Source organism: Xiphophorus hellerii, chromosome 5 (genome assembly GCF_003331165.1).
Source record: "Xiphophorus hellerii strain 12219 chromosome 5, Xiphophorus_hellerii-4.1, whole genome shotgun sequence".
In the NCBI taxonomy this organism is placed as follows: domain Eukaryota; kingdom Metazoa; phylum Chordata; class Actinopteri; order Cyprinodontiformes; family Poeciliidae; genus Xiphophorus; species Xiphophorus hellerii.
This window is the reverse complement of record NC_045676.1, coordinates 29464185-29697180: the sequence shown is the minus strand read 5'-3', so window position 1 is coordinate 29697180 and position 232996 is coordinate 29464185. Positions and strand designations below refer to the sequence as shown.

Genomic DNA, 232996 nt, shown 5'->3' with positions numbered 1-232996 from the left:
AACTGTATATATATAGAAACATTTATCTACATCTTGCACATTTTGTTTTTTTAGTTTTCATCCACACTGGCAGGTTGGTACTCAAGTTTTAATTCTTAATCACAGGCCTTGAAGCAGTTTATATTAAATACAAAGTTCCTTACATCAAGCTCTGTGGGAAGAATCGAAACAAAGGAAACAAAGAGTGCAAGTTAAATATTTAACTATGTTTAATTAATGTGTGGAAGGGAAGATTCACAGATCACACTTCTCTAGTCCAAATAAAGCGATGTTGTTAGAAAGCATAATATTTCTTACTAATCATGGTGAGAAGAATGATAAGCTGCACATTAATTCTGCCCATTCTGAGAAACCGAAGCCTTACGTCCGTTTCCTGAATGGTCGGGTCAGGAGACTCCAGGCATCTTTGGACAAAAGATTTCTTAGAATCTTCACCAGTTTGTGAATGGCTATAGCAGAAGAAGGGATCACTGCCCTCTTTTATTTCTACAAAGAAGAAGATGAGAAGAAGTCGTTGGAGGACGAGGGCCCGGCATGATATATTTATTTAAATAACTCATTGCGTGAACAAACTTCTTTATGTGCGATTTTAATTAAGCTTCTCACTTAGTGGAAACAGCAGGAAATTGTGCTTTTCGACGTGAGCGGAGTAGTTACAAAGTTTTGCACACATTTGTAATGGAAATGCGGCTACAAAAGGAAGTGACTCGTGAAACTCACAATTAAGAATTTTCAGATGAACCCAAAGGGAGTGAAAATGATGGTGATGAAACCCAAACAAAGCAAAGTGATCGAGACCCGTAAGAAGATTACCTATTACCTATTGGAGCCTAAAACCAAAGATGCAACTCAAACAACTATTGATCAGAGTAACAGAGTTGTATCCAGAGGAAAATGAAGTTAAAGGCGTTTTCAAAGCTAGATACCAGAGGGCTTGGGCCAAACAGATTTTCCAACAGAAAACATAACATACTGTATCTGTGTGAGCTTCTCTAATGAAGAGAGCAGTTCAGAACAACCTTAAAGTGCATCAGATGGATGTCAGAACAGCCTGAGTGCCCCAACTGAGGAAGACAGAGGGGGCATTCACACCAGATCGCTCCAAAAGCAGGAAGTGAACTACAGCACAGGGCATTCTGAATCAATAGAACCAAAACAAATGTGCAAGACTACCACTAGAGGGAGAAATGTCTCCTGGTGTCTTAACAGAGACAAAAGAAAAATCCTACAACTGCTGAAATCTGACGCTACTCCATTTTTGTTTACATTTCATGAAGAAGGAAGTTGGCGCTCATTTCTTCTTCAGAAGTTTTCATGTGGTTTCTTTCACTAGTTCTTGCTTCAGTGCCCCCACAGGTGAGGGGAGGGAACAGTTTTTTTTTTTTCCCCAACTAGTTTGAGTCATTTGACCCAATTCAGTGTGAGAGAGAACCACAGCTGAAAATGTAACAAATGTTGCAATTTTTGTCCAACCGAGTCCATCAGGTGTGGAAACCTGATAGACTCTGAATGTTGGAACCTGGAACAGCCCAACGGTACAACGTCGTCACCAGGCGTTAAGGCCGGCTTTGTTTAGTGACTTTGTTTAATGGCTCAGCGGTGTCCAAAACCACCGATGCTGAAGGAGTGGATAGTCTTAATTTCGAGTGGTAAGTATGTTATAAAAACAGCTGACCTAATATCTCATAATTCATGTTGTTTGCCTCTCAGCCAGGCTCGACCTTTCCACAGTGTTCTCTCACTTAGTCTGTACGTTATTAATGTCGCTGTGGCTGTGTGTGAAGCTGTGTGCTTCGGTTTTGCGGCAATAAAACACACACAAAAAAACAACAATGGAGGCCCTGATTTAAGCCGGTTGCTTTTAATATACATTATCACAATGGTTTGAGCGCTTTCCTACTTATTATCCTTATCATCATGCTTTATCAAGTTGCTTCCCTCTACAGCCCAGCCCACATTAATTTGTGATCTCAGAAAAAGAGACGGGAAAAGAGAGCGACTGATTCCCGTTTTTTGCTTTTTTTTTTTTTTTATTTAAAAAAAAAAGGTTATTTCACAAAGAGTAACTCCTTGGGGCTCTGAGAGAAATCAAAACTCTGAAAATGAGCAAAGGCCGGTCCCTCCGTCCTCTTTTATCTTCCCCAGACTGTTTTCTTAATATGCCATTTCTTCTCCTTTGTCATTTTCTTCTTCTTCTCTTTCTGCCTTCATATATCTGCCATCCCTGCCGGAGGACTGCACAGTAAATGCCATGTGGTGAACGAAGGATGGGTTATTGTTTGCGCCCGGGGAGAACTATTTGGTACTTGAGAAGCCTAATATAGTTATAGTGATTGAACAGACAAGTCAACACACACACACACACCCACACACACAGGTATATTTAAATATACAACTCCATTTCCAATTAAGTTGGGACATTGTGTAAAAACATAAATGAAAGCAGAATATGATGATTTGCAAATTAATTTCAATCTTTTGCAAATATTCAAATTTTTTTTTTTAATTTGATGCTGGTAAATAACGATAGTGGGGAAGGCGAGGAATGCTCTAAAACCACTTGTTTGGTGAATAGGTTAACTGTGTGTCTCATGATTGGGTAAAAAGGGATCATCCCTGAAAGGCTCAGTCGTTAGCAATCAAGAATGGGGCGAGGTTCACTGGTTTGTGAACAGCTGCAGGAGCAAATAGTTTATGAAAATGCTTATTAATGTAGAGTTGCAAAGCATTTAAGGACTTCATCACCTACAGTCCATAATATCATGACATTTAAAAAATCTGGAGGAATGTCAAGTAGGCAGTAAAGCCAAAAACCAACATTGAATGTCCGTGACCTTTGACTACTCAGGCAGTGGCACTGTATTAAAAGCTGATATTTTTCTGTGACAGTTATAAGTACATGGGTTCAGGAACACTTCAGAAAACCATTGTCGGTGAACACAGTCTGTCTCTACATCTACAAGTTGAACCTCTACCTCGCAAAGCCGTACATCACCAGAAACGCTGCCAGCTTCTCCGGACCAGAGATCATTCCAGATGGATTGGCGCAAAGAGGAAGAGTGTCCTGTAGTTTGACGAGTCCACATTTCAAATTGATTTTGGGAATCACGGCCGTTGTGTCCTCCACGCCAAAGATGGACAGATCTGTCTGGATCGTTAACAGCACAAAGTTCCAGCATCTGTGATTCCACCTCCTGACTTGCCATGTTTTTCAGAGTCGTCCCTCCTTGACGATGCCAAGCCACAATGTCCATGTGTCGCAACAGTGTGGAGATTATAGTATTGGAGTGCCGGTATTAAACCTGTCTCACATTGAACATGTGTGGCGCACTCCGAAGCGCAAAATACAAGGGAGATCCTGTTGAGCAACTGAAGTTGCACGTCAAGCAAGAGTGGGAAAATAATTCCACCTACAAAGTTTCTGAGTATCCTCAGTTCTTAGACACTTATTGAGTGTTGAAAGGTGATGCAACAGTGGTAAACGTGACCCTGTCCCAACTTTTTTGGAACTTACTGCAAGCATCAAATTCCAAATGAGTGAATGTTTGCAAAAACTAAATGATCCATTTGAACATTAAATATCAGCTGCATTTCCATTGAGCACATAATAGTGCAAAGTCACATTTTAAAAATAAATATGCCAATTTTGAAAAAAAAAAAAAGTTTTCTGAACTGGTTTTAGATTTTTTTGGAAAGAAAAAATTATTTTATAGCCATATCAAGATTGATGTATGACACAAAACTGCAATAAAACCCTTTTTCTCACGAGTCACAACCAGATGTTGCCATTGGCACAAAGTCAAAGATAGTCATGGAAGATTGTGGTGCAGCATGTTTTTTAATGACATATTGTGTTAACAAATTTGTACACGTGTGATTTTTAATAAAATTTTTTATTTAAGTTAAACACCGCGATTGCAAAATTTTGTTTTTTCAACATTAGTGGAATATTAACAAAGTCCTGCGTACATTTGTAATGGAAACGCAGCTACTGGGATCACTGATCATTAGCGGAAAACAGCTGTTGTGATGAAAACGTAACTTGTATCCAAGGAACAAGAAGGAACTGGAGAACATCTGAGACACTGTGAAGAATCCTCAATCTGCCCTGCAGGAGCAAAATCTTTTATTTTTGAGGTTCTCTTTAAGAAGCTGACACAACATCCATGACAGCATTTTGTCTCTCTCTGTAAATATAAGTTTAAAAGGTCAAAAAACATAAAAATGTTAAAATAGAGACATTTTTAAAATCTTTTTCTCCCTCTCGGCAGGATATTCAATTCTGCTCAAAAGGACTGCAAGCCGAGTACTTCTCTGTCTGTGTCAGTTTGAGTCTAAGAGTGAGATCTAAGATGCCTCAAAGGAAGTACAATGACGATGGGTGAGACGGATGATGTAACAATGAAGACACAGACTTAACTGCTTTAGGTCAACATCAGATGGAAGATGGGAGGTAAGCAGAAAGACCCTAACAGGACCTGTTCTCTCCACACATTCGGATCTCTAAGCCAGCACAGAGACAAAACACGGTGAGTCATTACCTTTGTGACTATGATGCATAAGGTTAGTCCAAGCATGCTAACTATAATGGTGAAGACAGGTTAGAGCTCACAAACGTGCGCAGACACTCTACAACACACTCACACCGCTGCTGCTGCCTGTCACCATTATCATTTATACCATTAACGTAACAACAGAACCTCCAAGTAAATGTGAACATCAGCTGGTGTCAGTGGTGTAGCAAACTTTTCAAAAGTGTGTTGGGGCGTGAACGAATAGTGGCTTTTGATGTGGCTGAATTATGAACTATCTTGACTGAACCTACCTTTGGAAAAATGCAGCAAAATATTTTTCACATCACAAAGTTGCTTAAAAAAATGATTGAAATGTAATCTACAATGCACAATGTAGAAGGCATATTTGAATGCTTAAGTGAATATTGCAGCTGACTGCAAAATTCAAGGGTTTATAGACTTTTTGTTTTTCTTAAAACCTAACTCTTTGTCATTTCTGCTGCTTTGTGCAATATTTGGAGTACCTGGTTGTGATTGTGTGTGTAAATATATATGTGCAATATATACAATTAAATTAAATTAAAAGCAATCTACGCTAGAGTACGCCCTGTGATCTGGAAAAGGCAACCGTGTAAACATTTAAGTAGTGCGCAAAGAAAGTCCTGGATGTGGATCGTAGAAAAAAATTCTTTAGAAAAGGAGACGGGTTTAAGGAAGGCGATTTTATTTGTGCTCTTTTTCATTTTTCAACAAGAAAATAAAGCCTCCGAGATCCTGCGGTAGAGCATGTTCTCCCTCTTCAGGATTTCTCTCGCCTTCTCTCTCCTGAGTCGTTCTCGAGAAGAATATAACACAAGCTTCCACTGAGGTTCCCCACTGCCGTGTGTGTCACTCGTCAATAACGCATCAGTTCACATCCACATCCGAGGAACTGTTGTTTCAAACAAACAGTTTACAGTTGTACATCGATGGTCAAAGGTTAGCAGCACTGATTGTGGTCGCTGTTGTCTGCTTGCTTGAACCTCCTCCTCCTTCTCATTGGCGTCTCGGTCTAAGCTCGGCTACTCTCTGTCCGACACGCGACAAATCCAAGCTGTTCATAAATACAATGAAAAAAAAAATCTTCAAACGAAAACAGCAGTTTAGTATATTGCTACACTTATACAACCGATACGCAAAGAATGCTCAAGTAAGGCTAAAGATTCAAGCGGCTAAAAAAAGTCCAACCCGGATCGTATGTAGTTTTTTTTAATATATATTATTATTCTTTTATTTTACAAGCAATGTTAAAGTTAAAAACATGAACAGAAAATCAAATGTTTTAAGGCTGTTTGTTGTTATTCGGTTAAAACCAGAATTTGGGGCGTGTAATACAGAAGCAACTGCAGCTCAACAGTTTTCTCATCAGTAAGACTCAGACAGAGAAACCATTTCATTGCTGCTCCTGTCTAAACACCAGCAATAAAAAAACACCTTTGAATCACATTACGTATTTGTGCAGTCCTATAAACGGGGAGTTTTATTAACCAATGAATGTAACCAGTGGTGGGCACACTTCCGCTAATAGCGGAGCTAATTTTTGGTTTAGCACTTTTGCTAACTTTAAAAATCTTAAATGCTCTTAGTGCATTTAGGACAGTACAAAACAATATCTAAGGCATTGTAGAACATGTAAATAGCAATTCCAAAATTGATCTACCTTTTGAGGGCATATACTGTATGTGAATATCTTTACATTTAAACTTGCTATTAAAAACTCTATATAGACATTATGTAGAATCCTTAACATTTCTTAAGATAAGAAAATCTGGAACTTAGGTTTTTGTTGCAGCTTTTTGGAGGTGTAGCTATATTTACTGTAAATAATAATAAACATACATAAATGTTCTGTATCACTAAGTTAAATATTTTCCTTTTCAAATAGAACAGCCCCATTTGTTAAAGTCATTTTCTAATGTCTTTGATGAAGAAAAGTTTTCCACGTCCTTCCAGAATATTCAGGAATAATGATGCTACTCCTGCTCTCCACCTGTGGTGCAGCAAAATATGTTTATTCTGTACCCACAATGCATTGCTGTAGAACTACAACAGCCTGTAGTTTTGCAGTAAACTGTTTAAAATCTACTGGTGCCCTGCATGCTTTGAAGACCTACCGTGTTCAATTATGCAAAATCAGCAACAGCGTTAGCAACACTCAACAACCAGAAAAGTGAGAAGAGTAAAATATCTGCTCCAAAGAATCACTTCCTGAAGCTCAAACCTTACAGGTAGGTGTGTAATTCAATATGGTTTAAGTTAGCGCTTTAGCTTTTGCTAAATACTGTGTTGGTTTAACAATTTACTGTTAGTAGAACTACCGTACTGTTTATTCTCATCTGTTTCAGCTGGTGGTGCCCACCACTGATTTTCATCAGGAATAATTACTTGAGCATTCTGGCCACATTACAGCAGAGAATATTTTTACACCGTTTCTGAAACAACAAAAATATGATTGTTCACTTGTTGTTCAAGGTTGGAGTCATTTTGTACCTCAAACCAGAAAGCATTGCAAAGATGGCCCACTGTGAATGTGTTCTCATTTTAATTTTTACTATATTATAATCAGTCATGTGAATACTGGCTTATTTAATATAAAATCTGTTAAATGTGATTTAAGTTTTGACTCCATCCCTCGTTTAATGCCTTTTAAAACCTTTTATATTTAAGGGATATAGTTTGGAAATTTTGTTTCAAAGTGGATTCTGTGGAGTTTTACTCAGTAGTCACTATCTTATCTGCAGTTAATGTGCTGAGAGAACTTAATGGTAAATGAGTTGGTGCATCCACACCTTACATTACCAGTTGTAATGGAAAGTAAAAAAACTGAATTCTAGAGTAACAAATCCCTGTCAGGGAGCCTGATGAGTCTGGGCTTCCTGATTGTATTGTAGATTAAGGGACATCAGGGTTTGCTTTGGGTCCTTAAAGTGTAAAAATCTCTTAATTCTCCAAGAAACAAAGACTTTCAACCATGTAAGGACACCTCTTCCAATTCCAACTAGAGCAAGGTCAGATAACCCCAAAAAGCTGCAGTATTAAGAATATATTTTTTTATGTATTTGTTGAAGCTGTCACTATGTCATGAGCTTCTCTGCCTTCTCATAACAACCAATCAGAGCCAGGAGGCAGGTATTAGTGCTGTCAATCACAATATCATGTGGCGATGCTCAATTTCCCCCTCCCCTCCTTGCTCTCTATTATACTGAGACTGTAGTGCATGCTGAAGCTAGTTAGCATAGCCCCCCATTATGGTGGATAAATGGTTTTCCTGTGACTGTAAGTTGTTTCTCCGCCATTAGCACTTTTAGCAGCGTGCACACAAAGGTGACTGACAGCGCTAAGACCCTCCTCCTGCCTCTGATTGGCTGTTTTTGGTGAGGTTCTTCAGACGACTGAAGATCATCACTCCCAATACGAACCGCCCTGTTGTTTTAGTTGTGTTGCTCTGTGAGGTTAACAATGACAAGATAGAAAACAATAACCTTTTGAAGATTGTGAGCTCTTTTTGTTGCAAGGTAAGATTGTAGCTACTGACCTCAACTCCATAGAAGCCCACTTCCAAACACTCTGAACTATATCGCTTAATCGTGCAGATAATTTAGATACAGTAAACATCACCTCTTCTAACCACATTTACTCAAAGTTTAACGCTTTTACAACAAAAAAAAATATAAAAACAAAACCTTGCTCTAATAAAAAACTCCTCCATGGATAACTTAATGTGAACAATGGCAATAATTTCTTAGTAGTATCCAGTTCTGAACCGCTGTTTGCGATCTGAAGGACGTTTGTAAACGGAGCCGGTTAGATTTTTGCTTGTACGCTTTAATCCAGCGACAGAAGAGAAATAACATCTCAAAGAATACATTCTTCCGCTTGTTTCTATGAGCATGAGATGTGTGTGCTGATGATGTAGTAACTGTAAGGGCAGGACTGAGTCCTGGTTAGAAGAGCGTAAGAGTCAATTATCTACCACAGTACTTTGGTCATAAAAATGATTTTGAGGATAGCGGGGATTCAGCGAGCCAATGACGGTGGATCATTTTGTGCAAATCCTAGTTCACTTTAGCCATGTGTAGCAGAAGAGGTCAGTGTTTAGCAGTATTCGAGATGAGTTTTAAATACCTGTGATTTCTCAAGTTTGGCACTATGGCACCACAGTGGAACCAGAAGAGTCCAAAATAAAAAATAATAATAATAATAAAAAAAGAAGGATAAAAACTCGGGATTCAAATGAAAAGTTTATAAAACACAGTGGAGCTACAGTGTGTCGGGAAAGAAGCGGAGAGTTTTGGGTCTTTCAATCACGGTCGTTTTCTGATTTTGAACAGTGCAGTTTGGCTTCCCCCATATGGGAATCTGGAGACATTCATTAGAGGATTAAAATTTTTGAGTTCGGGTTCAAAATCAAAAACGCACCAGTGCGGGTGAGCGGACGGGTGGCTAAGTTTGGGACTCTGAAGTTTCTGAAAAGTCTGAAGGATTTCAAAGCCATGTTGTAGAAACAAAACAGTCACTTTTGTTGCAAATATAGAACTTTTCTCTTCTGTACAGCGTTCTCTTTTCAGGATGACAAAGAGCACATGTAGTAGAAGTTCACCAACAGAAAAGGCTGGCTTGTGTTTTGCTTTTTTTTTTGTGTGTGTGTTTTTTTTTTTTGTTCGGCTCAGAGGACAGAGCATATTCCTCTCGGTAGAAAAGGAGGACACAAGCGTCTCCTCTGTTGTGTTGGTTTCTGTTTTTAAGCACTTCTCGGCTGAGAGTTTCAAAACAGTCCAAAAACACGGTTACACAACATCGCCATGACGTATTCAAATAATAAAATATTGATGCTGAGGATCGTAGGGATAATATGAAGACTAGTAATGAGAATAAGAATAATGAATAATAACAACATATTATAATATATTATTTTACCCTCTTTTTTTTTTAAATTTCTCTATATAAAAACAGTGGTGAGAAGAAGTTAATACACAGTAGGGCTCTACTACCCCATCGGCTGATTTGGCACATTATACTCACTCTCTCATGAGAGCTACCTACTCAGTCTCAGCACACATTTAAATATTACTGCTGATTGGTCACCCATCCAGAACCATGTCATCTGATGTTTTAAATCTCCCAAACTCTGGTTGGAGTACAGCTGCGGTCACGTGTTTGCATACTCTTGTCGTCAGCGAAATAATTTGTGAGATTTAATTTTTAAGGGTGGAATGATGACACAACCTACAGCTGCCGTGGTTTTAAAGAACAGGAATTGTGTGGGCAAAATACTAACCTGTGAGGAGGTTAGTCCCACATTTCAGTATTAAAAATCTATTTTCTTTATTGGTGTGATAGAGCTGATGTGCTTGAACATTATTTTCAATCTTTTCTAGCGGTACTGTCATTTTGTCCAGGCCTGTTTCATTGTTTGCTGTTTTTTTTTTATGATTCTGTTGAACCAGATTTTAAAAGCAATGTCTTATTTTCATTGGTCAGATTTTAGTCATTTTTAAAATTAATTTCTTTTGTCAGCTTCAAGTTATTCCAGTGACCATTTGGGGGTTTTCTGTCTTTAGCAGCGAGTTGCCAACAATTTAGTCCAGGTGTGAAAATAGACTTTTCAGCAATATTTTAGTTTATGACTGTCCATTGAGTTCAATCTTTTGATAAGTAATGCTAGTTTCTAAACTGCTACGGATTTTATTACTTATTACCAGTTATTATTTGCCACCAGTCTGCCAAGGTCAGGGTGAAAGACCCAAACGGTCTTAGACGAGATGAAAACAGCTTCCATGTTCAGGAACAACCGCAAAACCACCAAAAAAACAAGCCTGACATAACCTGGAAGATTCTGAGTCAGTATTTTGAGGTCCATTCAGTTTAGACTGACTTATATCTGTTTTCAGTGCAGAAAATCAGTGGCTTTCTAAAATAGGCTTAGTAATGCTTTCTAGAATACAAACTAATGTAGGCGTTATAGCAGAAAAAAATAGAATCCTATTTGTATGTAAGGCATCATATTTTAAAATATTTCTACATTTTTCTCCTTATATAAAATGACTCTTGTTTCTCACTTTTGCCTCTGTTTACTGTTGTCAGCATGTTGCTCCTAAACAGTCCAAAGGATGATTTTTATGTACACTGTTCTGTACATAAAACACAATGTTTGTATGTTTTACCTTTTCTTATGAAAATATTAAGTTATTTCTGAGAAAAAAAAAACCTGATACCTTAAACTTTTCACATATCACATGGGAAATAAACGAGCAAAATGGAGAATGTGCTTCAAAGCTGCTTTTTTTCTGTAATAGTGAAAAGATTCTGAAATTTTTTATTTTCCTTTTAGCAAACGGTTTGGCCTTTCGCTTTGTTATGCTGCCGTTTTAGTTGTATCGATTTTGTGTTTCTTATATTGTTATATTCGTTCTCAGTTTTACAACATGGATGAGCCGGCCTCTCTTGAAATTAGTTTCTCAGCAGCCTTTCAAAGACAAATTGCTTGTGCAGATGACAAAAAGATGAAGCTATGATGTCACGCTGACAGTAGGGATGTTTCGAAAAGTTAAGTAGGGCATTTCAAACATAAAAATACTGTAGCATCTGTTAGCCATGGCAAAGGCAGCGCTGTGCCACTGCTTTTTTTTTGTTGCTGTTCAGTAGTAATAACTGCTAGATCACACAAGGTATAGTAAATGAGGAAGAAATACTCAAAATGTCTTAGCTTTTCCTCAGATTGACACTAAAATAGATGAAAAACAGAGTGACCGGCTGCCTTTTAAATTTGACAATAAATGTCTGCTTACTTGTTGTATAATCATTCCACCCTGAAAAAGAAAAGACCAAATGAATAATTAGAAGCCTAGGGTTATTTTTCATGAGCGAATGAAAACCTCTGAATTAACACTGTACATTCATTATGAATGGTTGCTTTTCTGGTTGTTTGGCTCAGCTTTAGGAGAGTAATTATTATGGCTCTGTGAAGTTTGAGTTTGTTGGAAGGATCCAAAGCATCACTGGGTTGTTCAAAATGGGCTTTCCTACCACATTTAGGGTTTTTCTACTCTTAATGTTGATTCTACATTTCTTCTTTCAAAACTTACAAATAGCTACATAAGTCTGAGCTATAATTTCCATTACATTACAAAAAAAGTGTCTCAGTCTCAATAATTTATTCATATTTTTGTTCACGATAATAGGTATATTAGCTTGGTCCTCATCCGTTTCAGGAGGAAAAGGCTTAGTTTGTGTAAAATGTGTGCATGTGTGTTTTGTGTCTCGGCGTGTGTAAACATGTGTGTGCAAAGTGATTTTTTTGTAAATCCCATAAGCTGTTTGTGTATATTTACAAGTCTTTGATGAAAATATCCACATATTTGTATCAGTGTGTTGTGGATGCAGGGTGTTATACTGAGTTCAAGGTGTTTGGCAACTTCACATATGGGATCAAGCTTTCTGCTGGGCAGATACACCCTTCCAGTAGTCAAGAATGTCATGAAGATCTTCATCCTTGGCAAACTGAACCTTCCGTCTCAGTGCATGCCCAGCTGCCACATATCCTTCGTCCTCTAAGGATGCCTGCCGATGCCTTTTACGGTGCATTTTGAACCTCTCCCAAAGCCCTAGGGTCGGGGTGCACAGGAGCCCTTCCTCCTCCTCGTCTTCCTCAGGACTGGAGCAGTAGCTGAGGTTGTGGTATTGGGGTGAGAGCGGGTAATTTTGTGACAGCTGGGAGTAGGCTAACTCCCGCTGCTTTGCTTGCCTGCTGAGAGTGATGGGATCCAACACAGAAGGCTTGCGACCTCCTGGGTGGCGGTGAAGCTCCTGAAAGACTTGCGGATGATGCTGAAGTTCCTGGAGATGCTGCTGTGATCCTGGGTAGGAGTGGCGGTGTTCGTTGTACTGACGGATCCTCTGGGCCTCGGCCCGTAGGATAGCCGCAGCTGGGTTGACGGTGCGGATGGCGTCTCCTCCCCTTTCCCCGGGTGAAGCTCTTTCGATGTAGCGTGACTCTGACAAGTGGTACCCTCCCTCAGAGCGGAAGGAGCGAGGGCTCCGGGCGGAGCCAGGAGAGGAGGAGGTGCTTGGCCGTTTGGTTGTCGGAGGAGCTTCCATGCTGTGATGTCGTTGCAAAGATGGATGGTAACTCCTCAACCGTTCTTCTCTTCCTCCTCTTCCACCCTTGTAGACGGGTGAGAGGAACTCGCCTCCTCTCTCTCCTTGCTCGGACAGAAGTACCAGTTGTGGCTCCTCTGTCGAAACAGCTCCTCCACCCGCTGTGGGGGACTTTATTCCCTGCTGAAAGGATGTGGACTCGGATTTGAGAGCATCTATGCAGTTGTTAATGATTTGGTTAACTTTGTCAACTTCTTTCGCAATGGTGGATATCTCAGCTACTGAGCCCTGGGGATTGGCTTGTGGTGACATCTCCCTTTCTCTCTCTCGCTCCCGTTCCTTTTCGATGCCAGAGCCTCTGACCTCCATGTAGTTCAGCTTGGCAGACTTGTGTCCTGGAGTCTCTATCACCTCCTGAAGCTTGTACGGATCAATCTCGCCTCCCTGGGGAAGGTAGGGCATTCTGGACAGGCTTTCGCCCACAGCAAGCTTTTGTGAGACAGATCCTCCACTCCCTCCCTCTATGTCCCCTTCCCCGCCGTACTTCAGCTCTATCAACGTCCTCTGGATTCTGTTCATCTTTCTCTCCTTCTCCTCCATGATCCTCTTTTTCCTCAGGCAGTGCACGACGAGACCGAGGAAGAGCAGCATGCCAAACAGACAGCCCAATATAGTCATGATGTAATGCGTGGCGGATGACTGATTGCGAATCCTCTCTGCACCGGCTCTTCGACCGGTAGAGAAGGTCAAACATGTGTGGTTGAACCTCAGGGAGTATCTTGTAGAAGCCACACAGTAAGTGTAGTCCGTGTTAGGTGTCAAGTTCTTCAGCTCAATATCCTCGCTGTTTTTATTCAGAGTTTTGATTTCAGTAAAGAAGCTGTTATTGTACAGAATCAGTATGTACAATTTCTTAAACAGATAGGGAATCTGAACTGTTATCACTGCACTCGAATGTTCCACTTTTTTTATTGTCATGAGAGGCTTGGAGTCTATTAAGTTAGGGCTGTTGCTTATCACTTCGTCAGGAGCCGTCCCCGAGGCACAATCATCCAGTCCGCAGGGCGAGGCGAAGTCTGGCAGCTGGGTGGTGGAGTCAAAGATGTAGAAGGGTGTCACACTGCTGCCATCGTCTGTGCACACCAGATTAAGCACGTGCAGGGCATTGCGCTGGGCTGGCATGCGAGGGTTCTGGCTCAGCAGGTTGTATCCGGAGAATCCTTGAGGGGAGTCACACACCATCCGCTCGCTGGTTCTGTTGGGGAACACGGCAAGCCAGCGCAGAAAACCCAGAAGCTCACATGAGCAGTTGAAGGGGTTGGTGTAGAGTTCACAGGTCGTCAGCTTGGAGAGTCCAGAGAACAAACTGCCATCCAGAACCTGGATCCTGGAGTTGGACACAGAGAAAGATGGAGACTTACAGATACACTCGAACATCTCTCCCCAAGTCTTCTCTCATCTTGTTCTGATGACCATTTACTATTTAATGAATCAAATCGGTCTCTGGTCTCATCTTTTGACCTTTATCTATCGTTATGCCGCTATTAGAAAGTTGGCGCTCATTTGAGGAGGCGGCGGCAAAGCACAGGCCCCTTGCTGTTCAGGTAAGAACAGAGATTATCAAGCGTTGTGTTTATCCATGGTCCTGTGTTGTAAAATAGAACTTGATATTTACATTTTGTCAGTGTAGCTATCAGGTGAAAGATATAGTTTCAATCCAAACTCATGAAACTATATGAATTCTTAAAATAAAAATAATAGTAGCCATAAAGCTTCTCTTCCCACTGCCTCTCCGCTCTTCAATGTACTTTGTTGTGCAGCCACACCATTCTTTCTTTTCACCAGTTTGTTATACACATACAAAGCTGCACACAGTACCTGTTCATGGAGAGATCTATATTCTCCAAATTGGGACACTCCCAGAAGGTATTGGTTGTAACAGTCTCGATGAGATTAGCTTGCAAGTAGAGATACTGCAGCTTGCCCAGGCCCCGCAGCATCCCCTCTGTCAGGTTTCTCAATTTGTTAAAGCCCATCTGGAGAACCTGGGGAGACAAAGACAAGTGGGATTATCCTAATCTCTGAAGAGCCCGACAGTGCCAGGCGTTGCTCACTACAAGCTGCAAACATACAGAACTAACAGCTGACGGTTCAGAACAGCTACTTTTTCACATGGTGATCTAAGCCTCTGTGCTGCGAACGAATTTTTACCCAGATCTGTCTTGTTCGCATTTTAGCTCCTGGCACCGCTCCAGCAGCTCGGGTGTATTGCATGGAGACTCATTATTGAAAAGCATAAATGAGTGGATGTTTTCAACATCATATCGGTTTCCATTCGCATATGTGAGCGGGAGGGGAGTTTTTATCCTTCATTTGGATAAAAGTAAAGCATCACACAGAAAACGTCATTGATTACTGTGAGAATCAATGACAGTCTAATTCATTTATGTTCTAGAATTAGAGTTGATTAAACACCTTTAGTATTTGTCTAGGTTTGTGATTGAACTTCTCTAAAAATGAAAAGTTAGAATTTTTACAACAGCGTTGCATTGTCACCTTATTATTTAGGAACAGACATTAAAGCTGCAGTATTTTATAAAAAATGTTATTTACATATGTGTTAAAACTGTCACTATGTCGTCACAGTATCGAATGAGAGATAATCTGTGACAAAATTGAGCTTCCCTGACTCCTCTCTGTGTCGTCTAAAGAAAAGCACCGCTCCAATCAGAGCCAGGAGGAGGGGCTTAGCAGTGTGAATCACCTAAATGTTCATGATGCTCAATGTGCTAATGGCAGAGAAACAATTTACGGTTTCAGAAAAACTGTTTATCCGTCGTCATTGGTAGCCATGCTAACTAGCCTTAGCATTCATGGCAAATTTCGTTGTGGGAAAGTTTCTCCAATATAGCAGAGAGCAACGGAGGAAGGTGTGAGCAGCGCATACACAAACATGATTGGCGGAACCCAATGCTGACCCTCCCCCTGGCTCTGAATGGTTGTTTCAGACTGAGAGGTTTATTTCTGCAAATTGAGCTTTGACAGATTGTCTGTCTTGTACTCTGCAGGACAAGTAACCCAAACCACGACTTTGCTAGGAAAAATGTTTAAAAGTCAGCTAAAGACATATTTTTATTTTGTAAAATAATTATATTGCGCATTTATGTTTGCGTTATTGCATCTGATATTTGTTTAGTGTAATTAGTGTGAGGTTTAACATGTGTTGGTGTGTATCAGTGAACATCTCATGTACTCAGATACACTTGATCCAATCTCACTGAGTTTGAGCTATTTTACAGAAAAAGGCAGTTTTGGGTCTCTAGATGTTAGAGCATGCATTCTCTAGATGAAAGACGAATACTTTTGTTGTGCATGGGCATACAGACGTGTGTCCATTTATCTACTATCACGGCTCACCTGCAGGTTAAACTGCGCCGAGAACGCTCCATCTTCCACATAGCTGATATCGTTCTTGGTGAGGTTCAGGTAGGTGAGGTTTCCGAAGCGACTGAGCGAGGAATAATGCACCGACCGTATCTTGTTCTCATTCAGCCTCAGATCCACGATCGTGCTGCGGATGTAGTAGATATTTAACCAAAACAAAAACTTTAAAAAGCAATTAGAAAGAAGCTTTTAAGCGTTTGTTTTTTTTTTTTACCTGTTTATGTGGGAGGGGATGGCCTCATAAGGCGGCTGGTTCATACTGCAGATGGCCAGCCACACAAAGCCTTTCTCCCCTTCGATAAGCCAGCAGTCTGCCGTTACAGCCGGCAGTCGGAGCAGCGACAGCAGAGCGAGCCAGCAGACGAAGGAGCAGGTTGTGGATAAGATTCCTGCCTTGCTATGTCTCAGCTGTCCTGTTCTCTGGGCCGTTTGGGACGTCATTACAATGTCCGACGGAGGAATCCGACCAGAGATCCCTGCCATTTAACATTTATTCATGTAGCCTCCAGTCATTAGAAAGCTTTGGCCAAATTTTGTTTTCCTCTCGGATTATTAAATGACTGATTAGAGTAAAAATGAGTATCCACTAGGATATGGCCCTTTACTGGCAGTAAGTAAACAGCATCTATCGCCTACATAAAGTCCACATGTATTATTTTCGGTGGAAATTGGCAAGCTGAGTTTGTCCTGCTGCTAGACCGGTTTTCACGTCTCCTGAGGCCATCTCTTATTCGACCGGTTCCTCTTCTCATTCTTCCTCGGCACTCGTCGGTCTTCCCTCGGCACGAGAACTCGTCTCTGGTGAGAAAAACAAAGGGAGGCGAGGGTGTTAGTCGAGGGCCTTTCATTAAGCAGACGCGTTTGTCCTCGAGACGCGGCGATCTCAACCCTGTTACCGACATGATGAGACGGGGAAGGAACTTATTCCCTCCCCGTCTAAATTGATATATGCAGCCGTACACGGACAGCGTTGAGTTCTTACACTCAGAAGACATCGCAAGTACAAATCGCACCTGCTTGTTTTTTTTGTTGTTTTTAACAGATTCTGTTCTGCTGTTCCTCCATTAGCCTCGGGGCTTTGGTGGGCTGCCGCTAACAATAGTCCAGCTATAGATACTCTTTCTAATTAATTTATGTGGGCCAAATAAAACACTCTCTGTGAGAGAAAAAAAAAAAAAAAGGAAAGCTGATGCATGATGGATTGAGAGGCTCCCAGCAGGCCTCTCTTGGTGAGAATGGGTGTGGAGGGGAAAGAGATGAATGCATCAAGCATGAGAGAAGGAAGCTAGCAAGAAAGAAAAGAAGCAGCATTCCTGTTTGACAAAAGCTAATTCTGGAAAGAAACTAGGATAAAGTATTCTTTGAGTTCTTGAGAAATATGTTTGGGGAAAAAAAGAGGCAGAGATCAAACAGGAAGTGACATCAAATAGATTAAGGAAATCCTTGATTGATTCAACAACACAAAAGCCCAATGTTTATACCAATATGCTGATGGCTTATTTTAAGTTTTGAAGTTTAAGTTTCAAAGTTCCTCTTCCATTTGTAACATTTTCAGTTTTACTTTCCTCGCGCCGTCACCAGGCTTAGTGCAGGAACTGCTGCCAGATTCACGCACACAGCGGGCGAACTCACAGTGGCACAAGAAACGGCCTGCCTTCCTGCAGACCGAGGGTTGAAGCTTAGGTAAACAAAGCGTTGAGAACACAAATCACCGGGGTGCAGGAAGGCTGCAGAGCTGGAAGGGACACGAGGGAGACGAGAGACGGCTGATTCCTGCCTGCAGGAGCAGAGGAGGGAGCTGGAGTGCAGGCCAGCTGGGGGAAATGTGCACCTGCCCTCCTTTTGTAACGTATACACATAACAGCTAACATGATACACACATGTTAGGAGGCTGTCAGCCTTTTTTCCATTTCGCATCATTCATTGGGTTCCCCGCCACGCTCCCGCTAACAGCCATCCGGAGAACGGCCCTGTGGCACATGCCAGCATTTAAAATCGTGACCAGCTTGCTTCACACTCGTCATCGTACTTTCAAAAATTTATGAGGTACAAGCCGTCTTAGGATGAGAAACTTAATGTGACCTTCCCGTTGCTTTACAGAAAGAAGGATTGCTGCGATTAAAGTGACGTACCTTATGCTAATGCAGAGGAACCCTTTGAAATTCACACCGGCTCCAAATACATTCTGCACTATTGAGGACAGGAGAGCATCAGGGGCCACAACAGGGTTATAATAGCTTTGGGATTTTTTTATTATAGTTTAGTTGTATCTTTCATTGTGACTTTTTGTTTAATTCAGTTAGTTCTTATTGTGTTTGCTAGTTTTTATTAGTTATTAGTTAAATATTGCTTAGTTTCAGTTTAGTTTTTATTAGTTTTAGTTTTCTAATACATTACATTTTGGTGCAGAACTCAGAAAGATCAGAGTATTGTATTGTGATTATGTATACATAGATTGGGTAATGAATACTCAACAAATGATACAATTTTGAAAACAATTTATTCAATTATTGTTGAAGAACCAACTGACTGGTGATTTCTCCCAACTTTTGCTGTTGCCATTTTGCAGACTAACGTGTAAGAGCCACCAGGAGGAGAATAGAGTGACGCAGTTCGTTGACAGATGGCGTACACTGCTTGTGTGGGGCTAAAAAAACAACAACTTCATATCAGTTTAAATGACTAATAAATTCATAAACACGAAAATAAGATATATCTATGATAGTGAACAAATATCAGGAGTTGAGCTTGCTTTGCCTGGGACTTTGATTTCTGGGCTAAAAATTGTCAAAGAATTTTGTGACAATTTATTTGTAAAAGCAACAAAGGCTACAGAGTGAGCCAACAAAACAAGAACGAACACACACAAAAAATCATGTTTTCATGTTTCATTGTGCTGTGATAAATCCAAACAGGCGTGTGTGTGTGTGTGTGTGTGTTTTTACTCACACGCGCACATTGCCCCTTCTCTTTCTTGCGTATGACTGATGAGGAGCATTTGTAGATGCGTTTCCTCCAGGGCAGGTTGTGAGTGAGGCAGAAATATGAGCACATTAATAACAGACACACTCGTATATGTACACACACACAGACAGCCATGCAAACACAGGCAAAAGAGGAACATCCTGCAGCTCTTCATTTCAGAGTGTAGTGGCACATCACACACTTAAACAGGTTCTCTCATTACTATTCAGAACCAACGTGCGAAGCAGCAGCAGACTAGCTAAAAGTTATCAAGAAAAAAAACGATGGCATATTTGAGGAGAGAAGGCAGATGCACTTACAGAACAGCAAGACTCTACACATACTGTCATTAACTAATTTACACTTTGAAGAAACCAAAAACAACCAATCAGAGCCAGGAGGCTGTCAGTCAACCTCGTGAACGCGCTGCCCATTCTTCAGACCGGAGAATGGATGAACATTGTGATGACGCACTGAAGGTGAACTATTAGGAACAGAAGGAGCTTCTTAAAGAGACAGAATCCTAATTTCAAGTCATCAAACTGGGAAGTCAAATTTCTTTTATGTTTGACATACACATTTGATCAACATATGGATTTTATCAACATAGTTGAATGTGCCACAATGGGCCTGGAATCCATATCACACTGGTCCTTTAAGGGTGCATTCACACCAGCCCTGTTTAGTCCGCTTAAGCTGAACTCTAGTTCATTTGTCTAGAAGCTCCAGTTCATTTGGGGAGATATGAATGCACATTCAAACTCTGATGTGGACCAAAAAGTGAACTCTGGTCCTCCGGTTCGGTTGTACTGAATGGTTGGAATGCATATGTGAACGGCATGTGGACCAGAGACCGCTATAAAAGCATGAAGTGGACTTCATCCAGAGGATTCTGGATCAATAGATCTAATGGAAATGGCTTGTGATATTTTACCAAAGATAAAAGAAAAATCCTCCAACCACTTAAATCTGACGCTACTCCATTTTTGTTTACATTTTGTGAAGAAGGAAGTTGAGCTCAGTGTCGTTTTCTGAGCTATTCGTGTTGTTTCCTTCAGTAGTTCTTGGTGCAGCGCCACCACAGGCGAGGGTGGGGAATAGGTTTTTCAGTTAATTTGGATCATTTGACACAGCTCAGTGTAAAACACATCGGCTGAAAATGTAGTAAATGTTCAGTTTCTGGTCCCCGAACTGAGTCTACCAGAGTATCTGGTGTGGAAACACAATAAACATCCCAACTTTTTGTGAATAGTGATTATCAGGCACAACATTCTGACCATCTGTTATACATTTTTATTCAACATTTGCATAAACGGCGTTGTTGTGAAACTGTGGTATTTTTAAGATACCTTATACTATTGTGAGACTCACATACTAAACCATACCTACGATATACCAGTTCTTGACAATATGTAAAGTAATGTACTTTTTTTTTTAAATGTGAATGACTAGAGAATATTAAAATACAGCATTACTGAACAGGCATAATAATCCAGGTTCTCTCTGTAGGATTCAGCATTTTCACGCCTTTCTTTCTTTTATCAGATTGTTCACCTAAAACTTCACTACAATCACTTTCTTCTTCTCAGGTATGAAAAAAAAAAGCCTCGACGTTTATATGCCAGAAATCAAAAATCACCCGGCACTTTTAAGTGATTGGTGACAGAGTGTTTGTGACGAGAAGAGACGCCATAAACACCTACAAACACTAAAGGAAACCACAGGAACAAAGAGACTGTGTGCTGTGACAGGAGAAACCATCTTAATGTTCATCTTTTCAGACTGATTCATCCGTGGCTTCAAGTGTTGTCTTGCTGTCTCAAGCTGTAAGCAAAGAGTCAACAAAGCTATGCAGCTGACTATACAAGCTTAACCTTTCAGCCAGGGCATATTTTATTCAAGAAGCAGTCAGGCTTCTTCCATCACACAACTCACTTTTCTAAGCTGCTTGAAACACCTTGTTTGAAGTCCAGGCTTTTACCCCGTCACCATAAAATGCATTTGCATAATGTTCTTAGTGACCAGGTCTGACACATCTCAAACAAAGTTCTGCCTTATTTTCCCCCATTAAACAGCAACTCAACCTGAGCCAGGTGGGCACTCCACAGATGAGCTGAGATTAATTGAACCAGCGATGACATCAGTTTGATCGGTTTTGGCAAAAAACACACGATCTGTTTTATCAGAAACAATAGTATAAATGCAGACCTGTGAAATCCATTCCACTCTCCAAATTCGTTTAATTTTTCCAAATATTCCACTTTTTCTATTTTTACTTTTCCCACTCAGGTCTTCTGGTTCTGTCTGCTCTGCACCACAAATCTGGAACAAACTTATAGAAAATTGCAAAACAGCTGAAACACGGAGTTCCTTTAAATCAAGGCAAATCCCCCCCACCCGTATAGAGTGGCTTTTGACCCATAATAAATGGGACATTGATCTTCATATTTGATGTGTATTGATGATTTTGATGATGACACTTGACCTGTTGTAATGTCTGCCACTGGTTTTCACAACTTGACTATATGACTATATGATGTGCTTATGATGGGTTTTATTTGTTGTTTTGTTTTTTACAATGTAAAGCATTTTGAACTGCCATGTTGGTGAAATGTGCTATACAAATAAACTTGATTGATTGATTTTCAATTCCAACCATATTTATCGATTTACCCAAAATGGAAATATAGAGTGGATGGAAACAGTTCAACCAATCAATGGCCAGAGATCTGTATTTAACGTTATTCAAGTTTCACAAGTATAGCAAAGTGGTGTAGTTCAGCAGAACATTGGACAATACAGAGTATTTTAAAGTATGTCACTATCATTAAAAAACAAAGAAATTCAGTCGTCTTTTTAGGGTAGTTTTTAAATCCTGCCATTCCCTTATTAGGAAGTTCATTTTGATGTTTGTTCTTTTCATAATAGAATACATAAATCTTTGTCCACTTTGCTGTTGTTACACCTAAATTTTCCCATTGTGGGATAATAAAATATTTTTTTTTTCCTATTTTATTTAAGTCAGATGTGTTGATGAACCATGGTGAGGATCAGGACTGAGAACAGTAGGTTCAAATCAACGCAAATGTATGTGTTTAGAATGGTCCAGTCAAAGTCTACAGTAGATTTTAATACAATTGAGACCTTGTCAACACTTGACACATAAATTGTTTTTAGCTGATCTAAATGGGCTTGAATAACCTCGTTAGTACAGACTTACCCCCCAAAGTTGGAGTCATAATTGCACTAAAAGGCGATTCTACAAACCAAAATTTACATATTCTCTTTCTGCTTCACAATTAGGCACTAATTGCCTGTCATGAAATCAGCATCAGAGCACATTGAAGTTTGTGACTGTGACGTGACAAAATGTGAGAAAATTCACGGAGAATGAAAATGGGAGTGTGGAGCAGACGATCCCTGCACCTCCATGGGAATGTCGTCTCAATGCCACCCATCTCTCTCTCCATCCATCACAGACTGATTGACTCCTGCAGAAATAAGCCTTCAACATCACACTGCATCACAAATCCCGAGGGGAAACAACAGTGTACATCTTTCCTTTCCCTCCAACACCCCCGGCTGTTTAACAGCTGGGGGGATATGGGGGACTGTGAGAGGGAGTTGACTGTAGTAATAAAAAAAGGCGATGCAGTGTGAGGTTTAAGATGACATCCTGGTTTGCCCTATAAGAGATATGAACACAGAGAGCATGGCTGACATTTCTACAGTAAAAATAGACAGCGGTCTCCTCTCTGCTCTGTTTTGTAAACGGCCACAACAGGGCAGAAAATGCCATTCTTCAAGCTCCTCTGCTTTTCCTCATCTTGGAATATCATCTGTCTCTGTGGGTTTTTCCCCCCTGTCTTGGCGTAGAGGTTAGGCCAGAGCAAAAAGCAGATCTGATAGGATCTCCTCAGTTTATGGCTTGAAAAAATTAAAATAATAATTACACCATCACCTGACACAACATTCCTCCAAAAGCTGCTACACATTCAAACATGCATACAGATATTCACACACACACGCACGCGGGTATGATAACTGGGTGTGTGCGTGCGTGTGTGTGTGCAAGCATTAGGCCAAACAGGGTTTTAGCACACATAATGGGATTTCACACTTTGAAATACACACACGGACACACACTAATGTTGAAGATAAACATGTCTGAAAGCTATGTGTGATCCAAATGTACACCCCTAAACACGCCCACACACCCACACACACATATGTTTTTCTATCTTCACAGGGACTTTGCTTAGCCATCCATTCATTTTCCATTCATTTCTACTGCCTAACCCTGACACTTACCTTAACCCCAACCATCCCCGACCCTGAACCTGACCCTGACCCTGAACCTGACTTAAACTCATGTTACACCTGACCAAAAAACAGCATTTCCTCTTATGGGATCTGGGCTTTGGGCCTCACAATGTAGCATTTGTTGGAAAAATGGGCCTTATAAGGTGAGAAATGCTAAAACACACATACACCCACACACACATGCCTACTGTCCCTGATGTAAAAGGATTTGTCAGGCTCCCACACTGTACACATGCAAAGCTAATGGATCTCCACTGAGAAACACCATCCGTTTAAAAAAAAAAAGGAAAAAAAAGGTGTAGCTCCTGACTGAGAGGAGACACAGAAACACACACACACCTGTTGAGGTAGAAAAACTGCTATCCACAAAAGGAGCAGGTCAAGCCTTCCTCTTTCTGGACAGTTTCTGTCCTGACAGGACGTTTGAGCACACACTTCAGACTCATTTTGTTTTAAAGCTGCTGCTTCCAAACCAGAGAGTTTATATCTACTTTCAGTCATTTTTTGACCCATGGTCTGTAGCATGATTTACATTTTCTTCACCAGATGCATTTAACTGCATCCTGAAAGTGCAAAAATGCTGCAGAGCTGCCCAGATTCAGAAAGGCAAATGTCCCCACAATGGCTGCCGGTGTTCAAGATTAGCTACGTTTCCATTGGCCATATAATCGCGCAATTTGACATTTTAAAAATAATTTTGCTTAATGGAAACACGGCAGTTTCGAAATTGGTTTATTTCACGAAACAGGCAATGGAATCACTTTTTTCTGGTCACACGAGTCACATGATCAACAACCGGATGTTGCCACTGGCAGAAACTACGAAGACAACGACGGCAGGAAGTAGTTGAAGGATGAGGTTTTTTAATGACTCATCGCATGAACAAACTTTCACGTGTAACTTTCATTTGGTTTCCTATTTAATGGAAATGGCAATTGCAAAGTTGTTTTTCCTCTATATTATTGGAATATCGATAAAGTTTTGCTCATATGCAACTTGTGATGCAGCCTCAGTTGCCTGCCGTTGGTGTTGTTTTGATTCCATGTGCAGAGGGTGATTTTTATTACGTGTGGCATGTCGAACAACGTGAATAGTTCTTGCTCAGAAGCCCATTCAAAGCTAAAACATTTACTCCTCAGGAATGTAACCTCTCCTTTGTCGGCTTACTGATGGAATGAGTCACATTTTTCAGTAGACGGATTTCTGTTACAGAACGAGCTATGAGTTTGAACCGGCGCTTTATCTTCATGACTTTGATGAACTTGGTTCAGTTTCTGTTTGTCATTGTTCTGTTTAGAAAGTAGCAGAAAGAAGTAGCAGAGAATCTGCTGTTTAGTGTAAAAATGTGCTTCAGATGGTTTTGAAGCTGACTTTTTGAGGGCGGGTGATTCCCCCCAAAACAGGATGATAGTTTAGAGTTTTTCATTGAAGTTTGGTATATTTCTTTGTGACTTTTTGCTTGTCTAATTTAGCTAGTTTTAATTAGTTTTTAAGAGAGTGCATGCTAGTTTTTATTAGTTAAATATTGCTTAGTTTTAATTATAGTAGTAGGTTTTGTTTTTCTCATAATTAATTTTTAGGTGCAGAATTCAAAAAGGTCAACGTATCATATTGTGACTATGTAAACATCGATTGTTTACATCGATGCAGAAGGTTCCAGTTTCAAAAAGTGTCGAACAAAATCAAAATCTGACTTTGTTTTCTCCCAACTTTTGCTGCCGCCATTTTGCGGACTCGCTAAGAGCCGCTCCTCTTGGCGCGTAGGAGCCATCAGGAGCAAATTACCTCAACTGTCAAAGTAATTTGCCGACAGTTGACGTAAGCTGCTTGTGTGGTGAAAATTATTTCAAGGATATTATATCTATAATTTAAGAATGTTTTAGTTATGGTTACAAACGCACAGTTCCAGATAGTTACAGTTTTCCCCCATTAATTACCGTTTTTATTTATTTCAGTGATCCAAAATGTGTTTTCAATTTCAGTTTCTGTTGTTGTTAGTTTTAGTCCAGAAAATCAAGAAGATCTTTACGACTAACGATTAGCCCATGGCCTCAGTGCGGCGTCTCTGCATGAAGTCTGCAGAGGAGCATGGTATGTGTAAAGATTTATTTTTCATAGACTAGGGGAGTGCTTCTAGTGACCAGTAATGTTAAACTGTTAGCAATTAAAATGGAATAACGCACAATATTTCTTTCCAGGCGAGCGTGAAATTTGTAAATCAAGCTTCAAGGCTGTGTGGAGCCAACCGACTCCCACGCAGGCCTCTGCACAGATCGCTCCTGGCAACGCCACCAGAATAACGAGCAGCCGATAAGAAGGGCAAACCTTCCAGAGGAGAGGAAGACTGAAGCAATCCAGAAGACGCATCCCTGACTGAATCGGTGAGGATGAATACAAGGGAAATTTTTTTTAATGTGTGGGCGAGTTTTTTTTTCGGAGGCTCTCTGTGGAATGATAGCAGACAGAATGGATCGGTGGAGAAACTCTGCAAACACGCAAGAACGCAGACGACCCAGACACCAGTGCCACAGACATCCCCCAGTCACATCCTGACATGGTGGAACATCATGTTCTGATTCATTCAGTTTCCTCTGAATGAGGAAAGTTTTAGTTGAACATTGTGGTTTGGATGATTGTTTAGGATGTTGACTTTGAGCAATAATTTATTTAATATGCACTGCAAAAACTAAAACTCTTACTCAGGAGTTTTGGTCTAGATTCTAGCGCAAATATCTTACTGCACTTGAAATAAGACAAAACTAACTTAGACGTAAGTTTTCAATAAGAATAGGGAGCTTGTTTTAAGTTAATAATTCCTTAAAATTGGGGAAGACGTACTTGTTTGGCAGATAATTTGTCTTATAACAAGACATTTTTGCATTTTTGGGGGAAATACAGTGTTGAGTGATTATTTTGTAAATTTGATTAATTTATTTTATTAACGTGATTTAATTGTTTGAGTAATCTGAATTCCAATCAAGCCAATTAATTTAATTAGGAATTTGTTTAATCTTTTTTTATGTGCAACCAGATATTGGTAGTAACTTAAAAACTAAAAAAACATTTTGGGGAATAGTTTTATTATAACAAACCTTTTTATTTTTACTTGAGGTTCCTTAAGTAACTTGGCCATGGCCTTCCTATACAATTCCACTCTTTTTTTATTACTCCTCACTGCTCAGTCTTGGCTTTCTCCCATTGACAAGGATTCCTCCGGTAGAGTTTCAACTGGACCAGACTTAATGGAGGAGCATTGTCGCGATGACGTGCTGAAGGAGGAGATTCACAAAGAGCAGGAGCTTCTTAAAGAACAGAAATCCAATCTCAAGGTATTAAATTGTGTTAACATTTAAGAAAAGGGATTTGTTTTCAACCTGAAAGAAAGAAGGTGAAAGTCCAAATTGTGTTTCTGGTCATTTTAACACCAGAATGTTGTGATTCTATAATTTTGGTCATTTCATAACCGAGTTTTTTGGGTGCAAGTTGGACATCTTGAACTAGACACTTTGCATCACCCATGTGTCGATTCATAGCTGAGAAAAACTGTCTATAACCTATTCACAGTTTGCTGCAAAGAATTGAGATCATGTGACTCAAACTAATAATATCCACCAGCAGGAAATTGCCTATTATTGTCAATCAATGCTGCTAAATGCGCTAATGGCAGAGAAACAACTTTATCTGACATCATCGGTGGCCATGCTAACTAACCTGAGCATTGACAGCATGCTATGCTAGCTGCATCGTAGCAGAAAGTGCTAAGACCCGCCTCCTGGCTCTGATTGGTTGATTCTAGTTAGCACTGCGAGAAGGCAGAAAAGCTTAATTTTTTTTAACAGATTGTCTCATAATGTCACGACATAGTAACAATTTCAACAAATATGTAAAACTTTTTTTTTTAGAAAAGTTACATACTCCAGCTCTTATGTGACCCACATTACCTAATTGTGTTTCTTTCCACATAATTTCTGAAGCATTTTACATGAAACGATACCTGTAAAATCATGCCAAATTAAGAAAAGATCATATCAGAGCAGCAGCTCTGATGCAGGAATCCGTTCTTGAAACATTCAGTAAAATGCACAACTTCTCCACCAACCAAGGACATCAGAGCAAAAAACTAAATAAATCGAGGGATTTCTTAGTAATAGAAAGTGGAGCTTATGTACTCTGCTAGCTAGACCGTGTCATGGGTCTGTCTAAAAACTTTTCGCGAGAGCTTGACTGCAGAACTTTACCCGACAAATTACAGAAGCTAAGTACCATAACTCAGAGGAAAACGCCTCTCTCATCTCTCTCATCTCTGTCTCTCTCCGGCTCTGTGGCGCGCTCTCAGAGACAAACGCTCAGGCTCTCACACAATGCACGCGGCTCGCAGCAGCTCAGGAAGCATCACTCAGACACCACAAGCTGTTCGTTTCCTTCCTGTCTGGATGCTTGCAGCCAACTGTAAAATATGACCAAAGCACCATCAGGATGACAAGCAACAGATAAAAAAGAAGGACCTCACAATTCATAGACATGCATCTCATTAGACTTGAAAGTCTGCAATAAGTGTTTGTTGATTGTTGTCTGCTTTATTAGATCTTTGTCTGTGATATGCATCAGGCACTTAGGGAAATCCATCTCACCCGTCTTGCTTCTGTGATGGTTACCTTGAGTTTAACCATCATTCAAAACAATGTTTTTATCCTATAATGTACGTCTCCTGTTGCGTAACACAGTGAGTTTTACAACAACCCTACAGGGATTACAGTTGATCCACACTGATTCCAGCAGACTTAAAGGGGCAGTATTGTGTATTTTTCAGGCACGTAGTGTCATTTTATAGCACAATCAAGTAACCATGTTAACTTCAGCAGTTATAAAAATGCTGTATATGTCGAATATGACTTAAAATAAATGTGACTTTGTAAATTAACACCTTGAAATTGGACGTCTGTCTTTTTAAGAAAATCTTGCTCTTTCTGAAACTCCGCTGTCATGACGTCATCACAACATGGATCCTCTTTGGATGGATTAACCCTTTAACAATGGTTTTTTTTTTTTTACCAGCGTTCCTCTGAGAAGTAGCTTATAGAACCTTTGTGCTTGAATCACTGGATCAGTGCAGAGTAGCATGGAGGTGATCAGGTTTCTTGACCTTCTTCATTTTGAACTTTCCCACAGTCCCATTGCGCAGTGGTTATCCCTGATGCTTTTACATGTTTTTTTTGCCACATTTACTCCTTCCACTAAGTTTTTCATCATTCATGCATACAGCATTCTGAGTAGCCAGTTTGTTTTGCAGCAACTTTTTGTGACTCACCCTTCTTGTCAGGCTGTCAGCGGCTCTTTGCTGAAGAACTGTTCAACTCAGCAGTCTTCCCCCATTATAGGTTTCAGCAGGGCTTCCCAGACTTTCCCACATCACGGCCCCCAAACAGCATTAACTACTGGCCCTGGAGCCCCTTTGCAAACCCGCGGTCATTGAAACAGATTATGTAAAAAAATAAAAAACATTAACCTTTAGAATGTTCTTTTTTTTTAACTTTTATTCTCTGTTCTCAATAATTATTACATTCATGTAGCATAATTGTTGCCTCCTGCCCTTCAGATTTTAGTTAGCCATGCTATGCTAGCTTGTAGAGCAAAACAGCTCGATGAATTTGACTGTCAAGGTTGAGGACTGCAAATAACATTTCAGTAAGTCATTTTCACTTATATTTTTTAAGAATTATTGAAATATATATTCAATTTTATGATTAAAAAATAAAATTCTGTTACATACATTTTTGTATTTTTGCTCCCCCTCCCTCTGTAGCTCCCCCTGGTGGCCTCGCAGGGGACCGCGGCTAAACCTTTGGAAAACGCTGGGCTGTAGCATGGCCATAACATGTCATGTAGGCATCAAAATATTTTTCCTTGTCGTATTTAACATTCAAATTGTCCACCTTTTGGGTTTACATTAGGCCTAATAATCAACAGTAACACAAAAAACATGAAAATGTTTCACTTTGTGTCTAACGAAGCTCTGTAATTTACATGTTTCACTTTTTCATATTGCAATTCTGCATTTTCTGATGATATTTGACTTAACTGAGAGGCATCAGTATGTCAGCTTCTCCCAGTCCATCAATACACCTTCAGTTACAAAGAAAGCATCAGGAGTCATCATCAGTGTCCCAACATTGAGTCTTTGTACATCGTTACCATTACATGCAATAATACAGATCTCCTTTTAGATATCTGAACCATCTCAATATAAGAATCTGAGCCTTTAAATCTCAGCTACATCAACTGGTGAAAACTATTTGCAGCTCTATGTTGAACTGGATAAAAATGTAAAGCACAGATAAATATGAAATGTTTTTAGCTAACCCCCAAACAAGACATCAAACGTTAAAACTGATCCAGTCCCATTTGGCTCCAATTCTTCTCTAACGCTCTAACTCTTATTTTTGTTTGTTTTGTCATCTAGCTGGCAAAATGTCTGTGGATTTTGTTCACAATCCTGCTGAGGATTTCTTCTAATGGTGTGATCAAACAACCCTAAACTCTTAAGATTAAATAAATTCTGGCAGCATTCTTCACAGTCCCTTTGATTGGTTCAGATATCGGCTCACATTTCTCGCAGCTCCACTTGTGCGGCTTTATTTTGTTTTGTGAAATCACAGCTGAAAATCCCCTGCAGGGCACCGAGTTTCAATGACATAACAGGACATTCTCTCTCTCTCTCTCTCTGTGACACACCCACACACACACGCCCTCCCCCGCCTTACACAGACATTAAAACATTAGTATTCCTCTGTGGTTGTGGTGTGTCAGCAGAAAGTGCACAAACAGTAAACATATGGTATCCACAGAAAGACCTTCAGGAGCTTTTATTAATCTGAGCCTGAATCAAAGAGGAAAACTGCGGCGCTCACCAAAGGAGACTGAGAGAGTGGGTGGATTTCTCTGAATTATTACATAACCTGAAATAAATATTACATGTTTCCACATCTACTCTAATCATTAAAAAAAAAAAGAAAAAGAAATATTATCGGGTTGATGGATTTGAAAGCACAGCCCCCCCGCCCCAACAGTGTGAAACCCGGAGAGACGTGAATTTACTTAGCAGAACCTTCAGTGAGGAAGGATTCCCAGTGAGAGAAGCACCACAGAACCTGCTGAAGGGTGAAGTTCGCCCAAGGCTCAGTAATGTTTTACAGTCAGGTTATTCCTTGAGGTACGGTCCCACAGCGGAGCCACCGCAGCAAAAAATAGCAGGGAACAGGAACGGCGGTCATGGAAAAAAGCAATGCAAACTGTGACTTGCAGCATAAAGGCTCCTGTGGACCAGAGCATCAGAGTTCAGCCATGAAGTATCTGCATCAAAATCAGGGACCGGGATCAGGACCGGGATCGGGACCGGGACCGGTCTTGAGCTGGTTTTTCTCGTTCTTCGTCTCGTTCGACAGATCGGGTTAAGGCCGATGCGAGACTCGGTAGTTTAACTTAACTTCCTTTTTTCTTCACCTGCAGATGCGTGGCAAACTTAAAGTGAATTAAAAGCAGTGATCAGAGTGCAGCTGCATCCCACTATCTCAGAAAAAACATTAACATTATATTTTTTAAAAATCCATGGCTATCATCGCTAACCTTCTCGTTGCCTGTGAGAGCTTCCAACACCAGACGGCCTTCGTGTTCACATGGAACTTTTGCTGAGCAAACACCTGCAATCTGACCGCAGAAGGAATATTAAATTTGCTATATAAACACATGAAGAATTTTAATAAAGAAAAAATAATAAAACACAAAGCCACTTGTAAAAAATGTTCTACAGCCTGGATGAACGATACATGATGTGAGCTGGTCAGCGTCGGGCTTTAAGACGTCTACAGCGACACGAAGAACAGGAGCAACACCGAGCGAAATAACAGCAGTAATAAAAAATAGACGCTAAACCTGCATAACTGGAAAAACACTCGGCATGTGTGTTGTGCTTGTGAGTAGCACAACACACCCCTAATGAGTACACACACACACACGCACACACACACACGGTGCCTTATGTCAGCACAAGGTCGAGAATATGAAGACAAATGTGTGCAATGTTTTGTGCAAATAATCCAGTTTAGTCTAAGATAGCATTAAAAGTTAAAGTTTGTCTATCACCTTCATTGTCAACACGAATGTTAAAATCTTCCACTACAATGACCTGATCGTTACTGGAAGCTAAATCGGATAATAAATCTGAAGGCTGATGTGAAGCTGAAAGCAGGAGCCTGGTGGACGATAGTGGGAAGATATTCAAATGAATAAATCTGACCAAAACATTCCCAGTGCAGTATCTGCAATATGCCTTCCTAGGATGAATAAAACAAATGACTGATATGAACGAACCATCATTGGTTTGCCTCCAAGACACGCAATACTTTGGTGAATCAGAACCTTAGAGTAAAATCCAATTACTCTGCATTAATGCTGCTGGACGCATTTCAGAAAAGGTTCATCCGCAGGTCTTTGGAAAATATCCTGATCTTCTTTCACGAACCCTTTGAGGATAAAATCTTCCTTTCTAATTTTATGTCTGAATTACCGTGCGGAGGTTCCCGCCTGGTGCATGCGAGAGGAGAGGAGTGAGTCTGCTCTGGAGATGTGTGTCTGGAGAACGGCGAGAGCGGTGATTGATGGGAAGGTTAATCATTCCAGACAGATGGTATGTGCTGCTAAATCAGCACTAGGTGAAGCCAGACTCTGTGAGTGGATGCATCACGCCCTGCATGTCTGCTTAAGCTGTAATGATTGGGTGCTTGCTACTTGATTTACCATGAGTGCAGGCAGGACGTCCGGATTCTGGTGACTGGTGAGCATTTCTTTTAGGTCGTCTCTGCTGCTGCGTAAAGTTAGCTGTTTGCTGTGCGACTCCGAACCTGAAGCAAAGCTCATCATGCCAGCAACTAGACCCATTCGAATCTTCTGTAATCAAACTCAGGTTACTTCAGTGAAGCCGTGAGTTCAGGGGTGTGAACTGCGCTGACCCAACACAGGCAGAAGAACAAGTCACCGGAGAGAAATGGAGAGAAAAAAAGTAAAAACCATAAATTTCTGAGAAAATAGTGAATTTTTTTAAACACCTCTTCAACAAGAGACAGGAGCTTGTCAATAATTATTTAATATTGATGAAAAAGGTTTGGTTCCACTGGCAGATTATTTCAGTTATAAAAAGACATTTTTCCAATGTTATAAGTGAAATAATCTGCCAGTGGAACTGGAACGTTTTCCTCAATATGAAGGAATTATTTACTTTAAACAAGCTCCTATTCCAGCTCCTATTTCTTGCCGAGACGTTACTTGTAAGTTAGTTGTGTCTTATTTTAAGTGTAATAAAATAGTTGCACTCGAAAGTGGGCCAAAAATAATTGGTAACATTTTGTGTTTTTTCAGTGTTAAAGCCAACAGGCTACAGAGATGACAACATCCACCACATAGGTACCGTTGAAAAGGAAAATGCGTCACGACTACTTATATGATAGGAGGCATCATTGTCTGCATGGAATACTTTTTAGTTTCTGACGGGGAGCATTTCAGAACTTCTATTGCTTTTACAACACTATTACGATACGTAGCATGCTGCCAGCACACAGCTGACTAACTGCATCTATAACCTAACACCTAAAGTTCTTTAGAAACTTTGAGGGTTGTTTTCTCCCTGCTCTTGTTGAGTGTCAACTTTCAAATAGCCATATCTTCTGCACTGTTTTATATTTCTACTCCTTTCACGTCATTAGAAAACTTCCACACTTTCAGAATCTGTAATAATTCAAAACCTCCCCAGGGAGAGTTGTGCCTGGTTTTGTCTTGATGTGTGTCTCCATCTGGGTCACCCAGCTTTTTTCATCAAGCTTTTTCTAAAGCTTCACAAAATGCATTCACCTTAAAACAGAAATTTGAATCAAGAAACAGAAAGTTTTAATTCACATCTTATTGGCTTGTATTACATTCTTTACAGTTAAAACCTTACATTTCCATAAAAAAAAAAGAAAGAAAATGGTGTATGCACAAAGGCAGCAGGTCAGAGTTAGCATCTTGTGTTTTATGCATTATTACATCCTGTTTAAAAAATCACAGAAAACAGAGCATAAAGTAACAGGCAGGAGAGAAAGGATAAGAGGAGGATGTGAGCGAGATAAGAAAAATAAAAGATGTTTATCATCACAGGCACAGTATGTGCTGAATTTGTATATAGGGCACTTTTTTTTATTCCATGCTGAATCTTTTTGGAGCGTCTCAGATTCCGGTGGAACGAGCCTCGGCAGAATTTTGTTAGTTTATTTGTAGGTCACGCTGCACCGTGAACCAGTAGGATGTCGCACAATGCTGACTCCCAGATTTACTTGGGTACATTTTTTTTCCCCCATCACAATTCTAGCTAACTGTACACCTAGCTACATTCATGCTGTAATTTCTTGGCAGGTACCAGCTGCCAGAATCAAGGCGAGGTTTTAAAACGATGGTCTTAAAACTGCAAACATTCCACCCAGAGAACGAGTTGATGTGACTCCAGGTTTCTCCAGCTCATGTGGAGCATAAAGTAATCCAGGCCTTCCCATCTCCTCTGAACGAAAAACACTCCTACATATTCACGAGCCCCAAAATATATATTTTAACTTTCAAATTGTTTTCATTCAACCAAGAAGTTTGGTTCTGACTGGAAATGAGACAGGATTCTCATAAGGTGATAAACAAAATTACTAGTATCAAGTTTTAAAATATAACTTAGCTGCTTTTTTTAATATAGCAAACACATCAAAAATTATGTTTACCTTTCTTAATAATCAGTGTGGGGGGGAGGGAGTATTATCTATACAGCAATCAAAACATTCTTAAAATGGCCTTCTAACTTTTTGGATGTTTCCAAAAATGTTTGGCTCCCACAAAAAAAATTCTCAATCGGATTCAAGTTGGGAACCTAGGAAACAAACAAAAAAAAAGTAAATCAAATAAAAGAAAAAAAAAAAGATGACATTAAACATAATGTTTAATGTTTTAGTCTTAACTGTCCTCTTGAGTAAAAGAATAGCTGTAAGATAACTACTGTTAATTAGATGTGCTCTTTTTTGCATGATTAGATACCACATAGTTAAAAACAATAGGTGCTAAAAAGTAAAACATGAATAAAAGTATAAAGGAGCAGAAAAAACATTTTTACTATATCAAAAAAAAAAAAAAAAAACGGTGCGAGCGACGTTGGCAAGTGTCATGATTCTAGTTTTATTCAGACAAAACAAGCTGCAAAATTCTGTTTGACCAACGACATTTTGGATTGTTGCTGTTGTCTTTGCCAGGCCGAGCTGCTCACATTCTCTGCTTCATCTCTGAGCTGTTGAACGCATTCCTAATGCGGTCATATTAGAGGGGCTCTTTCAGCACCATTTGGATGCATTAGAAGTCCTGCTGCTCCTTTAATGTCTCCATGCAACATGAGATGCATCCATAAAATCAGAGGCCGCTGAGTGGAGCGGCCAAAGCAGCAGGACTGGAGGATTTCTGTTTATTTCAAATGTCATATTCATGGTCGAGTAACAACACGTTTTAACAAATTAGTATTAACAGTATTGTGTTGGCAGGCATTGCGTTTACATGTTATCGGTTAATAACTGTTGTTTCCTTTCAGCCGTTTCCAAAATATCTCTCTAAAACGGTGGAGGTGGAGTGGAGAGGGTCAGACTTCAACCAGGTTGAGGTTCTGTGCGAAGTTTACACAGAGCTGCCTTAAAGCTGCAGCACATAAGTTTTAAAAAATACTTTTTAATTTGACGTATTTGATAAAACTGTTACCATGTCGCCACAGTTTGATATGAGACAGATAATCAGTGAAAAGACGGATCTCCTCCACCTCCTCCCTGAGCTGCTATTGCCGTCTGAAGAAACTCAGCACTCTGACCAAAAAGAGCCAGGAGGTGGAGTTTAGTGCTGTCAATCATCCTCATGTATGCTGTTTAATGTGCTAATACCGGAGAAGCATCTTACTGTAACAGGAAAACCTTTATCCGTGAATGCTAACTAACCTTACCATTCATAACACTGTATTTTACCAAATAACAAACTGATGCCCATTTTTCCAGCTGTCACGTGACTCTGTGTTTCTAAAAAGAAAAAGAAAACTACCTTAAAACAATATTTTCCCTTGCTGACTACCAGAGCAGTGTCTTCACAGCTTTTTTTTTTTGTTTTGCTCCTTCTGTGGAGGCCATATTGTTGTGGATTTGTGGGCTCTCCACACAACAAGGTGTTAGTTGCGGGATGAAAACGATGCGGAGAGGCAGCAGCTTTTCTATCAAGCTTTTCACCATTTCGCATAATTCCAGGCGACATCTGTCAGAGACGGCGTTTCCTGTCAATTTCACATTTGGAGTTCAGATGTCTGGAAAAAAAAAAACCCAAACAAGATTCAGACTTACTGGCTGTAAAACATGTTTGCTCTTAAAATCTGACTGTTTGAGCCACAGTCGTCGTTCATCTGTTTATCATCTTGTCGATATTATTTGCTCATCTGTTTCCTTGTTTGCACGTCTCAGTGGATGAAGAGGCTCCAAATTAGACTTCCTCTCTTTTTCTAAACGGTTCTTCTGCACAGACGTTTCCCTGCCTGGTGGGTGGATGTGTTTTGTTCTTGTGTGCCATGTTACCAGAAACACGTGTGCGTCACATCTCGGATGTGTCGGTGCGGATGGGTTGAATCAAACGGGGGCCGGTTTTTCAGCTGATTTTGATTTTGTCAGTTCGCTCTGCATCGGCTCCTCTCTCCACTCTTGTCAGTGCATCGCTGTTGAGATGAATGGGCCTCGCAGAATCTGTCGGGAATGTTTGAGGATTGTTTCAAAAGCCTTCTTCTGTTTTTTTTTTTTTCTCTTTTGTGTCAGTGTGTGTTGCCATCAGTTCAGCATGTATGTTGAAACCCAATTTTAGAATTCCAACCGCAGTAAATAAATCTGGTAAATATGTAGGAAGCAGAAAACGTTTTTCTTTCGACAAACCAGTTTCAGGTTTGCAAATAACCCACTTTTCATCATGTTTAGAGTTTAGTTCTGGTTCTTTTGGTACCTTTTGGTTCTGGGTAAGTTGTTGAACATAATGCAGACCGTGAAGCTCCGCCCACATCTGGTCTCCCCTCGGTGATCAAGTTTACAGGTGTAGCCGGGACATGTGTACGCTCATGATGCGTTTAAAGACGGTTCTGAAAATCGCCTTACCGCATCTTAACAATCCATTAAACAGTTGCGTCGATTGAAAAATAAGCTGGAGCGAAACAAAAATGGTATGAATTATCTAGAATATGCGTATGTTTTAGTTAGCTTTATGATATAGCTCCAGTTAATTACCATTCTTTCAGTTTTCAGGTTTCAGTTCTTTTCAATTTTCAGTTAGTAAAATTGTAGTTTAGTCGTTTTGTTAACTGTAACAACCTTGCTCTGGGATCTGCGATAAAGTTTTTCTGAATTGAATTTGAATTGGATCACATTCGGAAACCTTGCCTCCGCTTTACGGGCTCCACCCTAAGCTCTGCTCCACCTGCTTTCAGCACAACTTATATTATCTCAGTGTGCATAGTCAGCATCCGCCATCAGCCCTGCAGCAGCCATTGTGTCATTACACACCATTACATACTGTGAGCCATAATAGCGTGGTGATTGATCACTCAGGAGTTGCTGAGATTTGTGGTGTGATGCTGCACATTTGGGCTGACACTCTGCACAGCAATTTACTCCTGCAGGAGTGAGTATCTACCATGTTGGTCTCACTCTGTATGAAGTTGTTTCTCTGACGGTGAGCTAGATAAATTTGTTACCATGACGCAATCAAATCTCAAATCTTCAAACATTTTCTAATTAAACATGTATTTTCTTGGTCTGGGTTATTATTATTATTATTATTATTATTATTTTTGCTTCCTTTCTAAATTCGTTAATCTAACAGTGTCAACTCTGACTTCAAACTCAGAATTCTGACTAATTCTGGGTTAATCCATGTCAAAACCCAAATAAATAATCAAACATTCTTAGGTGTATGTTGTTAGCATATAGTAAGAATCACATAACTGTCCTCCTCATTAGGATTTGTAAACCTGCACTTTATCCACAGTGAAAGCCTGTCCTTTTTTTCTTCTTTTTTTTTTTTTTTTTTTGCTTAAACTCAGAAATTTTTCTGGAAAATTTTTTTGGAAGTTTCTGAGTTCTCAAAAAATGTGGGTTTTGAAACTCACAAATTTCCAAGTCTTTTCCAGAGTTTTGAGATTATTCTCAAAATTCTTGAGTTTTTTTGCCGGAATTTTAATCCTCTTTTTTTTCCTGTGTACAAATGGCTCTAATACGCCATCATAGAATCCTGCAGGACAAGCCAGATGTTTTTTTTCCCCCAGTGGCCCTTGTTGCTCTGCTAACTTCAGGACTTCCTGTGGTTTCTCTTCTGTTGTTTGTAATATATGTGCATCCCTTTCATAAAAACCAGATTTTTCCATTACATGACTAATATTTTTACTATATTACCATATTGGTTGCATGTCAGCTGCTAATTCTAATCTCAGGAGAAATTGTGAGTATGCTTTTGTTTTTTTGTTTCCTTTTTTGAAATCTTTCCACGAATCATCTGAGTCACAGAGCTGCCACAGTCTGACACGCGTTGGCTACTGGTGTGTGAAACTGGCTGCTGTGGCGTGGCGTTGGCGCCGGTGAACGATCTAATCCACCAGAGTAATGCTGATGTGATGATAAATTAAATGTCCAATGGAAATCTGCAGCTATTAATGTGCATTGTGGATTAAATGGTACAAAGGTTGTTTTTTTTCTTCTCTCGTGTGTTTTTTTTTGTCTCGCTTGATGAGAAAGATGGAGAAAAACAGTCTCTCCTATCTCACAATCGATGAAATCCTGCTCCGCCTCCCCAAAATTAACTCGTTACTACACACACCCATCTGTTCACACCCCAGCGCAGCTCTTTCCACTGTTTTGTAACAACTTTATTCTCTTTTTCACACTTTAAATGCTGAATGGGAACGGCTTTCAATTCAACACACCAGCTCTGAAACAGCATTTTTATCTGTCCGTTCGTCTCTGAGTCCGTGTTTAGAGACGAGGAGTCTCTTCTCTAAACACGCTTACATTCACACACACACACGCACACCCCCACGCACGCACGCAGCTGTCTTTTCTATCTCGACACACCAATTGAATCCACGGTCCTGACAGGGCAGGAGGACAAGAAGGACGAATAAAAATCACCTCATTACACACACTGCAGAGGAAGCGCTCGTACACAAGCAGCAGGGACGGTAATAGAAAAGCCTTGGATCCCGGTCAAACACCATTTGGTGTTTAAGTGCTGATAGACAAGGGCAGGACGCCGCGCGCCTACGGGCGCCGGAGACGGCGTTTTGTCAGGGAGACGATTGGAATAAGGACGCCACCGGCGGAGACACAATGGTGTGTGTACGTTTTTACGCGGGACGAAATAATAACGACGATGATTAAGCGGAGAAGTGATGAAGGTCACAGAGACAATATCAACAATGAGGCTGATGAAAATGACAGGGTTTTGCCAGCTTTTATCCGACTTTGATCATTGATCACAGCAGACAGGGGGCGGATATAATCACACAAAGATCCCCGGAATGTCCCACTGCTGACTTTTGTGTTGGAAATCTTTCAGTCTGAACCCAGCTGTGACAGACAGATTGAGGCTGATTAGATGATATTAAATCACTTCTTGAGAACATGAAGCAGCAGAAATGACCCAATCTCTTCTTGATGAATATAGTAGTGAATGATGATAGGTCCGTATTCATTGTTTTATTTTTGTTTGTTTTGTTTTCAGGACAGTCAAAATTGTATGAGAATATCAATCCAGACCTACAGGATTCGGTGCAGCAGCAGGTCTGTGCTTTATCACTCAGCAGTGGCTTTATGTTTGAGCTAAAAGACAAGGTTAGCTCCAATTTTTGTAAAGTTTGTTACTTCGAAGGGGATGTATTACACAAAATTCATATTTTTCACATTGTTGTGCTTTCGTTTGGGTCTCAACTACTTCTAAAAACATTCCAAGTACTTCAGAAAACACCAGTTTTACATAATAAGCTAATTTCTTTGTCTGGAAACTGAGCCATTTTTAAAACGCCCAGAGTGTAGCAGCACAAGTCAACAAGCACTGCTAGCCCCATTACCTAGCAATCCCAATGAAACCTACTCTGTTACCTAGCAACCCAAGCTAAGCTCCAGTTTTACTGATGTACAATGGCTGCTGGAAAAGTGTTTTGTTGTTGACTTACCATTCAGAAACCATTTGCTGCATTCCTGTTGGCTGTGCACTCTGCCTCCCCCAAATCCGCTGGTTTTCAAAGATGTATGGTTGTATAATTGCGCGAGTGTAAACACTGAGTTGGGGGCGTGGCCAGCAGAAGCTCATTTGGATTTAAAGTGACAAGATGCCCCAAAACAGTTCATTCTGAAAGGAGCTCAACATAGACTAAAATCTCATAATCAAAGAATGATTTTCTGCAAAAAAAAAAGAAAAAGAAAAAAGAAATGATGAATATATTTTGTATCGTCCATAGACCTTTTCTAACCTGTTCAGGAAGCATGATAGGTCATCTTTAAATACAGAGTCTGGAAATTGTTCACATAGTAGTCGCTGCTTTTGTCATGGTACTGAATTTTGATTGGAACTGAGGTTGTAAATACTAAATATTTTTATGTTTTATGCAAAAAAAAAAGAAGTTTTTTATTCATTGTGAAAGGAAGCCATAACGTTTGGGAAGGTTGAAGCTCTGCATACCTTGCACATCCAGTAATAAGTACCTTAAGAAAGACACAAAACTGGTCTGTTTCCCATTTCGACATTATTTGCTTACTGGGGATTTTAAGACGAATCTATTTGCAACGAAACATGGAAATGTGTGAGCAGAAACTGAGCGCATCAGCAGAGCAGCTGTGAAAAGATGCAGCCTTGGGGATTAAATCTAGATGTATCGGTTTTCATGTTCTTATATCGATAAAATCGGATTCATTTAAAAATAAAATGCGCAATGTTGTTATTTAAAAACACAAAGCACTCAATTATTAGATTTTCTGGGTCGATCCTCCAGGTTATGTATATTATGTATGTTGTTTGATAGAAAGCAGATGATAACCCCTCCTGCTATGCAGCAGGGCAGATGCCACACATAGCACAAACAGGCTGGGAAGATGGCTAACTCTAAATCATCACTGCTAGCCATAAAACCCCGTTGATGCAGAGACATGCTGTGTATGTGGAAGTCTACCAGTTTCTAACAGCTCAGCTTGTTCAAAGACAGGAATTGCGGAGATCAGGGCTTTGGGTGCCGTCTCAACGTCTTGCAGACTTTATGTAAAATACTCAGCTGAACCCCTTCAGTCGTTCCAGTGGACCTGCTTTAGTGACACTCCTGTGACTTTACAGCAGCACTGAACGTTTCAGATGTTATCAAGGAAACATGAACGCTTTAGCTGCATTTCCAATGACCACCTAATATTGCGCAATTTGACTTTTCGAAAAATAAATTAGCTTAATGGAAACATGTCAGTTTTAAAAAAACTCAGATTTTTTGTGCTAGAACGAGGTGGTTTGTTTGTGGTCATATTGAAATTGGTTTATTTTGCAAAACTGTAATGGAAACATTTCACATTGCACTATTCACATGATCAGCAACCTTAGAAGGGCCTCTTCACATGGTCTTCTACGACTAATAGAAAATTAATTACCATTTAAAGTATAAATAAACGGGCAGTATCATGTATTTTCCAGGCACATAATGCCATCTTTATGCATAATCAAGTAACTATGTTACCTTCAGTTGTTGTAAAAATGCTGTATATATCAAATATGACTTAAAAGAAATTTGACTTCATAATTTAATGCCTTGACATTGGGCCTCTGTCTCTTTAAAAAGTCCGCCTTCAGGAAGTCATCACGACATGGCTCCTCCATTAACTCGTTAACAATGTTTATTTAATTTTTTTTTTTTACCTGCATTTCACTGAGAACTAGCTCCTATAAAGAGCTCAGATAATATGCAGTTCCACCAGCTGTTTGCTAATTGCTGACGGCTAGTCTGAAGGAGCTGAGTGAGGGAGTCATTGGAAGCTGCAGGTCCGAGGAGGAGCTTCGTCCTCGAAGGCGGAGCTAGGTCCACTGAAGCCTTTTGCACAGCTGAATGGTTGCCACGGACGATTAAAGGATTTCCCAAACATGCATAGAGGAAACGAAGCAACACTCCGGTTATGTTTTTGATGAGACGATACCATAACATGATGTAAAGCTCAAAGTATTTTTCATACTACTGCCCCTTTAATTCCGCATTTTGTCTCCTGCTTTGCTCTTCTCTTTTTCCTTCTCCTAAGCGCTCTCTGCTCAGGTTCTTTGTTCATTTTTAGAAACAGGTTCTGCATGGAGATAGCGACACATCAACTGGTGGCTTATTTAAAAGCACAGCTTTAAGGTGTGCTTAAGTAAGTGTGTGAAGCTGGAAATTTGACTTTTACTATTTTTCAACGGCTCACCCAATAATTTCAGGAAGCCACAACACTGAAGCCCAATTCAAATATCACTGAAAATTATAAGTCTGGCTGCAACGCATGAAAAACAACAAATAATTCAGGTAAACATGATGAGTTTCATATACGTGACCCTGACAGAAACAGGCTCCTGGATGAATGTTCAAAACCACCCTCCTCCATTTTTCTCCTTTCTCGGCGGCTGTAACCCATAAACCTTTGACAGCCCAGGTTTTTCTCATAAAGAAAAAGAAAATAGGATTTTTTTAACGTCACACACAGAAACACACAGTCTGAAAAATACACTTCAGTGTCTGTGCTGTAGACATTTCCTCAATGGAAATAAAAAATCAAATCAAGAGGATTATTAACATGTCCACTGCAGTGCCCACTGTCTGTATCTGTGCATGTATATATATTTCACAGGCAGAAAATGATCTCATATCTTCCATTTGCACTTTTGAAGTCTGTACTTTGTTTTTTTTCACCCTTCAATGATGGTTGATGTTTCGAAGCAGAGATAAAGGGAGAAGGACACAGAAAAACAATTTTTTTTTTATTTTTACCTTTGCTCATGAAAGTCTTCTGTGAATCATCCGAGCGCTTGGTTTGATTTAATTTGGTTTAATTTAATTTGGTCTGCTTTGGTTTGGTTTGGTGACGCTTTCATATCACTATGGAACCAGGAACAAAAGGGGAACAGAGAAGTGTGTGTGTGTGTGGGGAAAAAAAAAGTCCTGTCAGAACGACTGAAAATCCTTTGGCAGCATCACACACCAAAGAGCAACAAAATAAATCTAGCAAAATCTGGAGAAAAAAATATACTCAGTTTATTCTACGAGGTAGTTCCTAATAACTAACGCTCATTAAACAACATAGCGAAACATGTATAACACTGATACAAAAAAAACAATAACAGAGAATATGGTCTGTCGAAGAAGAGAGATGGACTGGGAAATGGGACGCAGAAGCGGAAACGCGTGGGGGGATTGTTGAAGTAAGAGCTGTCTAAAGAGAAAGCAGAGGGGGATTCCCATTAGAGAGACAGATGAAGGGACTGTTGAGGATGACAGCAACATCTGACAGTCGGCAAGTTGCTGATGGACAGAGAGGGGAGATGAAGAGAAGATGCTATTTCTGACTGATATCGTTTCAGCTTCACAGAGAAATCAGAATCTCAAGCGTTTACCGCCAAAGTCTTCTTTGTATCAGACCTGTTTGTGTGTGTGGGGGTGTGTGCGTGTGTGTGTGTGTGTGTGTGAGAACGGTGATGAAGATAGAGACTTCTGATTTTGTCCAAACCATTTGAGGTATTTCATGGACAGCGACGGCAGATCAGACTCTCAGAGATTTATCACAACATTGATAAAATACCCCAGGCATTCACACACATCTTGTATTTCACACTTATGTTACCATCTTCAGCATTTTGAGCTAAATAACCCAATGGATGGTGTGAATGGATCGGTCTTCTTAAAACAACAGACATACAGTAGATAGCACATTGATGCAAACGCAAAGCAAAATGTAACCGTTTTCATGCCATGAATCTCTTATGTTTTCTTTGATTCTAAATTTACCAGGATAATAATAATAATAAAACAGATTGACACCAAATTTAGTATATCAGGTACAAACATTGTTACACATTTGTATCAATTTTACACCCTTTATTATCACTTCTTGGGCTCCTTCAGCATGGTACCACTTGCAAAATTTTAGAAAAATCAAACCTTTAACGTGAACTCATGATGTCATCACTGAGTTTCTATTACAATTGTGCAAAATTTGTGTTTAATGTCGAAAAAACACAATTTCACAATTGCAGTGTTTCCATTAAATGAGAAACACAATTGAAATCACACATGAATACGTTTGTTCATGCGGTAAGTTTTAAAAAAAACAGGCCATGCCTCCTACAGCCTCCTGTCTAACGTCTGGTTGTTGATCATGTGACTCGTCATGCGAAAAAAATGTTTCCGTTGCAGTTTTGTGAAATAAACCAATGTCGATACAGCCGGAAACTTTCAGGAAACAATGGGTTTTTTTTTCTAAATTGGCCTGTTTTCATTAAGCAAATTCACTTTCAAAATGTGAAATTGCACAAAAGAAAAGAAGTTACTTCATGGGCGACATATTTAGTTGGATGTTTCTAAATTTTGTAGTCTAGGGTTTTGTGACTGCAACTAAAGATGAATCGTTTGGAGGTGTTTTCCATATAGTTACAAGCAGGGTCTGTCATGTTTGGTGTTGTGGGTTTTGGTTTGCGGTTAGGTAACGGGTTAATTATGGTTCACAGATTTTGCATTATTACTTCCTTGTGGTAGGTCTGTTTCTATAAGTCATTCTGGTGTTCCCCTGCCTGAACAGTTTCTGTTGTGTTTAGTTTCTCTTTCTCTTTGTTCACCAGGTTTTGTGATGCCAGTTCATGTCTAGTTTATTCTGTAGCTCTAATTATTAGATTTTCTTTCTCTTTGTATTATTCCTGCCATGTTGTTGTATCAGTGATTTGTTTTTCTTATTCATCCTCATTAGTTCCATTTGTGCTCTGTTCATTTCTTTGTCTAGTAAGTCTTGCAGTGTTTATGTTTTTCTTATTGTTTGGCTTCTTGCTTATTTTCATTTGTTTTCTTCGATTGTTGTCAGGCTTGTTTCTCCTTTCGGCTCCAGTTCTTCAGCTCAGCTTATTGTCCCAGTAATCAAGCCCATTGAACCCACCTGTGTTTCCCCTCCTTCGTTATGCCGCTCACCTGTTTCACCGTCTATTTCAGTTCCTGCTTTCGTTTGCCCTCCGTTCTGTTTCTCTCGGTTCAGGTCTGCTGCTCGCTCATGGCAAGCCTTTTCAGGTCTGTGCTTTGTGTTTTTGAGAAGATAAATCAATCTAATGCCACACGTCAGCGGCTGTCTGCTCTCTAAGACCCTCCATGGCAGCGAGTGTTCCTGGCTACAGAGAGTGCAGTGACAGACAAGATATCAGATGCATTGAACTTTCAACAACATCTACTGCTTCTTAGATAGAGGAAAACATAAAACTGTGGTCAACGATGACATACAGCATCACAGACAACACACACTTCCAGGCTCCGCAGGTGTGTGTTTTTCCATTAGCGAGGAAGCTGTTTGGGCCTGAGGATGCAGAGCTGGACGGAACAATCAAGGAAGAGAGACTGAACGAGGGAGAGACGGACGTGACGACGAGGAGCAGAAAAACACGCCGTTACAGATGAATTCCTGCTCAGCGTTACCGACGGCTAAACGATCCCAGAAAAACCACGCAACAAAGTTCAGAAAACATTTAGTTGTACCGAGTATGTCCACCGACGGGAACGGCTTTCCAACACGAACATCAGAGTCGTTTCTACGATCCCCGAAATGCAACGAAGACGAACTGAACATGAGTATTAAACAGTTCTGTTTTTATTGAAATCAACTCTGGCTTCAATCCAGCTGTTTGCGTCATTTGACATTAAGGACGATGCCAATGAAAATCGGTCAGGCGAAGTGACTCGACGTGCAGCAGGGAACAGAGGAGGAGCGATGGCGGGAAAAAAGAGAAACGAGATACGAAACGAGTCTGCAGGAAAACAAACGAGCTCTGATGCAGAACGCTGCCTCCTTGCTCTCTGATAGCATAGCCTGTAGTGAACGCTAAGGCTTGTTTGCATGCCCACCAATGATGGTGGATTAACAGTTTTCCTGTAATGGTGAGTTGTTTCTCCACCATTAGCGCATTCAGCAGTGCGTACACGAGTTGGTTGACAGCACTAAGACCCTCCTCCTTGCGCTGATTGGTTGTTTTTGGCCGGAAACGGTGCATTTCTTCAGATAGAGACAGTACCTCAGGGTGGAGGTGGAGGAGATTGATCATGTCACAGATTATGTATCTCATGTCACAATGTCACAGCTTGGTGACCGTTTTAACAAATATGTATAAAACATTTCTTTTCAATAGCCAAAATCAAGAGAGTTTGAAATGCACAGTGCACAATCTGTGCTGCGAATGTAAGACACCCTGGTCCATGCTAATTTTTAGGTGTTTGTACCTGAGCTTAAACCATGAGTCTGTGTAAAAAGTTAACAGGACGATAAACCCCAAACGGGGTTCAGCCACAACAGTACACAAACAGAATGATGCGGCTTAGACCTGCTCCTATCAGGGCCGAGAACACACTTCTGAGGGTGTTTGATGGTTTCCAGGCCTGCTAATGAATGCACAGACTTAAACCTGCTCTGTGGGATATCCAGCGTCTCTCAGGACAAGCTGTGGTCAACAAAAGCCCGTCTAAATAGGAAGAAGGGAGCTCTTGCGGCTTTATAACGAAGAGGCATTTAGCTTGTCCAGTGGGAGTTTGAGAGGGGAATGGAGGATTGGAAGGACACCTGGAGCGAACAATACGGAGCAAAGACACTCTTAAGGTGGCCTGAAGAGTGATGAAGAATGCAGCTGGATCAGAGGGTGTTGTAAAGGGAAAAAAAAATGTTTCAAGTGGACTAAGAAAAGAATCTGGCCTTAACGGCCCCCTCCTTCTGACTCACCACCGCAAACAGAGAACATATGAGCTATAATGTGGTCATCCATAAGTCACTATTAGCATCACTGATGATGATGATCATCATCAGTGTTTAAAAACAACTTTTTTGAGCTTTACCATCTTGTTTTAATGTTATTCCCACATCAAATACAAACCTGGAGTGTTGCTTTGATTCACATGTTTGAGAAATTCCTTAATCTCCATGGTAACGACCATGGAGATTAAACCACTTGTGTCAAACACCTGGGTGGACCTAGCGCCTTTTTTGAGGCGCAGCTCCTCCTCAGAGCTGCAGTTTTAAAACTTCCCCTACAGCTTCCCCACTCGGCTCCTTCAGACTAGCCAGCAGCAATTAGCCAACACCTGGGGAACTGCGCCTCAGCTGAGCTCATTGTAGGAGCTACTTCTCAGTTCAAAGCTGGTAAAAATGTTGTTAAAGGTTTAATAGAGGAGCCTTGTTGTGATGACTTCCTGCAGGAGTCAGAGGCCCATTTTCAAGGCCTTAAATAACATAGTCAGATTTCTTTTAAGTCATATTTGATACATGTGGAAAATTTTTTATAACAACTGGACATAAAATAATTACTTAATTGTGCTATAAAATGGCACTATCTGCCTGGAAAATACATAATACTGTCCTGATTTTAAACTTAAAAGTAATTTCTCCTTGAAAGTCGTTGCTTAAATGAGCTGTTGAGAGTTTTTACTTTAAGTGGACAAAAATGAAAAATGATCATGTTTGAGACCGGTATTGATCTCTGGGATTTCATGTGGGGGAACTGACAGCTGAGCAGGAGGGACATAACCAGAAAATAAGAACAGACATGGGCTTGATAATTGCAGCTTACAGGTAGTGCAAAAGCAGCAATTTCTTAGATGTGGTAGGAGCCATTAAGATGGTGGGGCTACATTAAGCTGCCAAGAATTTTAGTGTTGAAAATTGTCAGGTCTAAATACCTATTAGAGACAATTTAAACAAATATAGGAAAGACAAGAGAGTTAGATTCTTTTATACTCGCGAGGAGAGCAGACAAAGATGTGTTTTCAGTTACAAATCTTCGACCTGCTCTGCCACACATCTGTCTGTTCCTCTCTTTTATTGATCTTTAGGAACCCTGCCACAAGGGGCGCTGCAACTCTAAAAGGGTGGAGTCAAAACATTCATCACATGTTTGCAGCGCTAAATAACATTCACTTCTAGACACATGTTATCTATACTCTAATTCTTTCTCCAGGCCCGGTGTGAAACAAGACACATTGCATAGCTTCAAAGCAACGGCTTTGTATCACAAAGCAGCACAGAGCAGAGTTTAATGTCAGGTCTGTAAAACTCTGCTGGGAGCAATTAACACCTCCGTCTTGTAGGAAGTCCTGCAGGACAACAGCTGCCGAGGGTAGCTGTCACCTATATTTCCCAGGGAAGTCTCAGGATAGAATCAAAGTTATTTAACACACAGAAACATTATCTAAATGTAACTACAAGACTACATGATACAACAAATATTTGATAATACTAATAATACAATTTATCTAACAAAAATGATTTTGTTTTTCCTCTCTCTTTTTTTTAAACTCATTTCCGCACCACAACTGAGGCTATTTCAAAATAAGAAAACTTTAAAATTTGCTAGAAAAAAAACAAACAAATTTTGTGATTTAATCTCAGAAATTTTGTATAAAGAACGTGAATTTCAAAAGTAAAAAAAAAAATCTTCACTTCAGGAAATTTCTGAAACCTTTTTACTTTTGAAACTCAGAAATGTAATTTATTTGCTTGCCTTGACCCCTGCATGTCCTAAGAAATGGCAAATAGGACTAATATTCACCTTTCTTTCTGTAGCTTTCCTCTGTCCCTTACAGAGATTTGTGGATTGCATAATTTATAACTCAACATGAACATTGCTCTGTAAGATCAACAAAGCTTGGGATATTATTTTATAATTTTCTTTCCCTACTTTAAGTAGTGACATTAGAGCCCAATAAAATACATTGAACTTTCTAGTTTTACCCTAACAAAACATGAAAATTCTCAAGTGATACAAACACCTTTGCAAAGAATACCTTCAGCTTGAATCAAGATGAGAGGATAAGTTGCATTGAACGGTGTTCCATCTGTTGCTTCTTCTTCTGTTTTTTAACAGAAATCTGCTGCAAAGCCTTTGAGCCTCTCTACAGAATGAGTCCATTCAGCCCAAACTATTACAGAGTTACTGTTTCTGATGCAATCAGAAGGATTAGTCGTGCAATCAGCACAATGGCACAAAAAAAAAAAAACTACGACTAGATACTCTATATTTTCACAGCAATCTCTGTCCTGAATCTGTTTGACAGCCACTGAAGCAGAGCTAAGGAAATTTATTTCTGTTTCCACCTAATTTTCTACCCAAATTATAACAAAGATGTTAAAATTTGAACAGTTGGGCTCGTCTGCAAGAATGATTTCAGTATTATGTTAAATCAACTTTATTGAGCTTATTTTATTCTCTCATCAAAAACATACCAGGAGTGTTGCTTTGATTCTTTCATGCATGTTTGAGAAATCCTTTAATCTCCCATGGCAACCACTCTACTGTAGAAAACGCTCAGAAAAAAGCTCAGGTGAAGCTCAGAAAAAAAGTCACAGAGCAGCCGTCCCCTACGACTCCCTCACTCAGCTCCTTCAGACTAGCCAGCAGCAATTAGCAAACACCTACTGAGCTCATTATACGAGCTACTTCTCAGTGAATCACTTGTAAACATGTCAAAAAGCCATGTTGTGATGACTTGCTGACGGCGGAGTTTCCGAAAGAGAGCAGGATTTTTAAAATGACAGCGGTCCAATTTCAAGGCGTTAAAGGAAATTTGACGTTGAAATTTAAGTCATATTTAATATATATAGCATTTTATAACAACCGAAGATAAAACGGTTCCTTGATAGTTCTGTTTTATAGCACAAACACATAAAAATGCCCCTTTATGTAAAATATAATGCTAAATGAGAATTTTTTAAATGTTTTTTTATTTATTTATTTATTTTAATAAAACTACGTTTTCCCCATCTTAAATTTTGGCACAGTTGTTCCTGTTTACACATCCTGATGATGGTTGTTTGGCAGCTCAAATATGCAATAAATATATTAGTTATTATTAACTTTCTGTGCCTATGAAAATATTTATAGTGAAAAATTACTGGGTTTTTTTTTTACTGTGTGTAATGAACATCAAGTGTACTGATCACTGGTATTTGGGTAAAAACAACAAATAAATAAATGACATTCAGAGAAAGGCAGTGTTTTGTGCTAAAACAGCTAAGTTGAGTCCAAGGACAGATTTGCAACACTTTCCTGAACTTGTGCTCCTTTCTCGTCTGACAACTGTCACATGAAGTACAAAGGAGTCTGGAAAACCACTGGGGAAAAAAACCCTGCAGTTTATGTTGACTTTCACACAAAGTGCAGCCAGAGTCGCAGCAGCACAGTTCATAATTGAACTCCCTCGGTTATGGAGTCGAACACCATTGTTTTTAGTCATTACTCCCAGCATGCTCTGCTGAGTCCTTTTCTTTTCTGGCTGGGTGTCAAACCCCTCTTCTCCGTGTGCAGCCTGACGGTGCTTCGCCAGGCGGCCTGCTAATCTCTCCTCCAAACAAATGAAAATAGAGTCGAAAAGCCAGCACACATATAAATAGTTCCCCCAGTCTGTCTGCATGCAACAAAAAAAACAAACAAAAACAAACAAAAAACCAAACTGTTTTGCACTAATGGTAACACTTTCAGTCACACACAGTCAGGTCGGCAATCAGCTGTTTCCTACAGGGTGACGCAGACACACACACGCACACGCCAACATGTGTATATACAACTGCACTCATGGCGCGCTCACATACTGCCTGTTAACTGGACCCTGATTTGCTAATGAGCTGTCATGGTGACAGAGCCTGCCATTTAATTGGCTGGTAAAGGAGTTATTGGAATTCAGCGCACAGATGCACATCAGAAAGGCTGGGTGAAGGTTTCTGTACATTAGAGAAGGCAGGCTTTGAGGAACACACACCGCGAGAGCAGAGAAATGTCACTGTGTTGTTTTTTTTTTGCTGTAGGATCTTCAGTGTGAAGATCACAAAGCAGACAAGTGGTGTGAGGTGGTGTTACTTTGTATGCCAGGTGTTTGGCATGTTCCTCACATTCTCAGTTTGTTTTTTTTTTTACTCAAATGTCCATGTCATCAATCTATTTTTTATTTTTTTTTAACCTTTTTTCTTCTTTTCTTTCAAATTGCACAATTCTATCTCAGAATACTGCATCCGTCTGCTTGTTCGTCCCAGAAAACACCACCTCCTTTAAGGTTTTAAAGGGGCAGTATTATCTGCTTTCCAGGAACATTCTGTCAATTTATTGCCCAATAAAGTAACAATTACCTTCAATTTTTGTAAAAATGCTATGTGTCAAATATGACATAAGACATTTGACATTTGTAATTTAACGCCTTGAAATTGGGCCTCTGTCTCTTTAAGAAGCTCCTGCTCTTTCTGAAACTCCACCTTCAGGAAGTCATTACAACATGGCTCCTCTATTAACCGTTTGCTGCTGGCTAGTCTGAAGGAGATGAGTGAATGAGGGCTGCTTTGTCCTGGAAGGCGGAGCTAGGTCCTCCCAGGCATTTTGCACAGGTAAATGGTTGCTACAGGAGATTAAAGTATTTCTCAAACATGCATGAAAGAATCAAAGAAACACTGCAGGTATTTTTTTGTTGAGGGAATAACATTATAGCATGATGTAAAGCTCAACCAAGTGAATTTTTGCACGATACTGCCTCTTTGAGAACACTGCCAGCTTTGATATTTCAGCTCTATCATTACAAAGTCCTGATCTTAAAACTAAGAACAATTGGGGGACAGAGATGAAAATGAGTCTAAAACCCTGACTCAACTTAAACCAGGTGTGTACCAGACTTTTAGCTAAAGGCTAAAAGCTTCTGCTAGCATGCCCAGAAGGTTTGGCCCAAGAGCTCAGCACGATGAAGCCTGCTTTACTTAACTTAACTTTAAACAATGCTGAAGGGGGGCCTAAAGATACGCTCACTTATGTGAACCTCGAACTGACAGGGGGTGTACTTTCTTTTTACGACTTGTGATCGTCTTCATGTTTCAGCTAACTCAGATGTGTTTCTGTTTGCTGTGCCATAAGAATATGCTTCCTTCTTGTAATTACTGTAATAAATAATTTAGACATAAGTGCTTTGCAAGTGTGATAGAAAGTAAGGCATAGTGTCAGCTTGTTTTCCTTTTCTGAAAAGCAGAGCCATCTCCTTCGGTTAAGTTGTTAGAAAAAGTATTTGTGACTAGATAAATAAAAAAACACAAGCAAGTACGTATCAATACAACTAGTTCTGTGGTCACTTTCATGATGTAACGTTTATTGCCTGACGTTGATCGGGCGTTGTTTTTCGTCGAGCCATTTCATTCGCTCCAATCTGTGCTTCGCAATTTGTATTTTGCGCTTCTTGCATGGAGCCGCGCAGACAATTCTCAGCCTCGTGTTTTATGCATGACATCCTCGCTGTTTTCAAAGTTTCCTGGTGTGTCTCCTCGTTGTTTATTTGTGTCAGCGTGAGTGCAGGCTGTCTTTTATAGACCAGAGAGAACCGAGCGTGGATCAGTGACCTTTGCACTGTTACATTTTTAAAACGGGACGTGAATAATTTACCACGTTGGAATAAAATGGCAACGGATGAAATATAAATTAAAAATATTTGAGAGGTGGTAGATGTGGGGAGAAAAAAGGAGCTAAACACCTCAAACAGAATGAATAAGTGGAGCTAGACGAACGACTCTGCAGAGAAACTTCTTATAAAAGTGCGAGGCTCGACTATTACATTATGCTGCTCACTGTCACCAATAAAGTCACAAAAATATGAAATTACAGATTTTAATGTTCTTGCATGTAAACAAGCAGCAAAGGCCACAGTAGGAGTTATTCAATCCCTTGAAAATCTACATTCTGTTCAGTGGAAAAGTCATTTTACTAAACAAAAAAAGAAATCAAAAAAATGTTTTTTTTCCCTAACCTTTTCTGAAAAATATTGCCATTTACAACATTTCTGGTAGCTAACGTTGCATTCTGGAAGAGAGTGAACAGGAGCGGAGGTATGTCACAGAAATAATGACTGATTATAATTTAAACACAGGAAGCAAGTCATCAGTAGAGAGATGTACAAAAATCAGCCGCTGTTATTAGCATGCAGAACTCATTTTCTCTAAATTCTCTAACGTATCTGTTGTATTCACACATGATCTCATTTGCTTACTTTCCAGCCCTCTCTCTCTCCGTAGCTGACTGGATAACGATCACACTCAGCTGGTCATTTATTTGCCGATTCTCATGCGGCTCCGCCAGGAAATTTCAGGGCTGCAGAGTGTTGAATAAGAACAGTTTTACTGAGCAAATCATAAATTGTGCTGTTTGAGTGGAGTTTAGCTACAGAGATGTATTTTCTTATGGTAAATTTTCACTCACACTTTGTTGCCTGAATTTATTTACAATTTATTTACAGTGCACACATGCACTGTAAATAATATTGTTTTAGAGGGAGCTAAAAATTAGCAGAATGGCTAGCAACATTTCTAATTTTAATAATTTGGAGCTCAGAGCAAAAAATACAGTAAATTATAATTATTTTACCATTGATTAAGAAAGGTATATATTGACAAGCCATTTTAAAGCAAATGTAATTATATATATACTGTATATATATATATATTTTAAGTGAAACTCCAATTTTATGTAGTCTCAATACTTTTTCAGAGATCCACATCTCATTTCCTGTCAGAAACAAACTTCAGTTGTTGCACTGGATCCTCTTTGTACCTGAAAAATGCTGAGGATGAAATGGCCCAAACTGCACAAGTAGGAAACAGTAAATATTTAATCACCCACACCCGACCTGAGAGATGTTGTCTAGATTAGGCAACAAAGTGCTTCACTCCGTATTCTCTGAGCTGATCGGGCAACTTGTACAACAACCGAGACAGTAGCTGCGTTTCCATTACAAATGTGAGCCAAACTTTAATATTCTTCCATAAAAAAAACAACACAATTTTGCAATTGTGTTGTTTCCAATAAATGAGAAATGTAATTAAAATCGCACGTGAATAAATTTGTTCCCGCGGTAAGTTGTTAAAAAAACATCCTCCTCCTACCACTTCCTGTCATCTTCTTTGTCATTCCCACCAGTAGTAACCTCAGGTAAAAAAGTGTTGCAGTCTTTGTGCTAAAATCTTATCAAAAAAGTGATTTTTTTCTTATAATTGCTATGTTTCCATTGAGCGAATTAATTTTCTTAATTCCAGTTTGTGCAATTTTATGGTCGATGAAAATGCATTTAAGTATCAGGGAGGCAACCTTAGTACTTCATTTCAGAGATGTTTATTTAATGTGACTAGCAGGAAAACTCCTCAAACTCAGTTCCCAAAACTTGATTCATACTTTTTAAAGACCTAAAACTTGTTTCAAAAGTCTGAACCCATTAGGAGCCAGTTTTTCCCCAGAGTTTTAACTTGCTATCCACCATTCACAATGAGCTCTTGGCCTTTCTAACTTCTGCCTTCCTCTGTGTGCTCGATTTGGATTTGACATTTCGGAACAGTGTCCTCCTTCATCATGCCTGCTTGCTGTGGAGATCTACTGCTGCCACTCCGTCCTATTGAAAATCTATCACAACTCCCAACTTTGAAGTCCTCCAGAAAGCAAACGTTGGGAAAACAAATGAGTTCTCGCTCATCAGAGGAACCATCGACTGCCGCGCCGCAGATGCTCGTTAAACACAGAGAGGGTAGAAATTAGCTCTGAGTGAGGAAACCTTATGGCTCCTCTGTGGCGAAATGAGAAGGGAAGACTGAAAAATGCTGAAAGACGGTCTGCTGACAAACCTCATCCGAAGTAAACGGTTCTCTTCAGATAATTGACTTCATGTTGAATACTGACTTTACTTTGCGTTCCTATTTTTATTTTTATTTTTTCGGTTGGCTTCAAAAAGGTACAAGCCACGTCAATAAATCGGTCCATCAAACTCTCAGTCGGTGAATCAGTTTAAGAGACAGAGATGCTCAAATGAATGGGGACAAATAACAAGCCATGCTCTGTCCATCGCCCGCTCCATTACAGCAGAGTGCTGGTCATCGGATGATAAATTGATGTCACCTCAGAGTGTGGTGAGATGTTCTGCTCCTCGGTGCCTCTGTGCTAATACCGATGACATCTTTCATAAATCACGTCTTTTTTTTCATCAGGTAGTGAGAGAAGCTGGACACAGAGAAGTCCCCCGCTGAGAGAGGAGGCGAATTTGAGGGCAGTGAGAGCGATGTGTACTTCAATTCCAATCACCCTGACAGGACAATTCAATGTTTGTAGCACAAATAAACCATTCTTTTACTTTTGGATTGCAACCTCGAGTCAGTTAAGTTAATTTATAGAGAGCACAAATTTACAACGAACATCAACTAAAGGTGCTTTACAAGAAAAGACAATTCAATTCAGTCACACAGATAGATTTAAAGTCAATTAGATACATTTCAATTGGAGCTTAGCTGTCAAACAGTCCAGTCAAATCTGTATTATTATTCATATTGACAAAGAAGTCATCTCTTCAGCTGACTACATCAAGTCAGTCGCTGCGTTTAAATTACAAATGTGCGCAAATATTTGTTGATATTCTGCTAATGTCAAAAACCCACAATTTTATTATTGCTATGTTTCCATTAAGTAAGAAATTAAATGAAAATCACCTGAATAAGTTGGTTGAGGCAATTAGTTATTATGCATCTTGGCAGCAGAAGCAGTTATATGATATTCATAACTCAGCCACGGCGCTCACCATCCGTCAGCCAATCAGAGGAGGCGTCAGCGTCTTATTCGGGCGTTGGAGCAACAAGCCCCGCCTACTTGGGAGTGGCCACTCATGCAGCGTTTTGGGGGAATTGTAGTTGGTAATTTTTCATTGTAGTTATGGATTCAACATTTTAGAATGACACACAACTCTTTATGAGCTGTATGATGCTGTGGGAGCTCTGGTGGAGCCAGCTGAATATTGTCTGAAAAAACAAAAACAAACCACCGTCCTACTACCACTTCCTGTCATCTTCTTTGTTGTTTTTGCCAGCAGTAACATCTGGTTGTTGATCATGTGACTTGTGTGATGCGAAAATAAAGTGTTTCCATAGCAATTCTGCGAAATACATCTACTGAGGTACGGCCATAAAAACCATTTGATACAGCATGGAACCTTCTGGGATTGTTTTAAATAAATGTTCAATTTGTTACTTTACACTCTTCCTCTTGTCAGTCATATCATTTAAGAAGAATCTCTAGACTGTTTGAATAGAAAATTTGTTTCAGAATTTAATCATGAGCCCAAAAATGGAATCGAGTCAAATTGTTACACTGAAAGGTTTGTATCTCTAATTGGCATGTACGTCTACGCTTCCATGAATCACACGTGGAATTTGTCTTATGATCATAACTCCATCTAAAAAGCGAGGCCCAGTATGTCTGCACTGAAAAGTGATCTTTGTTAATAACCCTATGATGTGGCAGCCCGTGTTTCTGTTCACATTGACAGCTATTGCCGCCTTAACGTAACGTATTTGAAAACATGAATAATTATACCCTATTTATTACATCTTCATGAAAAACAAAAGGGCATGGAAACAAAACTTTCAGGTGAACCTGACTTCACGTCTCATCAGCTACAGCCCACATAAAACAGGAAGCAAATTATTCTTTGCAGAAAGAAATCAGAAGGAGGAAACAAAATTACAAGGTAACAACTGGGAGACCAAAGCAGGGAGTCAAACCGCAGGACCGGGAAGCATCAGGAATGCTGATAGCTATAAGCAAGAGCGAGGAATTTGTAGAACATGGGCCAAAAAAAAAAAAGGCAACAGAGTGCGAAATTGAGCTGGACGATTCAGCTGGTAACTGATAGACTGAGTGGCAGCGGAGAGAGTGAGGTCAGATTGGGAAGGATGGATGCGGAAGGAGAGGAGAGAAGGAGTGGAGGGGAAATTTGGGTCGACAAAGTGCAGCTGCTTTTGGAGAACGAGCGAAAGAGGGGGTGGGACGACATGAGGCAGGAAATCAGTTGAGCAGACAGAATGTAGAGTGTGTGTGGAGGAAGGATTAATGGTAGAGGTGAAGATGAGAGAGAGGTAGAGAGAAAGCGGGATGAAGGGGCGAGATGCGGTACAGTCATCAGTATTCCAGCGCCGTGCTCGGTTTCTAGCCAAGACAAATGCGAGCCAACATCAAGGAGGAAGTGGATCAGCTGAAATACACAGACCTCTCCTTCTGTCGCCGTGCCTCTCTTCATTTTTCTCCCCCTCTAACCCCTCCAACTGCCCCGAAAGAGAGAACCCACATCGGCTGAGCAGCTGCAGCGGCTCAAATGGTGAACCTTCTCAAATGTGGCAAAAAACAAGTACAACAGCACGTAAATAATCATCTGAGCTTCAGTTAGCTTTTTACTTAGACTCTTATACAAAATACTGTGTATACAAAACGCAGTATAAATATATTGGAAAATATTCTTTATAATCTGAGTAAGTTTCAATACAAACTTTAATAAGCAATGATTTATTTTTATTTTAAAGAGGTAATATTATTTAATTTCCCAGGTACAATGTGCCATTTTATAGCCACTTAAAAGAAATTGACTACGTAATTCAGCACTTTGTAACTGTGTCTCTGTCTCTTTAAGAAGCTCCTGCTCTTTCTGAAACTCCGCCTTCACGAAGTCCATCACAACATGGCTCCTCTGTTAACCCTTTAATGACATTTTTACCAGCGTTTCACTGAGAAGTAGCTCGATGCAGTTCCATCAGATGTTTGCTATTTGCTGCTGGCTGGTCTGGAGGAGCTGAGTTGCTGTTTTTTGTACTTTTTGTTAGTAGGGCCTTAATACTCTGTGGTACAAAACAATATTAGCAAACTTTCTATTACTTTAGCAAAATGTCATGTTTGAAACCTAAACCTAAATAACAGAAAATATTTCAGTCATTAATCAAACCATACTAATCGTGAATTATGGAATATATATGCATATATGTGTGTTTTGGAATTAGTGACCTTTGTTCATAGTAATCAGAAGCAAAGGTCATGTGGTCGGTATCAAACGCTGGACCGCTCATCAAATAGTATTCTGTAATACTAAAGGGTTTTTTAACATTACTATTTGAATATATATATTATATATATATATACATTTGTGCACTCTGACACATAGACGGACACTGTGGTGTCAGAAACACTTTGACATTTTAAAGATTCAGTGTGGCATAGTGGGTTGTTGTGGCAGCAGCGGTTCCTCTTGGTTAACGTTCAGATCTGTGTCTCGTGGTTTTAACCGTGACAAAAAGTATTGTAAGATCTAATAGGTCACAAAATGAGGTAAACAGAGCCTTGAAGGAACACCATCTTACATAACACACCCTATATTTAGCACTCGAGACAAACAAAGTTGAATTAGTGAACACGTGTAGTAAAAACTGCCTGCAAGTAGCAGCCAGGTGCTGCCGATCAAACACACATTAGTAATCGATGAGGAGTTTTTGCTAAGAATTTCTAATTGAAGTCGATTCATTAAGCAGAGTTTTTTTTTTCATATTATTATAATTAATTAGTGGAAAATGTTTGTCCAGCATGATGAAAAGTCGTTAAATATACAAATGAAAGTTGTTAGAGAAAAGAAGCTGATGACGCGGTCGATAAACACAGGACAGAAACATGATGTGGACCTGGTCACAGCCTTCCAATCAGAATAGGTCATATACACACACACACACGCCCACCCCCCGCACGCCTAAACGCCCACACACCCCCACACACACACCTATGAACACACACAACGTAAGATATGGTCTTTAGTCTTGGATATGTAAAGATGTTCTGCTTCCTGTTGCAGTGCTAACATTAGCATATAAACATGGATAAGGTAAACTGGTTTCATTTTTTAAAAATATAATTCTGCACTTATTAAAACATCATTTCAAAATCTGAAGGTTAGGCTGAACAGCAGGTCGCCAACATTTGCAGCTCATTCTTCCATAATTCCATTTCTAGTTTGAGGAAATAAATGGGGTTACGTCGGTGGGGATGATTTGTCTGCTTTCGCCTGCCATGATGTGGCTGGTGGTGAAGCACAGAGGAGTTGTTGTAAATTAGTGACGCCTGAGTGGACGTCCTGAGGCGTCCCAGGTTAAAAGCCCCTTAACTCTGACACAGAAATCACAAATTACACTTTTTCAAAAGTGTGCGAATGTGTTACGAGGCCTTTTATAGTGTGAAAGCTACATTAGTGGTGAGAGTCAGAATAGGACATCATCTTTTATACCTTCATGTGCTTTGTGGGTATTCAGGAAATTGTGGAAAATTGCCTTTCTATTTTACTTTTATTCATGCAAGTTCGACGTTTGGCACATCGCCAGGAAAAATTTGGTTTAGACTGAATATCTAAACGACTGCTTGAAAATGCCAAGTGTGTGTGCGTGTGTGTGTGTGTGTGTATTCAGAGTCTTTCACTTATAAAGTTTCTGTGTATGTGCAGCACTTTAACACTGTTTGGAACATTAGAGGCAGTATTATGTGTTTTCCAAGGACACTGGACCATTTCACAGCACAATCAAGTTACTGTCACCTTCACTTATTATGAAAATACTGAGTATGAAAAATGACTTAAAAGAAATTTGTCTTAGCAATTTGATGCCTTGAAATTGGGCCTCTGTCTCTTTAAGAAGCTCCTGCTCTTTCTGACGCTCCTCCTTTAGCACGTCATCACAACGTTTCTCTATTGAGCCTTTAACAGTGTTCTTACCACTGAGAAGTAGTTTGTATGATAAGTAAAGCAGGTGTGCAGTTCAACCTGGTCTAATTGCTGCTGCTAGTCTGGAGGAGCAGAATGGCTACTCCAAAAAACCAGGGTAACTTTTTGTTACCCCAAAAAGATAATCCATGGCTAACATTATTAGCCAAAATAGCTTTTGGAGTTTGTTAGATAATTTCATTTGTGTGTGCAAAGGGAAATAATGTAAACATCCACAGTAAACCTAGGATGTTTGTTTTTTTAAAGCAGCCTTGTTAAACAATCTTTTTAACTTTTAACAGCATTGGAAAAGGCTTTTAAAACAAGAAAATTTTCATAATGAAAGGGCTATAAATACCATCAACAACTTGAGTCTAACATCAAAGTCCTGATGATTTATGAAATACAAAGTTTTGCTTCCTTTTTTCTCGTGTGAATATTTTGGGGGCACAAAAACAGCAACATAGAAACCCAAGGGGCAAAATGATCTTCAATACAAATGTGCACAAAACTTTGTGATAAAAACATAATTTCACAGTTGCGATTAAATAAGACATGCAGCGAATAAGTTTGTTCACGCAATAAGTTATTAAAAATCATGCCGCGGCATCATCCTTCAACTACTTCCTGTCGTCTTCTTCGTGGTTTGCGCCTGTAGTAACATCCTGTTGTTGATCATGTGACACGAAGAAAGTGATTCCATTGCAGTTTGGCTAAATTTTCGAAACGGCCAAAGCCCTCCTCATCCAAGTGGCAAAACCTTTTATCGAAAAACGAGAATTGCCTTTTTTCCATTCAGCAAATTTATTTTTCAATTTTACGGCCAATGGAAACGCAGCTACTGATGCTCTCTCTCCAGAACGTGTCCTCTCAAGGCACATTTGAAACCAGATCAAGTTCATTTGGGGAGGAAAATAAATCACAAAACATGGATTTCAGTGTCATTTCCAAACACCAGAACTGATATTCCTGGTGTGAACAGCTCTGAAGACTTTCCACAGCTGACTCACTTGATCTGGTTTAGTTTTCCATTTCAGATTTCAGATGTCATTCTCTCTCTTTTTCTCTGGTTCCAATTTACTGACATGATGTGAATTCCCCAAAATACATTTTTAATTAAGCAATATGCCTACAGGAAATTGCCACATATTTCTCCAAATCAGCCTGTAAGCATTTATTTAAAGGTCTATATTTAGACATTAATTAAATCTTTGCAGCAGAGCTCTGCAGAGAACAACAACTCCGTAGTTATTAAAGCCTTTGTATTGTCCTCGTTGCTTCTCGCGCACACAAACACATTCATGCAGGCACGTGTTCTGATGTTGTAATAAAAGGAACGAGATAGAGGAAGCCAGTCGCCTCTACGGTGTCTTATTTGTACCAGAAAAGATGGGCAATCAAACAGAAATTAAAAGAAGGGAGAGAAGGAGAGAAGAAATACTGTGCAGCAGGCATAGGGAAGACAAAGTGTTGTTAAGATGAATGTAAAGTGCAAGAGGATAAGCAAGTGGGCCAGTAGAGAGAGGAGGAGAAACAGGAGGAGGAGAAAATAGGTTGAGGGGAAAAGGAACAGGATTGGGAATTGATAAATAGATTATTGTATGCGTGGAGCCTCTCTGCTTCTTCTCTTCATCTTTCCCACGTCTCCACCCGCACGCCTCCTCCCCTCCAGACACCACATAAACAGAATTTCTAACTCATCTGTTTATTGTAAATGAGCCTAAATAAGGCCAGAACACAGAGGATTCACACAAGCACAAAGGGTGGGTGGGTGTGCGCGCGCCGAGCAGCTGTACCGTAGAATGTCTTCCCTGTTCCAGGCCGTGTTTGTCTTGTCTTTTCGCTGCTCTGAGTAGCTGTAAATGAGCTTCTGTGTACGTCGACTCAAAGGCTTCGACAAGACGTGTGGCCTAAACCTTAACAACACCACAGACACGCACACGTTCACCCCTGAGGCCTGCAACCTTTTCCTGGTTCTCTTACACTAGGAAAAAAAAAGGCTCATATTCTCCTGAAAGCGGTTCTGTACTTTCAGCTTTTTCACATTTTCTTACCTACAATGTTCTTAAAGGGGCAGAATTAGTATGTAAAGCTGATTCTTTTAGCTTTACATCATGTCATAATGTTATCCCCTCATCAAAAACACACCTTTCATGCATGTTTGAGAAATCCTTTAATCTCCCGTGGCAACCATTCAGCTGCACAAAACGCCTGGCTGGACCTAGTCCCGCCTTCCAGGACAAAGCTTCTCCTCCTTTATGCTCTTTTTCAATGATAAAATCAAAAAGATCCATCATCAGCTATTTTCCCCTCCCTCTATTCAGTCACTTCCTCACTTTCAGCTTCCTCCCATTTCTGAAATAGTCGACCTGATCCAGAAACCCGAGCCCTGCCACATGTTCACTAGATCCTGTTCCTAAATCTGATGTGAAAGAAATGTTGAAAACCACCTTATCCTAGCGTGAGAAGCTATCGTGAAACCGGAGTTTTTTATTTTCATAATTTCAATTTTTACAATTCTATGGTTAATGGAAACACAGTTAATGATAATTGTGGAAACACGACAGACGCAGGATGACACAAAGAAGGCCGAAATGACTCGCTTCAGTCCAACACCTCAGCAGAAAAAGAAAAAATATATATTTATATCATTTTTTTCACAACAAGGAGAAAACAGCAGATCCAAAAATCCTCTTTGAGATTCAATAGATGTGAGTTACATTTTCCACTGTGGCTCCTGACAATTTTGAAACTTCAAAGAAAGAAGGCTTCTTTTTTTTTCTCAAGACAATCTGACAAGCCTTCTTTATAGCCTAAAACACACGTCGAACTCGAGGCCCAGGGGACCAAATGTGATCCTCCGTAGCTTTTTATGTAGCCATATATTACACCAATCAGTCCCTCCAGTTTTTTGTGATTCCTTGATCAATGAAATTCACACAAAATCTACTTGTGAGTTTTTTACAATTTTTTTTTTTATGTTTTGCAAAAATGATCAAAAACATTAGGTTTTACTGATACTAACTCGTCGGGCTGCACAGTGGCGCAGTTGGTAGCACTGTTGCCTTGCAGCAAGAAGGTCCTGGGTTCGATTCCCGGCCGGGGTCTTTCTGCATGGAGTTTGCATGTTCTCCCTGTGCATGCGTGGGTTCTCTCCGGGTACTCCGGCTTCCTCCCACAGTCCAAAAACATGACTGTTAGGTTAATTGGTCTATCTAAATTCTCCCTAGGTGTGAGTGTGTGTGCATGGTTGTTTGTCCTGTATGTCTTTGTGTTGCCCTGCGACAGACTGGCGACCTGTCCAGGGTGAATTCCGCCTCCCGCCTGGAATGTAGCTGGAGATAGGCACCAGCAACCCTCCCGACCCCATTAGGGACAAAGGGTGAACAGAAAATGGATGGATGGATGATACTAACTCCCACCTGCAGGTGGCAGGATTTATCCCTTTTGCTCCACTGCTGCCTCGGCCTTACTGGACTTTTTAGTCTGCGGTCAATGTGGCAGGAGACAAAAGGTGACATTTTCATAAATAAGCGCAAATATTACAAAATTCCTTGCAAATATGTCTAAATTGGCACCACAAAATAAGTGATTTTGTTTGCAAAAAATTACAAAAATAATCATGAAAACCTGGATGTTCTACACTGTTTAATTTAAAGGAGATCTTATCAAATACATAGCTATTTGTTAATATTTTAACAGTTTCTTAATGGGTTTTATCAATACATTCTTCCACAACTGGCCCTTTTAAGAACATTGATGATCTCGATGTGGCCCCCTAGTCGTTGGCTTCAAATATGTCTACCTGGTATTATTTCAGTGGGATTGCTTTACTTCCAGAGTCACACTTGGAACAAGTCTACATGACGAAAAACATTCCTGTTTTTCAGCAGAAACCCAGCTGGGCTCCCCCCCCCGTCAGTCAAGCTTTTTGTAAATCCTCATTTTGCAAAAGCCAGACGACGAACCGCCACCTGCAGCACAGCGCTCCGATGCACCCACAGCGAAATTAGTAAACAAAAGGATTCAAGGAACTAAATAAGGGAGGTTGGCTCCGATTTCAGAGCATGGGAAGACATTCTGGCTCATCGCTGCGCCACACACGACACTACACAAAATCAACAAATTACTCAATTAGACACATTGTAGAGAAACTTCACTGGCAAAAAAAAGAGAAATTTAATTCAATCCACCTCGGTAATCTGTGCTGTAATTACTGGTTCTTTGGATTTTCTGTGAGAACTAAGTTATGTTTTAATATACTCAGTCTCTCATGTACTCCAGAATACCAGTTATTTCCACCATAATAATAATAATAAAAAAAAACCAACTCTTTTATATTTGGTTCTTTTTACAACAAAAAAATCAGGAATTATTTCCCAACTATAAAAAATTATGTAAAACATTTCATAATTATCACAGGCATGTTTTTAATTTGATGGCACTAATATATAACACACACCATGTATTATTTTTGGTAGTTTTTAAAGGGTTGTTGAACAGAATATTGAACACTTTTTACATGTTAATAATAAAAATATGTTTAATCTCCTAATAGAAAAAGGCCAGGATTTCAATTCTTGATGGAAAAAAACAAAAAAAACTAAAGTAAAAATAAAAAAAAGTTTCTGTAATTAGAAACTTGAGACTTGATTCACGATGAGAAAACTTTTGGGAATGGCAGCATGGACAAGTCTAGCATTTTAAAATTTGTAAAACGTACGAATACTGCTTTTTAACAGCTATATTGACCATATAAATGCGCGATTTGACATTTTGAAAATAAATTCCCTTCATGGAAAAAAAAACAACCCTATTTTTTTCAATGAAAAGTTTTGCATGAGGTGTTTTTTGGGCCGTATCGAAACTGCCGATTCTTTGTTTTTTTTTTCGAAATTGCAATGGAAACACTTTTTTCGCATCACATGATCAATAACTGGATGTTGCCACTGGCAGAAACCACGAAGAAGTTGACAGGAAGTAGTTTGAAGATGATGACACTGCATGTCTTCTAACAACTTATCGCGTGAACGAACTAATTCACAACTGATTTTAATTGCATTTCTTATTTAATGGAAACACGACGTGCAAAATGCACATGTTTTCGACATTAGTAGAATATTGACAGTTTTGTTCACATTTGTAATGGGATTGCAGCTACTGTTGTACTTAATGTAAATGATGTCTCTCCCGCTAATTTTAAATTACATGTTTTCATAAAACTGCCTTCCTACAAATCTTAATACGAACCTCCTTCATCTCTGACTTCATTCAGTCCAACTCACCACATAAAAGCTGTTTTATCTCACCAGACAGTTCAGCAGGGCAGTTTACAGCAAAGAACGCAAAAAGTGAAATGAACAAAATTTTAGTCAGCTTTTTAGACGATTCTAAAAGTGGAGCATCTATCCCACTATCTGTAAATGATAGAAAACATGTATTAAAAAACTTTTCACAGCACTGCAGGTGTAGGCTGCAGGCAGCACAGATCACCAGCCCCCCAGAAACATACACCGTGAAAACAAGTGTAAAGTGAAAGATGGACATGCACGTTCACACAAATGTAAAAAACAAAAAAAAAACATGAAAGACAGAAAGGAAAAAAAAGCATTCAAAGTCAAAAAATGTAAAAAGCCTGAGGCGCCACTGGTCAAGGAGAATTTACAGACCACGGGTGATTTCTCTTCTTTAGGATCTCACTGCTTTGTGGGATCTGTTTGATAAGCCCTGTGAAGATCTGACAAAGCAAACTCCCATGATCCCTTGAGCTTCTCCGCAAGGGTAAAGATCTACAGCAGGGGTTTTAACTAGGACTGTCAAATGAAACGATTTTTAATCTGATTAATCGGAGGGTAGCAGTGATTTAATCCTAAAATAAAACATCTTCATTTGAAGAGGTCCACACTGACCACTCATACAGAAAGGAGTTCTGTATCTTTTTAATTAGAGAACAAAATTTGTGCTCAATAAAGCTATTATTTTAAGTGGAAGAAACACAGATAAATCATGGTATGACAGAGGTTTTAATTACATAAGAATCAAAACGATGACCCTTATTTAATATTCACAAGTTCTCCAACTTTCAGTGATGTGATGTGCTGACGTCTCCTCTGATTGGCTGACAGAATATGAGATCTAGCACCAGTTATGAATATACCAATGTACACATCAAGTATAAAAGCCTCACTGCTTGTTACGCTTTTGGAGTTTTGTGTTGAGTGCACAGTGAGACTGATGTGAGGACGTATATCTTTGTGAACAAAGAATATCGTGTGGTATGTTCATTTCCATCCCACACACATCTTCAGGCACACACTCTGTGTCTGCGCTTGCAACTTGATAAAGTTTATGAAAATGAACCACACCTCCATTCAATCACAGACAGGTTTTCCTCATCCTGAGTATTTCTTGCAAATGCTGGATTTGCTGTTGGGAGGTTTTCTGATTTAATTTCCTGGTTCTCAGGTTTTCCTCATCCTGAGTATTTCTTGCAAATGCTGGATTTGCTGTTGGGAGGTTTTCTGATTTAATTTCCTGGTTCTCCATTAGAGGCCACTATGAAACTGTTGGCCTCTTTGAAGGTGGTGCTGAACAGGTGTGCTGTTGCAGGCTTGTGATCCATCAGTTCATTTACTGGGGAATGTAAGGAGTTGGCTGCCAGTTATTTGTTGCTTGATTGTTAACCTACCAACCAACCAAGTCCTCTGAGTTCCTTGTGAGCATTCTCCGTGTTCCTCTGCCTCTCCAAGGTTTTCCTTGAGCTGAGATTGAAGCTTTCTGTACTCCTGGGTTTCCTGCCAGGGCCACCTACAACTATACCTTCTCTGGATCATTTTACCATAACTGGCAACCTCATATCTCCACTTCCTCAGTGCGACCTGTCTGCCCTCCATACTTCCCGTCTCCTGCCAAGCTCTCTGGCTCACCACCATGCACCTCTGAAAAGTCCACACTGACCACTTCTCCCCGGACTGCATTTACTGCCCCCCACCCCCGGCGTTCCACACCTCTTCACCTTCCTCGTCACCTTCCCGTTGAATTTCGTCCTCTCACTGTCTCTACCCTCCTCCTACAGCTGGTGCTGCCCTGAGTTTCAGAATCCCTCGGGGTCAAAACCACTCTGACGTCATTATTCACTGCACTGTACTCAATAAATCTTTAAAAACATTCTCCTGGTCTCCTGAGAGGGTTCATGGATGTGGGTCAGGCAACTTCAGAAAACCAATCACAAAAATTAGTTCGATTTTGTACCCAGTAAATATTTAAGCATACAAATACTCATCATTGTCCGTTTTAGGTTATATAACTTTTAGTTAATCAAATTAGTGGTGTCACAAAAACACTCTGTGTTTTTGCTCCTAGCTGTTGGCTGAGCAGCTTTTCTGTACCTTCTGTCTTCACAAAGACTGTAGTGGACTTCAGGTGATCAAAGGCACCGTGCTAGTCAGTTTGTTTTGGTTAACAAGAGATACGAACTGTGCAAACCTGCGAGTGCCAGGACTTGAACTGACTGACAAACCAGCTCTCTTTGATATAACGTTTCTCCTTCATGCTATGCATGTCCTATCAAACTTTCATTGCCAGTGCACAGAGGGGCAGAACTTGAAAGAATGAAGTAAATTGTTGAATCTAAACAGAGAGTTTTTTTTTTTTTTTTTTACCAACTATTGCATGCACTTCTAAACATGCCATAAAACAACAGACATGAAACACTTCGGGGTTAAATATGTTCATTAGAAGCTACACACCATCTATTAGTTTTCTGTTACCTAATGTTAAATACAGTAGATATATAACCTTCAAAGGGGAATCTAAATACTCCTCAGAGTCCACCTCATAGCCATTAGACGTTTTAATAATGATGCTTAATTTAACACAAACCCACATAATAGCCAGTATATGATACAGTTTAGATGTTTTATTTGTATTTCTGTGCTTTTGAACTGCTGAAAAGGTAAAACTGTTCCCCTCTGAGATGTGGTTGCCCAAACAGCTGGAGCACACAGCGTCCACTACGTTAGGACCACCACCCTTTTCATCAGCCATTGTCCTGGTCACTGAATTTATTGGTTTTCTGTATCTGGGAACAAATTCAATCAATCCAACTCCAAGAGTATGGAAATATGGTATTTTTTTTAAAAGACATGATTTATAAACTAAAGATAAGTGTTCCCAGGCATGTTATTGATTGTTTTTAAACTTTACAATCATATGTGTGTGATATAAAAACTGATACTTCAAAACAACGAGCATGACAAAAAAAAAACTAAACAAAAAAAAAAACATGTTTGGAAAATGTGATTTGGTTCAGTATCAGAACCTGGATTGATACTTTCTCTCAATCCAGAGAGAGCGTATCTGGATTTTATTGTTTAATTTCCTTTATCTATTTTTGCAAGTGGGCACCAAAATCTTTAACAACTGTAGAAACCCACGACTGACTTTTTCTGCTGTTGATAACTCCTCCTGTTTCCTAAGTCTCTGCAACAATAGAGCTTCTGATATCAAACATGATATCAGCAAAACGTAACCACAGCAGCCAAGGTTCAGCTTTCAATTATATTGAATGCTGAGCAATTTTTACGGTCTCAATTTCACTCTATAGTTCACAGAAATAATCCTTTGGGCAAGAATTCCTGCTAGGGAGTGCATCCAAGGGAAAGTAATATGCACATTCGTACATATAGGACCTTTAAACCTAAGCAGACAGCACGGGGTATAACTCAACTACTAGCCAGCGCTCAGAGACGAGAGGGAAGCGGAGAGAAAGCCAAACGGGAAAAAAACATGGCTGGTGCTGAAGTTGGTCTGAGCCTGAACGGTCATAAAAACACACATTGAATGTTTGTGCATAAACGACCGGCTCCGAGAAAAGGTCAAGTAGAGTTAATAAAGCATGCGAACATAATTAAGAAAACAATTACAATTGCATTCTGATTAATGGTCAGTGACATTTATACAATGTGAGGCTCGAATCAAACAGTGTGTTGACTCTTTTACAAAGCGGGGGGGAAAAATGAGTGATCATTAAGAGTATAAATGCGACAAATGCTGAAATAATCTCTAATGACCAAACAAACATTGTTTTATCCGTGTCACTGCTCCCATTTACTCAGAACTAGAAGTCGTTTTCCTTTGGAGAAGATGGAAGCGTTGAGGATGAAATACCGTCTTGTTCTGTACAGGCAACTTGATTAACAGTATAAAGAGGGCTTTGACTACACCCCCAGGCTGTAGTATGATGTACATGGATTTTTGAAGAACCTCAGATACCCTAACAGTGAGCGTAAATAGACTTTCTACATAATGTACAAGTGATGTTTTCTCCTAATTCTGCAGCTCGCAGTCTTCAGAGGCTCACATTTGCAAACGTCTGTCAACTGGATATGTAAAGTGGCTTGCTGTGGTTTATAGTCATGGGTTTTTAAACGGGGGGGAGTGTGTGCTTTTCCACTTTGTAGTGTTTGGAGATTGAGCTTTTGGTTGTGGATATAAATAGGTTGTTTTCATTAATATTTAGGAAGGGGTGTTTGGTCAGTTCAAGTTGCTATTTGCAACTCAAAAACTCAAAATAAAATACAGTGACAAGAAATGCAGATGTTTATGCCTTCAACTTTTTGTTAATTCTAGATACGTGCACACAGGAAAAAAGGACAATATTTTTGCCTTGCAACAGTATTAGAACATTGGAATCTCTTTTTATTTAGTTGCTGTAAATTCGAAAATGTACTTTTTAATTGGGGTTCTACATGATAGACCAACATAAATTTGTGTCACAGTAATTGGAAAAATAGCACAAGGCTTTCAGTTCTTTTAAAATAGCAAACAATCATTCCTTGGCATTTATTTGTGTATCCAATTTGACCCAAAATAGCTACAAGACAACGAAGTTAATGTTTTGGATAGGCCAGCACCGAGCCCTGACCTCAACCCTCTAGAAAATATGTTGGTAAAGATGAAGCGTGTGTAAACCTGAGTCATTTACACAAGGGATGCAAACAATTAATCAACTTACAATTAACTGTCAATTAATGGCTTATTAGATTAAAATTAGATCCAATCGATTAACTAATAATCGATTGGATTGATTATTAAACCTTCTTTCAGTGTTGTAGTTTGTCCACCATCCAGAAGAGGGCCAGTTGATACAGAAATAAAGATGGCGGTGTCATACCAGAGAAATGGTCCAAATAGAATCTGCTATTTGCTACAAAGTGCACTTCACATGGTTCCATTTTGAAATACAAACACTCATCTTTTATTTTTATATTCACAATCTTAGACATTTTGTAAATATGTCTAAGTTTAATAATGTGAGAAAACCCAAAATGTTCTGAATAAGTCTGTATTAAATACTGACACAAAATAATGTCAAAATTACATGATTTTCTTTTTTGTTCAATTCAGCATATTATGAACAATTTTGCCTATTATGTCATGGAAAGAAAGTCGACCCTTTTCATGCAAAAGAAAACTCGAGCTTTGAAGAAAGTGGTCACTCCCTCATCATTTAATAAGATCAATTAACTTAAAATTAACTAGTTAATTGATAAATACATCCTTAATTCATCCTTGTCCTTGTAAGGAGAAACAGGCGAAGCTTGTCAAAGAATGTCTTTAGTAAATGTAAATTATTTTGGTAACCTCAAACGGTCTAACTTTGTGTTAGTGAGAAAAAAAATTTCTTTGTGTTTAGTGTATGTAAACATATGGGTTTAACTCTATAAAAACAATTGGATCAAATCAAAGTAAAGCTATAGTTGCACTAGAACAAGACCAAATATATATGTATATATAAAAGAAATATAATCCAGTTCTACTGATCTTTAATGAAGTACATGGTTGGATCCACTTCAACAATGAATTAATTTTCTCTTTGATGCATTTATTGGTTCATCAGAAATAGGTTTGTTGGTTTTTTCTCCCAGTTTTTCTTTGAAGTAAAGAAGCATTATTTCTATGTCAATGCTTTCAAGTAACTTTTACACGGAGCCACATCAGAATCAGCGAATCCCAGTTAATCTTCAAAGAATGTAAAGCGGCAACAACACCAGCAAACCCCCTGTGTTGCTTTTTAATTGCTGTGCTATTTTCAGTCTGAATGCACATAACACATGCAAACATGTACACAAATATTCCCTGCGCAATTATCAGTGACTTTTGTAGGCTCATCAAATTTACAATGAGCCAGACAAAATTAGAAATTAGGTTGTTAATTAGTATCACATTAATGACAAAAAAGTCCCGATGCTTAGAAATTTGAATCTGAATCGTGCCATTTCTCTTTCTCTCTTTTTGTTGAGTCAATCCTGGGAGGCTTTTAGAAACAGCTGCTTTATTTTTCAATTCCAAAAACAGGACACTGTAATTCCAGCTTAGCTAAGGATAAAATAAGTCGTTTTTCAGTCAGAGAGTATGAGAGTATGTTGTGGTTCATAAAAGGTGCACTTGCAAAAACGAGAAAAGCAATTAACCACATAAGAAGATAACTGATTAAAGATGATTTAAAGGCCAGTATTATGTATTTTCCAGGCACATGGAGCCATTTTGTAGCACAAGAAAGTAACTGTAAGTTCATCCATCCATCCATCCATTTTCTGTTCACCCTTTGTCCGTAATGGGGTCGGGAGGGTTGCTGCTGCCTATCTCCAGCTACGTTCCAGGCGGGAGGCGGAATTCACCCTGTACAGGTCGCCAGTCTGTCGCAGGGCAACACAGAGACATACAGGACAAACAACCATGCACACACACACTCACACCTAGGGAGAATTTAGATAGACCAATTAACCTAACAGTCATGTTTTTGGACTGTGGGAGGAAGCCAGAGTACCCGGAGAGAACCCACGCATGCACAGGGAGAACATGCAAACTCCATGCAGAAAGACCCCGGCCGGGAATCAAACCCAGGACCTTCTTGCTGCAAGGCAACAGTGCTACCAACTGCACCATTGTGCAGCCACTGTAAGTTCAGTTGTTCTAAAAATGTTATATATACAGTACAGACCAAAAGTTTGGACACACCTTCTCATTGAATTCATGAGAAAGTGTGTCCAAACTTTTGGTCTGTACTGTATATCAAAATGCGACATAAAAGAAATTTGACTTTGTAATTTCAAGCTTCCAAATTGGGTCTCTTTAAGAAGCTCCTGCTCTTTCTGAAACTCCGCCTTCAGGAAGTCATCACAACATGGCTCCTCTATTAACCCTTTAACAACATTTTGACCAGCGTTTTACTGAGAGGGATCTCCTGTAATGAGCTCAGCTGATGCTGCAGTTCCACCAGATGTTTGCTAATTGCTGCTGGCTAGTCTGAAGGAACTGCTTGGAGGGCTGCTCTGTGAGGCAGAAGCTCGGAAACTGGATCTCAGGAGCTTTGTTCTCAGAGGCGGAGCTAGGTCCACCCAGGTGTTTTGCACAGCTGAATGGTTAACATGGAAGATTAAAGGATTTCTCAAACATGCATGAAAGAATCAAGGCAACAATCTAGTTATGTTTTTGATGAGGGAATAACATTATAACATAATGTAAAGTCCATTTACATAATAATTCCCCTTTAAAGATTAACACAAACGACCACGTGAGGCGTGACGCTGAAATTTCATTCCCCTCAGGTGTGATTTGTGAGCATTTGTAATGGAAATGTGGCTAACGTGACTTCATTCACATTCACTATGTAACGTCATGGGGACCTTCAGAGTGTGAGGAGAAGTATTTCACCATTTTTAAACACACTTTCTTTCATATCCAGTGTTATTATTCTTCCACACATGTATTCCATTTCCAGCTATTTAATGATTTAGGGACTTTTCTTGTTACAGTGAATCTGAACACAGAACTTCCAGGGTTTGAACTGGACATTCATCTGCCTGTGTAAACCTCCTTCTGCTGGACCAGCCGGCAGAGCAGAGCGTGACAGCGGCCCTCTGAAATGTGTGTGAGTTTAAGTGGGTGTGCACTCGTGTGTGCGTGTGCATTAATGGGCTGTGGCTAAAGTGCTGAGTAGGGCTTGTCCTCTCACCCTGTAAGTATGACGCAACCGCTGAGCAAAAGACCCAAGTAAATACGTATACAAGCGCTGTGTGTGTGGGGTGTGTGTGTGCATTTGTTTCTAATACCTTGTGGGGACCATTTTCCAGACATATACTACGTTGTGGGGACACACTGCTCCTTGTGGGGACCGAAGCCTGGCCCCCACAAGGGGAAACGCTGTTTTTGGGCCAGGGGTCAGATTTAGGACTAAGGTGTGAATTGAGTTTTGGGTAGGGTTAGGGTTAGGTATGTAATGGGTAGGGTAAGGGTAAGGTTTGTGTGTGCGTGTGTGTAAGTAAGAGCTTGAACACGTTCCTTGGTGATGGTTTTAATCATCTGCAGATCACATTTATGAGCCGGCAGACTATTTCATCTTTCTGTTCAAATAGTGCTAGAGAACAAAGTGGTAACATTTCTGTTCATCAAAAGTCTGAGGCAGCTTGAAGCAGAGGTCGCGTTAGACTTTTTTTGTTCTTGGTCATTTTGACCGACAGCGTTTTAAAAAATCGGTCATGTTCTGTTTTTACCCGTCAAATTATAATCATATGAACATTAGGCTATTTAGCCGCATTTTAATGCGGTTTGGTTAATATTCACATAGTTGAACCATGATTCCAGATCCCATCACACATAACGCAGATAAATGCATCGAACTTTTTCTCGGTAGTGACGAAAGTCACTGACTGTGGCCCCAATAACTTATGAAATGAAACGACTCCACTTAAATGACCAGCACTACACCTGCTGGGGTCTGAACGCACGACGCCGCACTATTTCCTCCTGGTTCGCATCTACAGAGAAATCTGCGCTGGTTTATCGGTCAGTTGGATCTGTCTGATCCAAGCCGATCAATTGAACTTTTTTCTTTTTTTACCTTGCGCTTTTACAAGGATTTATTTTATTTTATTTTATTTTTTTGCGTGGTTTCGCTTCTCCGAAACGGACATATGTTACGTCTGTCGCGCTCCTCAGCGCCGCTCTCCTTCTGTGCGCGGGAGGGCCACGTCTCCCAGCTCCATTTGTTAAAACCGCCGGATGAGTTTAAGTTTAATTCTTCGCAGCGGCGGTCAAATAACATTCCGTCGACGCGACCTGTGGCTTGAAGCATCCTTCTGAGCTGCGCACTTTGATTTCCGTCTGTGTACAAAAAAAAGAAGAAGAAAAAAAAAGTGGTTTGAACATTTTTATGCAGAGAGAAGAAGAAGACGAAAAAATTACTTCCCTGGAACAGTCATCATCTGGATGAGGATATATCTGGCTTCAGAATGTGCATTTTTTTGTTCATAGTTTATTGTGCTTTTAAGATGGCGCGGATTCTTGCTTTTTAGCAGTGCGCCGATGCTTGATTGTCCTTCTCATGCTTAGCGACAAGGTCACCCCGTCCGTGATTATCAGAAAGAGTTTCACGCTTGGATTCCTTAGACCACAGAACAATTTTCTGTAGAGTAGACATACGGCTTTAGAGCCGTTTGTCTGCAAACTGGAAACACTTTTTTTGTTGTTGTTGTTGCCGGCAGAGCAGAGGAGGAGTCGCTCTTCCATTTTAAGAAACAATAATTGATACTTGTTTTGAAATTGTCTTCATAACGGCTGAAAGAACTAATAGGATGAATCGTGATCAATTGATTATTGAAAGAACAACATACTCAGAGGAGTAATAAAGCCAAGACGGTACAAACATAGAAGTGTCAACATTTTAGTCTAGAGTTTAGTGCAAAAGCAGCATACTATTTATCTTACATTAAAACATTTTGTCCATGTTATGAGTGAAATAATCCTCCGGTGGAACAAATACTTTTTCATCAATGTTAAGGAGTCGATTTAAAACAATCTCCTATATATTGCTGAAAAGTTACCTTTAAGTCAGTTTTGTCTTATTTCAGGTGTACTAAGACATTTGTCCTAGAAACCAGGCTAAAAATATACTTGGTAAGATTTAGCATTTTTGCAATGCATCATTTTTCAGAGTTGCATTTGTAAAAAAAAAAAAGAAGAAAAAAATAAAGAAAAGAAAACTATGTACCATTATTTTAATGTTCAAAAATATGCACCGCTTCATCTATCACACATTGCAATAAAAAGCACTGAGGTCTGTGGTTGCAAGGAGACAATATGTGAAAAACCTCAAGAGGTCTTAATACCTCCACTGCAATGCATCAGTTGTTTTAATTCGACGTTTTTGAAAACACATTGTGTGCATGGCCATAAAAGTGATGTGTATGTGCCGGCCTCCCACAGCAATGGAGAGCATTTTCTGCACTAATGATAATTCTTCATCATCCGGGTTTCCCTTAGTAGTCACACAGTCTGTGTCTGTGTGACTACAGACACACAGCTGTGGGAGGGGCAATTCCAAACCCCTCCCATTGTGGGGTTTGGAAATCGCTGAAATCAAATAGATTTCAGTGACTCATTTGAGGAAAACACACTCAAGGCAACCACAATACTTGGCTAAAGGCACAATCAAATAACTGTGTTACCTTCAGTTGTTATAAAAATGCTGTATATTTCAAATATACACAACATCTGAAATAATATTTTTGAAATTGAGCCTTTGTTTCTTTAAGAATCTCCTGCTCTTTCTGAAACTCCGCCTCCAAGAAGTCATCACAACGTTATTCTTCTGTCAAGTGTAGAGCAACGTTTTTACCAGCGTTTTATCGAGAAGTAGCTCGTATATATGCAGTTCCACCAGGTGTTTCCTAATTGGTGCTGGCTAGTCTGAAGGAGCTGAGTGGGGGAGTTGCAGGGTAGAGCTGCTCTGTGAACAGCAGCCTTGTCTTTGAAGGCGGGGCTAGGTCCCGCCTTCAAAGACAAGGCTGGACCTTGTCTGTTTGGCACAGCTGAATGGTTGCCACGGGAGATTCAAGGATTTCTCAAACATTCATGAAAGAATCTTGGCAAAACTCCAGGCATGTTATTGATGAGGCAATAGCATTATAACATGATGTAAAGCTCCAAAATTTTCATTTTACATCATACTGCCCCATTTGACATGTGCCTTTGCACATTAAATCTGTACTTGTCCAAAAAAAATACAAAAATTCACAGACGACTCTTCGAATTAAAATCATGCAGTCGATTTGACGCCGACTTTCACAAAATCCATACCCACTCATGTAAACGGAAGGATAAATTAATGTCAATCACTGGTGTCATCTTACACATCCTGTTGCTGCAGTTATCATATTTCACACACACACACACGCACACACACCCCCACGCACACACACACACACACACACACACGCACACCCACAGCCCGAGTGCGAGTGTGTGCATGCTGACAAACACACAACCTGGGCTCTCAGACATGTTTTCATCCAGCCTCGTGATTGACAGACTGTTTTATTTTGTCATCCAGAGAGACGCAGACACATGGATGAAAAGCCGTGATCCCGCCTTCTCTGTTCCTAACCCCCGTCCCTCATCTCCTGCTAGTCTCTTTATCCGTATCAGTGCTTTCCTTTCAGCGGTCGGCGTGTGAATGTGTGAACACTCGTCTGCTGCAGCTCCCAGCCGCTCATTGAAATGTTGGGTAGCCGGCCAATTAGATGTGGAGAACAGCAGGTGAGCCCTGAGCTCTATCCAATCAATGACCTTAATCCTCCCTAATCAGCCAATTAAGATTCTATTATCGACAGCGAAATTGCACACGTACACAAGAATGCACATATGCGCCGGATATGCAGGAATGAGGCGTTATCCTGAAGTTTTTGTGGGGATTTAACATTAAAGTTACTAAAGAATTCAGTGTTAGATGTTTTAAATAACACACGACAAAGTTTCATTATTTTCTAGCAAATGTATTTGCTAGAAATAGCAGCACCCGTCTACTTACTGCTCCCCTGTGGTGGCGGAAGGGTACAGCACCTAAAGCCAGCTGTAACTTTAAAGGGGCAGTAGTCTGTACATTCCAGGGATGAAGTGCCATTTTATGGCACAATCAAGTAACTGTTACTGTCAGCTGCTATAAAAAAAGAAAGTTGACTTCATAATTTAACGCCTGGAAATTTGGCCTCTGTCTCTTTAAAAACTCCTCCTCTTTCTGAAGCTCCGCCTTCAGGAAGTCGTCACAACATTGTTCCTTTATTAACCCTTTAGCAACGATTTCAGATGCGCAGCTTTGGAAGAATGCTCTGTGAGGCATCTGCAGCCCTGAGGAGCTTCGTCCTTGAAGGCGGAGCTAAGTCCACCCAGGTGTTTTTGGTACAGCTGGATGGTTTCCAAGGGAGATTCAAGGGTTTCTCAAACACACATGGAAGAATCAAAGCAACACTCCAGCTATGTTTTTGATGAGGGAATAACATTATAACATGATGTAAAGCTCAAAAAAGTGAATTTTACATACAACTTTTTTTGGTTTGGCAATTGAAGTGTAAATATGACCACCGAACATTCCACCCCCTGTAACTGACCCACACACAAATGACCACACCAATTCTTTTTGTTTCATTCTCTTACATCCACTCTAAAATAAAAAGTAACATAATGTGACATAAATGAGCTAAAATGGCATAAACATTCTAAAATATCTTTAGAGTCTTATTTGCATTGTAAATGTTACTTTTTTTCTGAAGATTTCCTTTTACTAAGTACAAAATAACTGAATAACCGTAATCAAGGTCACAAATGAAGGAATCAGGACTGATTTATTTAAAGGGATTCACTTAAAAAACATAAATAACAGAATTATTTATTGCGCTGTGCAGAAAAAGATCCAGCAATCTTAATGGTTAACAAGGACATTTCACTTCCTCTTTTCTGCATCCGCAGACGTTACATTGCATACATTAATCAAGATTTATTTTATTGCGGCGTGTCTCAAACAAAGAAAATAACTGTTTGCTCTGAGCAAATAAAAGAATGGAATGCAGCGTTAGAAGGTATAGAGGCAGGGAGAGAGTGAGCAAATTAAATAAGACCAAAAAAAACCCAAAGCTGCACAGTAACAAGGACATTTCAGTATACAGACACGTTTGCTAAGTATAATGGAAACGTAGTGTTTGTATTTTAGGTATGCTACTTATGGATTTAAAAAGTAGAAGATTTAAGGTGATATTTTTTGCATCAACTAGGAGAATAATTAGCAACCTCCATCCTTTACTACTCACCAATGTAGTGTTTTAGAGTTGCACTATTTTATTCAGAGTAGTCACTTGTCATGTAAGGGACAATAGGCCATTAATTCAATGCATTTCAAAAATACTTTGATTCCAAACAAAACCAGTGATATATTATACAAGCAGACTTCTTCAGTTATCTCACTAGTCCAGGTGAGGCTTCTGTCTCTAATGAAAAGTTGATGCATGCTGAAGTCACATGCACTCTACCCTGATATTTTGGTGAGTAGTTAGACTGACTTGTAATTGAGGTCAGACTGGGTTCAAATTTCACCTGTAAGTTTGAAACTCAACTACAACTTAGAACTGACCAGTTTCCAGTTCTATTATTGTCTTAAGGAGACAAGTTAAGTCAAATACACCGTTTATATTGGAAACAATACATGTTAGACTTACATGAATAGTTTATAATCTCCCGATGATTATTTACGTGACTAATTTAATTCGAATTAAAAGAATTTCCACTGCAGTTTTGCAAAATTCATCTATTTCTATACAGATGAAGAGCCACCTCATAATGGCTCAAAAACTTATCAAAAAATTTTAGTTTTTTCAAAATTGCCATGTTGGCCATTATCGTAACTTTAATTTGCGCAATTCTACAGTGAATGGAAATGCATCTAATGACATGTTGCAGTACAAAACGTCCCGGGGTAGAGTTCTGAAATACCATAAGAGAGTTAAAAAATCAAAAGGAATAAAGGGTGAAATCATCATCAAAATGAACTGCACTTTTGCTAACCGTGTAACCACTGACCTGACTTAGAAAATGAACCAATGCTGTATCATCAGATTCACAAGTACAGTAAAAGCATTGACAGAGTAAAGTATGACTTCACTTTCAGAAAGTTCATCTTTAAGCTAAAACGATTAGAAGCTAATGACAGCCAACATGTGTTAGCCTTTAATCCTCGTCCTTTTCTCAACTCACCACACAATCAGTCACTTTCCATTCATGTCAGTGTCAGAGTCCCCCTTATTGCTCCCAGAGTGCAAACATCCAGGGCCTTCTGTTTTCCCACACCAGTCTTGCATTTGCACCCATCTTATGGTTCAGTGACTGCTTATGACTTAATTATGCAAGTCCTTGAAAGGTGTTGCTTTGTTTGAATTGTGTTTAAGTGCTTGCATGGCGGAGTGGAGGTCATAAGGTCACCACTGCACTTAAACCTGGCAACAGAAACTGAGAATGGGAGACACCTCTTTACTTTGGATTTAATTGATCTGAGTCAGTCTTAGTGCTGGTTATGCAGTTTGTACTGTGCTGTACAAAAAAGACAAAAAAAGTCATGCAGGATGCTAGAGTAACTTCTTACACTGTGCCTAGCTGCTTTCCTTAGGTGCACCAGCACGAAAGTCATTGTTGCAACAGAGAAAGGAATTTGTTAGATTAATCGTTGCCAAAAGAAGTAACGGCGGTAGCAATGCCGTTTATTTTAACGATGTTATTCCCATCATTAGCTGTGTTTCCACTCCAAATGTGGGCAAAACTTTGTTCATGTACTGCTAATGTCGGAAAAACACAATTTCGCAGTTGCAGTATTTAAATAAGAAACACAATTAAAATTGCATGTGAATAAGTTCGTTCACGTAATAAGTCGTTAAATCGGACATCCTCCAGCAACTTCCTGTCGTCTTCTTCGTCAGCAGTAACAGCATCACAAGTCATGTTGATTCGTGACTTGTGTGATGCGAAAACAATGTTTCCATTGCAGTTGCGAGACAGCCTGAAGATCACCTCATTCTAGCACAAAAATGGATCAAAAATTTGTTTTTTTTTCTAAATTGGCGCGTTTCCATTAAGCAAATTTGTTTTTGTCCGATTTGTGTGATTGCGTGGTCGATGGAAACAGCTACTGCTGCTCATCTCTCTCTGTCTCACTACAGCACACAATGTAGACATGCACATTGACAACTGGACCACGGCCAGTCACTATTTCTGATTGGTTTAGACCACAATACGGGCCTGATGTGTGTCCGTCGATGAACCACAGGGAGATGTTCAGTGTTTAGATGCACTACTGAGAAATCAAGTAGCTTTTCCAACCAGACTCGTTGCTGTCTATAGCCCTGGTGTGTGTGTGTGTATAAAACAGAAACAGAGTTTAATTAAGTATTTTTTTCTGATTCTTCTCACAGCTTTATATTTTGGTTCCCCTCTCTTCTCACAAGATTCCTGACATCTCTCTTTTCCTCAAAGGAACCTGATTCGATGTCTTTTCACCTCTAACTGTTTTCAAATCTTTCTTGGCAAGCCACTTTCAACGAGATGTTTGGCATTTTACCGTTTTTCTTTACAAGGACAGCTTGGTTCAGTCCTCTGCCTCCTGAACAGCAGATTTTGTCCACTTGAGGATTATTTGCCCAGAAATACCGTCTCTCTCCAATTAAAGTTATCATAAAATCCTGTAAAAGGAGATAATTGTCACTTTTAAAAGGGACACAGAAAATTCAGAAAAGGCAAAAGCTCGGCTGAGTCCAAAGTATTCGTCTCTTATTACCGAGATGTTTTGATTTCATTTTGATAACGTAATATTAAACAGGATCACAATAAAAAAAAGTTAATTTTACTCAATACCAGACTTGGGTGCACTCATTTATTAAACATGGCTGAATACAGAAAGTATCTTTAAAGACTCACCCATAATCCAAAAATATATATATTTTAAAATTTTTAGAAAATAAAGTACAGTTGATCAAAAAAGTGTAGAACGTGTACATTTTGTAACATAAAAATATATTTAATTAAAATACCGGTTTTAGTTTTAACAGATTAATAAATATACATTCAATAAATACAGAAAATATAAAATACCCCTGGTTTTAAATTTCTAATTTAAAAAAATGCCATTTGTGGTCCACAGGTATTTTCAAATTGACAATCACTGTCCACATGGTACAGAAAATGACGCAGCAACGTCTTCACATGTACTTAACTAATATTTATTTCATTCAGTAGATTATGGACTCACAATTTTAAAATATTATGCTTCATTTTATTTAATTATACATTATTGTCTGAAGACTTCATTTAAAAATCCTGTTACCACTCTTGGAAGCTCTGATCCCTGTTTGAGTCGGTTGACTTTAACAAAACACGGCGCTTTATGGCTCCGAATCAAATCATAGCAACTCAGCCACTTCCTGCTGGTGGTTATTATTGCATTATTTATCCAATTAAAACATGGCTGCTACCAGTGTTGTATAAAGTACTGAAATCTCAGAGTCAAGTAAAAGTACAAGTACCTCTCCAAAATACGACTTTGGTAAAAGTCGAAGTCACTGACTGAAATGTTACTTGAGTAAAAGTCTTAAAGTATCTGAAACTTCTTGTACTTAAGTATGGAAATTACTGTAAAAATGGATGTACTCAAGTAATGTAATGAAAAGTACAAGTAAAAAGTAAAACAAGGCAAGTTTGAATGACATGTCTGATATTTTGGTAAACTTGTCAAATAAACATAAAATAATGTACCCAACCAAGTGCAGGCAAAATGAAACCTGCTAATAAATTGTTCCAGTTTTAAAGAGTAGCACATGTTAATGGTTTGTGGTTTTGAACTTGCATGCCTTTCCTATATTCGTTAAATTTAGTCTAAATTGCTATCGCTATGGCTTCTGTCCCCCATTGAACTAGGGTGACCAGACGTCCTCTTTTTCCCGGACATGTCCTACTTTTCAGACCTAAAAAGATGTCCGGGGGGAATTTAAAAATTGTCCGGGATTTTGGTCAATTGCCTCAAAACACATTACATAGCTTACAGTGCATTATAGGGCACGGCGCTGCGTGTCACGTAATCCCTGAGCCGCGTCAGTGCGGGCAGCACTGTTCTCTGTACGTCCCTCCCACCCAATGTAACGTGTTCGGATTTCTGATTTCCCCAACAATGGGAGAAGCGAAACAGGTGTATCCTATTGGAGGTGATGAACAAGCCCAGGCAAGCAGGCTACGGACTTTGTTCGGTAGCCTGCTTGCTACTTGCTAATCAGTAGGTGGGGTCAAAACACTTTGTTTCTCTCTCTCGCTTTTTTGTAACGAGTAACTAAACCACACATTGAAAATGTATCGGAGTAAAAGTACGCAATTAAGTTCGGAAAAATAGTGAAGTAAAAGTGAAAGTCATCAAACATTTTCATACTCCAGGAAAGTATGAAGTACTCCACAATATACTTAAGTAAAGTAGTGAAGTATTTTTACTTCGTTACTATACAACACTGGCTGCTACAAACGACTTCAAACCGCAAAAAAGCACAAGAGGAGAAATGACCGGCAGCAGAGAAACAGATGTTCCAACACATTCGCTCCTTATTCAGAATGAAAATGGAGAATTTTTGTTATCTGATGTGCAGCAGCTGATGAAAGTTTAACTTTCACAATCGAAAAAGTGATTTAAAAAAAAAGAAAAAAATCCATCAACTTACTTTGCTTCTTGCTTTGTTCCGCTAGAATAATGGTGTTGATGAGGAAGTTGAGTTTACAGCAGGACTGAGGATTGGTCCACTGTGGAAGGTGTCTGGAAAAAAATAACACAAATTATTCACTTAATTTAAACTGGATTATGATTAACTATAAAAATAACGAGCGAATCCCTGTTATCAGGACTAAATCTTGTATCAAACACTGGCCTGTGTGTTGGCATTTCACATTCATGTAAAATAAAAAAAAAAATTAATAAAATTCATCATTTGAAGACAAATCTTTTGGTTTTACATATGTTGGGGGGGGGGAAGAAGAATTGAGCTTTTAACTTAAAAAAGAGAATTAATTTGTTACGTGTAATCAAATTCAGTTTGTCAGACTTCCTTCATTTACGTTTGTTAAACATATCTGAATAAATTTACTTGGACAAGTTTAATTGATTACTTGTGATCAGTTAACGCAATATATCTACGTTCTTTTCTGAGTGTAGGTTTAAGAAAAAAACAAAAAACATTATTAAAAACCAAAGCAAAACACGATAGTTGTTAGAGGTGTCAAATATTCTCTTATCTATAAAAGTAAGACGAAAATATTGTCGCGTTTTATTTTTCTTTTAACTAGAAGGACGTTCCTGTTCTACAAGAACTTATTTACCTCTGCTGAGCTGAGAAAGACCAACACGCTTCGACTTCGGGTCACAATTATTGCTCCTTTTGTCATCTGGACAGTCGGTTCACCTTCTCCTATTCATACCCAGCTGCCTCCTCATCACTATAGAGACCATAAGCTCAAAAGAATGAGGGCTCACTTCAATCAAACCATGAGGATTCGCACAGAACCGTCCTTTCACCAGAAACCATTCTGTTCTTTCTCTTTCTTTTAGCCACAGAAATAAACCGTAAGGGCTTTTGGTCGGCCTTTTGCTCAAAATGGATGAGTTGTGTTGGCAAAGAAGGCGAAAAAAAGGAGCCTGAGGTGGAGCAGGGAGAAAGGAGAGGTGAGAGGAGAAGGAAGAAGCGAGATCTGTTTCATCCTAAAATAAGGATTTGATTGTAGTTTTGTTGCTCCTTGTCACGCTGCGGTGTGTGTAGGCGTGTGGGGGTGTATGTGTGTGTGTGTGGTAACACACTCAAATCAGGAGCTGGAGATCAGAGATGATCGGCATCACATAAGAGGTGAAACTGGGGCAACAAATTGTCTTGAGTGTGAAAGTCAGAATATATAGCGCCGTACAAAAGCGTTCACACTGTTTAAAGCTGCAGTATGTAACTTTTCTTTTAAAAAATGCTCTTTTTAGGGGCGTGCCGTGGTGGCGTAGGGGACAGCGCGACCCATATTTGGAGGCCCTGAGTCCTCGACGCGGCCGGCGCGGGTTCGACTTCCGGATTCGGCGACATTTGCTGCATGTCTTCCCTCCTCTCTTTCATCTTTCCTGTCAGCCTACTTTCGTATAAGAGACACTAGAGCCCACAAAAAGACCCCCTGGAGGGGTAAAAAAAAAAAAAAGCTTTTTTATATATATGTACTTGTTAAAACTGTCATCATGTCGTGACAGTATAACATGATAGAGTTTCTCCACCTCCTCAGCGTGCTTCTATAGCCGTCTGAAGAAATGCACCGCCAAACCAATCACAGCCAGGAGGAGGCGCTAAGACTCTCCTCCTGGCTGTGATTGGTTGTTTGTAGTCAGCAATAGGAGAAGGCAGAAGAATTTGATTTATTTTTCACAGATTATCTGTCTAATACCACACTGTCATTACTTGATGACTGTTTCAAAAATTATTAAAAAATTTTTTTTTAATTTTTTTAAAATAAAAGTTTATTACTGCAGCTTTAACCACATTCAGCGGTTCAAACTTCTCTATCTGACTCCACTGTAGTAGCACATGGTTGTGAAGTGGAAGGGAAATGAGACATGATTAAAAATGTTCTATTCATGAATATAAATTTGAAGTTTCTCGTGAGTGTGTATATGAATTTTTCTCATGGTGACCGACTACAATGAGAAAAACTTGGAGGGAATTAAAACTTTTGCATTTTGAATGAGCAGGTGAAACTACTTTTCATAAGATAATCTCATTTTCTTACATAAAGTCTTTCTAAAATGCTACACATGACAATGGAAACCCTGCAAAATATCCAAATGCTAAAATAGAAGCACACTCATGGGCACGCTTGATGAGCATGGTGAATCTGCAGCATGCCTCGTTTCCATGGGACCTGAATATTTTGGGATGTAGATGAGCACAGGCAGGACTCTGGACAGATGTAGTGCAGTTGTGTTCCAAGGTTCCTACTATTCAGATTAAAAATGTGCATAATGTGTTCCCTCAAGCCAAATAAAGCACCCGACAAAATTAAAAGATAAGTTAGATGGTTCACCTTTTTTTATATATTGTTTCAAGATCAATTAGGTAAGGAATAAGAGAGCTAGTTGGGTTTTATCTTGTTTCTTGGAGCAGATTTTTTTCTCCAAATGTTGCATTTATATGTATACTTTTCTTAAGAGTTCTTAAAAAAAATGTTCAAGCAAAACACGTTGGACGTAAAAAAAGAAAGAAACCCGAGAAAATAGTAACACGATAACAGACATTCTGGACTTTTATGTGGTTTGTTTTTGGTGACAGATGGGTGAGTGTTATTCAGTCTTATCTGCACTTGTGCTCCAGTCCAACGAACAGAAACAAAACTGAAATTATCTTTGGATCTAAAGAGGAACGATCTAGAATCAACACAGATTCAGTTATTGCAGAGATCAGGCCTTAAATCTGGGTGTAGTGATCTGAACCTTTAGAGCCACATAAAGACTGTTACAAAGTCGGCCTTCTGTCACCTGACTAATGTTCCAGCAAGATCTATTAAATTTTTACGCCTTTAGTGAACCTTTTTTTTTTTTATTGTAGAATAAAGTATACAGCCACAATCTTCACTTATGGTTTATGACAAATAGCTGAAAGTATTCGAAAACTGGTGGGACAAACAAGAGCCACGGAGATATAGAAAGAACCTGAAGACACTGAACCGTACATTTCCAAATACAGTCTGAACTCGAACGGCAAAAGGTGAGCTGTATATTTTTAGGGGTGGCTGATCATATTTAGGTATGACAGCTCTGTGCTACGAGCCAAACTCCGAGATCACAGTTGTTCACAACAGATGCTGCCCAAGAAAGAATAAAAATATAAGACAAGAGTTTAAAACTGTCTTATTTTCCGTAGTTTCTGGACATTCTTCCAGAATATTTAGAGAGAAGAAAATGCTTTTTTGTGCTCTTGACTCCTGTATGTATAGCTAAATAATTGAGAACTGTAAAATGGCTGATGCTGCACAAAGGATCACAACCCCAACCCCGTCACTCCCTCACACTCAGCTCCTTCAGACTAGCCAGCTGCAATTAGCAAACACCTGGTGGACCTGTGTGTATGCTGAGCTCATTATAGGAGCTGCTTCTCAGTGGAACGCTGGTAGAAACTTTGCTAAAGGGTTAATTGAGGAGCCATGTTGTGATGAATTCCTGAAGGCCGAGTTTCATAAAGAGCAGGACTTTCTTAAAGAGACAGAGGCCCAATTTCACGGCATTAAATTACAAAGAAAAATTTCTTTTAAGTCATATTTGGTACATGGCAATTATTATAACAATTGACTGTTACAAAGTTACTTGATCGTGTTGCAAAACAGCACTATGTGCCTGCAAAACACATAATACTGCCCCTTTAAAGTCTGACTCTACTGTTAAATGTTGTTACTCAAATCAATAATTATCAGACAAACCTATATTTTTCCTTTCTGTTTTTCAATCCTCTGAAAAGCGGATCCTCAGTTTTCTGCTGCTAGGTGTCACGAGTTGCACCCAGTGTGATCTTCTTCCGCCGCTGTAGTCCATCTTGGTTTGCTCTTCAGAGATCATACTAAGCATACACCGTGGATGTAGAGAGCGGCTTAGTGACTTATTCTATTTCTCTCGTTGCCATCAGGAAAATAATTTACATACCAAGGCCAACGTACTAAATCTTAAAAGGATTTTTTCAAGTAAAATGGCATGTTTTGTTTTATACAGAAGTAAAGAGGTCGCCTCAGGGTTGGACTCATTTGATAACGAGCTTTTAACAGCATGTTATTTTAAAGTCAAAATGCAGTGCTATTATGCAAATTTAAACTTTCTGATGTGTTCTTTTTTTTTTTAACAAAATGGCTCATTTGTGGGTAATACAACAATTTACTGCTCCCGTTAGGTTGAACATTACTGTTAAATCATAACGGCAAACCAAACAAAAACACCTCTACCGGGGCTTTATTTCCGTGTTTGCTGTCGGTTCCCATGTGCGTGTGGCTGTGGGTGAGTTTTGTTTTTATTCTTGCTGAACTGCAGCGATAATGGTTTGCTCTAGGCTGTTAGTGATGCTCAGCTGCTCCTCAAATTCCAGACAAAGGCTGGAAATTCAATCAGACTCTAGGCAAAACAATAAAGTCAGGGAGGATAGTACATTAGTGAAGAGGTGATATACTTGGAAGGTTTTAACGCAAAATGTGTTTCAAAGGAGTTTTGTCCCATGGAAAATTGCTTTCCGAGTTGTATTGCAGAGGAAATGTCATTGCTGGTTGGTTTGTGTTCAGCCTGTTTTTTTGTGTGTTTTTTTCAGCTCCAACACAACAGATGACGGCTGGTTAATGTCTGAATGTGTCCAAAAACATGTCCTCTTAAAGCCAGATGACTTTTTGGATAGATTTTCTTCACAAAAAATCTGACCCGGCGGGTAATTCGTTTATTTTTAGGGAAGTATATTGTGGTGACTTTTAACATTTGCCTATTTTACACTGAACTTTCAACATGGTAGGTAATAATTTTAGACATCTCTGTTTCAGACTGCGAAAACAAAAATAGAACGATCAAATGCAAAATGGATTGTTCTGTACTCAAATTAATTACACTTTAAAGCACAATGTCAGATTCAGGAAACCTTTTATTCCTTTTTTGGAGAAGCAATATTGACTATTTTTAATGCATATTAGCATTTGGATCAACCACAAATTCAACAGCATGAAAACAAATTAATATCCAGACACACTTGGAGTGGAATATTCTAGACCTGATTACAGATAGTTTTAAAACTGTTGTTGAAGTAAATAATCCCATTTTTTATAATTTTTTTATAATTTGATATTGTGTATCCAGTGATGGCATAGTTACTTTGAAAAAGTAACTTTAATCGGACTATTGATTACTCCTTGAAAAAGTAACTTAGTTAGGTTACTGGTTACTTGATTTGGAAAGTAACTAAGTTACATTAAAAGTAACTTTTTTAGTTACTTTCAGCACTTGCTAACAACAACGCTGTGCCACCTGTGAAAATTACATTAATCTTTGCCAATACTTAATTGCAAGTTATCTTATAATGGTAACATCAACAATGTGGCTCCACTTATAAGAAGGGGAGATTGTTTAATGGTTACAACAACACAAAAATAACTTTAGTAATCTGTGTTTGTTTTTGTGTGGCCCACTATTGTCTGGAAAACTTTAAACAGGATTTTAGATCCCCCACCTCTCCCTGCCCCAGCCTCCAGGTTCTGCGTTACGGCCCTGCGTTTGGGGTCAGAGTTCAGCGCTCCTCCTGCAGCTCCACAACTCAAGACGTCCCGCTGTACAGATTTGTGACACTTATCTTAATATTAATAATTATAATGGGGTTGATTTGCACAACTTTACAGACTCCTTCATTTGTGACTTTTTTTTTTTTCAAATGGAGGGAAAAAAGCAATAATGAACAGCCCCGGCAGACCCTTGCTATGATGCTCTTCATAATGCATTTCATATTTAGGTTGGGTGTTGCACTCCCAAATCTGACATGTGCTTAGAAACAAAAGGAACCAAAGCACCATCTGATTGGATCGAGTCGTGGAGACAAATTCTCATGGGCATATTTTATTTCTGTGGATGCTCACAAAGCAGTATGAGCGGCGCATGCCTTACAGCTCAGTTATGACACATGAGAAGAAAAACACTTTGCTTTCACTCAGTCAGACAACATGCACATCTGCTGCTCAAACCTTCAGCCACATAGTACTTTTAAGAACGGCATATGGACAAGCTCGCAGCCTCGCTGAGAACTCCCCCAGCAGCATCATTTAGGTACGCTGATGCAAGGCATAAGGGACAAGTGGTGCACAACATGAGGAGTGGATGCCTGTTGCCTTTCAGCCTGCGGCAATACATTAAATATGTAAAGTCATTTGGCCCAACATCACTCTAGGGTGCCAATACTGGAACAAGCAGAGAGACGGCTGTAATAATTCTTCTCTTCCACAGTAGTAAAGCTGACTGCAAGATGATTTAGACCTTACTGTGGCTGCCCACACTACACTGAAGTGAGTTAGAAATAAGGATACTATTAAAGCTGCAAGCAGCATCCACTGGCCTGCACAGCACACCAGCAGTTAACCACCAGGTGGCGCATTTGGCGAACGAACCAAATCGTATCGTATAAGTCCAGCGGCAGGTTTTAAATGGCAGTATTATGTAAATTCAACTTTTTGAGCTTTGCATCCATGTTATAATGTTTTCCCCTCATCAAAATCATACCTGGAGTGTTGCCTTCATTCCATCATGCATGATTTGAGAAGTCCTTTAATCTCCCGTGGCAACCATCAAAATCAAAAGCAACGTTCTAAAAAGCAAAATGCGTTTGATAACTTTTGATCTCCAGTGCCTTGAGACCATACTGAGTGATTTTTGAAGTCCGTAGGTCAAAAACTGTAGGAGGACTTTGTACACGTATGTGTTTAACGGAGACAAAACGGCGGCTTTGATCCAACATGGTGGACTTCCTGTGAGGTATGGACCGTGGTTTCAAGAGACATCTTTGTAGATCCTGGGAAATTACATATGTGTTCTAAATGTAGGTCAAGGCATGTCTTGGGATTGATTTTTTTTAAAACCGTTTTTAGGAGACACTGTGGAGAAATTAGGCTACACCCACCACAAAATCATTTGATTGGATTCCTTTCTGGCAGTGGTTTGAGATCAATCCTTTTAAAATTTGGTGCAGATCATATAATATACAAAGAATTGAGAGCCAAGCATATGGAAACAACATGATGATGAACTTTGCAGCACTGTCAGGATAAATAACTCTGGGCCTGATCTTCTAAAGGTCTAAGCTACTTTCATAAATATGATGCTCAGTCCACAGTGTTTAGTCTCAAGTAATTTGTCAAAAACAAACATGAATATGCATAATGTTAATACACACAGGGGTGAATCTCTTGTTATCATCCTAAAAGAAAATTTCTACCAACGGCATGTGAGGAAATGAGTTGGGTCACCTGGGCACAACACGAGGGATTTTTTTATTAAACAAACATAATATGAAAATCTTCAGTAGCAGCTGAGTGACCTAAATCTTTTCCCTACTATTTTTTTTCCTCTGAGCCTTAAAGGAGATTTCAAAAAGCCACTGTCAGACTCAGCTGTAGCTGAGAGGTTTGTGGGAAAAGTGTGACATCCATTTTTGATTCAGTTCAAGCAGGTTGGAAATGAAAAAGAGGAAAAATGATCAAATCAGGGGAAGAAAAAGATCAGATTTAAAGCTACAGTAGGTAACTCTTACAAAAATATTATTTTTCCATATTTATTAAAACTGTCACGATTTCGTGACAGTATATTATATATACTGAGAAAATTGTGAAAGAGAAACAAAAACAATCCAACTCTACTAAACCGATGAAACCGATGAAATGTGGGAAAAAAATCGAGCTCCTGCACCTCCTTCCAGTGTTAAAGTGCACCGCTCCCTGTCAAAAACGACCAATCAGAGCCAGGAGGACTGTCTTAGCACTGTCAATCAATTTAAAGGAAAATAATTTATGCGCCGTCATCGGTGGCCATGCTAACCAGCCTTAGCATTCATGGCAAACTGCGTTGTAGTGAACCAGCTGTAGCTTAACAATAAGCAAGCGGAGGTGAGGACGAGAGTGATTAACAGCGCTAAACCCCTCCTCCTGGCTCTGATTGGTTGTTTCTGACTGAGCAGTGTATTTCTGCAGGTAGTACCAGGAGAAAGCAAAAGATTTTTTTAGTTTTAGTTTTTCACCAATCTGTCTTATACAGTATGATACTCCCACAAAATTATGCTAATTTTAACAAATATGAAAAAAAAAGCCTTACATACTGCAGCTTTGAGGAAAGGGAAAAACGTGAATAAAAGGTACAGAGTAACATCTGAAAACCAGGGGCATTCTGGTCAATGCTGCTGCAAAATATGTATGTACTGTATTTCACCAACAGCAGCTCTCATGACAAACCTTACTGGTAGCACTCTGCCCCCTGTCTCACCCAGCTTATCGCACAGTCACACTGGTGTTGACTCACACTTGACACATATACACAACACAAGGACATCCGTCAGGCTGACAATGAGTGAGGTGGCTGCGAGCCGGCCGGGTGATAGGTGGGGGTGACAGATGCTGCTGTCAGAACGGGCGACAGAATGATATCAAACTTCCTCTTTATCAAATCCACCGACCTCCCATATCCGTTTTATCACACTTCACTTTCTTTCCCACAATGCCGGCGACCGTCACCATGTCACATGAAGAAAATTATGTCTCCATCTGAAGTATTTGGTTTCATTTGTGAAAATTTAAATTCCGTAGTGACTTGTATGGAGATTGAGGATCTAAAATAAATCCAAACCATTACACTCAGTCTCTATGTAAATAAAAAAACAGAGATTTGCTGAATGTGTTAGCACTTATTATTACCATCTTATTACTGAAACTTCTCATCCCTAATTGGCACACAAAGCAGCGGAATAAGAGAATTGGGTGGAGACAGATGGATTCAATTTAAATAGTGACACAAAATAAAAAATATAAAAAGGAGCGAAAGTGGAACATGAAAGATGACATATTCATCAGCTGCACTAATTTAATATAATAGAGCAAAGAAATATAATTATTCAGACGAAAGACCATCAGATAATCGATGTCTTTTCCTGAACTTTTTGTTAAATGGAGTTGTATCTCTAGGCTGCATGCTTCATTTCTGACTCCTAAACCTAAAAGGCCACATTTCAGCTTCAGAAACACTTTACACTCTACATAACTGTTCTGTTTGGCATACATTTCTGTTTTCTAATGTGTTTTCTGTGTCTGGGGTATATAAAGCACTGAAAGGTCTGGACATTAGGAAAACGACTGCTGCAGATGAGCATGACTCCCTGGCTTTGTAACGCTAACTGCAGACAAAATTACTAAGACATTATCTTAGATTTCTAAGTTTGAGTACAAATAAAAATTCTCAATGTCAAATGAAGTAAAGAACTATAAGCCAATTTATAAATTATGTATTTTGACAAAAAAAAACATTTAAAAATTGGTTTGTAATCAATTGAAGGTGTTTTTTTCATCACATTATATATTGACTGATTTGTAGACTGATTTTAGAAAAAGGTCTCGCACTGTCTCTGCCACTTTGAAAGTTAATGGTTTTATTCATGCTCTTGACTGCAAACAATGTTGTGTTGCTCTATTTACTGAACCTTCTAAGCCTTTTGACACAGTCGCTCACCCTGATTGTTTCATATAGGAATATGGTTTGCTGATTAATTTTCAAATAAATCTCAGTGTGAGGAGCTTTCTGGTGCGGTCCCACCGCCGACTCAGCTATCGTTCCCTGCTCTCCTTCTCTTGCGCAGGTCTTTTTAATTTTCACAGCTAGCTCTTAGCTAGTTCCCACATGCCGTCTCAGCTCTTACGTTCGGGTGTTTGTCACCATCTTGACAGAACAGACGCAGCTTCCCACTTCACTGATCTCGCGTAAGAGAACCGACATATCCACATACTGATGAATTCAAGGGTGTAAAAACGAAGCCCAAGTTTTTGTTACATCCCGTGAAGACTAGCAAACTTTGCTACGAAGCATTGAGCATGGAGTGCTGCTAGCTAGCGTCGAGAGGAAGCACGAGTCGTCTAATACGGCTCTGATCGCTCCATTAGCGGCAACTTGAGCAACTTTTACTTGTAGTTGAGTAAGATTTGACCATGAGAATCAGTCCTAGAGTTGAGCACTTTGTCCATCATTTGTTATTACACTTCATATTCTCCTATATGTCAACAATTGTGCTGTTTTTTTAATATTACTGTTTATACCTAATAGCACTTTACGTGTAAAATTACTGTTTTGTTTGAAGCGATTTCAGTTTTCAGACCTTTTGGCTGCGTCACCCCTCTAAAAGAGACCTTTCTTTCAACGGATTTTTATCAGGTTAAAAAAAAAAGGTCAGTAAGATAAAATAACATAAAAAAAAATATGCTAATAAGCAACAATATTCACCATATGGTCCTCTTCAGAAAAAAAAAAAAATCATTGCATTTTCAGTCTCATTTGTCCTTCAAACAACTTGAAATGCAGCCTTGGAGCGCGCCGCTGCAGCCACAACGCCACTGTGGTGTCAGCTGCGTGGAAGCAAGCTGATAAAAATCAATTGAAAAAAAAAAAAACAAAACAAAGTTCTGTACTGGTAACTGATTAAAGCTTGAATTTTTGAATTTGATAAAAGGAAATTTTCATGGCCTTGCAGTGAGTGAGGAACGAGAGAGAGAGAGAGTTGGAGGTCAGTGCTGAAGCCTTAGCGAAATGACGCCAGCGTTTTTCGTCGGCATCAGGAAGCAGCCCACAGATCGCTGTCGAGATACTCGGACCGACCCGATAAGATGCGACATGCGGGGCCTCAAAATGTCCAGAAATCCAGCTGTAAATTCCTGCTCTCCTTTAGGAATCTTCTTTTTTTTTTTTTTATAGCTCAAGGCCGCCTGTAGGTATTATTACTTCCTCTTCCGCCAAAGAGGTGGTTTGACTGCCATCAGTTGTTGCTTTAAAGTTTAAACCCTCCCTCTCTGTTCTATATCTCCAGCTAAGCTGCCATTTTCACATTGCCGAAGGACCTGTGTCACAGATGCAAGGAGCATGTAAATTTGGGGAGGTTTTAATAAGAGCCTTAATCTCATTTCATCCTATCACATAGGCAGAAAAATAGTTTGAAGCCAGAGATTAAGAGACCTGCAGGCTGATAGTCACATCAAAGGCTGATCACTCTTACATCTTCTCCCTCTTCTCTTTCTCTTTTCCACTCTCTTGTTCTTCCCGGCTCGCTGCGACTCTCGCTGCCTACCCCTCTATGAACGCGTGGGTGCAGCTGGTTCCTATGGCAATGCCAGTCTGTCTACGCTCAACCCCGATGTCACCTCTTTCTCGATATCTGCACTTCATTAATCATGAACACATATGGACACAGATGGGCGACGTTGTCTTTATTTATCAGAGCTGAACGTTCTCCGATTTTGCTCCGCGGGCCCCGGGCGCAGAATGCGAGTAAATGTATTTATTTATCGATTTATTTTTAAAGATTGCGATTCCAGATTACCTGCCCAGACTTGTGACTACGTTTGGAGAGCTCCTCCGCGCTCCAACGTCGTGGCACTGCAGCGAGGCTGATAAGAGAAATATTCTTAGATGGTAATTAAAGCAGGTATTTATGATCTGCACATCAGGGTTGCAGATAATGAGCGATGATGTGGCAAACTGTTTATCTCTCTGGGGGTCTCTTCTCTCTGCCCTGCAGTGACAGAGCAGTGGCCTCATTTCGTTTCGTCAGACGTTTTGCCCGACTGTTGATCGCTTTGATTCCACAACCAATTGAGACAAAACTGGGGGCCCCGGTCTACGAAGATTCCCAATAAGGAGCGCTAAACTGCATTAAAAAAAAAACATCATTAAAATGCATGCACAGTGAGTGGACTAGTTGTGTGATAATGCATATTCTTCTAGTGATCCGACACCAAGTGAACACGAGGCCGGTATCACCAATAGTGACACTGATCCTTTTTTTTATTAAAGTTTGATAAACAGACACGTTGCATGTCATTGTTAACATCCAGAATTTTTGCACCGGGCACAACTCTGGAGAGCAAAAAGACGATACTTCTGCTTGCCGCGGTAAAACAATTCTGCTAGCAAAATGAAAGCTGAAGGTATTATTGATTTAGTCCAGGGAAGCTATTGCAGACAAATCGTTGAAGAACAACACAAATCCACTCTGTTTTCTGTTCCCCGCCCGCGCGCTCTCTGTGTCGGCTACGCTGCACACATAAATGTTGCCATAGCAACTGACAGACAACAGCACCGCATCAGGATTCAATACCAATACAGAGATTTAGTGAATTGCATTGCATCGTGTTGAGGCGCTGCATTAGCATACGCTCTTCCCAGTACTTTGCGCTTTCTGATGGTCAAATGCAGCCCTGGAGAACATGGAGAGGCCACCGCACCGAACTCTTCCCGAGTTAAAGCATCAGTATCGTTGTTTCTAAATTAATACAAACTTGTTTTCTTTGCATTATTTGAGGTCTGAAAGCACGGCATCCTTCACATTATTTTGACCATTTCTCATTTTCTGCAAATAAATACTCAATTTTTGCTTGGAATTTCTGAGACGTGTTGTCAGTAGTTCATAGAATGAAAGAGCAAAGTTCATTATACTCAAACATTTACCTATAAAGAGTAAAATCGGAGAACCCAACCATTTTGCAGTGGTCTCTTCAGTTTTTCCGGAGCTGTATATGTTTCGCATATTCATGGCGCCAACTTTGTTGCGCCTGCTGTTCTCCTTCCTCATTTTGCCGATGAAATCCTGTTTGCGTGTCGTTTGTAGATCAGTTATGCACTTATTTTTGTACATGTGAACCCTTAGAAGATCAGGCTCACACAAGCGAGTATCAAAGTTGCAACATTTGTTAGATTTTCAGCTGGTGTGGTTGTTTTTCACGCTGCACTGTGTCATTCTGGGGCTCCTTTAGTTTTTTTTCTAATATTGCCACTCGTGAGCCCTTCCTCCAGTTTCCCATTTTCTTCACTTCCTCTCCATCTTTTTGGAAACACAATCTAAAAATAACAGAATACACACTCGTTTTCCAATGGCTGCTGTAATATTGACTAATATTACTGCCGGACCTGTCCTAAACAACATCTTCCCATGCTAGTGTGATGCAAACCATCCTTCAGTTAATCCTCTAAAGTATGCCAACTTTCCAGCCTTGAAGTGGCCTTGTTTAAGGTAAGATGTCAGTTGTCTGTGTCGTCTTTTTGCAATTTTGTTTGTAGATTCTCCTGCAGAAATGGGAACAACTTGTTACAGGCTGCTTAAAGACAAGACAGCGGTGGAATAATAACAGTGACATATTCAATTGCATTTGATTTTCGTTTGGTTAATTTAATTTTCCCCATCTGAACAGAGAATCCACAGTGTGCCATCACACGTTAAACAGATAAATACGCGCAATTTTTTTCTCCATGGTAACAAAAACCACAGGCTGAGGCCATGGCGACTACTTCTTAACAACGAACTTAAAGCACTGCACTTAAATCACAAGCTATTCATCTGCTGTGGCTTAGACTATCCAGTCTGCCTGGACCTGAATCGCACACCTCCATGTATTTATTGAAATGTTTTGGCTTTGATGTTGAGCTGGAGGAGGAATTTTTTTTTTTTTTGCACACTGGACACTGGAATTCGAAGCGCCGGTTCAGCCAAAGTTTTGAAATCGGGGAACATGTCTTCAACTGCAGTTATGAGTCGATCGAGAGAGAGAGAGAAAAAGAGTTAAAAACATAATCAGAGACCAAACTCAGCCACAGCACTCCGTGTTCTCACTTCGCCCTCCTGGCAGATGTTACAGAAGTGTAAAAGCGAGGACTAGCAGACTGAAAAACAGTTTCCCCCCCAGGCTACCAGGCTTTTTAAAGTCGGCGTGATTTAAGCTTTTTTGTGTAGTTTTTAATGCATGTGACAAAAGTGTTTTTTTTAAAAAAAATTATTATTATTTTATTATTCTTAATTTATGTGACTTTTTAAATGGTATTGAAAGGAGCTCATGGAGTTCAAACTTCATATCCCAGTTTTTTTCTAAGCGAATGATAACAGTTATTTCTATTTCAAGGACGCGTTGTGACAAGAAGGGGCGGACGACGTGAGGATGAGAACAAAATGACGCGATTTTTGTCACGCAGCTGCAACAATGAGAACTAATTTCGCCGTGCAGTGCCCTGAAGGTGTTGTTGCCTTTGAACAGTACTGTCTGTTAAAAATATAAACCATGAAAGCTGTTGAACACATTCAGTTGCAGACGGAATGAAATGAATTAAAAGCTAAACAACTTCAGGCTTGAATGAGGGGCAAAAAACCAACAAATTCACTGATTGGCAGAATCATTTTATCTGAATGAAAGGTTTTGTTGTAGTAAAACAGTTTTCCCTAAAAAGGAGTCTGAGTCTGTGTTTATTTATAGTTCGAGTCTCAAGTCCCTTAAGTAATCAGAATGGCTGAGTGATTTATTGGATCCGGTTAACATCATTATTCACCAGAGCACCCATGGTTCAGCCATACACTCGGATATTAATGCAAATTTCATTTCCAAGACTCTCCAGGCATAGAGCATTTGATCTGAGCAGAAAACATGTCCAAACAAACAGCGGCTGCTTCTGCTCGACTTTTAATCCGGCATGAGATAATGGGCTGTTACGCGAATGGCGCTTGAGCATGGGGAGATGCATTTATTTGAATTTAAAAAAAAAAAAAGCTAATATTTTACTGCCTAACAATGCCAGCTTACAGAGTTCTTGGTGAGAATAAAAGGGCTAATGGAAAACACACACACCAAAAGTTCAATGGAAAAAGTCCAAATATAAGCAAGCGGAGCAGCTTCTGCTGCTCTGTTTACAATTAGACTGAAATTCAGTCACTGGATCAGCAGAGAAAACATACTGTACATGTAGTCAATAGCTTTAGGGAATTCTGAAGCAAGAATAGGTCTGATTATAAAGAGCTAACTAAAAATATTTAATGCTTCATGCGGCTTTCACAAATTGCTACAAAATGTGAACGTGAACCACCGTCTGCTTTTTAAAAACAAATTAGACCTTGGTTTTTAACTTTACCTCATTTGTCAGAGAGAAGAAAAAGTATAAAGCTATCCAAGCTCTTATTTTATTAGTCAATGGGTATGTTTATTTATTTTTTCATTTTTAATATGTGAATCAGATGTGATGTTGGTGGGATTTTTCCAAGAAATTCACTAGAATATGATGTCTGTCTGCTACAGGAAGAATATTTACAGAAAACATTACAGATCGTGACTTTACAAAACCTTCCCTCAAAACAATTACAAGAATATTAATTTACCTGGTTAAAAGTCAGGTTCCAGTCAGTGCTATTCTCAAAGTAAATACAGTCTGAAAACAACAACTTCTGTTTAACCGGATGTTTTCTAGGAACCAGAAATGCTTCAGTTCAACAGCAGACGTTCAGTTTCTCTGCTTGCCACTGGTTCTCCACGAGTCACAAAATCATTTCTCTCTGCTGTTTGTTATTTCTTTGTAAGTCTCTGTCCTGCCGAGAGGTTGGGCTTTGTTTCTTTTTTTCTTCTTTTTTTTTTTTTTACAGTCTAACTGGTAATACCTCCTGAAGAGAGAGTGTCTCTAATGTCTTTAATCAGCTGTGGGAAAATGTTTAGGTTTCAATCTACAGCAGAGGTTGATGCGAGTTGGTGGAAAGAACAGAAAGGGTCACAAATTGGGCCCCTTGTTGTGTGCGGCAGTAAAATACCGGAGGGAGTGTATAGAAACGTCACGTCCTACGTAAACACAAGGCTCTAAATTAACAGCCACCAGGGATTCAAACGGTTTCAAATTCAACATTTTGAGTTAGTATTTTTTATTATATTTGGTCCTGTGTTTATTTTTGCTTTGTGATGCAGAGACCAAATGATCGAAAACAAACTCATGTCATTTTGTACTGAGTAGTTTTCAAAGTAAGTATATTTTCTGAACTGTACTTTGTTCCTTGTTTTATGTTTTTAATCAAAGTGTGTAGCTCTCAAATCCTGCCTGAGCACGTCTTGCTATCTTACAGGCTCCTGACTGCAGAGGTGGTTTGTAAAACACACATCTCTCTTTCTCATCTCTGCTGTAAGACTTTTCCTTTCCTAAATGTGCTTCAGAGTTATCTTTGAGAAATGTTTAATATTCGACCTCTTGTTCCAGCCTAATTGTGAATTCTCTGTAGATCTAACTTTCTGTGCCATTGCTTTCATCGTCTTTGTATTAATTGATCATGTCATGCACATAAAAATTCATTTTATGTTTGGGACAGTTCGGTTAAAGGGCCAGAAGCTAGCTTCTTGTTCGCATTTTATCTGCTGATGCACACCAACTGACTACAAATGTCAAGGAGCTTTGATGAGGAAAAAAGAGTTAATATTGAATTTTAATCAGCGTTAAAGATGCCGTATGTGACTTTCAGAAATTTTTTTTTTCTTTTTACATATTTCTTAAAACTGTCAGCATGTTGTGACAGTTTATTATGAGGCAGATCATCTGAAAAGATCGATCTCCACCTCCTTCCTGAGCTGCTCTTGCCATCTGAAGAAATGCATCGCTCCAGACCAAATACAACCAATCAGAGCCAGGAGGAGGGTCTTAGTGCTGTCAATCAACTTGGTGTATTTGTTACAAAATGTGGCAACAGGAGAGAAGGAATTTAGTTACAGGAATAGTGCTTATCTGGTGTCATTGGTTGCTAAGCTAACTAATCTCAGCTGATGGGAAGAAGGTGTATTGTTGAAGAAGGGCGTGATTGACAGCTTTAAGACCCGCCTCCTGGCTCTGATTGGTTGTTTCTAGTTAGCACTGGGAGAAAACAGAGGAACTTGATTTTGTTTTTCACAGATTCTCAGTCTCCTACCATATTGTCACAACATAGTTGACAGTTTAAACAAATATGCAAAACATTTCTTGATTTTTTATTTTTTGCAAAAGCTACATACTGTAGCATTATGAAAAGAAAAATCATGGTTAGAGTGAATAAACTCTTAAGCATGTGCATACATCCAAATTCACATGCAAGGCACCATTTTGCGCTCATGTGCGCCTCCCAGAGGACCTCATTACTATGATTGGCTTCAGGACCTTCTGCTGATCCAGACACTCCTCCTCGTATGAATTTGCATCTTAAGCAAACAGAGTCCCACAAATGCGGCGGACGCCCCGTGTTTGTCGGGCCCGGACGTCTTGTTCAGCTTCGCGAAGCGGCGGGAGCTAATGGAGGGAGAAGAGACGAGAACTGTGAGGAGAGCAGGGAGAAGAAAGGGGGAGCAGGGCACGCATGGTCAGAGAGGGCATACGTGAGCTAAATAGCTGACTCGGCAACTGTAAGTCAGAGAGAGGGAGGCGAAGGAAGGGTGAGTCACGCTGCTGTGTGATGAGGTACAGTGTAAGGACAGTGGATTTTTCCTGTTTCTTCCTGAGGGGCTGGGGAGGGATGCGCTGGCTGTGGCTGGACGTTGACTGAGCTGTACGATTTAGCCTGTCCAGCGTTTTAACTGCATTTCCTTTTAAGACTGAGCAATCCACTCAGTGGCACAGTTTTTAGCCAAATGCATAGCAGTAATCGTATTACATGGGCAGAGCAGCCTAGAACCCACTGAGTTTTCCATGAAATCGAGCTTCGTTCTGAAGGGATCTGCTCCCATTAAGGGTTGGTCGCGAAAGTCCGTCTTCACATAATGTATAATCTTCTGAAGTACTTAGATTTGTGCTATTTTTGTACAATTGTTCGCATGAAATATTCAGTTATCAAACAACAGGGAGTTTTGTGAATGTTAAACAAACACAGCTAGGGAATGGCATTTTATTTGTTAGTCATTTTGACTGATAAACGTGTCAAAATAAGAAACATGACTAACATCAAGATGGAGTTGATGAACACAGTTAGTTTTTGTTTCATAAGTCCTGTCTTATTGCTCCACCATCTTGTGACAATTAAGACAGCTATTTGGATAGATTAATATATAAATGGATTTACATAGTGCATTCACACGCAAACACATTTACAAAGTACACACACCGATTCCAGGTGGAAACTGGAATGGAACCCACAATCTTCCGATTGACAGACAACAACTCTCCCCAATGAGCCACAGTCGCCTACTATAAACGCTGAATGAATCGTAATTTCAATCTGCACAGTTCTATGGTTAAAGGAAAAGCAGCTATTGAAACAGCACTATCTACCTTGAGTATCATTGCAGGCCAGGGTCATCCCTTCATGATCAGAGTATTGATCGTGTGATGGCCACTTCCAGCAGGATAAAACACAATCTCCCAAACTTCATATCATGGCAATCTTTTTTCATGGAATAGAACAATGAGTTCAGAGCTTTCCAGTGGCCGACCTGCACAGTCAGCAGATCTCAAATTGAAAAAGGCGATTTTGAAATGTGGTTGAACAGGAGACTCAAATCATGAACGAATGGCCAACAGCTCTGTGGATGAGATGAGTTGCAACATGGACCAACATTTCTGAAGAATGTCCGACACTTTGGGAAAATCTCTGCCTTGAAGAATTACGGTGTTTTTGAAAACAAAAAGGTCTTACCCTGTACTAGCAAAGTGTACCTAATATTCACATTTTTTCCTCTGTTTATTCATGTCTTTCCTACCCCCAGTAAGCAGAAATAAAGACCGAAATTTCATCTAAAAGCTGAAAGATGCCTACATTCAAATCTTCAGCTGAACAAACAACTTCCTTAAGATCCGTTCGGTTTTTGAGCAACTGTTTTGCACAACCCGCTCATCCAGAATCCTTTGGGAAATGCTTCTTTTCAAAAGCTTTGGCACAATGGATGTGTCTGAAAACGTCTTTTGTTGACACCTAGAAGTTCCTTGTGCCTGTCTGCAAGTTGCTGCTGTCACTCATCGAAAACCCTTTTTGTTCCAAGGGCAACTTGGGTCATAAATCTTTTTTTTTCTCCGTAGAATAATAATGTCTTTTATTTCCCCGAGTTTTCTAGTGTTTGATGTGCACCTCCAATTTTTGTCTTGGTGTAAGACCCGAGATCTTTACCCTGAATCCTGCTTTCTGATTTCACACTTTCACTCTTAAACAACACTGAACATTTTCCCTTTTTATCTTTTCTTTGATGCACTCGAAGCCTCCAGTTACAAAAGCAATAAAGCAACCTCACAGCAGGGGGGAACCACAATCCTGTTTTCCATGTACTTTTCATTAAGTCATATTGAAATAAATACTCTCCTTTGATTTCAACTGTCCTCTGAAATCCAAAATGACTTATTTTGCATGTATTGCCTCTTGCATTGTTTCTGATTGAGCAGCAGTGAACAGCTGTGGGACTGGGACACAGCTACTGATTGCTCCAAGGTCAGCTTGAAGCGGTCTTGATGTCTTGCATAGTAATTTTTTTGCAAACTGTTCCAGATTTATTTTGCTGGGTTTTCACAAAACCAGGTGGCCCTCACCTGAAACTCCAAGATCATATCTTAATCCTTCTGAAGACAATTGTAACAACTCATCACACCGGACACTGGAAATATGTTCAGGACTTGAAATATGGAATGATAACATTTCTTAGATGAGAGTGTTATCCTGCTTCAACTTTTGAACAGAAACATTTTTACTTCTATGTGCACTAAAGCGAACTTGTTATGCAAAATAGATTTTTTGCATGTTTATTTGCTTCTGTTTGGGTCTCAACTGTTTCTAAAAACAACCCAGGGGCTTAAAAAAAAAACCCATCTAGCCATTTTTTGGCAGTTAATGTTTTTTGGTGTTTGAAAAGGTCAAGTTTCAAATCCTCCCAAATGTTGAATCACAATTGATAGGCACTAGCCTGTCGCCTAGCAACCCAAGCAGATGTTTGGTCAGCTGGTTTGTATGAGCTGTACAATGGCAGCTGGAAAATACAAGTGTTATGTTATTGACTTATCATCCAGAAACCACTTGCTTCCACTTTGTTGGTTGTGCAGGAGGCTCCACTTCTACTTTTCAAAGCTGTACTGGCAGAGTTTTAGAAATAACATGAGTTTTTAAATAGACATCAAATTATGTAGTGAAAATGTTTAAGTCATATTGTAAGGATTTGTTTTTTTTCTGTGTATTCATTTAGGTTTCTGTGTCTATTGAGTCTCCGTGTTGTCCTGTCTACCCCTTGATTGTTCCCAGCTGTGTCTCGTTTCCCTGATTACCCTCTGTGTATTTCATCCCACCTGTGTTCCTTGTTCCTTATCGGGTCCTTGTCTGATCTGTCTAGTGTGTCAAGCTGTCTAGAGTTCGTCTAGTGCGTCTTGTCATGCCAAGTCTGCCGTCAGATGTCTTTTGTTTACCAGTTGCTACCAGTTTTGAGCCTTAGCTCATTCTGTGCTGCCTGGACTTTGGATTATTGTGCTCATTTATCATTAAAATCATCATTTCCTTCACACCAACCTGGGTGCTCTGTGTCTGCCTCACCACCTCTAACCGCAAATCATGACACATATTTATACATATTTGATATACTGTATGTATATATGATATATGTAGCATCTGTATGGAAACTGAAGGTAACATTGTTACTTGATTGTGCTATGAAATGATACTATGTGGCTGGAAAACATAATACTTCCCCTTTAAGGATGAATGTTGTGTTGGTTGACATGACCACAGTATTGCGTGGACATCGAGGACAGTGCCTCTGTTTTGGCAGACCTGTGTGGTGGTCCCTCTTTTCAAAAAAGGGGGACTGCAGAGTGTGTTCCAACTACAAAGAGATCACACTCCCAAGCCTCCCTGGCAAGGTCTATTCAGGGGTTCTGTAGATTTGGAGAAGGCGTTCGATTGCCTCCCTCAGAAAATCCTGTGTGTATTCCTCTGGGAGGATGGGTACCAGGTCTTTTGATACCGGCTGCCGTTACAAGCTCAGTTTGGTCGTTGGGTCCACTCCACAGTTTGAAATGGCATTCACACCTGCACAAATGAAGTAGCTGATTTGAGGAAACAATCTCTGATCTATTTAAAGGAGGGAAAAGAGCTCTCTGAAAGCCCCCAAAGTCTACAGGAATTATGACACAAGTCCATTTTGTTGAAGGAAGTTTTTTTTCTAAGCTTTTGTGGCCTTTATTTACAATAATCAGATAGGAAAAGAGGAAAGAGAGCGCAAGACATATAACAAAGGTCCAAAGCCAAGAATAAAACCCTGAGGAGTTGCACTGGTGAATAATCACCTCTCTGTATGAGGCTATAACTCCACACCATGTACTGCCAAACAGATTTTTAACCAATCGTATTATTGTCCTCATTTTGTCACATATTGCTATGCAGTTTTTTAGACAAGCACACAAAAAAAATGCATGTCAGTTATTCCATAGTTTATGTCTAAAAAAACAGTAAAAACCATGTATAGTTTCCCATGTTGGTTTGGGTCTGTCCCAACATATTCAATGTGTACTGGTGTTTTTAGCAACAGCACCTGACGAAATGCAACATTTGTTATTGGTTCACAACTGTTGACTTTCTGATGTTTTTTTGTTTTTTTTTACGTTTTCACGATGTAAAGCACTTTGAACAGCTGTGTTTCTGAAATCTGTTGATTGAAAAGTTTATACTGTAGCGTCTAGTTGTAAAAAATGCGACTTCCAAGCAGTATTAATACTTTTGCAAGGCATTGTTTTTACATGGTTTTTGATGCTGGGGACTCAGTGCAGCTCAGATCTTACAAAAAATACTCAACTTTCAGTCTGAATTGGTGTGACAAAGAGGCACATTTCATTTTTAACACAGCTTTTTTTTCTCCGATGTGGCAAGTTTACAGACATAGATACTGAACATCCACAGCTTGAAACTCCTGTGGGGGTGTGTGTGTGTGTGTACATTTTGAATTTCGCACATTCGAACGTGTCCCTGACTTGAGAGTGTTCTTGGTGACGCACCAAGATGCTTAGCGTTCTGTAACACACCCCAACACTCGCTGCTCTCTTTCGTCTTTTCTGACTCCAACTGCCCGGTGATTCAGGCTGGGTTCTAACGGACGTGTCAGGAATTTAATGCAATTTGTAGGGGAAGAAGTCAGAGAGGAATGAATGATATATTGACTTCCTTATAAGAGCAAGGCTGGGGTGGTAATCTCATTTCGGGATGCTGTGATGAGATTCTAGCCTGTTTTCCCTCGGAGATGATGTGACTTTGGTCTTGACAACATCATGACGCTACTGCTGCTGCTGCTGCTGGTGTGTGTGTGTGTGTGTGTGTGTACTAATTCCGGTAGCATATTAAGGACCTTCTCTGGTATAAATATCTAAAGACCCATGGGCCTTATTGGGCCAAAGCCTGGTCCTAATATGGTGGACCCCGTCTTAAGACTAAGGTTCGGGTTAGAGATGAATCCAGTCACTAAAATGAATGAAAGACAAAACAAAGTCATAAAATATGTGGAAATACAATTTTGTGTGTTGTGCGCGCTGCCTGCTTTATGATAGTACTTTGATTTGATCTGGAATCTCAGCTAAAAACAGCTTCTCTCTGTTTTTATGTACGTAGATAAAATCTGCTGCTATCTGAAGTAACTCTTTACTCGCCGAAGCTCCTCTAGAAACAATCTGCAGATTACTGCTGCTTATTTTCAGACGATGACATAGACTATGTTTAGAATAACCAAGATGTGTTCATGAATGTAGTCAATCTCAGCATCTTAGATACAGATGAATGCAGAGTAAATATATATGATTCTAAAGGAGAAGTGAATGATGAAAGTCAAAGACTTCAAGCTATCTGCTGACTTTCATTAGAAAACTTTCTTTTAACCAGTTTGAAAAATTAATTGAACTCGACTGCATTATTTGATGCATTGTTGGATTATTGGGCTGATAAAAATAGTCAGTATTACCAAAATTATTGTGACTCTCTATATGGCAATGACAGGTGAAACAATAAATTAACAACAATATATATATCACGATAGATACATAATCAATATCAGTAAATACAACATTTGATATGATGTTCAATGTTCAATAGAATATTCACTGAACTCTGATCCTGACCCACACAGCATTCTGGGAAATGTAGGCATATGGAAGACTTAAACTGCTCATTTTCTCAGGGCGAGTTAAACACTGTTAGTGACATCTGCTAACTCAGTCACTCTTTGGTTACCTAGCAACAACCTGTTTCAGATTTCTCCACCATGACTCTTAACTGCTTAAAAATAAAAAAAATAACAACGCCGTAAAGTGAAAACCGTGAATAAAACAGGAAAAGGTCACACCACCACATTGGGAGTATTTCAGATATTTAAAACCAATCAATACTTATCGGTATCTATTGATATGAGACGCTTATATCGTGCTAAGTTTTTCAGCCATGTCGTCCAGCCCTAGGTTGAGATAGATTTTAACTTGAATTTCAGAACAGACATTTTCCATTTGACAGAACTGCCGAGTCTGAATGACTTGGATTGTGTCCTTCCGCAATAAGTTGCTGGAATTTTAGCTAATTATTCCTGACAGAACTGGTGGAACCGAGTCGGGTCTAAAGGTCAGCCTGCCCATACACAACCATTCAGTTCAAAACACACCTTTTCAACAGCACTGAGTTTGTGATGCCCTCTAAAAAACATTCAGCTTGTTGTCCTTGAGCTCCTTTGTGACCAACGTGGAAGCATAATTTTCATATGGAAAGCCCATTTGCAGCAAAGCTTTAACATTCAAGCGGACATTTGCCTTCAAATGTAACAATGGACATCATGGTAAAGAACTTCAGTCCATCTCTTTTCTACATGACATGATGGCTGAACATTTCCATTATGAAATGCTTGCTTGTAGTACTCTAAACATTTGGAGCTTTCAGATAACTAGGAATTAAACTCAAGGATGAGCCAAATTTGTGGAGGCCCACAGTTCTCTTCCAAATATATAAGTTGATTCATTTTGATTTTCCAGTGTCAAAGGCAAAAGTGTGTTTAGAGTTTTGCTTTAACACACACAGGACCAGGTTGGTTTTCATTTAATGCTAACATTGTGATTAAGATATCAGAACATCACAACACCATGACATTATTATCTAGGCCTCCATTTTTTTAATGCATCTTCAGGGCCACACAACTTTGGAGTGTCGCATTGCTGCACATGTTCTCACTTCTGTCATATGACGCCTTCAACGAAAAAGAACTGATTTCAGTGGATTTTAACCAAATGCAGTTTTTAAGTAGGTGGAATAGTCTTGCAAAGGAAACATAATTGCTTGAAATTACACTCTTTTATTACTATTATTATTTTCAAATTCATCATATGCTGAATGACTTGACCTTAAGTATATGTAAGCATTTCAACTGAAATACAGAGAAAGAAAAATGTATTCTCATTATTCTGGTATTTAGTACATAGGCATAAATTTAGTAAAAACTGAGCTAAAAAAGTTAAAGTTTAGTCTGATTTGATGTCAAAGTGAGGACAAAGAGATGTGTGTGGAAAAATCTAGTTTCAAATGTATAACCACAGACTGAAGGTCAAAAATGTGAAGTGTGTTGGAATTGTCAAGAAATTGTCCAGAAGATTAGTACTACTAAAAACAAATATTCATTCACGCTCTAAAAGCACATTTACATCATGTTTCCGTTTCCTTTTTTCCTGCCATGCAACATGCACTGAAGCTAAATGGATTTGGTTTTGCTTTTATTTTTGCTCTGCTCTGTCAGTTTTACATTCAAGCATCTTTTTTCACCAAGCCTGTGAAAACCGCAGCCTATATAACCAGTCACGTCTCCAAGCAACTAGTAATTGTGTGCATAACTGGTATTTTTAGATGAGTATGTTTGACAAAGTTGTTTAAATTATGTTTCTGGTTTAGTTTCGGTGCTCAGTTTTTTTTCCCTGTCCTCTCCAAATCCTTTATGTTATATTTGATTGACCTGTATTGATACTATACTTGGTCCTTATCTTTGCTTAATTTGATCCAGTGTGGAGAAGAGCTGGGGATAATACCACATGATGCTGGCTTAAGGCAAGGCACACCCAGGGCATGTCCCGAGTCCATCCCAGGACAAACATGGAGATGGATACACCATAATCACTCACACTCACAGATACGACCACTTTAGAAAAACCAATTACCAACCATCAGGACATAAAACCGCCCCAGTCAGCAGCAGACTCTTGCTGTGAGGTGATGTTGCTAATAGCTATGTCACCACATTGCCGGCTGCTTCTGTGTGTGTTTGTGTATTAGTGTTTCATACGATAGAATTTAATTCTGAGTTTAAATTGTCATAATTTAAGTTGGCAAAGCTAAATCCTATAACACAGGTCTGTCATGACAACACATTTTGCTAGATGATAAATTGTCCCAGACGTTATCGCGATAAACGATAATATTGCTGTTTTTGAGACCATTTTGAGAAAGTGCAGATGAATATGAGAAAAAGAGACGTTACATGGTGCAAATTACTCTGAGTAAATACAATAAACAGTTTTCCAAAAGTTTACTTCATTTATTAAGGGATAATTCACTAACCAAACAGATGAGATTGTCTGAACACAGCTGTGGTTGATGACTTGTCAGAGTTGGTGTGTGGGTCACCTTTTCATTTTAATTGAACCAAGACAAGCTGAATTCTGCAGCATGACTCCTTGTTAAGGTTGTCAAAGTCAAGTTAGCATAACTTGACTTTGGTCAGAGATGGACTGAAGTTCTTTGAAGTTCCATTGTTACATTTGAAGGCAAATGTCCGCTTGAATGCTAAAGCTTTGCTGCAAATGGGCTTTCCATATGAAAATTATGCTTCCACGTTGGTCACAAAGGAGCTCAAGGACAACAAGCTGAATGTTTTTTAGAGGGCATCACAAACTCAGTGCCTACTTCCCTCCCCCTATATTATTTTGATAAAAACTTTTTCCTGACCTTGTTTTCTAGTTGTAGAGTTACGGTGTTGACAATTAGCAGCAAAGCACTGCGTCCCTTTTTCTTTTGAACAACACACATACATTTAATATTTAGTGCATTTTGTTGAAAACTTCCCAGCTAAAACCAATGGAAGTCATTGCAGTTTTTTGCGGGATCTTGCGTGCCTGACACGTTACAACTTTTCTATGTCACTGTTGTCTATTTAAACCTTCTATGCTTTTTTAAAAAATCTTTTCTCAGTCTAAGTAGGGCTTTTCTTTATTTTCAGAGCAAAAGTATTGATATAAGGGTCACTATATGTCTCCGGCTGTCAGTATTTTTAATGGTTCATGCTCAGGATGATGGGTTACTGGAAGTTCAACGATGCAGCAGGGCTTTCCTAGCTCACATTGATTTTATTGTACTGTTAATAGGAGTAAAATGGGATATGTTTAATTGATCTTTACGGAATCAACCAGATTGATTTGGACCAGTTTGCTTGTAAAGTGACCATCCCGATCTCTATAAATAAACTGAAATGAAGTGTGCTGCTCCCTTTGTTGGCCCCTTGATGATGATTGCCATCTTGCCCAGATTTACAGCACTTCTTACGCAGTGACTGCCAGGATAGCCTACATCTCCCACCCACCTGTCCACAGGTCTAAGCAACGATGGAAATTGGCTGAGTGAAAAAGGAGGTCTGCTGATGAGATTTCGTGATATGAATGAAAGCCCAGTACCTGCAGCTGAGATTATTTCGTCAACTTCTGTTTAAGGTCAAGAAAGATCGTTCACGCCTAATATAATGTCAGATTGATTTAATGACTCGTGGCTTGACATTTTTAGCTTGTCACCTCTTTTACAGCATAATCTTATTATACTGATTTGGACTTTAAGCAGAAAAATAACTTAAAGTAGATTAATATCTTCCACCAATTCCATCCAACCCGAGACTGAAAGACCTTTCCGCTATTGTGTCCTAGTTAAAGTCCTCCTTATTATCTTCTTCTGCAGAAAAGCCATTTTGAAATGTAATTTCGGTAACATTTTCCCGTTTCCCTGCTTCACAGGGTGCAGCTCTGCCTGTTCAAGCTCCGCAACGACAGAAACAGTTCAGAGCAGTTGACAGCCCCGCTTGTTTGTCGTTACCCATGATTCTGCAGGTTGTCATGGTAATGTAAGTCTGTGGGAGACCTAGGGGGGATAGAGAAATAAGGATAGGAGCTCATCTAACACGGTGCAAGTGTGATACGTTTAGAGACTGTTGGTCTCATCTTTGCCTTTCTTTGAAGCTTTTTATCTGCCCTTACTGTCAGGGGATACAGATTGATATGTGAAACGTGGAAAAACAGGTTGGAGTGATCCTTTTTTTTCTTCTTTTTAAATGAGACAAATCCAATCTGATGTTGTGCAGCAGCGGCGGGCCGTCAGGGCCTGCGAGGATTTCCCTGCAGGCCTAAACAATATCAGAACTCCACCTAATTTATAATGTTTGTTCAATTAAATGTTATTAATTTACTTCCAATAATCTTGTCTTGTTTTTTGTAATGTTTCTCTCGGATGCCCTGCTTCCCATACATGCCTGTGTGGATTTTTGGTGTTTTGTTCAGTCAGGTTTCAGTCTGTATGTGTTGCCAGGGGCAGCCTAATCTGCCCAGGGCCTTCAGAATCCATAGAGCAGGCCTTTATTAACTAATCGATAGAGCAGTGGAGCAGCTTTCAAATTCCACTCACAGATCATGCTAGAAGGCCTACAATGTTTTGTCAGAAGTTTCCCGCCCACTGATTGGATGGTTAGAACGACCATTTCGGCCCTAAGTTTAGCTAGCGAAGCACGTCTCCAGCAAGCTGTGCTGCTTACATGGGAGTTTATGAGTTTCTAGGCCCACATTGGCTGACAGAGAAGGAGAAATTTGCTTGGTCTCGAGAATGATTAAAAGTCAGTTTCAAGATGGACTTTTTCCGAAGATCTGGACATCATAAAGCGAGGCCAGTCTCAGCCGTTGTAGCTGGAAAAGTGTTTAAATTGTGAGCGGTACCGCTGGCTTACCACCTCTGAGTAGCAATAAATTATACTGCTGGGAATGTCGGCTATTTGCTTGGGATCAATTTGATGTTTGGAGTCACAGAGGGTGAGGCAGCGGGGGAAAACATCAAGCCATGGCGGGGATCTTGGAGGCTGTGGTGCTTTTAAGAACATTTGAAGAAGCCAGTGTTGATCTCCAGCTCTGGTCATGACTACTCCTACATCCACTGCATCTGTTAGCCGGATGTTCTCTGTCGCCAAGCGAATGAAAACATATGCCAGGAATGCGACAGGACAGAGGACTTGTTGATGAAACTGGGAGATACTTCAATGACGGTCATTGAAGTATTCCTGCGTAAAGAGAGGTATTGTTGTGGTTTTGTAACAGAAAAACTGTTTATGCGGCATGCTAACTAGCCTGCGTATTCACAGCAAGCTCTGCGGTTGGGAAGGAGAAGTAGCACAGCAGAGAGCAAGGCGCAGGGTGGCTTTTTTCTACTTTTGGTTTTTGGTTTTAAAAGTTGTGATTGATTGGCCTGAAGACTAGTAGATATTCTTAAACCAACCAAGCAATCTGTAATAGTACATTAATACTGCAGACAAAAAAAAAGCCCAAAATAGAAATTTTTTTATGCCAATATGCAACCTGTCAGCTTTTTTATGATGGCTAAATAACAACATCTATCTACAAGGAGCAAGCAGGGTGTTCAGTGGAGATGAGACCAAAAATGAACTTTAGGAAACTATAGTAATAGGATATTTGCACTTACTTTATTAACATACCACAGCGGGGCCAAGAACAAAAAGCTGTATTTTAGGAGAAACAACAGTAAAATCTTAGGTATAGTGGCCTACAGTAGATGTTTCCAAATGGGATCAAAATTTTGTGAATATTCCATTAATTTCGAAAAAACACAATCTCGCAACTGCTGTGTTTCCATTAAATAAGAAATTAAATTAAAATCACTTGAATAAGTAAGTTTGTTCACGCAACAAGGCTTTTAAAAACATGCTGCTCCATGATCCTCCAACTATTTCTTGTCGTCTTCTTCATCTTTCAAATAAACCAATTTCGAGATGCTTAAAAAAAAAAAACCACCTCACCCTAGTGCCAAAACTTTTTATCGAAAAACAAGTTTTTTCAAAATTGCCGTGTTGTTATTATCATTATGTTTGGCATTTTAACTTGTGTACTCAAGTTGGAAAATGCATTGATTGCATTATTGTTGTTAACTGAGAAGCAGTACTTTGGTTATCACCACTAGGGAGCAGAAGTCTGCTGTTCAGGGACGGATGGTGCGTCGTCACATTTGTCGTTCATCTAAATAAAGATGCAGGAAGAAACGGAAAGGATATTTTTGTCTACGTGCCATTCTTCCTGCAAGTTCAGCGCTGTTGATGCTGCCATTACTCAGCCATCCATGCATTGGCCATACTCGCTTTTCAGTGCAGAGGTGCTGTGGGGGGGCTGGTGCCTATTTCCAGCTGCCATTAGATGAGAAGCAGCACACACCCTGTACCCTGGAAAGGTCACCAGTTCATCACGACGCAACACAGGGACACGCAACCATGCTCACACACACACTGCCCCCTAAGGGCAATTTAGAGAGACCAGTCAACCTAACAGACATGTTTTTGACCACTGAGACAAAGCTGAGTACCTGAAGAAAACCCACACATGCACAAGAAGAACATGGAAACTTTACGCAAAAGGACCCTGTGCTGGGATTCAAACCTGGTTTTGTTTAGTCCAAAAAAAAAAAAACATTGTTGCTGATAAATCATTGAATAAATAGACATATTAGCTGAACATTCATGTAGCTACTTCTTTCAAAACGTGGATGCGGACATCAGCTTTCGTCAGCTTACATCTGTGGCTGAGTCATATGGTTACCATAGAGATGGTATTTTAGAATAGCTTCAGTGATATGCTAATTCCCTTTAGCACAACTCGCACATAACAATAGTCTTTTCTGACGTCCAATCACATCATGCTTTGAAGTAACTGACTTCCAAATACAGACATGTCAGCGTTAGGCAAAGGGAGCAGGTGAGCTGACAGCAGCTGTGTTTCCATTACAAATGCCTGCAAAACCTTGTGAATATTCCGCTAATGTTGGAACAATTGGAGTGTTTCCATTAAAAAAGAAATGCAAATAAAATCACACACAATGAGTCATTAAAAAACTTGCTGCTCCATGGTCCTCCAACTACCTCCTGTCGTCTTCTTCCTCTTTCTGGTCTGTGCCAGCGGGAAAAAAAATATATATATACTGTATATAATTGGCAAATAAATCAATTTTGATAAGGCCCAGAAAAATCAGCTCATCCTAACGCCGAAACTTGTGGAAAAACGAGTAAGCAAATTTATTTTCGATATGTCAAATTGTGAAATTATACAGTCTACCGAAGCACAGCTACTGAACAAGTGGACGAGCAATGGTGCACGGTGCACTGACTAACTGCATCTAGTAGCTGAAATAAATGAAATAATTCTTTACTTTGGGCTGATAGGAATATTGTCTACCATGTTGTTTTTGGGCCTGGTTTGATTCCTCTAAAGTTCAGGACAGTTCTTTGGAAACTTTGAAACATGTTTTCTCACTAATCTTGTTGTGCCAAAATTCAAATGGCCAATTCTTTTTCATTTTTTTCATTACTATGTATTTGATATTATTAGAAAGCTCAGAATCCACTCTTTCATAATCTGTAACAAACTCAAATGCCCCCAGGAAAACTTGTTCATGATTTTCATTTTTTTTCACATATAACAGCTTCTCCATCTATCAAGCATAACGGTTTGAATTCTCTGATGAAATTACTAATTAGTTTGAGCATTACACTCAGACAAACTGAAATGAGAAAAGCCTTTTAGACAACATGTCACATCACAACGTGATGCTGGAGAAACCGAAGTGACAGTAGCAAAATAAGAAAAATGGTAGCCTGAATCAAAACAACCATTATAAAATCACATACACCTTACATCGCTTCCGCCCACACATTTAACACCCAGCGTACGCACTTCCAACACCGCAGGCGCTCAGCAGCTGTCACATGTGAACGCTGTAGTGATGTTTCCGTCTGAGCATTCGGATGTAAGCAAACACACAGTTTCAGATTCTTCACGCCGTTCGCTTCAATGTCTGGAGGTCGCCTACACAAACTCTGGGAAATTAAAGGATTACATACTAGAAAAGGAGGTTTCATTTATGTTGACAGAGCTGCTGAAAAACAGACATACTTTCCTACTTTATTGCAGGCCCATAAAACTGAGAAAGCCAGTGCTTGACCTTGACTTTCTTCTTCACCCGTCAATCATTTGAGTTGAACTACGATCACTCTGTTGCCTAGTCACACCTCATTTGTTCTCTAATGCATTAAACTGCTCTGTATGTTAGCATAAAAAAGCATATCTTTTAAAGTCTGTCTTAATTTTTATCATGAAGCCACTTGATGGCATATTTCATAAATATTAAAAAGTCATAGAATCAAATTTATTATGCATCCTCTTTAGAAAGGATTTGCTATTTTTCTTTATTTAAAACCTAAAAATTGGGGGGAAAATAAATTAAGTAGGAATAAATTAAATCAAATTTCCCCATAGATTCATAGAAATTGAGGTGTTTTTCAAATATACAGTTTTTTGTTTTTTTTATCTCAGAAAAAAATGGCACACCCAATTCCATGAAAACACATGTGGTTTGTAGTTTTAACATGATGACATGTGGAAAAGTTAAATGGGTATTTATCATTTTGCAATGTTCATGTGGAGAGCCGCCTTAATCTATTCCCTTAAGTTTATTTTACACAATTAAAAACTCAGCATATTGCAACAACGATCTGCGCTGGCTCCAAACCCTCTGCCCATGTAGGTGTGAGTAAATTCATATTAAGCCACAGTTGGTGAGGCAAGAGAACAATCCACATAAAGATGATGAGTTTCTGGAAAATAAAATGTCACTGCTCTCTTTTTAATAACGGTGCAGAGGAGGGCAGGCATTTATGATTGCTCTCTGGACGCCTTAAGATTTAAAGAAGCTCCCAGACTCAGTGCATCCCAGTGTGTCTCATCTGTGTGTGTGTGTGTGGGGGGGGGGCATGTGAGTGTTTGTGTGCACAGAAAGCATTAGCCATTAAAACAAGATACACATAGTGGCTTCATAGCATAACTTCACACTTATCTGAGTCATAATGCATGTCTGCTGTGTAATAAATTATTTTATTAATGGTTCTCAAAGGTGATTGGATGCAATTCATTTTGCCTTTACCTATCATGTACACATCAGTACATGTGTTTCCATTCCAAATGTGAGAAAAACTTTGTCAATATTCCACTAATGTTGGAAAAGACCAATTTTTCCATCTGCGGTGTTTCCATTAAATAAGAAATGGAATTAAAATCAGATGTGAAGAAGTTTGTTCAGGCAATAAGTCTTTTTTAAAAACATGCTGAGCCATAATCCTCGTACCACTTCTTGTCGTCACCGGTAGTAACATCCAGATCACCTGATTTTGGCAAATAAACCAATTTTGATAAATTGGAAAAAGTGTTTCCACTGCAGTTTTGCTAAATAAACCAGTTTTGATTCGGCTGGAAAACCATCTCATCCTAACGGAAAACTTTTTTTTAATCACAAAACGTGTTGTTGTTTTTGTTTTTCAAAGTTGGCATGGTTACATTCAATAAAGCACAATCAAAACTGCATGTGAGCTTCTCCAACTTCCTGTCGTCTTCTTTGTCTTTTACGCCAGTAGTAACATCCGGTTGTTGATCATATGATCATATGACTCGTGATGCAAAAAGAGTGGTTCCATTGCAGTTTTGCGAAATACACTAATTTCAATATGGCCCAAAAAAACACCTCAGCCTAGCGTAAAAAAAACCTTCCAAATTGGCATGTTTCCATTAAACAAATGTATTTTCTTTATCCAAATTTGCCCAAGCGTACGGAGAGTTCAAAAAGCAGCTAGAGAGATTTATCTGTGTTCTTCCTTCTTGCCTTCCGTTCTGTCGAAGCTGCTCTCAAAGCTTCTCAAGAAGCAGGAGTGGTATATAAATGATACACACATCTTCCAGAAATCTGTCACCACAGAATGGAGGAAAACAACGAAGGTGCCTGGAGGATGGACTGGAGGAAGACTACTACAAAAAAAAATACAGTCTGCCAGCTCTGTCTCATGCTGCCAGGGCTCGAACTGCAGATCTTTGTCTGGAAATGGAAAAACAGACGATGTGCCACTCGCTCAGGAGAGCTAATACGATTTCAATAGTTCCAGTCTCTGTTAGGTAATGGGACAGCCAGAGAAATATCTCCTCTCAGGCCTGAAGAGCATCTCAGAGCAGAGAATAGGAGAGGTTGTTAGGTTTGTGCGAGGCCGCATTTTTTGCCACAATGGCTGTGCCGTCTGCGGAACAGAGGGTAGAGGTAACAAAACAGGTTACTGGGGAAAAAAGCACATGTAATGAAGGATTTATCCACCTATAATGCCCTCTTATATTTTCCTCTTCATATCAGCGTGGCATCTCAATCCAGCTCTCAAGTCTCTCTCACAGCATCTGTCTGCCTTCTCACTTTCCATCCCGTTTTTGCGAGTTCGTCTACTCCTATTTTCAGCACCGCACTGAATTTTCTCCTTGATTTCCAGAGAGGGGTAGTGTAGCAATAGCTGGAATACAAACTAGCTGACTCAAAACACGCCCTCTTGCTCATTCACCCCCAGCCTGCACGAAGTGGGTGTGCGCCGCCAGGAGATAACGAGAAACGAGAATAACAAGAAGGAGGGGAAGAAGAAGTGTTCAGGGGAGGGGAAATGGAGAAGCTGCAAGGCCTCTTCCGCAGAGTTTAGGTTGGGATTAGCCCTCTAAACTGGCACGGTGGCAACGTGCGAGTTATGCGTCAGCAAACATTAAGCAGCTCATTCATCATTCACGCGATGAACGCGAGGCATGAGGTCATAGTTGGGAGCCGTCTCATCGTTTGGCAATGCAACTTTCCGGCTAATAGAGCTGCCTCTCCAAATTCTCGATGCTAAGACCCCAAAACGATTCCCGTATTTGGGATAAGATGCGGCTTACAGCGCAGTCTTAAGGGATGTTCACACAAATTACCAAAGAACAGAGGAATATTCTGTCATGTTCCTCAAGAGTGTTTACGGTTTCAAGTTTTAAACCTTATTCAATCTCCTTTAGAAACCTAAATAACCTTCTAAAGGAAAGCTGTATATATTGATTTGTCCATTGAGGATGAGGAAGTTGGGATAAATGTTGTTTGAGTAGTAGCTGGAAAGCCTAACAACCAGAAAGACTATGAATAAGTATGTATACTAGATGTAGTTAAATTGGAAGTGAAAACGGAGGAAAAAGGATTATATGTGTAAAGGTTACAAAATAGAGCACTTTTATTCTGAGGGTGTTTCATTTGAGAGTAGATTAGACGTTTTTGTCCAAAATTTTTGAACTCAGGTAAATATAATTCAAGTTCTGACCAGCATTGTTACTTTGATGTCCTCATCATCTTGTCTGAGTAAATATGTCACCACAAAACTTTATGTAAAGTGGAAGTTTTTCATAATATTTCCACACATCAAGGCCATTTGTCGTTATTAACTGTTTTCTGCTAACCATGTAAATGCGCAAACTGGACTTACAAAAATCTGCTTGATAGAAACACGCCAATTTATAAAAACAAGTGACGTTTTTCCAATAAAAAGTTTTCTGCACTAGGATGTGGTGATTTTTCAGCTTTTTCAAAATTAGTGCACAACCGGCTGCTACTGCTGGCAGAAAAAGTGAAGAAGCCGACTGGAAGTAGGGGGATGTTGTGCGGCATGTTTTCTTTTTTTAATGACTTTGCGTGAACAAGCTTATTCACAATAATGTTATTTATTGGAAACACAGCAATTGTGAAATTGTGTTAAGCGGAATGTCAAAAAAAGTTTTGCGTACATCTGGAATGGAAACCAGTGATAACTGATCAAACACGTTACTGTTTGGGTTTCGTTAAATACATTATTTTCTTATAATACAAACACCTTACATTGCCTCCCTCTGTAACAGGCAGACTCCTCCATTAATGTTCTGTCTGGTTTGGTTATAAAATTAAGAATGGGCGCTGATGTTAGCTTTCTGAATGCAAGTCATCTGCTGTTTTTATTTTTTGTTGTTGTTTGTTTGTTTCTTCCGTTAACGCCAGGTTAGGAAGGATACTTTTGGGAATAATGGCAACGGTTGAGTTTTTGAAAACACCAACTGTGTATTATTGGGTCACTGTTCAAGGGAGCAGTCGGTGAAAAGTGTTCGTTTTCACATGGATGTTGGTGATTAGAGGATATGGGGCAAATTCAAGGAGAATTTGTCTGAATCAGGGGTTCTTAAAACTGAGAATACCTTAGCAAAAAAAAAAAAAAAACTAAACAAAAAGAATAATCGTTGATCAATGAAACCCAAAGTTGACGTTTGAACCATGTGAAAGATTATTGATTCTGGAAATGGAACTGAGGAAGCTTGAACTTGAGGAGCGCAGATTAAGTTTAAGTAGTGCAGTACAGACTTTGATCTGTGCCTTTGAGAGTTTTTGAAGTGTCCACTAACCTTTGTTTGGTTTCTCGGTTTAATAAATGTGATCCTGACACGCTCTCCTCACTTTTTGAACATGCAGCTGAAAACAGCTATGGGTCACATGAAGAATGCACCTTGCTTTTGCAGTGCAGTTTTACAGGTAGCGCTCAGGAAGCATATCTTCTCTTTAGCATGTCTCAGTCAACATTTACAAGCCTGTTAAATAATGCTCTGCTCAAAGCATTTGAGCTGGTACTTAAAGTATACAGACAGTATAAAGTACTGTATACTACTGTACTGGGAGAAGTCTGGTAGGTAGATGCACATGTTATCAGAGACCTGGTGCTTTTCAATAGAGGTTAAAACATTTGAATCTCTGTGACCTGATTGTTTTGGAGCAGTCTAAAACTCCCAGTCCCATTGCCACCTATGTGACTGATTATAATGTAAGAACAGCTGCTGAGGCGGCTCCTTTAGGAGATGAATATGTGTTGTTCAAGAAATGAATTGAAGCTTCTGCTTTTCGAGCCTTTGTCATGGAGTCGTCTTCGAGCCGTGAACAAGCGGACCAAAGGAATTTCCCAGTGAGATTACGCACCAACAAACAGAGAGGGCTCTTCTTGGACCTGGTGGGCTACTACCACAGTCACATCAAGGGTTTTGACAACCATGTGTAGATGCATTGTTAAGGCGCCATTGCTGTTAAGGTGTGTCATCATTTTTGCCTTTTGATCAAAGCTCTCCTTCCCAAGTTGAAGACCTAAAAGTGCTTTCTGTGAGCACCAGGGTTTGTTGGCCTGCAGGCTAGGCCCGGACGGCTGGATCAGGGTATGAAAGTTGGTGAGGATGGCATTGACCGACTCTGAACATATCCATTTTAAAATGCTCCAAGTTTTTCGTATTAATTGGGTTCTTAGTGTAATTGATACCTTAATCATCTGCGGCTTAATCTACTAGAGCTGGCGGCCACACCGTTTGAGTTGCAGCCTCCTCTTTGAAGCCAAGATTCACATTATTTTACAATCCTGAGGCAAAAAAGTGTTTCCAATGATGAGATTATTTAAGAATCTTACTCACGTTTTCTGCTCAGCTGGAACAACAGGGAAAGTAAGAATGTCCACTCCATTTCATCTGTGTTGCCATTTACACATCCAAGGTCTTTTTTGTAATGGGAAAACAAAATCTGTTTTTTGTTTACATAACGCTGTACCAGACGACTTACAAAAGCCCTTTCTGTGAAAGAAAAATGCATTTTAGAACGAGTTTTCTGCCTTGACAAACAATGACGAAGTTGAATATCATATAAAACTTTTATACAGGCTTTCCTGGGTCTAACATATCATATCCCTCCTTTAATGTAACCGCTTCACTTTAGCATGCTTTTTAGTGGTCCTGTGATTCAGGATTTATCTTTTTCTCTGACTTATGCAAGGAAATTACATGTCAGCCGGTGACATGTTATTGCTGCCTTTCTCAGGCCTGACAAACATTAGCATGAAGACTGTGGCAAATGACTGATAGGTAAGTACCGATAATAACTAGCGCCCTCTTTTCTCTATTTGCATTCTCTGCATGGGCATGTGTGTATGTGCCTTCAACTGTGTTTGTGTGGGTGAGTTGCAACTTGTAACAATAACTTCCTAATTACAGTTCCCCAGTGTTTGTGCAATCTTCCTGAAATGCTAACTAGCCCCCTGCAGGGACGGTGGTACATCATTAATCCGTGTGCTCGTCTGAGCGTGTGCACTCTGGGCTGGAAGGTGTGCATCAGCAGCGCGTGCACGTTTAGGGCCGCGTCACGTCTCTTTTGCGCGTCTCTCTACCCTTGGAAGTGCGTCATTTACATAAATGTTGCTGATGTGTTTTAGTATTTAAAGTGAAGAAATTTCTGGCCTTAAGCTTCTCAGTTGCATCATGTGGTAGAACTCTCACACATCTTCAAGACGCACAAGATTTTATTTTCAAAGTTTGCACATGGATCTAAAAAATATACATATACTCCAACTGATCCCAGTTATCAAATGTATGGTCAATTAATTAGTCAAAGTAGTTGAGGAAGTTTCTATGAAGGAAAACCCAGCAGATTGATTTGAATCATTATTTTACAAACGGGCGCAAGACTTTGTTTATATTCCACTAAGTTAGAAAAAAACTCGATTTTGCAGTTGTGGTGTTTACATTAAATTAGAAACACAAATAAAATCATATATAAGTTTGTTCGTGTGATAAGTTATTAAAAAACATGCGACACCATCATCCTCTGACTACTTCCTGTCTGTCATCTTCTTCTTTGTGGGTTGCACCAGTGGCAGCACCCAGTTGCTGATTCTGTGACCCGTGTGCTGCAAAAAAATAAAAAAATGTGTTTCCCTCTAGGTTTTATGAAATAAAAAACCCTCATCAAAACATTTTGTATCAAAAAACAAGAGTTCTTTTGAAATTGGCGTATTTTTATTAAGGAAATTTATTTTCAAAATAAAAATTGGTACAATTATTCAGTTTATTAAAGACAAAAAGGATCAAATCATTAAATGGGTTTTGTTCAATTAAATACCTGAAATTAAATACCAAAATCAAACACTAATTTATTAGAAAATATTTGTCAAAAATAAAAATTCACAAACTTAATATATTTAGCTGGATAAATACCGTATAATTTGATTACTTGTAACAAATTAACTCATTTTGTTAAAAAAGTTGGATCCCCTGTTTTCTTTTTTTCAGTGTAACAAGTACCAAATCTGACACTTTATTTTTTCAGAATACAGCATTTATATTATACCAAGTTGTTTTTTTTAAAAATAACCCAAACCTGAGTTAAATATCTTGGACAGTTTCTCAGCAGATGCACTGAATACTTAAAATATGTCTCCAGATCCAGCCAGCGGAGAGGTGTCACGTTTACTTTGCATGCAGGTTTGCTTCCACAGTTTGGGGCATTCGCTCTCAACAGAGATCAACATTACGACATAAGACGCTGTGAATATTCTGAGCTCCAACGTGCCTACGAAGAGCAGCTTTCTCTTGAATTAGGGACGTCTACGGCACATAACAACTAATGTGATCTGATGGTGAAATTTAGCCAACTACGAGCTTTATATTTCTGGAAACTGTAGTAAGTTTCTGTAGCAGGGTTTCCAGCGATTCAAATTTAAGACTTTCTATGATCTTTTCAAACCGTTTTGAATGAAATTTAAGATCTATGCATCAGAATTGTACAAAGTCTTAATACCTTAAGTGCCAAGTGTTTTTGCAAAGAATAAAAGATTAACAAATTTGCACTTAAACCATGACAGAGGCAAAAAAAGTGAGCTTGTTAGCTAGCTTGCTTTTTTTTAGCTGGCTAGTTTTTCTCCTTCCTCCATTTCCATTCCAGGAACCAGAGCCAATGTTTCCTGCTAACGTGGCTGCTAATATACATTTGCTGGCTAGCAAGGTTAACCGATACCAGTAGCCTCAACTGCCTCGAGTCACAGAACGCAATGAAGAAACGACTCAAACATTAGCATGACAGAAAAGCCTAATGAGAAAAAAAAGACTATGTAGAATATTCTAGATTAAATAGTAATGCACAATATTTAAGACCTGTGATTCATATATCAAAAGCCAATCTACATTTTTAAATAAATGAAATTAAGACGTTTTAAGGCTTTGACTTTAGGTAATTAAATTTAAGACTCTATATGGATGTGTGGACACCCTGAGATGGGAACCGACGTACTTCTGCAGAATGAACTTCTAGCAGAACTCCAGGCACAAAGACACTAAGGTAGAAGATAAGGTAAGGGGAAAAAAGTCCTTCAAAACTTCAGGTGAAGGTTAGAGCAGAACTGGAGATTCACATTGATGTGACAGCACCGACGTTAAACCCATCACTGTTCATCCATTTTGTACTTCCAGACATGCCGGCAATTGCTCTCCACTAAAGATGTCACTTTTCATTACGGCTGATTTTTAATGTTTCCTCCTGCCTTATTACCAACGTAACCATCAGAGTTCCACCGCCGTTGACACTTCTGCTGCCAAAGCAGAAATAAAACGGCTTTCGCTGTGTAGCTGCATACCGAGATGTGTCGGACAGCTTTATTGAGCAGGATTTGTTAAGGTTTAAGAAGTTGTTGGGGGGTTTGTTTCCCCTCCCTGCCCTATCTGAAGTGCCCCTTTGCAACTCGTGTGTCTGCTGCAGCAAGCACTGCAGTACTAATGCAGGATGAAAGCAAGATGAGCAAACCTCAAAGATGGTTATCAATGAATTCCCAGAAATAGTGACTGCTTCACTGTGACGGAGGATGTCTGGCCCCGAAACGAGCCAGTCAATCATTTCTCAATCCCCAAACAGATAATATGCGAAAAACGAGTGAATGAAGCCGTTATACTGGAGTCACCTCATGTCTATTTATAATGATCAGAGTCCCCTTGCCCTTTATCATTTAATCTTTTAGCCTTCATTTTTTTCTTTTCTTCCTTCTCTTTCCTTCTCTCTCTGTCTGTGGCACTCAGCCAACAATTGGAGTCAGTCAGTGGGAAAACTCTGTTAGTAGTCCATGCCCTGTGGGACGAAGTGGCAACAACATCCGTTACAAAAGATAGTGGGGCAGCCAACGTTTAGCTGGTTGAGTGACTTTGCTTCTCACGGATCATCCTGTGAGCTCCTGTGTTTTGAACTGCTCAAACACAGGCGTGGAGGTAGGTGCTTACACATCTCTGTCCGAGTTGGGGCGTGCATGCTCGGTTGGAGCTTCTGAACATCTAAAGCTCTTATGAGAGCTTTGCTGCTCTTTGTCATGTTCAGTGTGAATTCCTACTGGATGGATAAATGCGACTCTTCCGTTAAATGTTTGCTTTCTTGACACTTTCATCACGGCAGTAAGCAATGCCTACATGCTTTGGTGCCGCACTCAAAACACTGAATGTTCTTAAGCACCCACGTTGCATGTGAATAAAATGAAGCCTAGGCGCAAATTCAAACTGGAAGACTCTTTTATCCCCACCGGGACCCGTTAATTGAAGCGACCTGCCCACAATCGTCGACCTATCAACGCCGGACCAAGCCACATCACCGACCAAGTCCCAGCTGATAAGGACCTTCATTCATGGTGTCCTTCGCTCTCCAGCCAAGCTCAACCCACCACCACCCCTTCTCCTCCATTCGCCCGGTCCTGAGGCCCGCACCCTTCTTCAACCTCCACCACCAGTGCCGGGCCCGGGGGGATGACGTTCCTAACAGCATCGGGGATGCTCATCTGAAGCCTATCGCTAACGCTGCGATAACCGTTTTCCCCAGCCGGGGCCCGAGCGCCAAAGACTTTAAATTCTGTTTGTCAATAAACTCTTCTAATTGTCTTCTTATCTCCGTCTGAGTCTCTCCAGATTGAATTAGCAACATGCTACATTGTTGTTGAACATGTTGATAAATGATATGACTTTTAGCAATACTGCAGAATTCAGATAATATGACTGAACAATGAGAGTCAACTCAAAAGGGGCAGTATTATATAAAATCGACCTTTTCAGCTTTACATTGTGCTACAATGTTATTCACATACGTGGAGTGTTGCTTTGATTCTTTCATGCATGTTTGAGAAATCCTTTAATCCCCATGGCAACCGTTCAGCTGTGTAAAATGACTGGGTGGATCTAGCCCCCCCTTTGAGACGCAGCTCCTCCTTGAAACTGCAGTTTCCAAGCCTCTCCCCTCCCCCACTCAGCTCCTTCAGACTAGCCAGCAGCAATTAGCAAACATCTAATTGGTGGAACGGAACATCAGCTGAGCTCATTGTACGAGCTACTTTTCAGCGCAACGCTGGTATAACATTGATACAGGGTTAAAAGAGGAGCCATGTTCTGACGACTTCCTGAAGGCGGACTTTCAAAAAGAGCAGGAGTTTCTTAAAGAGACAGAGACCCAATTTCAAGGCAATAAATTACAATGTCAACTTTCGTTTAAGCCATATTTGATTATATATAGCATTTTTATAACATAGTTACCTGATAGAGCTATAAAATTGTACTATGTGCCTGGAAAATATGTAGTACTGCCCCTTTAACAAAAAACTTTTTACAGTTTAGTGCACCTGTGTCACAGGATTTCTTTATTCGGTAACACTTTATTTGAAGGGTGTAAATAAGACTGTCATGACATCATCATAAACATGACATAATAACATCGGTCATGAACATGAGTAAGTCTTCATGAATATTTATGACTGTTGTCATAAAGTGTCATTCGGTAAATCATGACATTTTTAATACAAAGTTGACATTATTCAAAATGTTTTTGTTATAACAACTTGACATTAACCAAAAAAACATGATCTGACATAATTTTGTTATAAAAGAATTACTGATTAAACTTTAGCTTTAATAACATGAAGCTATATAATTTTTAAAGTTTGACAACAGTCATAAATATTCATGAAGACTTACTCAAGTTCATGATAGGTGTTATGTCATGTTTATGACAATGTCATGACAGTCTTATTCACAACCCGTCAAATAAAGTATTACCCTTTATTCATATCAACTCTAAAATCTAAAGATTTGTTTGTTGTGATGTTGTTTTTTCTGTTGTGAATTCACCATTACTTTACTTGTTTCAATTAAATTCACGCTTCACAGAATTACAATTTGCTGTGACAATTTAAAAAACAGCAATATCGGGGTGCAGACATGAAGCACATAAGATTTTTATGACAATAATTTAGACATAGATGTTTCACATTGGATTAAGTAAAACTGGTCGAAAAATGTTACGCATCGACATTTGTGTGGAAAATGTAAAGAAAATATGTAAAGACTATAAAAAAAACCTGAGAATATAAAAGCTCCACTATATTGGAGCTTTCATACAAACTCTAAAACATCTGAATATGTACAAAATAACTCATTTAATCCTTTCTTTATATGTAAGGTTGCTGTAATAATGTGTAATAAAGTGTAATAAAACAACAACTACGGAATCTTTGTTCTCTTTGGGAGATACAATTTTTTAAATTAAGAGATCAGTGGTAAAAATGACATGTTTCTGCTTTTAAACTAAATTGTTGTTGAACGTTCATCTGCAGAGACAATGCCCTGACAATAAGACGTTTTTTTGACATCAGAGATGAAGATCTGTTGTTTTCACACGAGATAAATGTCTGTTGGTCAGCAAAATTCATAATTTAACCTTAACTACTACACTCTCCTACAGTGGCAGGCATCTAACTGACCGAGTTAATAAAAAGCAGGGATGATGGTGCTGATACTCTAATTCCAGCTCATTTGACTTCTTTCTACTTGTCAAACTTAAAACAGTTTACGCTCTGGCTTCCAGTAAACACCTGAAGAGAGAAGTTAGATTTAAGATGAAACAGAGAGAACAGCCTTGCTATTGAGGGGCAATTTAGGTCTTTCATACTTTTGAAAGAAAACAATCATAACAATGTGTTGTCATAACAGAAGTGATAACTCAGTTTTAATTAATTTCTTTTCTAGACCGAACTGCATATCCAAGTAGCCGAATTTGTCTTTCTTGTACGCAAAAGAAAAAGTTTACCAACCTTTATTCGGGACAGCTGTCTGGCAGTTAGGGCTGGGCTTTTATTGTGTCGTTTATCATTTATTGTGAAAAACCCATAAGAATGTTGATATATCGTTGTCAAGATAAATTTCAGTTATTGATGTTAATTGAAAACAAAACTGACAGATTGTAAATGTTAGTTTTGCTATTTCGTCCACTTTTTGTTTTGCGAGGGCATCAATAAATATCAGAACAATATTTGTTTACGGAATGCTGAGGTTACTGTCCTGAAATACTATTTATTGCCTACAAAAAAATAAGTAGTGGTTTTATTAAATCATTATCTGTATCAACACAAAATATTGCGATAAAATTCTAAATCCACATCGCCAACCCCTACCGGCAGGTGCGCAGCAACAGGTGGGGGACGGTCACCATTATTTTATGCTTCACTAAGCTGAAAGACAAACGTCTGTCACTTTAACTGATATTTCAATAAAATAACTTTACCTCCATGGGACAGCATAACCAAACATCTAAATGGGTCACAACAGTATTTGCTTAGAACCAGATTTGAGTTAAACCAGGAGGCGCGTGTCTATTGGGATCTAATAGGTTGCTGCTTCATGAAATTTCGGATCCTGTGCGCACTGACTGAGGTGTAATGAGCGCACCGAAGTTTAAAATACCAAAATGCTTCAAATCTGTCAACTCAGAGCTGCAGTTCAGCATGCCTCATGTTGGACAGGGACTCTGCCTCTGCTCCCGTCCCGGACTGCAGCACGGATTCCAGGACTCCGGCACTGCAGCCCGTCCTGGGACAAAGGCGTGATTAATTCCAAGCGACCGGCTCATTAGTGCACAAAACCTGGCACGTGTCAGACTCATCAATAAATACCAAACATAAGACTCTGGCCGAATTTGCAGAATTCAGACTGAATCCATTGTGCACATTCTGACAGAGAGCTGGTCATTTAAATCTGGATCTGCGCCCCCCTCGCCCCCCTCCTCTCCCGCTCCCCTCACCAATCCCCATTATCAGCGCGCACAAGGGCTTGGAGATAAGATGATCGAGCCAATCATTGAATTCCTTCCATTCGTCACCAATATGCGCGCACGCACACACGCGCGCGCACACACACACTCAAACAGAGAGCAATAGGCTGATTTCAGAACCGCAGGAACGCCACATAGATGTTGACATATTTCAAAGTTGCCCATGCGCCATGCGGCTCCGGTCCTCCTCAAAAAGCAGACAACATACATGAACCAAAACACTCTCTGTACAGAGGATGCTGACGGTTAATGGGGTTTGCTTAAAAAAAAAAAAAAAAAAAAAAAGATGCGAGTCTAACCTGATCTGGATCCAGATGTGCCAGCACGCGGGGAGACGGCGCTCCTCCAGCACGGCGGGTCCGCGCGCGCTGCCCCTGGCGGTGTTGTGTACGTGCCGAGTCTCTTGCTGTTGTTTTCTGTTATCTGGACTGTTTTACCCTCCGGCTCGCGTCCTGTGTGTCTTCGTGCGGTCTCTGAGAGCAGCTGTGACCGGGAAGAGGGCTCCGCCGGCTCCTGACGAGGTGATTGAGATGTTTTCGGATGCAAAGCAGCGTCTGATATGATGCCGCTCTGCCTCCCTCTCTTTCTCTCTCTCTCTCTCTCTCCCCACCCCACCGCTTCTTCGTCTCTCTCCTCTCAGTTTCTGCTTCTCACACTGCGTCAGGCACCACTTCCCCTCCTCTTCCTCCTCCTCCTCCTTTCCTTTCCATCTCTCTCTCCTCTCTCCCCTGTTTGACTGCTTTGACTCTGCCTCCCTCTCGCACAGGAACAGACGGTGATTAATTCGCTGGAATTCAGTTTCTCTCTCTCTCTTTCTCTCTCTCTCTCTCTCTCTCTCTCTCTCTCTCTCTCTTTCTCTCTTTCTCTCTCCGCCTCTTTTCTTCCTATAGCGCTCGCGCTTCAATCACCTCCAGCCCGCCGCTTTTCCCTCTGAACTGAAGCGAACAACAGCCAGCTGTTTCGGCGGAGGAGAGGAGGCTTTGCACCGCACTTGAAGCAGTGAGATGGTGCTTGTGCTCTGTGTGGAGAGCGAGATAGAGCCCCCCTCACCCCCCCCCCCCCCCCCCTCAAAGTCAATCCGGGGAAACTTTTTGATGAAATCGTATGAAATCCAGGCGAGTGGGAGTTCCTTGGGAGAGTGAAATGGGCACGCAGCTGGGAAATAGTCTTGCTGTAATTTTTCAAGTGTGTTTTATTATTATTTTTCCCTCCTGTATTAAGTCAGAAACCCTTCCAGATTGAGCATTCGGCGCCATTTGAAGCTGGCTGCTTGCCTAAATGCACTATAGGGCGATGTAATGTCCTGCCAGCATTATGTGGTCAGATTAACTTTTGCAGGCAAACACACACATCAAATACAGACACTGTTGGCACTCCCTGGTAGGGATGTGCAAAAAGCCGTAAATTAAATTGTTTATTGCTGTCATGATCCAACACTGAAAATGATTAGAATTAAAACAACTTTGTCGTTAGAACCCCTGCTGTTAAATCTGGAATGTAAATTTAGTTAAAATAATAATTATTATTATTTTTGTTACATATTTGTTTAAACTATCACCATGTCATGACAGGAAAAATGTGAAAATTTCAGTCTCCTCCACTTCCTCCCTGTGCTTCTATTGGAAACAAACAACTCCCGGTCAGAAACAGCCAATCAGAGCCAGGAGGCATGTCTTAGCGCTGTCAATCATCATCATGTATTTGCTACTACATGTGCTAATGGTAGATAAGCAATTTACCATTACAGGGCAGCTGTAATGGTAAATGGTGGTCATGCTAACTGGAGTTAGCATTCATGTCAGGCTCTACTGATGGGGAAGAGCTGTTGCTTAGCAGAGAGCAACAGGGTGAGAGATGAGGAGGGAGCATTACACACTTCCTCCTCCTGCCTCTGATTGGTTGTTTCTAGTTGTTGTTGGGTTAACAGAGGAAACTCTGACTTTCTGAATGCACAGTTTCAGAAAAAGCAGGAGTTTCTTAAAAAGACAAAGGCCCAATTTTAAGGCATTCTAATTTCTTTTAAGCTATATTTGATATAAACAGCATTTTTATAGCAACTGAAGGCAACGTACTATGGTACTATGTGGCTGTATCCCAGTTCCATCACACTTGTAATTATTGTTTGACAGTGCTTAGAAAGAACATAAGTTGATGAACAAGTGTGGAGACGCATGAAAACATCTACAACATGTTTTCAGGACAGTTGTAGAGAACAGTACTGTCCTGTACAGTACAGACAGTACTGTGTAGCTAAAGAAATGAATTAGGTGAATAGGCATTTCATGTACATTGAACGGGGTTACAAATGTTGGGAGAGTTTGCTTCCTTATCTTCCATTGTCGTATATGGAAGCTCTAAGCAATGTTTAAGCCCATAACTAAACTTAATGTCGTATGACATTAGGCACATGATGCAGTAAACAGCATTAGGAGGAACGATATGTTCATAAAAATTCTGTTGTCTGACCTAAATTAACACTGGCCTTCAGTGGCGTGAGCTGTCTTTATAATTCATGACTGTGTAGTTAGAAATTTGGAGCATGAGAGGTTGATAAGGTCAGATTAAATAAAGTAGAAAACATAAAAAAGAGACCATATCAGTTCACATTAAACACATTACTCTGTGTAGAGAACATGTTACAGTAAAGTCATAACATGTTTCCAAGCTTCGGCCTCATAGAACACTGTTCCACTGTGACTCCTCCACTCAGCTCCTTCAGACTAGCCAGCAGCAATTAGCAAACACCTGGTAAAACTGCGCATCTGCTGAGTTCATATGAGTTATTTCTCAGTGCAATACTGGTAAAAACATTGTTAAAGGGTTAATAGATTGATGACTTAATGAAGGCAGAGTTTCAGAAAGAGCTGTCTCTTTGTTCTTAAAGAGACAGAAACCCAATTTCGAGGCATTAAATTACTAAGTCAAATATCTTTTCAGTCATATTTGATACACATGGGATTATTTGATTGTGCTCTACAAATTCTGTGGCTGGAAATACCATAATACTGCCCCTTTAAAATTAATGTGTTTCCTATTGGCAAATTTATTATCTTGTTTTGATATTCATCAGTGAGAGAGTTAGTATCCTTGCATACACAAAAAGAGTGAATCTGCTTTTTAGTTCAGATTTCTGATACAGAAGAAAGATTTTCTACATATGATTTTTTTACAGTCTCAGTGTGGTCAAATCATAAATTCTGAGAATCATGCTTAAAATTGACAAAATGTGCAATGTCTCATGCTGTGCTATAAAAAAGAGATTTTGGTGACAGGCTTTGTAAAAAAAAAAGAAACAACGTTTGGCTGAAAAACGTGTCTTGAAATGATTGACTGACTGCTGTAGAGCTAATGATCTGCCAATGGAAGAAAACTAATGCAAGCAGACTGAAGCAGCCCACAACGGAGGGTTTAAGTGGCACGTTTGGTAAACTCTTTGGAGACATGCGGTTCTCGCATATTGAGCAGCAAGAACTGAAGTTGAGAGATTGACTGTCAATTTGAATGTTTGGCAGCAGGGGCTGATGCTCGTCTTAAACAGGGTCTTTATTTTGTAGGCATTTAAGGAAGTTAAACACTAGACCACTTAGAGAGGTTTTGTTCTGTGAATGTAATATGCTTCTATGGTACTCAGGAGGTAACATAGTGAACATTTCTGATATATAGGCTCAATTTTATCAGATACAGTTGAAGGTTTTTGCTCTTTTCACCAACAGAATGAAGGTAAATAGTGCAACTAAGGTAAATAAAAAAAAATTAAAGCAGGAAGTCATTAAACTGACACACCGGATGATTTTTTACACAAACTGCGTGGGAAAGCTTCCAGAAGAAACAGCTGGACACATACTTAGTGAGAATGGATGAAGCACCTGGATCCCCATCCATCACAGGCACGCTAGTCAGATTAGCAAAGCTGCACAACAGAGGTTAGTGAGGAACCATTATTGCTGTCAACTTTAAAATAGCCATCCATTTAGGAATATAAACCACATGATTTTGAGAAGCTTAATCGGTTGTCTGAGAATTACCACCATCGTACAAAATCACCTTACAAAAATTTCAGACACAAACATTTTTCCATAAGAATGTGGTCAAAAACATTTTTTTTTTGACTTTGGAAAATCATGCCTGGTGTAAAAGCCCAAAAGCCACATGTGATATTTGCCAGCTAAGTTAATTACAGTGAAATGAGTCATTTTGTTAATTTTGTGAGTCTGTCATACACCATCTCAACCGAATACCTAGTTCTGGTAAAACAGCCACCAGTCAACATTCTTCTTTTTCAACAGTAATCAAAAAACGAATTAATTTAATCCAATATAATTCCTGTTTTGTGTAAAGTCTCATTATGAATTTTGATTGTAAAACAATAACCTGCGAGGTAAAGGAACAAACAGTTGTGAAAAAATCTTTTATCCAGTTCTTCTGTTTATATTTTCACTGTATTTATTGCCACGTTGACATAATATTTCCCTTGAAATTTACATTTTTCCCACTTACAAAGAATGAAGATGTCTTTAATTTCCATGCTAATACACCTTAACTTTGAGAAACAGAATCAAACATAAAAAAACCAAACAAACACACTAATTTAAAGTTTACAGTTTGTTTGTTTGTTATATATTGAGACCCAAAGCATGTTAAGCACGTTTTGGCTTTTTGAAATATGGGGAAAAAAGAATACATGAACATAGTCTCTGTGAAAGTGAAGATGAGGTACAAGACAGATGAGAATTAATCCAAAAGTAGAGCCAAGTGTCTCTGGTAGCTGGATCAGAATTCAGTCAAAAACCCTGAAAAATAACGAAACCCTTCAGAAGAGTCAACGTTTGTTATCCCATGTTTTCTACCTACTGAGTGAGACAATGATATGCAGTTTCGGCAGAGTGAGGCGATATGAGGCTGGCGATTATATGCCGTTTCCCTATTTTTGCCTTTCTGAGTGCAACATGCGGGCAAACATTTGCCAACATTCACAATCCTGCAGTCAGAACTGTCATGCCAGAGGAGACCAGCAGAAACAGACTGACACGTTGACAAAGCTGGCAGACAGACCAACAGACAGCCAGGCAGAGGGGAACGGCGACAGATGGAGAGTTACAGATGAATGACACCGGGAGAGCAGAGGAGGATGGAGCGGAAACGGAAGTCAATCATGAATTGTTGGTTTTTCCTTTTCACCCAAGTCACCCCCGCAGCTGCTGGGAGTGTCAAACTCACGTCTGTAGGAAATCTGGCGAACTGTTTTCGATCGCGAAAGTAATTAGGGTTGCAAAGAAATAACTGTAAACATAAACACTAAAACTGAGAGTTCAACAAATTTCAACTCCACAAATCTGTTTTTCATAGGTTTGACAACAGATGTCCCACTGTAGACGCAGCAGAGCTATATACTGAAACACTAACAGCTGCACCAGATTCAACTGTTCACAGGAAATATTTACATCTATTATCACATGACTTGTCTTGCTCTGACTAGTGGAACATCATGGCCCCCCTCCTCGGCATGGAAAAAAGTTTAGGCTCTGGATTTTGTTTCCACTGTCAGCCCTGCAAATGTGACTTTCTTCTGTATCAGAAACCTAAACTAAAAAAGTAGATTCACTCTTTTTGTGTTTCTCTCTCACTGATGAATATTAAAACAAGATAATAAATTTGCCAACAGGAAATATATTTATTTTAAGGGGTCAGTATTATGGTTTTCCTAGCCACATAAGTGCCATTTTATTGCACAGTCAAGTTACCTTCAGTTATTATAAAAATCCTGTATATATCAATAAAATTTGACTGAAAAATATATGACTTAGTAATCTAACGCCTTGAAATTGGGTATCTGTCTCTTGAAGAAACTCCACCTTCAGGAAGTCATCACAACATGGCTCCTCTATTAGCCCTTTAGCGACGTTTTTACCAGCGTCGCACTGAGAAGTAGCTCCTATAATCAGCTCAGCAGGTGTTTGCTAATTGCTGCTGGTTAGTCTGAAGGAGCTGAGTGGGGGAGTTGCAGGCAGGCAGAGGGGTGTTCGGTGAGCCTGAAGCTCAGAAACTTCGGTCTCTCCAGGCGTTTTGCACAGCTGCATGGTTGCCACAGGAGATTAAAGGATTTCTCAAACATGCATGAAAGAATCGAGGCAAAACTCCAGGTATGTTTTTGATGAGAAGATAACATTGTAGCATGATGTAAAGCTAATAAAAATAGTTTACATAATGCTATCCCTTTAATTACAATTGTCTATGTGAACATAGAGAGAAGGTGTGATTTTAAAATAACTTTCCTGATACCTAATAAAAGCCCACTGGTAGACTAACTAGCTTAGACGAACAAGAAAGAAAACATGAAAGCAGCAGCTTTAATTACTGTTAATACTCAGGCCTGAGGAGAGATCTGTCGATGCAACGTCTCTCTGCTGCTACAGAAGAGAATAAGAATTAAAATTTACCTTGGTATCTTTATGTAAAGAAAAAAAAAACCTAAACAAATACATCAAATGCACATATGGAGTCTGATAGAGGACAGAAGGAAGTAGTTTTTTAGAAAAAAAGAAATGTTTTACTTGAAATATTCTAAAGGCAGTATTTATAATTACTCTGTAATTAAGTCCAATCCTTGAGGGTGGGATTGGACATCTAGCATCTCACCACCTCCGTAAAACACACACACACACACAGTCATGTATGTGAACTCATTAATCTCAGTATAGTACCAACACTAATGATATCCCATGGGTGCCTCAAAGTATAAAGTGGGTCTGAAGAAGGACAGTGGGAAAACGAAAGAGTGGGATAGTTAGCCTCTTTGTAGCCTGCCTGGACTCATCTCTGTTGGCAGGAACGCCATTTGCGAGTCTGTATGATGTTTAAATAGACGCCAGCAACATGTGCTTGGGAAGGCTCGCGCACAGACACAAAGATTAGTGTGTGTCGGTGTGTGTGTGCTGACTGGAAGACGGAGTCGAGGGTTGGGGAGGGGGTGTGGGGGGGCAGACGGACGGACGGAGAAGAAAAGAGGATTTAAGCGACACTGGCAGCTTTCACACTGTTTTTAGGTCAGTGACAAGAAGCCTATTCAACAGTCGCATGCAGACTCATGAGTGAAAAGCGCGCCGACGCTTGTAGTGCTCTGCACACGGAAGCAACTCCTCCATACATGCAAGTTTGAGTAAAATGTGTACTTGGCTCCATTTACCATCACCCTTCAACAAAGGCTCCCAGTGGGAGAAACTCGCTTCTTATTGTGCTAACTTCTGTCCCTCTCTTCTCCGTTCTTGTACAAATCTCACCAGGAGGAAGTTGGTACAGTTTTCTGAGTGGACTTGCTCCATCTTGTTTCCAGTTTGGACGCTCTGAAGCCACAGACTTGGCCATGGTTCAAAGGGATAATGTGTGTGTGGGGGGGGGTGGGCGTGCGCGGATGTGTGTGTGTGTGATGATGGGAGATTGAGGGAGCAGCAATTCAGATCAAAGATGGTTGAGAACAGTCTGTCATCCCCCTAGGAAGGACCAAACCTCATACATAATAACTGTAGTATTTGTTCATGTGTCTATGCACTACGTATGGAAGTTCCTAGCCAATAAAAGCTAACCAACCCAACCTATAGGTCTGAATAAAGCTGTGTTTACACCCTGAGCTGCAGTATCTAACTTTTATAAAACATACAGTACAGACCAAAAGTTTGGACACACCTTTTAATTCAATGAGTTTCCTTTATTTTCATGACTATTGACATTGTAGATTCACACTGAAGGCATCAAAACTATGAATAACATGTGGAAATATGCACTAAACAAAAAAGTGTAAAACAACTGAAAATAGCCCTTATATTCTAGTTTCTTCAAAGTAGCAACCTTTTGCTGTGATTACTGCTTTGCACACACTCTGCATTTTCTTGATGAGCTTCAAGAGGTCGTCACCTGAAATGGTTTTCACTTCATAGGTCAACCTGCCCTGTCAGGTTAATAAATGGGATTTCTTGCCTTATAAATAGTCATGAAAATAAAGAAAACCCATTGAATTAGAAGGTCTGTCCAAAGTTTTGGTCTGTACTGTATATTTACATATTTGTTGAAACTGTCAATATATGTCATGACAGTTTGGTATTAAAAAGACAATCTGTGAAAAAAATTAATCTCTACCTTCTCCCAGTGCTAACTAGAAGCGACCAATCAGAGCCAGGAGGAGGGTCTTAGCGTTGTCAATCACCCTGAATGTAGTGCAGCTCATTCCCTCTAGTTAGCATGGCCATCTATAATGGCGGTTTTCGAGCTCTTGCGTCTGAAAACGTGCAGCACCCGACACGCAAAACTTTTCAAAATCCAAGACTTCATAACGTGCCCTAGATGAGTTCTGGAGGGTTTTTTTGGTCTTGAATATATTGTTTGCTTGCTAATTTTCTATTTTAAAAAAACCAACTCCATGTCTGCCATAAGACAGCTTATTTATGATGAGATTCAACTTTTTATTTATTTTTTAGCTTGACTACTTCTGAAAGAAAGTTTTATTTTGGTGTGAAAAGTGACAACAGCAGTCGTTAGTATCTCAACTCTGTCATTGAGAGATTATATTGTCATAAAAAGCAGAAGACAGTAGATATTGTCAATGATCGAAGGAATTCACAGAGAGAATGTGAACAACTTGTGACGGAATCGTGGAAAAACTTAGGGGAGAAGCATAAAAGTCAATTAAAGTTCACACACAGTGACGGTGTCAATACTTAATGACCGGCTGGAAGAGAATACAGTAAAGCCTCGGCTATTTTTATATCGTTTGTGTTCCTCGGGGCAAATAAAATATCCAGTAAAGCGGGGAGGAAAAGTTCAGGGTGAAATTCAAGCAGAAAAAGGTGAAGATTAAAAAAAAATCAATCATGGCCTCTCTGGGGATCAGCCCTGGGTTGAGCCGCACATGGTCGCCCGAGTAGAAAATCCAGCTGGTACTGCATACAAAACTGGAACTCACTTTTTTCCTGTTAGACCTTAATTGTATTTTTGGATTTCTTCATATAGTTTAAAGTCCTACACAAACAAGTCTGAAAAAAAGAAATGAGTAAATCAGAGATCTGACAGTAAGGCTCCTGAGGACAACGCAGGACAACAAACAAAAGTGGCTTTTTCTTTGTGCTTTTCAACAAGATCAAGGAAAACTAGATGTTCAAATGAAGTGTAGCTATTAATAGCTGTGGAATTAATTATTAAATTCGAATGAAAAATGGTGGCTACTCCTTTGTACCAAAGTAATCCTTCTGCTGCATTCCATGAGACAAAACAAATCAATCTGATTATCACTAATCAAATCACTAACTAGCAAAGTCTTTGAAGGCAGAGATCTTATACTCAATAAACCACATTTAAGTCATATTTGTCTGTATGAGAATTTCCTGATTTGCTCTTTTTAGGTTAATCTTTATTCCATATGATTTTGGCCGTGGGCGAGACACCGGTCTGGACACTGATAGCTATTTCTATCATATGCCTGTTGGCTGTGTTATTATCATCACAGTCAATTTTATGGGGGGGTGAATGTAAAGCCAATCCTTTTCAAAAAATGTAAAAGATAACTTTAAACTAGTACATCTAAAAAAAAAATTGAATGTTGTGTAAAAGTGCAGCATTTCTTCTCACTCATCTCAGATAGTGAAACTCACATATTTTATCTAGAATTGTCACACATAGATATATTCATACATAGATATATATACCAAAACCCAAAATTTAGTGTCTCAGAAAATTAGAATTAACTTAAAAAGTTATTTTTGTCTTATTTCATGTGTACTAAAATATTTGCACTGGAAACTAGACCAAAGTACTTGGTAAGAGTTTGTGTTTTGCAGTGTAGGAGCTTGTTTTAAGTTAATATTTCCTTCATATTAATTTCAAAAAGTACTTGTTTGATTGGTAGATTATTTCACTTTTAACAAGTCTTTTCCCCATGTTGTAAGTGACATAATCTGCCAGTGGAACTACAACTTTTTCATCAATATTGAGGAATTATTGACTCTAATTGAGCTCCTATATTGTGAAGAAAAGTTACTTGTTAGTCAGTTTGTCTTAGTTCAAGGGTATTTGCACCAGAAACGAGACCAGAAATACTTGGTAGTGTAACGTGATATTCTAATTTTCTGAGACAGTGAATTTGGGGTTTTCTTTACCTGCGAGCCATAATCATTAGAATTATATAAAAGACTGATATAACTTACTCTAAGTGTGATGAATAGTAATATTCTCACTTTGTGAGATGATTGGCAAAGAATATTGCACTTTTATGCAATATTGAAATCTTTTTTAGAAGCGCTAGCAGGGGAAATGAATCTTTGTGAATGAAAAGCACATTGTAAAGTTATTAAACTTAAAACAGCACTAAGGCTGTTTAGGTCCTTTAAATTTTTCCACATTTTTTTGCAACACAACCACAAATTTGAATGGATTGGACTGGGATTTTGCTGGACCAACACAGAATAGTGCGTGAGTGTGATGTGGAAGAAACTAAAAACGAATGTTTTCAAACTGTTCAAATTAAAAACTATAAAGTGTAACATCCATTTATCTCCAACCCCCCTGAAACATTGCCTTGCAGAATCGTATTTTATTGAAATTATTACACCATCAGTCTTTCAGGTGTACCAGCTTTGCACATCTAGAAAAATGAAGATTTGCTGATTCTCTTCGGCAAAATAGTTGTGGAAAAGTCGGTACGTTATTACATTGCATTAGAGAGAGAGCCATTTGTTACGAGATCATTAGCTGTGTGTTTTTGAGGCTCTTATGCCTGTTTGTTGACAGAGTTTAGACTGACATCCATTTTGTAAAAGCAGCGGATATGTGATCTGTAGTCAGGGCCGGTCCAGGCCTTTTTGGGCTCTGAGCAGCTTTTCATTTGGGGCCCCCTGATACCAACATGTCAACACCAGATGCATCATCATTCCTGCGTGTGTAACATACTTAATATCACTTAAAATCATCAGCTGATGCAGCGGGGGCCTGTGACGTCATCAGCTCTGAAACAGCCAAACTCCAGACTAAACACCCAGACGTTGTTATTGTGTCTTGTCTCTTGTCTTGTCTCTATGCTGTAACTGCGAAGTAATTTCCCTGCTGGGATGAATAAAGTACTTCTATTCTATTCTATTCTATTCTATTCTATTCTATTCTATTCTACTAGCGTCATTTGTAATTAGCTTACATCACACCAGAGTTGTAATGGCTGCTGATTTCAACCTTACAGGAGTAGCAAACCAAAAAAAAGTGGATTTTGAAATGCAAGTGGTATTTAAATGTGCCATGTTATTTTAACAATTTGAAATGATCAGCTTATATACATTACATTTACAGTAAACAAATTAGCCAGTTTGAAATCTTACATTATCTTTACAGTAGCAGCAGCCAATAGCAGGAAGAAATGAACCTATTATTTTTGTAACAACTACAAAAATAATATAGAAATTGTTTGTCCATATATAATAGCATTTAATTTGTATTATTCAAAGTTATTTTGAATATATATATATATATATATGTTTTGGGGTTTTTTGTTATGCTAGCTTGATGCTCCAAGCAGCCAGTTAACTTGCATATGCCTTGGGCTGGCTCTGTGCGTAGTGGGTGTTTTTATAAGAACAGAACTGCAAGTCTTGGATTCGGTGTTGTTCCAAAAGAGCAACACAAAGTGTGTGTCTACAGTTCAGCCCATCAGCGGTGCTTCTTTACTGCAGAGCCTTCGTGACGGAAAAGCTGCATTTCATTGGGACAGCTTGGCTGGGATTCTCTTAAGAAACTTTTTATCTGCACGTTCACGCCGGCAAACACAGCAATACTTGATAAAGTTGTTTTTTTTTTCTTATCTCTGAATTCCAAGTGAGTAAACAAACTTCAAGACAGCTTTTTACAGATTCGGAAGTTCTTAGCTCCTCAGCGTAACATCTGTTGACGATCGCATGTTTTATTGAGTGTATGATGTTCCGAGGTGACAAACTGCCCTCCTTGTTATCAAAGGGTTTTACTCATCCTAGCATTTAGTTGCAAACAACTCGTCTGGCGGAGGCGTTTTTGTTTCTCAAGCAGAGGATCTGCAGCGGGATTTCACAGCTTCCACGCTAACCGTAAACACTGATTATGGTGACAAATGGACCATATCAGTCGCTGCAACAGAAACCAATAAGCAAGGAACACTTCATGTAAAAACCTAATGGCTGCTATAACTCTGCTGCACATCAACACTTTGGTTTGAGACTCTGGATTCCCATGTTTGTGCATGTAAGCCTGTGCCTCATTGATTTATCTGCTGTCAGACAGCAGCTGCAAATGAGTCGCTCTAAAGGTGCGCTGCATTAGCAAGTTTGGTGTCGTCCTAAAGAGAGAAGAATATCATTAAAAAGGTACTTTATTGTTTCCACTAATTAAACTTAAAAGTGAAACTCATAACTGAAAACAGAGATTCATTGCACAGATCGACATGCTTCAAAGGATTTATTTGTTTGACGACTATTGCTCATAAGAAAAACAAAATTCAGTTTATCTGAAATTTGTTTGTACTACAGTAGAGCAATGAAAAAAATCATTTTTTTTTAATATAGAAATGTTGGCCTTCTTTTTCATGAATGCACCATGCAGGCACTGATGAGGTGTTATGGATTATTGTAATGTTGGCTCTGGTGTCCCTCATCTTCCTTTTGACAACATTTCATAGATTCTTTGTTTGTTGCTATTGTTCTTTGTTCTTTTTTTGAGAAGCAGACTTCTTGTCTTGTATTCTATCTGCCCTCTACTCTTATCTCCTCTTTCCCTTTAAATCTTCTTCCCACCTTTCTTCCTTTCCTTTCCTATTTATTTATTTATTGCCTAAAACATCTTTTAAAAGAGGTGGCCAATTTTCTGTTCTTTGCCAAAATCACTTTCGGCAATAAAGTTTTTTATTTTTTGCCAAAAGTGATGTTGACCAAAAAAAAAAGAAAAAAGAAGGAAAGTGACGTTACAATAAAACATTTCTGGGCTAACATGTCTTTAATATTAGTTAAAAGAACTTTGCATCCCTGTCATAGTTCTCAGAAAAACAGAACTTTACATTGTAAGCCATGAAAAAAAGGAGAAATAAATATTTGAGGCATATCACTTTGTAATTGATCTACATATGTGAGCTTCAATTTTTTTGAGCTGAAATAAAGAAACGTTTTGATGGTATTTTCATTTGCGTAAGGAATTTAGCTGAAAAGTAATTGTAGAAGTAAATTATTTCACATTAGAAAAAAAATATATATTTTTTAATCAATCTCACATTTTCACAAAATACAAGGTTTTTAGAAAAGCGTCGTCTTCTCTGACCTCTTTTTGATGACCTTTGTTTGGAGTCACTCATCCTTATTCAGAATTGTGCTGTAAGGTAAATAGGCTGCTTAACTTTGATTGTGTGCGTTGTGCGTCTACGTCTCTGTCTTTATCCGCATGCCTTCACAGACGTGTGCATGTCTCAAGGACAGTTGTTCCTTCGCTTTCTTAACAGGGCTTTGGGCGAATCCCCATGCAACCTGTCCAAGCGCTCGTTGGCTCCCGGAGGGGACAGCCAGGGAGCGCGGCCCGCTCCTCGTCCTCAACGCAGCCTTCCCGAAGGCGCGCGACGCAATTTGAAAATCTCCACTGCTCAGAATTTCTGTTTGGATCACTTCAGCGCCGGTAGCCTCAGAACTGATAAATCTAATTTAGTCTCTGCCTTGCATCACTCTCTGAAGTGAAAATCTTTTTTTTCTTTTTGTTATCTCAGAAGCTCGCTTTAGGGGTCGCCACAGCAGTTCATCTGCTTCTATCTCAGCCTCTCTGTGGCACTCCTCTCTCCTTCCATATTTAAAATCCTTTGTTCAATAAATCATCGCAGCCTGACAGCCTGAACTCTCCATTTGATATATTTATTCCTGATGTTGTTCATTTTGGGCTACACCTAATGAAAAAAAAAAAAAATCTGTCCTTTGACCCTTGAAGGAGTTTCCATAATCCTTTTCATAGTTTCAAACGACGGCTCTCTTATTGGATCCCTGTTTCCTGTCACTCAGCCAGGTAAAACAGATAAGGTGTGAAAGCAGCTTTTTATGAGTGCAGGGAAAAAAAGGCAAAATTAGATTGGCTTTACAAATACAAATTACCCGGTGTCCTGTTACAGAAGCTCTCAAGCAGAGTGGAGATAAGCATCATCTGCCTTGATCCTGCATGGAGTGAATAAACCGCGTTTCCACTGACTATGTAATTGAGTAACTTGACATTTTTGAAAATAAATTTGCTTAATAGAAACACGGCAATTTCAGAAACCTCCCGTTTTCTGATGAAACGTTTTGACGCCCGGATGAGGTGGCTTTTCGTCCATCTCAACATTGCTTTATTTCGCAAAACTGCAATGGAAACGCTTGTTGCATCACGCGAGTCATGTGACCAACAACCGAATGTTGCCACTGACACAAACAAACCACGAAGAAGACAACAGGAAGCGTTTGGAGGATGATGGCCCGGCCTGTTTTTAAATTACTTTTCACGTGAACAAACTTATTCACACTTGATTTTAATTGTGTTTCTTATTTATTGGAAACACAAATGCAAAATTATCTATTTCCAACAATACTGACAAAGTTTTGTGCACATTTGTAATGGAAGCGCAGCTGTAGATGGTGTCAACTGAAATGATATTGTTATTGTGATTTCTTCATTTCCACTGTACAGCCGAATGATTCTGTATTTCTTTTTTCTTCGAAAAAACCCCCAAAGATTTACTTCCTCTATGAAGCATATTTCACAACGCCGATATGCGCTATTGTTCAGTTAAATAGTTTGCTACTCGTACAAACAACTGCTTACACATTCTCTAAGAAGAAAACTGCTTTGAATAAAAGTTTGCATAGTTCAGATTAAGCTTTAGTCTCAAGTCTAAACCAACAAAGCTTTTAAAAAACCTGACATTTTCTTAAAACGTCCACAAATTTCACATTACAGGACTACAATGAAACGACTCCTTGGAATGAAGTTCGAACCATTTGAATCAAAGAATCCCTAGCTGTGTTCTGCTCCAAGGCCTGAACCATTTCTTCCACTTTTTGATGCTTAGATTCTAAACATTCAAGCATTCAAGCTTGTGGCATAGACGAAGGTGTGGCGTTAAATGATGTTCTTTGTTCTGTAAGTCGCAGTACAGAAAGGAGTTTAATTTGGAGGAGGAGTACTTCCTGTGGTCTTCTTCGTGGTTTCCACCAGTGGCAACATCTACACTTTGATCCTGTGAGTTGTGTAACGTGAATGAAGTTTTTCCATAGCAGTTGTGGGAAATAAACCAAAAGAAAAAAGTGTTATTGAACAAGAGTTTTTTTTTTCAAAATTGCCATGTTTTCATTATATAAATTTAGTTTTAAAATGTCAAATCGAGCAGTTTAACTAGCTGTCAATGTAGACACAGCTAATGTGAGAGGCCTTGCTTGGGCATCTTTACAGTCGTCTCACGTTCAAAGACAGACAGCCATTTTGCTTTTGCACAGATTTGAACTTTTTTTTAAGGCTTAAACTTTTGCTCAGCTGACAAACAGGGTGAGCTTAATTTTATTTTTTTTGGTTATGTCTTCTTTTCATTCTCTCCCTTTTGGGGCTCTACTTAAAAATTGATTACTATCCACTTGCAAAACATGTGAATACCCACCTTCCCCGGTGTAAGATTTACATCGGGTGCTGTGTCTTCTTCTTCTTCTTCACAACTGGTCATTTTTACTCTTCTGATTTGCAGGGCATTCGGGCAAAAAAAAAAAAAAGAGCAAGAAAAAAACCACTGAACACTGCACTGAAATGATCAAGCTGTCAGAACCTTTCTGTGCACACGGCTGCATTTGATTGGCATCCCACTTGAAACAACACAGACGTTTAACCATGCACAGAGAAATGACCTCAGCAGGACTTACTGGCTTGATTGGAGACGTTTTATCATTTCCTTTCTCAAAAATGTTCTTCAGTTCAGCAGAACAATGAGCACTAAAGGCCACACTAGCTATGTTACCATTGACCTTAACGTTACGCAGATTGGAATTATGAAGAATACATTTGCTTGATGGAAATATGCCAATTTTGAAAAATACACATTTTTTGGTAAAAGGTTTTTGGATGAGGCGGTTTTCAGTGGAAGCGTTTTTTTTTTGGTTTTTTTTGCACCACAAGAGTCATGTGATCATGGCGCAGCATGTTTTTTAATGTCTTGTCGCGTGGTCAAAGTTATTCGTGTTTGAGTTTAATTGTGTTTCTATGGTGACATGGGAGGACAAAAGCATTGCGAAGCCACGACTTGTTATAATTAAGTCGTTACCACAACTTAAATATTTTGTTCCCATGAATTATTAAGTTGTGGCAACAGGATTTGAAGCTGAGGCAATGATTTATTTGCATTTCTCATGAAATGGAAACACCACAATTGTGAAATTGTGTCTTACTGACATCAGTGGAATATGAACAAAGTTTTACGTTCATTTGTAAATGAAACACAGTTACTGTGACAATAGAGACTAGATAACCACAAAATGAAAATGTCTTTATGACTTTGCAGACAGCACAAAGAGCGCTGAATACCTCTGTGAACTTCAGCTACTGCTGATCACGGGAGATTTTCAATCCTCGTGTGATTTCACATGAGAGTCCTGTAACAAGGATCTAAACAAACAAACTTATATCATTTTGTGCCACCTAAAATCCTAATGCATTTTAACTCTAATTAACGAAGTAGGAAAGACAATTATTTATTTGTCTTTCCTAAGATTTGCAGGCTAAGTTCATTTGCAGAACTTATTAAGCCAACTAATGAACTGTAAATATCTAAACCCAAGAACACACTTTGTAGCCTGTTGCTTCTGAGAATCACCCTTTTGAGATTATAATGTTTTATTTATGGCAAAACAGCAGAGAAGATTATTTTTTAACTCAGGATTAAAACTGTTTTTTTTTTTTTATCCCAGTTCAGTTTTTTTTCTTTGTTGGTTGCTGTTTAGATTGAAAATTAAAGTCAGCATATAACACGGTTCTCAACCAGCTACTCAACAGTTACAGAATGAAATCCGGCATGATTACGGTACTTCTGTGAATAAATTAAAAATAAAATGTAAAATTTTTGTGCGATGAACTAACAGGATGTGACCAAATCGCCCGGTTCACCTAGCCTCCATACTTTGGCAGTGGGGAAAAAAACCAAAAACATTCTTGAAACAGGTAGCTAATTAATTAATACATTTTTTTACTGAATGCGAGTTATATGTAATACCGAGTGGATGATCATGACATCCTGAATGAACAAAAACAGGGTCATTGGATTATATCCTTATTCAAACTCAGCAAATTCTTAGACATATGTTATAATTATAATTTGTTTTATTGTTAAATAAATACAAGGAATGACGCATTCAATTCAGATAACAGAACCAATCATTTTCGTCTCTCCTCTAAACTGTTCTTTTAATTTTACAGAAAAGCTGGAACCCTGTGAAGAAAGGCAATTTAACGCTACAACTTTGCCTGTTTATAATGTATTTTTAAATGGAGCCTCTAAGGTTCAGGTGACTTGAACAGATAACTCAACAAATATTTAAGGACCAAAGTCACATTTAAATCCCAAAATGCAATTAAAATAATCAGCTTAGTTACGTGACATTAGTGAGGTTTTTAACTTACTGTTGCTTGGCTGCTTTCATGCCTGAATGTAAACTCTGATAAAACCTTCACTGAGAAGAAAGAAGTGTGTTTGCCACATATGTGACCTCTGCATTTAACCTATAAGTGAAGCTGTTAAACCTCAACAGCTTCACTGCGCCAACTGAACACACACTGCATGAAGCGAACACAGCTGGAGGAGTGGACAGCTATGGATACAAATCAGAGGAAATCTAGGAGTCTGGTTAAAGGTGGAGTTGTGTCTCAAGCAGCTGTTAACGTCGTTTATCTTTTCACAAAAGCCGACATTTTGGAGATGATATTTTTTGTGTGCCTCTAAATGTGAGGAAATGAAAACTAATAATAGTATCATTATTATCACTAGTTTTTGTTTCTTTGTTTTACTTTATTTATTGTTATATAACACTAAGAAGAATTTATAGGTGTACATTGGCAAGGAGTTGGTAATTATTCTGATGCTTTGCGTCCCGTTGTTACTTAAATTGTCGTTGTTACTACAGTATTATTATTATCTGTATATTTTTGTGTGTAGCTATGAGAGTTAGTTTGTAACCATTTTGTCTATGTAACATAATTTATTTGTTGGCTCTTTAGCACAATATATTGAACAGACACATGAATATTCAAACATGGCTTTGATTACAATTTTTTCATTATTATTGAGTCAGTAAGTAATTTCATCAAATAGAGATAAGTGTTCCCTTCTTCCTACTCCTTTTCAAACACCATGGCAGTGGTAATCATGTTATTTTGTTCTTGGTTGTGTATGCACATGTTTTTCTCTGTCCCACTGATTTCCTGTTTTCTTGTTTTTAAAAATCTGAAATAAATCAAATCAAATATACAGGGCAGCCCATGGGCAAATGGTACTGGCGCCAGGAGTCCAGGGGGCGCCATGAAAAAGAGGCAAGATTTATTTATTTATTAAACCAAAAAGGTGGTAATATAATTCCTAAATATTAAAAGTCCTGCACTAATTTACCTGCACAATTTTTTTTTATTAAACCCATCTAAAAATAATAATACTTTGCTTCGCTCCCCCCATTTTTTTTTTACTAGTTGGTTTATTCCTGCCTCCCCCCTCCTCACTGCTGCTCGCAGAGTCGCGCTTTGAGTGAGTTTAGCAAAGTTAGTAACTTCAGAAAGCGTCATGTAAAAACGTCCCAAACTGTCTGGTGCCCAAAAGAAAAAAAAGAGAAAAGAAGATGAAAAACGTGACAGGAACAGAGGTACAGTAATACTAATGTGATGAAATTACCTGTTGCCTTAGTTATTTAGATGAGTATAACGTAGCTAGTTAGCCATGCAGCTAGCTAAGCTAGCAGCTCGTCTAGCAGCTAGGCTAGCTAGCCAAACACGCAGCTAAAAAAACATATAGCCTAGCCATTTTTGAATCTTTTTTTTCATGTTTCCATTACATTTAGTTTTAAACTGACAGGAACATGAAATACTGTAAATATTATGAAAAACAAAAAAAATTCTAATCACATTTAACGGGGCCTGCCAAAGTGTGCCCGTCGATTGGAACCCAGCATTCTGTTGCTAAAAATTGGCATCAAAGCTGAAGTAAGCTACAATGTACTAGATGGCATGTGGAGAGTCACAAGCATGTTGAGTAACATGGACTTACTCCATTCAGTATGTTAAAATTAGTGTATAAGCTAGAATTAGCCAAAATGCGAATGTTAGCCTAAATGATGCTAGTGGCATGTGGGGTATAACTAGCATGTTGTCTTACATTGACTTCCTTCATTCAGTGTGCTAAACTAATAAATTTAAAAAATAGCTAAAAAGCTTATTTTAGGAAAAATGGGCAGTAGCTACATTAGCAATGTTTGTGCTAATGTTAATGCACTGCCTTCAGATTTTTACTTTACGTTTCAATGCTCTCCTGTGCTTTGCTATTGGCAGGCCTCAATAATGGAACTGTTGCAGCATTCTTTGAAGGGTGGAACAAGTTTTAACACACACCTGGAGGAATGGGCAGCTAGCCTAGCTGGTAGCCTAGCTGTTCAGCTGTATTTTGGGGGGGTTTGTTTCAACAGTTAGCATTAACTCTTACCTGAAGTCCTTAGCATTGGGACAAATGTCAGAAATAATTTGTATTGTGGAGTTCTGACACTTGTATGTTACATCTCTGAAAATTTATTGCTGGCTTGGCTTCACTGGAAATCAAGTTTTTTTTATATATATATATAGTTCTGCTACATCAGATATACACAAAACCAAAACTGCTTTTCATTTACCTCACACTACCTTTGTACCCAATGGAAACAGAAGACAACTGAGACTGCAGTGGTATAAAAATGTTTTATTCCTTTAATAAAATCCATAAAAAGTAATAAGGGAAAAATATTTATGTTTTGAACACACTGGTTTCCTGGGAGTTTAAATATATTTACACTCTGCATCAAACAGTTTTATAAATTAGAGTCAAGTTGCATAAACTTTTTTTTCTTGTGGAGAAAGAAAAAACTGTGATTTAAGCATAAGAACGGACTCTGGAGTTCATGAAACTTGAAGAGCAATAATGAGTTATTTACGGAGGGAAATCTTTTTATCCAAATGCTTTTCTGAATCCAGCCTCTCCACTTTCACAGCGCCTCTGTCAGCCTGTCGTCACTCTTAAACAGTCAGTTTGTTGTTCCATTTAGTAGTTCGCACTTGTTTTTTTTTAGGGTATGCGAGGATTTTCGTCTGTTCTTCCTTTTGCGTTTAATCGTCAGCTCTTCCAGAATCACAAGTTAACTTTTCATTCAGACTGAACAGTTGGCTCACAAAAAATTATCCCTGAATTCTCCATCTATCGACATTTAGCCGTATGGATCTCTGGGTATTTTATACTTCAATCTCAGCCTGCCACACAGGTTCCTTAAATCTTGCTTTATCATCTTTCAGCAACTCCCCGCTTCCCTTCTGCTTTCCATTCCTTCTCTGTGCCTCAGGTTACAAATGAGTTCCTATTTAACCTGTCCGCCTTGGCGATGTGTGTATGCAGAATATAAACCACAACTCCACTGGTCTGTGCTCACTGTAGATATTTGAGCCTCATGGGTAGGCCAGATTCATGGCTATTATTAATTATTCAGTTGCACTATAAATCTCTGAAATTACAGCAATAAAGAAAGAAAATTATATGACATTTTCAATATTTGAGAGCATATATTGGGAGCATGGGAGAAACTCAAAAACGCCGTCCAGTCATTTTTGTTGTGGGGGCTCTTCATTTGGATGAAGAAGTGAATTGATACTTTCTTTTCTGATCAGAAAGCATCTATGACTTAAAGACCAACTATAACTTTTAATTGTGATGTATTTACTGTGGAAACGTGAACTCTCAACTTTTGCTGTCGTCTTGCTCTGCTTGAACAGGGAATAATAATTAAATAATGCATAACACTTAAAAAGAAACAAACAAAAAAAAACAATACCAATTTTAAGTTAAGAGTTAGGAAAAACTTGATTGCAGATGGATTGCTTTGTAAAAAGATACACATTCAGCCCAGTAAGAAATATGTTTAATCAACACATTCTCACTCCCAACTCGTCATATATTGACGAGTTAGGACAATTTCTGACCATGTGTCACATATTGACTCGAAGGGTACCCCCTTCGCGTCAAAAGTTGACGACTTGGGCAGGGTCCTTCAGCGTCACATGTTGACGATTTGGGCAGGTCACATGTTTTACGTGGATTTTTTACGCGAAGGGTTCTCGTAACCGCTGCCGAACCTTCAAAACCCAACGATTTGGTTAGGTTTAGGGCAAAAATTACGGTAAGGCATAGTGTAAAACACCTCGCGTCACATATTGACGCGAAAGGGGTACCCTGCGCGTCAACATGTGACGAGGACGGACCGTCCCATGCGTCAATATATGACGAGTTGGGAGTGAGAATGGGTTGGTTTAATTGGATAAAACAGCAATAAAAAGAGTCGATGAAAATACCTGGTCATTGCAAATTGTGTACTGTGAAACTGAAATTTATGTGCTTTTTTAAAAAAACAAACAAGTAACAAAACATAAAAGTAATAAATACAAAAACATAAAATTCATAAAATAGCAAGTATTAAATTAGTAATGAGTATCAGCAGCAATGACTGAAACAGAAGAAGGTTTTTGTGAGCCATCGTTACTGCCTGGTTCTTATGGACCATGGAAAGGCCAAATCAACAAGTTATAGGTGCGTCTGGTTATTTTGACCTTGTACTATTTCATATTTTGTGCCATTTTGGTCATTTTGAACCCAACTTTTTCTATGTATGAAAAAGGCCTAGATACAATACTCTTTTTTTTATATGCATCATTTTTCGTACATGCGAGTGGGAATGTTTTGTATGTTTTGGTTAGAAAATCATTTCATTTTCAACAATCTGCTCAGTTTCCCGTAATTCTTAAAGCGTTTTTTCATTTACTCGAGGTATTTCCTGTGCCAAATCAGAATTCTTTTCTTATGGGTTGGTCTGCAACAGTTTGTTGAACTCAACTTGTTGCCTGTCAGACCCTTGATGTATCTGCACCACTTTACTATTAAGCTTAGTATATTGGCAAAACTTTCCATTTCATGTGCAAAATTGTTATGCTGAAATTTCTTTAGTCATTAGTTTAGTGAGTTTAGTCACTTCCTTGCTTCCTGTAGGATAAACTCAGGTCAGGTTCCTGGTTGGTGCAAACTTTTAAAATATAGTCTCTCTTTCTCATCGTAACATGATATCTGTTTTTATTTCCATCATAAAAACTTTAGGCAGCAGAGGCCTTTGTTCCAACTTCATTAGTGATAGTAATGGTTTCTGGATTAATCCTCATAATTTCATTCCCACAACATTAATTGTTAATAAAGTTTTACTCACTCTTATTTAATTAAATGTAATTTTTACAAATTGGTCCGTCTCAAACATTGGAATTTAAGCACCAACGTTTTTAACTAATAGTTGAATTACTTGTGCAGCTTCAATTAAGTATTTAGTTCTGCTCTCTCAAAAAGTGGATATGACTTCTCCCAGGCTTCATACGACAGAGAAGTATGGATATTGTAGATAGTAGAAAAGAGGAAATAAATGACAAAAATTTCAAGATTAATCTCAGAAAGTTTGAAGAGAAGAAATTTCCAAGTTTTTTCTAGTGAACCTCTGAGATTAATCTCAAAATTTAAAAAGTTTTGATCTCAAAAAGTTTTTTCTGGCAAATTTTGGGATTTTGAAAAGTCCAAAAAATTCAGATTCATTTCAGAAGTTTTTGACAAAAACATGGAAATTTCTGAGTCTGAAAAGTCAAAAATGCCTCAGAAATTCGAAAATTTCCCTTTAATTTTTGAGAATAATCTAAAAAATGTTTCTATGTAAAATGTTTGACTTTTGAAACTCAATTTTTTCTAGAAAGTTTGAGATTGATCTCAAAATTATAAGTGGAGAAAAGACAAAATTAAAATTATGTTCACATAAACTGTCATATTTTGAGATCAATTTATGCTCCAGCAGAGTTAACTGTTGACATGTTGCTAAAAACATGCTTTCTAGACAATGTGTAACTTTTCAAACACAGAGATTTCCTTGTTTTTTCTATACATTTCTGAGTCTCTTGGTGGAAAGTTACTCCTTTTTGTAATCTCAGAAGGACCAAACATGACGGTGTAGCTTCAATAATTTAGTGAATATTAAACAATATCTAGAAAGAGCAAAATAGGAGCGAGTGCCAAAGAATTATCTGTTGATGGGTGTTAATGATAAGTAGATGAAGTAAAGCAAAGAAGGAAACATTCGTGGGGTGTTTGTCTTCAAAATTAAAAACATTTTAGAACAATTTTTTTCAGCATTTCATCACTTATGATTAGAGTAAAAAGCAAAGATGAAACATACAAAAGGAAGCTACTGCAGCATTCAGGTGGAACCAAACATCCAACTTACGATCAAAGCTGAATTCTTCACATTCATTTGAGATCCTTTAATATTTGTATCCCATGTACCATTGCAGGTAGCTGTCTTTTTCTATTGTGAATTTGTTTTTGTTTGTATAGATGCCCTCTTCTTTTTTTCTTTTTTTTTTTTTTTTACAGAGAAATAGCATCTGTTGTGTTCATTTGGTCCATGAACTCCGGATAATCTTTATCGACCCAGAATTACTCAGCAAAACCTCTGGAGACAAGAGAAATCCTTTCTAAGCTGCAAACCTTTTGAGACCGGAGAAATCCTCTCCCATGCTGGGATATCATTTAAATAACTGTGTATGCGTGTGGTCACCTGTCATAAAGGAAAAATATAATGATAAAATAATTTATATTGCTATTTTCACCCTGTAGTTTGTACTATAAAGTATTTATTTTTTATTTAGTTTAAACAATTATGATGGTTTTTTCTTCAGAATCGCTGAATTCTCTTATTTTTCCATCAAATGCTTGGAAGCGAAGCCGGTGAGGCAGCAGCGAACTGAGCCTCACCTGGGATTGATCAAGCTCTCTAACTGCACCGGCTGCCATTCTGTGAGAGCATGCTCCTCCTGTCTGTACGTCGCCAATAAAATGGCTAAAAAATATTTCATACATGAACTGATTTTCCATAATTTAGCTTATGTATATAATGTACAGTGTTTTTTGTCACCAACTGTGTAACGTGTTTCGTGTGCTGAGAAGCGATCAGAAACAGCAGAGAACAGATTCGAGGTGAGGCAGGCAGTTCTCTTGCCTCATGGCAGGGGGCGCTCATGATCCCAGACATTGTGACAAACAAAAGCACATGTGGGGCTCCACAGGGTTCTTATCTGGATTCAGACACAACTTTTTATGAAGTGTGTGACGCTGTGAGAGCTGTGGTGGAGCCAGCTGCACATTGTCTGAAAAATAAAAAACAAACCATCATCCTCCTGCTACTCCCTGTCATCTTCATCATTTCCGCCAGTAGTAACCTCTGGCTGTTGATCACGTGACTGCACTGGAGTTTTGCAAAAAATAAAAAATCTATTTTGATCAGGCTGAAAAAAAACACAACTCATTCCAGTGCAAAAACGTTATAGAAACATTTGCTTTTTAAGGAATTGCCATGTTTCCATTAAATGAATTTACTTTTGTCATTTCAATTTGGGCTATTTCACGGTTAATGGAAACGCAGCCAGTGGCTCGTTTTCCTCATTTTCTCTACTCTTTGACTTTAGGCTGTGTTCACCGCTCCTCTATTCTCTCCGTTATCAGAAGTCTACTTCTTGCGCCTCAGCTTTCTGAGTGAATCATGATCAATAAAGTCGTAATGGGAAAGCACCTTATTTTCCTGGTGGGTGAAATGTATCATCACTCTCTCACTGCATCAGTTTGTGCTCTCCTTTTCTAGTTCCTCAGCTTCTCGTGTCCATGTCCTCTCGCTTCATAAACTTCTACTGAGCAACCACTATCTGAGAAGTAGAGTTATGGTCGGCTTTTGCAAAAAAATACCAGAGGATTTGTGTATGTTGATAAATAAATATAGAATATTATCAGGTGTGTATTTACAAAGCAATAGCTGAAAACCTCTGAGAGGAAATGTAAGGAATGCTTTTGGGTTTTGTGTAGCCTGGCAACAACTGAGCTGATGATGTCATATGAGACAGAAGAAACTGAAGGTAACACAGATACCGCATATATAACTTAATCTTGCAACTAACACTTTTTGTCGGTTTTCATCACTATATTTCTGTTTTATTTCACGAGGTCCAAATGCATCTTTATTTTCTTTCTGCTACAAAAACACAATCTGCTATATTTAGCACAATCTCTAGCAAATCCTCACAATTTCTTTCAATCTCACCAATATCTAAACTGCTGGGAGTCCTCCCAAAATTTCAGATTTTTTTCTAACCAATTTTCTGTTTGAAGTCAAAAGTTTTCAACTTTTGAAACTTAAAATTTTGTATTTTTTTAAATTATTATTATTTTTCAATTATCCATAGTTTTCCTAAGGCAAAAATTTTGACCTTTCAAACTCAGAAATTTGCACGTTTTTTTTCTCGAAAATTTGTTAGATTAATCAGAAAAATAAAGTCCGAAAACGTTATTTTTGCACCAGCATTTAACTGCCGGTATTTTGACAATCTCTGCTGCCTCGTCAGATTTTCCCACCATAGGGCATCTAGTTTCTGTCTGTGCTAACCTTTGAAAACTGCTTTCTTTATGTCTGAAAACCATTGGTGTTAGTGTTAAAGGGACAGTGTTATTTGCCAGGCCATCAGGTGAGTTAACCGAGTCTGTATTTTTGATAGCAGTCTTTTCAGGAAGAAGTTGAAGCATGACATCCTTCAGAAAAATATGAAGACTAAAGTAAGGATAAGAACCATATAATAATCCCTATGCCTTTTCTCACCGTGGTTTGGTACCACCACGAAAGGCCAACATGAATGTCCGCTGGGCGGCTCCTTACACGTGGCTGACCTTGGTTCTTGGTCCGGTGCACCAGGTGCAGCCAGCTCAGCCGCCATCGCCGGCAGATTGAGGAGCTGCAGCACCACGACAAACCCGCAGAGACGCCACAGATACCAGAATGACGACAAGCGAACAGGATTTAGAAACGGTTTTTACATTTTACCAGCCATGCCGCAGAAAAGTGTCTCACCTGAAAACATCAACTCTTAATTCTATTTATTGCTGTTTTGTACTTCTGATTCATTCTGTCAGGTTAGCAAATTGCTCTGGACTTAATTATTAAAAACCACAAAATTGCACACTTGTATTCCAGGAAAAAATAAATAAATCACTTCTCATAGAAACAGAAATCTTTTTTTCTTTTTCTTTTAGCTTTTACCAAGTACTAGAAACAGTATGTAAATTAGACTTTTTAATTTGATGCTGTAATCAAGGAGTGCAGATTTAGCAACTAGTTCTACTGCTTAACAGACATGAGAATAATATATTCCACAAAGATGATCATATTGAATTATCAGAGGCGTTACTCCCGGGATTGAAGTGCAGTCTGTTTGTATTTTATTACTCTGTGATTCAAATTATTCTTCTTGTCCTCTGATTTTGAAACGAATGGTGGTTCATAAGTGAGGATGTTATCTCTCCAGTCAGAGGAAACTGATTGAAATGAAATGCAACCAACAGATGTTAAAACAATGCAGCTAATTTAAATGATAATGTATTTCGTACAAGTCTCTTTCTTGATTGACTCATTCAAACTTAACCGAAGGTTGGCATTTCAACTCTTTTCAGAGATCCGTGGCTGACAGAAACAAAGTCAGATTTGGCTATTTTAATTTCTGCAGGTGTTTTCCAAGTTTAGCGTCAATAAAAATAACATCAATTGAAATTCACCTGTTCGGTAGAAGAAAAAATATGCTGATTCAGTTCTACCCAAAGCCTGCCATGCCTACCAGTTCTATGCTCTTTCTTTCTACATTCCTGTAGAAATATAAGGAAAAAATCACCAAATTTAAACTCTGAATTGATCACTAGGAGAGAGTTAAGCAGTTGTAGTTTTAATCAAGCATTGTGTTTGAAACCATGTACCCTCTTTTAAACAACCTTTCAGTCGAGTTCTACCTCCAGGTATGACGCATGTGAAACTTGCACAGCTGAAGGCGCTCTCAACCCTATGAAGATATGAATTATTAATTTAATAATGGGTCAACTGTAGCATGTTGATGTGCTGCTTAGCACTGTCTCCTGACAGCAGAAATGAACCAGTGTTGAATCTCAGCTGTGCAGACCTCTCAGGTTGTATTTCTCACCATACTGGCTTCAGTTTCTTCTTGGTTTTCCAGTTTTTGACAAACTGGTACTGTGGCTTCCATGCCTGTGAGATTAACTGGTTAGTTGAAATTGCCTTAAAGGGATCAATGATTAGTTGTAATTTGTGATGGTGACGATCACGTCCTAGTGCCTTCATCAGTTTTGCTCAAACAAAACTGATGACGTTTTCAGCTTTAAGGTCATAAGTTGGTGTTTAACTTCAGTTTTCAACTCACTGAATTGGGTTTTATCTACTTTAGGTGCATAAATCACATCAGTCTAGACGTTTGTGACCCAGCATCACCTTCTTTCAAATTACAAAGAGAACTCCAGCAACTCCTGAAGTAATAATAAAGCTGTTGTACCTCAGTGCAGCTTTTGACACTGTTGACCATGACATATTACTGAATCGACTGGAGAGTTGGGTCGGACTCTCCGGTCCAGTGCTTAACTGGTTTGAATCCTACATAAAGAACAGGGATTTCTTTGTTTCAATTGGAAACTTCTCATCAAATAGGTCAGAGGTCACATGTGGGGTACCCCAAGGTTCAATCCTAGGACCCTTTTATTCAATGTTTATATGCTCCCACTAGCTCAGGTTATAACAGGAAATAATATTAGCTACCATAACTATGCAGATGACACACAGCTCTACATTACGATGTCACCAGGTGACTCAGAGCCCATCCAATCACTGAACAGATGCTTAGAACAGATAAATGTGTGGATGTGCCAAAACTTTCTCCAGCTGAACAGAAACAAAACTGAAGTTATTATTTTTGGACCTAAAGAGGAACGATCTAGAGTCAATGCACAGCTTCAGTTATTACAACTAAAAACCAGTGATCAGGCCTGAAACCTGGGAGTAGTGATGGACTCTGACCTGAACCTCCAGAGCCACATAAAGACAGTTACAAAGTCGGCTTTCTATCACCTGAAGAACATTTCCAGGATTAAAGGACTAATGTCTCAGCCAGATCTAGAGAAACTCATCCATGCGTTCATCTTCAGTCGCATTGATTATTGCAACAGCGTCTTCACAGGTCTGTCCAACAAATCAATCAAACAGCTGCAGCTGATCCAGAATGCTGCTGCTGGCGTTCTCACTAAAACCAGGAAGATAGAGCACATAACACCAGTTTTAAAGTCCCTCCACTGGCTCCCTGTAGCTCAAAGAATAGACTTTAAAATACTGTTGTTAGTTTATAAATCACTGAACGGCTTAGCACCACAATACATTAAAGATCTGCTGTTGTTGTATCAACCTTCCAGAACCTCTCAGGTCTTCTGGTTCTGGTTCTGCTCTGCATCCCCAGAACCAGAACCAAACGAGGAGAAGCAGCTTTCAGCATCTATGCACCACAAATCTGGAACAAACTTCCAGAAAACTGTAAAACAGCTGAAACACTGACTTCTTTTAAATCTCGACTAAAAACCCACCTGTTTAGGATTGTATTTGAAATGTAATCAATTACAAATTTATTGATGGAACTTGACTTAATGTTGTGTTTTGATTGTTGATTCTATATTGCATTGTGTTTCTGTGTTTGTAATGATGTAAAGCACTTTGAAATGCCTTGATGCTGAAATGTGCTATACAAATAAAATTTGATTTGATTTTTGATTTTGATTTTAAAGCAACTATGTTACTAGTTGCTGGTATCGCTGGTGACAAATGGATGTTCACTGTGACAACTTTGTCAGTCTAGAATCAGAGTCAGCGTTACCAAAAAATAAATTGTCCTGGAAGAATCTGAAACTACTGTGTTTTTGTGGCAGGCAACCAGTCAAAAAAGGTCTAATTTATTGTTGGCAGTAAGTTGTCCGTCACCTGAAGACAGAGAACTGATTGGTCCATGAGGCTTTTCATGCCTGCTCAGTCCAGTGCTAAGGGACTGAACAGACAAAAATGTCCCTCTGAAGAGAGACAGCTGTGGAATTATAAATTGGTAGAAAACTAACAAATTTCCCCTGGAAGATTGTAAAGGACACTTGGAGAGCCAGAGAAACATCTTTTTGAAAGAGTACAAAAGAATCCGGCAAGGTGAGCAACGATTCAAGATTTTCCCACAGGACTTTATCGCACTCACCTTCTGTACGAATCATTCAGACTCAGCAACGTTCAACAAGTTTTTAATCAGCGCATGAAACGTCCACTTTATTTCTCTATTTACGTACAAGCAGAGCAGCACAATTCAGTCGTTAAGAAGAACGCAATCAGAGTGTGTTGTTGCAGAGAGCCATTAGCTGGAGGTCTTAATAAGTATTACTACACGGTTAGCTTCCAAAGATAGCTTGCTGGCTTTAAATTTTGTCTTGACATTGCAGTTACATTTTCCCCTGGCCATGTTATGTCACTTTGAATTTTGCTCCTGCGGACGTCTCATTCTAGACGACGATCAAGTAAAACACCTCATTGTTCCTCCTCAGAGACATTCTTTAAGACACTGGCTGAGTTCTGTGACTGAAGGACCAATGGTACCGTTAATCACAAAACACAATGTTGGCATCTTTTTGTGTTTGGCTACCTCACAACCTGGAACTGGTTTCTTATTTGATGAAAACACCATAATTGCGAAATTTTGCTTTTTCAACATTAGTGGAATATTGACAAAGTTTTGCGCACATTTGTTACGGACTTACAGTCAGAACTGGAAGTCATTGACTGTTGAGACCCAGCAAGTTCCTGTAAAAAACAGGGAATACCAGCGATACCAGTACTTATTAGTACAAGTACAACTACCCTCTCAGTATTATGTATGTATTCAGAAAGTAACAAGTAAAAAATCCGTAGTTACCCTGTGAATATGGGAAATTGGGGTATCCATAGATACCGTCAGAGCCTTTAGCTGCTCAGTAATTACTTGGTGTGCATGCATGCAGTGATAGTGGGAAGGAAAGACTCCCTCTATACAGGAGGAAAACCTACAACACACCATGGCTCAGTATGAGGAGCCATCTGCAATGACAGACAGATAAGAAGCCTGTAGTTACCCTATGAGTACAATACTAGGTACTTACTGTACATACTAGGTAAGTACCGTAGAGATCCCTGCATATGTCTATAAGGTAACCCTGCTGGCACTCTTTGGACACTTGACTGTAATGGATCACAAAGCTGCAACATTTATGTACATGAAAAATCCATCCATCCATTTTCTAACACCCTTGTCCCTAGTGGGGTCAGGAGGTGCTGGTGCCTATCTCCAGCTAACGTTCCGGGCGAGAGGCGAGGTCACCCTGGACAGGTCGCCAGACTGTCGCAGGGCAACACAGAAACAGACGGGACACACAGCCATGCACACACACACACACTCACACCTAGGGAGAATTTAGAGAGACCAATTTACCTAACAGTGATGTTTTTGGTCTGTGGGAGGAAGCCGGAGTACCCAGAGAGAACCCATGCATGCACAGGGAGAACATGCAAACTCCGTGCAGAAAGACCCCGGGCCGGGAATCAAACCCAGGACCTGCTGCATGGCAACAAGCTCTATCAACTGCGCCACTGTGCAGCCCATGCGCATGAAAATTCTGATTTATAGATGAAAACAATTTGCTTTGGATTTGGCTGTGGTCATTGTTTGCAGAGTGATCTTGACTATGTGGCACATATACATATTCATAGTGCACTTGGGGATTTTCTCATCCATTGACTTTTGGATAATTGACTAAACCCACCAGAAACCCTGGAAAGGAAAAACTTAGAGACCGGACAGAGTCCACTCTGAAGGAGCAAATCCCATTTTGACAATAGACATTAGGCTTGGTTAGTTAGCATGAGCACCAATGATGGAGGATAAACAGGGATCCTGTAACGATGAGTTGTTTCTTCGCCATTAGCACATTTAGGAGCGAGTACATGAGGATGACTGACATCAGCAAGACCCTCCCCTTGACTCTGATTGGTTGTTTTTGACCAGCATTTCTTCAGCAATAATAGCTCAGGGAGGAGGAGCAGCTCAGTCTTTTCACAGATTATCTGTCTCATGTTGTACTGCAACAGTTTTCACAAATATAGAAAACAACATTTCTTCTGTACCAGTTACATCCTGCAGCTTTAACTGTCATAAAGACGTGGATAAGATGTCAGAATTTTGAGGGTCACAGTTAACGGGTTAAATATTAAAAAAAATAATAACAAAAAAAGCAGTTCAGACATTTTGTAGCTTATTATCTAATCAAGTTGACATTTAAATTTAAATGACCAGATAATGTACTTGTTGTTTGGCTGGACTTTTTTTTTTTCATAAGAGCAGCTACAGAGAAGTAATGCTGATGTAAAAATATTACAAGTGCAGTTTCAAGTCTATTGTGTTGTTTGTTTGTTTTTGTTTCCTTTGTGACATGCACAGTTGTGTGTGTGTGTGTGTGTGTGTGTGTGTGTGTGTGTGTGTGTGTAGAGAGAAAGAGGGGATTAGTGGGTGCTGAGGGAGCGAGGACGTGTAGATTGCTGACACGGCGGAGGAGCATGCCACCGTCAACAGGGAAATGACTAATCTGTGTTACATTAACAATTGCAGCCAGGAGAATAAATAAATGATAGCATTAATGTGCAGCAGCATTACACATGAGCGCACGTCCAGGCTCCCCTAAGAGGGCGGGATGTTCACAGCTGAGGCCCGGCAAACTTCTTCCTCTCATCCGAACCAAGCAGCCCCACACTTTTTAACAAGTTCTTTTGAGGTGAAGAGACAACCAGTTAGCCGAGCCGATTCCTCCAAATTGCCACAAATTCGCTCTTTGTTCATGCGTATTTATTTTGCTTCCACAGCTGAGAAAAACGTTTATCGCCTCCGCGGCTCGGTCTCCTCTCTTCTCCCCCGACAATTAGGCTGCACTGAGCTTTCCATTCGTCTGTTTGGCCTAAAAGCAAATCAGTTTGTTTTTCACTGGAAGACCAGTTGCAACAGTAGCTGCTTTTCCATTATCAACCTTTGTCAATATTCTGCTAATATTTTTTTTTTTAAAACAACACAATTTCACAATTGCCTTGTTTCCATTAAATAAGAAATGAAATGAAAATCATACGTGAATGAACTTGTTCATGTGATAAGTGATTAGAATTCAGAAACGATTTTCGATTAAGACCGATTTTTCTATTCAGTCTAGAAATTCTGTTTAAATTATACGACTTATTATCTTTGAAACAATTCTGTGAGGTACTGTATCAAGTTTGATCTGTTTATATTTAAACAAATATAGGTTTGTCCATATAATTCTGTAACTTAAATTACCAGTATTAGGTTAGCTTAGCTGACTGACTTTTCCGAAATAAAAAAAAATATCCAAAGAGTTATTCAAAATATATACGTCAGGTGAGACGGGTTTCTATAACTCGATATGCCGTAAACTCGTGAACAGGCGAGGCAAAGACATACACATTAAAATGTATTTTTAATTGGATTTTTGAGCGTTTCGAATCGGTTCTGAACTCCCAGGACGAGGAATTGCGATTCTCTACAGGAGCTAGTTTTTTTTTTCTGCACCTTTGCCATGCCGGACATGTCACCATCAGCTTTTTGCTTGTGTGTTAATCTCACGCCTGATTAACAGAGCAATAACACAGCTGTCTGGGCATGTTAGGAAACGGTGGGCTTCCGCGTTACGCTGCGGCTGAACGTGTGTCTCTACCTTCACGTGAATGACAACCAGGAAAATGTTTACTGAACCCCTGAACTGTTGCATTTTTGATCAGGCAGTTTCTGTGTTTTACATCTCCTCCCACCCCATGGCGCCGCTTCAGTTTGTTCGCTCAGGAAAGGTTGATTGCTGCGGTGCCCACTGGTTGGATCAGTAAACAATGGACACGCTCACCTGACAGTTGCTAACTGCATGCTCTCTTCTTAAAAGGGTAATTCTGGATTTTTGAAGTGGGGCTGTCTGAAGTCTCCTCTGCTGTCAGCCTGGAACTGCAAATACGACCCCTGCACAGACTGATATTACACAACTAAATGCTGTTTAAATGCTGAAATTAAAAACTATTAATTGTCATTTTAACTAACAGTTTAATTAACAATGTCTCTCGTGCATTGAAACACAAATCCTCACCCAAGACTCCCCAACTCAGCTCCTTCAGACTAGCGGCAGCAGCAATTTAGCAAACACCTGGTGGAACAGCATTTGGTAAAATGCTGCTTCTGGTAAAAATGTTGCTGAAGGGTTAATAGAGGAGCCATGTTGTGATGACTTCCTGAAGGCGGAGTTTCAGAAAGAGCTGAAGTTTTTAAAGAGACAGAGGCCCAACTTTAAAAATGATTAAGTCAAATTTCTTTCATGTCATATTTGGTATATGTAGTATTTTTTATATAACAACTGAAGATAACATAGTTATAGTTAGATTGTGCTATAAATGGCACTATGTGACTGGAAAACACATAATTTAAACCCCTTTTGAAGGATTTCTCAAACAAGCATGAAAGAATCAAAGCAACCCTCCAGGTATTTTGATGAGGGAATTACATTATGACATGATGTAAAGCTCAAAAACTTGACTTTACTTAATACTTAATATTCAGCCCCTCTGGGTTTCTCCATAACGTCTCGTCTTCTCGTCTCTCCAACTGTCCCTGTCCACTGTAACCTCTTTGTTGCATTGTTCGTTTTGCTTTGCTGCAATAATATCACAACGCATAAAGGTTGTGCTGATCTGTAGATCTGTGTTTCAGAAACTGCCCAGCAGTAAGGCAACATATCATGATAATCAGATAGATATTACTTCTGTAAACCAACAGCACCTCCGTGTGGTAGTCCTATATGTTGCAACACATTTTGGGCAATAATGTTGCCACAAGTTGGAAATACGATTCAAGACTGAACGTCCTTCTGGTTTTTAGATTGGAGTTTAAATTAAATGGCACTCGGTTCATGAAAACGCTTACAACATCGAGGTGATGAAATATTGGTTTGAGAGTTGACCTGCAAGAAATTCAGTTTTTAATTAAGATCATGCATCAAACGCTGGAGGCGTATATTCATGTATTCATATTTGCATTCATACAAAAATACACCCACCAAATGCATTATTCCGAAATTATAGCTTCAGTTCCTACGTTCTTCCTCTTGTTCTTGTCACCTCAAGTAAAGGAGCAGATTTCTCTGTTCCTGCGGTGAGTGGAGGCCATCAGGCTGAACCTTTCAACACACATCAAGTTGGATTAGCGTGAAATAAAGGAGGCAAAATAGCGCAACAATGAGCCCAGCTCATTTTCTTGTATCTTCTTCTTGATAATAATAATAATGACATATTAATACAATAATATTACTAACTTAAATTATTCTTGTTATCAAGTATTTGGGATAATAAAAATATAAAAATGAAACACAAAACCCTAGACTTGTTACCTTAAAATGGAAACAAAAATAATAATTTGATGTGTCACTTTTATATACCTTTTTCTTTAAGCGTGCAACCCATATGTACACAACAAAAGAATAAAGTTCTTGTCAAAATGATCACAGAACATAGTTCCTGCACAAAATACCACAGTTAGTGAGTCGTTGTGGGTAGAGATGGTGGGTGTTTTTTTCAGGAAAATGAACGCATCATAAAATCAAGGAAAATACAAAAATAATAATAATAATTCAACAATAACTAACAGCACAACATGGCAAAAACAAAATAAGAAGCATAAAATTCAACATAATATAGTTAGTTTTTAGGTCTTAAATGCTCTGAAATGATTCAAATCTTGTGTTTTATCTGCACACACATTTGCTCGAGTTCTGATCCGCTGTTCCCACGGTGGCTATCCAGTGCAGGTGCGACCAGCGACAGCAGATGGCGCTGTTTCATTTAGTGGGATTTAATAAAGGCGTATTTTATCCCGCTTCAGCTCCAGTGGATTTTACCAGGGGGTGGCTACATCCAACGTTTTAAAACTTTGATATAGTTTTATAACTTAACTCTCCTTTAACCATTTCCTGAACTTTTTTCATGATACTGTTTGTTTAACAAACCTTGGAGGCTTTCACACAAAAGCTGGGTTTTTATGGAAATGGTTTTATAGTTTTTATGGACAAACGAGGACTCCTTTTATTAATTAGTTGATCAATTGTTTTGTTTAGGAGTGTCAGAGTACACAAATGCACTCCCCCTTTTCAGATTTTTCTTTAAAAAAAAAAATCAAACTAAACAGCTCGATCATTTTATTTTCCTCCCTTTCCTCTTCTATGTGCTTCCAGGTCTATCATAAAACTGCAATAAAATACATGGAAGTTTCTGTTTTCAATGCGACAAAATTGTGTAAAAGTCAAAGCGGTAGAAATACTCTTCAAAGAACAAGACGCTAAACCAGAAAATGAGTTAATCATATTTAATATATGACATCAGCAGATTAAAATACATGTTTATTATGTACATATATGCAACAAGGGTGTTTGATAAAGTGCCAAATACATTTTTTCTTTCTTTTTTTTCTTTTTTTTTTTTTACAAAAAACACATACATACATTTGTGGAAGACCATATTCATACACCTGTTGGCCTGGTCCCACGGATTCATTGCTTCGTGATCAGTAGCCGCCCTCTCCAGAGGCTGCGTTGCTCAGTGCTGGTTGTGGGACGTTTTGGCACAACTCAGGTGACAATGTCACAATGGCATAAACACTCGGTGCGATTATTTATTTGTAATCTCCACACGACTGAACATCGACGACATACAACACGCCAGCCTCGCACTGTGACGAGAACAGTCTGGGGTCAGAAAACCAGTTTGGTTGCTGGAAGTGAGGAGCTCTGGCTGATTCTGTGTGTGAAACAATCTGCTCACAGGTTGAAAAATGGGTTCGTATTCAATAGAAGACGGCAAGTTACACCTTCCTGGTGGCGTTTTTTTAAATCTCTTTTCTGAATTTATTTTACACAACGGCATATTAGGTTTATTGTAGGTCCTCCTTTTTTTTCTGTCTACAATGGCCCTAATATGGCGTCGTAATTTTAAGATTTGCTTTTGAGTTATTATGGTCTATGTTTGTGTGTGCGTGTGGGTGTTATGGTCCTCATCAATAAGACATTAGACGGTGACCAAGAAACAACGCGTGACAGTCTATAACAACCGAAAAACAGGCACACACTTATTTGCATGTACATTATTTCAGCATATATTTTTTTCCTTTAATTTATTCCCAGGAGCTACAAAACGGTTGATTAAACCTCCCCCCAACCCCTAACCTCAGTCTTGTTATTAATATCTCCCCATTTATCCCAAACGGCAGTGATCGATGCACCGACAGGATTGGAAGACCCCAGTTTCTGTCACTACCTGATGATCCGCTTCCTGCAATGAGTAGGCTGCTTAGAAAAATCCAAAGAGTTTCCTCATCTCTGATTCTTCAAAAAATATTGCTCTAAAGAAAAGTCCAATCTGACTTTCAGATATTAAAGCAGTTAGAGCGCGTTCTCTGGAAAGACGGACACGTTTTGGCTCTTTTTCACACTCGTTCGCGGTCGCTCTGGGATCCTGATTATCCCCCCTTTGGCAGTTTTCCTCATTGATACTTTCTTCAGCTAACTCTCCTCTTCCTTTTGTTCATCATCTTCTTCACCCTCCTGAGGGGCTTCTTCTTCCTCTTCTGCATTGTCCTCTGCCTCCTCGTCTTTACTGTCCATTTCTGTTCCGTCTTCTTTACCGTCTTCTGTGCTGCCTTCAGCTTCATTCTCCTCTGTCTCCTCTACTTCTGCATTCTCTTCCTCCTCTTGGTTTTCATCTACTTCAGCTTCCTCAACTTCAACCTCATCCTTGGTCATCTCTGCCTCATCTTTCTCATCCTCTTCTTTTATTTCTTCATCTTGTTCACCGTTGACTTCTTCCCCTCCTTGCTCCTCTTGAACTTCTTCTAGCTCCTCTTCGGCTTCCTCCCCTTCATTTCCATCAGTGCGTTCCTCCTCTTCCTCCTGTATGCCGTTCTGTTCGCCATTGTGGTTCTCCTCATCCTCTTCTTCAGCATCAGCCTGCTTCTGCTCCTCCTCTTCAGTGTCTTCTTGCGTGTCATCACACGTGGCTTTCTGGCTGTTCCTGCCGCTCCTTCGGTATATGTTGTTGTGATTGTTGTGCTCCAGCTCCTCCAGTGTGAGTTCAAACTGGAAGCGGTCATGCTGGAGGTGTCTGTCAGGGGGAGGCGAAGGCGACTGGGGCATCGTGTTGAGGTACCAGTCCCTGTTCTCCTCTAAGGTGTCCAGGATCTCCTGGGCATCTGGGTGCACCAGGTCGGCCCACGTCTCCCACAGAGGGTGAACAATGTAGTCAATGAAGCCGACCTTGAAAGGAGATAACAGCAAGAGGAAAAAAATGTTTACCCACTTGAAGGCGTGCAAGGAAAGTAGTGCCAATTATGGAAAAAGTACATCGTGATTTCTGTGTGTAGAGTTCACATCAGAAAATTGTTCGCATTTTGCTGACAAGACACAATGCATTCGATGTCTCTCCCTCTCCGTTCATGTCCTGCGGATCTTGGGCGATGAGGCGACAGTTGCTCGCCCTCCTCCAGCCAAAAGACCGATGAAATTCGTGTATGCGAAATTTCGAGCTGGTAAGACGTATGCACACGTGTGGAACGCCGCCAGCGCCATATTGGTGTGAACATTTCACGTTGCTCTGACGTGTGTGCAACACGCAAACAACACGTAAAGTACATGATGTATACCCATCCGATAGGAATCAAAATGTCAACCGTTAGCAGGGAAACGTGTGAAGTACATGTTGACAGCTCACAAACAAAGTGTGAAATACGTGCTGTTAACACGTATTTTGCACAATGTATTAATGGTATTAATGATGCCTGACATGCTTAAGCCTGTTGGTTGTGTAAACATCACATATTTTTGCGTTGTATGCGCGTCAAAGTAGGGAAATGTTCACACACATGTGAGGCCTGGGGCGTTCCTTATGCTACTACACTACTACAGGCAGAAAGCTGAACCCTTTATGAGCTCAACACACAGGTAGCAACTCGAGGTGAACGCAACACATGGGATGTATTAGCAACGGGAGTAGAATATTTTTCAACTTCCTTGTGTTGCGTCGATAGCCCACGTTTCCACGTCTACGAGTATGAATTTCCTCAGTCGCTTGGCTAGAGGAGGGAAAGCATTGTCACCTCATTGTGCAAGTTCCACAGGAAATGAATGAAGAATGCTGCCTCCTGTGTGTCTAGTCCATTTTGATAGACACACAGGCACAACATTCTTGCAATATGACTATATAAGTGAGGTTAAATGTTCATGTTTGTCTCTGAAAGTCCAGATAAAGTTTTGATATCAAAGCCAGCAGGGGTTCAAGCTAAATTTAGCCACTTGGTAGAACTGAACTCTCTTTCAATAGTCCTCATATGCTTGAAAAGTTTTGACTTATATTAAGAAGGTCAAAATGTTTCACAGTAAATGATTAAATGCACCCAAAGGATGTTTAATAATTCATATTAATTTTGCTACAAACAGGATCCTTGTGGGAACTTTAGACTGCATGTAGTTTTAGCAGTATTAATGCTAATACTTCCTGATGTGCAGACAGTTGTGTCAGGACCTATGTGCAAATACTGCCTGGCAGGAATTTCTGATAGGTCCATTCTAAATAGTGAAATGTTTTGGTCAAAACCATTCAAGTCTTTTGCATGTATGTGTTAGGAATCTGGAGTGTTTGTGCTGTTTGGAGGTTTCTTGCTAACTTTCAGATTTCCACCAGAGGGCGCACTAGGACTAAGGCTGGCTTTACTAGAGGGTGGAGATGGGCAGGTGTTTTTTTTCCACCCACCTGCAAACAATCAAGCCGAGCTCCCAGTGGTGAAAAACTCACGGACTGAGTGCTAAACCTTGTAGTAAATCAAGCCTTAAGTGTTAAACCAAGTGTTACCCTGTTTCTCTACTTTAGAATCAAAAATCAGAATGTACTTTATTGATCACAAGGGGAAATGGCTTATTTGCTGACAAGCTACTCCCATCCAGTGTTAAATATTAGCCAATAAAGATAACAATAGAAATACAAAATGTATAACACGAGTTTGACATTACAACTAATTTAAATATGACCTAAGTATAAAATAAATTGAATAAATTGAAATACGAACAAGTATGTACATGGAAATATGTGACTCTATAAATCTATAAGCCGAGTCCAGAGTAAACTCGGGAGGGGGGGGGTCAGGTATTTTCCAGGGACATAGAACAATTTCATAGAATAATCAAGAAGCTGTTGCCATCTGGCTACGTGTTTGATGAGGGACTGATGCTCAGAAACATTATGCCCCCTTTAAGAGTTTCCTAAGCATAATATCACATCCTGAGTTCCTTCAAAATTATTTAAGTTTATGTTCTGTCAAATGGCAGCAAAAAATATAGACATAGATTATGACCATGCACAGGCACAGAAAAGATATAAATGTTAACATAAACACAGTCAATAGGGCTAAACACAAAGACACCCCGTGTTTCTAAAGAATTGACACTTGTAAATCTTATAGTTCACACTGCTTTGTTCTAGCACAGTGGTGCCCAGAGTGGGTCATCGACAGCCGGCAACCAGCATGTTCTAGTTCTCTCCCTGGTTTAACGCACCTGGATCAAATTATGGCTTTTAGAAGGCCTAAGAAGAACATTGACCTGCTGAAAAGGTTGTTGGTACCAACCAGGGAGAGAACTAAAACATGCAGGACGCCGGCCCTCCAGGACCCACTTTGGGCACCACTGATCTAGCACATAAAATCCCACTGAAGCAAATTCAACTATGTGGTTATTATATAAAAAGCAGAAACAAGTTGAAGTTGCAGGAAAGTTGCACAAACTACTGGCTGCTTTAAATAAAAAAAGCAACGTGATTCTCCACAATAACCAACATGGCAACGCTGATCAAACAAGATGGTACTGTTAGCATACTGCTAAAGAGAACAACATGGCATGTCTGATGTTTCTGTAAGATGTGAGAGGAGAGCTGCTGCCTCCTACTGGTACAAAGCAGAAAGATTCAAGCAAATCTTAATGTGCAAAAAGTGCTGGAATCAGAAACCTTCACATCAGACAAATCTGGCAACACATTCCAGTGAGGAAGTTCACATTGAGAGGAAACAGCCCGTGTGTCAACTGATGAAACTATGATAGGTCACATGTGGTAGAAGAGTGTGTCTGCAACTGTCAATATCAATGGATAATGCATCTGATAGAATTTTCAATACACAGAATATTCACTGAAGCATTCTGGGAGATGTAGGCAGAGGCAAGACCGTAGCCGCTCAACCTCTTAAGGCGAGCTAAGCAAGGTTGGGGGCATCAACTAACAACTGATCAATAATTATCGATATCGACAAGGTTTTCAGCCATGTCAGCAGCAGCTCAAGAGCATGACTCAGATTAAAATTCCAAGACGCTCACATGAACAATCTCACCATCAACCAAAGGATTTCAGATTATCTCTTCTGGTAAACCCAGAAGAAAGTGGAAGAGAATTTTTCGAGTGAGCTGATCTTACATCGTTAGCGCTAGCGTTAGCCCAGGTGAAGTTTTACCTGACTCTTCTCCACCGAGGCAGTGTGTTTGTCGCACATGGCGCTGATCTCCATCCCCCTCTCTCGTTCTTTGTCGCCCTGTCGGAAGAACTCCTCCATAATCCTCTCCGTCCACTGCCTGTATAATGGTAGCGGTTTTGTTGGGTTGCTCAGGTCGGCACAGTGGACCATGTTCTTGAGTACCTGCGAGACAAAACAAAACACAAAAAAAAAAAACACTGACTTGTAGAATGTATCTGTTTTTATTACATTTCCTTTAGATGAATTTCAGGCATCGAATGGGCAAAAAGAACATTTTCATGCCGCCCTACCTGTATCCTCTCTGTGTAGTGATCTAGCAGCAAAACACCTGAACTCGTCACCTTCTTGGTTTCCACCATGGTCTTCAGATCAGCCAGCAGTGTCATGTGTTTAGACATGTCTGTGGTCAACACCTGCACACCGACAGTCAGTTAAATCTTACTCTTCTTTTCGTGTTTTGGTTATTTGTGTCTGACTTCCTATTGTAGCCCTTGTTTATTAAGAGTTGCTGTTTAGGACATAAAGGATTAAAAATGACCAAATAGTACTATTTAAGATTACAGTCAGTAGTCCAATACTGTCAATAATCTTCCTCTTTGGAAAAGGCTCCTAATTATTGGAATTAGTTGGAAATAATTTGAATGAACAAATATGTAATCTCCTAAACTTCAGATAACTGAAGTTCACAAGAATGGAAGTTATTAAATAAACTTGTTTCTTTTTTGTCTAAAAGACCTCCACAAATCTATCATATAATATTTATTACAGAATTACTAACTTAACTCAGATTTGAATTCATGCCAAAAAAATATTTTATTATAACTTTAAAGCTTTTAAAGGTGAAGTATGTAACTTTTTTAAAAAATATGTTTTTCTTTACATATTTTTTAGGACTGTCGCCATGTGTAATATGAGACAGATCATCTTTGAAAAGAACAAGCTCCTCCACCTCCTTCCTGAGCTACTACTGGAGTCCAAAGAAATGCACTGGTCCCAGTCAAAACCAACCAATCATAGCCAGAAGGAAGGTTTTAGCGCTGTCAGTCAACTTTGTGTACACGCTGCTAAATGTGCTAAAGGAGGAGAAACAACTTACTGTTCCAAGAAAACTGTTAATCCGCTGTCATTGGTGGTCATGCTAACTAGCTTTAGCATTTGTGGCAGGCTATGTTGTAGTGAACCAGGTTTAATGTAGCAAAGAGTAGGTAGGAGGATGTGAGCAGCGCATATGTGACAGTGACTGACAGCGCTAAGACCCTCCTCCTGACTCTGCTTGGTTGTCCAGCAACTAACTTTGCTGGACGGTAAATTGTCCTCAAAATTATTGCAATAAATAATAATTGAGACAATTTTCAAGCAATATTCTGATTACGACATAATACACCATGTTCCAAATTATTATGCAAATTGGATTTAAGTGTCATAAAGATTAAATTTTTTTGTTATGCTATTAAATGTATAGATGTCATTGTGTGTCACGGCTCTTTGAATCACTACAATTAATTTCAGAGAGCTGGTTGATTAGTTTGTCTGGTGAACTCAATTAAAGGAAATCTACTGAAGAAGGATGTTCCACATTATTAAACAGGCCACAGGTTTCAAGCAATATGGAAAAGAGAAAGGATCTCTGCTGATGAAAATGATCAGATAGTGTAGTGCTGTATGACAAGATATGAAAACATTAGATATTTAACAAAAATTGAAGCGTTATCGTACTGTGAAGAGATTTGGGGCTGATTCAGAACAAAGATGGGTTTGTACAGATAAAGGCAGAATGAGGAAGGTTTCTGTTAGACAAATTCACAGGATTAAGAGAGCAGCTGTTAAAATGCCTTTACAAAGCAGCAAACAGTTATTTGAAGCTGCTGGAGCCTCTGGAACCTCAAGGTGGAGGATCCTCCAGAGGCTTGAGGTGCATGAAGCTACTATTGGGCCCCTAACCAGAGCTCACAAGCAGAAACGGTCTCAGTGGGCCCTGCTGTACATGAAGATTAATTTTCAAACAGACTTGTTCACTGATGACTGCTGTGCAGCCCTGGAAGGTTCAGATGGACGCAGTAGTGGATTGGTGGTGGATGGCCACCACATCCCAACAGGCTGTGACGTCAGCAAGGAGGTGGTGGAGTCATGCTGTGGGCTGAAATCATGAGGAGAGAATCATTGGTCGGCCCCTTCAGAGTCCTGAAGGTGTGAAAATGACCTCAGCAAAGTAGATGGACTTTCTGACTGATCACTTTCTTTCATGGTTCAAAAAGAAGAGCCGAACCTTCAGTAGCAAAATCACCTTCATGCATGACAATGAATGCTGCAAGGAATACCACTGTGTCATTGGCTGCTATGGGCATAAAAGGGGAGAAACTCATGGTGTGGTCACCATCCTCCTCTGACCTCTGACCTCAACCCTATTGAGAACCTTTGGAGTTTCCTCAAGCAGAAGATCTGAGGGTGGAATGCAGTTCATATCAAACCAGCAGCTCTGGGAAGATTTTCTGACATCCTGCAAAGATTCAACAGAAACTTTCCACAAACTCACAAGTTCAATGGATCAAGAATTGTGTTGTGATATCAAAGAAGGTCCTATGTTAACATGGAACTGGGTCTGTTAAGATGTTTTTGATTGAAACAGCTTTTGATCTTAGTACATGTGAACACTTAATGCTGCACATTCAAAGAATGACCGTTTGCAGTTCTTTATAATCCATAAAATGTTTAGAAAATCTGCTGTGCATAATAATTTGGAACATTTTGCATTTGGAGTATTTTAGTTTTGAAAAAAATACTGTTCTCATGGGGAGCTTTGTTCAGTAAAATTTGATTTATACTGTAATAGTTCATGACTTGAAAATTATACTGACCATCATTTGCATTGACCATTTAGGAAAATCTGAGAAAATATCACTTGCATAATAATTTGAAACACGGTGTAATGCAAGTTCGCCATCTCAAAGATCAAGAAACTTTAATTTTGCCCACAGCACTCCACACTGGAACCGGAAAATATTTTAAGCATCCAAAATAAAACCGGACAACCCAAAATAATAAATGGAAATAAAAACCACACACAACCACAACCAGAATTAAAGTGGATTAAGAAGTTTCTGTAAGTAATATGCCCTTCAAAAAATATTAATCATCAAAATGGAAATGATCACGCTCATTTTAATTTACCATGCGACTAGCTGATTAATTGCTTACTGGGACAGGCTTGTTTATATATAGTACTTCACAAAATCTAATTTAAACAAAGTGGCATCACCAAAGAGTTCATCTCCCACGTAGATGACATAGAGCAGTGTGAAACTTAAACACACAAAACCAACACATGTAACCTGAAAGCGTCCAAAGACAGGTTGGATTCCTGCAGCATTGTAAGGAAAGACAGAGACAATGTTTGTGTTGCCGGGTGTGTGTTGGGTGTGGTTTTTGCCGGGGGCCCTGACCATATCGATGACGAGTTTGCGCAGGCTCTGCCGCTGCCTCTTGGTGAGGTTCTGGAAAATGTCGCAGTTCTCCTGATGCAGGAGCTTGAAGCCCACAGCCAGGTGGTGGTTCTCCAGGACCGACTCGTCGTTGTACATCAGCGCCAACTCCGAGTCTGATTCAGAGGAGGAGGAGGAGCAGCGGGACGTGAACACCAACGGGACAAAATATGAGGCACTTATTGAAGCACATGCAGCGATGCGCTCACTGGTGTTGATGAGGAACTGGTTGGAAACTCCGGGGTGGTCTACATCGTGGATAGCTGCAGCGAACAGAGCGGCGAGGATCTCCAGGTCGGTGAAGACGGCCTGGTGGGATAAAGAGAGAGAAGACAACAGTATGAGCTTCGCTAGCTGCGTTTTCAATTCACTTAATGGAAATACGGCAATTAAAAAAAAAAAAACAACAACTCACTGTTTGGATAAAAAGTTTTAGCACGACTACAGATGAATACGTCAAAAAAGTTGAGTCCATAAGGTTATAAAAATAGCTTTGGGTTATTCATTATAGTTTAGTTTTATTTTATTGCTGTTTTTGTTTACCTCAGTTAGTTTTAGTACATTTTTGTTCGTTTTTATTAGTTATTACTGGTAAAATATTGTTAAGATTTAGTTTAGAGTTTATTACTATGGTAGTAGGTTTTTTCATACTTTGGTTAAATTTAGTTGCAGAATTCAAAAAGGTCAAAGTATTGTATTGTGATTATGTACAGTATGTTCAACAGAAGATTTCCTTTTCAAAAAAATCTATGCAATTATTGTTGAACAACAACTGATTCTGGTGTTTTCACCCAACTTCTGCTGTTGCCATTTTGCAAACCAGCAGAAGAACCGCCAGGGGAGAACAGAGAGACATAATTTGCCGACAGCTGACGTACATGGCTTGTGTGTGGGGGGGAAAAAATGTCAATTTTACATCAGTTCAAAAGGCTAATAATAGAATAATAGGTTAATAAACTGAGTAAATTTCTAATCAGTTTGGGCCGATGAACCTACATCCAGAGCAGGCGTGGAGAGGAGCACATGTGTGGACTGGGCGACATCTGCAGCATGGAGGCTGTTGTGGTAAGCTACGTTTCCATGGTAATGGTCCTCTAGGGTCATCACGTAAGTGACAAAAGTGTCAACAGGGATTCGAAATGTCTTCAGGAGCTCACGTTCCTGGCGAGGTAAGCAAAGAAGGAGACAGAGCCTCGAAAATAAAATAAAAAAAAAACCTATGTTTTAAAAATCACAAAGACAGAGGAATTTAGGAGATTCTGTTGCTTTTTACCTGAAAAATGGCGTACATGATGCAGCTGAGCGGCCTGTTGTTGGAGAACTCTGCTACTTTGAATATGTTAAAACTCCACTTGTTTAGATCCTCCAGTTCCTGTTCGATACATGACAAAGTTACAAAAAATGATTTCATCATCTGGACTTAAAACTTAGAAAAATAAAAATAAAAAATGTAGCGTCACACCACAGACGGTTTTAGAAGTTCTGATTTTTCACACCAGATATATGTGAACTTGAGTCCTATGACGTTTGTGCAATAAAGTGGCCCAGACCAGTGTCTTTTAAAGTGGGGATCAACAGGGAGCGCTGAGAGAGCCTCAGGAATTTGGAGGGAAGATGAGAAAAAAAATCCATCACATAAATTTTTTTATCTTAAGCTTTTCATCAATATTTTCTAATAACAGTTAAAATAATTGATTTAAATGTTATTTTCTGACTGGTTGCCAGTCAAATTCAACAAGCTGCTTTGCCCATCGAGCTGCCAAGAAATGGAAAAGTGGAGGACACTGCTGCAAAAAAACCATAAGAACTGTGGGAATAAAATAAATCACATGATTAATATAAAACATTACATATTTTCTTATAATCAAAAGAGGGGATTGTGATGAAAAATTGTATTATCTGGTAATAGTCATAATATTTTATAGGATAAAAAAAATTCCCACCGCAGAACTCAAGGCTATCTAAAATCCAACGCTATGAGGCAGCATTTACGATAAATTAATGTAATAATTGCTGAATAATGAATTAAAAAAAAACATACTAAAGGCTGATGTTTCTTTACATATTACAACGAACGGCACCTTGGCGAGCTCGTCCTCGTGCTCCGTGTTGACCCCAAAGCGTGGCATGGAGGCACTGGAGAGGCTGGAGCTGTGGGACAGTTTCCTCACTCCACTGATGTGACTCATGGGTTTGTCTTTGAGCGTCGGAGACGGGATTTCCACCTCGTTCTGCTTGTCTACAGGGGGACAAAAAAAACAACAACAACAGATTCGTAGATAAAGAAACCACAGCAACTATGTAGTTTCTTTAGTTACAAACGGTCGTAAAACATGACGACAGACATTTGGAATCCTGATCCGGCTCACCCAGAAAAGTGCTGGAGATGTATTCTGACACCTGGTTCCCAGAGCGACTCATCTCTGACAAGTGAGACAGTTCCCTGTTCAGCATCCTCTTAAACTGTAGCAGAATAAGAGCAGAACAAAGGGCAGTCTTAGTCAAAATGGTATTTTTATATCTTAGAAAATGCACGTCGCTTTTTGATTTTTATGGGGCAAAGTGAGAATTGGGCAATATGAAATAGGAGCCATCAAGGATTTTGATAGTAGCAGATATGGGTTGTGCAATAATGTTTGTTGTGTATTAGCTACATTAAAAAAATATACATATACCAAAGGCTTTATGACAGTAAAACCAAATATTTACATACCCTATATGGACAAAACCTTAACCGTTTTTTGTCAGCTTGATCAAACCTACACCAGAAGCACAAGTTTCTTTTTTTCTTTCCGTTTCCTGTATGATTTGGGTCAAAATCTCTGTTTCCTTCCAGACGTTTCTCACAGTAATTTGCTGGAATTGTGGCCCTTTCCTTCTGACAGAACGCTTTGACTACGTGTGTTGTCATACATGATACTCCAGTAGACTCAGTTCGATTAGGGAATAAAGTCGCAACTTTCTTTAAATTTTCAGCTGCTGTGGTTTTCAACAGTGCAGTGAAAAACCTTTTCACCTCCTTGCCTGTTGTGGCGCTGCACCAAGAACTACTGAAGGAAGCTATAAAACCCTCAGAAAAGACATGAACGCAACTTCCTTCTTTAGTCAACGTTAACTAAAATCACATTTTAGTAGTTGTCACTAGTAAAGGACCATGAGCCATTTCTCCTGATAGCAACAGACTCACGTTTGTTGAGGTTGTAGTTACCCAGATTGCATTGCGCAATATAGTCTACTACTGGTCTGCTTGCATCCACATGTACATTTGAACAACACCAAAGTTCACTTCAACCAAACTGTGACCTAGGTTTGTAGGCGGACCGGAGTTAATGTTTTTGGTCAGAGTTTGATTGCACCTCCCCAAACAAACCAGACTTTCTGGGCAGACAAATAGAGTTGGATTAAAACAGACTAAACGTGGCTGGTATGCTTGCACACACACTATTTCATTAAGCTCTAAATACTTTTGATTCCAAATATAGAGCCTACATTGATAGTAGAAGTCACCCTGTGGATGTGGAGGTCGGACCTACTGGGTCAGAGACGTTTCCCTACCTTGTTGGAAGCCATTTCGCTGACGGAGCGGTGCGTCTGAATGGTCTCTAGCTGGTCCAAACACCAGTCCAGCTCCTCCAGTGTGTCCAGGGCCAGTTGTTGGTACTGCTGGTCCGAGAGTGTCCCCCTGGGGCTGACACACACTCCACCTAAAGGAGACCTCCTGGAAGCACAGCAGCTAATCTGATCAGAGAGAAGACTGCAGACTGGACTAATTACTGGCAGACTTTCAACAACCTACTTCAGTTCTGTATTAAAATACATGCATTGGCCAGATGGAATAGTATTAAAAATCAGTTTTAGTCAAATATTGCAACTACTGTATATATATATATATATATATATATATATATATATATATATATATATATATATATATATATATATATGTATATAATTATTATTTATTTATTTATTTTTTTACATATTAAACTTATCACTATGACTTGATTACATTAAGCAGATAATCTTTGAAAAAAATCAAGCTCCTCTCCCTTCTCCCTATGGTCCTATTGTTATCACTCACTCAGAAACACCCAATCATAGCCAGGAGACAAGCTTGATTGACAGCGCTAAGATCCTCCTCCTGGCTCTGATTGGTTGTTTTTGACCGGTAGTGATACCTTTCTTCAGACAGCAACAGCAGCTCTAGGAGCAGGACGATTTTTTCATAGATTATCTGTTTTATATTATACTGTCAAGACATTGTGACATTTTGAACAAATATGTAAAACAAAAAACTTTGAAAGAAAATTACATACTGCAGTTTTAAATTATGTTGAAAAAATAATGACAAATATATATGTAAGAAATTGTAGTAAAATTCCTTACTTGTACTCAAACAAAAGGGACACTTTGCGCTGGCTAACTGAAGAATAGCAGAGCGCCGTTGGTGTTGTTCTAGACTAGAAGTATTTCTACAGGCTTGGAAAGACGCTCTGTCCCTTTTTGTCAAACATCAAAGTCTACACCAAAGGAAGCCTATTTGTCAAATCTCTATGAATCATAAGGATAATTCAAAGCTTTTGCTCGATAGGCCCTTTGGTGTCATGACTCACTCAGAGTAGATCGCCCCTAAGAACGACACAAATACATAGCTTTCAGAAAGTCCCGCACAATTTGGAAGTAATAATATTCACCGATGTAAACCCTGACTTCTCACACAAATCAAATGAACCAGTTCATCTGCTGGTAGTTGGTCATAATTTCTCATCAATATGTAGCTGAATGAAGGATTTCTATTATTCCATTTTAATTAGTCTGTCGGATGAGATGTGATTAATATACTTAATGATAAAAAAAGTCAAATGCCAACGTAATTTATCGACTAGGTCTGCTTTTGGTTTGTAAAAACAACCATAGAACAAAATGTTGCCGGTTCCGATCGCTGCTTGTTTCTAAATGGTGATTGCATGATCTCCATGCAATCGTTGCTTTTAGTAATATTGCAGAGTCTTACTCCATTTTTTAACCGTAAAGGGGCAGTATCATGTGTTTTCCAGCGACATAGTGTCAGTTTGACACAACATGGCTCCTCTATTAACCCTTTAACAGCGTTTTTACCAGCGTTGCAGTGAGAAGTATAGCTAACATAATGAGCTCAGCAGATGTTCAGTTCCACCAGCTGTTTGCTAATTGCTGCTGGCTAGTCTGAAGGAGCTGAGTGTGGGAGAGCTGCTCTGAATGGAAGCTTGGAAAGTGCAGCTCTGAGGAGGAGCTGCATGTTGAAGGCGGGGCTAGGTCCACCCAGGCATTTTGCACAGCTGAATGGTTGCCAAGGGAGATCAAAGGATTTCTCAAACATGCATGAAAGAATCAAGGCAAAACCTCAGGTATGTTTTTGATGAGACAATAACATAATACGATGTATAGCTCATAAAAGTCACTTTTACATAATACTGCCCATTTAAAGTTATGTTTTAGTGATAAGAAGTGCTCAGAACCACAATCCAAATTTACAAAAAGGGAAAATATTATAAGACATCTCTCAGTGATCTGCTTTTACCCTAGTGAGGTGCTATATGAGCGACAGAGCATTTATATTTCATTTTATGATTTTATTGTGTGCGCTGATCATTTAAGAGAAGTTTGGTTCTTACTTGACTATCGGTGTGGAGACATTGGCAAGGATGGTAAAGTTGCTCCGTACTGAACGCAGACTGGCCAGTACCTGAAATCATCAGACAGCGTCACAGTATTATGTATTCTGAAGAGGACAAAAGCAAATAAAATGTCTTCCAACATTGGATTTTCACAACCAGTCATATTTTGTCACACTCACTTGAGCAAAAGGTGTGACAATGAAGTCTTCTGCTGCGTGCCTGAAAGGAGGAGGAACAGTTGAAAAAAGTGACACAGACAACAGAACTGATGGGAACACAGTACAATCTCTGGTGTGTTTGTTTTTTAAGCTCACCCTTCGCTGGCGAGGGAAGAATTACGGGAGACGGCCTTGGGGGACATGTCGTAGTCCGAGTCAGATCTGTAGAGGAAGGACTCTCTTCTCTGGCCCTGAGGCAGTGAGGTGTTCAATGTGCGGCTTGGACTCTGGGAGCCCAGAGGAGTGTGAGCGGGAGACACTCCATTCTCTGCTTCGTTACTGAAGTAAAGAGAAAGTATCGTGTCAAGCTTGGAAAGAAAGAATTGAGGAGTTGTTTTTTAAGGGCCGGGCGGTTTAAGTATGCGGTACCTGTCTGTATCCGCTTGTGTGATGGAGATGCGAGGAGGAATGCGGAGAGGAAGCGTTGTGGGACGCGACATATTGCTCAGGATGTCAGGGGAACGGGTGCGATCTCGAGGGCGGAGCCAGCAGGGTACCTGACGAGACATTGATGCAAGCATTGTGACTAAAAGATGGCGGGAAAGTTGAGATTCTGAGGGTGTGGAGTGAAGCCGTTATGCTGTTTTATTCTTGCTAGAAACTACACTGGGGTCAACAATTACACAGTCCACCATTTAGCTCCCAAATTTCTAACTGTTGTTGCTTTATAGCGATGACCACAAAATGACCTTAGTGAAATATTTACATTTTAGCTCTATTTTAGCAACTTAAGATGCTAAAATGCTAAGTTGCATTATCTATTGATATCTATTGAAAGTTAGTTCTGGACGATATTGGCTGAAAAAAGTATCACAATATAAGAGTTTCATATCAGTCAATATCAATTACTGTCAATAATGATAATTATTGACTAGTTTGTGTTTTATCTGAAATATTGCCAAACTGAAATATAGCCAAACTGGTGGTGTGACCATTGTTTTATCTACAGTTTTCTCTCCGTGTTATTGTTTGTAAATCTTTGAGCAAATATGAGGCACAGTGGCGAAACCTGAAACTGCTGCTGCACAAGTCACTCAACAGGTTGTTGCTAGGTGACCAAAGAGTGTGTTAGCTGACGCCACCAACCTTGCTTAGGTTGAGCAGCTAAAGTCTTTGCTCTGCCTACATCTCCCAGAGTGCTGTGTGGTTCTGGATCTATTTATTTTCTGAAATATCTATCACAATAGATATTGTAATTGATTTATTGTCCAACCCACGCTAAAAGAGAGCTAAACCTAAGTTGTTAGCTTAAGTTTGGCTCTATTGTAGCTGACGCTCCAACTAAAATAAGCTACGCTATTTCAGCCTAGATACAAAATAAGTATTGTTTTGGAGCCCAAGTCGCAGAAACTTTGACCGTGGCTTCAATCGAGTGTTCCTGACTCATTTTTGTATCCAAGGTAAATCTGAGTCTAGAGTTGCAGGTTTGATGTGGCATTATCCGTTGACTGCAAGCAGCTATTACAGTTTTGCGCTTTTTTGATAATAGATTTTAGAGGCAAATGTAATTAAATACAGAACGAGCAGCTATATTATTGCTGACTTTTAAAGATCATCAACGGACGACTAAAAGCCGGTCGGCTGAGATGCAGATTCTACATGTTGGTACTAAAACGTGCGTTTTTGTGTGCTCCCCCCGTCACTTCACTTCATCATGCTTTTAAGACGTGGCGTCTAAATAAATTTAAGATGATAGCTGTCCAGAGCGTGAACAGGATGGGCTGGTTTGGCTGTCGGTAGTTCTTCACGGTTCCTTTAAGCTCCGTGCCCTCCAGGCATGTTAATGTGACCGCTCCGGTCTCCCTGTACCTGGAGACTGGGAGACAGTCTTCTGGTCCGTCCTCTGCGCAGCTCGGCCCCCAGCGTGGCCCCGGACGTGTAGGATCGGCTGTAGCGAGACGACTCCGCCTTCTCCACAGCATCTGTTACGTCTAATTCATTCCCCTGTGAGACGAGAGGGACGTGAGGTGAGGAGGGAAGCGAGCCAGATCGTTGTGCAGCACAAACTGAAAGCAATGAGAAAGTCATTTGTTGCAAATATGAGCTGATTTGCCTGAAAGTGGGTAAAACTTCAACGGTAATGCATAAATTAGCAAGGAATGTGTGTCTGTGTGCGCGCGCGCGGGGGTGTGCATGTGTGAGGCCATGTAGGGGTGTGTGTGTGTGTGTGTGTGTGTGAGAGAAAGGCCCTCAACAGAGTCAGCTCTAAGAGGCTGATCTGCACTGCAGCACCGTAGCAACAAAACACTGGGGGAATGGTAGCAGTTGCTAGGCAACAGTGCCGTGTTGCGTTTGATGTCGTCCAGACCCAGATGTGGATAGATGCTCTCAGCCACCCGCATGTACACCCCGTGCAAACACACGCACACGCGCACGCACACAGACTCAGAAACATGCAGTCACCTGATTAGCATAATCAATGACTGAGCATTTGAATAATGCATGATTTAAAGTCACCTTTGAATAGAAGAAGGCTGATTTACACTCATTGGGCACAAGCTCATTTATACCAGGGTGCGGGATAATAACTGTACTCCCCCTTGTGGTGAGGGATTGGCAGAGCAACCAAATTTAACAGGAACTTCATCCGAGTAGCAGTATCTACAAAAATTACTCTTACAACTAGATACCAAATTTCCACTTCTTGTTTTGTTTATGTGTAAGGCAGAGTTATTACTGCAGCACAGCTAGCTGCTAACAGAGTCTAGCATAGTCTTGACAAGAATTGTTTCTCCAAAGAGAGAGTTTTTATTTCTTCACAAGCTCTTAAGCAAGAATATGATACAAATGGTTATTTGAGAAATGTATAGATAGAAAAACGGCAAGTGACTGAGGGTCATTGCGCGTAGCGGAAACCCTGTAAATTCTAGGCACTAACAGGTACCATAGAATTGCACAAAAATCCGTGAGGGACGGCGGAGTCCCTGCTCGAAATTCTGTGAAAGAGGTGTACGGAGCCTTGTGCCAGAAGCCCATTAAAATGCTGTTTACATTGTTTTAAACTGTGTGATTGTGAGCGTGAGTGGGAATAAAAATAGCAACAGGTATTTTGTTCCATATAACACAGTAGGAGTGTAACAGGTAAACCTTTATGGATGCAAACTCCACTAAAAACCCACCTGTTTAGGATTGTATTTGAAACGTAATCAATTACAAATTTATTAATGGAACCTGAATTAATGTCGTGTTTTGATTGTTGATTCTATGTTGCATTGTGTTTCTGTGTTTGTAATGATGTAAAGCACTTTGAAATGCCTTGCTGCTGAAATGTGCTATACAAATAAAATTTGATTTTGATTTTTAGATATGTAAATTGTAGTTATATTTAACTGAACCTCTATGGGGTCCAGAAATGATGACTAAAAAAACAAAATATAAAGCATAACATTTTTTAAATTATTAATGAATTCTGTGTGGGATGCAAAATACACTTTATGGACTTCTCTCTGAATCAGCTCCTTAAGTTTCACCTTAGTAGCAACTTTCTGATTTTAAACTTCTGAGATCAAAAGTCTGAATATTTTTTTTCCAGTGGCCCTGGTCATCTGTCATACTATGTAATGTAGGTGTCGCAAAGTAATGTTAAATTAATGTTTAATGTGTGGTGGGGTTTTTTCTAATTCAGCATATTATGAAAAATGTAGCTCTTTATTTTACGGAAAGATAGTCAATCCTCTTGATACAAGAAAATGAGAAAACGGACATTCATCAATTAATTGTTAGTTGACCGACGAGATCAGTCAACTTTAGATTAAGTCATTAATCAATAACTTGAATCCCTGCTGTGCAACTAATAATTTTACAATTTTTAGTTGCACAATTTGTAAACTGATTAGTATTCACGTTACTTTAAGTTTCTGCCAAATAAACATATCAGACAAAATACACATTAAAAATGAATGCCTTTTGAAATCAACACACCTTGTCTCGGAGGGGCTACCATGAAAGTTATCACTGCTTCGTAAAATACAAAACCCCCCATACTAAATCATGAAGAGGATGCTCTTCATGAGGATGTCTATAACTTTATTGGTTTTATGTAAATCCTTCTTTGCATCGTCATCTCCAGAGGTTCTGGTAGTAACCAGAACAGAACCAGCCTTCTTCCTCAGGTTGTTGAGCCTTTTTAAGTTCCAGGCTCTGATGCTGTTGCCCCAACAGATGTGGACAGCTTTACTGCGGCAACTCAAGTCCAGACTGTTGTCCAAGTGAACACAAATATTCCGCCACTATCTTTACTTCTTCTCCCATGACGGAAGTAACGTTAGACCTAATCGTTCCTCTCAAAATCTATTGTCATCGTTTTCTTCACATTCAAGATGAGATGACTTTTCCTGCACCATGCCTCTCTGCACTCAGCCTCTGACGACACCTAACGACTTCAGAGTCATCTGAGTATTTCTGTGGGTGGCAGAGCTCTGACTTGTGCTGGAGTAGAAAAGGAATGGTGAGAGTACAGATCCCTGTGGTACTCCTGCGTTGCTAAACACCTGGCAACACACATGACCCTGTCAATCTCACAAACGCTGGTCCGTTTGTCAGGTGGATCCAGGCGATTGTTGAGGCCTCCACCTGTGTCTTCTCCAGCTTTTGACAAAACAGATAAGTCTGAATTGCGTTAAATGCACTAGGTAATCAGAGAACATGATCCTCACAGTGTTGCCTGCTTTGTCCGGATGACAGTGGGCTTGTTGAAGCAGGTGTATGATGGCGTCTTCAACTCCAACTCCACAGCAGTAAGCAAACTACAGGAGGTTCTGGCATGACTGCAGGGGGGGGGCAACAGAAATCTCCCCCAGGCCTTAATGATGTGGGATGTCAGGGCAACAGGTCTTTAGCCATTAATGGCTGATGGCTGAGTATCCATAGGCACAAATGTAAAAAATATTAGCAAAAATTCTTCCTTCTTCACACCATTCAGTAGCAGAGCAAACAATTGTCCAAAAAAGTAATGGCTCTGGCAGAAAAAGAACTTAAACTAAAAGGCTTTTTATAGTTAATGATGCACAGGTGTACCCTGCTGCATCAATAAAAATGACATTGTAGCTTTCTTAATTGCAATTGAATCAAATAGCCTGTCAGTGACAACTGGGACTGTAGGCAACGAGTGACTTAAAGGGGCAGTATTATGATTTTGTTTAGGCACATAGTGCCATTTTATAGCACAATCAAGTCAATATGTCACCTTCAGTTGTTACAGAAATGTTATATATAAAATTTTATATATCAAATATGACTGATAGGAAATTTGACTTCATAATATGATGCCTTGAAATTGGGCCTCTGCCTCTTTAACAACTCCAATTCTTTCTGATACTGCACCTCCAGGAAGTCGTCACAACATCACTCCTTTATTAACGATTTTACCAGCGATGCACTGAGAAGTTGCTTGTATATTAAGCTCAGTGAATGTGCAGTTCTTCCAGGTGCTTGCTAATTACTACTGGCTAGTCTGAAGGAACTGAGTGGAGGAGGGCTGCTCAGTGAGGCGGAAGCTCTGAAGCTTAGAAACTACAGGTGTTTTGCACAGCCGAATGGTTGCCACGGCCTGTATTGTTGTAAACGGCCTGTATTTTTACAGCACATTAACAAGTCAGATGACTTGGACTTTACACAACATTCAGTCATTGACCCATTCACACACTATTTTATAGCCACAGCTAAACCGACAGAAGCCAGGCTGTCATACAATCAGTGCCACAGAACCCTCTGACCAACACAAGTGGGAAACGTGGGTGAAATATCTCACACAAGGACACAACAGCTAGTTGGACAAGCAGGGGAAGGAACCGGTAACCCACCTGAGGCAAAAACTGCAAAGAGATCAACACATTTCTACCCTCCTATTTCCTTGTTGTAGGTTTTTCTTAAATAGTTATAATTTTTTTTAGGATAACACAATGAAAACTGTTATAATGATGTTACTGTGAACTCAGCTCTTATCTTAAGTGATTTATGGTTCTTTTCTAGTTGAATACTCTGCAGCCATGTATTACGGTAAAGCTGACACTTTACAATGCAAATGAGAGAGATAACTAGTTGTAGTATATACTTTTTAAAATAATGTTGACTAATGAAATCCTTATCATTGCAGAAGGCATACAAATCATTGTGTCCCCTTGTTCTATTGTTGGCCCGATGAATATCCAGGGGAGATGGAAACGGTGTACATGAATACATTTTCCCACTGTAAAGAACCTAGATCTGCTTTTATCCATTAGTTAAGAACATTTGAAGGTCGGCAATGTCAATTGTAGATCTGACTCCTGATTACATGCACAACAGAATCTTCACTGTTATGCAGCTTGCTGATACAGGAAGGTAGTTTTTTTGCCACATAACTTTTCATTAAATATAAGTAAAAGTTACATAGTTTGAGCGCTAAATATTCACAACCCAGCTATTCTGGCAGCCAGAATCTCCAAACAATACATTTTTTTAACTTATTGTTTATGTTACCTCTCTCACCTCTTCTCCAGTCACCGACAGCACGCTGCGGCTCTTCTTCATTCTGATTGGCTCGTTCTGGGCCCCAGGGCGGAGCGTTCCGGAACCCAGGCAGCAGAGCAGGTGGAGAGCCAGGACCGGAGAGATCAGAGGTCACCGCAAAGCTCAAACCGGGGTCAGACCGGGTCAAAACCGGCCCCCATTGGAGCTGAGTCAGCCCAGCTAACAGCAGCGCCTGCACCGTCTCCACAGCCCAACTCTTTAGATGTATGAAATCAGGCGTATTTCTGCTGTAAAACAGTAAAGGGGCATCTATCTACCCCTCAGAGGCTCCAAGGTGCAAAAAATGTGGGCTTTTTACCCCAAAGCCAAAATCCGCCACTAAAGGTACCATCATCTCCACAAATTCTTCTCGGCACGTATCCGGCTCGAAGAGTGGATCACATGATGGTTACGGTAAATGGATCCTGCCAGCCAGTCATTTTCCAAACCATCCGGAATCCGGGAGAACCTTAAAAACTCTGCAGCAGGTCTGTAACGTCTCTCAGGTTGGTTTTCCGTAATAGGACCGGTCACTTGGATCCAATCTCGGCTGGGCAAGTCTCTCTGGATATTGCTGCCTCATCTGGGACATCAAATTCCAAACTCCTGATTTGATTTGACGAAAGACATCCTTGAGTCTTCTCCTTAGGAATAGCGAAACAAAACAGAAAACAGGAGTTAGCATGCAAATAGAGCTAATAAACCACTTTTATCTTTATGTTTTTATTAATCAATAGTGTAGCTACTCTTCTGCTTTCATACAATGAAATATTTTCTATAACATACAACAAGATAAACGTCTCTCCACTCAACCAGTACAGCATCAAAATTTAGAAGACGGGTTAAATTAAAGTGCTTGAAGGAAAGGCAGCAGGAAGTCCTTTGTTTTCCTTCAACCTCTCTTTACAAGATCTTTTTCAGTTTCTCATATGGATCGGTTTCATGATCCAGAAATCCAGAACGCTGCTGCTGGTGTTCACTAAAACGAGGAATATAGAAGATAGAGCACATCTCCCCCAGTTCTAAAGTCCTTACACTGTCACTCAGAGAATAGACTTTAAAATACGAATATTAGTTTATAAATTACTGTACAGCTTAGTACCAAAATACATTAAAGATCTGCTGATGTTTTGATTAGAGCCTTTGACAAAATGTAATGGTTATTGCTTGTTCCATAATTTGTTGCTGTACTATTTTTTTATGATGTAAAGCACTTTTAACAACTTTAGTGCTGAAATATGCTACATAATCTTAACTTGATCAAATGCTGGATTTTGAAACATTTATGTCAGTTCCTGTAAATTGATTGTTTCATTATATGTCCAAATTTGGACTTTATTATTTCTTTAACCTCTTGCCTAGCAACATTATCTTAATCGAAAAAGGAAGGAAGTCCAATTGCATTCACCTCAAGTACGTGGGATTGTGAAAAAATACTAGGATTTTTCCATTAGGCTGTTGGTCATATTGAGAATAATCTGTGGACAATTTCATTTCTGCACTAAATTTTACAGAAATGCTGCGGCGAGTCCCTTATTTGCTTGGTGAAAGTAGCTGCATTTCCATTACAAATGTGTGAAAAACATAAGTCAATAATTGTTAATGTCCAAAAAAAAACCCACAATATAGTAATTTCCATTAAATAATAAACGCTATTTAAATCACATGTGAATAAATTTCTTTATGCCATAACTCATTAAAAAGCATACTGCGCCATTATCCTCCTACCACTTCCTGTTTTCTTCTTTGTGGTTTGCGTCAGTGGCAACATCTGGTTGTTGATTATGTGCAAAATAAAAAGTGTTTCCATTGCAGTTATATAAAACAAACATATTTTGATACGGCCAATAAAACCACCTCGTCTTAGCGCTTAGAGGGTTTTTTTTCGAAGTAGACCATTGAGCAAATAAACATGCCAAATACCGCTGTATTCCATTTCCATTGCGCAAAACTTTGTGTGTACAAAACTTTGTCAATATTCGCTAATGTCGTAAAAAACACAATTTCGCAATTACGGTGTTTCCATTAAATAAAAAATTAAATAAAAAAACACTATTAAATTTACACGTGAATAAGTTGTTCCAAAAAATGTCTTAAAACATGCTGCGCCATTCTCCTCCTACCACTTCCTGTCGTCGTCATCTTCTTCGTGGTTTACTCCAATGGCGACATCCGGTTATTGATAATGTGCGAAAAAAGTGTTTCCAATGCAGTTTTGCGAAATAAATAAATTTCTATACAATCAATACAAACGAGTTGTTGTTCTTTTTTCTTTCTTCTTTTTTTAACTGGCGTGTTTCCATCAAGCGAATTTATTTTTCGAAATGTCAAATGGCAACTGCGCTACTGTGAATTTAGGAAAATGTTCTAGGCTGTAGTGGGATTTTCAGAGCTGTGTGGCTAATTCTGAGGAGATACTGCAACACCAGAGTTCTCTGGTGTTATATAATTACTCCGAGCAATCCGCGTTGACCTAATTCCATTGGATGGGACAGATTCAGCATATCACGGTGCTTCCGATAAAAGACACATACTGTAGTGGTGGAAACGACTTTTACCAGGGTCACAGAGAACACACCCTCCCAGTAAAAAAAAAAATGTAAAAAAGGGGGTGGATTTGGGGGAGGAGTGGGGGAATCTTCACAGCAGAGTCAGCGGAGATGCACAGAGCGATAACAGGTCTGAGGAGAAATCAACAAATGCATAGTGACACAGTGACATATATATGGACAGACAACAAGGAAAACGAGCACATACTGGCATGCACACACTTCCACCTCCGGCAGCTTATAAAACCAAGCAGCACTGCATCGACATGCATCTCGACCACCAACCTGCTGTTCTGTTACCAAACACTCAAACGTAAATGAGGAATAAATAAATAAATAAAAATCAACTGTGCATACATGAGGGGGGCTGTCCTGCTTTCATGTCTGCACACATACAGCAACAACAAGGGGTGTGTGTGTGTGTGTGTCAGAAAGCCACACGTGCACACACACATACAACCCCACACACGCGCAGGCTCATATGGATGCAGGAATAATAATAATGAGGGGGGAAAACACTCACCTTGATCGCCAGAAGATCAATGGGGAGAAGGGCTGGGCCTTGTCTCGCTTTTACTCGTCTCCTTCCGTCTCTGTCTCCTGTTCGTTCGTCTGTCTGTCTGCAGACATTGCAGTGTATCACCACAGAGAAAGAGAGGGAGAGAAAGACACACATGCAGAGAAAGACAGACAGAGTGAAAGACAGAGAGAGAGAGAGAGAGAAAGACACAGAGAGAGAGAGAGAGAGAAAGACACAGAGAGAGAGAGAGAGAGAGAGAGAGAGAGAGAGAGAGAGAGGTGGGGGGCGAGAAAAAACCCACTCTCCGTTCTCATGAATATCCGCGGCTTCACCAGCTTCCCTCCCGATCTCTCTCCACTCTCCCCCTCCCACAGTGGTCTCCCCCAGCCGTCCCCCCTCCCACCACCACCGGCTCCATGGAGAAGCCCATCCACATCCACATCCACCCTCCCGCACAGTGTTGTCCATTAATCCCACAAAACAGTCTCCGCTCCTCCTCTCTCCATCGTTACACCCCGCTGTTTCCCTTGTTGTTGGTTTTTTTTTTTTCTTTTAAAAGGCAGAACATGTTTTCCTTTTTATCAGCAGCCGTCCTATCTGAATAACCAGTCACCTTCCGTCACACTCACACAAAGAGCGGGTTTTTATGGACACACTACGCATATATAAAAGAAGAAGAAAAACAATAAGCATCCATGTCTCCATTGCAGCCTATTCTGTCCTGTTTCTGTGTCCTTTCAAAGCCATTCAAGGACATGCGGTGGGTCGCTCTAAAACACCGACTCACAAGAATCACGGTCTTTCTTTTGTTTAACCATTTTGTAGAAAATATGGATGTGGAGTTTAAGGTGTGAGCTGAAATACAGAACAGGAGGATTTAAGTTTAAATTCTCACCGCTACCCAATAACAAGCCCTTTATTTCTGCATGTAAATTGGGAGTGGGCGTTTATTGTATTATCATTTGTCGTGACAATTTTTTTTTTTTTATCATAATGCGAATTTTGACTTCTTTGTCACAATAAATACCAATTAAAGGTCCATACTGCCGGGATTGTTAGTTTCACTATTTTCTGCACAGTTTGATAAAACAATCAATAAATTCATTTGAAAAGTGCAATACAAGTCACAATTCTTTACACCGTGTCCTAAAGAAGCACATTTCTAATGGGAATGTTTTTCAAGAGGAGCATTTGTACTTGTGGGACCGTGATTGTTGTGACACACCTTCACAGTCAAACCTAAAAAAAAAGGTAAGTAGTTCTTATAGTCGCTTCTATTGGTTATCGCAATAGTACCGCAAAATATCGTGATAAAGCTAATGTGATTTTCAGCTGCCCATCTTTTATTTCCGTACCATAAGAGGACATTGTGATGACAAACCCTTCTGTATTTTAATGGTAAAGTAAGCATGTATTAAAATCAAGAATCAGAAAGCTGGACCTTAACAAAAGTATTTATTTTGAACAAATCAATGAAAAAATGCAAAAAAAAAAAAGAATACACCTAAATAAATACACACAATAAAAACAATGTTTTGCAACATAAGTCTCAGTCATTTTATCCATTTGTCTGAAAAGGAGTGATAACTTTACGCTTTTTTAAAATTCCCACCCCTTTATGTCATTCTTCAGTATATCCTTATATTCACCTAAACTTTTAACAATATTATATATTATTTTACAGAATCTTTATATCCTTCACCTTCCACATAATTATTTAGAAATATATTTTGTACCTTTTATTGAACATATTTATACTTGCACATTGCTTTAGTTCTAATTCCTACTGCTTGACCTTATTCATGTTTTGTCACTTTATACTTTATGGCATTGTACAGGGAATAGATAAAAACATAGTGGGACGTCGTTGTGAAGTGGCTTAAAGTGGGAGAATGTGTTTTACTTCACAAATTTGTGTATTAGTAGGTAGGGGAAAGCTATTGTTTTTGACTCTTTAAGTTTATTGTTCACCATTCTTGTTTTCTGAATTTCTAAATCTACATTAACCTTTGTAATATCAAACATGGTAGAAAGGCTATCATCTATCTACGGTTGCATTAATAAAACACACTATTTGACAATGCACAAACATGTTCTGATGTGTACATTGAAAATGCCACACGCCTCCAGAAGGGTACAGAATAAATGAAATGTGAACAAAAAACAGAAAACGTTGCAAATAATTTAAAGTGCTGTGAATACAACATGAGACTGTTAAGTTCTTACATGCAGGTTTGTTTTAAATTAGATTTTTGATTAAAACAAATATTGAGATATAACACATTAATCAAAGTTACAGTTTGGTGTACAGTATATAACCTCCTCATCTTTTAGACACACTAAAAACATAGACAGCTACTTAACGATGACCGAGTTCGGTTTTCATTTTCTAAATCTTCTTCCTCCTGTAAGTCAGGCACCCACAAGCCTGAGTCAATGCATCTCTGCAGGTGGTACCTTCCCTCCTGTTAAACAAGGTCAAACATTACAGGGAGAAACTGTTTAGTTAATGAAAATAATTATTTCTTAAAGAGATGCCAGCTCACCTCAGGGTGCAGCTTGCTCATCACATCCTGCAGCATCTCGGTGTTTTTCTCATCAAAACTCCTCTGCATTTCCTGCAAGACATGAGACGTCAAAGTGCTGACAGGAAGCAAGAGGCCTCACACGGAGAGAAAACTTTATCCATGTATACGGGCCGAACAGCGGACTACCGCTGAAATTCTCACAATGCTTCGTTTAAAATCTCAGAATGTGATCAGATAAATAAGCTCTTCAGTTTTCTTTGTTTTGGAGGAGGCCGCACTTTGGCGCGCTTGAAATCATTACAAATAATAGCTCTGCACTTAACGATTATTTTAATAATTGATTATTTCAATGGTTAATGAATTTAAAAATATATATAAATCTTCTCCTGATTTTTTTATCTATTATTTTATATAATATTGGAAATATACTAAAGGTACAAATGAACATTTTTTTTTAATAAAGTGAACGCTTGATCATTTGCAGCAAAGGATTCTTCTGCACTTAAGCCTCTCTGCTTGACTTATCATTGATACAGTGTAGGGCTGGTTATTTTTTTTGATTAACCAATTAATAACTGGATAGCAAAAAGTGCTTTGTAGGATTTTAATATTATTATTATTTTTGGAAAGATATTAAACCAAGCGAAGCTAAAACCATGCTACTTTTTCCTTCAACCACGTCTTACACGGCAAAGACGAACCTTGACGTTTGAGAAGAACTGTCTGAAGCAGCCTCTCGGGTCGACGTTCAGAGTCCGAGCTAAATCCAAGATGAACTGCATGACGATGGCTTGTGTGCAACCTGCTCCATGAGGGCATGTTTCTACAAGGACGTGCATCACTCAGCGAGGCTCGACTGTGATGTTTATTAAACTCTTTCAACGGCACTCACCTCGTCTATCTCGAAGTCAATACAGAGGACGACGAGGTCATTAGCACTCTCCTCACACACCAGATGTGGGTTGTCTGACAGATACTTCTGGCTGTCGTCCCAATGCCGCAGCATACCTGGTACACTGCATAAACCGAGCATCAACATAGCAAGTTCAACGTCCTTTTGCAAAACAGCTCAAGCTCAGCCGTATGGAGGGAAGAACATCCGTCAATATCAGTTTTCAAGTCATGCCATTGATTCTTTGCTGGATTTAGGTCCGGACTTTTATTGGGCTATTCTAACAGATCAATGTACTTTGCTCTAAACCTTTCCGTTGTAGCTCTGGCTGTAGCTTTACGGTCAATGTCATGCTGAAAGCACTAGTCCAAACTCTTTTGCAATCTTTAACAAGTTTGAAGTGGGATGTTAGTGTTAGAACTTTCTTTCGCAAGTTCCCTGCATGACAATTTTATTTTCTACTCCACCAAAGTTGCCCTTTGCCACTAATTCAACGCCTTTGAGTGTCACTTTATTAAAGTCATAATAAAACCAACAATAGAATTGTCAGAAGAAAATATTATATTACAGCAGAACAGATTATCTGTTACTATCTGAAATTTTCTCTATGGAAGAGAGGCAAACAAAAATATAGGTGTCCAATGAGTAAATCAGTAATCAATTAATCAGGATGGTTCAGATTAATCGATCACTGAATTAGTTGATCATCTCAGTAATGAAACAATCAGGATGAATCCAAAATATAGCTGTTGACATAAGATATCAACAATGGCATGAAACAGGAAATTAAAAAAACATTTAAAAAAAAACAAAAACAGTTTTTTGACGTTTTCATTGACAAGAAAAAGTAAATGGCTCACAAACAAAGACCTGGACAGGAAGAGAGCGGAAATGACAAACTACAAAGAAATCTTCAAAAAACAAAGAAATCTTACCAAAGTGTTTCATTTCCTTGGCATACTTCTCCACAAAGGTCTTGTGCTTCTGTTGTGTTTCTTTTTTAATTTCAGGTTGAACACTCTACAAAAAAAAAACAAGAAAAAAAAAACTAGATAAAGTCAAGAGAGGATTCTGACAAATCAACAGCCACCATATTCACAACAAGAAACTACCAAATTCCTCCAATCATTTTTGGAAAACATCAAAATGCTCACTGAACTGGAATAAAAATTGCAGCAAGGACGTGACAGTCTATCCAGGGAAAAAAATTGATTCAATCGCAGTTCCTAATGTTGGGAGATCAGAATCAATTTAAAATGCTTCTACATCGGTCTTAAAATATATCTAAGTTGTTTGTCTTTGTCGCCAATGTTTGTGAGGAAACCGCATATAATGTTATGGGTCCACTCGGACACCATAGAAGGTCTTCCCACCCACCGTATATATTTTGAGTAATACTTTGGTACTTTAATTTAAGAAAAAATCAGGAATTAAGTAAACCTAAAACTGATCATTTAAGTTACAGAAACTTATACAACTGTTTTATAGGTGTATTACTTGTTTTCCAGGAACATTGTGCCATTTTATAGCATAATCAAGCAAATATGTCACCTTCAGTTGTTATAAAAATACAGCAAATATCAAATATGACTTCCTAATTTAATGCCTTGGAATTGGGCCTCTGTCTCTTTAAAAACTCCTGCTCTTTCTGAAACTCCGCCTTCAGGAAGTCATTATAATATGGCTCCTCTATTAGGTGTCCAAAGTTCCAAATGCTGCTGGCTACTCTGAAGGAACTGAGAAGAGCCATCGCAGGGAATGCTGCTCTGTAATGTGGCAGCTTGTTTTTGATGAGAGAATAATGTTATAGAATGATATAAAGCTTAAAAAAAAGTCAATTTTACATAATAATGCCCTTTTACATAAATGCTCTTATTTGTTTACGCCGCCTATTCCTCTTCTCAGTCACGTAATGTAAACAGAATCTCTAGACCGTTTGAATAGAAAAATTGGTTTCTGAATTAAAAATGGTTTCTGAATCGAATCGTGAGCCTGAAGATCGGAACCGAATCCCTAGACACTGAAAGATTTGTATCTCTATCTACCAGTAACTAATATAGGGAGGAAAACCATAGAAACAATGTCTGCGCTCCCCAAAATTTATCACGTTTTCAATTATGGCAACTTTAATCTAAATATAGCTCGCCTGAATAAAAAATGCCCAATAGAAGAAGAACAAAATACAGCTATAATAAAATTAACAATATTTAAATCAAAAGACACAAAGTAGTTTTAAAGTTCCAAAATGGTTTTCACCACTTTCTGACATTTGAGCCTCAGAACAGCAATAAATGAATTCGTGTAACCCCTTTAAAATGTGTGTGGAATAAGTAAACTGCAGACGATGTGATCCTTCCCCCTTCCTTTCCTTGCTAAAACTTTCTCTAGTTTCTTCTCACCATGCCGATGTTCCTCCAGGTGTCCCAGAAAGAACTTTTCATCCTTCTCAAGTTTCTTTACCTCAGCCTGGACTTTCTTCAGCTCAGGATCTGGTTCCTCATCTTCCTCTTCCCGCTTTATCTGCTCTTCCAGGTGTCCGAGTCGTCGCCGGGCTTCCTGAAGCAGTCTCCAGCATTCCGCAAAGCTGCAATCCAGATCTTCACCCCTCTGCAGAAATTTGGCCATCTTATCCAGCCTGGCCTTTGGCACAAACAGATGAAAGTGAGACATGTGGAAAAGTGGTAATATAAAGGTAATACAACATAGTTAGAGAAAGCAAAAATGGAACATATAAACATAAAACTAGAAGACCTTGCAAAGAGTAAAAGCAGCATTTTACAAATGGTAGATTTTGTTAAAAAATAAAACTATGAAAAATACAAGATTTCAGCAATATCTACAAGAAAAGAATCAGAAAATACAGAAATTGTAAGGTATTTAAATCATGCATAGCTCCATGAACAGATACATCTTTTACTAGTGTTGTCTGGACTTTCCCACATGTAGGAAAGTTTTTAAGATTCTCCAAACATCACATTTTCCAAAACAGGAGGAGCAACAAAGACGGGGAACATCAGGGGAATACTAGCGGTGTGCTTTCTCTTTCACTTACCCAGTCATGTGACAACATCAACAACTTGAGCTCATTATGTAGAACCAGAGCTGATAAAGGAAGCACGATCACTACTGTTGCTATTATCAACCTTACAGTCACAAATGTGTTTTACACCTATTTCATAGTTTCTATGCAATTTTTAGGTTTTAATCTGAATTTTTCCAGATTTCACTTTCATGAGCTCCTAATTTTTTGCAGTCAATTTAAAATCTAAAATTCTAAATATTTGTGCAAAATTTCTCCTAGACAGACAGACAAAATCAATCCATTTGCCACACATGTCAGATTTTACATGGTACTGGAACATTATTTGCTTAATCATTGCAATACAGGATTGAAATGCACGGCTAATCTAAACTTCTGACCAGGCCTGGCAAAGAGATGAATTCAGCAGAGAGCTCCACAAAAAGGTTTTGTAATCCATACAATTTACTGTTATTCTTAGGCTAAAATGTTAAGCTTTATGCATTACCTAGAACACACCTTTACCTAGAACACACCTTTTCTAAACCACATCTTCTTATAAGTTGCTTGCTAAGAAAACACTCATGGAAATAATAATAATAAATGTTATTTGTTTAGCGCTTTACAACTAGTAAGTAAAGTTACAAACCAAACACTAAGTACAGCAAACAAAATCATTAAGGGAGAACACTTAAACACATGACATGTCAAAAAAATAAGAAAGCTATGGCCACTAGAAAACATAACATTTCAAGCCTAGTTCGGGTCTGTTTAACTGAGAATAATTCAAATTTAGAGACATATTTGATCAACTAATAGTTGGATCAAGTTCTATCTTATTGTGGGGGATTTTGCTGGAAAAGCTCTATTTCGAAGTACTAATAATGCATCTATATTCTGTTTAAACACTAGTTTAATTTGTTAAAATTTACAAAGCACTATTAAAAAAATTAAAGAATACAACTGATAGCTGTTTTTTGAGTTGTTTTCTTACTTTCTCCCCCCCCCCCCCCCCCCCAACATTTAAACCCTTTGGCATGATATTAAGCAGAGGTCCTGACGAAAGATACTTAGCCTCATCTAAACGGCTTACAGATCTCTGCACAACACCTGTTCACCAAACACGAGCGACTCTTCCTTTGCCACATGTAGCGTCTAGTAAAAAACTAACCAGTCCTGGGACTCCAAACTTCACAGCTAGAACAACTGTCCCTGCTGACCCGGTGTCTCATTCTGAACAAGCTCGGCGTGTCCACGAACGGACTGGTGATGTCCTCGTCGTCGGAGACATAGATGTGGTCCCACACGCCGCAGTCGATGCTCATCTTCCACCTTTCTGTTTCAGACTATAAACTCTGGGGGACGGAAACATAAAACCACTGCCGCAGTAAAACGGGCACGTTCGTCTGAACAGATAGAGCAGAAACTGATAGCTTAATCCGCTTATACGCGCGCGCACAGAGTCGGTTAAATCGGGCGAACACATCAAAGCAGTTCACCGGAATCACCGGAAACCCATTTAAAGTAACGGCCGCGAGGGTCTTCTTCTGCGGCTTCTTCTTCTTCTTGTTTAAATTTATTTTCGGTTGGCAAAAACGTTGGGTGAGCATTACCGCCACCAACTGGTAAGGAGTGTGGACCACATGACAAAACAAACAAAAAAAACCCCCACTATATCCTATTATATAACTTACTCTGTTTCAAAAAATCTGGATATCCTCTGCTTCCCGAGTCCTTTTGCAATAAATCAACAATATCAAATTTCATTTTCATATTACTAAGGTTTCTTATTAACTTGTTTCTCTGAAACAGATAATTCCTGCAACTTAAAATAACATGCTCCAATGTCTCATCTTCCCCACAGTCACATTTCCCTGTCTGATGTTTCCCTATCAGAAATAGTAATCTATTTAGACCAGTGTGTCCAATCCTAAGTTGTGATTATAATTGTCTCTTCACTCCTATTTATTTCCGTTTTTCTCATTTGTCCAATTCTCTTTTGGATTTTATAAAACCACCTTCCTTTCTTTTCTTCTACCCATAACTTTTGCCACCTCTCTTTTGTTTTCTGTTTAATTATACCCTTTATTTCTGTTATACTAAAACTAACATTAATATCTATCCTTACCTGATTGGTACTCTCCTTAGCCATCCTGTCTGCCATTTCATTCCCCTTAATCCCATGATGTGCTGGAACCCATACAAAATTTACTGTTAGCCCCATCATGTTGATTCTGTAAAGCGTTTGTTGTATTTCAATTAATATATCTGGTCTACTTTCTGACTGATTATTTTGCAAACTGACTAATGAAGAACTAGAATCTGAGCAAATTATAGATTTTAATGGTCTGACCTCTTCCACCCATTGAACTGCTAAAAACAAAGCTAGCATTTCTCCTGTATACACCGATACTCCATCACTAATCCTTTCCCCTACCTTTATTTGAAACTGTGGCGCAATAAATGCTATCCCTGCCCTATTAGCTGTATTTTTTGATGCATCTGTGTATATTTGTATATAGTTATAATATTTATTTAAGTATCCTTGTACTATATATTTATTCATAATGTGATGTTTATCTTTGTTCTTTTCTAATAATGAAAAATCAACTTCAGCATCAGGAAGTATCCAAGGTGGCACTGCAGGTAATGGAACTATCTGACATATATCTAACGGATTTAAATGAATTTCATTAACTTTAGAGTTTATTATCCATCCAAAGCTCTTTAACTGTTTCTTTTCCTTTTCCCTTCCAGGTTTAAGCACCTCTAATGTTGGATGATCATTTCTTTGTCCCTGTAAATTTGACCAGTAGTTTAAAGATAATTGACTCCTTCTAACTTTAAGAGGCATTTCTCCCATTTCAACCTGTAATGCTGCTGCTGAAGATGTTTTAAAAGCACCAGTACATATTCTTAAAGCCTGATGTTGGATAGTATTTAACTTATAGAGGTTTGTACCTGCTGCTGAGTTATAAACTATACATCCATAATCCAAGACTGACCTAATTAACCCCGTATAAATTGCTTTTAATGAATTTCTATCAGCTCACCACTCTGTTCCAACTAAACACCTCACTATATTTAATACTTTCCTACATTTATCAATTATTTTCTTAATGTGCACACCCCATGTCATTCTTTCATCAAACCACATCCCAAGAAAATTTAATTGTTTAACTCTTTCTAAATCCTGACCATATAATTTTAAGTTAATTTTTTCATCAACTCTTTTCCTTGTAAAAAACATTATTTTAGTTTTCTCTACAGAAAGTTTAAAACCCCATTTATATGAGCATTTCTCTACAACTGAAATTGCTCCCTGAAGCTTCTTTACAATGAAGTCTAAATTTCTTCCTCTTTTCCACATTGCTCCATCATCAGTAAAAAGTGAAAATCCCATTCCACCCTCTACTTCTTTAAACATATCATTAACTACCACTGAAAATAATAACGGACTTACTATACTTCCCTGTGGTGTCCCATTTTCTATATTCCAACTCTCAGAATAATCCTTCCCTATCTCTTCTGCTGCTGCTTCTTCTTCTTCTTCATATTTAAAGGCCAGCACAACAATATCAGTTCAAGGTGCATACCGCCACATAGGTCAGATATATGGAAAAATCTAATCCTTATCTACTTGAATCTAAATGAAATAAAAATAAATCCAATATAGCAATTATGTTCCAACTTAAGATTCAGAACCATGAATAATATATTTTTAAATAAATATTCTTCTCTGTTTTAAATTATTTCGGAATGAGGCGGATCCTCATTCCTCCCTGCTCCTTTATGTATTACATTCAGCACAGTCATAAAATATAGGACTCTGAGTCAGGTTAATGGTGCAGATAGTGTTATTTTCCATCAAGAACAGAAAGTATGTTCTGATGACTGAATGTGAGATTCACTTTGTCTTAAAAAAATTCGGTTTTGGGACAAAAGTTGACAGAACTCTTTTGTAGAGCTAAGAAAAATCACAAAATTGATCTTAAACAAACTTCATTCATGCTCAGATGTAAAGAATTTACTATTTTGACTACTGAAATAGACTTCACGTGTCATCATGTTAACCAAATAATCTTTTGATTAAGCAGACTCCACCCTGGATACGGTCCAAAATCCAATCCTTACACAGCTGTTATAATAAAATGTGTAAATGACTTTATAAAACTTAAATGCTCTTTAAACTTAACACTCTTTTCTCCAGCATTTTGAGAATTCCCTTTGAATCATTAGATTTTGTTTGTTTATGTCACCACTTATTTTCATTTTGATTTATTAGTTGGATGTTAGTTATTAATGATTTTTAATGACTTGATGCTATATAATCATTCAAACTTCAATGTCGAACTGAGTGAGCAAACGTCAAAGTGTTTATATTTTGATTCTTAATGCATCTTTGTGATGTATTAAGATAATATAGGCTCCCTGTAAAAGATCATTTCAATTTTTTGGCAGATTTTCCTAGATTTCTAAGGATTTGAGACTGATCGTTTTATTAAACGATACTCATCTGATAAATGCATGCTGATATACTCATGCACCATTACAGATTTTTCCACTTATACAACTTGTATCTAAAGTCTGGTGGTTACTTGTTTAACACTAAAGCTATAACAGGCTGCAAATGTCAATTACTACTGTTAATTATGTTATATCAATCTTTTTTGTATGAATGAAAACAATAAATGGACTAAAACACTGAAGCTAATGAATACCTAACAATCAGCTTAATGTAATTTGCACATTGCTACTTTACCAACTGCAAAAATACTAGTAGATATACACTTTGCTCAACTCTGGAGGGCACCATTCCCCTCTGACTCAACAAGTAAGGATAGTTGACTTTTTTTCTGTCTAAGTGTTATAGTCATGTAGGCTGAGGACAGTACCACCTGAGGACGAATTTGCCCTGCAGTGTATAAAATACCTTATTTAAGGCTACCCGGCGGACAATGTGAGCGCTGATTTTAGGTTTTTTGTTATTTTTTCATACTTTGTCCTGAAAATTTCAGCCAAAGCTTTGATATGTTTTTTACTCTTTTCCCTTTTTTATTGGCAATTGTTTGAGTTGTACCGTATTTTCTGCACTATAAGGCACCTAAAAACCTTCAATTTTCTCAAAAGCCGAGAATGCGCCTTATAATCTGGTGTGCCTTATATATGGACCAATATTGAGCCACAACAGGTCTCGCAACTATGGTAAGCAGTCGCCGACTTCATTTTCCCCCGTAGAAGAAGAAGCGCGCGGTGCATGCTGGGTTATGTGTAAAGACCCCAAAATGGCTCCTATTAAGAGACACGCTTACGACGCAGAGTTTAAGCTCAAGTCAAGCAGTAGAACACGGGAACAGAGCAGCGGCGAGAGAATTTAACATGAACGAATCAACGGTGCGGAAGTGGATATATATTGTGATTGCACTGACGTTTGATTTACCGTAACAGTATCAGACTGTTTTTTATGTGTTTATTGAATCGAGGAAAAGTTCCCCTCCACTATATGTTATACCTTGCTGTTGTTAAAAGATAAACTGTGTCACGAAAATACCACATCACTTACTTTACCTTGGGGAAAATAATAAAACAGCTGTTTATTCATTTTGGGAGTGAATGGAGTTTTCAGAACGCTGGTTTGTAATCTATTAATAAAGTTTGACTGACCTATCTGACTGTTTTGTTGACATTCCCTTTAGCGCAGTTCCATCTAATGGATGCATAATGCAATCCCAGCCTCTACTGTAGCGTCTATTCTATGCGCCTTATAATGTGGTGCGCCTTATAGTGCGGAAAATACGGTAACTTATGGAAATCATAATTGCTAAACAAAGGATGAATCTGAGTAAATTACCTCCCCATTTGATCTCACCTCTGTAACCCTCTGAGCTATAAATAATTTAGGGGATTTTGATTTTGGCAGAATGCCCTGAGAGTTTATCTGTGACACATTCACACAGATCAAATTCTTCATTTTACTTTTCACTTTTCAAAGTGAGTTACTCAAATAAACAAATGTTTCCACAATATTCTAATGTGAGCCGAAGTTTGTTTTTTAGTAAAGGATGTTTTATAATAAAAAAGAAATCTGTTAGTTTGATTCTAAAACGCTCAAACATGTATTGCACATTTCCACAAAGAATAAATATAAGCAAATTATTCATTTTCAAATATAATACTTTCCAGATCTCAGATAAGACATTACAGTTAAATAAAACTACTATGTTTGAATGCTTAACTTTAAGATCAGTGTCCGTCCTGTGATTGGACAGATCAGTGTCAGTCCTGTGATTGGTGGCTTCCTGTCCAGCAGAAAGCTGTAAACAGAGTTTAAAAGCTGCTACAGGCCTGCAGACAGTCACGTGAAGCTGGACCAGCAATGGCTCTGCTGAAGGTTCTGCTGCTGCTGCAGGGGCTGGGTGAGTCAGACACACTGGAAACACTGGGCATACTGGAGATACTTCCAGCAGCCACTGGTTCCAAGGAGGCTGCTGCTCTCTGTGATTCTCATATTTCCCTCTGATTCAGAATGAAACTTCATTACATATAAATTGTGATGCCTTTTAATCTTTATCTGTTCATCCTTTTTCTGTTCCATCAGCCATGTTTGCTCCTGATTTCTGAATAAAGTCCTCTTTTTTTTCTGCAGGTGTTTCAATGAACTCACATGTTTCTCTGCACAAGAGAATCATTGGAGGTCAAAACTGTAATGACACGGAGTGTCTTTATCATGTTCGGCTGGAGTTCGACAATGATACTCATATGAGCTTGTGTGGAGGATCTCTGATCCACCGTCAGTGGATCCTTACCGCAGCTCACTGCTGGAAGTCGGAGCCTGGATGGTAGGAAAGAGTCATTCAGACAGTTTTATCTGCAGATGATCAGGTTTTCTATGTGTTCATTATAATCCAACTTGTTCTGCAGGACTACCACAGCAAAGTTAGGAGTTCATCCACGGACTGCTACACAGCAGAAACAAATAATCCAACACAATCCTGTGATTTATGTTAACAAATGGCATTACCGGCATGACATCATGTTGCTGAAGCTTCAGCGACCAGTAAGAAATATCCGTCCTGTTCGTCTACCAAGGTGCACTAATCGTATTACGATGTAAGTCTTTCTCTGGTCAAAAACATGACTTTAGGTTTTCTGTCTCCACTGCTCCAGTCCTGCTGCCTCTGCTTCAGCACACCTGAGTCAGGTAATCAGGCCACCAGCAGAACCAGAACCTGTTTAGCTCAGGTGTGTTGGACCAGAGACATGTGAAGGATGCAGGACACCGTTACTGAGGACTGGAGGTCATCATTTTTGACATTTATCCTAATTGTGTTTCAGTGGTGCTACAGTTCAGCTGGCAGGAGAAGGACTAACGACAACCAGCCCCAATAATTCACGCTGTGAGAGAAATATTGAAGTTATGAGAGTAAAATCTTTGTTTCTGTCTGTACAGAGAAGGTTAAGTGATGAACACTTTTATGATTTTCATGTTTCTCTGCAGTACTCAGTGCTCCTCTTCCACCACATCTTCAGTGTGTCGACATGAAAGTTACTGGTTTTTTCTTTACGATTACATCTGGGCATGAATTCCTTGCTGAAGCACAGAACAAGGATGCGTACTTTGTAAGTTTGTTTCTTCAATATTTCTCCACAGACAAAGGAAAACTTTTCTGTTTTACAACATAAATATATTGTTATAAACTTTCCTGCAGGGTGACTCTGGTGGAGGAGTGGTGTTCAACAAGAAGATTGTTGGTGTGATTTCTGGCAGAGGAAAGAATTATGCATTTCGGAATCCAGTTTTTAGCATGGATGTGTGTGATTACTTGGAGTGGATAAGAAACACAACTGGGCTTAATAAGCCTAAAATATCATGAAATAACATTTTCATCAAATTTCCTCTCAGATATAATAACAACTTTGATAACAAAAAAAATTTCCTCTCAGATATAATTTTATTGTTATATCTTCATCAGTTTGTTTTAGAGGTTTGTAGAATTATGATAAATTAATAGTTTTGTTTTTTCTCACCTGACCTTGACCTCCCTAATGGAGCTTTTTCTGCCTCAGAAATGAAAAAATAAATCAATAAATGAATGAAAAAAACCATTTCCTGTCTGATCGTCTTTATATTCATGGTTCAGTTTGTTCACTTGATATTTTTCCTGAACAGAGTCTACAAACTTGACATGAGTTTTAAATCACATGAAGAGAAACACCAGAAGTAATTTATTTATTTAGTTTTTTTGCTTTATTTTACATCAGAAATGAACATACAGCATCTAAACCCTGCAGCTCTGGAGTTACTATTCCAAATTTAGTTGTAGTGAAATTTAAACTCCAAGACCATGGCTTGAAAGAACGGTCTGCCATATTTTAGCTTAGGATCCACATGCACCACACTTAATGATTTTTTTTGTGTGGTTTCTGTGCTACGTGATTAGGGGGGATGTTAGGAATAAATTATTTTGTTTTCCTCTCCCTTTTAGCTGCTTGTATGCTCATTTTTACACAAACACACACCCCTACACGCCCACACACACACACACACATCCACCCCTATATACACATGTAAGGATAAAGGAAATGACATATTAGGGAACACCGTCTTTAGGGCACAGCTTTGATAAAAACCTACAAAAGGAATCAGAAACTGTTGTCCCACAAACAAACATGGCAGCGGACCAATGCTGCATTTTGGTCTTAATATAGTTGATTATTTAAACTTGTTGACTCTTCTATAAACTCATACATTACAAACCAAGCTAGGGAGAAAGGATAATCTTGAGCAATATCATTTAACTCTTCATCCCATGTTAGTAGACCAAATTTTATTGCATTAAAACTTAAAGGTGGAATTGATCTGTTGCTCACCTTAGGGGTGACTCCAAGTCAAGCAAATATTGCAGCATGAGTTCTGCTTTATTTTGTCCTGATTCTGGTTCCTCTCTAAGGTGTTGTTCTGCCTTAATCAGTTTTTTTCATGTGTGTCTGTCACCAGTATTAAATATTATGGTTATTTCAGTATACAGCTGTGTGCGTGTGAGCAGATAAAACAGAAAAGACAAAGAGTCCTTTTGTCCATAACAGTGTGATCCTTATGAATTTCTTGTAACATTTTTGGTCTATAAAGTTACAAGATTCATAGTTTCTTCTAAGAAGGACATTTTAGTTCCATTAATCATTTTATTTTTCAAAACGTAGAAGCAGGACTTTTTTCTATTTTTTCATGTTTTTCCTTAACTTGATCTTGTGACGATCCCCTCCTATCCAGTAGGTGTCTCTAGTCCATTATTTGTTTTCTTTGTTCTTTTCAGGAAGCAGGTAGATGGTCTGTTAATTGAACGCACCAGGTGGCTGATAAATACTGACGTCCTGTCAGTCACTGGGTCTGATTGGTTGGCCTCCGGATCAGACCGGGACAAGCAGCATTGGTCCACACCTGTCTTGGACTGGCTGAGCAGTTCTCCCAGCATTTATTTTGGATAAAATAAATTATTGTGTCTATGGATCCGCTCGTCTGTCTCCCATTTTTGTCATCGCCTATGAGTGGGGAGTGACAATCTTTATTAGTACATTAGCTCCACTTTACACCAAACTAACATTTAGCCACATAAAACATGTTTATGTTTTCAGTAGCAGATGAATATGTAATCACATCTCTAGTTAGTCAAATCACAGACTGTTACTGGCTGGTTCGTCTTGTTACTCCACCCCACTGCTACTCTCCCTTCTCCCTGGTTTCCTCATGGTCTCTTCAGGTCTCTGGTTTGGGTTTATTTTTGTTCCGTGGACTTTGTTTTTTTTTATAAGTTTGATTTTTTAAATTAAATCTACAACAGAACTTTAATGTTTCCTGCCTGCTGCATTTGGGTCCACACTTCTACGACAATGGAAGTCCAATGGTAATGCATTGGATTTTAAAGTCACTCTGTCCATTGTGGTCAGTTTGGAATGAATATATGTAATGAAAACATCTACACATAAATAAAATAGTCTTTTAAAAACCACAATAAAGACTAATTTGTTACAAAATAAAATGGCAACAATCACTTATTTCCTTAAATCTTCAAGTAAAGAACTGAAATTTCAGAATGTTTTTACAGCCAAAATATTTGCTGGAAATGGAGCATATTGTAGATCTATAGTCAGAGTAATGACATCAATAAATACCTGTCAAAATATTGCCACTGATGCATGACGTCCACTTTAGTGGACAGGTGATCAGCTGTAATTTCTCCAAATACAAAGTTGTTATTTGGAAACTACATCAATAGTATTAGTCTTTCGGAGTTGCTTTATGTCACAATATATATTTTTTAGCTGCAAGAGTTTTCTACAGTAGAAGGAGGGACTGAATATTCCTGAGCTGGTTGACATGCTTTTTCATCTGTCTGCCATATTGGATTTAACTAAATTTTCTTGCACTTGTGCGATGGCTGCAGGTTCAGACACACAAATGTGGTAACATTCAATCACACCACACACAATTGTTCAGTCAGTCTCACCTCACTTATATTGTTTCTTTAAATCTTGGATTTAGTAGTGATGGGAAAACAACACAGAAACCTCGGCACATGCTTCAGTTAGGTTTTTGTGTGTTCTCCCCTTTGTCTTCTACGTAACCTGATCAGCCAGTACTTAAGTTTCCTCTTTGTCTCATTTAGATAGGTCTGTCTGTCTGAGTTGATTTCTGTTACTTTGACCTCTTTTATGGGTCCAATCTGGTCATTTTTACCCAAGTTTCTGTGTTGGGTTAAATAAAAAGCAATTCTTTTTGAAATTAAACTTTTGCCTTGTCTGCTTTGACTGCTTCGTCAATCACAACTTGCAATTGATGGGCAGTAGTTGGCAGTGTATTGTATGATTCATTTATGTCCACCTTAGTGGTCTATGTGTATTTACTAAATAAAAGCCCATTTAAACACCGGAAAATGGCTTTAAACAGCTGGCCACCGTCCTCTATACTTGAAATTGGTTATATGTATATAATGCATGATCAGAGATACTAACAGGGCGGTGTTTCTCAGTCATGAAATGTATTTGCAGCCTCAGTTGTGCAGAAGTTTGTGAAGTCCATATTGTACCTGTGAGACACAGAGAGATTTTGTCAGACAAAGTGTGCATGTTCCATGTTTACTGTCAGTTCAGATCAAAGTTGTTTTTAATTGTGTTGATGTACTGAAACCTGAACATTTTCTCTTACACTTTCGGAAAACAGTCAACACAGACATCATTCAACCAGTAAAAACCTCAGTATTTATGGCTACCAAACAGAAATCACCTGTTTTTTCTCACCTACTTCACGTTGCATGCATCAGCATGAATCAATGAAGCTGCTGTTTCACTTCACAAAAAAAACTCCCAAAAGAATTATGCAAAGGCAGATGTGAAATCTTGTAGACTGGAAGCCAAACAGTTTAAAAAAAACATCAACCTGAAAACAAGGAGTCTCTCTACCTTCAGAAAATCAGTTTTATTTCAGCAAGTTTACAGTAAAGTCTTCCATCGTGCAAAACTCACTGCAAGCTTGTGCAAAAACAGAAAATTTACCAATTATTTTTAGTCTAGTTTCTAGTGCAAACCTCTTAAGAAAAGGCAAAACTAACATATAAGTAACTTTGTAACAAAATATAGGAGCTACTTGGTTTAAGTCAGTTCTTCAATTTTGATGACCAGGTTATTGCTTCATTTGCTAATTATTTAAGTTACAGGAGGGGTAAATGTTTTATTAGTGAAATAATATGTCAATGGAATAAGAACTTTTTTCAAGTTTCTTTAGAAAGATGAGTTGTTCAGTGTCCATCCTGTCATTGGACATATCTGTGTCCGTCCTGTGATTGGTGGTTTCCTGTCCAGCAGGAAGTTGTGAACAAAGTTTAAAAGCTGCTGCAGGACTGCAGACATTCACAGGAAGCTGGACCAGCAATGGCTCTGCTGAAGGTTCTGCTGCTGCTGCTGGGGCTGGGTGAGTCAGACACACTGGAAACACTGGGCATACTGGAGATACTTCCTACTGGTTCCAGGGAGGCTGCTGCTCTCTGTGACTCTCAAACTTCTCTCTGATTCTTTGTCAGACATAAACTTCATTGAATATAAATTGTGATATCATTTTGATTTGTCACACTAAAGAGGACAAAAGTAGGGTATTTCCAAATTTCTAGCTGTCTGAGATTTTATCGAATGTCTCAAATGAAGTAAAATATCTTGGTCATGTGTTGACAGACCGTCTCTCTGATGATGAGGACATTTACCGTCAGGTTTCAATGATATACGCTCAGGAAAATATCCTAGCTTGTAAGTTTGGATTCTGTTCTGATGAAGTGAAACTGAACTTGTTTAGATCATATTGTACCTCACTGTATTCTGCACATTTGTGTTGCAATTTTAATAAAGCCAGTCCTCAAAGATTGAAGGTGGCCTATAATGATGCATTGAGACTTTTGTTAAAAAGGCCCGGGAGGACCAGTGCTCGTGAACTGTTTGTATTTGCTGCTTGTATTTTCTTAAGGCAAAAAAGAGGTAGGAAATTTTTTTTAATAAAAAATATTTTATTTCTTTCAGATGATCAATTGTAATTTTCTCCCAAAACAAAATTGTTATTTAAAAAATACATCAGTAGTATTTTTCTTTAGGGGTTATCTGTTGTCACAATATATTTTTTTTTACCTGCAAGAGTCGTATACAGTAGAAAGAGGGGCAGGGTCGGTTCTCATGCTTTTTTGTCTGTTGGCTATATTGGATTTAACAAAAATTATTTCTTGCATTTTCAGCTGATGACCAGCAGTTGATAGTGTATTTTATGATGCATCAGTGTCCACTTCAATGGTATTTATAACATAAAAATCCACAAGAAAGTGGCTTTTAGATAGCTGTCCACTGTAGTGACCACTATGCATGAAAGGGTTAATTTCATTGTAGAACACTCAAACATAAAAACAAAAAAATAAACACACCAAACTCTTGTGGGATAATTCCAGCTATCAACAGCTGTTACATCCTTTATTTATCTGTTTGATTTGACATTGTGAATCACGCTTATTCCTTTAACAATGTAAGCTAACAAACATGCTAACAACTAGCTGTAATCATTCGACTTTAGACATGAAACTATCTCATTTTATTTACTCACTTTTTGCTCTATTAGTGCAATGGAAGTATGGAGTGAAAATAGTCTCAAAAAACCTGTGCAGGTGTAATACTGGATTTGTAATCCATGTAAGCATCTTTGTGTGTAACTTTGGATAGCTGTATCTGTTGTTGAGAAACGAGATATTTTCTACCTGTTCCTCGTTATCTCGTCTCCCCAGGGCCGTTAATGCCTTGTGTAAATGTGAAACCACAAAGACACTTCACAATCAACCAGAATTTTATTCAAACAATCAAGTGCATAAAATCACACCAACAGCTCAACATAATCATCAGAAACCAAAGCCACAAAGAAGAAATTAAGTACCTTAGCAAAATACGGAGACGCGCTTTCGGAGACCACTCCAAGGCAGTTAAGGCACTTCCACCCCAGTGATCTGACCAGCTGTTTTAGCTCATTTACTTTTATCTCAAGGCCAGTTCTTTAGTGTCTGATGCGTTCTAGCGTACAGCTTAGAGGTGGTCTCAAACTGCCCATAATGACGTGCTGCTGTTTGTATGCCAGAGACCATGCAGGTGTTACCAAGGCCAAAGGATGAATCTATCCACTGTCTAAGCTATCCTCCCTGCACACTTTCCCAGGGCACGAACGATAGATGTGTTCATTTCATATGGAAACATTTTACTCAAGAAACTGGGACCAAAGTTTATCAGCTGTCTGTGTTTCTCTTTTCAAACTGCCTCAAACTGGTTCCTGAACTGCACAGAGCCCCCTGACCTCTCCTCTGACCCAGGGCATCAAACAGCAGATTTTGACTATAAAAGATTAGCACACGTTTCATATAATATCTTCAAACTCTTAAACACGCATGAGCAGTTTCAATACCAAAACATCTGTCACACAATACTTTCTGATTAGTTTTCAACTTCTTTGGTTATAATGAACTGAAACATTTTCAAATGATTATCTGATTTATACACTTTTAAGAATGTGATCTAATATAAAAAAAACTACTGATTAGACAAATTTTAATTAAATCATGATCATTATATCTAAGAAAAATGTTCTACTGATTAAGTTATGTATTGATTAAACCATGAGTCTAAATCTAAGCTAAACTGAGGCCTACTCAAAACAATCATGATCCATCTAATATTTCAACAAGATGGAGCATTCTCGGTGGTCTCCTCTCAGAAGTAAGTAGAATTTAAACCTGCAGGCTTTGCTCTTTGATTATAATGAGACATCGAGTAATTATAAATAATTTCAGATTACGTTTTATATCTCTGGTAGTTTGATACTGTCCTAATACTTATCTGCTACTGGGAGCTAATGTCTATGTGAGCTATGCTGCTTTAGCTGTTTGTAGCAAAGTCCTAGTCATGGTTGTGGCTTAAGCCTAATTGTTTTGTTTATCCACACCATGTATTCACACACATCCATGATTAAAGCTGGTGTCTGACAAGCAAAGTCTTCTCCCATTTCAGAAATCACGCCATAAATTTTCTTTTTGAAGCTCACTCCTCCACCAGAGTCACCCTGTAGATAAATTTATGTCAATATATTTATTTATGTTGTAAAACAGAAAAGTCTTCTAATCACTGTAGAGAGAGATTGAAGAGACAAACTTACAAGACCTGAATCCTTGTTCAGTGCTTCAACAAAGAACACATGCTCACGTGTCGGCATGGCGAAAACAGCAACAACTCTCATGTCGACACACTGTAGATGTGGTGGAAGAGGAGCACTGGGTACTGTAGAGAAACATGAGAATCATAAAAGTGTTCTTCACTCTACCTTCTCTGTACAGACAGAAACAAAGATTTTATTCTCATAACTTCAATATTTCTCTCACATCGCTGATTATTAGGGCCGGTTGTCGTTAGTCCCTCTCCTGCCAGCTGAACTGTAGCACCACTGAAACACAATTAGGATAAATATCAAAAAGGATGACAATGTAGAAAATGAATCACTAGGAGGAACAATGAAAGAACAGAAAATAAATCCATGAAGGATTTCATCCACAGACACAGGAGTGTCCACCTCCAGTCCTCAGTGATGGTGTCCTGCGTCCTTTACATGTCTCTGGTCCAACAAACCTGAGCTAAACAGGTTGTGGTTCTGCTGGTGGCCTGATTACCTGACTCAGGTGTGCTGAAGCAGAGGCAGCAGGACCAGAGAAGTGGAGACAGAAATCCTGAAGTCATGTTTTTGACCAGAGAAAGACTTACATTCTAAGACGATTATTGCATCTTGGTAGCTGAGCAGGATGGATATTTCTTACTGGTCTCTGAAGCTTCAGCAGCATGATGTCATGCTGCTGATGCCATTGGTCAACATAAATCACAGGATTGTGTTGGATTATCTGTTTCTGCTTTGTAGCAGTCCGTGGATGAACTCCTAACGTTGCTGTGGTAGTCCTGCAGAACAGGTTAGATTATAATGAACACATAGAAAACCTGATCATCTGCAGATAAAACTGTCTGAATGACTCTTTCCTACCATCCTGGCTCCGACTTCCAGCAGTGAGCTGCAGTCAGGATCCACTCAGGGTGGATCAGAGATCCTCCACACAAGCTCATATGAGTACCATTGTCGCCCTCCAGCCGAACATGATAAAGACGCTCCCTGTCATCACAGTTTTGACCTCCAATGATTCTCTTGTGCAGAGAAACATGTGAGTTCACTGAAACACCTGCAGAAAAAAAAGAGGACTTTATTCAGAAATCAGGAGCAAACATGGCTGATGGAACAGAAAAAGGATGAACAGATAAAGATTGAAAAGCATCACAATTTATATGCAATAAAGTTTATGTCTGACAAAGAATCAGAGGGAAGTTGGAGAGTCACAGAGAGAAGCAGCCTCCCTGGAGCCAGTAGGAAGTGTCTCCAGTATGCCCAGTGTTTCCAGTGTGTCTGACTCACCCAGCACCAGCAGCAGCAGCAGAACTTTCAGCAGAGCCATTGCTGGTCCAGCTTCCTGTGAATGTCTGCAGTCTTGCCGGCCTGCTTTTAAACACTGTTCACAACTTCCTGCTGGACAGGAAGCCACCAATCACAGGATGGACACTGATCTGTCCAATCACAGGATGGACACTGATATGTCCAATGACATGATGGACACTGATATGTCCAATGACATGATGGACAGTGATTTTTGGGGTCATCTGCATACATAAGAACTTTAGCAACTCATCTTTCTAAAGAAACTTGAAAAAAGTTCTTATTCCATTGACAGATTATTTCACTAATAAAACACTTTATTAGTGCACAGCTGTTAGCACAGCGACCGCTGTCTAAGAAAAGCACAACACATCACAATGGACACTTCTCACCCCGGGCATTCTCTGTACACACTGCTGCCTTCAGGCAGAAGATACAGAGCAATCAGAACAAGAGCCAATTGTCTCAGAGACAGTTTCTACCCGATAGCAATAACAAAACTAAATGCAATCAAAAACAACCATGAATCATCATAAATGATGTATGTGAGAATGTGGCTGTTCTTATTTAGTGTTTTTTTTTTGTTTTTTTTTTGCCAGTTGTTTGTTGATTCTTGCGTTGTGTGTGAATTGTGAGACAGTTATTTTTTGTTTTTGGGCATCTGCACTGACTGATGGCACCTTTTGAATTTTGTTGTTCTTGTGACAATGACAATAAAGATTTATCTTATCTTATCTATCGTATCATTTACCCCTCCTGTAACTTAAATAATTAGCAAATGAAACAATAACCTGGTCATCAATATTAAGGAATTGACGTAAACCAAGTAGCTCCTATATTTTGTTACAAAGTTACTTATATGGTAGTTTTGCCTTTTCTTAAGTGAACTGAGGGGTTTACACTAGAAACTAGACTAAAAATAATTGGTAAATTTTCTGTTTTTGCACAAACTTGCAGTGAGTTTTCCACAACGGAAAACTTGATCAAATAAAACTGATTTTCTGAAGGAAGAGAGACTCCTTGTTTCCATGTTGATGTTTATTTTATTTTTTTTTACAAAAAAAACTGTTTGGCTTCCAATGTACAAGATTTCACATCTGCCTTCGCATAATTTTTTTAGGAGTTTTTTTTGGGAAGTGAAACAGCAGCTTCATTGATTCATACTGATGCATGCAATGTGAAGTGGGTAAGAAAGAAAATCTGGTTTCTGTTTGGTTGCTATAAATAATGTAGTTTTCACTGGTTGAATGACGTCTGTTAACTGTTTAACTGTTAACTGTTTTCCAAAAGTGTGAGAGAAAACGTTTGTGAAGTAAAAATAGTTTATTATGTCTCTTAACAATTTTGTTTAATTCTTTTACTCATTTAACCACATTAGTGTTGTTCAACCTGTTAAAGTATGTAGGCTAGAGAGTTTCTGCAGAACCAGTCAGAGGGGTCCCTGCAGCCACTGCAGCAGGCTGATAGCGACAGCAAGACGCCAGAATTTGTTAACAGAAAAGAACAGACAGTTTAGATAGAAGCTCAGAGGCTTAAGAAGTTTCTCTATGGAAAATCACCAGCTCAAAGTGTTAAGAGTTTGGTGCACCTGCTGGATATTCTGGTTTGACAATGTTCTTGTTATGTAAAATTGTTCCATTATCAAACCTGATTTTTGGAAACTCACATATTTGAACAAGAAGATTTATCATCCCAGGAGCTAACTGACCCTCCAGTGTGGTTACGTGGCTTGTATATTGTTCAACTGAAACTGGAGTGACCACATTGTGTAACATGAGTTCTATATATTGTGAGGGCTTGCAGCTCCAAATCAGAACTCAGAGCAGCTCGCCGCTGTGTTTGTTCTCCGTCTGCAGACGAAATAAAGCTTTGCTCTTTGCCATTTGCCAGAGTCTCAGCCTGATCTGTTATCCTACAGATTTTTGTCCACATAGGCACAAGTCAAATTTTAAAAAGTATTGCATTTTATTTAACCCAAAACAGACACTTAGGTAAAAATGACCAAATTGGGCCCATAAAAGAGGTCAAAGTAACAGAAATCAACTCAGACAGACAAACAGACCTATCTAAATGAGACAAAGAGGAAACTTAAGTACTGGCTGATCAGGTTACATAGAAGACAAAGGGGAGAACACACAAAAACCTAACTGAAGCATGTGCCGAGGTTTCTGTGTTGTTTTCCCATCACTACTAAATCCAAGATTTAAAGAAACAATAGAAATGAGGTGAGACTGACAGAACAATTGTGTGTGGTGTGATTGAATGTTACCACATTTGTGTGTCTGAACCTGCAGCCATCACACAAGTGCAAGAAAATTTAGTTAAATCCAATATGGCAGACAGATGAAAAAGTTTAAAGTTCACTACAACTAAATCTGGAATAGCAACTCCAGAGCTGCAGAGTTTAGATGCTGTATGTTTATTTCTGATGTAAAATAAAGCCAAAAAAAAACTGAATAAATAAATTACTTCTGGTGTTTCTCGTCATGTGATTTAAAACTCATGTCACGTTTGTAGACTCTGTTCAGGAAAAATATCAAGTGAAAAAACTGAACCATGAATGTAAAGACGATCAGACAGTGTTAGAATAATTATGTTTTGTTATCATTCTTACATAAGTAGTTACCAGTTTGTTTTTCATTTAAAGGGTTAGTATTCACACCCCAGAGAGGAGGAATTTGTTAAACCGTGTGAAAGACAAAACTTTGCTTTTTCCCTAAACCTTGAAGTTGCAGCTGCTTCTTATCTTGGGTTACTCCTTCAACTGCTTGTGTGTAGAATGTAGTTCTTCCTTGTTTCAGAATAGGCCTCCGATGATTTATTACCTCCACATTCCATTCTTGACTCCCTTCTTCCTGTTGCTTTATAAAAAGACAGGTTCTGCTACAGGGAATCAGAACGCATGGTAAACACCTTGGAGAAGCGGTATGCTATGTTCTCTCTTTCTGCAGAAGCTTGGTTGAAAACTCATAAACGTTGTCTGTGGTTCTTTCCTTGTATTTAGGTAAACAAAATACCTATCAGACAAGAAATAATTTTTTTCATTCATTTGTTGTTTTATTTTTTCATTTCTGAGGCAGAGAAAGCTCCATTAGGGAGGTCAAGGTCAGGTGAGAAAAAAAAACCTATTAATTTATGACAATTCTACAAACCACTAGAACAAACTGATGGAGATGTAAAAATAAAATTACATCTGAGAGGAAATTTGATGAAATGTTATTTCATGATATTTTAGGCTTATTAAGCCCAGTTGTGTTTCTTATCCACTCCAGGTAATCACACACATCCATGTTAAAAATTGGATTCCGAAATGCATAATTCTTTCCTCTGCTAGAAATCACACCAAAAATCTTCATGTTGAACACCACTCCTCCACCAGAGTCACCCTGCAGGAAAGTTTATAACAATATATTTATGTTGTAAAACAGAAAAGTTTTCCTTTATCTGTGGAGAAATATTGAAGAAACAAACTTACAAAGTACGCATCCTTGTTCTGTGCTTCAGCAAGGAATTCATGACCAGATTTAATCGAATAGAAAAAACCAGTAACTTTCATGTCGACACACTGAAGATGTGGTGGAATACCACTAGCACGGAGTGCTGCAGAGAAACATGAGAATCATAAAAGTTCTTCACTTAACCTTCTCTGTACAGACAGAAACAAAGATTTTATTCTCAAAACTTCAATATTTCCCTCACATTCCTGATTATTGCGGCCGGTTGTCATTGGTCCTTCTCCTGCCAGCTGAACTGTAGCACCACTGAAAAACAATTATTATAAATGTCAAAAATCATGACAATGTAGAAAATGAATAATTAGAAGGAACAATGAAAGAACAGAAAATAAATCCATGAAGGATTTCATCCACAGACACAGGAGTGTCCACCTCCAGTCCTCAGTGATGGTGTCCTGCGTCCTTCATATGTCTCTGGTCCAACACACTTGAGCTAAACAGGTTCTGGTTCTGCTGGTGGCCTGATTACCTGACTCAGGTGTGCTGAAGCAGAGGCAGATGGACCAGAGAAGTGGAGACAGAAAACCTGAAGTCATGTTTTTGGCCAGAGAAAGACTTACATCGTAAGACGATTATTGCATCTTGGTAGCCGAACAGGACGGATATTTCTTACTGGTCTCTGAAGCTTCAGCAACATGATGTCATGCCGGTTATGCCATTGGTTAAAATAAATCACAGGATTGTGTTGGATTAATTGTTTCTCCTGTGTAGCAGTCCGTGGATGAACTCCTAACGTTGCTGTGGTAGTCCTGCAGAACAGGTTAGATTATAATGAACACATAGAAAACCTGAACATCTGCAGATAAAACTGTCTGAATGACTCTTTCCTACCATCCTGGCTCTGATTTCCAGCAGTGAGCTGCAGTCAGGATCCACTTACGGTGGATCAGAGATCCTCCACACAATCTCTTATGAGTACCATTCCTGCCCTCCAGCCGAACATGATAAAGACGCTCCGTGTCATTACAGTTTTGACCTCCAATGATTCTCTTGTGCAGAGAAACATGTGAGTTCATTGAAACACCTGGAGAAGAAAAAAAGAGGACTTTATTCAGAAATTAGGAGCAAACATGGCTGATGGAACAGAAAAAGGATGAACAGATAAAGATTGAAAGGCATCACAATTTATATGCAATAAAGTTTATGTCTGACAAAGAATTAGAGGGAAGTTGGAGAGTCACAGAGAGCAGCAGCCTCCCTGGAACCAGTAGGAAGTGTCTCCAGTATGCCCAGTGTTTCCAGTGTGTCTGACTCACCCAGCCCCAGCAGCAGCAGCAGAACCTTCAGCAGAGCCATTGCTGGTCCAGCTTCCTGTGAATGTCTGCAGTCTTGCAGGCCTGCTTTTAAACTCTGTTCACAACTTCCTGCTGGACAGGAAGCCACCAATCACTGGACGGACACTGATCTATCCAATCACAAGATGTACAGTGATTTTTGGGGTCATCTGCATACATAGGAACTTTAGCAACTCGTCTGTCTAGAGAAACTTGACAAAAGTTCTTATTCCATTGACAGATTATTTCACTAATAAAACATTTACCCCTCCTGTAACTTAAATAATTAGCAAATGAAACAATAACCTGGTCATCAATATTAAGGAATTGACTTAAACCAAGTAGCTCCTATATTTTGTTACAAAGTTACTTATATGGTAGTTTTGCCTTTTCTTAAGTGAACTGAGAGGTTTGCACTAGAAACTAGACTAAAAATAATTGGTAAATTTTCTGTTTTTGCACAAGCTTGCAGTGAGTTTTACACAACGGAAAACTTGATTGAAAAGTGGAGCAAATAAAATTGATCTTCTGAAGGTAGAGAGACTCCTTGTTTCCATGTTGATGTTTTTTTTGTTTTTTTATTAGCTGCTTGCTGACATAACCATAACATTTAAGACTGGTGACAGTCATACATGAAAAAAAACTAATTAAGGCAGAACAACACCTTAGAGAGGAACAAGAGTGAGGATAAAATAAAGCAGAACTCATGCTAGAATATTTGCTTTACTTGGAGTCACCACTAAAGTGAGCAACTGATCTATTCCACCTTTAAGTCTTAATGCAATAAAATTTGGTCTACTAACATGGGATGAATAGTTAAATGATATTCTTCAAGATTAGCTTTTCTCCCTAGCTTGGTTCGTAATGTATGAGTTTATAGAAGAGTCAACGAGTTTAAATAATCAACTCTATTAAGACCAAAATGCAGCATTGGTCTGTTGCCATGTTTGTTTGTGGGACAACAGTTTCTGATTCCTTTTGTAGGTTTTTATCAAAGCTGTGCCCTAAAGACGGTGTTCCCTAATATGTCATTTCCTTTATCCTTACATGTGTATATATGCACATGTGTGTGTGTTGTTTTTTTGGGGGGGTGGGGGGTGTATGCGTGTTTGTTTGTGTAAAAATGAGCATGCAAGCAGCTAAAAGAGAGAGGAAAACAGAATAATTTATTCCTAACAACCCCCCTGATGGGGTGGCACAGACACCACCCCACCAAAATCATTAAATGTGGTGCATGTGGATCCTAAGCTAAAATATGGCGGACCGTTCTTTCAAACCATTGCATTGTCCCGTGGCTCCACACACAGAATGCCACGTCTCCAGTAACGGCCAGCAGCCCTGAGTGTTGCAAAACCCTGGGCACATCCCATAAAGGTGATACAAATGTGTCACATTTGTGGGAGTAATTAAACATGATAAAACATGGCTGAAACCAATGGGTAAAAACATACCAAATTCAATGATTCTCCTAACAGTAGCAAGAGATGTGGGCCTGCTGTATTTTGGTATTAATGAATGAATTCATGATTTCAACCCACTGACTGTTCCTCAACCTCATACATCAAGAACTTAACATGGAGGCAGGATTATTCTCTGCAATGCAAACCTTTTTGTCTGTTCAATCTGATGTAATATCGGTGAAAAACGTTGTATCAAAATAGTATTTAATGATATATTTTGTCAGTACTAACATCTTTTTACTTTTTCCAGGTGTTACAATAAAATTGAAAGAGAACTTCTGTCATATTTAAACTTTTATAAAACAAGTTGTGATTTCTTACAAGTTTTACGTAATAAACGTAAATTAAATTAAATTTCAACAGTGAAAGAAAATTAAAATTAAAAGTGATACGTTGTTTAACTGCAATAGAGGAAAATTTTCTATCATTTTTATGTGAAAAATGTGGCAACGAGAAGCTACCATTAATTAGTTATATCTGGTTTTACATATTTCCTTGAAACTTCTATTTCATTCCTCATTTTGACTTTTAAATTGTTTTTAAGTATTGAACTTTTCATTTCCTTTATTAAAAAGTCATGCTATTATTTATTTTTAAGATGTTTTATTTCATTTTTTGTTAATTGTTGAATTATGTGACTGCTGTTTCATTATGGTTGTGTACAGCTCTTTGGTCTTGAAGTTTAAAGTTCACTACAACTAAATCTGGAATAGTAACTCCAGAGCTGCAGAGTTTAGATGCTGTATGTTTATTTCTGATGTAAAATAAAGCCAAAAAAACCTGAATAAATAAATTACTTCTGGTGTTTCTCGTCATGTGATTTAAAACTCATGTCACATTTGTAGACTCAGTTCAGGAAAAATATCAAGTGAACAAACTGAACCATGAATGTAAAGACGATCAGACAGTGTTAGAATAATTATGTTTTGTTATCATTCTTACATAAGTAGTTACCAGTTTGTTTTTCATTTAAAGGGTTAGTATTCACACCCCAGAGAGGAGGAATTTGTTAAACCGTGTGAAAGACAAAACTTTGCTTTTTCCCTAAACCTTGAAGTTGCAGCTGCTTCTTATCTTGGGTTACTCCTTCAACTGCTTGTGTGTAGAATGTAGTTCTTCCTTGTTTCAGAATAGGCCTCCGATGATTTATTACCTCCACATTCCATTCTTGACTCCCTTCTTCCTGCTGCTTTATAAAAAGACAGGCTCTGCTACGGGGAATCAGAACGCATGGTAAACACCTTGGAGAAGCGGTATGCTATGTTCTCTCTTTCTGCAGAAGCTTGGTTGAAAAGTCATAAACGTTGTCTGTGGTTCTTTCCTTGTATTTAGGTAAACAAAATACCTATCAGACAAGAAATGATTTTTTTCATTCATTTATTTGTTTTATTTTTTCATTTCTGAGGCAGAGAAAGCTCCATTAGGGAGGTCAAGGTCAGGTGAAAAAAAAAAACTATTAATTTATGACAATTCTACAAACCTCTAGAACAAACTGATGGAGATGTAACTATAAAATTACATCTGAGAGGAAATTTGATGAAATGTTATTTCATGATATTTTAGGCTTATTAAGCCCAGTTGTGTTTCTTATCCACTCCATGTAATCACACACATCCATGTTAAAAATTGGATTCCGAAATGCATAGTTCTTTCCTCTGCTAGAAATCACACCATAAATCTTCGTGTTGAACACCACTCCTCCACCAGAGTCACCCTGCAGGAAAGTTTATAACAATATATTTATGTTGTAAAACAGAAAAGTTTTCCTTTGTCTGTGGAGAAATATTGAAGAAACAAACTTACAAAGTACGCATACTTGTTCTGTGCTTCAGCAAGGAATTCATGCCCAGATTTAACCGTATAGAAAAAACCAGTCACTTTCAGGTCGACACACTGAAGATGTAGTGGAATACCACTATCATCGAGTGCTGCAGAGAAACATGAGAATCATAAAAGTTCTTCACTTAACCTTCTCTGTACAGACAGAAACAAAGATTTTATTCTCAAAACTTCAATATTTCCCTCACATTCCTGATTATTGGGGTCCGTTGACAGGTCACCTTCTCCTGCAAGCTGAACTGTAGCACCACTGAAACACAATTAGGATAAATGTCAAAAATGATGACAATGTAGAAAATGAATCATTAGGAGGAACAATGAAAGAACAGAAAATAAATCCATGAAGGATTTCATCCACAGACACAGGAGTGTCCACCTCCAGTCCTCAGTGATGGTGTCCTGCGTCCTTCACATGTCTCTGGTCCAACACACCTGAGCTAAACAGGTTCTGGTTCTGCTGGTGGCCTGATTACCTGACTCAGGTGTGCTGAAGCAGAGGCAGCAGGACTGGAAGAGTGGAGACAGAAAACCTGAAGTCATGTTTTTGACCAGCGAAAGACTTACACCGTAAGACGATTATTGCATCTTGGTAGCCGAACAGGACGGATATTTCTTACTGGTCTCTGAAGCTTCAGCAACATGATGTCATGCCGGTAATGCCATTGGTTAAAATAAATCACAGGATTGTGTTGGATTATTTGTTCCTGCTGTGTAGCAGTCCGTGGATGAACTCCTAACGTTGCTGTGGTAGTCCTGCAGAACAGGTTAGATTATAATGAACACATAGAAAACCTGATCGTCTGCAGATAAAACTGTCTGAATGACTCTTTCCTACCATCCTGGCTCCGACTTCCAGCAGTGAGCTACAGTCAGGATCCACTGACGGTGGATCAGAGATCCTCCACACAAGGTCGTATGAGTACCATTCCTGCCCTCCAGCCGAACATGATAAAGACGCTCCGTATCATTACAGTTTTGACCTCCAATGATTCTCTTGTGCAGAGAAACATGTGAGTTCATTGAAACACCTGACGAAGAAGAAAAAGAGGACTTTATTCAAAAATCAGGAGCAAACATGGCTGATGGAACAGAAAAAGGATGGACAGATAAAGATTGAAAAGCATCAAAATTTATATGCAATAAAGTTTATGTCTGACAAAGAATTAGAGGGAAGTTGGAGAGTCACAGAGAGCAGCAGCCTCCCTGGAACCAGTCGGAAGCGTCTCCAGTATGCCCAGTGTTTCCAGTGTGTCTGACTCACCCAGCACCAACAGCAGCAGCAGAACCTTCAGCAGAGCCATTGCTGGTCCAGCTTCCTGTGAATGTCTGCAGTCTTGCAGGCCTGCTTTTAAACTCTGTTCACAACTTCCTGCTGGACAGGAAGCCACCAATCACAGGACGGGCACTGATCTGTCCAATCACAGGATGGACACTGATATGTCCAATCACTGGACGGACACTGATCTGTCCAATGACAGGACGGACAGTGATATTTGGGGTCGTGTTTCTAAAGAAACTTGAAAAATGTTCGTATTCCATTGACAAATTATTTCACTAATAAAACATTTACCCCTCCTGTAACTTAATAACTAGCAAATGAAACAATTACCTGGTCATCAATATTATGGAATTGACTTAAACCAAGTAGCTCCTATATTTTGTTACAAAGTTACTTATATGGTAGTTTTGCCTTTTCTTAAGTGAACTGAGAGGTTTGCACTAGAAACTAGACTAAAAATAATTGGTAAATTTTCTGTTTTTGCACAAGCTTGCAGTGAGTTTTGCACAACGGAAAACTTGATTGTAAACTGGAGCAAATAAAATTGATTTTCTGAAGGTAGAGAGACTCCTTGTTTCCATGTTGATGTCTATTTTATTTTAATGTTTTTTACAAAAAACTGTTTGGCTTCCAATGTACAAGAGAACACACAAAAACCTAACTGAAGCATGTGCCGAGGTTTCTGTGTTGTTTTCCCATCACTACTAAATCCAAGATTTAAAGAAACAATAGAAGTGAGGTGAGACTGACTGAACAATTGTGTGTGGTGTGATTGAATGTTACCACATTTGTGTGTCTGTACCTGCAGCCATCACACAAGTGCAAGAAAATTTAGTTAAATCCAATATGGCTGACAAATGAAAAAGCATGTCAACCATATCAGGAATATTAAGTCCCTCCTTCTACTGTAGAAAACTCTTGCAGCTAAAAAATATATATTGTGACATAAAGCAACTCCTAAAGACTAATACTATTGATGTAGTTTCCAAATAACAACTTTGTATTTGGAGAAATTACAGCTGATCACATGTCCACTAAAGTGGACGTCATGCATCAGTGGCAATATTTTGACAGGTATTTATTGATGTCATTACTCTGACTATAGATCTACAATATGCTCCATTTCCAGCAAATATTTTGGCTGTAAAAACATTCTGAAATTTCAGTTCTTTACTTGAAGATTTAAGGAAATAAGGGATTGTTGCCATTTTATTTTGTAACAAATTAAGCTTTATTGTGGTTCTTAAAAGACTATTTAATTTATATGTAGATGTTTTCATTACATATATTCATTCCGAACTGACCACAATGGACAGAGTGACTTTAAAGTCCAATGCATTACCATTGGACTTCTATTGTCGTAGAAGTGTGGACCCAAATGCAGCAGGCAGGAAAAATTAAAGTTCTGTTGTAGATTTAAATTTAAAAAATCAAACTTATAAAAAAAAAACAAAGTCCAAGGAACAAAAATAAACCCAAACCAGAGACCTGAAAAGACCATGAGGAAACCAGGGAGAATGGAGAGAAGCAGTGGGGTGGAGTAACAAGACGAACCAGCCAGTAACAGTCTGTGATTTGACTAACTAGAGATGTGATTGCATATTCATCTGCTACTGAAAAAATAAACATATTTTATGTGGCTAAATGTTAGTTTGGTGTAAAGTGGAGCTAATATACTAACAAAGATCAAGTTAAAGAAGAACATGAAAAAACAGAAAAAAGTCCTGCTTCTACGTTTTGAAAAATAAAATGATTAATGGAACTAAAATGTCCTTCTTAGAAGAAACTATGAATCTTGTAACTTTATAGACCAAAAATATTAACAGAAATTCATAAGGAACACACTGTTATGGACAAAAGGACTCTTTGTCTTTTCTGCTTTATCTGCTCACACGCACACAGCTGCATGCTGACATAACCATAACATTTAAGACTGGTGACAGTCACACATGAAAAAAACTGATTAAGGCAGAACAACACCTTAGAGAGGAACCAGAATGAGGAGAAAATAAAGCAGAACTCATGCTACAATATTTGCTTCACTTCGTGTCACAGCTAAAGTGAGCTGAGTGGAGCACAGTGCTGGGTGGAGAATGTCACTCTGTATCTGTTCTATTTGTATGACTTTTAACATCCCAGTATGTCTCAGGGTGATTTTAAGATTCTTTTACTGGTTTTTAAATGTCTTAATTTTCTTGAACAATCATTCCTTGCAGAGCTGCTATTATCTTATGAAGCGCTGCAGGCCCTGAGGTCCTCTGGCACCGGACTATTATCAGTTCCAAGAGTCAGAACATGCACTTATTGTGGGGCTTCTTTCCAGTATTGTGTCCCCCGTTCGTGGAACGGTTTGCCAGAGATCCTGAGGGATCCAGAAAATGTTGCTGTCTTTAAGAGCAGGCTCAAGGCCCACCATTTTAACTCTATTTGCTGAATTGACCAAAATGCAGCATTGGTCCGTTGCCATGTTTCTTTGTGGGACAACAGTTTCTGATTCCTTTTGTAGATTTTTATCAAAGCTGTGCCCTAAAGACGGTGTTCCGTAATATGCCATTTCCTTTATCCTTACATGTGTATATAAGCGCGTGGGCATGTGTGTGTGTGGGCTTGTGTGTTTGTGTAAAAATGAGCATGCAGGGGCGTGCCGTGGTGGCGTAGGGGTTAGCGCAACCCGTATTTGGAGGCCTTGAGTCCTCGACGCGGCCGTCGCGGGTTCGACTCCCGGACCCGATGATATTTGCCGCATTTCTTCCCCCCTCTCCTTCCCCGTTTCCTGTCAGCCTACTATCATATAAGGGACACTAGAGCCCACAAAAGACCCCCTGGAGGGGTAAAAAAAAAGAGCATGCAAGCAGCTAAAAGAGAGAGGTAAACAGAATACTTTATTCCTAACAGCCCCCCTGATGGGGTGGCACAGACACCACCCCGCCAAAATCATTAAATGTGGTGCATGTGGATCCCAAGCTAAAATATGGCGGACTGTTCTTTCAAACCATTGCATTGTCCCGTGGCTCCACACACAGAATGCCACGTCTCCAGTAACGGCCAGCAGCCCTGAGTGTTGCAAAACCCTGGGCACATCCCATAAAGGTGATACAAATGTGTCACATTTGTGGGAGTAATTAAACATGATAAAACATGGCTGAAACCAATGGGTAAAAACATACCAAATTCAATGATTCTGATAACAGTAGCAAGAGATGTGGGCCTGCTGTATTTTGGTATTAATGAATTAATTCATGATTTCAACCCACTGACTGTTCTTCCACCTCATACATCAAGAACTTAACATGGAGGCAAGATTATTCTCTGCAATGCAAACTTTTTTTTCTGTTCAATCTGATGTATAATCGGTGAAAAACGTTGTATCAAAATAGTATTTAATGATATATTTTGTCAGTACTAACATCTTTTTACTTTTTCCAGGTGTTACAATAAAATTGAAAGAGAACTTCTGTCATATTAAAACTTTTATAAAACAAATTGTGATTTATTACAAGTTTTACGTAATAAACATAATTTAAATTTAGTTTCAACAGTGAAAGAAAATTAAAAATTAAATTAACAGTGACACGTTGTTTAACTGCAATAGAGGAAAATTTTCTATCATTTTTATGTTAAATATGTGGCAACGAGAAGCTACCATTAATTAGTTATATCTGGTTTTACATATTTTCTTAAAACTTCTATTTCATTCCTGATTTTGACTTTTAAATTGTTTTAAAGTATTGAACTTTTTATTTCCTTTATTGAAATGTGATGCTATTATTTATTTATAAGTTGTGTTGACACTGCCATCTTTAACGGGCTGAAAATGCAGGGGTCGTGACGAAGGAAAAATAACACAGCCTTCAGTTTCGTTTGGCCTGAGTGCAGTGCTCACCAGAGCGAACTGTGGCCTTTTATTAGCAGATTGCACCCACCTGTGTAAATCTCGGCCCACAACAGGAAGTCAACAAGAACATCAACAATAAGATTCAACAAGTTGTTTTATTTCATTTTTTGTTAATTGTTGAATTATGTGACTGCTGTTTCATTATGGTTGTGTACGGCTCTTTGGTCTTGGAGTTTAAAGTTCACTACAACTAAATCTGGAATAGTAACTCCAGAGCTGCATAGTTAAGATGCTGTATGTTCATTTCTGATGTAAAATAAAGCCAAAAAAACCTGAATAAATAAATTACTTCTGGTGTTTCTCTTCATGTGATTTAAAACTCATGTCACGTTTGTAGACTCAGTTCAGGAAAAATATCAAGTGAACAAACCGAACCATGAATATAAAGACAATCAGACAGGAAATGGATTTTTAAATTGATTTATTGATTTATTTTTCATTTCTGAGGCAGAAAAAGCTCCATTAAGGAGGTCAAGCTCATGTAAGAAATAACTAAAATATTAATCTATCCTAATTCTATAAACCTGTAGAACAAACTAATGAAGATACAACTATAAAATTACATCTGAGAGGAAATTTGATGAAAATTTTATTTCATGATAGTTTATGTTTTATTTAAGCCCAATTGTTTTGCTTATCCACTCCATGTATTCACACACAACCATGCTAATAACTGGATTCCGGAATGCATAGTCTTTTCCACTGCCAACAATCACACCATAAATCTTCTTGTTGAACACCACTCCTCCACCAGAGTCACCCTGTAGGAAAATTTATAACAATATATTTATGTTGTAAAACAGAAAAGTTTTCTCTTGTCTGTAGAGAAATATTGAAGAAACAAACTTACAAGAGTCACATCCTTGTTCAGTGCTTCAGCAAAGAATAGATGCCCATATGTTTTCTTAAAGACAAAACCACTAACTTTCATGTCGACACACTGAAGATGTGGTGGAAGAGGAGCACTGAGTACTGTAGAGAAACATGAGAATCATAAAAGTTCTTCACTTAACCTTCTCTGTACAGACAGAAACAAAGATTTTATTCTCACTACTTCAATATTTCTCTCACAGCGTGAATTATTGGGGCCTGTTATCGTTGATCCTGCTCCTGCCAGCTGAACTGTAGCACCACTGAAACACAATTAGGATAAATGTCAAAAATGATGACAATGTAGAAAATGAATCACTAGGAGGAACAATGAAAGAACAGAAAATAAATCCATGAAGGATTTCATCCACAGAAACAGGAGTGTCCACCTCCAGTCCTCAGTGACGGTGTCCTGCATCCTTTACATGTCTCTGGTCCAACACACCTGAGCTAAACAGGTTCTGGTTCTGCTGGTGGCCTGATTACCTGACTCAGGTGTGCTGAAGCAGAGGCAGATGGACCAGAGAAGTGGAGACAGAAAACCTGAGGTCATGTTTTTGACCAGAGAAAGACTTACATCGTAATACGATTATTGCATCTTGGTAGCCGAACAGGATGGATATTTCTTACTGGTCTCTGAAGCTTCAGCAACATGATGTCATGCTGCTGATGCCATTGGTCAACATAAATCACAGGATTGTGTTGGATTATCTGATACTCCTGTGTAGCAGTCCGTGGATGAACTCCTAAAGTTGCTATGGTAGTCCTGCAGAACAGGTTAGATTATAATGAACACATAGAAAACCTGAACATCTGCAGATAAAACTGTCTTAATGACTCTTTCCTACCATCCTGGCTCAGAGTTCCAGCAGTGAGCTGCAGTCAGGATCCACTCAGGGTGGATCAGAGATCCTCCACAAGGGATCTCCTGACTACCATTGTTGCTTTGCAGCCGAACATGATAAAGACGCTCTTCGTCATCACAGTTTTGACCTCCAATGATTCTCTTGTGCAGAGAAACATGTGAGTTCATTGAAACACCTGAAAAAGAAAAAGGAGGACTTCACTCAGAAATCAGGTCCAAACATGGCTGAAGGAACAGAAAAGAACAATCAGTTAAAGATTAAAAAGCATTACAGTTCAAATGCAAAGAAGTTTCAGTCTGAAACAGAATCAGAGGGAAGTTTGACAGTCACAGAGAAGAGCAGCTACCTGGAACTACTGGAAGCGTCTCCAGTGTTTCCAGTGTGTCCAGTGTGTCTGACTCACCCAGCCCCAGCAGCAGCAGCAGCAGAACCTTCAGCAGAGCCATTGCTGGTCCAACTACCTGTGAATGTCTGCAATCCTCCAGCAGCTTTTAAACTCTGTTCACAACTTTCTGCTGTACAGGAAGCCACCAATAACAGGACAGACAGTGATTTGTGCTGTCATCTGTGTACAGAGGAACTTTAAGAACTCAATGTTCTAGAGAAACTTGAAAAATATTCTTGTTCCATTCACAGATTATTTTACAAGAAAATATTCTTGTTCCATTCACAGATTATTTCACATAATCAATGTTTTGATTATTTCAAAACATTAACTCCTCATGTAACTCTTGTGCATGATACAATACACTGCCAACTACTGGCCAGCTATTGCAAGTGCAAGAAAAAATTGTTGAATCCAATATGGCAGACAAATGAAAATACATGTCGACCAACTCAGAAAAATCCAGTCCCTCCTTCTACAGTAGGTAAAAATATATTGTGACATAAAACAACTCCTAAAGACTAATACTACTGATGTAGTTTCCAAATAACAACTTTGTATTTGGAGAAATTAAAGCTGATCATGCATGAGTGGCAATATTTTGACAGGTCTTTATTGATGTCATTACTCTGACTATAGATCTACAATATGCCCCATTTCCAGCAAATATTTGGCTGTAAAATCATTCTTATATTTTAGTCCTTAACTTGAAGATTTAAGGAACAAAGTACATTGTTGTCATTTTATTTTGTAACAATTTAGGCTTTGTTGTGGTTCTTAAAAAGAAACAAATTTTATTTGAATTTAAATGTTTACATTACATAAATTCATTCCAAACTGGCCATGATGGACAGAATGACTTTAAAGTCCATGTGTGTGATAGAAGTGTGGGCCCAAATGCAGCAGGCAGGAGACGTAAAAGTTCTGTTGTAGATTTAAGTGAAAAATCAATCTTCCAAAAAAATAGTCCAAGGAACAAAAATAAACCTAAAATGAAGATACCATGAGGAAACCAGGGAGAAGGGACAAGGAGCAGTGGTGTGGAGTAATTAAATGATCCAGTTAGTAATAATCTATGATTTAACTAATTAGAGATGTGAAGAGATCTGCTACTCAAAAAACAAACATCTGTTTTATGAGGCTAAAAGTTAGTTTGATGTAATGTGGAGCTAATGTGCTAACAAAGAGCAAGTTAAAGACAAGCCTAAATATAAAAAAGTAGAAAAAGATCCCTGATAATACATTATGAAAAACAAAAAGATTAATGAAACTAAAATGTCCTTCTTAAAAGAAACTATGAATACTTTATAGACCAAAAATGCTCCAAGAAGTTTAAAAGGAACACTCTGTTATGGACATTTTTCTATCTGTTTTATCAGCTTACACGCAATGGGTGAACTAAACAACCCTGACATCAGTTTTCTTCCCCTCTACCTTGAGAAGAAAACATTTGTTTAAAAATCATTATTTTTCAGGGCGTGCTGAGGTGGCGTAGGGGATATTATGACCCATGTTTGGAGACCTTGAGTCCTCGTCGCGGGTTTGATTCCCAGACTCGGCGACATTTGCCGCAGGTCTTCCCCCCTCTCCTGTCAGCTTACTTTCATATAAGGGACACTAGAACCCAGAAAAGATCCCCTGGAGGGGAGGAAAAAAATAATGATTTCTCTAAAAATAGCCATTTATGTTTCTATTCAACTCCAACAAAATATTTAAGATGTTCATAATTATGAAGTTTTCCCTGTAATGACTTTCTTGAAGAGAAATTCAAAAATAAATATTCCTGTGTGTTTTTTGACTGAGATTTTGAGACAATACGTCTTTTTTCAATTGTAACATGTTTTTAGAAAGATTTTCAAAAGTTTATTGAACAGCAAATCTATTCCATGTTTACTTTAATACAATAAAATTTGGTTTTCTAACAGTAGATGAAGAGTTAAATTATATTGTTCAAGATGATCCCCTCTCCAGCTTTGTTCATAATGTATGAGGTTCTAGAAGAGTCAGCGAGTTTAATAATAAACTCTATTAAGACCAAAATGCAGCACTGTTCCATCACCATGTTTCTTTATGGGACAACACAGCAAAATAATGTCGAACAGTTTATGATTACTTTTCTAGGTTTTTATCTAAGCTGCCCGATAAATAGGGCGTTCCCCAATGTGTCATTTCCTTTATCCTTATGTGTGTATGTGTAACACCAGGCTAATATGGCCTGGTGGCACCAACTAGTTCAAAGAAAACAAGGGGGAGGCAATAAGTCAGAACAGAGATCACTTGAGTTTTAAACAATTTTATTCCCAAAGGGATAAAAAATTCTGTTATTTTAATACAATAAAAGGGTCTCCAGTCCCAGGTAAATCCTCAGCTAGGAACTCCTACAAGGCTGGAATCCTGGCAGTCTGATACAGGCGGAGGAATTTGGGGTTAAGGGATCTGACAGTTCAATTAAAGTCTCGTAGGTGGATGTGGGCGCTGACAGAGAGGTGTGAATCCAGGTATGTGCAACGGAGGCTCTTAGGTGGAAATGGGGGCAGAGCGGCCAGACTGTGGAGTCTGGAGCCCAGTTGGGTGAGGAGCAGTTATTGAACAATGAAGATGTGATCTTTGTCAGGATGGGATTCCAGGTTTGATTCGCAAATCTCCTGCTCCACCGCCCCTTAACGATGCTGCAACCGATTTCTGGAATGAGCTGCAGGTGTGACAGACTTGTGGAATAATCCCACAAAGATCCTCTATAGACAGAGCACTCACACTGAACATAAAACTGAATCCGAACACCTACATTCTGAGCACCCAACTCTGCACCACATCAGGTTTTGTTGGTTTAAGACTACAAGGTCCAAAGATGCACCTTTTTTCCTCTTATTAAATCCATTATTTCACCATAAAACTACACTGCACTCTTCCATTTGGGAATGTAACAACTCAGCTCTCGATTTGTTTACTTTCAATTACCCAATTAAAATGGATATTTATCTTTTGTTTCTTTGGGTCGACCCAGAGTTTGGTGTCTGCTGTGCTCTGCTCTGTTTTTCAAATCACTTACCTCCATACATCCCAGCAATGCCTCCAATTGTTGGAGATTATACACTGCTCAAAAAAATAAAGGGAACACTTAAACAACACAATATAACTCCAAGTAAATCAAACTTCTGTGAAATCAAACTGTCCACTTAGGAAGCAACACTGATTGACAATCAATTTCACCTGCTGTTGTGCAGATGGAATAGGCAACAGGTGGAAATTATTGGCAATTAGCAAGACACACTCAATAAAGGAGTGGATCTGCAGTTGGGACCACAGACCACTTCTCAGTACCTATACTGTCTGGCTGATGTTTTGGTCAGTTTTGAATGTTGGTGGTGCTTTCACACTCGTGGTAGCATGAGATGGACTCCACAACCCACACAAGTGGCTCAGGTAGTGCAGCTCATCCAGGATGGCACATCAATGCGAGCTGTGGCAAGAAGGTTTGCTGTGTCTATCAGCGTAGTGTCCAGAGGCTGGAGGCGCTACCAGGAGACAGGCCAGTACACCAGGAGACGTGGAGGAGGCCGTAGGAGGGCAACAACCCAGCAGCAGGACCGCTACCTCCGCCTTTGTGCAAGAAGGAACAGGAGGAGCACTGCCAGAGCCCTGCAAAATGACCTCCAGCAGGCCACAAATGTGCATGTGTCTGCACAAACGGTTAGAAACCGACTCCATGAGGATGGTATGAGGGCCCGACGTCCACAGATGGGGGTTGTGCTCACAGCCCAACACCGTGCAGGACGCTTGGCATTTGCCAGAGAACACCAGGATTGGCAAATTCGCCACTGGCGCCTTGTGCTCTTCACAGATGAAAGCAGGTTCACACTGAACACATGTGACAGACGTGACAGAGTCTGGAGACGCCGTGGAGAGCGGTCTGCTGCCTGCAACATCCTTCAGCATGACCGGTTTGGCAGTGGGTCAGTAATGGTGTGGGGTGGCATTTCTTTGGAGGGCCGCACAGCCCTCCATGTGCTCACCAGAGGTAGCCTGACTGCCATTAGGTACCGAGATGAGATCCTCAGACCCCTTGTGAGACCATATGCTGGTGCGGTTGGCCCTGGGTTCCTCCTAATGCAGGACAATGCTAGACCTCATGTGGCTAGAGTGTGTCAGCAGTTCCTGCAAGATGAAGGCATTGAAGCTATGGACTGGCCAGCCCGTTCCGCAGACCTGAATCCGATTGAGCACATCTGGGACATCATGTCTCGCTCCATCCACCAACGTCACGTTGCACCACAGACTGTCCAGGAGTTGGCGGATGCTTTAGTCCAGGTCTGGGAGGAGATCCCTCAGGAGACCATCCGCCACCTCATCAGGAGCATGCCCAGGCGTTGTAGGGAGGTCATACAGGCACGTGGAGGCCACACACAATACTGAGCCTCATTTTGACTTGTTTTAAGGACATTACATTAAAGTTGGATCAGCGTGTAGTGTTATTTCACTTTAATTTTGTGTGTGGCTCCAATTCCAGGCCTCCATTGGTTAATAAATTTGATTTCCATTGATGATTTTTGTGTGATTTTGTTGTCAGCACATTCAACTTTGTACAGAACAAAGTATTCAATGAGAATATTTATTTCATTCAGATCTAGGATGTGTTATTTGAGTGTTCCCTTTATTTTTTTGAGCAGTGTACTTTCTCAAGCTAAGTTTATTAGGTTCATGAGGTTTAAGAAGAGTGAGCAAGTTGAAATCATGAATTCCATTGTCATAACAACACAACAAAATGGGACCTAACAAGTTCCTATTGTAGGCCTGTATCTAAGATATGCCCTGAAGAGGGTGATTCCTAGTGTGTCCTTTCTTTCAACCTTAGCTGTATATATATGTACATGCAAGCACTTAAAAGAGATAGAGGAAAACACAGCAATTATTTATTCCTAACAAAAACTAGTTTTAAGATGTCATGAGACATTTTTTCAACCTGCAATAGTGATTTAGTACTAATTCAGAATGAATGGCTCGTTCCTCTAAAACACCTCTTCATGTCAGAGATCATGTCACCAAAATGAAAAGTCCTGACACAACAACAATGAAATCAAGGAGTGCTGAGAGAAACTGATCAGACACACAGATTTTTCCAAACAAAATTGATAAATGCAAAGTAATGACAGATTTTGGTAACTAGTTAAACATTTAGTATGCTTGCCATTAAAATATTTAGTTACCAACTAAACTAAATATTAAGTTTACTAACTAATTATGTAGCTCATGGCTAAACTTGAAGAAGATCCTCTGATCTTCTCCAACAACAGCAAAGGTTTCAGTGTTTGTCTATTTAATGTTTCTAAAGTTTAAGTTATTAGAAAATGTGTTCAAAAGTTAGAATTTATCAGAATACATCCACCACATCCATGCAGATGTCATTGTTTTCTACATGAACTGTTTGATGCAGATTGTAGATTTTGTTTCTTTAATGAGAGTAACAACTTTTAAGACTGAAAATATGTTCAATAACCATGAATGTAAAGACGATCAGACAGGAAATGTTTCTTTTTCATTCATTTATTGATTTATTTTTTCATTTCTGAAGCAGAGAAAGCTCCATTAGGGAGTTCAAGGTAAGGTGAGAAAAAAACAAAACTATTAATTTGTCCTAATTCTACAAACTTGTAGAACAAACTGATGAAGATACAACTATAAATTTGTATCTGAAAGGAAATGTGATGAAAATTTTATTTCATGATAGTTTATGTTTTATTTAAGCCCAATTGTTTTGCTTATCCACTCCATGTATTCACACACAACCATGCTAATAACTGGATTCCGGAATGCATAGTCTTCTCCACTGCCAGCAATCACACCATAAATCTTCTTGTTGAACACCACTCCTCCACCAGAGTCACCCTGTAGGAAAATTTATAACAATATATTTATGTTGTAAAACAGAAAAGTTTTCTCTTGTCTGTGGAGAAATATTGAAGAAACAAACTTACAAGAGTCATATCCTTGTTCAGTGCTTCAGCAAAGAATAGATGCCCATGTGTCGCCACGAAGAAAAAACCACTAACTATCATGTTGACACACTGTAGATGTGGTAGAAGAGGAGCACTGAGTGCTGCAGAGAAACATGAGAATCATAAAAGTTCTTCACTTAACCTTCTCTGTACAGACAGAAACAAAGATTTTATTCTCATGACCATAATATTTCTCTCACATCGCTGATTATTGGGGCCGATTGTCGTTGGTCCTTCTCCTGCCAGCTGAACTGTAGCACCACTGAAACATAATTAGGATAAATGTCAAAAATGATGACAATGTAGAAAATGAATTATTAGGAGGAACAATGAAAGAACAGAAAATAAATCCATGAAGGATTTCATCCACAGACACAGGAGTGTCCACCTCCAGTCCTCAGTGATGGTGTCCTGCATCCTTTACATGTCTCTGGTCCAACACACCTGAGCTAAACAGGTTCTGGTTCTGCTGGTGGCCTGATTACCTGACTCAGGTGTGCTGAAGCAGAGGCAGCAGGAATGGAGAAGTGGAGACAGAAAACCTGAAGTCATGTTTTTGAGCAGAGAAAGACTTACATCGTAACACGATTATTGCATCTTGGTAGCCGAACAGGATGGATATTTCTTACTGGTCTCTGAAGCTTCAGCAACATGATGTCATGCTGCTGATGCGATTGGTCAACATAAATCACAGGATTGTGTTGGATTATCTGTTTGTCCTGTGTAGCAGTCCGTGGATGAACTCCTAACGTTGCTGTGGTAGTCCTGCAGAACAGGTTAGATTATAATGAACACACAGAAAACCTGATCATCTGCTGATAAAACTGTCTGAATGACTCTTTCCTACCATCCTGGCTCCGACTTCCAGCAGTGAGCTGCAGTCAGGATCCACTCAGGGTGGATCAGAGATCCTCCACACAAGGTCGTCTCAGTACCATTGTTGCCCTCCAGCCGAACATGATAAAGACGCTCTTCGTCATCACAGTTTTGACCTCCAATGATTCTCTTCCGCAAAGAAACATGTGAGTTCACTGAAACACCTGAAGAAGTAAAAGGAGGACTTCACTCAGAAATCAGGTCCAAACATGGCTGAAGGAACAGAAAAGAATAATCAGTTAAAGATTAAAAAGCATTACAGTTCATATGCAAAGAAGTTTCAGTCTGAAACAGAATCAGAGGGAAGTTTGAGAGTCACAGAGAGTATGAGCCTCCCTGGAACCAGTAGGAAGCGTCTCCAGTGTTTCCAGTGTGTCTGACTCACCCAGCTCCAGCAGCAGCAGCAGAACCTTCAGCAGAGCCATTGCTGGTCCAGCTTCCTGTGAATGTCTGCAGTCCTGCAGCAGCTTTCAAACTCTGTTCACAACTTCCTGCTGGACAGGAAGCCACCAATCACAGGACAGACACTGATCTGTCCAATGACAGGACAGACAGTGATTTGTGCTGTCATCTGCATACAGACTAACTTTAAGAACTCAACATTCTAAAGAAACTTGAAAAGGTTCTTGTTCCATTCACAGATCATTTCACTAATAACAAAACATTTACTCCTCTTGTAACTGATAGAATGACCAAATGAAACAAGAATGTTTTCATTAACATTAAGGAGTTGACTTAAAACAAGTAGCTCTTATATTTTGCTACAAAGTTACTTATTAGTTATTTATGCCTTCTCTCAAGTGAACTGAGATTTTTGCACTAGAATCTAGACTAAAAATAATTGGTTAATTTTCTGTTTTTGCACAACCTTGCAGTGACTTTTGCACAACGGAAAACTTGATCATAAGCTTGATGAAATAAAATTGATATTTTGAAGGTAGAGAGAATCCTTGTTTTCAGGTTGATGTTTTGTTTTTACATAAAAATTGATTGATTTCTATTCTGCAAGAATTTACATCTGCCTTTGCTTAATTTTTTCCTGAGTTGTTTTGGAAAGTGAAGCAGCCGCTTCTGTGGATTCATACTGATGCATGCAACGTGAAGTGGGTGAGAAAGAACAGGTGATTTCTGTTTTGTTGCCATAAAAGATGGAGTTTTTGGACTACTTGAATGATGTCTATGTTAGCTGTCTTCCAAAAGGGTGAGATGAACGTCCAGATGTTCATACATCTGCAGGAGGTTTTCTTCTGCTGAGATTATGGAAACTGAGTGGATCCCAGATCCTTTCAGCAAGTCAAAGCAATCAAAAACAATTGTAATCTGATCTGACAGCAAACATGGAACATGCAGTAAGTTCAGCTCCCTGAACTTACACACTTTGTCTGACAAAAACTCACAGGAACTAAGTTCCCTCTGTGTCTCACAGGTAGCAACTTGACTTCACAAATTTCTGCACAACTGAGGCTCCAAATACATTTAATGACTGAGAAACACCACCCTGTTAGTATCTCAAACCATGCATTATGTATAATCCATTTTATACATACAGGACAGTGGACAGTTATCTAAAAAATATTTTCTTGTGTTTATATGGGATTTTATTTTATAAATGCACACAGACCACTAAAGTGTACACTAGTGCATGATACAATACACTGCCACCTACTGGCCATCTATTGCAAGTGCAAGAAAAAATTGTTGAATCCAATATGGCAGACAAATGAAAAAGCATGCCGACCAACTCAGGAAAATCCAGTCCCTCCTTCTATTGTAGGTGAAAATATATTGTGACATAAAGCAACTCCTAAAGACTAATACTACTGATGTAGTTTCCAAATAACAACTTTGTTTTTGGAGAAATTACAGCTGATCACATGTCCACTAAAGTGGACGTCATGCATCAGTGACAATATTTTGACAGGTATTTATTGATGTCATCACTCTGACTATAGATCAGTCTGAAACAGAATCAGAGGGAAGTTTGAGATGCACCATATGCCCCATTTCCAGCAAATATCTTGGCTGTAAAAACAATTTTATATTTCAGTTCTTATCTTGAAGATTTAAGAAAATATGTGATTGTTGGTATTTTATTTTGTAACAAATTAGGCTTTATTGTGGTTCTTAAAAAGAAACTATTTTTATTGATATGTAAATGTGTTCATTACATATATTCATTCCAAACTGACCATGATGGACAGAGTGACTTTAAAGTCCAATGCATTACCTCCGTCTGTCATGATGTGTGTGATAGAAGTGTGGGCCCAAATGCAGCAGGCAGGAGACGTAAAAGTTCTGTTGTAGATTTAAGTGAAAAATCAATCTTCCAAAAAAAATAGTCCAAGGAACAAAAATAAACCTAAAATGAAGATACCATGAGGAAACCAGGGAGAAGGGACGAGGAGCAGTGGTGTGGAGTAATTAAATGATCCAGTGAGTAATAGACTATGATTTAACTAATTAGAGATGTGAAGAGATCTGCTACTCGAAAAAACAAAACATCTGTTTTATGTGGCCAAAAGTTAGTTTGATGTAACGTGGAGTTAATGTGCTAACAAAGAGCAAGTTAAAGACAAGCTTAAATATAAAAAAGTAGAAAAAGAGCCCTGATTCTACGTTATGAGAAACAAAAAGATTAATATAACTAAAATGTCCTTCTTAAAAGAAACTATGTATACTTTATAGACCAAAAATTATCCAAGAAGTTTAAAAGGAACACTCTGTTATGGACAAAAGGACTTTTTGTCATT

General features: G+C 39.1%; 7 protein-coding genes and 1 long non-coding RNA gene across 13 annotated transcripts; 1 reads left to right on the top strand and 7 right to left on the bottom strand.

The window, feature by feature from the left end:
- Window positions 1–5216: 5216 nt before the first annotated feature.
- Window positions 5217–126732, bottom strand: LOC116720071 (protein ELFN1-like). Its single transcript, XM_032563094.1, has 6 exons — window positions 126053–126732; window positions 81852–81943; window positions 16309–16892; window positions 16068–16221; window positions 14529–14695; window positions 5217–14037 (listed from the first exon to the last, which is right to left on the bottom strand). Exons 3-6 carry the CDS (start codon window positions 16575–16577, stop codon window positions 11982–11984), a joined length of 2646 nt encoding a protein of 881 aa, XP_032418985.1. The 5' UTR covers window positions 16578–16892; window positions 81852–81943; window positions 126053–126732; the 3' UTR covers window positions 5217–11981.
- A 34745-nt stretch (window positions 126733–161477) lies between these two features.
- On the bottom strand, window positions 161478–185844 carry LOC116720300 (cAMP-specific 3',5'-cyclic phosphodiesterase 4C-like). Of its 6 annotated transcripts, none has more exons than XM_032563465.1 (18): window positions 185827–185844; window positions 185529–185625; window positions 182427–183100; window positions 177777–177911; window positions 176337–176464; window positions 176064–176246; window positions 175929–175968; window positions 175747–175817; window positions 173648–173810; window positions 172462–172555; window positions 172174–172331; window positions 171366–171464; window positions 171089–171253; window positions 170302–170401; window positions 170054–170208; window positions 166904–167026; window positions 166593–166775; window positions 161478–163356 (listed from the first exon to the last, which is right to left on the bottom strand). In XM_032563465.1, exons 3-18 carry the CDS (start codon window positions 182475–182477, stop codon window positions 162607–162609), a joined length of 2598 nt encoding a protein of 865 aa, XP_032419356.1. In that variant the 5' UTR covers window positions 182478–183100; window positions 185529–185625; window positions 185827–185844; the 3' UTR covers window positions 161478–162606. The 6 variants fall into 6 exon arrangements, with proteins under 6 accessions (XP_032419356.1, XP_032419355.1, XP_032419354.1 ...); XM_032563464.1 differs by lacking the exon at window positions 185827–185844 and adding an exon at window positions 184991–185137 and having other exon boundaries at window positions 185529–185710; XM_032563463.1 differs by lacking the exon at window positions 185827–185844 and having other exon boundaries at window positions 185529–185710.
- A 2027-nt stretch (window positions 185845–187871) lies between these two features.
- On the bottom strand, window positions 187872–193543 carry LOC116720659 (hsp90 co-chaperone Cdc37-like). The gene is given in 8 exon segments (XM_032564042.1): window positions 187872–188143; window positions 188755–188843; window positions 188846–188876; window positions 188946–189061; window positions 189881–189965; window positions 191406–191585; window positions 191998–192047; window positions 193136–193543. Coding segments are annotated over 8 exon segments (804 nt in total). The 5' UTR covers window positions 193290–193543; the 3' UTR covers window positions 187872–188044.
- Window positions 193544–197691: 4148 nt separating this feature from the next.
- On the top strand, window positions 197692–199859 carry LOC116720610 (anionic trypsin-2-like). Its single transcript, XM_032563970.1, has 5 exons — window positions 197692–198803; window positions 198886–199074; window positions 199300–199361; window positions 199463–199584; window positions 199674–199859. The coding sequence occupies exons 1-5, from the start codon at window positions 198619–198621 to the stop codon at window positions 199836–199838; spliced, it is 723 nt and encodes a 240-aa protein (XP_032419861.1). The 5' UTR covers window positions 197692–198618; the 3' UTR covers window positions 199839–199859.
- A 5453-nt stretch (window positions 199860–205312) lies between these two features.
- LOC116719445 (kallikrein-13-like) lies at window positions 205313–207895 on the bottom strand. Its single transcript, XM_032561959.1, has 5 exons — window positions 207554–207895; window positions 207283–207471; window positions 206907–206968; window positions 206684–206805; window positions 205313–206590 (listed from the first exon to the last, which is right to left on the bottom strand). Exons 1-5 carry the CDS (start codon window positions 207631–207633, stop codon window positions 206432–206434), a joined length of 612 nt encoding a protein of 203 aa, XP_032417850.1. The 5' UTR covers window positions 207634–207895; the 3' UTR covers window positions 205313–206431.
- A 3828-nt stretch (window positions 207896–211723) lies between these two features.
- LOC116719446 (uncharacterized) lies at window positions 211724–212278 on the bottom strand. Its single transcript, XR_004339177.1, has 2 exons — window positions 212070–212278; window positions 211724–211755 (listed from the first exon to the last, which is right to left on the bottom strand). It is a non-coding gene; the product is annotated as an uncharacterized LOC116719446 (long non-coding RNA).
- Window positions 212279–221805: 9527 nt separating this feature from the next.
- Window positions 221806–223438, bottom strand: LOC116719444 (snake venom serine protease serpentokallikrein-1-like). The gene is made up of 6 exons (XM_032561958.1): window positions 223396–223438; window positions 222985–223167; window positions 222704–222896; window positions 222328–222389; window positions 222107–222228; window positions 221806–222017 (listed from the first exon to the last, which is right to left on the bottom strand). The coding sequence occupies exons 1-6, from the start codon at window positions 223436–223438 to the stop codon at window positions 221868–221870; spliced, it is 753 nt and encodes a 250-aa protein (XP_032417849.1). The 3' UTR covers window positions 221806–221867.
- Window positions 223439–228959: 5521 nt separating this feature from the next.
- LOC116719393 (anionic trypsin-2-like) lies at window positions 228960–231919 on the bottom strand. The gene is made up of 6 exons (XM_032561898.1): window positions 231913–231919; window positions 230218–230410; window positions 229947–230135; window positions 229571–229632; window positions 229350–229471; window positions 228960–229260 (listed from the first exon to the last, which is right to left on the bottom strand). The coding sequence occupies exons 1-6, from the start codon at window positions 231917–231919 to the stop codon at window positions 229111–229113; spliced, it is 723 nt and encodes a 240-aa protein (XP_032417789.1). The 3' UTR covers window positions 228960–229110.
- Between the last annotated feature and the right edge of the window lie 1077 nt (window positions 231920–232996).

What these genes read in the sequence shown, in the direction of transcription:
- LOC116719445 (XM_032561959.1), bottom strand. Translation starts at nt 207,633, where the DNA reads ATGAGCTTGTGTGGAGGATCTCTGATCCACCCTGAGTGGATCCTGACT. An exon ending in TGGAAGTCGGAGCCAGGATG is followed by an intron (nt 207,472 to 207,553) that starts GTAGGAAAGAGT and finishes CCTGTTCTGCAG; the next exon opens with GACTACCACAGCAACGTTAG. An exon ending in TGCAATAATCGTCTTAGAAT is followed by an intron (nt 206,969 to 207,282) that starts GTAAGTCTTTCT and finishes ATTGTGTTTCAG; the next exon opens with TGGTGCTACAGTTCAGCTGG.
- LOC116719393 (XM_032561898.1), bottom strand. An exon ending in TGGAAGTCGGAGCCAGGATG is followed by an intron (nt 230,136 to 230,217) that starts GTAGGAAAGAGT and finishes CCTGTTCTGCAG; the next exon opens with GACTACCACAGCAACGTTAG. An exon ending in CGGCCCCAATAATCAGCGAT is followed by an intron (nt 229,472 to 229,570) that starts GTGAGAGAAATA and finishes GTTTCTCTGCAG; the next exon opens with CACTCAGTGCTCCTCTTCTA.
- LOC116720071 (XM_032563094.1), bottom strand. Translation starts at nt 16,577, where the DNA reads ATGGCAGGGATCTCTGGTCGGATTCCTCCGTCGGACATTGTAATGACG. An exon ending in ATCCCCTCCCACATAAACAG is followed by an intron (nt 16,222 to 16,308) that starts GTAAAAAAAAAA and finishes CTACATCCGCAG; the next exon opens with CACGATCGTGGATCTGAGGC. An exon ending in ATAGATCTCTCCATGAACAG is followed by an intron (nt 14,038 to 14,528) that starts GTACTGTGTGCA and finishes GTCCAACTCCAG; the next exon opens with GATCCAGGTTCTGGATGGCA.
- LOC116719444 (XM_032561958.1), bottom strand. Translation starts at nt 223,438, where the DNA reads ATGGCTCTGCTGAAGGTTCTGCTGCTGCTGCTGCTGGGGCTGG. An exon ending in GCTGCTGCTGCTGGGGCTGG is followed by an intron (nt 223,168 to 223,395) that starts GTGAGTCAGACA and finishes TTTCTTTTTCAG; the next exon opens with GTGTTTCAATGAACTCACAT. An exon ending in AGCTCACTGCTGGAACTCTG is followed by an intron (nt 222,897 to 222,984) that starts AGCCAGGATGGT and finishes CTAACCTGTTCT; the next exon opens with GCAGGACTACCATAGCAACT.
- LOC116720300 (XM_032563465.1), bottom strand. Translation starts at nt 182,477, where the DNA reads ATGAAGAAGAGCCGCAGCGTGCTGTCGGTGACTGGAGAAGAGGTGAGA. An exon ending in CTGGAGAAGAGGTGAGAGAG is followed by an intron (nt 177,912 to 182,426) that starts GTAACATAAACA and finishes CTCGTCTCACAG; the next exon opens with GGGAATGAATTAGACGTAAC. An exon ending in CCTCGGTGGAGAAGAGTCAG is followed by an intron (nt 163,357 to 166,592) that starts GTAAAACTTCAC and finishes TCTCCTTTCAAG; the next exon opens with GTCGGCTTCATTGACTACAT.
- LOC116720610 (XM_032563970.1), top strand. Translation starts at nt 198,619, where the DNA reads ATGAACTCACATGTTTCTCTGCACAAGAGAATCATTGGAGGTCAAAAC. An exon ending in TGGAAGTCGGAGCCTGGATG is followed by an intron (nt 198,804 to 198,885) that starts GTAGGAAAGAGT and finishes CTTGTTCTGCAG; the next exon opens with GACTACCACAGCAAAGTTAG. An exon ending in TGCACTAATCGTATTACGAT is followed by an intron (nt 199,075 to 199,299) that starts GTAAGTCTTTCT and finishes ATTGTGTTTCAG; the next exon opens with TGGTGCTACAGTTCAGCTGG.